The 288358-nt window shown below is 46.5% G+C and overlaps 4 protein-coding genes and 5 pseudogenes across 5 annotated transcripts in view; 2 read left to right on the top strand and 7 right to left on the bottom strand.

Annotated features, from left to right (window-relative positions):
• Nucleotides 1–283, bottom strand: part of LOC148775626 (GTP-binding nuclear protein Ran-like) — a 531-nt pseudogene extending 248 nt beyond the window's left edge.
• LOC129554032 (2-acylglycerol O-acyltransferase 2-like) overlaps nt 1–4937 on the bottom strand; it is a 14519-nt gene extending 9582 nt beyond the window's left edge. Inside the window, exon 1 of the mRNA XM_055422681.2 lies at nt 4796–4937. Within this exon, the coding sequence (XP_055278656.2) occupies nt 4796–4886 (91 nt within the window). The 5' untranslated portion in view covers nt 4887–4937. The remainder of the gene's footprint in view (nt 1–4795) is intronic.
• Nucleotides 4938–46682: 41745 nt separating this feature from the next.
• On the bottom strand, nt 46683–59649 carry LOC148775625 (2-acylglycerol O-acyltransferase 2-like; annotated as a pseudogene).
• Nucleotides 59650–66473: 6824 nt separating this feature from the next.
• LOC129553659 (2-acylglycerol O-acyltransferase 2-like) lies at nt 66474–80587 on the bottom strand (annotated as a pseudogene).
• Nucleotides 80588–96677: 16090 nt separating this feature from the next.
• MOGAT2 (monoacylglycerol O-acyltransferase 2) lies at nt 96678–110014 on the bottom strand. Its single transcript, XM_055422680.2, has 6 exons — nt 109873–110014; nt 104624–104802; nt 99562–99766; nt 99072–99246; nt 98245–98444; nt 96678–96832 (listed from the first exon to the last, which is right to left on the bottom strand). The coding sequence occupies exons 1-6, from the start codon at nt 109961–109963 to the stop codon at nt 96678–96680; spliced, it is 1005 nt and encodes a 334-aa protein (XP_055278655.1). The 5' UTR covers nt 109964–110014.
• Nucleotides 110015–115246: 5232 nt separating this feature from the next.
• Nucleotides 115247–115474, bottom strand: LOC148775624 (TP53-regulated inhibitor of apoptosis 1 pseudogene; annotated as a pseudogene).
• Nucleotides 115475–148044: 32570 nt separating this feature from the next.
• Nucleotides 148045–228733, top strand: MAP6 (microtubule associated protein 6). The gene is made up of 4 exons (XM_055423701.2): nt 148045–150284; nt 206803–207016; nt 209645–209844; nt 227343–228733. Exons 1-4 carry the CDS (start codon nt 148900–148902, stop codon nt 228589–228591), a joined length of 3048 nt encoding a protein of 1015 aa, XP_055279676.2. The 5' UTR covers nt 148045–148899; the 3' UTR covers nt 228592–228733.
• A 16725-nt stretch (nt 228734–245458) lies between these two features.
• SERPINH1 (serpin family H member 1) lies at nt 245459–255991 on the bottom strand. 2 transcript variants are annotated; one of them, XM_055423700.2, is made up of 6 exons: nt 255835–255959; nt 254291–254334; nt 251273–251928; nt 249501–249599; nt 249147–249379; nt 245459–246484 (listed from the first exon to the last, which is right to left on the bottom strand). In XM_055423700.2, the coding sequence occupies exons 3-6, from the start codon at nt 251892–251894 to the stop codon at nt 246182–246184; spliced, it is 1257 nt and encodes a 418-aa protein (XP_055279675.1). In that variant the 5' UTR covers nt 251895–251928; nt 254291–254334; nt 255835–255959; the 3' UTR covers nt 245459–246181. The 2 variants fall into 2 exon arrangements, with proteins under 2 accessions (XP_055279675.1, XP_055279674.1); XM_055423699.2 differs by lacking the exon at nt 254291–254334 and having other exon boundaries at nt 245460–246484; nt 255835–255991.
• A 23060-nt stretch (nt 255992–279051) lies between these two features.
• On the top strand, nt 279052–280045 carry LOC129554028 (non-selective voltage-gated ion channel VDAC3 pseudogene; annotated as a pseudogene).
• The last annotated feature ends 8313 nt before the right edge of the window (nt 280046–288358 follow it).

Raw genomic sequence — 288358 nt, 5'->3', positions numbered from 1 at the left:
ACTTTGCCTTAACCTTTAAGTCCTAATATCCACTTTGTTGCCACACAACACAATTGGGATGTTCTCACACACTCGTACCAGATCTCTATGCCAGTTAGGCATATTCTTGTAAGTAACTCTTGATGTTACGTCAAACATTATAATGGCACACTGAGCTTGTATATAACAGCCATCTCTCAGTCCACCAAATTTCTCCTGACCAGTTGTATCCCATACATTGAACTTAATAGGTCCTCTGTTGGTATGGAACACAAGAGGATGGACCTCAACACCCAAGGTAGCTACATACTGCTTCTCAAATTCACCAGTCAGATGACGCTTCATGAATGTAGTTTTTCCAGTACCACCATCACCAACCAAAACAAGTTTGAACTGAACTTGGGGTTCTCCTTGGGCAGATGATGTTACGCAGCTCGAGTCCCAGCGCCCTCACGGCCTCCACGGCAGGGGAGCAAGAACTCTCCGCCCAGAGGACTCGCTAAACCGCCTCCTCATGGCCGCAGCCCGCCGCTGCCTGGATCCCCCAACACCCGTCCCCTCCGCAGCCCCCCATTTACATGTTGCATAAGTTTCAGTTGTATAGGAAGTAAATCTGTTAAACTCGTACACATATCGATGCTGTTTTTTTTTTCTTATTTCCTTTCCTATGAAGATCATTACAGAACACTGAGTAGAGATCCCTGTGCTACACAGATGTCCTTATTGTTATCTATTTTATATACAGTAGCATTATTTGTCAGAGAAGGCAATGGCAAGCCACTCCAGTACTCTTGCCTAGAAAAATCCCATGGATGGAGGAGCCTGGTAGGCTGCAGTCCATGGGGTCGCTAAGGGTCGGACACGACTGAGCGACTTCACTTTCACTTTTCACTTTCACACGTTGGAGAAGGAAATGGCAACCCACTTCAGTGTTCTTGCCTGGAGAATCCCAGGGACAGGGGAGCCTGGTGGGCTTCCGTCTATGGGGTCACACAGAGTCGGACACGACTGAAGTGACTTAGCAGCAGCAGCAGCATTATTTGTCAACCAAATTTCTCAACTTATCCTTCCCCCTTATCCCCTGGTAACCATAGGTTTTTTCCTACTTCTGTTTTGTGAATAAGTACATCTATATCTCTTTTTGATTCTGCATATAAGTGATATCATGTGATATTTGTCTTTCTTTGGCTATCTTCACTCAGTTTGACAATCCCTAGGTCCACACATGTTACTGAAAATGGCGTTAATATGTTCCTTTTTATGACTGAGTAATATTCCATTACCTGTATTACTGCATCTTCTTTATGCATTACTCTAATGGATGTTGAGGTGGCTTCCATGTCCTAGCTATTGTAAATGTGCTGTTATGAACATTCGGGAGACTGTATCTTTCCAAATTATGAGCTCATGACAGAGGCCTTATGGAGAACAGTATGGAGATTTCTTATAAAACTATTAGAATACAATAGGACCCAGCAATCGCCCTCCTGGACATATATTCTAAATGATTTTTGACAGGCAATTTGGCAGCATTAAATTAATTCACACTGTTGTGGAAATGATACCAGCCTTCATCTCAGAACTCTTTTCATCTTCATAAACTGAATCTCTGTACCCATGAAACTAGAACTTCCATCTGGGTCAAGAGAATAAAACCAGTTTTTAATAGTGGTTCTTTGTGGGGTAGGATTTGGAGGAAATCTTTGACTTTTAGAGTACACATTTTGTTTTGATGTGCTAAAATAGCATGTATTTGTTTTTCAGTCATGAAAAAACAATTTAAAAATGTGGGCATTTCTGCTTCATCAGAAAAAACTCCCCCATCTAAACATCTCCTTCATTCTGGCAACTCCTTTAACGTCTGTCAGCAGGCAAAATCATAACTTGGGTATATTTTCAGTCCCTAAGAAAGGAAATGCCTGCTTTCCCTTCATAATGCCAAGAAGGAAGGATGTAAAATCCCATTTTACCGAGACCCAGAGAGGGTATTTTTGTTAGCTAACCTCATACAGAAAGCCAGTAGGATGAGTGGTGGTTTCAATTCTACTATTATGTCCATATCATGCTCCCAACATTCATTCATTCAACAAGCATTTATCAACATTAACTCTTCTAGGACATGGAGATGCAGATGAGATCAACACCAGCTCTTTGAAAGGAGCTAACCTTCCTGCTCCTTTTTCCATCCAGGTTGAGAGAATAAAACCAGTTGTTAATAGCGGTTTGTTGTAGGGTAAGATGTGCGGTGAATCTTTGACTTTCAGAACACACATTTTGTTTCGATGTGTTAGAATACATGAATTGGTTTTTCAGTCAAAAAAAAAAAGAATTTAATTCTGTGGGCATTCCTAATTGATCAGAAACTCCCCAATCTAAACATCTCCCTCATTATCACATCTCCATCACTCCCTCATAACCTCAGATATGCAGATGACACCACCCTGATGGCAGAAAGTGAAGAACTAAAGAGCCTCTTGATGAAAGTGAAAGAGGTGAGAGGAAAAGTTGACTTAAAGCTCAACATTCAGAAAACTAAGATCATACCATCTGGTCCCATCATTTCATGGAAAATAGATGGGGAAACAGTGGAAACAGTGGCTGACTTTATTTTGGGGGGCTCCAAAATCGCTGTAGATAGTGACTGCAGCTGTGAAACTAAAAGACACTAACTCCTTGGGAGGAAAGTTAAGAACAAGCTAGACAGCATATTAAAAGCAGAGACATTACTTTGTCAATGAAGGTCCGAATAGTCAAGGCTATGGTTTTTAGTAGTCATGTATGGATGTGAGAAGTGGACTATAAAAAAAGCTGAGTGATGAAGAATTGATGCTTTTGAACTGTGGTGTTGGAGAAGACTCTTGTGAGTCCCTTGGACTGCAAGGAGATTCAACCAGTCCATACTAAAGGAAATCAATCCTGAATATTCATTGGAAGGACTGATGTTGAAGCTGAAACTCCAATATTTGGCCACCCGATGCGAAGAACTGACTCATTTGTAAAGACCATAATGCTGGAAAGATTGAAGGAAGAAGGGGAAGGGGGTGATAGAGGATGAGATGGTTGGAAGACATCACCGACTCAATGGACGTGACTTGAGTAAACCTCGGGGGTTGGTGATGGACAGGGAGGCCTGGTGTGCTGAAGTCCATGAGTTGTAGTGGGTCGGACAGGACTGAGTGACTGAACTGAACTGAACTACCTTCTTGCGTGAGTGTGTGAATTACAGACAAGAGGAAAGAAGCAGATTAAACAAGAAACCCACTGGAAAGTATTAGTTGCTGGGGCCTGAGTCTTCAGTAACACGTTCTTGACCTCTCAGGCCACATCTTCGTCTTCCCCAAACAACTGCAGTAGGCCAACATGAACCATCTCTTCACTATATGTGCAATGTTTACTGGCCTCCTGGAAAAACTTACTTTCCTGAAGGCCTGTACTTTCTGCCTTGTAGATGCATCTCCTAATATCTTTGGAAAAGAGCCCCTTCTCTCCACCCACTGCCAGCCTCTCTAGACCAAGGTAAGTAATCCTTTCCAAAAAGTCAGATTGTAAGTATTTCAGACACTGAGGCTCAGGAGGCAACTTGAAGGATACTGCATAGGCACAGAATCATTTAAAATGCAAGCATTTAATACGCAAAAGCCATACTTCGCTCATGGGCTATACAAACACAAAAACGATCAGGGAGCTGGTTTTCACTCATGGGTCTACATGATGACCCCTGTTGTAGACTGAGACCTTGTAATTGAGCTGAATCTATGCAGCCTTCCTGGGAAAGAGCCCTCTTGTCCTCTGCCTGCCTCTTATTTGTAGTAAATCTTCAACTGCCTAAGCTTTAACCACATTTCAAAAATAAAATTTTTAAGAGAAATCATAAACACAGAAAGAAAACAGTAAAGCAAGAAAATAAATAGCACTTTAACCATTCAACAAATTCAAACACTTTTAGTTTGTTCCTGAGAGTTGAATATAATATTGAGACTCATCTTTGAGAGGTTTTGCAGATACTGAACCCCCAGCAGGTGGAGGAAATTGCTCACCAGCCCATAGACTTCAGACAAGGGGAAACCAGAAGGTTGATGATGGTGACTCCAAGTCACCTCACCACCAATCAATCAAATGATTGTCTAGGAGTTGATCATGCACCCAGCATCTCTGCCTCACCCAGTCTCTACACACCAATCCCTGGTAATCAGAGGGGTTTCAGGCATTATGAGCCTTAGTTCCCTGGACTCCTTCCTTGGCCCCTGCAATAAAGACTGCACTCTCTTTCACCACCACCCACTGTCAGTACAGGAGATTTACTTTGTTCCCACAAACAGACCCAAATCTGATTTCCTAGCAATCGTTCCCTGTCATCTGTCTCCCCCAACATCCCAATACTGAAGATCCCTAAATTATAGCTTGTCACCCACAGATTGGACCTTTTCACTCCTGTACCTAAAGTTCTCCTGGGGATCCCCTTTGCCCTTGAGATAAGGGACAAGGTACAAGCTACTGTTCCTGGCATCAGATGGTCCTGATGCCTTTTCTCAGTTGCCTTCCTTCTAGCTCCAAGTCCAAGGTTACTTGCCTCTTGGTCCACCTCTGGACACTCCCACATTCCAGGCTAGGCTGAGGTGGGCATGGACAGTCAGACAGTTCCTGCTGGCAAAACTTCCCCAAGACCATGTGAACAAGATATCTTTCATCCCAGGTGATCCCCAGGCACTAGGTTCAGCATCCACCTTAGGACCTGTATCTTTCCCCCATCAATGCACCATGGGCTCTTGAAGTGGCAGGTGCCATGGCCTCCCAAACCCATCTCAGCTTTCCTTACGCAGGGCCAAGTAATAGAAGATCAACTGCAAGACTGCGAAGGTCTGGAGCCTGCGTTCCAGTGGCAAAAACAAAGGTGCAAATTCCACCATGCTGATTCCTCTGCTTCCTCTGGAGGCTTCTCTGAGCTCTGCTGTGGTCTGAGACACCTGCTGGTTTTTGTTGCTGCCAGAGGTTGTTAAGTATTTGTGGGAGTGGGGAGGAAGGGTGTCCAGCCAGCCTAGAGTCTCATTGCACCTACCCTGGCAGGGAGCAGTATCCTAGGTGAAATATTTAAAATCACCTGGCCTGGACTAAACTTACTACAGAAGAGAAGTGCACTGGACTCTTCAGGCAATACATTATCTGCCAGATCACCTTTGCTCAAATCTTGCCCATTACTTGGCAAGTAAAGCAGCAAGCGTAGGGCAAACCTGCCCTCTTTACACTTACACAACTATCTGGCTGCAGTAATTATCTCCTTTCACCTGCCAGGTCCATGGAACCCCTTTACAAATAAGAAGTATGAGCTCCCACATAAATATCTCTAGGCCCCACTGTCTCCTCATCTGGCTGCCTTTTCCTCATTTTGCCTGGTCAGTAAAACTCACGGAAGAGCCGTCTGATTTCCATGCCCTCTCCTCCAATCTGTCCTCTTGCTTCCAGACTTCAGATGCCACTGTCCCACGGAACTACCCTTGACAACTTCACCACTGGCCTCCACACTGCTGAAAAGAGTGATCAATTCTCAGCTCTCATTTTGACCTCTCAGCAGCCTCAGACACAACTGTTTCTTCCCTCCTCCTTGAAACCACTTGATCTGTAGACACCACACTCTCCTGATTTCCCACCTGCCCCTCCATCTACCTCTGCATCTCCATGGTGGCTCTTATCCTTCAGCAGGCTAACTGTTTCAGGGACCTTCTGTCCCCTCATTCTTTGGACCTTCACTTTTTTCTCCATTCTCCCCACCTCAGAGACCTCCTCCAGGCTCATGGCCATGGAGTCTGTCTACAGGATGAAGGCTTCCAAACTGTATCTCTACCCCTGACTTCCCCGCAAGCTCTAGATTTGACTATGTAGGTGGGTACTTGACATCCTCCCTGATAGTCAGCTTGGCATCTCCATCACAGCCCGTCTAAAACTGAACTTGACTTCCCCTCACCTGCCCATACTACAGTCTCCACGTAGCCACAGAGCTTTGCAAAATGGTCACACAGGGAATATCCTGGTCATCCAGTGCTTAGGACTCTGCCTTTCATGGCTGATGGCATAGATGCCTTGGAAATTTCATTGTGGTTACAGTGCTTTCCTAATCATAGTGAGTATACTTAAAAATGTTTCAGTTCAGTTCATTTCAGTCACTCAGTCTTGTCCGACTCTCCGCGACCCCATGAATCGCAGCACGCCAGGCCTCCCTGTCCATCACCAACTCCCGGAATTCACTCAAACTCATGTCCACAGAGTCGGTGATGCCATCCAGACATCTCATTCTCCGTCGTCCCCTTCTTCTCCCGCCCCCAACATTTCCTAGCATCAGAGTCTTTTCGAGTGAGTCAACTCATCGCAAGAGGTGGACAAAGTATTGCAGTTTCAGCTTTAGCATCAGTCCTTCCAATGAACACCCAGGATTGATCTCCTTTAGAATGGACTGGTTGGATCTCCTTGCAGTCCAAGGGACTCTCAAGAGTCTTCTCCAGCACCACAGTTCAAAAGCATCAATTCTTTGGCAATCAGCTTTCTTCACAGTCCAACTCTCACATCCATACATGACCACGGGAAAAACCATAGCCTTGACTAGATGGACCTTGGTTGGCAGAGTGATGTCTCTGCTTTTTAATATAGTATCAAGGTTGGTCATAACTTTCCTTTCAAGGAGTAAGCGTCTTTTAATTTCATGGCTGCAATCAGCATCTGCAGTGATTTTGGAGCCCAAAAACATAAAGTCTGACACTGTTTCCACTGTTTCTCCATCGATGTCCCATGAAGTGATGGGACCAGATGCCATGATCTTTGTTTTCTGAATGTTGAGCTTCAAGCCAACCTTTTCACTCTCCTCTTTCACTTTCATCAAGAGGCTTTTGAGATCCTCTTCACTTTCTGCCAGATTATTGATATTTCTCCCAGCAATCTTGATTCCAGCTTGTGCTTCTTCCAGCCCAGCTTTCCTCATGATGTACTCTGCATATAAGTTAAATAAGCAAGGTGACAATATACAGCCTTGACGTACTCCTTTTCCTATCTGGAACCAGTCTGTTGTTCCATGTCCAGTTCTGACTGTTGCTTCCTGACCTGCATACAGGTTTCTCAAGAGGCAGGTCAGGTGGTCTGGGATTCCCATCTCTTTCATAATTTTCCACAGTTTATTGTGATCCACACAGTCAAAGGCTTTGGCATAGTCAATGAAGCAGAAATAGATGCTTTTCTGGAACTCTCGTTTTCTCCATGATCCAGCGGATGTTGGCAATTTGATCTCTGGTGCCTCTGCCTTTTCTAAACCCTGCTTGAACATCTGGGAGTTCACGGTTCACATGAAAATGTTTACAAGTCATTAAATATCATTTCATCAAGTTCATGCTCTACTCTTTGTTGATTAAATATCTCTTGCGATGGAAAGCTGCTTTGCACTACCAAAACCAGCCACTTTGATGGACTATGGTGACAACGTTCTCTCTGACCCCTGTCCCTGTGCCCTTATTTCTCCCACAGACTCATAAGCCAGAGGGACTGCTGGGTATGTGATTGCACAAGCTAAGGAGCAGTAGTGCCAGGCCTTTGCAGAAAACTGTAGCACCAATGTAGACTTTAACCAGAATATATGCAGTGTTCAGATACATATCTTCTCTGGCTCTCTGTGTAGTCAGACATCTTATATGCTGGTGTGAAAAGTGATATCATTTAATGATATAGAAAGTCCTTTAATACAGAAGGGCACTATAAAGGACAGAAATGGTATGGACTGGAGGGGGGGTCCTAAGATGGCAGAGAAATAGGACGCAGAGACCACTTTCTCCCCCACAAATTCATCGAAAGGACACTTGAACACTGAGTAAATTCCACAAAACAACTTCTGAGTGCTGACAGAGGCCATGAGGCACCCAGAAAAGCAGCCCATTGTATTCTAAAGGAGGTAGGAAAAAATATAGAAGATAAAAGAGAGACAAAAGAGGTAGAGCTGGAAATCCGACCTGGGAAGGGGGTCTCAAAAAAGAGAGAAGTTTCCAAACACCAGGAAACACTCTCACTGGCGAGTCTGTGGCACGCCTTGGAACCTCAGAGGGCAACATAACCAGGAGGAAAAATAAATATATAATTAAAGCCCACAGATTACAAGCCCAAAGGTAACTCCCAGCGGAGAAGCAGCATAGACGCCTGCATCTGCCACTAGCAAGCAGGGGGCTGGGCGGGGAGGTATGGGCTGCATTGCTTAGAGTAAGGACCGGGCCTGAATGCCCCAAGGGCAATCTGAGGGTACTATCTTGAGCTAGCAAAGCAGACTGTGGGATAGCTACCCCGTGAGAAGCCCTAACCTAAGACACCACCAGGTCCGCTCACAGAACAAAAGACTGAGCAGAGCTAGCCGGCTGCAGACTGACCCATCCTCTGCCAGAGACAGGCAGGCAAAGGCAGCGAGAGCTGGAAGGGGGCAACTGTGGTCCCAGAGAGGCATCATCTACCAAACTGCAAGCAGGCTTCCTTGCTAACCAAGACTTCTTGGGATTCTGGATGGTCGACCTACGCCGGGAGGGTTGCAGCCAGATATCAGCTCCCCAGAAGAGACACATGGCACACCTGAGAAGGTGCACTGGTTGTACACCCAGAAAACCGAGCGGCAGGGACAGGGGAGGCGATAAGTTGCAGCAACCGCGCTCACCAAGCACCTGGTCACCTGAGCTGCTCGGACCTGGGATGGGAGCAAAATGCAGGCCCAACCGAGTCTTCGCCTTTGTGGAGTACCCAAGTACCTGAACCTGAGCGGCTTAGACCTGGGAAGTGCATACAACCCAGGGACGGCCTCAGACAGTTCCCAGCAGAGCAACCTAGAGCCTAAGCGGTGTAGACAGGGAAAGCACACACGCCATGCGTGGGGGCAAACCCAGTGTGGCTGAGACACTGCCAGCACACACCAGTGTTATTTGTTAGCAGTGTTCCTCCCTTCCCACAGCACGACTGATCAAGTAAGCCTAAAAAAGTGTCCACCATTGCCCCTTGTGTCAGGGCAGAAATCAGACGCTGAAGAGACCAGCAAACAGAAGAAGCTAAAAAAACAGAGGGAACCACCTTGGAAGTGACAGGTGCAATAGTTAGCACTAACTACATAGGAAGGGGCAGATAGATCTTGAGAAGTATAAGCTGGATCAAGGAACTATCTGAAAATGAACTGAACCCACACTGTCCACAACAACAACAGAGAAAGTCTCCTAGATGTATTTTTACTATTATCATTTTTTAAATTAAAACAATTTTATTTTAAGCCCTCTATTACTCCTTCAATTTTCATTTTTATAACCTACTATTACTCTGCAAAAAAAGAAGACCTTGTTTTTTAAAGCAAACTTCATATATATATATTTTATAATTTTTGTGACTTTGTTTTTTTCTTTAATATTGTATTTTTGAGAATCCAACCTCTACTCTAGATTTTTAATCTTTGCTTTTTGGTATTTGTACCTTTAAGAACCCAATCTTCAGTACCCATTTTTACTTGGGAGCGAGATTACTGGCTTGACTGCTCTCTCCCCCTTTGGACTCTCCTTTTTCTCCACAAGGTCACCTCTATCTCCTCACTCTCCCTATATACGTTGTCTACAAGAGACCCACCTTGAAACAAGGGACACATACAGACTGAAAGTGAAGGGCTAGAAAAAGATATTCCACGCAAATAGAGACCAAAAGAAAACAGGAGTAGATAAAATAGACTTTAAAACAAGGCTGTGAAAAGAGACAACGACACTACATAATGATCAAAGGATCAATCCAAGAAGAAGATGTAAGAATTATAAATATATATGCACCCAACATAGGAACACTGCAATATGTAAGACAAAAGCTAACAAGCATGAAGGGGGAAATTAACAATAACACAATAATACTGGGAGACTTTAATACCCCACTCACACCTATGGATAGATCAACTAAACAGAAAATTAAAAAGGAAATACAAACTTTAAATGATACAATAGACCAGTTAGACCTAATAGATATCTATAGGACATTTCACTCCAAAACAATGAATTTCACCTTTTTCTCAAGTGCACATGAAACCTTCTCCAGGATAGGTCACATCCTGGGCCATAAATCTAGCCTTGGTGAATTCAAAAAAATGAAATCATTCCAAGCATCTTTTCTGACCACAATACAGTAAGATTAGATCTCAATTAAAAGAGAAAAACTATTAAAAATTCCAACATATGAAAGCTGAACAACATGCTGCTGAATAACTAACAAATCACAGAAGAAATCAAAATATGAATAGAAATGAATGAAAATGAAAACACAACAACCCAAAACCTGTGGGACACTGTAAAAGCAGTGCTAAGGGGAAGGTTCATAGCAAAACAGGCATACCTCAAGAAACAAGAAAAAAGTCAACTAAATAACCTAACTCTACACCTAAAGCAACTAGAAAAGGAAGAAATGAAGAACCCCAGGGTTAGTAGAAGGAAAGAAATCCTTAAAATCAGGGCAGAAATAAACGCAAAAGAAACAAAAGAGACCATAGCAAAAATCAACAAAGCCAAAAGCTGGTTCTTTGACAGGGTAAATAAAATTGACAAACCACTAGCCAGACTTATCAAGAAACAAAGGGAGAAAAATCAAATCAATAAAATTAGAAATGAAAATGGAGAGATCACAACAGACAACACAGAAATACAAAGGATCATGAGACGACTACCAGCAACTAAATGCCAATAAAATGGACAACTTGGAATAAATGCACAAATTCTTAGAAAAGTACAACTTTACAAAACTGAACCAAGAAGACATAGAAAATCTTAACAGATCCATCACAAGCACGGAAATTGAAACTGTAATCAGAAATCTTCCAGCAAACAGAAGCCCAGGACCAGACGGCTTCACAGCTGAATTCTACCAAAAATTTAGAGAAGAGCTAACACCTATCCTACTAAAACTCTTCCAGAAAATTGCAGAGGAAGGTAAACTTCCAAACTCATTCTATGAGGCCACCATCACCCTAATACCAAAACCTGACAAAGATGCCACAACAAAAGAAAACTACAGGCCAATATCACTGATGAACATAGATGCAAAAATCCTTAACAAAATTCTAGCAATCAGAATCCAACAACACATTTAAAAGATCATACACAAGGACCAAGTGGGCTTTGTGCCAGGAATGCAGGGATTCTTCAATATCTGCAAATCAATCAATGTAATACACCACATTAACAAACTGAAAAATAAAAACCATATGATTATCTCAATAGATGCAGAGAAAGACTTTGACAAAATTCAACATCCGCTTATGATAAAAAAAAAAAAACCCTCCAGAAAGCAGGAATAGAAGGAACATACCTGAACATAATAAAAGCTGTATATGACAAATCCACAGCAAACATTATCCTCAATGGTGAAAAATTGAAAGCATTTCCCCTAAAGTCAGGAACAAGACAAGGCTGCCCACTCTCACCACTACTATTCAACATAGTTTTGGAAGTTTTGGCCACAGCAATCAGAGCAGAAAAAGACATAAAAGGAATCCAAATTGGAAAGGAAGAAGTAAAACACTCACTGCTTGCAGATGACATGATCCTCTACACAGAAAACCCTAAAGACTCTATCAGAAAATTACTAGAGCTAGTCAATGAATATAGTAAAGTTGCAGGATATAAAATCAACACACAGAAATCCCTTGCATTCCTATACATTAATAATTGGAAAATAGAGAAATTAAGTAAACAATTCCATTCACCATTGCGAAGAAAAGAATTAAGTACTTAGGAATATAACTACCTAAAGAAACAAAAGACCTCTATATAGAAAACTATAAAACACTGGTGAAAGAAATCAAAGAGGATATTAATAGATGGAGAAACACACAGTGTTCATGGATTGGAAGAATCAATATAGTGAAAATGAGTATATTATCCAAAGCAATCTATAGATTCAATCCAAACCCTATCAAGCTCCCAATGGTATTTTTCACAGAGCTAGAACAAATAATTTCAGAATTTGTATGGAAATTAAAAAACCTCGAATAGCCAAAGCAATCTTGAGAAAGAAGAATGAAACTGGAGGAATCAACTTGCCGGACTTCAGGCTCTACTACAAAGCCACGGTCATCAAGACAGTATGGCACTGGCACAAAGACAAAAATATAGATCAATGGAACAAAATAGAAAGCCCAGAGATAAATCCATGCACATATGGACACCTTATTTTTGACAAAAGAGGCAAGAATATACATTGGAGCAAAGACAATCTCTTTAACAAGTGATGCTGGGAAAACTGGTCAACCACTTGTAAAAGAAAGAAACTAGAATACTTTCTAACAGCATCAGTCAGTTCAGTCACTCACTCGTGTCTGACTCTTTGCGACCCCATGCACTCCAGGCCTCCTGTCCATCACCAACTCCCGGAGTTCACTCAAACTCACCTCCATCGAGTCGGTGATGACATCCAGCCATATCATTCTGTCGTCCCCTTCTCCTCCCGCTCCCAATCGCTCCCAGAGCCAGAGTCTTTTCCAGTGACCCAACTCTTTGCATGAGGTGCCAAAGTATTGGAGTTTCAGCTTTAGTATCAGTCCTTCCAACGAACACCCAGGACTGATCTTCTTTAGAATGGACTGGTTGGATCTCCTTGCAGGACAAGGGACTCTCAAGAGTCTTCTCCAGCACCACATCAATTTAAAAGCATCAGTTCTTTGGTGCTCAGCTTTCTTCACAGTCAACTCTCACATCCATACATGACCACGAGAAAAACCATAGCCTTGACTAGGCGGACCTTTGTTGGCAAAGTAATGTCCCTGCTTTTTAATATGCTGTCTAGGTTGGTCATAACTTTCCTTCCAAGGAGTAAGTGTCTTTTAATTTCATGGCTGCAATCAGCATCCACAGTGATTTTGGAGCCCAAAAAAATAAAGCCTGACACTGTTTCCACTGTTTCCCCATCTATTTCCCATGAAGTGATGGGGCCAGATGCCATGATCTTCGTTTTCTGAATGTTGAGCTTCAAGCCAACTTTTTCACTCTCCTCTTTCACTTTCTTCAAGAGGCTTTTGAGTTCCTCTTCATTTTCTGCCATAAGGATGGTGTCATCTGCATATCTGAGGTGACTGATATTTCTCCCAGCAATCTTGATTCCAGCTTGTGTTTCATCCTGCCAAGCATTCCTCATGATGTACTCTGCATATAAGTTAAATAAGCAGGGTGACAATATACAGCCTTGACGTACCCCTTTCCCTATTTGGAACCAGTCTGTTGTTCAATGTCCAGTTCTAACTGTTGCTTCCTGACCTGCATACAGATTTCTTAAGAGGCAGGTCAGGTGGCCTGGTATTCCCATCTCTTTCAGAATTTTCCACAGTTTATTGTGATCCACATAGTCAAAGGCATTGGCCTAGTCAATGAAGCAGAAAGAGATGTTTTTCTGGAACTCTCTTGCTTTTTCCATGATCCAGTGGATGTTGGCAATTTGATCTCTGGTTCCTCTGCCTTTTCTAAAACCAGCTGGAAGTTCACGGTTCACATACTGCTGAAGCCTGGCTTGGAGAATTTTGAGCATGACTTTACTAGCGTGTGAGTTGAGTACAATTGTGTGGTAGTTTGAACATTCTTTGGCATTGCCTTTCGTTGGGATTGGAATGAAGACTGACCTTTTCCAGTCCTGTGGCCACTGCTGAGTTTTCCAAATTTGCTGGCACATTGGGTGCAGCACTTTCACAGCATCATCTTTCAGGATTTGAAATAGCTCAACTGGAATTCTATCACGTCCATTAGCTTTGTTGGTAGTGATGCTTTTAAGGCCCACTTGACTTCATAATCCAGGATGTCTGGCTCTAGGTGAGTGATCACACCATCATGATTATCTTGGTCGTGAAGATCTTTTTTGTACAGTTCTTCTGTGTATTCTTGCCACCTCTTCTTAATATCTTCTGCTTCTGTTAGGTCCATACCATTTCTGCCCTTTATCGAGCCCATCTTTGCATGAAATGTTCCCTTGATATCTCTAATTTTCTTGAAAAGATCTCTAGTCTTTCCTATTCTGTTGTTTTCCTCTATTTCTTTGCAATGATCCCTGAGGAAGGCTTTCCTGTCTCTCCTTGCTATTCTTTGGAACTCTGCATTCAGATACTTACACCATACAGATTTCTAACACCATTCAGATTTCTAACACCATACACAAAAATAAACTCAAAATGGATTAAAGATCTAAACGTAAGACCAGAAACTATAAAACTCCTAGAGGAGAACATAGGCAAAACCCTCTCCGACATAAATCACAGCAGGATCCTCCATGACCCACCTCCCACAATATTGGAAATAAAAGCAAAAATAAACAAATGGGACCTAATTAAAATTAAAAGCTTCTGCACAGCAAAGGAAACTATAATCAAGGTGAAAAGACAGCCTTCAGAATGGGAGAAAATAACAGCAAATGAAGCAACGGACAAACAATTATTCTCAAAAGTATACAAGCAACTCCTATAGCTCAATTCCAGAGAAATAAACGACCCAATCAAAAAAATGGGCCAAAGAGCTAAACAGACATTTCTCCAAAGAAGACATACAGATGGCTAACAAACACATGAAAAGAAGCTCAACATCACTCATTATCAGAGAAATGCAAATCAAAACCACAACGAGGTACCATTTCACGCCAGTCAGAATGGCTGCTATCCAAAAGTCTACAAGCAATAAATGCTGTACAGGGTGTGGAGAAAAGGGAACCCTCTTACACTGTTGGTGGGAATGGAAACTAGCACAGCCACTATGGAGAACAGTGTGGCGATTGCTTAAAAATCTGGAAATAGGTCTGCCTTATGACCCAGCAATCCCACTCCTGGACATGCAAACGGAGGAAACCAGAACTGAAAGAGACACATGTACCTCAGTGTTCACTGCAGCACTGTTTATAATAGCCAGGACATGGAAGCAACCTAGATGTCCATCTGCAGACGAATGGATAAGAAAGCTTTGGTACATATACACAATGGAGTATTACTCAGCCATTAAAAAGAATACATTTGAATCAGTTCTAATGAAGTGGATGAAACTGGAGCCTATTATACAGAGTGAAGTAAGCCAGAAAGAAAAACACCAATACAGTATACTAACGCGAGAGCCGCCGGCTCCGGAGGCGCAGACGCGAGAGCCGCCAGCTCAGCATAACCGACCACGCACAGAAATGTGGCCTAGAGGCGCTACCCCATGCCCAAGGTCAGGGTGGTGGCCAAGAGGAGCTGTCCCAGGTCCAAGAGGCAATGGCTGCGCGGGCACAGGAGGGCCGAGAGGAGCTACTCTACATCCAAGGTCAGGAGGGGTGGCGTTGAGGAGATACCCCTCGTCCAAGGTAAGGTACAGCGGATGAACTTTGCTGGAGCAGCTGTGAAGAGATACTCCACGACCAAGGTAAGTGAAACCCAGATAAGACGGTAGTTATTGGGAAGGGGCATTAGAGGGCAGACACACTGAAATCATAATCACAAAAAACTAGTTGATCTGATCATATGGAACACAGCCCTGTCTAACTCAATGAAACTAAGCCATGCTGTGTGGGACTGCCCAAGACGGACGGGTCATGGTGGAGAGGTCTGACAGAATGTGGTCCACTGGAGAAGGAAATGGCAAACCACTTCAGTATACTTGCCTTGAGAACCCATTGAACGGTATCAAAAGGCAAAATGATAGGATACTGAATGAGGAATTCCCTAGGTCGGTAGTTGTCCAGTATGCTACTGGAGATCAGTGGAGAAATAACTCCAGAAAGAATGAAGGGATGGAGCCAAAGCGAAACAAATACCCAGTTGTGGATGTGACTGATGATAGAAGCAAGGTCCGATTCTGTAAAGAGCAATATTGCATAGGAACCTGGAATGTTAGGTCCATGAATCAAGGCAAATTGGAAGTGGTCAAACAGGAGATGGCAAGAGTGAACATAGACATTCTAGGAATCAGTGAACTAAAATGGACTGGAATGGGTGAATTTAACTCAGATGACCATTAGATCTACTACTGTGGGCAAGAATCCCTTGGAAGAAATGGAGTAGCCATCATGGTCAACAAAAGAGTCCGAAATGCAGTACTTGGATGCAATCTTAAAAACGGCAGAATGATTTCTGTTCGTTTCCAACGCAAACCATTCAATATTACAGTAATCCAAGTCTATGCCCCAACCAGTAATGCTGAAGAAGCCAAAGTTGAACAGTTCTATGAAGACCTACAAGACCTTTTAGAACTAATACCCAAAAAAGATGTCCATTTCATTATAGGGGACTGGAATACAAAAGTAGGAAGTCAAGAAACACCTGGAGTAACAGGCAAATTTGGCCTTGGAGCACGGAGTGAAGCAGGGCAAAGGCTAATAGAGTTTTGCCAAGAGAACACACTGGTCATAGCAAACACCTTCTTCCAACAACACAAGAGTAGACTCTACACATGGACATCACCAGATGGTCAACACCGAAATCAGATTGATTATATTCTTTGCAGCCAAAGTTGGAGAAGCTCTATACAGTTAGCAAAAACAAGACCAGGAGCTGACTGTGGCTCAAATCATGAACTCCTTATTGCCAAATTCAGACTTAAATTGAAGAAAGTAGGGAAATCCACTAGACCATTCAGATATGACCTCAATCAAATCCCTTATGATTATACAGTGGAAGTAAGAAATAGATTTAAGGGTCTAGATCTGATAGAGTGCCTGATGAACTCTGGACGGAGGTTCGTGACATTGTACAGGAGACAGGGACCAAGACCATCCCCATGGAAAAGAAATGCAAAAAAGCAAAATGGCTGTCTGAGGAGGCCTTACAAATAGCTGTGAAAAGAAGAGAAGCGAAAAGCAAAGGAGAAAAGGAAAGATATAAGCATCTGAATGCAGCGTTCCAAAGAATAGCAAGGAGAAATAAGAAAGCCTTCCTCAGCGATCAATGCAAAGAAATAGAGGAAAATAACAGAATAGGAAAAACAAGAGATCTTTTCAAGAAAATTAGAGATATCAAGGGAACATTTCATGCAAAGATGGGCTCGATAAAGGACAGAAATTTTATGGACCTAACAGAAGCAGAAGATATTGAGAAGAGGTGGCAAGAATACACAGAAGAACTGTACAAAAAAGAGCTTCACGACGAAGATAATCACGATGGTGTGATCACTCAACTGGAACCAGACATCGTGGAATGTGAAGTCAAGTGGGCCTTAGAGAGCACCACGATGAACAAGGCTAGAGGAGGTGATGGACTTCCAATTTAGCTATTTCAAATCCTGAAAGATGATGCTGTGAAAGTGCTGCACTCAATATGCCAGTAAATTTGGAAAACTCAGCAGTGGCCACAGGACTGGAAAAGGTCAGTCTTCAAGCCAATCCCAAAGAAAGGGAATGCCAAAGAATGCGTAAACTACCACACAATTGCACTCATCTCACACAGTAGTAAAGTCATGCTCAAAATTCTCCAAGCTAGGCTTCAGCAATATGTGAATCGTGAACTTCCAGATGTTCAAACAGGTTTTAGAAAAGGCAGAGGCACCAGAGATCAAATTGACAACATCCGCTGGATCATGGAGAAAGCAAGAGAGTTCCAGAAGAACATCTATTTCTGCTTCATTGACTATGCCAAAGCCTTTGACTGTATGGATCTCATTAAACTGTGGAACATTCTGAAAGAGATGGGAATCCCAGACCACCTGACCTGCCTCTTGAGAAACCTGTATGCAGGTCAGGAAGCAACAGTTAGAACTGGACATGGAACAACAGACTGGTTCCAAATAGGAAAAGGAGTACATTAAGGCTGTGTATTGTCACCCTGCTTATTTAACTTATATGCAGAGTACATCATGAGGAACGCTGGGCTGGAAGAAGCACAAGCTGGAATCAAGATTGCTGGGAGAAATATCAATAACTTCAGATATGCAGATGACACCACCCTTATGGCAGAAAGTGAAGAGGAATTCAAAGGCCTCTTGATAAAAGTGAAAGAGGAGAGTGAACAGGTTGGCTTGAAGCACCACATTCAGAAAACGAAGATCATGGCATCTGGCCCCATCACTTCATGGGAAATAGATGGGGAAACAGTGGAAACAGTGTCAGAATTTATTTTTGGGGGGCTCCAAAATCACTGCTGATGCTGATTGCAGCTGTGAAATTAAAAGACGCTTACTCCTTGGAAGGAAAGTTATGACCAGCCTAGATAGCATATTAAAAAGCAGAGACATTACTCTGCCAACCAAGGTCCATCTAGTCAAGGCTATGGTTTTTCCCGTGGTCATGTATGGATGTGAGAGTTGGACTGTGAAGAAAGCTGATCGCCGAAGAATTGATGCTTTTGAACTGTGGTGCTGGAGAAGACTCTTGAGAGTCCCTTGGACTGCAAGGAGATCCAACCAATCCATTCTAGAGGAGATCAATCCTGGGTGTTCACTGGAAGGACTGATGTTAAAGCTGAAACTGCAGTACTTTGGCCACCTCATGAGACGAGCTGACTCACTGGAAAAGAGTCTGATGCTAGGGTGGATTGGGGGTAGGAGGAGACGGGGACGACAGAGAATGAGATGGCTGGATGGCATCACCGACTCGATGGACATGAGTTTGAGTGAACTCCGGGAGTTGGTGATGGACAGGGAGGCCTGGCGTGCTGTGGTTCATGGGGTCGCAAAGAGTCATACACGACTAAGCGACTGAACTGAACTGACTGAACGCATATATATGGAATTTAGAAAGATGGTAATCTTAACCTTGTATACGAGACAGCAAAAGAGACACAGGTGTATAGAACAGTTTTTGGGACTCTGTGGAGAGGGTGAGGGTGGGATGATTTGGGAGAATGGCATTGAAACATGTATGTTTTCATATGTGAAAGGAATCGCCAGTCCAAGTTCGATGCAGGATACAGGATGCTCATGACTGGTTCACTGGGATGACCTAGAGGGATGGAATGGGGAGGGAGGTGGGAGGGGGGTTCAGGATGGGAAACACATGTACACCCATGGTGGAGTCATGTCAATGTATGGCAAGACCAATATAATATTGTAAAGTAATTAGCCTCTAATTAAAATAAATAAATTTATATTTAAAAAATAAATGGTATGGACCTAACAGAAGCAGAAGATATTAAGAAGAAATGCAAGAAAACACAGAAGACCTATCAAAAACGGTCTTCAAAACCCAGATAACCATGATGGTGTGATCACTCACCTAGAGTCAAACATCCTGGGCCTTAGGAAGCATCACTATGAAAAAGAGCGAGTGGACGTGATAGAATTGCAGTTGAGCTATTTCAAATCTTAAAAGATGATGCTGTGAAAGTGCTACACTCATTATGCCAGCAAATTTGGAAAACACAGCGGTGGCCAAAGGACTGGAAAAGTCAGTTTTCATTCCAATCCCACAGAAAGGCAATGCCAAAGAATGTTCAAACAACCACAAATTGCACACATCTCACATGCTTTCAAAGTAATACGCAAAATTCTCCAAGCCAGGCTTCAACAGAACATGAACTGTGAACTTCCAGACGTTCAAGCTGAATTTAGAAGAGTCAGAGGAACCAGAGATCAAATTGCCAACATCCATTGGATCCTCGAAAAAGAAATCCAGTTCCAGAAAAACATCTACTTCTGCTTTATTGACTATGCCAAAACCTTTGACCTTGTGGATGACATCTGTCAGGGAATATTTAACGGTAGGATTCCTGTGTGCTGTTTCCAGTCTCTCATGAGCCCGCTGTTCCTTATCAGTTCCGGACAGGAACTAGCAGAGCGGCACACTGCTCCCAGGACTGAGATCATGAGAGGGAATGCATGTATAGGATTTCCTTGATTAGCTTTTCCATGTGGTGAAAGTAATTATTTACGACCCTCTTTTGATATGGATTGTCTTTTGCCTTTATGGCCTCTATTACTCCTTGCTTCCTTGGTAACTTGTAAAGTCTGGTCTTTTGATCTTTATCTGAAGAAGTTGCCTTCTAAAGAGGTATATATACTCACACCGAGTTCAATAAAGCACCTTTATTCCACTAGAGACTTGGGTCCCCGTGTCCTAATTTCTCTCTCTCTCTCTTTCTCTATCTCTCTTTCTGGCTGATTCTTTGAAGCGTGAAAGCCTGCCAAGCTCATTTTCCTGCCCGGGTTTTTAAGACCTCTTCGAGAGGACGCCCTGTGCCCACGTGAGAGGTACCAGCCCTATCCTAGGGCTTTATAGGTTTTATGTGGAACACAGGGATATTAGTCTCTTTCCTTCTTTCACTTTCTCATCGTCAACTCTGGACCACCAGGTTCTGGTCCATTAAAGAAAGGCAAGAGACATCAAAGGGGGAAATTTCTTAAAGAGATGGGAATACCGACCACCTGACCTGCCTTCTAGAAATCTCCATGCATGTCAAAAAGCAACAGCTAGAATTGGACATGGAACACAGACTGGTTCCAGATAGGAAAAGGAGTACATCAACGCTATATACTGTCACCCTGCTCATTTAATTATATGCAGAGTACATCATGAGAATTCCCAGGCTAAATGAAGCACAAGCTGGAATCAACATTGCTGGGAGAAATATCAATAACCTCAGATATGCAGATGACACCACCCTTATGGAAGAAAGTGCAGAAGAACTAAACAGCCTCTTAATGAAAGTGAAAGAGAGTGAAAAATGTGGCTTCAAACTCAACATTCAGAAAACTAAGATCATGGCATCTGGTCCCATTATTTCATGGCAAATAGATGGGGAAACAATGGAAACAGTGACAGGCTTTATTTTGGGGGGCTTCAAAATAACTACAGATGGAGACTGCAGCCATGAAACTAAAAGAAACGTGCTCCTTGGAAGGAAAGCTATGACTAACCTCAGTTCAGTTCAGTTCACTCAGTCATGTCCGACTCTTTGTGACCCCATGAATCACAGCACGCCAGGCCTCCCTGTCCATCACTAACTCCCGGAGTTCACTCAAACTCATGTCCATCAAGTCAGTGATGCCATCCAGCCATCTCATTCTCTGCCATCCCCTTCTCCTCCAACTCCCAATCCCTCCCAGCATCAGACTCTTTTCCAGTGACTCAACTCGTCTCATGAGGTGGCCAAAGTATTGAAGTTTCAACTTTAGCATCAGTCCTTCCAATTAACACCCAGGATTGATCTCCTTTAGAATGGACTAGCTGGACCTCCTTGCAGTCCAAGGGACTCTCAAGAGTCTTCTCCAACACCACAGTTCTAAAGCATCAATTCTTCAGCAATCAGCTTTCTTCACAGTCCAACTCTCACATCCATACATGAAACCACTGGAAAAACCATAGCCTTGACTAGAAGGACATTTGTTGGCAAAGTAATGTCTCTGCTTTTTAATTTGCTGTCTAGGTTTATCATAGCTTTTCTTCCAAGGAGTAAGCATTTTTTAATTTCATGGCTGCAATCAGCACCCGCAGTGATTTTGGAGCCCAAAAAATAAAGTCTAACACTGTTTCCGCTGTTTCCCCATCTATCTCCCATGAAGTGCTGGGACCAGATGTCATGATCTTCGTTTTCTGAGTGCTGAGCTTCAAGCCAACCTTTTCACTCTCCTCTTTCACTTTCTTCAAGAGGCTTTTGAGTTCCTCTTCACTTTCTGCCATAAGGGTGGTGTCATCTCCATATCTGAGGTGATTGATATTTCTCCCAGCAACCTTGATTCCAGCTTGTGCTTCTTCAAGCCCAGCGTTCCTCATGATGTACTCTGCATATAAGGTAAATAAGCAGGGTGACAATATACAGCCTTGACGTACTCTTTTTCCTATTTGGAACCAGTCTGCTGTTTCATGTCCAGTTTTAACTGTTGCCTCCTGAACTGTATATAGGTTTCTCAAGAGGCAGGTCAGGTGGTCTTGTATTCCCATCTCTTTCAGAATTTTCTACAGATTGTTGTGATCCACACATTCAAAGGTTTTGGCATAGTCCATAAAGCAGAAAGAGATGTTTTTCTGGAACTCTCTTGCTTTCTCCATGATCCAGCGGATGTTGGCAATTTGATCTCTGGTTCCTCTGCCATTTGTAAAACCAGATTGAACATCTGGAAGTTCACAGTTCACGTATTGCTGAAACCTGGCTTGGAGAATATAGAGCATGACTTTACTAGCGGGTGAGATAAGTGCAATTGTGCGACAGTTTGAGCATTCTTTGGCATTGCCTTTCTTTGAGATTGGATGAAAACTGACCTTTTCCAGCCCTGTGGTCACTGCTGAGTTTTCCAAATTTACTGGCATATTGAGTGCAGCACTTTCACAGCATCATCTTTCAGGATTTGAAATAGCTCAACTGGAATTCCATCGCCTCCTCTAGCTTTGTTCATAGTGATGCTTTCTAAGGCTCACTTGACTTCATATTCTAGGATGTCTGGCTCTAGGTGAGTGATCACACCACTGTGATTATCTGGGTTGTGAAGATCTTTTTTGCACAGTTCTTCTGTGTTTTCTTGCCACCTCTTCTTCATATCTTCTGCTTCTGTTAGGTCCATAACATTTCTGTCCTTTATCTAGCCCATCTTTGCATGAAATGTTCCCTTGGTATCTCTAATTTTCTTGAAGAGATGTCTAGTCTTTCCTATTCTGTTGTTTTCCTCTATTTCTTTGCATTGATTTCTGAGGAAGTCTTTCTTATCTCTCCTTGGTACTCTTTGGAATTCTGCACTCAGATGCTTATATCTTTCCTTTTCTCCTTTGCTTTTCGCTTCTCTTCTTTTCACAGCTATTTTTAAGGCCTCCTCAGACAGCCATTTTGCTTTTGTCCATTTCTTTTCCATGGGGATGGTTTTGATCCCTGTCTCCTGTACAATGTCAATAACCTCCGTCCATAGTTCATCAGACACTCTGTCTATCAGATCTAGTCCCTTAAACCTATTTCTCACTTCCACTGTATAATCATAAGGGATTTGATTTAGGTCATACCTGAATGGTCTAATGGTTTTCCCTACTTTCTTCAATTAAAGTCTGAATTTGGCAATATGGAGTTCATGATCTGAGCCACAGTCAGCTCCCGGTCTTGTTTTTGCTAACTGTATAGAGTTTCTCCATCTTTGGCTGCAAAGAATATAATCAATCTGATTTCAGTGTTGACCATCTGGTGATGTCCATATGTAGAGTCTTCTCTTGTGTTGCTGGAAGAGGGTGTTTGCTATGACCAGTGCATTCTCTTGACAAAACTCTATTAACCTTTGCCCTGCTTCATTCCGTCCTCCAAAGCCAAGTTTGTCTGTTACTCCAGGTGTTTCTTGACTTCCTACTTTTTCATTCCAATTCCCTATAATGAAAGGACATCTTTTTTGGGTGTTAGTTCTAAAAGGTCTTGTAAGTCTTCATAGAACCATTCAACTTTGGCTTCTTCAGCATTACTGGTTGGGGCATAGGCTTGGATTACTGGAATATTGAATGGTTTTCCTTGAAAATGAGCAGAAATCATTCTGTCGTTTTTGAGATTGCATCCAAGTACTGCATTTTGGACTCTTTGGTTGACCATGATGGCTACTCAATTTCTTTTAAGGAATTCCTCCACACAGTAGTAGATATAATGGTCATCTAACACAAGCTGGAATCAAGATTGCTGGGAGAAATATCAATAACCTCAGATATGCAGATGACACTACCGTTATGGCAGAAAGTGAAGAGGAACTCAAAGGCCTCTTGATGAAAGTGAAAGAGGAGAGTGAAAAGGTTGGCTTGAAGCTCAACATTCAGAAAACAAAGATCATGGCATCTGGTCCCATCACTTCATGGGAAATAGATGGAAAAACAGTGGAAACAGTGTCAGACTTTGTTTTTTGGGGCTCCAAAATCACTGCAGATGCTGATTGCAGCCATGAAATTAAAAGACGCTTGCTCCTTGGAAGGAAAGTTATGACCAACCTTGATAGCACATTAAAAAGCAGAGACATTACTTTGCCAACAAAGATCCATCTAGTCAAAGCCATGGTTTTTCCAGTAGTCATGTATGGATGTGAGAGCTGGACTATAAAGAAAGCTGAGCGCCAAAGAATTAATGCTTTTGAACTGTGGTGTTGGAGAGGACTCTTGAGAGTCCCTTGGCCTGCAAGGAGGTCCAACCAGTCCATCCTAAAGGAAATCAATCCTGAATATTCATTGGAAAGACTGATGCTGAAACTGAAAATCCAATACTTTGGCCATCTGATGCGAAGAAATGACTTATTGGAAAAGACCCTGATGCTGGGAAACATTGAAGGCAGGAGAAGTGGACAATAGAGAATGAGATATTGAATGGCATCACCGACTCTATGGACATGAGTTTGAGTAAACCCTGGGATTTGGTGATGAATAGGGAAGCCTGACATGCTGCAGTCCATGAGATCACAAAGAGTTGGACATGACTGAGCGACTGAACCAAACTGAACTGAGAGTGATCGGATCATGGTATTGATTTCCATTTCCTCATCATGAATGGTGAACATGATTTTATTGATTGCATTCCTCCTATTGGAAAATTTATGAGCAAAGGAGACAGTGAAATTAGGCAGAGAGAGAAGTTGAACCAAAACAGTTTCTCAGAGAAGTTCTGAATTGGGCTAAAGTCGCCAAAGCTGACATTCCACCTGGATCTGTCTTAGGATCAGTTACCACTGTGCAGGAAACTCTGAGCTGGGACCACACCTCTGTCTTGAAGTTGTATTTAGCAGTCATTTTCCAGGGTCCTCCCTCAAGAACCCTGGATGAGAGCTGAGACCAGTCCTGAATTGGCCACCTACCAGCTGTGTGACTTCAGACAAGTCCTCCCCTTCTCAGAGCTCCTCATCCTACTGGGTATCAGGGGCTAAGATGGGGGCCCCTACTGACCGATGTACAGTGCTCAGCAGTCCACCAGCTGTTCTTTGCCCTTCATATTCAGTTCAGTTCAGTTGCTCAGTCGTGTCCGACTCTCCGCAACCCCATGAATCACAGCACGCCAGGCCTCCCTGTCCATCACCAAATCCTGGAGTTCACTCAAACTCATGTCCGCAGAGTCGGTGATGCCATCCAGCCATCTCATTCTCTATCGTCCCCTTCTTCTCCCACTCCCAACCTTTCCCAGCATGAGAGTCTTTTCCAGTGAGTCAACTCGTTTACAACCCCCTTAAAGTAAACAACCGGGGAGCACCCTATGTCCTGGGGCAGTGTGACTCCTCTGTGGTCTGAGGACCTGCTTTGTCTGGTCCTGCCTGTTACTGGTTCCTGACAAGGTAAGTACAGAGTTGGAGAGTAACTGCTCAGAAACATTTGAACAACGTGGCAAAAAAGTTCTGCTACTGCTGCTAAGTCACTTCAGTCGTGTCCGACTCTGTGTGACCCCATAGATGGAAGCCTTTGAACAATGTGGCAAAAAAGTTCTAGGTGTATAAAACTAATAATTAAAAACTTGATTTGAAATGTGTGTTTTCTCATTTCTTTGGTAATTTATATTGTATTTTACAAATGGATGGTCCTCTTTGGTAGCTCAGTGGTAAACAATCTGCCTGCAAATGCAGGAGATGTGGGATCAACATTGGGTCAGGAAGATCCCCTGGAGAAGGAAATGGCAACTGAGTTCAGTTACTTTTGCCTGTGAAATCCCATAAATAGAGGAGTCTGGTAGGCTACACTTCATGGGCTTACAAAGAGTTGGACACAACTTACTGCCAAAACAACAACAAAAGCAATTAAAAATAAATAACTTCGTGGTAGGTTACAAAAAAGAAATAATGCAAAAATATCAACCTTTAACATAACATATTGAGGTAATATTTCCCACTAATCAAGTGAAGTGAATGTAGCTCAGTAGTGTGGAGTTATTGTGACCCTGTGGACTATACAGTCCATGGACTTCTCCAGCCCAGAATACTGGAGTGGGTAGCCCTTCTTTTCTCCAGGGGATCTTCCCAACCCAGGGGTTGAACCCAGGTCTCCAACATTGCAGACGGATAATTTACCAGCTGAGCCACAAGGGAGGCCCACTAATCTAGGGTAACTACAATAAGAACAACTGATATTTTTAACGCCTTGTGAGGGACATAGCCCTTTTAATCCTGCATCACTGATATTTACTGATAAGACCAGTGCTTGATGATGTTCTTGTTAATATTCAGGGCCCCTCATAAAATAGCTGAGAGAAAGAATCTTCCTGCCCATCTATTTCTATCTAAGCTCTCACTAGGGATATAACTTGAGAGACGTGGCACCAGTTCAACTTGTAGAAGAAGGAAACACTCAGGTCAGCTCTCTGGTAGGGAGTGAGAGGAAGACATGGAATTTTTTAAAAGTCCATACCTAGTTGGTGATTGATACAAACCCTCTCAGGTCTTTAAAACCATTTGGAAGCATTTATGAAAAGAACAGATGAGGAAGAGCAGGCATTAGTTGGACCCTCAGTTGTGTATGAACCATTTATAGATGCAGATGGGAGAGAATGAGTGTGTGAGGGGACATGCAGCCAGCAGGTGGGTATGGTGGGTGGGGCGTGAACCCAGCTGACTCCATTGTGGTTTTCAGTGTACAATTCCACCAAGACTGAAGACACAGAAGGCAAGGGGAGAGCAGGACACCTGGGCAGACAGCTTTCATAATGGACCAGGATTCTAGAAAGGTCTTTAGCCTCTGTTGTGAGCCTCATCTCTATGAGGAGGTCAGTTAGTTACACTGAGATCCTGCATGTGTAGCGGACACCCAGAGCCAGCTCAGAGTAGGCGCTCACTAGCAAGTTGCTCAGGCAGCTGACTCTGCCCTGCTGTGGGGAAACTAAGACAGACGCTCGGTCCAGCCTGAGGCATCCACTGCCCTTCTATCTGGTCCATGACTCGCTTCAGCCCAGGCACCTCCCAGGCCTCCTCCCTACCTGGGGATGAATTCCTAACCCTTGGACAGGACAGTAGTCCCCCAGACAATAGGCAGTAATTCACAGGGACCCTGTCTGACAGCCCACTTCATCTCCATAGGAGTTTGCTGTTTCCTAAACCTTAGCCTCCTGTTTCCTAAACCTCACTTGGACCCTGACTCTTACCACGAAATCTCACCCACATGTGCTCTGACCACTCCTTCCTCTCTGCATCTGCTCTCTCACAGTTCCCACGCTCCCACCTCTCCCATCTCCTGACCCTAGCAAAGTCCATTCCACATGCAAGGGTGAGGCTTGACCAGCCCACGTGATTGCTGACAGATCTGTGCTGACTGACCTCATGTCAACTATCACTTCATTACCATCCAGGAGTGTCACCAGGTTAGACCCCTGTGTGTAGTAGTGTGTGAGAACTTGCTCCAGGTCAACAACTGCCTGATTTGAGGAGGAGGCTCCAGCTCTGCCCAACCCTGAGGGCCTCTGAGCCTCTCTGCCATACCCGACAGCTCCTGTGCTCCTTGGACTGTCTGAGTCAGCCTGTGTGTTGGGGGGAGATCTTCCTATGAGGGCAAGTCCCTTCGGGCAGGCTGAGAGCACTGCGGGCTGTCAGGGAGCAGGTGCTGTGTAGTGTTGGACCCTTGCTGTGCAGCTGCTGGCTCTCTGTATCCATGGCAATGCTGAACAAACATCCCAGGGTCAGTGTTTAATACATAAAAGCACATCTTTGTTCACATAAACTCCAGTGCGGATGTAACCATTTGGGTTCATAATTAGGGAGCACTCCTCCGAGTTCACACTCTCTGTTTCCTTCTGTGTGGCTCAATGTTGCGGTGAATGAGGGGATCTCCTTCCCTCTGGCCCAGCCAGTCTCTCCTCCCCATCCCCCACCCCCCATCCAGGTGCCCTAAGTCTGATTGGAACCTTGTACTGTTTCCCAGCCAGGCCGGGGATCACAACCATGATTCTTACCTCTGACCTGTGCTCACAACTTTGCCCCACATGGGGCTCTGCTGTGTGGGCATTCAGCCTTTGTCCTACAGGCAGACTGCCTCCAGCAACACCCACAGCACTGGAATTGCCTGGTCTAGTGGTAATGCCGGCAAGATGCCTCCAGTGACATCACCTCCAGGTGTCACCTCCTCCTCCTGAGTGTGAAATGGACTTAGGGACTCGAATCCAACTGAGAGAATAAGGCAGAACTGATGCCAAGTGACTGAGAGTTTAGGTACTAGAAGGTGTGTGCTGCTCTCTCATTCTCTCACCCACTGTCTCTCCTTCGTGACAGGCTTGCTCTGGAGAAGTCTGGTCAGTGGCAACTACCAGGTACTGACAAGCCCACAAGCAGGGCTCTGAAGCCTTCTGCCAGAAGCTTTGTGAGTGAGCTTGAGAGTGGTTCCTCCAGTCCAAATCAAAGCTCTTGTCCCCCCCACACTAGGACAGGTTGGCTGCCCCATCATGACTGAATTGAGGGGAAGCCTCAGTTGCTCCCAGTGCCCAGGGTACATAATTGACCACTCATCCATTAATGTTCATGACCTTTCACCCCAAGCGAGCCCACAACACGAGTCACTGACTGTGATCAGGAGAGTGAGCTGGGGCGGAAAGGGACTGGGATCGTGGGGAGTGTGGAACTGATGTGACAAAGGAGGGGACAGTCACTGACCAATCTGAGGAGACAAGGTGTCCAAGGAAAGAGGTCAGCAGGTCCCAGAACACAGTAGGTGAGAGAGCACGAATTCATGGAAGAACCACCCAGCCACCCAGAAAAGTGAAGGCATAATAACTCCATGCTACTTTCAGACACTAAGGTCTGCAGTGGTTTCTTACCCAAGAATGGAAAATTGCAGTAGGCCGGAATTTATCCTTTTGGGGAATTTTGCCTTGCCTTGCCTTCATGTTCCTGCCCACCTGCCACCTCCTCGGTCTTCCCTGATGGAAACCATCACTCCCCATCTCAAACCTATTGCTCTTGATTCCCACTTGTCTTAGGAATATATAACACCCACCTGATCAGGTCAGAACAGGCCATCATGAGATGTCGGGTTATATATGACCTGACTTCTAGTTACACCTGCCAACCAACATTACCTAATGGCTCAGATCATAAAGAATCCACCTGCAGTGCAGGAGAACTGAGTTCAATCCCTGGATTGGTAAGATCCCCTGGAGAAGGAAAGCAACCCACTCAGTATTCTGGCCTGGAGAAGTCCATGTATAGAGGAACCTGACAGGCTACAGTCCATGGAGTCCCAAAGAGTTGGACATGCCTGAGTGACTTTTACTTTCCCGCTGTTCCTCACAAGATGTACAGTGGTTAATTATTTCATTGACTCTATTCCACTCCTAAGATTCGAGGTGCACATCATGATGCTTGTTTCTCTGAGATTTTCAGAGGACGTGACTTGCGTGTGGTCAATGATAAGGGTTAAGTCAGGCTTGGACACATATTTGCATTCCTGAGATGGACCACATTCATAGTTATTGGTGGTGTTACCTTCTGTTGGAAGAAAAGTTATTTTCCCATATAGCTGTTAGGGCTCACAATACTGGCCCTATGCTCCCATCCTGTCCCCTCCCTTATGATGTGTGTCACTGACCAGTGGCCCAGAATACTTCTCATCAGAGGCATGTCCTCCTCTTCCCTGCTTGCAGATACAAAGGGCCATTCACTCTTCATGTTCCTTCTCCTCCTGGTCTGCCCTGTGTCTGTACATAGCCTCCCCCTTCTCTCCCAGAGAACAGGGCAGAGGTGGTAAGTTGGAGCTGACTGGTCAGGGAGGAAGAGGCAACATGCCATTCTGTGGATCATCGGATCCACCATGTGGGAAGGGGAAAACATGGCAGCAGGTTTGCAGGGCCAGGCTGGGACTAAATGGGAGGCTTTGATCAGTGTTCCCAGTTAGGGAGTAGGGTGGAAGGAAAGAAGAAGGCTGAAACAGAATCCTTTCATTGACAAACTGACTTTAGGAGCTCCCTTTTGTGTCAAGCTCAGGACTGAAGTTACAGAGGATGAGTAGGGGCTATCTCATGGAGCTCTCCACTCATGTGACATCAGACTCAGAAGAAGGGTGAATACGTATGCTCATGGTCATTTAGCCAGTGACAGAGCTGAAGTCTCCTTCCCCACCTCATGGGCCCCTCCGGCTGCCAGCCCGGGGCTCAAATGACTCAGAAACTCAAAGGTGCCTGGTTGAATCAGGAGGTTTTGGCTGGAGGAGCTTGTAAGAGAAAGCCTTGTACTTGCTGGTGGCTTCTGTGCTGTCACTCAAAGCAGAGGAAGAGAAACCTGCTCACTGGAGCTGCTCTTTGTCCTGCTCATTGAGTGACAGGATCACAGAGGACAGAGACACAGACATCATTGTCTCCCAGACTCTCTTCCATTTCTCAGCAGGGCAGACATGAAGAGGACCCATTACAGAGGAGTCACAGTGGGAGAACAAATCACGGATGCCAGAGTCTGGTCTCCTCTCCCAGGAGCCTTCTGTGACGCAAGGACTAGCAAGGGGTGGAGCTTCAGGAGTCAGTGAAGGCTCTAGAGATGTGTTCAACAGACACCTCCAGGAAGCCTTCTGGTATCACAGAACCTCCCTCCATCCTCCCTAATGCCAGCCCTACATTTTGGAGAGGCCCCTCCTCTGGGTGGCGTTCAGCAGATCTTCAACTGTTGGTCTCTGGGATATTGTACTTGAGCTTGTGGGTTTTGAAGAGTTTTTCCAGTTTTTTTATCTAGTGCTAGTGAAGCCTGTCTACCTCCTCCTGGGAGGGATGTAGTGTCCTTTGCACCTCGATGGGCTTCCCCACTGTAAGACACAGAGGTGAGTGGTGGCTCAGAGTCAGAACCACTGAAGGCGCAGGGACATTGGTGTTCCCACTGCAATGGTCATCTGAGCAGGTAAGCACTCTAAATCCTTCCCTATCAATTCTCTTCTGGGTTATAGAATCCAAGATGTTAGGTTAACTTCAGAATCACTGTATGAACAGCACCGCCAGCAGACATTTGCATGCATTATCTCTTATGATATCCTAACAATCCTGTGGGGATATAACCTGCTATTATTTTGTTTGATTGCTGAGGAAGTGAGGCCCACAGAGGTTAAATAATTTGTTCAAGGTCACATAGCCAGGAAAAAGTCAGTACCAGGATTTAAGCCCTGGGGATGGGCTCTTAGCCTCAGGGAAAGGTGGATCTGGGAGTCTCAGATGCCATGATTGGAAGAGACTGTGCCTGTGGGATATCTCCTCAAGGCCGCCCCTCCTGACCTTGAACGCGGAGTAGCTCCTCTTGGCCCTCCTGCGCCAGCGCAGCCACCGCCTGTTGGACGTGGGGTAGCTCCTCTCGGCCGCCGGCCCTGGCCTCAGGCGTGGGGTAGCTCCTCACGGCCGCACCGCTTTGCGTCGTTCGTTGCGCCGGGGCCGGCATCTCTCGCGTCGCGTCTGCGCCGCCGGGGCCGGCGTCTCTCGCGTCGCGTCTGCGCCGCCGGGGCCGGCGTCTCTCGCGTCGCGTCTGCCCCGCCGGGGCCGGCGTCTCTCACGTCGCGTCTACAGCGGCTGCATTTTGCTGGAGTGGCTGTGAAGAGATTTTCCACGACCAAGGTAAGAGAAACCCAAATAAGACGGTAGGTATTGCTAGGGGGCACCAGAGGGCAGACAAACTGAAATCATAATCACAGGAAACTAGCCGATCTGATCACATGGACCACAGCCGAATGTGGTCCACTGGAGAAGGGAATGGCAAACCACTTCAGTATACTTGCCTTGAGAACCCCATGAACAGTAACAAAGGGCAAAATGATAGGATACTGAATGAGGAATTCCCCAGGTCAGAGGGTGCCCAGTATGCTACTGGAGCTCAGTGGAGAAATAACTATAGAAGGAACAAAGGGATGGAGCAAAAGCAAAACCAATACCCAGTTGTGGATGTGACCAGTGATAGAAGCAAGGTCCGGTGCTGTAAAGAGCAATATTGCATAGGAACCTGGAATGTTAGGTCCATGAATCAAGGCAAATTGGAAGTGGTCAAACAGGAGATGGCAAGAGTGAACGTCGACATTTTAGGAATCAGTGAACTAAAATGGACTGGAATGGGTGAATTTAACTCAGATGACCATTATATCTACTACTGTGGGCAGGAATCCCTTAGAAGAAATGGAGTAGCCATCATGGTCAACAAAAGAGTCCGAAATGCAGTACTTGGATGCAATCTTAAAAATGACAGAATGATTTCTGTTCGTTTCCAAGGCAAACCATTTAATATTACAGTAATCCAGGCCTATGCCCCAACCAGTAATGCTGAAGAAGCCGAAGTTAATCGGTTCTATGAAGACCTACAAGACCTTTTAGAACTAACACCCAAAAAAGATGTCCTTTTCATTATAGGGGACTGGAATGCAAAAGTAGGAAGTCAAGAAACACCTGGAGTAACAGGCAAATTTGGCCTTGGAGCACGGAGTGAAGCAGGGCAAAGGCTAATAGAGTTTTGTCAAGGGAATGCACTGGTCATAGCAAACACCGTCTTCCAACAACGCAAGAGAAGACTCTACACATGGACATCACCAGACGGTCAACACCGAAATCAGATTGATTATATTCTTTGCAGCCAAAGATGGAGAAGCTGTATACAGTTAGCAAAAACAAGACCAGGAGCTGACTGTGGCTCAGATCATGAACTCCTTATTGCGAAGTTCAGACTTAAATTGAAGAAAGTAGGGAAAACCACTAGACCATTCAGATATGACCTCAATCAAATCCCTTATGATTATACAGTGGAAGTGAGAAATAGATGTAAGGGACTAGATCTGATTGATAGAGTGCCTGATGAACTCTGGACGGAGGTTCGTGACATTGTACAGGAGACAGGGACCAAGACCATCCCCATGGAAAAGAAATGCAAAAGAGTGAAATGGCTGTCTGAGGAGGCCTTACAAATAGCTGTGAAAAGAAGAGAGGCAAAAAGCAAAGGAGAAAAGGAAAGATATAAGCATCTGAATGCAGAGTTTCAAAGAATAGCAAGGAGAGATAAGAAAGCCTTCCTCAGTGATCAATGCAAAGAAATAGAGGAAAACAACAGAATAGGAAAAACAAGAGACCTCTTCAAGAAAATTAGAGATTCCAAGGGAACATTTCATGCAAAGATGGGCTCGATAAAGGACAGAAATGGTATGGACCTAACAGAAGCAGAAGATATTAAGAGGTGGCAGGAATACACAGAAGAACTGTACAAAAAAGATCTTCACGACCAAGATAGTCACGATAATGTGATCACTGACCTAGAGCCAGACATCTTGGAATGTGAAGTCAAGTGGGCCTTAGAAAGCATCACTACTAACAAAGCTAGTGGAGGTGATGGAATTCTAGTTGAGCTATTTCAAGTCTTGAAAGATGATGCTGTGAAAGTGCTGCACTCAATATGCCAGAAGATTTGGAAAACTCAGCAGTGGCCACAGGACTGGAAGAGGTCAGTCTTCATTCCAATCCCAAAGAAAGGCAATGCCAAAGAATGCTCAAACTACCGGACAATTGCACTCATCTCACACGCTAGTAAAGTCATGCTCAAAATTCTCCAAGCCAGGCTTCAGCAGTATGTAAACCATGAACTCCCAGATGTTCAAGCAGGTTTTAGAAAAGGCAGAGGCACCAGAGATCAAATTGCCAACATCCGCTGGATCATGGAGAAAGCAAGAGAGTTTCAGAAAAACATCTATTTCTGCTTCATTGACTATGCCAAAGCCTTTGACTGTGTCGATCACAATAAACTGTGGAAAATTCTGAAAGAGATGGGAATACCAGACCACCTGACCTGCCTCTTGAGAAACCTGTATGCAGGTCAGGAAGCAACAGTTAGAACTGGACATGGAACAACAGACTGGTTCCAAATAGGAAAAGGTGTACGTCAAGGTTGTATATTGTCACCTTGCTTATTTAACTTATATGCAGAGTACATCATGAGGAACGCTGGGCTGGAAGAAGCACAAGCTGGAATCAAGATTGCTGGGAGAAATATCAATAACCTCAGATATGCAGATGACACCACCCTTATGGCAGAAAGTGAAGAGGAACTCAAAATCCTCTTGATGAAAGTGAAAGAGGAGAGTGAAAAGGTTGGCTTGAAGCTCAACATTCAGAAACCAAAGATCATGGCATCTGGTCCCATCACTTCATGGGAAATAGATGGAAAAACAGTGGAAACAGTGTCAGACTTTGTTTTTTTGGGCTCCAAAATCACTGCAGACATTGATTGCAGCCATGAAATTAAAAGACGCTTGCTCCTTGGAAGGAAAGTTATGACCAACCTTGATAGTATATTAAAAAGCAGAGACATTACTTTGCCAACCAAGGTCCGTCTAGTCAAGGCAATGGTTTTTCCCGTGGTCATGTATGGATGTGAGAGTTGGACTGTGAAGAAGGCTGATCGCCGAAGAATCGATGCTTTTGAACTGTGGTGTTGGAGAAGACTCTTGAGAGTCCCTTATACTGCAAGGAGATCCAACCAGTCCATTCTAAAGGAGATCAATCCTGGATGTTCATTGGAGGGACTGATGCTAAAGCTGAAACTGCAATACTTTGGCCACCTCATGCGACGAGTTGACTCACTGGAAAAGACTCTGATGCTGGGAAAGGTTGGGGGCGGGAGGAGAAGGGGACGACGGAGAATGAGATGGCTGGATGGCATCACCGACTCTGTGGACATGAGTTTGAGTGTACTCCGGGAGTTGGTGATGGACAGGGAGGCCTGGCGTGCTGTGATTCATGGGGTCGCGGAGAGTCGGACACGACTGAGCGACTGAACTGAACTGAACTGAACTGTGCCTGTGGGAAGAGGTGGATCAGAAGGCAACTGCCATGTCTTCTTCTCTTGGGAATGATCCTGAGGCAGCAGCACTATAAACATTCATGAGACTATCACCACATAATGCAAAGAAAGTTTGGTAGTTGGTTTGCCTGTACTCAACTAAGAAATGACTGTGTGAGCAGGGATGAACAGCTCTATTAGTTCTGTCATTGGAACCTAGTTGGAATTCAAGAAGAAAGCAAATAGCTGAAAGATGGTGCTAAGTCTATGGACTAAAGCCCATGTCCTTTATTTAGAAGGAAATCCATCTGGCTCTCCTTCAGAGACTGCTGATTGCTACTTTAAACACAGATCTAAAGGACCTGCCATGGTCTTGTATCCACCTTATCCAGTTACTGTCATTAGACCCTGTGGTCAGAATTAAACTCTCCTTATCAAGCAACAGTTAGACCTGGACATGGAACAACAGACTGGTTCCAAATAGGAAAAGGAGTACATCCAGGTTGTATATTGTCACCCTGCTTATTTAACTTATATGCAGAGTACATCATGAGGAACGCTGGGCTGGAAGAAGCGCAAGTTGGATTCAAGATTGCCGGGAGAAATATCAATAACCTCAGATATGCAGATGACACCACCCTTATGGCAGAAAGTGAAGAGGAACTCAAAAGCCTCCTGATGAAAGTGAAAGAGGAAAGTGAAAAGGTTGGCTTGAAGCTCAACATTCAGAAAACAAAGATCATGACATCTGGTCCCATCACTTCATGGGAAATAGATGGGGAAACAGTGGAAACAGTGTCAGGCTTTATTTTTTGGGGATCCAAAATCACTGCAGATGCTGATTGCAGCCATGAAATTAAAAGACGCTTACTCCTTGGAAGGAAAGTTATGACCAACCTAGATAATATATTTAAAAGCAGAGACATTACTTTGCCAACAAAGGTCCTTCTAGTCAAGGCTATGGTTTTTCCAGTGGTCATGTATGGATGTGAGAGTTGGACTGTGAAGAAAGCTAAGCGCCGAAGAATTGATGCTTTTGAACTGTGGTGCTGGAGAAGACTCTTGAGAGTCCCTTGGACTGCAAGGAGGTCCAACCAGTCCATTCTAAAGGAGATCAATCCTGGGTGTTCATTGGAAGCAATGATGCTAAAGCTGAAACTCCACTACTTTGGCCACCTCATGCGATGAGTTGACTCACTGGAAAAGACTCTGGTGCTGGGAGGGATTGTGGGTGGGAGGAGAAGAGGACAACAGAGAATGAGATGGCTGGATAGCATCACCGACTCGATGGGCATGAGTTTGAGTGAACTCCAGGAGTTTGTGATGGACAGGGAGGCCTGGCATGCTGTGATTCATGGGGTCGCAAAGAGTCGGACACGACTGAGCGACTGAATTGAACTGAACTATCTTGCATGATAAAAAGGCAAGTACCCTTATCAAACCTCAACTTTGTTACCAAGGGCAGGGTGATCCCTTGGAATTGATTTACCTTTTGTGGATCTGGGTTTCCAGCAATAAAATGTGGATGAGAGTCCTACCTCCCAAGTTATTAGGAAAAATAAGCTGCTGCATGTAAGGACTAAGTACAGTGTCTGACACACTGCTGTGGCTCAGTAATCTGTAGTGGCTACTGACCTTTGTGTCCCTGTTACTCTTCTCATTCTATGGCCTTTCATAGGGTTACTTGCCTGTGTGTCTATTTCACACACTAGAAAGTGTCCTCCACAATGTCAAGTGTGTTCTGGTCCATGTCTCCTTGCCGCACAAGTGCAGGCTTCTAACTCTATAACATTTTCCCTTCCCAGACCAGGTCTAGGCATTTCCACAGTGGTGATGGGTCGGCGGTAGGGCATAAGACCAAAGCTGTACTGGAAGACTCCACGGCCATAGAAGAGAGGGATGGAACCTCTAGTGCTCTTGTGAAGTCGGTCCTGAAACCACCGCAACCAGGAACCAGGAGAGTTCTCAACCTGGTCATATATGTCATTCTCCCCAAAGGAGAAGATCGGCACCAGAGCTGCCCTAGAGGGAAACAGGAGAGAGGGCGTGTGGAGGGGCACAAGCTGGTCCCCTAGCCTCCCTTAGGTACCTAGTGGTCAGGAACTGGAGGAGAGGACAAAGTCCTGGGACAAAAGTAGGAGGCCTCGGGTGTCATCTAGAACTGCCACGGTCTTGTTTTATAATTTCATGCAGGACATGGCTCTTCTCAGTGCCAACGACTGGCACTGGGATTGTCCATGCTCACTCTGCTTGCCACAAGATAGGCCAGTGAATCTGAGAGGAAGTTTGGGGATGAGGAAGGGATTTTATTCGAATTTAGTGACCAAGAAGACACCACGCTAGTGCCTCCAAATAACCATCCTGAAGGGCCAGGTTGCCAAGTTCTTTATGGATCATAGATTGGGATATAGGTGAGGAAATAAACTAAAAAAACTATTTGATCCTTGCGAATGTCTAATAGGAGGCGAGTGTCAGGCAGGGGAATGTGTTAGTTTCACTTACAGTCCTTTTAGTTCAGTTCAGTCACTCAGTCGTGTCTGACTGTTTGCGACCCCATGAATCACAGCACACCAGGCCTCCTTGTCCATCAGCAACTCCCGGAGTTCACCCAAACTCATGTACATCGAGTCAGTGATGCCATCCAGTCATCTCATCCTCTGTCTTCCCCTTCTCCTCCTGCCCCCAATCCCTCCCAGCATCAGGGTCTTTTCCAATGAGTCAACTCTTCCCATGAATTGGCCAAAGTATTGGAGTTTCAGCCTCAGCATCAGTCTGTCCAAAGAACACCCAGGACTGATCTCCTTTAGGATGGACTAATTGGATCTCCTTGCAGTCCAAGGGACTCTCAAGAGTCTTCTCCAACACCACAGTTCAAAAGCATCAATTCTTTGGTGCTCAGCTTTCTTCACAGTCCAACTCTCATATCCATACCTGACCACTGGAAAAACCATAGCCTTGACTAGACAGACCACTGTTGGCAAAGTAATGTCTCTGCTTTTTAAGATGCTGTCTAGGTTGGTCATAACTTTCCTTCCAAGGAGTAAGCTGCTTTTAATTTTATGGCTGCAATCACCATCTGCAGTGATTTTGGAACCCAAAAAAATAAAGTCTGACACTGTTTGCACTGTTTCCCCATCTATTTGCCATGATCTTTGTTTTCTGAATGTTGAGCTTTAAGCCAACTTTTTCACTGTCCTCTTTCACTTTCATTAAGAGGCTTTTTAGTTCCTCTTCACTTTCTGCCATAAGTGTGATGTCATCTGCATATCTGAGGTTATTGAAAATGTTTACAGGTCATTAAATATCATTTCATCAAGTTCATGCTCTACTCTTTGTTGATTTAAATATCTCTTGCAATGGAAAACTGCTTTCCACCACCACAACCAGGCACTTTGACGGACTGTGATGACAACGTTCTCGCTGGTCCCTGTCCCTGTGCCCTTATTCCTCCCACAGACTCGTAAGCCAGAGGGACTGCTGGGTATGTGACTACACAAGCTAGGCTTTTGCACAAAACTGGAGCACCAATGTAGACTTTGATGAGAATATATGCAGTGTCCAGATACATATCTTCTCTGGCTCGCTGTGTAGTCAGACATCTTATTCGCTGGTGTATAGAGTGATATCATTTCATCAAAGATGGGCACTATTAAGGACAGAAATGGTATGGACATAACAGAAGCAGAAGATATTATTAAGAAGTGCCAGAAAACACAGAAGAACTATCCAAAAAAGATCTTCAAGACCCACATAATCACAGTGGTGTGATCACTCACCTAGAGCCAAACATTCTGGAAAACAAAGTCAAGTGGGCCTTAGGAAGCATCACTATGAACAAAGCAGTGGCCACAGGATTGGAAAAGTCAGTTTTCATCCAATCCTACAGAAAGGCAATGCCAAAGAATATTCAAACAACCACACAACTGCACTCATCTCACACATTTTCAAAGTAATACTCAATATTCTCCAAGCAAGGCTTCAACAGTCCGTGAACTGTGAACTTCCATATGTTCAAGATAGATTTAGATAAAGCAGAAGAAACTGATATCAAATACCCAACATCTGCTGGATCATCGAAAAAGAAAGTCAGTTCCAGAACAATCTACTTCTCCTTTATTGACTATGCTGAAGGCTTTGACCCTGTGGATCATATCAAACTGTGGAAATTTCTTCAAGAGATGGGAATACTGACCACTTCACCTGCCTTCTGAGAAATCTGTATGCATGTCAAAAAGCAGCAGTTAGAATTTGACATGGAACAACAGACTGGTTCCAAATAAGGAAAGGAGTACAGCAAGGCTGCATATTGTCATCTTGCTCATTTAACTTATATTCAGGGTACATCATGAGAATTCCCAGGCTAGATGAAGCACAAGCTGGAATCAAGATTGTCGGGAAAAATATCAATAACCTCAGATATGCAGATGACACCACTCTTATGGCTGAAAGTGAAGAAGAACTAAAGGGACTCTTAATGAAAATGAAAGAGAGGGTAAAAGTTGGCATAAAGCTCAACATTCAGGAAACTAAGATCATGGCATCTGGTCCCATCACTTCTTGGCAAATAGATGGGGAAAGAGTGGAAAACGTGACAGGGGTTATTATGGGGGCTCCAAAATCATCTCCCCTGTGCAAGCAACTCTGCAGCTGGGACCACCCCTCCGTCTTGAAGGTGTATCTAGCAGGCATTTTCCAGAGTCCTCCCTCAACAGGTCAGAAGAGCCATGGATAAGAGCTGAGACCAATCCTGTATTGCCCACCTCCCAGCTATGTGACTTCAGACAAGTCCTTCCCTTCTCAGAGCTCCTCAGCCTACTGGGTATCAGGGGCTAAGATGGGGACCCCACTGACCCATGTACAGTGCTCAGCAGTCCACCAGGGTTCTGTGCCCTTCACCTCACAACCCCCTTACAAGTACACAAGCATGGAGCAGCTTATATTCTGTGGCAGTGTGACTCCTGTGTGGTATGTTCTGTTCTGGGTCGGGAAGATTCCCTGGAGAAGGAAATTGTAACCCACTCCAGTATTCTTGTGTGGTATGAGGACCTGCCTTTTCCACAACCTGCCTGTTACTGGTTCCTGACAAGGTAAGTACAGAGTTGGAGAGTAACTGCTCAGAAAACTTAGAGCAACGTGGCAGAGTAGTTCTATATGTATGAAACTAATAATTAAAAACTGAATTTGAACTGTTTTCTTAATTACTTTGGTAATTTATCTTCTTTTTTACAAATGGATGGGCCTCTTTGGTAGCTCAGTAGTAAAGAATCCGCCAGCCGATGCAGGAGACAAGGAATCGTATTGGGTCAGGAAGGTCCCCTGGAGAAGGAAATGGCAAGTGAGTTCAGTATTTTTCCTTTGAAATCCCATGGACAGAGGAGCCTAATGGGTTACACTTCATGGGATCGAAAAGAGTTGGACACGACTTACTGCCAAAACAACAACAAAAGCAACTAAAAATAGATTACATTGTGGTAGGTTAGAAAAAAGATATAATACAAAAAACTCAACCTTTAACATAACATATTGAGGCAATATTTGCCACTAATCAAGTGATGTGAAAGTCACTCAGTCGTGTCTGACTCTTTGCTACCCCATGAACCACAGCATGCCAGGCCTCCCTGTCCATCTCCAACTCTGGGAGTTCACCCAAACCCAAATCCATAGACTCGGTGATGCCATCCAACCATCTCATCCTCTGTCACCCCCTTCTCCTCCTGCCCTCAATCTTTTCCAGCATCAGGGTCTTTTCAAATGAAGCAGCTCTTCGCATCAGGTGGCCAAAGTATTGGAGTTTCAGCTTCAACATTAGTCCTTCCAATGAACACCCAGGACTGATCTCCTTTAGGAGCGATTGGTTGGATCTCCTTGCAGTCCAAGGGACTCTCAAGAGTCTTCTCCAACACCACAGTTCAAAAGCATCAATTCTTCAGCATTCAGCTTTCTTTATAGTCCAACTCTCACATTCATACATGACCACTGAAAAAACCATAGCCTTGATTAGATGGATCTTTGCTGGCAAAGTAATGTCTCTGCCTTTTAATATGCTATCTAGTTTGGTCATAACTTTCCTTCCAAAGAGTTAGCGTTTTTTAATTTCATGGCTGCAATCACCATCTGCAGTGATTTTGGAGCCCAGAAAAATTAAGTCAGCCACTGTTTCCCCCGTTTCCCCATCTATTTGCCATGAAGCAATGGGATCGGATGACATGGTCTTAGTTTTCTGAATGTTGAGCTTTAAGCCAACTTTTTCACTTTCTTTCACTTTCATCAAGAGGCTTTTTAGATCTTCTTCGCTTTCAGTCATAAGGGTGGTGTCATCTGCATATCTGAGGTTATTGATATTTTTCCTGACATTCTTGATTCCAACTTGTGCTTCATCTAGCCCAGGAATTCTCATGATGTACTCTGCATATAAGTTAAAAGAGCAGGATGACAATATACAGCTTGCCATACTCCTTTCCCCATTTGGAACCAATCTGTTGTTCCGTGTCCAGTTGTAACTGTTGCTTCTTGACCTGCACACAGATTTCTCAGAAGGCAGGTCAGGTGGTCTGGTTCCCATCTCTTTAAGAAATTTCCACAGTTTGTTGTGATCCACACGGTCAAAGGCTTTGGTATATTCAATAAAGCAGAAGCAGATGTTTTTCTGTAACTGGATTTCTTTCTCAATGATCCAACCGATGGCAATTTGATCTCTGGTTCCTCTGCAGTTTCTAAATTCAGCTTGGACATCTGAAAGTTCTCAGTTCATGTACTGTTGAAGCCTGACTTGGAGAATTTTGAGAATTACCTTGAAAGCTTGTGAGATGAGTGCAATTGTGCAGTAGTTTGAACATTCTTTGGCAATGCCTTTCGTTGGGATTGGAATGAAAACTGACCTTTTCCAGTCCTGTGGCCCCTGTTGAGTTTTTCAAATATGCTGACATATTGAATGCAGCACTTTCACAGCATCATCTTTTAGGATTTGAAATAGCTCAACTGGAATTCCATCACTTCCACTAGCTTTGTTCATAATGATGCTTCCTAAGGCCCATTTGACTTCACATTCCAAGATGTCTGGCTCTAGGTGAGTGATCACACCATCATAATTATCTGGGTCTTGAAGATCATTTTAATATAGTTCTTCTGTGTATTCGTGCCACCTCTTCTTAATATCTTCTGCTTCTATTAGGCCCATACCATTTCTGTCATTTATTGAGCCCATATTTGCATGAAATTGTTCCCTTGGGATCTCTAATTTTCTTGACAAAATCTCTAGTCTTACAGTTAATCCCTGGTTGTACATCAGGGAGCATCTGACCTTTGATAAAGATTGGTTACTGAGATAAGCTTTAGAAACAACCTTCAGTTCAGTTCAGTTCAGTCGTTTAGTCGTGTCCAACTCTTTGCAACCCCATGAACCACAGCACGTCAGGCCTCCCTGTCCATCACCAACTCCCGGAGTTCACTCAAACTCATGTCCATCGAGTCAGTGATGCCATCCAACCATCTCATTCTCTGCCATCCCCGTCTCCTCCTACCCCCAATCCCTCCTAGCATCAGACTCTTTTCCAGTGAGTCAACTCATCACATGAGGTGGCCAAAGTATTGGAGTTTCAGCTTTAGCATAAGTCCTTCCAATGAACACCCAGGATTGATCTCCTTTAGAATGGACTGGTTGGACCTCCTTGCAGTCCAAGGGACTCTCAAGAGTCTTCTCCAGCACCACAGTTCAAAAGCATCACTTCTTCGGCGATCAGCTTTCTTCACAGTCCAACTCTCACATCCATACATGACCACGGGAAAAACCATAGCCTTGACTAGACGGACCTAGGTTGGCAAAGTAATGTCTCTGCTTTTTAATATGCTATCTAGGCTGGTCATAACCTTGCTGCTGCTGCTGCTAAGTCACTTCAGTCGTGTCCGACTCTGTGTGACCCCATAGACGGAAGCCCAACAGGCTCCCCCGTCTCTGGGATTCTCCAGGCAAGAACACTGGAGTGGGTTGCCATTTCCTTCTCCAATGTGTGAAAGTGAAAAGTGAAAGTGAGGTCAGTCAGTCGCGTCTGACCCTTAGCGACTCCACAGACTGCAGCCTACCAGGCTCCTCCATCCATGGGATTTTCTAGGCAAGAGTACTGGAGTGGCTTGCCATTGCCTTCTCCGGTCATAACCTTAGAGTGGCCTTAATTAAAACTTTTAGCAATATAACAAAGAACTATCTCAGAAGTGAGTCTTAGTAAGCACAGACCTTAATTAACAAAACTAGAACTTAATATTCAGTGAAACCTATTTTTTCTTTTTTCGGAGAACTCATTGTGAGGGCATTAATACTGTAGCCAGGGAAGACTTTAACCCGTCAAATAAAAATGTGGTCTGTCAGTGAGCAGAGAAAAGCCAAGTGGCCATCTTGGATTTCCTATAGCCCTGGCTCTTTGATCTTTAGCTATTGTTTATCCATTTTAATTCCCTGATTTAGAAGCAAACTATTGTCATGTTTCATGTACATCAAGATAGCAAATATCTAACTGTGAGGGGTTATTTTTTGTACAAGCAGAATGAGCTTTGTCTACACGTACCATAATCTTGAATAATGTTTATTTTCTCTACCAAAGTAGCAAAAAGATTTTTAAAACAAATATAAATCACTTAAAGGCAAAGAAACTCATAATCTGTTATCAAAAGCTGCATTCTAAGAAAACTTTGTTCTCTAAACTGAGAGAAGACCAAATTCCAGTCTGGTATCAACTTACTGTTAGTAACAAAAGTTGTTTATATGCTTAATCTTAGAAAGTCTTTTCCATAAATTTTTAAGAACTAGCAGTATTTTTCCAAAGGCATGAGAGGAAAAGCATAGAAGGCATGTTTAAAATCTGATTCTATTGCAATAAACAAAGAAACCTGTTCATAAACTTTAATATGACAACTAGAATTATAATTGACCATATCTTATCAGGCAATCAGATCTATATGAATATCACATAATTTTAGGTTATCTATATTAGTAACATCAGCCATACAGTACAACCTGAGATTTGTCACCCCTTCAGCAGTGCTTCTCAGGTAGTTCAACATGATCAGTGAACCCAGGTAGCTTAATAGCTCTCTGAGATGTCTCAGGGGCCCTCTGAAGCATCCCAAAGTTAGCTAGAAATCAAGTTATTTAGGAAGCTTTGTCAATACATGTCGAAAGGGTTTATAACACTCAGTCAGGTAGGATCATATAAATTACGGTGAAATAAGTTATTCACTTAGTCAAAGTTAACAAAAGATTTCAAGGGTAAATATAAAACAGATCAATTAAGAGGTAAAGAAACTTAAATGTATTATTAAAAGCAGTTCAACAACTGAATAAACTATGTCTTCTTAACAGAGAGAAAGGTCAAGTTCTTTGCACCAGCTTACTTTAAACTCATTTAGATAAACTTAATTAAATTTATTTTAAACTTAGTCAGTCCTAACCAAGCACAAAACTTTTTTTCAAGGTCCACTTTCCACAAACTTTTTAATGACTTTTTGTAACAACCACCTATAAGTCAGACCCACTTTCTTTTCCCTTTATAAAATGTAATTTCATTTTTTATATCTTCTTTCTTAAAAACATACATCCTACTTCTTTATTAGATTAGAAAACAAACATTAATACTAGATATTTAATATTGAATATTTCCTAGTTTACATGAATCTGAAATTTATTTAGATTAATTTTTCTTCTATTTAGAATTGTTTGATTTCTAAGCACTTACTTTTCTTTTTTTATTATATATATATTTTTTAATTGGAGGCTAATTACTTTACAATATTATATTGGTTGATTTTGCCATACATTGACATGAATCTGCCCTGGGTGTACACGTGTTCCCCTCCTCCCTCCTCCCCTTATCGTCCCTCAGGGTCATCCCCGTGCACCAGCCCTGAGCATCCTGTATCATGCATCAAATATAGACTGGTGATTCATTTCACATATGATAATATACATGTTTCAATGCCATTCTCCCAAATCATCCCACCGTAACCCTCTCCCACAGAGTCCCAAAAACTGTTCTATACACCTGTGTCTCTTTTGCTGTCTCGTATACAAGGTTAAGGTTACCATCTTTCTAAATTCCATATATATGCGTTAGTATACTGTACTGGTGTTTTTCTTTCTGGCTTACTTCACTCTGTATAATAGGCTCCAGTTTCATCCATCTCATTAGAACTAATTCAAATGTATTCTTTTTAATGGCTGAGTAATACTCCATTGTGTATATATACCAAAGCTTTCTTATCCATTCGTCTGCAGATGGACATCTAGGTTGCTTCCATGTCCTCGCTATTATAAACAGTGCTGCAATGAACATTGGAGTACATGTGTCTCTTTCAATTCTGGTTTCCTCGGTGTGTATGCCCAGGAGTGTGATTGCTGGGTCATATGACAGTTCTATTTCCAGTTTTTTAAGGAATTGCCACACTGTTCTCCATAGTGGCTGAACTAGTTTGCATTCCCACCAACAGTGTAACAGGGTTCCCTTTTCTCCATACCCTCTCCAGCATTTATTGCATGTAGACTTTTGGATAGCAGCCATTCTGACTGGTGTGAAATGGTATCTCATTGTGGTTTTGATTTGCATTTCTCTAATTATGAGGGATGTTGAGCATTTTTTCATGTGTTTGTTAGCCATCTGTATGTCTTCTTTGGAGAAATGTCTGTTTAGTTCTTTGGCCCATCTTTTGATTGGGTCACTTATTTTTCTGGAATTGAGCTGCAGGAGCTGCTTGTATATTTTGGAGGTTAATCCTTTGTCAGTTGCTTCATTTGCTATTATTTTCTCCCATTCTGAAGGCTGTCTTTTCACCTTGATTATAGTTTCCTTTGCTGTGCAGAAGCTTTAATTTTAATTAGGTCCCATTTGTTTATTTTTGCTTTTATTTCCAGTATTCTGGGAGGTGGGTCATGGAGGATCCTGCTGTGATTTATGTCGGAGAGGGTTTTGCTTTGCCTATGTTCTCCTCTAGGAGTTTTAGCACTTACTTTCCTTGAGGCCAATTAAATTAAACTCATTTACAACTTCAACAATATTATCAGAAAAAAAACAAAAGACATACACTGAGATATACATAAAACCAGACAGACAGACTGACAGAGATCTTATAGTATTCTGTGTGAGATTTAAAATATCCCTTTGACACTTCTTTTTTTTTTTTTTCTTTGCTTGATCTAATATGCCCAAGGTTGAGGTGTCAGGCAAAGTTGGCTCTGTATTTCAAGGACATGGAAAGGGTTAACATCAAGCTTTTTCCTAGCAGGGCTTTTAACAAGCCAGTTGTTTTTAATTGCATATGCAGAAAGAATTAGTTTTGCAGTTTCCAAAAAGAAAAATTTCTCTCACTCTGTTCAATCAGCAATCACACACTCATAATCATTCAGAGTCTGTCACAAAGGCTCCCTTCTCTCAAGTCCCCAGGTTTCCTTAACTGTTGCTCCCTTCATGGGAGCTCCAAGAAGGTGATCAATCTCCTCTTCTGCCCACTGGGGTAGGATCTGACTGGGGACTGGCCCCGGGGCGTTACTGATCCTGTGGCCATTCCTGGTGAGTTGGTCCATCCCTCCAATGAGTCCAGTCGGGGCTCGGCCATCGGGAGAGTCGGAACACCGGCCCAAAAGAGAACCCGGAATGTCCTCCGGTGGCACGCCTCCTTGTTCATCTGGGAATCCTTCACTCCAGCCCAGCCAAGCCACCAGTCCAGTGGTTCAAGGGTCCGACATGGTTGGAATGTCACTGGGGCATCCAGAAATGTTGCAGAAACCAGTACTTGAGAAACCAAGCACATACTTGGAGAGTTGGAGAACTCAGCGTTGTTATGCCTGTGGGCCAGAGGAGTTAACACTCCAAGTTCTGAGCCACGAACAAAGGGATTACAGAGTTTGATACACAGACAGCCATGATTAAGTGGGTTTGTGGGTTTCCAGGGGCTGGGAAATTGCAAAGAGAAGGACAAGGGTGAGTGAGATAAGCTCCAGTTCCGAATATTGCGAGTCCCCACTATCTGAGACCTACAGGATCCACACTTTGCTAGGAGCAAGCTGAGTTACAGAGGCAAAAGGAGCAGGAGGTTATGTAAAATTTTAACTTTTCAACTTCAACAGCACCTCCCTCCATCCTGAGTAACGCCAGTCCTGCCCTTTAGAGGAACCCGTCCCCTAAGGAGGCGTTCAGCAGAATTCCAAGTGTTGGTCTCTGGGGACATTGTTCTTGAGCTTGTGGGCTTCAAAGACATTTTCCAGTTCCTGCATGTAGCGCTGATGGAGAGTGTCCACCTCATCCTGGGAGGGATGCAGTGTCTTCTGCACCTCAATGGGCTTCCCCACTGCAAGACACAGAGGTGAGTGTGACACAGAGGTGAGTGTGGCCCAGAGCAGGAACCACTGAAGGCTCAGGGGCCCTTGATGTTCACACCACAATGGTCATCTGAGCAGGTAAACATTCTTTCTCCCTCCCTTTCAATTCTACTTTGGGTCATAGATTCGAAGATGTTAGCAACTCGAGAATTCTAATATATCAACAATACAGCCAGCAGGCATTTGCATGCATTATCTCTTCTGTCATCCTAACAATCTGAGGAGGTCAGAACCTGCTATTATTCCTGTTTGACTGCTGAAGAAATGAGGTTCAGGGAGGTTAAAGAATTTGTTTAAGGTTACTTGATTATGGTCATGTAGCCAGGAACATGTAGACTTTTCATTATAGGGGACTGGAATGCAAAAGTAGGAAGTCAAGAAACACCTGGAGTAACAGGCAAATTTGGCCTTGGAGCATGGAATGAAGCAGGGCAAAGGCTAATAGAGTTTTGCAAAGAGAACACACTGGTCATAGCAAACACCCTCTTCCAACAACACAAGAGAAGACTCTACACATGGACATCACCAGATGGTCAACACCAAGATCAGATTGATTATATTCTCTGAAGCCAAAGATGGAGAAGCTCTAAACAGCAAAAACAAGACCAGGATCTGACTGTAGCTCAGGTCATAAACTCCTTATTGCCAAATATAGACTTAAATTGAAGAAAGTAGGGAAAACCACTAGACCATTCAGGTATGACCTAAATCAAATCCCTTATGATCATACAGTGGAAGTGAGAAATAGATTTAAGGGACTAGATCTGATAGATAGAGTGCCAGATGAACTATGGACGGAGGTTCGTGACATTGTACAGGAGACAGGGACCAAGACCATCCCCATGGAAAAGAAATGCAAACAAGCAAAATGGCTGTCTGAGGAGGCCTTACATATAGCTGTGAAAACAAGAGAAGTGAAAAGCAAAGGAAAAGAAGAAAGATATACCCATCTGAATGCAGAGTTCCAAAGAATAGCAAGGAGAGATAAGAAAGCCTTCCTCAGCGATCATTGCAAAGAAATAGAGGAAAACAACAGAATAGGAAAGACTAGAGACCTCTTCAAGAAAATTAGAGATACCAAGGGAATATTTCATGCAAAGACCGGCTCGATAAAGGACAGAAATGGTATGGACCTAACAGAAGCAGAAGATATTAAGAAGAGGAAGCAAGAATACACAAGAACTGTGCAAAAAAGAACTTCATGACCCAGATAATCACGATAGTGTGATCACTCACCTAGAGCCAGACATCCTGGAATATGAAGTCAGGTGAGCCTTAGAAAGCATCACTACAAACAAAACTAGTTGAGGAGATGGAATTCCAGTTGAGCTATTTCAAATCCTGAAAGATGATGCTGTGAAAGTGCTGCACTCAATATGCCAGCAAATTTGGAAAACTCAGCAGTGGCCACAGGACTGGAAAAGGTCAGTTTTCATTCCAATCCCAAATAAAGGCAATACCAAAGAATGTTCAAACCACCACACAATTGCACTCATCTCACACGCTAGTAAAGTCATGCTCAAAATTCTCCAAGCCAGGCTTCAGCAATATGTGAACCGTGAACTTCCAGATGTTCAGTCTGGTTTTAGAAACGGCAGAGGAACCAGAGATCAAATTGCCAATCTCCACTGGATCATCAAAAAAGCAAGAGAGTTCCAGAAAAACATCTCTTTCTGCTTTATGGACTATGCCAAAGCCTTTGACTGTGTGGATCACAACAATCTGTAGAAAATTCTGAAAGAGATGGGAATACCAGACCACCTGACCTGCCTCTTGAAAACCTATATGCAGATCGGGAAGCAAGAGTTAGAACTGGACATGGAACAAAAGACTGGTTCCAAATAGGGAAAGGAGTACGTCAAGGCTCTATATTGTCACCCTGCTTATTTAACTTATATGCAGAGTACATCATGAGAAACAGTGGGCTGGATGAAGCACCAGTTGGAATCAAGATTGCCGGGAGAAATATCAATCACCTCAGATATGCAGATGACACCACCCTTATGGCAGAAAGTGAAGAGGAACTCAAAAGCCTCTTGATGAAAGTGAAAGAGGAGAGTGAAAAAGTTGGCTTAAAGCTCAACATTCAGAAAACTAAGATCATGGCATCTGGTCCCATCACTTCATGGGAAATAGATGGGGGAACAGTGGAAACAGTGTCAGACTTTATTTTGGGGGGCTCCAGAATCACTGAGGATGCTGATTGCAGCCATGAAATTAAAAGACGCTTACTCCTTGAAAGGAAAATTATGACCAACCTAGATAGCATATTAAAAAGCAGAAATATTACTTTGCCAACAAAGGTCCATCTAGTCGAGGCCATGGTTTTTTGAGTGGTCATGTATGGATGTGAGAGTTGGACTGTGAAGAAAGCTGAGTGCCAAAGAATTGATGCTTTTGAACTGTGGTGTTGGAGAAGACTCTTGGGAGTCCCTTGGACTGCAAGGAGATCCAATCAATCCATCCTAAAGGAGATCAGTCCTGGGTGTTCATTGGAAGGACTGATGCTGGGAGGGATTGGAAGCAGGAGGAGAAGGGGATGACAGAGAATGAGATGGCTGGATGGCATCACCGACTCAATGCACATGAATTTGGGTGCACTCCTGGAGTCGGGGATGGACAGGGAGGCATGACATGCTGCCATTAATGAAGTCGCAAAGAGTAGGAAACGACTAAGGGACTGAACAGAACTGAGCCAGGAACAATAGTGCCAGGTTGCAAGCTCTAGGGATGTGCTCTTAGCCTCATGGAAAGGTGGATTTGGAGCCTCAGATGCCATTATTGGAAGAGACTGTGGCTGTGGGAGGAGGTGGATCAGAAAGCAGTTGCCATGTCTTCTTCTCTTGGGAATAGTCTAGAGGCAGCAGCATTATAACATTCATGAGAATATCAGCACACAATGCAAAGAAAGTTTGGTAGAGGAGGTTACCTGTACTCAACTAAGAAATGACTGGGTGAGTAGAGATGAACACCTGTTGGAAGTCAGGAAGAAAGCAGATACCTGAAAGATGGTGCTAAGTCTATGGACTAAAGCCCATGACCATTATTTACAAGGAAATCCCTCTGGCTCTCCTTCAAAGCCTGCTGAATGATACTTTACACACAATGCTAACAGAACTGCCATGGTCTTGTATCCACCTTCTCCAATTACTGTCATTAGTGTTCTTGCCTGGAGAATCCCAGGGACGGGGGAGCCTGGTGGGCTTCCGTCTCTGAGGTCACACAGAGTCGGACACGACTGAAGTGACTTAGCAGCAGCAGCAGCAGACCCTGTGGTCAGAATTATACCCTCCTTGTCTCGCACAATAAAAAGGCAAATACCCTTATCAAACCTCAACTTTGATACCAAGGGCAGCCTGATCTCTTCAAAGTGATTTACCTTCTGTGGGTCTGTGTTTGCAATCAATAGAATGGGTATGAGAGTTCCTCCTCACAAGTTGTTCGGAAAACTAAGCTGCCACATGTTAGGAGCCAGTGCAGTGCCTGACACTGCAGGGGCTCAGGAATCAGTAGTGGCTACTGGGCTTCACGCCCCTGTTACTCTTCTCATTCTAGACTGCCTTTCATAGGGTTACTTGCCTCTGTGTCTGTCTCACACTCTAGAACTTGTGCTCCACAAAGTGAAGGGTGCGCTGCTCTGTGTCCAGGTCTCCTTGCAGCACAAGCCCAGGCCTCTTTCTCTGTAGCCCTTCCCCTCCCAGCCCGGGTCTAGCCTCACCCACAGTGGTGATGGGTCGGCGGAAGGGCACAAGACCAAAGCTGTACTGGAAGACTCCACGGCCATAGAAGAGAGGGATGGAGCCTCTAGTGCTCTTGTGAAGTCGGTCCTGAAACCACTGCAACGAGGAGAGCTCTCAACCTGGTCATATATGTCATTCTCCCCAAAGGAGAAGATTGGCACCAGAGCTGCCCTAGAGCGAGACAAGGGAGAGGGCGTGTGGAGGGGCAAGAAGGCATAGCTGGTCACCTAGCCCCCTGAAGGGACCTAGTGAGCAGGAACTGGAGCAGAGGACGGAGCCCTGGGACAAGAGTAGGAGGCTTTGGGTGTGTCTCAGACCTGCCAAGGCCTTGGGACCTGGCCTGTCTCAGGGCCACTGTCTGACTGTTGTAACATGACAGGGAGTCCAGAATGCTGCAGAGAGTCCTCCTAGATATAAAATATGTCCAAATTTTCTGAAAAATCTCTTCTGCCCCAGCTACCTTGTATTCTTCACAGATGCTGTAGGAGAACAGCTCTAAGCTATGTCTCAAACTTTATTGTCCAACTCCCTTCGACTCAGATGTAATGCAAGCTTTCAACAATATGACCTTTGACACTTATTCCCTTTAATCACCAAAACTCCCTTCTAGAATCTTCTCTGGGTATTTGGGAATGAGACAAAATATCGATCATCAAGATAGACCCTTCAATGTCAATGGATTGAGAATCTACCTGCCAAAATAGAATCTGCCTTAATCTCTGGTGTATCCCACAAAAACACAGTCCTTGCCAACCTCCAGCTGAACACAGAGCCCTCTCCCCAATACCCGTGCATCAGGGCGAGCCTGATGAAGCCCTTGCGGTTCCACAGCACCAGCTTGTAGGCTCCAGGCCTGGTATTCAGTGCCTCCTGGACGCCCCCAACAACAATGGACAGCAGATTGCCACCTCCTTTCCTGCTCAGGATGTGAGCAGCACTCTCTTTGTCTGCTGAGACCAGCCCTGGGGAGAGAGGAAGGTGGTTAGGTATGGGGTGACAGGGAGAGACTGTGGGCTACGTGTGGCAGGTCTCCACTCACCCTCCTCTCGCAGCTGGGAGTTCCCTGAGGGCTGGGACTCTATCATTCCCTTCTTCCCAACCCCTCACTAAGGTCATTGCTGGGCACAGAGCTGTGGGAAATGCTTCCTTGGGTCTAGCCTCCTTCTCCACTGCACATGCTCTTCAGGAAGTACAGAAATCTTAGCAGCCCTCCCTGACACCCTTCCTCCATGTCTCCAGCCCTCACCTCTCGGGCTGGCCAGATTTGGGAAGACTCACCCACAGACATGATGCATTCCCTGAAGACAGGGACCCAGAACCACAAGTTTAGCATCATTAGATGTGAGCGGATGCCTGGGAAAACTGAGGAGAACCCCGTGCTCTCAGTGCAAAGGTTGGTAAAAGCTCCAATCACCCCGATCCCATGAGGGTGGAAGCCAGCAAGGTAGTTCCGGGAGGGGTCCATGTTGGCAGTCTTGACCAGCTGCAAGGAGAGCAGCCTGGTGAATCGGGGCTGCACCTCATGCCCTCCCCAGTCTCTGCTAACTGTCTGTGCTGACCTCTTCTATGTGTCCCCAAGGGATATGACACCCCCATGTGAGTGTCCTGAAATTAGAAATGGCTTATCTGAGGATCCTTGTTCCTGGTGCAGGTCTGGGGCAAAGGAGATGCTCTGGGAGACGGTTGGAAGAAGAGAGAGAGAACGGACCCATGAATGCATGAAGCCAATACAGCCCACCAGGGAAGGAAGGCCCCTGCCCAAGGCAGAGATGAGACTCCTGGTAGGGTGAAGGAGACACAAGACTCTTGAGAGTCCCTTGAACTGCGAGGAGAGCCAACCAGTCCATTCTAAGGGAGATCAATCCTGGGTGTTCATTGGAAGGACTGATGCTAAAGCTGAAACTCCAATACTTTGGCCACCTCATGCGAAGAGTTGACTCACTGGAAAAGAGTCTGATGCTGGGAAGGATTGGGGGTGGGAGGAGACGGAGACGACAGAGAATGAGAGGGCTGGATGGTATCACCGACTCGATGGATATGAGTTTGAGTGAACTCCGGGAGTTGGTGATGGACAGGGAGGCCTGGCGTGCTGTGATTCATGGGGTTGCAAAGAGTCGGACACAACTGAGCGACTGAACTGAACTGAACTGAACTGAATACCGCCCACCAGGGAAGGAAGGCCCCTGCCCAAGGCAGAGGTGAGACTCCTGGCAGGGTGATGGAGACACAAGCCCCTGTCCTATGTGAAGGGAGACTTTATCCCAGGTAGAGCCTGCCCAAAATGAAGGAGCCATCACAGGAGGGAGTGAGCATCTCTCCAAGGGCTGTGGCATCCAGAGTTCTGTCCCGGATCAGGGCTGACCCTTGAGCCCCCATGACTCAGTGTAAGAGACTCCTGTGTGGAAGGAAATGGGGGCCAGGAGGAGGAGCATGAAGTCCTGGTGATGCCCACAGGTGTGGGTGGGAAGGGGTCAGGGAGGTGTCCTGCCAAGCCTGCAGCACTTCCTGACAGCAGGTCACGGCCTGCCCACAGCACTGTACTCTTGCTCAGGGCTTAGTCTTTGCAGACACTGCTATTCCAGGATAACGAAATCTTCACAGAGAAACCCAGATCCTGGACTGATCTTCAGCATGAGGTGGAGGCAGCTTGTCCTGGGAGAAACACTGCCTGATTCTCCACCATTAGCTCCTCAGGAAGCCCATAGGGTGTGTTTAGAAAGTTCTAGTGCTCAGAAGTAGTCTCCTAATTTCACTAGAAACTCTACCATTAGGTAGTAGCTCATATAATCGCAGTGGAAAAGTTTGTGTTGTGGAGTAGGCCCAGCAGAGTGGTTAACACAAGGAATGTTGCTTGCCTGCCTTCAAGCCAGCAGCCACCGTAGCCGCCACTGACAATGGGGCTGGAAAGGAACTCAGGATGGAGGAAAAGAGGATACTGGTCAGAGTGAGTGAGGATGCACACCAAGGAAACGACTGCTGTGAGCCCAGATTTTGCACCTCCCCACACAGAGAAAAACATGAAAATCAATAACTTGAGTTGTCTACTTTTTGTGACTGGCAGTAATATTTTGATGTTTGCCTACATAGGTGGTTTTTTTCCCCAGCAAAACCCATAAGTCTTGAGCCTCCTTTGCCTTTTAGAACAGCTCCTCAGAGGTTGCTGCGAGGCTCTCTGCTGACCACAGTCTTCAGTAACATCTCAGGACAAAACCCCTCACAACTCTAAGGTTGTGCACTTGTTTTCAGTAGACAGCATACTCTCTCCCTGGCTGCCCTACCTCCTGCCATGCTAAAATTCCTGCAGGGCCTGCTCTGTAAGGGGGTGAGGATGACTTGGAAGTTCTCCTGAGGGGTGACAGAGTCCAGAATCTGCCTACCGTAGCCCCTTTCAGGCCTCAGTCCAGGACAGGGAGGTCAAAGTGCATGTCATCTCTCCTCTGCTGGACACTTGGCGGTACTGCCCGCCCTCTGCAGGTGTTGATGCCACAGGACTTCAGTGGCCTACAGTTCTGAACACTGTGCACGTGGAATTTCTGGAAATCAGGTTCAGTTTCCCACAAGATCAATAGTGCCCAGGCGGAGAAATACTCTGGGAGAGATAGCTTGTCAGAGTAGGGACAGAATAGATGCAGATAAGACAGGCACAGAGCAACTAGGCACCACTTTTCTTTCAGATGTGGGATTGATCACAGCTCCAGGTGTGAAAAGAGAGCCAGATGTTGATCTTAGAGGCCCCAGGATGACCTGCTGTGTCATGGAATCTGTAAGGTATAATTTGGGCCAAGGCAGAAAAATGAAAGACGACCTCAACAGAAGTAAGTTACCTTTACTCAGGCAAAGAGGGGCGACAGTCGGCCTAATGACCAGGTTGAGCACGGAGAGGGATCAGGGAGGCTTCATATTTATAGGGAGGCTTGTCGAAGCGATAAGGGAAACGTTAATCAGGTGGGATATTTTGGGTATTCTTTAGTGAGATGACATTTGTAGTTGGGCAGCGGGGTGATAAGTCTTCTGGGCAGGTGTAGGGGATGGAAGGTTTCCAGACAGGAGATGATAAGTCTTCTGGGCGGGTGTAAGGAGTGGAAGGTTTCTGAACAAGGGGTGATAAGTCCCAGATAGATGCAACCGGCCTGGAGCATCAGGGCAGAACCTAAAGTTCTGTTTTGTTTTCTCCGAAGTTAGATGATTCAGCAAGGGTCTTTGAGACTGTTGTTTTCTTTTCTAGGCCCAAAGACTCCTTAAGAATCCACATAACTCAATGAGGTATGTGGCAGCATCTCTACTTTACATATGAAGCCGTCGAGCCTCGGCAAGCATGTATAACTCACCCAAGGTCATACAGCCGGCATGTTGCAGACCCTTTATTAGAATCTGTGATGTTCACCTTCAGAGGTTACACTCTATACACGCTTCTCTTCCGTGTCCAGAGGAGTGCCTGCCTCCAGATAAGGGCCTGTCCCTGCCTTGCACTACTAAAACTTTACACCTCTGTGCTAAGATACGCATATGTGCCATACTACCTGGCCCACAGAACCTTCAAATCTCTTTCATACATCAGTCCTCATATTGGCTCCACATCTCTACACATGGGACAGCATACCCAGACAGAAACTGACTATTCTCAGGTCACAAAGGGGTAAAAGCCTGTCTCCTGCCTCCCGGCCCAGTATTCTGCTCACTGCACACAGGGACATGCTTCCCCATGGACACTTGGGAACTTCCATCCTGGTCACAACACAACCACCCCCATTACTCACCGAGATGGGGAAATAGTCCTACATGTACCTCCATATGACCCAGTGCCTTAGTACATCACTCTGCCTGCCCCCCTGCCAAGGCTTGGCTCGATCCGCATACCACCAGATCACATACAGGATACTGAAGATCCAGAATCTTGTGAACAGGAGGCCTATGAAGACCACAGAGCAGACAATGCCTGGGGAGGGAGGCAGGAGCATTAGTGATCAGAGGTATGAAGGCATGAGCTCTCCCCATTTGCCCAGCACTAGCAGCACAGTCCTGGAGAAGGAAATGGCAACCCACTCCAGTGTTCCTGCCTGGAGAATCCCAGGGACGGGGGAGCCTGGTGGGCTTCCGTCTATGGGATCACACAGAGTAGGAAACAACTGAAGTGACTTAGCAGCAGCAACACAGTCCTGTCCAAGCCTCGCCCCAAGAGTAAGGGGTCAGCGTACTCTGCCTTAAAGGAAGAAGAGATGAGCCTGTCCCGTGTCACACTGGGAGATTGGGTTTGAACAGGTAGACCTAACTTCAAACTGGCTTTTTCCCATGACGCTTTTTCCCAGACACCTCGTTCCTTTCAGTCTTCTCCCTCTACCACCATCTCTGCCCTATTCAGTAGTCTGTATTCACCAGGTGCTCAATAAGTGCCTGGTAGAGATGGGACAGGATGAAATCTTTCGAGCATCCGTCCTGTGAATGAAGAAGCTTTCTACCTAGCCCACTTCCTGTTTACCTCAGCCCATCTTCCCATAGATAAGTCCTATATTCCATAGATATATCTCCCCTTTAGCTGAAGTCCCCACATGACTTCTCATAGCTGAGGCTCAGCTCCAGAAGCTCAGCCTGACTTCAGCCTCCCCACTGCTAACTTGATCCCCTCTTGCTCCAGCCTCACTCACCACATGCGCCTCTTGTTCTGGCCACGCTAAGCTGCTCAGTGTGGATACAACTCCCTGAGTTCTTTAGGTTTTGTTCAGTTCTTTGCTCTGCTGCCAGGCCATTTCCTGCTGAAGGAGGGAGAGAGGAAGGAAGAGGCCTGTCCATCAGGAGTGCAGCAGAGTGAGGACAGGCCCAGTGAGCAATTCCTGCCAGTCTTGGGATTCTGAGTTCCTTTTCACAGGCTAATCCTGGCTTTGACTCAGGTTCAGGTGGTCTGTAGCGCTGTCTTTAATCTGATGCCAATGGACTTTATTCTTAGAGAATATTGTGTCCTCTCCATTCCATTCCCTCCGCGAAACCATGTGCTCAAACTGTTAAAGAAGGTCAGCTTCCACTTGTATTGCATTTGAAAGTGGGTGAACTGGGCTTGTCATTCATGGCTGACTTCCAGGGAGAGGAGACTTTTGACCCAGTCTGAATAGTAATTAAATGCATAAGCCAAAGTAGGTTAGGGCTCACAGAGGCTCACTTTATTCAGAGCTCACACAATGTGCCAAGTGCGAGCGCTACAACCGTGAACAACGCAGATATACCTGCCCTCATAGTGCTGATTTCAGTGCTGTGTTAGATGTACTTTGTATTGTCTTTTCAAGTTTTATGGCAGTAAAACCTATGTTAAACATAACATGTATCAAAATAATTTTTATTGTATTATCTTTTATAACATTTATAGTTAATTCACAATACTATGTTCATTTCAGGTGTACAGGAAATGAAATGAGTTATACATATATGTATACCCACACTTTTTTTAAATCTTTTTCCATATAAACCATTACAGCATATTGAGTGGAGTTTCCTATGCTCTCTAAAGATTTTTATTAGTTATCTATTTTATGGATAGCACTGTATATATGTCAATCCAAATCTCCCAATTTTTCCTTCCATTCTGGTCCTCTGGTAACTATAAATGTGTTTTCAATGTCCATATGCTATGTAAATAAATAAATTTATTTGTACCCTTTTTTGATACTGCATATAAGTGATATCATACAATATTTGTCTTTCTGTGTCTGACTTACTTCACTCACTATGGCAATTTCTAGGTCTATCCATGTTGCTATAATGGTATTATTTGTGTTTTTTAATGACTGAGTAATATTCCATTTATATCCATTCCTCTTCATTGGACATTTAGATTGTTTCCATGTCTTAGTTATTGTAAATAGGGCTGCAATGAACATTGTGGTGCATGGATCTTTTCATATTATGGTTTTCTTGACATGGGCACTATAGAGAACTAAATGGAGATACCTCATGAAACCAAAAATAGAGCTACCATAAGACCCAGCATTCCTACTCCCGGGCATATACCTGAAATAATTTTTAGTGTATTGTTGATGGCATTAATTCATCATATTGCTGTGTAACAATCACCATCCTTCATCTCTGGAACTCTTTTCCTCTTCCCAAACTGAACCTCAGTACCCATGAAATGAGAACTCCCATGTCTGGTCTAGAGAATAAGACCCAAGTTGTTCATAGTGGCTCCCTGCAGGGTAAGATTCACTTTTCCCTGGATTCATTTTTAAAATACATATTCTGTCTGAATGAGTAACAATAGCGTGGATTCATTTTTCACTCAGAAAAAGAAAAAAGATTTAAAAAGCTTGCATTTCCACTTGACCAAAGGAACTCTCCTACACCTCAGTATACCTCACCTCGGGCTCACCTTTTAACTCCTGTCAGCAGGCAAAGCCAAACTTGGGAGTATTTCCAGTCCCTGAGAAAGGAAGATCCCTTCTTTCCCCTTCTATCACCCAGAAAGAAAAATGCAAAACCCCATTTCACTGAGACCAGGTTGGCTAGGTCACCCAGAAAGCTAGTAGGATGGGACCTGGCATTCAATTCTACTATTTTGGCTCCGTTATGCTCCCAACATTCTTTCATTTAACAAACATATACCAACATTAATTCTTCAAGGAGCTGGAGATGCAGATGAGAACAAGACCACCTGTTTGAAAGGAGCTTACCTTCCTGTGTGAGAGTGTGAATTAAAAAAAAAAAAAAGAACAGAATAAACAAGTAACCCACTAGAAAGTATTTGTCTGGGACTTGAGTCTGTGGTGACATGTCCCTGTTGACTTTTCTGGCCACTTCTATGCCCCTCCCCCAAATACCAGCTGTATGTCCAGCATGAGCCAGCTGTTCACTACATGTGCAGCATTTATGGTCCACTGCAAGCCCTTACTTTCTTGCCAGTCTGTACATTTTGCCTGTGGACAATCTCTTAAGAATCTTTGAAAAGGGGCCCCATCTCGTTACCTACTGCTAGCCTCCCTAGATCAGGGTAAGGAATCCTTTCAGAATTCAGAGCCATAATTCAGAATGTGAGGCTCAAGAGGCAACTAGGATATTGCATAGGTACAAAATCATTTCAAGCATTTAAACTGTAAAAACCATTCTTGACTCTTGGGTTGTACAAATGCAAAAACAATCAGGTGGCTGTATTTGGCCCATGGACCTACGTTGTGACCCCTGGTGTAAACTGTGACCTTGTACCTGAGCAGGACATATGCCGCCTTCCTAGAAAAGACCTCTCATATCCTCAGTCTGCCCCTCATTTGTAGAAATACTGTGGCCTCATAAGCTTTCCCAAAGTTCTAAAGGATAAAATTCACCAGAGAAATGATAAACAAATAAAGAAAGGAAAACAGTCAACAAGAGAAAATATTAATAATAATAGTTTAACTTATTCAACAAATCAAGAAATTTTATTAACTCCTCAAGGGCTATAGATAATATTCTGAGCCTCATCTTTCAGCTGTTTTCCAGATACTGAACCCCCGCCAGGTAGAGGAAGCTGCTCACCAGTCTGTAGACCTCAGACCAGGGGGAACCAGAAGGTTGGTGATGTTGGCTCCGTTACCTCACCACCAAGCAATCAGATGATTGTCTAGGAGCTGATCATGTGCCCAGAAACTCTACCTCACCCAGTCTCTAGACACCATTCCCTGAAATTCATGGGGGGGTTTCTGTAATTTTGAGCCATACATACTTAGACTCCTTTCTTGGCTCTTGCAATAAACACTGCACTTTCTAAAAATTTTTATCTCAATCAAATATCAGTATATGAGCTTTACTGTGCTCAGGAAAGCAGGCCCAAATTTGATTTAGTAACAACTTCTCCATGTCATCTGCCTCCCCCAGACACCACAACACAATTGAGATCCTTCTATTGCAGCCTATCACACACAGATAGGACCATGTCACTTCAGTACCTAAAGCCCTCCTGGGACTGCCCTTTGCCCTCAGGATAAGGGACAAGGTACAATCTCTTGTTTCTGGCACTGGTGGGCTCACCTTCCATCTCTCAGTTGCCCTCACTGTAGCTCCAGGCTCAGGGCTACTAGACCTCCCTGTGCTGTTCCTGATGGTCCCAGGGGCCAGGCTGGCCTGGGCGTGGACACAGATAGTCATACACACTCCATCTGGTAAAGCTCCCAATGGCCATCTGAGCAGGATGTCCTTCATTCCCGTGATCCCCAGGCGCTGAGCTAGCAACCCCTTTAGGATCTGCATTTTCCTCCCATCAAAGCACTGTGTGCACCAGAAGTGACAGGTGCCCAAGGTTACCAGTTTCCAAACAGCTCACCTTACCCATGGCCAGGACCACGAATGTTTACAGCCTGCATTCCCAAGGCACAAACAAGGGGGTGCACTCCACCATGCTGTTTAATCTGCTGTCTCAGGAGGCTTCTCTGAGCTCTGCTGTGGCCTGAGACACCTCTGGTTCATTGCTGCCCGCAGTTTTCTAAGCACTTGTGGGGAATAGGGGTGGGTTACCAGCCAACCATGAGGTGCCATTGCAGAAACAAGTTTCTTAGGAGAAATCTTTAAAAGCACCTGGTCTGAACCTAGGTGAGTATCGGGGAAGAGAAGTACGGTTTACTCCTCAGGCAATACATTATCTGCTAGATCACCTTTGCTCAAATCTTGCCCATTACTTGGCAAGTGAAGCAGCAAGTATAGGGCAATCCTGCCCTCTTTTCACTTACAGAACTTCTTGGCTGTAGTAATTGTCTCCTTTCATCTACCAGGTCAATGGTTCCTCTTCACATATCTTCCCTTCACAGTTGCCATATAAATATCCATCAGCCCCACCATCTCCTCCCTCTCCTGCCCTATTCCTCAGCTCACCTGCACAGCACAACTCAAGAAGAGCCATCTGCATTAAACACCCTCCACTCCCATTCTGTCCTCTCTCCTCCAGACTTCAGACACCACTCTTCCATGGAACTGCCCTTGACAAGTTCACCAGTGGCCTCCACACTGCTGAATCCAGTGGTCAGTTCTCAGCTGTTATCTTGACCTCTCAGCAGCCTCAGACACAACTGTTCCCTCCCTCCTCCTTGAAACCATTTGGCCTGTGGACACCACCCTCTCCTGGTTTGCCTCCTGCCCCTCTGGCTACTCATGGGTCTCCACAGTGGCTCTTGTCCTTCAGCAGACTAAGTGCTTGAGGGCCCTCCTGCCCACTCAGTCCCTGGACACTCCCTCTCCTCTCCACCCTCTCTCCAGCAGAGACCTCATCCAGGCTCGTGGCCTTGGAGTCTGTCTACAGGACGAGCACTTGCAAACTGCATCTCCAGCCTGACCTCCTCCTGGGCTCCAGACTTGACTTTGTAGCTGGGTATTGACATCCTCTCTGCTAGTCTCCTCAGCACCTCCAGCACAGCCTGTCTAAAAAACTGAACTTGACTTCCTCTCTCCTGCCCTTGCTACAGTCTCCACATAGCCATAGAGTTGTCCAAAGTCATTACACGTTATGCTGGTGGTCAACTGGTTAGGACTCTGCACTTTCACTGCTCTGTTCAAGGATCCTCGTGTAGTTTACTGGGTTTAATAGTGGTTTCTTAATGCTTAATGGAGATTGAGCACATTTTAAAATATTTAAATGGCCAGAACCACATGGCAGCCTCCATCCTTGGCTCTCTGCTGGAGATCACCCAGCAGGTTGTGCCTTCATCAGCTTCAGGCCAAGTTTGAAGTTACTATATGGACTGGAAAATATGTATCTTCAGAATAGTAGAAAAAGGCCTATGAGTAGAGAGGCTATGGATCAACATCTCAGGAAGAACACCATTCTTCCAAATAAGCTTCAGTCAGTGTCTGATGAAATTGCTGCCCTTCTCAGTGATAGCTGTCTCATTAAATCAGAAATCATGTATTGAGAGATCCCCTGCACAGGTGTAAAGTGGCGCTGGAGGTTTCGTTGTATTGTTCTCCACTTAGCTGGTCATGGGCAATTGTTGGGGTTGAGTGAGCACAGTAATGAGCTGCTCCAGAACCTACTAAACTTACAGGAAAAGCAATTCTGTCGAGAAGAGACTTTTCTGAAAGATAGAAACTTGATTTGGGAGGATCTGGATCTGCTCTACCTGAATCTGTCTATAATTAAAGTACTTCTTAATTTTAGACGAAGATATTTGAATGTTTCATTCTGTCAGTGAATTATCTTTTCTCTTGGACTTAATAAACATACTGTTCCCATGCATATTGCCACGAGTTGAGCATTAAAAAGTTTCTGTGAAAACAAAATGTTCACTGTTCATTTGAATATCATTTTATGATAAGCTCGTGTTCTAGTCTTTGTTGATGTACGTATCTCTTGCATGGGAACGCTGCTTCCCATCCCCACAGAAAGCCTCTTTGATTCTCGCTGACGCCAGTGTTCTCACTGGTCTAAGTCTCTGTGTCCTTTCTCCCTCCCACAGTCTCAACAGCCAGAGGGACGGCTGGGTCCAAGCCTACACGATTGCGCAAGCTACAGAGTAGTGGTGTCAGGCTTTCCCAAACAGCAGCACCAATTTACATCTCACCCAGAATATATCAGTGTCCCATGGATGCAGATGTCTCCTCCTTGGTAAATTCAGACATCTTATTTGCTGGTGTTAAAGAGACATCAAGTTAGGGGTCTTGATTTCCATTTAACATCATGAATGGTGACTATGACTTTATTCATTGCATTTCCATTTATGAAGAAGGAAGGCAGTGGAACTGGGCAGAGGGCAAAGGCAAACCAAAATGGCCCATCAGAGTGGTCCTGAATTGGACTAAAGTGGCCAAGGCTGACATCCAGCCTGGATCTGTCTTAGGATCAGTTGCCCCTGTGCAGGCAGCTCTGCAGCTCAGACCACCCCTCCTTCCTTGAAGGTGCATCTGAGAGTCATTTTCCAGGGTCCACCCTCAAGGCAAGTTGGAAGAGCCCTGATGAGAGCTGAGACCAGTCCTGCATTGGCCACTTTCCAGCTGTGTGACTTCAGAAAACTCCTTTTCTTCCCAGAGCCCCTCATCCTACCAGGTATCAGGGGCTGAGATGACAGCCCCTAGTGACCTATGTACAGTGCTTAGCAGTCCACCGGGGTTTCTGTGCCCCTCACTTCACAATCCCCTTATAGGCCAACAACCAGGCTGAGGCATACATCCTGGGGCAGTGCTGCTCCTGTGTGGTCTGAGGACCTGCCTGTTACTGGTTCCTGACAAGGTAAGTACAGAGTTGGAGAGGAACTGCTCAGAAACTTTAGAGCAAAGTGACAGAGTAGTTCTCTGTGTAATTAAACTAATAAATTAAAATTGGATTGAACTCGTTTTCTTTGTTTTCTTCATTTCTGGGTAATTTATAGTGTATTTTACAAATAGGTGGCTTCCTGATGGCTCAGAGGTAAATATTCCACTGACCAATGCAGAAGACACAAGATTAATCCCTTGGTCAAGAAGATCCCCTGGAGAAGCAAATGGCAACCAAGTTCAGTATCTTGGCCTGGGGAATCCCATGGACAAAGCAGCCTGGTGGGCTACACTTCATGGGATCGCAAAGAGTTGGATATGACTTAATGACTAAATAACAACAAAGAAAAGGCTATGGTTGGTTAGAAAAAAGAAATAATACAAAAATCTAGATCTGTACCACAACATATGGAGGTGATATGCCCACTAATCTAGGCAACTCCAACAAGAACATCAGACACTTTAACACTATTTGAGGGAGGTGGCCCTTTTGATCCTTCATCAGTGATTTTTTCTAATAAGACCAGGCATTGATGTTTTGTTCTATTCAGGGTCCCTTTTAAAATAGCTGAGAGAAGGAATTTTCTGGCCCAACAATCTAAGAAAAGTGAAAACTAAGCTGGTGATTGACGCAAACCTTCTTAGGTCTTTTAAATCCATTACCAGGCATTTACAAACAGAAGGGATAAGGAAGAGATGGCATTGGCTGTACCCTCATTTAGGGATGAAGCTGTTATAGGTGATGACGGGAGGGAAAGAGAGTTGTGTGGGCACATAGTGCAGGTGCTGTTGGGAGTCCATGGCTACAGCTGGTGCCATTGTTTTCAATACACAGTTCTCCCGAGTTTGAGGCCGCAGTAGGCAAGGTGAGAGCAGGATGCCTGTGCAGGCAGCTTTCATACTGGGACCAGGATTCTAGATACGAACCTCATCTGTATGAGGAGGTCACTGTCAGTTACATTGAGATACTCTGTGGGTAGCAACCACCCAGAGCCCAGCATGTAGTGGATTCTTAGACAGTGGCTCAGGGAGCTGACTCTGCCTTGCTGTGGCATCACTAAGATAGATGCTCAGTCCAGCCTGAGGCATCCACTGCCCCTCCATCTGGTCCATGACCCGCTCCAGCTCAAGCACCTCCAAGGCCTCCTCCCTACCCAGGGAATGAATTCCTGACCCCTGGACTGGACAGTAGCCCCCCAGACAGCAGGCCAGGCATCCCCAGGGACCCCATCTGCCCTGCCCCCGCTCTATCTAGATAGAACTTTGCTGTACAAAGGCCTAAACCTCAGCCTCCTGTTCCCTAAACCACACTTGAATCTGACCCTCACCAGGAAGTCTCACCCATGTGTGCTCTGTCCTCTCCCTCCCCTCTGCCTTTGCTCCCTCAGCAGCTCCCATGCTCCCACCTCTGCCTCCTCCTAATCCCTAGCAAAGCACAGTCCCCCCTGAGAGGATGAGGCTTGGCTGGACCACGTGGCTGCTGGCAGAGCTGTGCTGGCTGACCTCTGTCCCACTTGTTGTCACCATCCAGCAGTCTGGCTAGGTTAGGCCCTTGTCATCACCAGGTTAGGCCCCAGTAGGCCCTTTATCTTTTGTGAGAAATGATGTCTGAGGACTTGTTCCAGGTCAAAGGGCAGCCTGATTTCAGGAGGAGACTCCAGCTCTGTCCAACCCTGACAGCCTCTGAGTCTCTCTGCCACATCTGACAGCTCCTGTGCTCCTCGGGCTGTGTGAGTCAGCCTGTGTGTTGGTGGGAGATCTTCTCACAAGGGCAAGTCACTTTGGGCAGGCTGGGGCCCTGAAAGGGTGTCAGGGAGCAGGTGCTGTGTAGTGTTGGACCCTTGCTGTGCAGCTCCTGGCTCTCTGTATCTATGGGGAGGCCGACTACAGAACAAACAGCCCAGTGTCATTGCTTAACACACAAAAGAGCACTTCTGTTCACAAAAAGTCCAGAGCAAATACTCCTATTTGGGAACATAACTAGACAGCCCTCCTCTAAGATCATGCCTCCTGCTCCCTCTTTGTGTGGTAAATGAAGGGGATCCCGTTCCCTCTGGCCCTACCAGTCTCTTCTCACCCCCTATCCCCCGTCCAGGTGCCCTCAGTCTGATGGCACTTTGTACTGAATCCCAGCCAGGCCTGGGCTCACAGCCATGATTCCCACCTCTGACCTGGGCCCACACATTTGCCCCACCTGGGGCCCTGCTGTGTGGGCATCTCGGCCTGTGTCCTCCAGGCAGACAGCCTCCTGCAGCCTCCACAGCACTGGGGTTGCCAAGTTCAGCCTCCGAGGGTTCATAGACTGTCACTGTGGTAGCGCCTGCAAAGATGCCTCCAGTGATCACCTCCAGGTGTCACCTCCTCCCACTGAGTGTGACTTGGACTTAGGGCCTTGCATCCAACTGATAGAATAAGGTAGAATTGACAGTGAGTGACTCAGAGTTTAGGTTGCAGAAGATTCGCGGCTCTCTCTCCATCTCTCCGTCTGCCTTTCTCTATCTCTGTCGCAGACTCTCTCTTTCTTTCATGACTGGCTTGCTCTGGAGAAGTCTGGTAAGTGGCAATGTCCAGGCTAATGGACATGCCTACAAGAAGGGCTCTAAAGCCTTCTGCCGGAAGTTTCGTGGGTGAGCTTGGGAGTATGTTGTCCAGCCCTACTCAAGGCTCTGAGACTATCCCCCTACAGTAGAACAGGTTGGCTACCTCCTCATGAGTGAACTGAGCAGGAACTCTCAGTCGCCCCCAGCCCCCTTGGGACATAGTTGACTCATCCATTAATGCTCCTGGCCCTTTCACCCTAAACTAATCCACAACGTGAGTAGCCGACAGTGATCAGGACAATGAGTTGGAAGGGAGGGATTCAGGATGGAGGGAGAGACAGAGCTGATGTGACAAAGAAGGTGATTACCTTGATTGACTAAATTGAGGAGACAGAGCATCCTGAGAAAGAGATCAGCAGGTCCTAGGACAAAGCAAGCGGGAGGGCAGGAACTCCTAGAAGGACCACCCAGCCACACACAAAAGTGCGGACCTAATAAATCCTTGCTGCCTTCAGACACTAAGGTCTGCAGTGGTTCATTACCAGCAAGGGAAACTTGCAGGGGATGGGCACTTCTCTCCTTGGCAAACCTGGCCTTCCTTCATTGCCCCAACCACCTGCCACTACCTCCCTCTTCCTGGGTGGAAGCTATCACTCCCCCTTCTCAATCCCACTGTTCTTGATTCCCCCCCTCTCTTGGGACCCGGTAGCACTCATGTCATCAGTCAGAACAGGCCATAGTGAGAGGCTGGGCACATTTATGGCCAAATGCTATTTATACCTACCTTGTGTCATTTCTCACAAGATGCAGAATGGCTAATTATCACATTATACCTATTTCACTCCAAAATGCAAGGTGCATGCTGTGATACTTGTTTCTCTGATAGCAAAACTGAGGATTGGAGGGGATATGACTTGCCCAGAGCCACTGAAAAGGGTTGAGCCAGATTTAGACTCAAATCTACATTCTTGAAATGCTCCACATTTATAATTATTGGTTGATTAGCTTCTGGAGGAAGAAAAGCTATTTTCCTGCAACAGGTGTGAGAGCTTACAGTATAGCCCCTATGCTGCCATCCTGTCCCTCAATCATGACATGTGCCACAGACCCAGTGACCCAGAATTCTTATCATAAGAGGCTTGTCCCCTACTGCCCTGCTTGCAGACACTGACCATTCACTCCTCATGTTCCTTCTCTCCCAGGTCTGCTCTGTGTCTGTAAATAGCCTCCCCCTTGTCTCCCACAGAACAGGCCAGAGGTGGTAAGTTGGAGCTGACTGGTCAGGGAGGAAAACATGCCATTCTCTGGCCCATCAGATCCACCATCTGGGAAGAGGACACAGAGCTGCAGAGCTGCAGGGCCAGGCTGGGGCTACATGGGAGGCTCCCCGTTGGGGAGTAGAGTGGAGGAAGAGAAGGCTGAAACAAAATTCTTTCACTGATGAATTGACATTTATGGAGCTCCTTTCTGTTCAAAGTCAGGGCTGAAGTTACAAAGGAGGAGCGGTGGCTGACTCCTGGAGCTCTCAGCCAATGTGACATCCCAGCTGAGGTCAGAGGTCATCTTAGTCCCTGGGGGAAACTGAGACTCAGAGGGAGGGTGAAGAGGTCTGCCATGGTCATTCAGCCAGTGACAGAGCTACAGTCTCCTTCCCCACCTCGTGGGCCCCTCTGGCTGCCAGCCCGGGGCTCAGATGACTCAGAAACTCGAAGGTGCCAGGATAAGTCAGGGGGTTGTGGCTTCGTTCTCCTCTCCAGGTCAGGAAGGGAGGACGGGACAGGCAGGATGAGGGACTTGTAGGAGAAAGGACTGCAGCTGGGGGCTGCTTCTGTGCTGTCACTCTAGGCAGAGGAAGAGAAACCTGCTCACTGGAGCTGCTCTTGTCCTGCCCATTGAGTGACAGGACCACAGAGGACAGAGACACAGACATCATTCTCTCCAAGCATCTGTTCCACTTCTCAGGTGGGCAGATGGAGGAGAGAGTTCCTTGCAGAAGAGTCATAGCAGGCATTTGTATGTCATATCTCCTATATCATCCTACCAATCCTACGGTGATAGAACCTGCTATTGTTCTTTTCAGGCAATGAGGTTCAGGGAGGTTAAGTAGCTTGTTCAAGGTCACATAGCCTGAACAATCAGTGCCAGGTTGTATGTAGCTCTGGGGATGTGCTCTTAGCCTCAGGAACAGGTGGATCTGGGAGTCTCAGACGCCATGATTGGAAGTGCCTGTACGACTGGGAGGAGGTGGCCCACAGCCCAGTCGTCCTTCATCCCCCTCTCCCGCCATGCTGGCCTGCAGTGCCCCTGTTCTAGGCAGGACATGGGAGGACCTAACAACCTCCTCCCTCTGACTCTACTTGGCTCAGAAAGCAGCTGTGATGTCTTATTCTCTTGAGAATGGTCTGGAGGCCGCAACACTATAAACGTTCATGAGAATATTACCACACAACACACAAAAAGTTTGGTAGAGGGGATTGCCTGTACTCAACCAAGAAATGACTGGGTAAGTGCAGATGAACACATCTTTGCCATTGGAACCTAGGTGGAGTTCAAGAAGAAAGCAAATGAGATGATTAAATAGCTGAAAAGATGGTGTTAAGTCCACAGCCATTATTTACAGAGAAATTCCTCAGACTCTTCTTCATAGTCTGCTAATTGCTACTTTACTCATAATTCTAACAGACTTGGAATGCCCTTCCGTAGTATTCACCTTCTCCAATAAGCCTTATGAGACCCTCTGGTCAGAATTAAACTCTCCTTTCCTGGTGTAATAATAAGTCAAACACCCTGATCAAACCTCAAATTTATTACAAAGGCCAGGGTGATATTTTGGAAGTGATTTATCTTCTCTATGTCTCAAGTTGCAATCAATAAAATGGAGTTGAGTGTCCCACTTCAAAAGTTGTGTGAAAACTGAGCTGCTGCGTGTAAGAAGCCAGTACAGTGCCTGACACACTGCTGGGGCTCAGGAATCAGTAGTGGCTACTGGGCTTCACGCCCCTGTTACTCTTCTCATTCTAGACTGCCTTCATCAGGGTTACTTGCCTGGGGGCCTGTTTAACACTCTAGAAAGTGTGCTCCGCAAAGTCAAGTGTGTACTGGTCTATGTCCATATTCCCTTGTAGCACAAGCCCACCTTTTGCTCTGTAGCCCTTTCCCCCCTCTCAGCCTGGGTCTAGGCTCACCCACAGTGGTGGTGGGCCGGTGGTAGGGCATAAGACCAAAGCTGTACTGGAAGACTCCACGGCCACAGGAGAGAGGGATGGAGCCTCCCGTGACCTTCTGGAGTCCATCCTGGAACCAGCGCAAGCAGGTGCCAGGAGAATTCTCAACCTGGTCATAGATGTCATTCTCCCCAAAGGAGAGAAGATCAGCACCAGAGCTGCCCTAGAGGGAGACAGGAGAGACACATCCTGTGTGGAGGGGCAAGAAGGCACAAGCTGGTGACTTAGCCCCCTGTAGGGACCTAGTGCGGAGAAGGCAATGGCAAGCCACTCCAGTACTCTTGCCTAGAAAATCCCATGGATGGAGGAGCCTGGTAGGCTGCAGTCTGTGGGATCGCTAAGGGTCGGACACGACTCAGCGACTTCACTTTCACTTTTCACTTTCACACACTGGAGAAGGAAATGGCAACCCACTCCAGTGTTCTTGCCTGGAGAATCCCAGGGATGGGAAGCCTGGTGGGCTTCCATCTAAGGGGTCACACAGAGTTGGACACGACTGAAGTGACTCAGCAGCAGCAGCAGCAGCAGGGACCTAGTGATCAGGAACTGGAGGAGAAGACAAAGTCCTGGGACAAAAGCAGGAGGCCTTGGGTGTCTCCCAGATCTCCCACAGCCTTGCTTTGTGACTGTAAGCGGGACCTGGCCTGTCTCAGGGTCACTGTCTGGCAGTTGTAACATGATAGTGAATCCAGAAAGCTGCAGATATAAAACAATTCCAAACTTTCTGGAAAAATTTCTTCCAGCCCAGCTAGTTTTGTATTCTTCATAGATGTTTCAGGATAGGAGAATAGTTCTAAACTATGTCCCAAGCTCCACTGTCCCAGGTTCCCTAGGTCTCAGATGTATTGCAAACTTTCAGCGATATGACCTTTGAGACTTAATCCCTTCACAAGATCTTCCTTCTAAAATATTCTCTGGGTATTTGTGCATGAGACAGTACATGGATCACCAACACAGAATCTTCATTGTCAATGGACTGAGACTCTCCCTGCCAAAATAGGATCTGCATTTGCCTCTGCAGGCTTCTCTCCAAACTACAATCCTTGCCAATCTCCACTTGAACCCAGAGCCCTCTCCCCAATACCCATGCATCAGGGAGAGCCTGATGAAGCCCTTGAGGTTCTGCCGCACCAGCTTGTAGGCTCCAGGCCTGGCATTCAGGGACTCCTGGACGCCCCCAACAATAATGGCCAGCAGGTTGCCACCTCCTTCCCTGCTCAGAATGTGAGAAACACTCTCCTTGTCTGCAGCAACCATCCCGGAAGGGAAGAAAAAGACGAAGTATGATTTTAAGGGGGCCAGGATGGTGGGTGAGGATGTGGGCTGGGCTCCACTCCAGTTCCCAGCTGGGAGTTCTCTGAGGACTGGGACTGAGTCTTTCAGGTCTTCCCAACCCCCAGCCAAGCATATTGCTGAGCACAGTGCTGTGGGAAGTGCTTCCTTGAGTCTAGCTTCCTTCTCCACTACACATTCACTTGTAAGAAGTACAGAAGAGTTGCCAGCCCTCCTTAAAATCCCTCCCCCATGCCAGCAGACCTCATCTACCTGGGCTACCCAGGGTTGGGAAGACTCACCGCCTATTATGATATAATCCCTGAAGACAGGGGCACAGAATCACAAGTTCAGCATCATCAGATGTGAGCGGATCCCAGGGAACAGTGAGGAAAAACCAGTGCCATCAGTGTATAGGTTGGTAAAAGCTCCAACAGTTGCATTCCCATGAGGGTGGTAGCCAGCAAGGTAGTTCCAGGAGGGGTCCAGGTCGGTGGGCAGCCTGGTGAATCGGGGCTGCACCTCATGACCACCCCGGTCTCCCTGATGACTTTTTGTACTGACCTCTTCTATGTGTCCCCTGTGCTGAAGTGCTATCACACCCCCATGTGAGTGTCCTGAAATTAAGATGGCCTATCTGAGGATCCTTGTCCCTGGTGCTGGCCTGGAGCAGAGGAGATGCTCTGGGAGACTGTGGAATGAAGAGGGACAGAATGGACCCATGAATGGATAAGGCCAATGCCGTCCACCTGGGAAGGAAGACCCTTGCCCAAGGCAGAGGTAGGACTCCTGACAGAGCAACGGGGACACAAACCTCTGTTCTATGTGAAGGGAGACCTAATCCCAGGCAGAGCCAACCCAAAATGAAGGCGCCATCACAGGAGGGAGTGATCATCTCTCCAAGGACTATGGCAGCTGGAGGCCTGTCCCAGGTCGGGGCAGACCCCTGAGTCCCTGTGACACAGTGTAAGAGACCCCAGGGTGCAGGGAAGTGGGTGCCAGGAAAAGGGCCATGAAGTCTCTAGTGATGCCCACAGGTGTGGGTGGAGAGGGGTCAAGGAGGTGTCCTGCCAAGTCTGCAGCACTTCCTGACACCAGCTCACAGCCTGCCCACAGCATTGCACCCCTGCTCAGGCCTTGGCCTGTATAGACACTGCTGCTCCGGGATAATGAAATCTTCATACAGAAATCCAGCTCCTGGACTGATCTTCAGCATGAGGTGAAGGCAGTTTGTCCTGGGGGAACACTGCCTGATTCTCCACCATCACCTCTTTAGGAAGCCCATAGGGTGCATTTAGAAAGCTCCAGGGCTCAAAAGTAGTCTCCTAATTTCACTAGAAACTGTACCATTAGGCCCTAGCTCATAGAATCACAGCGTAAAGGCTTGTGATGTGAAGTAGACCCAGAAGAGTTGTTAGGGCAAGGAATGTTGCTTGCTGCCTTCAAGCCAGCAGCCACTGTAGCTGCCACTGACAATGGGTCTTGAAATGAATTCAGGATGGAGGAAAACAGGATACTGGTCACAGAGAGTGAGGATGCACATCACAGGGATAACTGCAGTGAGCCCAAACTTTCCCATCTTCCCTTACATAGAGACAGACAAAAATTACTAACTTGAGACATCTGCTTTTTGTGACTAGTAAGTGATCTTTTGAAGTTTGGCTACATAGGTTTTTGGGGTTTTTGTTTTTTCCAGCAAAATCTGTAAGTTCTGACTCCTCCCTTACCTTTTAGAACAGCTCCCCAGATATTACTGAGAGGCTATCTCCTGACTACAGTCCTCAGTAATAAGGTCCCAGAACAAAACCCCTCACAACTTTTGAGCTGTGCATTTGTTTTCAGTAGACAGCAGAGACTCCCTGGCCCCTCTACTTCCTGACCTCCTAAGATCGCTGCAGGGCCTGCTCTGTAAAGCTGTGTGGATGACTTGAAAGTTCTCCTGGGAGGCGACAAAGAGTCCAGAATCTGCTCTCCACAGCGACCGCTGCAGGCCTCAGTCCAGGACAGGGAGGTCAAAGTGCATGTCATCTCTCCCTCTGCTGGCCACTTGGTGGTACTGCCTGCCCTCTGCAGGTGTTGATGCCACAGGACTGCAAGTGGCCTACAATCCTGAACACTGTGAACGTGGATTTTCTGCAATTCAGTTTCAGACAATGTCAACAGTGGTCTATTTGAAAACTGCTCTGGGGGAGATACCTGGCTAGAGGAGGGACAGAACAGACGTAGATAAGAAAGGCACAGAACAACTCAGCACTCTTTTTCTGCCAGATGTGCAAATGACAGCAGTTCCAGATGTGAAAGGAGAGCCAGATGCTGTCCTCATAATGTCCCAGGACGGCCTGATGTCTTATGGACTCCACACAACCCAGTGGTGTATGTGACAGCATCTCCAATTTACAATGGAAAAATCGAGGCTCAGAGAGCATGTGTAACTCACCCCAGGTCATACAGCTGGCATGTTGCAGACCTGGTAGTAGAATCTATGATGTCCACCATATACATTCTTGTCTCCTGTGTCCAGAGAGGGCCGCCTGTCCCCACCTGGCTCCTCTCTGTGTCCTCACTGCCTTCCTCTTCTTATCCCCACTAGATAATCAACCATCACAGCTGCTTACATCCAAGGGTTTAGGCTGTCTGGGATTCAGATTGGAGCAAAAGTCAGTTCATTCAAATTCAGAGTCCTCCATTACTAATGGCTGATTTGGGGGTAGAGAGTCACGTGTCTAAAATGGGCATGAAGTACCCTGATTAAGGGACTAAGAGACATGAAATACAAGGGATCAATTTTGTGTGGAAACTAGGATTCATAATGGGTCAAAGCTCTGTCCTAGGACACACAGCACACTGGAGTTTGGGCAGGATCCATCCTGAGTTCTCTCTGCTCTGCTTCTATCCTCAGAGCTAACCCCACACTTTAAAAGCAGTAAACAAACTTGCTGTGTGTCCTTGATCACACCTTCCTCCTTCTCTGGGTGTGAGACTCATCATCTGATAAAGTGTGGGCTAGATGCTCTCTTGATGCCTTGTATTTATCATTGAATCCTTCACCCCAAAACTCTAAGGGCTTTACACCTGTGTATTAAGATACATATGTGTGCCTCACCAATTGCCCCACAGAGCCCTTCAGATCTCATTCATACATCAATCCTCATATTGGCTCCACATCTCCACACATAAGAAAATATAGCCAGACAGAAACTGACTCTTCTCGGGCCACGTAGTGGTAAAAGCCTGTCTCTGCCTCCAAGCTCAGTATTCTGCTCACTGCACACAAGGTCACACTTCCCCATGGACACATGGAGACTATGGTCCTGACCACTCCTTAGCCAGTCCCACACTTACCGAGATGGGGAAATAGTCCTTCATGTACTTCCATACAACACAGCGCCCTAGTACATCAACGTGCCTGCTCCCCTGCCAAGGCTTGGCTCGATCCAGGTACCACCAGACTGCATACAGGATACTGATGATCCAGAATCTTGTGAACAGGAGGCCTATGAAGACCACACAGCAGAGAAAGGCTGGGAAGGGAAGCAGAAGCTTTAGTGGTCAGCAGTGTGAAGGAACACATTCTCCCCATTTGTCCAGCACTAGCAGCACTCATCTGTCCAGCCCTTACCCCAGGAAGAAGAAATAAGCTTCTCAAGCCTTCAAAGAAGGGGGAATACAAGCAACATAATTAGTGTCACCCTGAGCCTGGATTTGAAACCAGGTAAGACTAAGTCCAAACTCACTTTTTCCCACAGCACCAGACACTTTCCTCACTTGGGTCTTCCCCTCCACCTCCCTCTCTGCCTATATTCACCAATAGATGCCTGGTGGAAATGTGACAGGATGAACTCTTTCTAGTGTCCATTCTATGAGACCCCAGAGACAATAGAGATTCTTTCTACCCAGTCCACTTCCTGTTTACCCCCAGCACATCTTTCCATAATCCTGTATTCCATAGATATATCCTCCCTTTACCTAAAATCCTCCCATTGTTTATCATAACTTTGAGGCTCAGCTCAAGCAATTCAGCCTGATTTCAAGCTCCCCACTGGTGGCCTGTCTTGCTCTCTTGCTCCAGCCTCAGTGCACCCCGTGTTCCAGCCACATTAAGCTGTTCAGTGTTGATACAACTCCCGGTGCTCTTTAGCTTTTGCTCAGCTCTTTTCTCCACTGCTATACCCTGTCCTACTGAAGGAGGGAGAGAAGAGGGCAACCCTGCCTGGCCAGTCCATCAGGAGTGCAACAGGGCTAGGAGCAGTCAGTGAGGAATTCATTCCAGACTCAGGATTTTCTGAGTTCCTTTCACAGGCTAATCCCAGCTTTAACTCAGGGTGAGGTAGTCTGTTCGGCTGTCTTTAACCTGATGCCAATGGACCTCATTCTTAGAAAATATTGGGTCTCTCCATTCCATTCCCTCTACTTGACACCATGCTCTCAAACTCTTTAAGAAGGTCAACCTCCACTTGTATTCCAACTGAAAGTAGGGTAGGCTGGGTCTGTCATTCATGGGAGACTTCCAGGGGGCTAGACTTTTGATCCAGTCTGAATAGTAGTAAAATGCATAAGTTGAGTAGGTTGGGGCTCACAGAGGCTCACTTTATTCAGAGCACCTACAATGTGTCAGATGCTGGTGATACACCTGTGAACAACACACAGATATTCTTGCCGTCATGCTCGGGAGTTCAGTGTTGTGTCTGGGGCAGTTTGTATGGTTTATTCAATTTTTTATAGAGGTAAAACATAGATCAAACATAACACTTATCATCAAAATAAACTTTTATATTTTAGCATTTTTTTAAAATTTTTATCACAATATTGTGTTCATTTCAGGTGTATAAGAAAGTAACTGAGTTATACGTACACATATATCCACATTTTAAAAAATTATTTTCCCATATAAGCAATGCTCTATGTGCTCTATAGAGGTTCTTACTAGTTATCTATTTAATAAACCAGTTCAGTTCAGTTCACTTCAGTTTCTCAGTCGTGTCTGACTCTTTGTGACCGCATGGACGACAGCATGCCAGGCCTCCCTGTCCATCACCAACTCCCGGAGTTCACTCAAACTCACCTCCATCGAGTCGGTGATGCCATCCAGCCATCTCATTCTCTGACGTCCCCTTCTCCTCCTGCCCCCAATCCCTCCCAGCATCAGAGCCTTTTTCACTGAGTCAACTCTTCACATGAGGTGGCCAAAGTATTGGAGCTTCAGCTTTAGCATCAGTCCTTCCAATGAACACCGAGGACTGATGTGGAGCCCCCCAAAATAAAGTCAGCCACTGTTTCCACTGTTTCCCCATCTATTTCCCATGAAGTGATGGGACCAGATGCCATGATCTTTCGTTTTCTGAGCTTTAAGTCAACTTGTTCACTCTCCTCTTTCACTTTCATCAGAGACTCTTGATGAAAGTTCTTTGCTTTCTGCCATAAGGGTGGTGTCATCTGCATATCTGAGGTTATTGATATTTCTCCCGGCAATCTGGATTCCAGCTTGTGCTTCATCCAGCCCAGCGTTTCTCATGATGTACTCTGCATTAAGTTAAATAAGCCAGGTGACAATATACAGCCTTGATGTACTCTTTTTCCTATTTGGAACCAGTCTGTTATTCCATGTCCAGTTCTAACTGTTGCTTCCCGACCTGCATACAGATTTCTCAAGAGGCAGGTCAGGTGGTCTGGTATTCCCATCTCTTTCAGAATTTTCCACAGTTTACTGTGATCCACACAGTCAAAGACTTTGGCATAGTCAATGAAGCAGAAATAGATATTTTTCTGGAACTCTCTTGCTTTTTTGATGAACCAGCAGATGTTGGCAATTTGATCTCTGGTTCCTCTGCCATGTCTAAAACCAGCTTGAATATCTGGAAGTTCACGGTTCACGTATTGCTGAAGCCTGGCTTGGAGAATTTTGAGCATGACTTTACTAGTGTGTGAGTTGAGTGCAATTGTGCGGTAGTTTGAGCATTCTTTGGCATTGCATTTCTTTGGGATTGGAATGAAAACTGACCTTTTCCAGTCCTGTGGCCACTACTGAGTTTTCCAAATTTGCTGGCATATTCAGTGCGGCACTTTCACTGCATCATCTTTCAGGATTTGAAATAACTCAACTGGAATTCCATCACCTCAAGTAGCTTTGTTTGTAGTGATGCTTCCTGAGGCCCACTTGACTTCACAATCCAGGATGTCTGGCTCTAGGTGAGTGATCACACCATCATGATTATCTTGGTCGTGAAGATCTTTTTTGTACAGTTCTTCTGTGTATTCTTGCCACCTCTTCTTAATTTCTTCTGCTTCTGTTAGGTCCATACGATTTCTGTCCTTTATCTAGCCCATCTTTGCATGAAATGGTCCCTTGGTATCTCTAATTTTCTTGAAGAGATCTCTAGTCTTTCCCATTCTATTATTTTCCTCTGTTTCTTTGTACTAATCAATGAGGAAGGCTTTCTTATCTCTCCTTGGTATTCTTTGGAACTCTGCATTCCAATGGGTGTATCTTTCCTTTTCTCCTTTGCTTTTTGCTTCTCTTCTTTTCCAGCTATTTGTAAGGCCTCCTCAGACAGCCATTTTGCTTGTTTGCATTTCTTTTCCTTGGGGATGGTCTTGGTCCCTGTCTCCTGTACCATGTCACAAGCTTCCGTCCATAGTTCATCAGGTGCTCCGTCTATTAGATCTAATCTATTTTATAGATAGTAGTGTGTATATGTCAATCCAAATCCCCCAATATTTCCTTCCTCACTTGGTTCCCCTAGTAACTATAGGTTTGTTTTCTGCATACATGTCTCTATTTATGATATATAAAGAAATAAAATTATTTGTACCCTTTTAATTGATTCTACATATAAGTGACATCATACAATATTTGTCTTTTTGTATCTGACTTAATTCACTCAGTATAGCAATCTCTAGGTCCATCCATATTGCTGCAAATGGTATTATTTTGTTCTGTGTAATAGCTGAGTAATATTCCATTATCTATGTGTTCTACATCTTCTTGATCCTTTCCTCTGTCAGTGGACATTTAGATTGTTTCCATGTCTTACTTATTGTAAATAGGGCTGCAATGAACATTGTGGCACTTGGATCTTTTCAAATTATGGTTTTCTTGACAAAGGCACTATACAGAACTATATGGAGATACCCTGTGAAACCAAAGATAGAGCTGCCATAAGACCCAGCATTCCCACTCCTGGGCATATAACTGAAATGATTTTTAGTGTAATGTTGATGGCATTAATTCACTCATATTGTTGTGTAACAATCACCATCCTTCATCTCTGGAACACTCTTCATCTTCCCAAACTGAACCTCTGTACCCGTGAAATAAGAACTTCCATGTCTGGTCTAGAGAATAAAACCCAAGTTGTTCATACTGGTTCCTTGCAGGGTAGGATTCACTTTTAGAATACATATTCTGTTTGAATGAATAACAGTAGCATGGATTCATTTTTCACTCAGAAAAAAAAATAAATTTTTTTTAAATGCTTGCATTTCCACTTGACCGAAAGAACTTTCCTCACCCAACAGTATACCTCACCCTGGACTGAGCTTTTAACTCCTGTCAGCAGGCATTGCCAAACTTGGGAGTATTTCCAGTCCCTGAGAATGGAAGATCCCTTCTTTCCCCTCATAATACCCAGAAGGAAAAATGCAAAACCACACTTTACCAAGAGGATGGGCAGGTTGGTTTAGATCATACAGAAAGCTAGTAGGATGGGACCTGACATTCAGTTCTACTATTTTGCTCCATCATGCTCCCAACATTCATTTATTCAACAGTTATCAACCTCAACTCTTCAAGGAGCTGGAGACACAGATGAGAAGAAGACCACCTGTTTGAAAGGAGGTTACCTTCCTGTGTAAGTCGTGAATTAAAGAAATAAAGAAAACAGAGTAAACAAGTAACCAGTGGAAAGTATTTGTTTCTTGGACTTGAGACCTTGATGACAGGTCCCTGTTGACCTTTCTGGCCACTTCTTTGCCCCTCCCCCAAATGCCTGCTCTATGTCCAGCGTAAGCCAGCTGTTCACTACATGTGCAGAATTTACTGGCCCATTGGAAACCCTTACCTTCCTGCCAGTCTGTACATTCTGCCTGTGGACAACTTCTTAAGTATCTCTGAAAAGGGGCCCCATCTCTCTGCCCACTGCTAGCCTCCATAGACCAGGGTAAGTAATCTTTTCAGAATTCAGAGCTGTAATTCAGAATGTGAAGTTCAAGAGGCAATTTGGAGGATATTGTGTAGGTACAAAATCATTAATAATATAAACATTTAAACTGTAAAAACCATTCTTGGCTCTTGGGCTGTACAAATACAAAAACAATTAAGAGGCTGGATTTGGCCCTACTGACTATGCTAAAACCTTTGACTGTGTGGATCACAATAAACTGGAAAATTCTTAAAGAGATGGGGATACCAGACCACCTTACCTGCCTCCTGAAAAACCTGTATGCAGGTCAAGATGCAACAGTTAGAACCAAACAAGGAACAACGAATGGTTCAATTAGGAAAGGAATGCGTCAAGGCTGCATATTGTCCCCCTGCTTATTTAAATTATATGCAGAGTACATCATGCCAAATGCAGGGCTGGATGAAACTCAAGCTGGAATCAAGATTGCTGGGAGAAATATCAATAAATTCAGATACACAGTTAATACCACTCTATGGCAAAAAAAGAAAGTGAAAATCACTCAGCTGCGTCTAACTCTTTCTGAGTTCATGGACTGTAGCCTGCCAGTCTCCTCTGTCCATGGAATTCTCCAAGCCAGATTATTTAAGTGGGTCTTTGATCTTCCTGACCAAAGAATCACACTGGGGTCTCCTACATTGTAGGCAGATTCTTTACCAACTGAGCTACCAGCGAAGCCCATGGCAGAAAGCAAAGAAGAACAAAAGAGCCTCTTGATGAAGGTGAAAGAGAAGCATGAAAAAGCTGGCTTAAAACTCAACATTCAGAAAACTAAGATCATGGGACTTCCCTGGTGGTCCAGTGGCTAAAACTCTGAGCTCCCAATGCAGAGGGCCAGAGTTCCATCCCTGATCAGGGAACTAGATCCCACATGTCATAACTAAGACTCAGCAAAGCCAATTAAATAATTATAAAAAAAAAAAAAAACTAAGATTATGGCTTCTAGTCCCATCACTTCATTGCAAGTAGATGGGGAAAAAATGGAAATAGTGACAGACTATATTTTCTTGAACTCCAAAATCATTGCAGATGGTGATTGCAGTCATGAAATTAAAAGACACTTGCTTCTTGGGGAAAAAAGCTTTGACAAATCTAGACAGCATATTAAAAAGCAGAGACATCACTTTGCCAACATAAGTTCATCTAGTCAAAGCTATGGTTTTTCCAGTAGTCATGTATGGATGTGAGAGTTGGACCATAAAGAAGGCTGAGTTCTGTGGTGCTGTAGTAGACTCCTGAGAGTCTCTTGGACTGAAAGAAGATTAAACTAGTCAATCCTAAGGGAAATCAATCCTGAATATTCATTGGAAGGACTGATGCTGAAGTTGAAGCTCCAATACTTCGGCCACCTGATGCAAAGAGCTAACTCATTGGAAAAGACCCTGATGCTAGGAAAGATTGAAAGTAGGAGGAGAAGGGGACAACAGAGCATGAGATGATTGGGTGGCATCACCGACTCAATGGACATGAGTTTGAGCCAACTCTGGGAGATAGTGAAGGACAGGGAAGCCTGGCGTACTGAAGTCCATGGGTCACAAAAAGTTAGACATGAGTGAGCAACTGAACAAAAACAAAAACAGGTGCTATAGGTAGTATTCTGAGCCTTATCTTTGAGCTTCTTTTCAGATACTGAGCCACCACCAGGTAGAGGAAGTTGCTCATCAGCCTGTAGACCTCAAACCAGGGGAAACCAGAAGCTTGGTGATGTTGGCTCCCAGTTACCTTACCACCAAGCAATCAGACAACTGTCTAGGGGCTGATCATGTGCCCAAGCAACTCTACCTCACCCAGTCTCTAGAAGTCATTCCCTGAAATTCAAGAGAGGGAGGGGGAAGGGGTCAAGTTTTTTGAGCCAAAACTATCTGGACTCCTTGCTTTGTCCCTGCAATAAATACTGCACTTTGTTTCACCACAACCCAGTGTCAGCATGGGAGCTTTCCTGTGCTCGGGCAAGCTGGTACAAATTTGACTTGGTAACAACTGCTCCCTGTGATTTGTCTTCCCCAGACACCTCAACACAGAAGATCCCTGAATTGCAGCCTGTCACACACAGATTGGACCATGTTACTTCTATATCTAAAACCCACCTGGGCCTCCCCTTTGTCCCCAGACAAGGGAAAAATACAAGCTCCTGCTCCTGGCACCAGTGGGCCAAGATACCTTTTTTCAGCTCCCCTCCCTCTAGCTCCAGGCCGAAGGCTACCTCACCTCCCTGTGCTGTTCCTGACACTCCCAGGTCCCAGGCTGGGCCTGGGGGGTGGTGGAGCTAGTCAGACACAGCTCCCAAAACTCCTTCAAGGCCAGCTGAGCAAGATGTTCCTAATCCCTTGTGATCCCCAGGTGCTGAGCTGGGGATTATTCCCCATCAGTGCACAGTGTGTACCAGAAGTGACAGGTGCCCTAGGTTGCCCGTTTCCAACCAAGCTTGCCTTACCCATGGACACCAAACTGCTGACCTACTGCAGGACCACCAATGTCTGCAGCCTGTGTTCCCATGGCACACACAAGGGTGCGAACTCCACCATAATGGTTATTCTGCTGGCTCCGGAGGCTTCTCTGAGCTCTGAGACACCTGCTGGTTTTCATTGTTGCCAGCAGTTATCTAAACATTTATGGGAGCTGGGGGCAGGTGTCCAACCAGCCCTAAGATCTCACTACATCTGCCCCAGCAGGAACCGGTTTCCTAGGAAAAAATCTTTAAAGACACCTGGCCTGAGCCTAGCTGAGTATGAAGGAAGAGAAGTACAGTTTACTCCTCAGGCAAAACATTATCTGCCAGATCACCTTTGCTCTAATCTTGCCCATTATTTGGCAAGTGAAGCAGCAAGTATAGGGAACTCCTGTCCTCTACACTTACCCAACTACTTGGCCGCAGTAATTGTCTCCTTTCACCTGCCAGGTCCACTGTTCCCCTTTACGTATAAGCAGTACCAGCTCCCATATAAATATCCATCAGCCCCACCATCTCCTCCCTCTCCTGCCCTATTCCTCAGCTCACCTGCACAGCACAACTCAAGAAGAGCCATCTGCATTAAACACCCTCCACTCCCATTCTGTCCTCTCTCCTCCAGACTTCAGACACCACTCTTCCATGGAACTGCCCTTGACAAGTTCACCAGTGGCCTCTATGCTGCTGAATCCAGTGGTCAGTTCTCAGCTGTTGTCTTGACCTCTCAGCAGCTTCAGACACAACTGCTCCCTCCCTCCTCCTTGAAACCATTTGGCCTGTGGACACCACCCTCTCCTGGATTGCATCCTGCCCCTCTGGCTACTCATGGGTCTCCACAGTGGCTCTTGTCCTTCAGCAGACTAAGTGTTTGAGGGCTCTCCTGCCCCCTCAGTCCCTGGGCCCTCCCTCTCCTCTCCACCCTCTCTCCCGCAGAGACCTTATCCAGGCTCATGGCTTTGGAGTCTGTCTACAGGACGAAGACCTCCAAACTGCATCTCCAGCCTGACCTCCCCCTGGGCTCCAGACTTGACTTTGTAGGTGGGTATTGACATCCTCTCTGCTAGTCTCCTCGGCACCTCCATCACAGCCTGTCTAATACTGAACTTGACCTCTCTTCACCTACCCTTTGTACAGTCTCCGCATAGCCATAGAGTTTTCCAAAGTCATTACACATTACACTGGTGGTCAACTGGTTAGGACTCTGCACTTTCACTGCTCAGATCTGAGATTCCTCATTTACTTCATTGTGTTTAACAGTATTTTCTCAATGTTTAACAGAGATTGTATTTAAAAATATCTAATGGGGCAGGACAACATTGGCAGCCTCCATCCTTGGCTCTGTTTTGTGGATTGTCTGGTAAGTTGTTCTTTCATCAGCTTCAGGCTGAGTTTGAAGTTACTATATGGACTGGAAAATATGCATCTTCAGAAGAGAAGAAAAAGGCCTATAAGAGGCTATGGGGCAATTCTTTCAGGAAGAATACCATTTTCCCAAATAAGCTTCACTCAGTGGCTGATGAAGAAATTGATGTCCTTCTCAGTAATAACTGTCTCAGTAGAATCAGAAATCATGTGTTGAAAGATCCCCTGCACAGGTGTAAAGTAGTGCTGGAGGCTTTGTGGTGTGCTCATCCTTCACTTAGTTGGTCATGGGCAATTGTTGGGGTTGAGCAGGCACTGTGGTAATCCGCTCCTGAACCTACTAAGCTTACAGGAAAAGCAATTCTGTCAAGAAGAGACTTTTCTGAAAGATAGAAACTTAATTTGGGAGGATCTGGATTAGAATTCTGCTCTACCTGATACTGTCTATAGTTAAAGTACTTTTAAATTTTAAATGAAGATGTTTGGATGTTTCATTCTGTCAGTGAATTATCTTTTCTCTTTGACTTAACAAATTAAACATACTGTTCCCATGCATAATGCAAAGAGTAGTGTAATTAAAAATGTGTTTGTGAAAAATGATGTTCACCATTTGCTTGAATATCATTTTAGGATATGTTCATGTTCTAGTCTTTTGTTTGTTTCAATAAATATTGATTAAATATCTCTTGCATGTGAAAGCTGCTTTTCACCCCCACAGCCAACCTCTGATCAACTCTGACGCCAATGTTCTCACTGGTCTGTGTCTCTGTGTCCTTTCTCCCTCCCACAGTCTCAACAGTCGAGGGACAGCTGGGTCTAAGGCTATGTGATTGCACAAGCTACAGAGTAGTGGTATCACACTTTCCCAAAATAGCAGCACCAATTTACATCTCACCTGGAATATATCAGTGTCCCATGGATGCAGATCCTCTCTCCTTGGTAAATTCAGATGTCTTGTTTCCTGTTGTGTAGAGAGAGATCAAGTTGGGGTCTTGAATTCCAATTCCACGAATGGACATGACTTTATTCATTGCATTTCCTCTCTGTGAAAAGTTTATGAGGAAGGAAGGTAGTGGAATTGGGCAGAGAGAGAAGCTGAATCAAAATGGCCCATCAGAGTGGTCCTGAATTGGGCTAAAGTGGCCAATGCTGATTGGAAGAGCCTCGAATGAGGGCTGAGACCAGTCCTGCATTGGCCATTTTCCAGCTGTGAGACCTCAAACAAGTCCTTCCCTTCCCAGAGCCTCTCATCCTACCAGGTATCAGGGACTAAGACGACAGCCCCTACTGACCCATGTACAGTGCTCAGCAGTCCACAAGGGGTTCTGTGTCCCTCACCCACGATCTCCTTTCAGGCCAACAATCAGGCAGCACCATACTTCCTGGGGCAGTGCTGCTCCTGTGTGGTCTGAGGACCTGCCTGTGTCCACAAGCTGCCTGTTACTGGCTCCTGACAAGGTAAGTACAGAGTGTAAGAGGAACTGCTCAGAAACCTTAGAGCAATGTGACAGAGTAGTTCTATGTGTGTTGAAACTAAAAATTACAAGTTAGATTTGAACTGTTTATCTTTGTTTTCTTCTTTTCTTGGGTAATTTATATTTTATTTTACAAATAGATAAGTCCGTGGTAGCTTAGAAAAAAGAAACAATACAAAAACCTGATGTTTAACCACAATTAATTGAGAAGCATAATCTAGGGCAATTCCAACAGTAACTTCTGACATTTTTAACATTTTTTGAGGCAGGAAGACTCTTTTGACCCTTCATCATTGACAGATAAGACCAGGGTTTGATGCTGTTGTTTTCTGTTCAGAACCTCTTTTGAAGTAGCTGAAAGAAGGACTCTTCCAACACATCTATTTCTATCCATTCTCCCGCTAAGATGTAACTTGACCAACATGGCATCAGTTCAACTTGCTGAAGAAGGAAACACTCAGGTCAGCTTTCTGGCAGGGAGTGAGAGGAAGAGGTAGACTCTAAGAAAAATCCAAACCTGGTTCATGATTGACACAAACTCTCCCAAGTCTTTAAGACCACTTCCAGGCATTTACAAAAGGAAGGGGCAAGGAAGAACTGGCATTGATTGACCCCTCATTTATGGCTGAACCATTTACAGGTGAAGATGGGCGAGGATGTGAGTTGTATGGGCACACAGTGCAGGTGGTATTGGGAGTCCATAGGTATAGCTGGTGCCATTGGTCTTTTCAATGTATGACTTGGCTGAGTTTGAGGCCACAGTAGGCAAGGTGAGAGCAGGACACTTGGGCAGGCAGTTTTCATATTGGTACCAGGATTCTAGAAAGGCTTTTAACCTCTCTGATATGAACCTCATTTGTATGAGGAGGTCACTGTTAGTCACACTGAGATGCCACACCTAAATCATCCTCCCAGACAGCCCAGCACATAGTAGATTCTGAGAAAGTGGTTCTTAGTGTATATGTAGCATCCACCCAGAGTCCAGCACATAGTAGGTGCTCACTGGCAAGTTGCTCAGGCAGCTGACTCAGCCCTGCTGTGCGGTCACTAATACAGATGCTCAGTCCAGCCTGAGATATCCACTGCCTCTCTTATCTGGTCCATGACCCACTCCAGCTCAAGCACCTCCCAGAGCTCCTCCCTACCTAGGGGATCAATTCTGACCTCTGGACTGGACAGTAGTCCCCCAGATAGCAGGCCAGGCATCCTCAGGGACCCTGTCTGCCCTGTTCCCTCTCTATCTCCAAAGAAATTCAAAGGCCTAAACTTCAGCCTCCTATTCCCTAAACATCACTTGACCCTGACCCTCACCAGGAAGTCTCTCCCACACGTGCTCTGACTGCTCCCTCCTCTCTGCCTTTGCTCCCTCAGCAGCTCCTATGTTGCCATCTCTGCCACCTTCGGATCCCTAGCAAAACCCACTCCTCCTGAGAGGGTGAGGCTGGGCCGGGCCACGTGGATGCTGGCAGAGCTGTGCTGACTGACTCCTGTCCCATATGTTGTCACCATCAAGCAGTGTCACCAGGCTGGGCCCCAGCAGATCCTTTGTCCCCTGTAAGTAATGATGGCTGAGAACTTCTTACGCATCAAAGAGCAGCCTGATGTCAGGAGGGGGCTCTGGCCCCGCCCGACCCTGAGAGCCTCTGAGACTTTGTGCCATACCTGACAACTCCTACTCTCCTTGCAAAACCTTGCTTTTAGGTCTTAAAGCCCTGCTTCCCGCTGCACCTCGTGTCTCCAAGTCCATTCTTTGGTTTTGGGCTGGTGGGCCTTATTTCCCACAATTTGGGGGGCTCCTCCAGGTTCTCTGTGCCTGTGTGGAGGTGGGACTTTGGTAGTAGGGAAGACATGTCCCGCCCCACTATGGGTAGCCCGCTACACTGGAGCCCGGTTCTCTGCAGAAGCCGTAGAAAGACCTGAGACCTGTTTGGAGGAGAGCGGGAGTTACGTGGGGAAGAGAAAGCCGGCACTAAGGCAAGCAGGCAACCTCATGCATGAGCCAAGGTAGGGAAAATTGGACTACGAGTACTTCCTTGGTGGTTGGGCATTTTTAGTGATCAGTGCATGTGAGTGAGTTATATCCTAGACTCCAAGTGAGAAGGGAAACCCAATCTGCAGTTTCTCTTGTGAGGGAAGTGACCAGAAGCAGATGAAGGGACTCTCAGGTTATAAAAGAAACCTCCAGTGGGAGTGGTTGAGTGTACAGGAAAACTCAGACACAGGGACCAGTCAAAAATGTTCTAGGCCTAGGGAACCACAGAAAAGGGGAGGTAAGGATTCCCCTGTGGAGGTAAGGATTTCCCTGTGACATCCCCTGGATCACCCACTGGGAGGATGTTGAGGGTTCAAAAAAGACACACAAAAAATTCTGGGCCCAAGGGTTACTCAGTTATAAAAGCCTGGGTGGTCTTGCTGAGTGGTTAGGTAAGAGGTAGATCAGGGAAGGGAGTGAAGCAAGGGTGGGGGTGGTGGGGGGTGGGCAGTGAGAATGCAGTGCCCCTGGGGCTTTCTCCTCCTGACCCTCCTTGGCCACCACGGAGAGACAAGAAAGACAAGGTCTTAAAAAAGAGAAAAGAGAAACAAAGTCTTAAAAACAGAATGAGGGATGTCAGAAAGCCAACCTCTAACACTCCAGCCAGATTCACGTACAATACATAGGAGGATCATACTTGCAAGTACCTAGTTAATGGGGTTCTTTTGATATTTCAAAATTGATATTTTTGCTTGCACAAAAAGCAAAAGGAAAGAAGGAATAATGCCTTTTTAAAAGGGGGGCGTTGGACACGACTGAGAGCCTTCACTTTCCTTTTTTATTTATTTATTTTATTTTCCTTCACATTTATTTCCATTAGGAAATCCCTTTTAAACTTCAGCATCCAAAAAGTATAGTATCTCCTCGCCCTTTGAGCCATTATTACCTAGAAAGACTATGCCAGGCAATTTTCTAAGTGATGACTTTCAATTTTTGGATTTTTCTTTTTTTTTTTATTGGAGGCAAATTACTTTACATTAATATATTGGTTGCTTTTGCCATACATTAACACGAATCTGCCCCGGGTGTACATGTGTTCCCCCTCATGAACCCCCCCTCCCACCTCCCTCTTCCCCATATCCTCCCTCCAGGTCATCCCCGTGCCCCAGCCCCAAGCATCTTGTATCATGCGTCGAACCTGGACTGGTGATTCATTTCACATATGATAATATACATGCTACAATGCCATTCTCCCAAATCATCCCACCTTCACCCTCTCCCACAGAGTCCCAAAGACTGTTCTAAACACCTATGTCACTTTTGCTGTCTTGTATACAGGGTTAAGGTTACCATCTTTCTAAATTCCATATATATGTGTTAGTATGCTGTATTGATGTTTTTCTTTCAGGCTGACTTCACTCTGTATAATAGGCTCCAATTTCATCCACCTCATTAGAACTGACTCAAATGCATTCTTTTTGATGGTTGAAAAATACTCCATTGTGTATATGTACCAAAGCTTTCTTATCCATTCCTCTGCAGATGGACATCTAGGTTGCTTTCACTTTTCAGTTTCACACATTGGAGAAGGAAATGGCAACCCACTCCAGTGTTCTTGCCTGGAGAATCCCAGGAATGGGGGAGCCTTTTGGGCTTCCGTCAGGTGGCTATTTCAGGGTGGGAGAACAAAGTGTTGGGTACAGAAAGTGGTAAGAACTTTTGTGGAAAGTGGACCCTGAGAAAAGCATTTTGTGCATGGTTCAGTTCAGTTCAGTTGCTCAGTCGTGTCCGACTCTTTGAGATCCCATGAACTGCAGTACGCCAGGCTTACCTGTCCATTACCAACTCCTGGAGCATGGTTAGGACTGACTAAGTTTAAAATAAATTAAGTTTACTTTTAAATAAATTCAAAAGAGAGCTGGTGCAAAAATTTGACTTTTCTCTCTGTTAAGAGAGACGCACTTTCTTCAGATGTTGAACTGCCTTGATGAGAGATTTAAGTTTCTTTATCTCTCAAATGATCTGTTCTGAAATCCTTTATGAAAGAAAGTGAAAGCGAAGTCGCTCAGTCGTGTCCAACTCTTTGCGATCCCATGGACTGTAGTCTACCAGGCTTCTCTGTCCATGGGATTTTCCAGGCAACAGTACTGGAGTGGGTTATGGATAGCTATTGTTTCACAATGAGCTGTAATCCTATCTGACTGAGTGTTCTAAACCTTTTTGATATTTGTTGACAAAACTTCCTAAATCATTCTAATGAAGCACTTTTGACTTCTAGCTAACTTTATGATGTTTCAGACGTCCCCTGAAACATCTCAAAGAGATATTAAACAAATTAGGTTCAATTGTATGCAGAATTATGTGGGAAGTATTATCAAGTGAGTAATAACTTATATTATATGGTAAATCTTACTAATATAGGTATCCTAGAAACTATATGGAGTTCCTAAGATTCTGATATGTCCGAGTAAAATGTTATCAGTCATAATTCTAGTTACTATCTTAAAATATTGTCATAGCACTAACCAATTTCACAAAAAATGTTTACTCCTCAAGATTTATAGAAAGGCATATGTACTCAGTCATGTCTGACTCTTTGCAACTTCATGGACTGTAGTCAGCTAGGTTTCTCTGTCCATGGAATTTTTCAGGCAAAAATTCTGGAGTGGGTTACCATTTCCTTCTCTAGGGAACCTCCCCAACCCAGGAATCGAACCCATATCTCTTCTGGGTAAAGGCAGATTCTTTACAAGCTGAGTCACTGGGAAAGACTTGGATAAATACCAGTTTCTGAACTCAAGCTGAAGCTCCGATACTCTGGCCACCTGATGTGAAGAACTGACTCATTGGAAAAAACCTTGATGCTGGGAAAGATTGAAGGCAGGAGGAGAAGGGGACAACAGAGGACGACATGGTTGGATGGCATCACCAACTCAGTGGACATGAGTTTGAGCAAGCTCTAGGAGTTGGTGATGGACAGGGAAGCCTGGCGTGCTGCAGTCCATGGGGTTGCAAAGAGTCAGACACGACTGAGTGACTGAACTGAATGGGAAATCTGATGATTTCACAAATGTTAACAAAAGAACTGAAAGGACTGGTAAGTATGCTTATAACTTTTATGGTTTCTATCTGAAAAATTAAAAGTTTGAATCTGTGTTTTCCAGGAGTAGGGAAAACCTTCCCCCTAAACTAATTATGACAGTAATTTAGTAAAATTATACTTTGTAAACAAATTGAAACATTTATCTTTCCTCTCTCTCTGACCCCTCCAGAGATTGGAAACTTTTAGGTTTAGGAATTCACTTAGATCTGTTAGGCAAAATCTGTGATAAGCCTTTGACATGACTTTCCTATCTCTGAAAGGTTTCATTTTAAAAGTTCAGTCTGAGACGCTATAAAAATTTCAGTAAAGCAAAAAGTTTGTGGTCAGTTATGGTTATATAAATTATCAGGCCACTTTTATTGAGACCAGACCTATTTCTCAAGCAAGTCTTAATTTGGTTATATTTGGTAAAAATTGTTAGGGTTCACAAGGGGCTCATAGTATATAGTTAAAATACGGCCTATTGTGGTGACCTGACAAACAAGGGAAGAAGTCACAGTGGCCACAGTGCCCTAGTGGGCATCCTGTTTTTCCTTAAGGTACTATCCTGTTTTTCTCTGCTGGTGCCAGTTTCTCAAGACTACATGACTACCCGACCATGAGACCCCTTCAACTAGACCCAACAAGACCCCAGCTGCCGGCTAAAGATAAACTGAGGACCCCTCCCACTGGGGCACAATTTCCCATCTATAGGGTATAAGAAGGGTTGGCTGTAAAGGGAGGGCCCTGGTTTTTCTCTAAAGCCAGTCACTTTCTTTCTCTCTTCTTTCTTTCTCTCTTCTTTCTTTCTTCTTTCTTTCTCTCTTCTCTCTCTCTCTCTTCCTACAATAAATTTTTCTCTGCCTGAAGGCCGGGCTCGTTCTCTTTTTCTCAGCGCTCGCCTTACATTTCTGGTGCCGAATCCTGGGAGGGAAGACCCACTGTGGCTAGGGGGGCTCCTCTCCTGAGCCCACTTTCGGTGGTTCCCTCCCTTGGACCTCGCCAGAAACTGGTACTAGCCGGGACGGGACTCTCTACTTGCCTTGCTGGATTGACATCCACACACGGGCTCTAATCTCATCGGCAGCAGGGCTGAGTGAATTCCTGCTCTCTGGGATCCTCTTTCTCTGGTCTGGTTTTTGAAGCCCTAGGTGGAGGATCTCTCGGCACTTGGGCCCTAGTCTCACTTTGAAATAGGGGACGCCCATTTCAAGGTAGACTCTGTGGCTGACTGAGAACACCGTGGGGACGGGGACGCCTTTTCTCTCGGAGCTTTCTCTTCGTTTTTCACTTGCCCTTGTTTGCCCTCCCTCCCTATTCGACTATAATGGGAAATTCTCAGTCCCAACCTACAAAATCTACCCCTTTAGACTGCTTTCTCCAAAACCCAGAAACCTTGGGTTTTCAAAGAGAAATAAGGCCAAAGCGACTCACTTATTACTCTAACACTGTATGGCCACAATATCGACTGGGTACTAGGTCCCAGTGGCCAGATAAAGGAACCCTTGACTATAGATAACTTCTTGCCGCTGCTATGGCAAGTGGTCAGAGATCCCTTATATTCAGGCTTTCTTTGCTTTCTGCTCTCAGCCCTCTCTCTGTACTTCCTGTTCTACTTCTCAAATATTTCTAGCCCACTCTGGGCCACATCCCCCTAATACTGTATCTCCTGATCCCTGTTCAGATTTTTCCTCCTCTTCTTTTGACCCTTCTGGCCACAGTGCACCTCAAATCGCCTCTAATCCTGTGGTAGCAGACCCAGTCCCACAACCCCCACCTTAGATCCCCCTACCCCTTCCCTCTCAGGCACAGGCGCTACTGCAGCTTCCGACCCTCCCCCCAGACCCATTTCGGAAAACAGGGCTCTGGGGCTTCTGCTCCAGCCCCTACTACCAGAGTCTCAAGTCCCTATCCTGACCTCCCTAAATTCCCTCCTCATACCTGGCTGTGGCCTTAAAGAAACAGAACTCTGAATCCCTCCCGGCTCCCCTCCTTCCCTTAGGTGAGGTGGCTGGTACAGAAGGGATTGTTCAGGTACACGTCCCGTTCTCCCTCTCCGATTTATCTCAAATCGAAAAACGTCTTGGCTCTTTTTCCTCTGACCCTGACACTTATTTAAAAGAATTTAAATATCTCACCCAGTCTTATGACTTGACCTGGCATAATATTTACATTATATTCTCCTCTACCCTTCTCCCAGAAGAAAAAGAATGAATCTGGCAAGTCTCTCAGGTTCATGCCAATGAAATACATCAAACTGATGATACTAAGCCTGTAGGCTCAGCTGCCGTTTCTAAGACGACCCTAATTGGGACTACCAGGCGGGGTGTCCAGGGCGAACAGTCCATAATCACATGGTGACTTGCTTTATTGCAGGCCTCCAAAAGGCAGGACATAAAGCTGTTAACTTTGATAAGCTCAGAGAAATAACTCAGAGATCAGATGAAAATCAGCACAATTTCTAGCTAGATCAACAGAAGCCCTACAAAAATGTACAACATTAGATCCAACTTCAACAGAAGGCACTCTTGTCCTTAATACTCATCTTATTTCCCAATCATCCCCAGACATTTGAAAAAAGCTAAAAAAGGGAGAGGAAGGCCCTCAAACCTCTCAACGAGATGTTTTAAATTTGGCTTTTAAAATTTTCAATAACCCGGAAGAACAGGCAAAACTAGAAAAAGCTCAAAGAGATCAGGCTAAATATCATCCTTAGCCACTACCCTATATGGCTCCAAACCTCAATCCTCTGACTGAGGAAAAAAATCATCTAGGCCCTGTTACAAATGCACTAAAGAAGGGCACTGGGCCTGCTCATGCCCAGGGCTTAGGCCTGCTCTGGGTCCAAGTCCTAATTGTGGCATAAAGGTACATTGGAAGGTAGATTGCCCTAATTCCCCTCTAGGGATCTGGACATCTGCTCCTGGTCCCGAGTAGGAGTCCTTAGACCCAGCTCTGCCCAGACTCCTCGGACTCACCGCTGAAGACTGAAGGTGCCCAGGGCCCCAGGCCCCAACTCTCATAACCTCTACAGAGCCCAGGGTAACTCTCATAGTGGCAGGTGAGCCGATCTCTTTTCTTATCGACAGGGGGCCACCTATTCTGCCATGCCTGCTTATTACAGAAAAACTAGAGTCTCAGATCTCTGTTGTGGGGGTTGACGGTTTAGTGTCTACACCACAGATTACTGAGCCTCTGCCTTGCAGACTTCAAAATACCCCATTCTCTCATTCTTTCCTCATGCTCCCAAAATGCCCCACTCCAATCCTTGGAAGGGATCTGCTCTTCAAATTCAAGGCTTTCCTCACTATTCCAAATCTTTTTCCCTACCTGGCCTACTGTTTCTTGAACCTACTATTTCCTCACCTCCCACCATCAGTTCAGTTCAGTCGCTCAGTCGTGTCCAACTCTCCGCGACCCCATGAATCACAGCACGCCAGCCCTCCCTGTCCATCACCAACTCCCGGAGGTCACTCAAACTCATGTCCACAGAGTCGGTGATGCCATCCAGCCATCTCATTCTCCGTCGTCCCCATCTCCTCCCGCCCCCAAACTTTCCCAGCATCAGAGTCTTTTCCAATGAGTCAACTCGTCGCATGAGGTGGCCAAAGTATTGCAGTTTCAGCTTTAGCATCAGTCCTTCCAATGAACACCCAGGATCGATCTCCCTCAGAATGGATTGGTTGTATCTTCTTGCGGTACAAGGGACTCTCAAGAGTCTTCTCCAACACCACAGTTCAAAAGCATCAATTCTTCGGCGATCAGCTTTCTTCACAGTCCAACTCTCACATCCATATATGACCACGGGAAAAACCATAGCCTTGACTAGACGGACCTTTTACTCCTGTTTATATTCGTCTAAAAGACCCAACAAAGTTTCCCAATCAATCTCAGGACCCTATTTCCCAGATACATCAACAGGGGTTAAAACCCATCATGTCTAAGCTGCTGCCTCAGGGTCTCTTGCACCCTACTCACTCTCCTTATAATACATCTATCCAACCTGTTAAAAAGCCAAATGGCTCCTACCACCTGGTTAAAGACTTGAGACTTATTAATGCTGCTGTCATCCCCATTCACCCAGTAGTCCCAAATCCTTATACTCTTCTTTCCCTTATTTCTCCTTTTACTACCTATTTCATCATCCTGGACCTCAAGGATGCATTTTTCACCATGGAAGGGGATTAGGGCTTTGTGGGTCCACACAGCGCCGGTGGTGTTGGGAGTCCATGGCTACAACTGGTGCCACTGGTGTCCTCAGTGTAAAATTCGGCCAAGTTTGAGGCCACTGTTGGCAAGGTGAGAGCAGGACACCTGTGCAAACAGGTTTTATATTGGGACCAGGATTCTAGAAAGGTCTTTAACCTCTGATATGAACCTCATCTCTACGAGGAAGTCACTGTTAGTTACATTGAGATACTGCATGTATAGCATCCACCCAGAGGCCAGCACAAAGTAAGTAACCACTGAGCAGTTTGCTCAGGGAGCTGACTCTGCCCTGCTGTGGGGTCACCAAGACAGATGCTCAGTCCAGCCTGAGGTATCTACTGCCCTTCTACCTGGCCCATAACCTGCTCCAGCTCAAGCACCTCCCAACCTGGGGATGAATTCCTGACCCCTGGACTGGAGGCAGACCCCAGACAGCAGACCAGGCATCCTCAGGGACTCCGTCTGCCCTGCCCTCCTCTATCTCAATAGAACTTCCCTGCACAAAGGCCTAAACCTCAGCCTCCTGTTCCCTAAACCTCACTTGACCCTGACCCTCACCAGGAAGTCTCACCCACATGTGCTTTGCCCTCTCCCTCCTTTCTGCCTTTGCTCCCTCAGCAGCTCCCATGCTCCCACCTCTGCCTCCTCCTGATCCCTAGCAAAGCCCAGTCCCCCCTGAGAAGGTGAGGCTGGGTCAGGCCAGGTGGTTGCTGATAGATCTGTGCTGGCTGACCTTTGTCCCACTTGTTGTCACCATCTAGCAGTGTCACCAGGCAGGGCCCCAACAGGCCATTTGTTCCCTGTGAGTAATGATGTCTGAGAACAAAGGGCAGCCTGATTTCAGGAGGACACTCCTGTGGACCTCTGAGCCTCTCTACCACAGCTGACAGCTCCTGTGCTGCTCGGGCTGTCTGAGTTGGCTTGTGTGTTGGTGGGAGATCTTCCCACAAGGGCAAGGACCCTCAGGCAGGGTAGGGTGATAATGGGGTGTCAGGGAGCAGGTGCTGTGTAGTACTGGATCCTTGCTGTGAAGCTCCTGGCTCTCTGTATCCTTGGGGAGGCCGACTGCTTAACAAACACCTCAGCATCAGTGCTGAACACAGGAAAGGACACTTCTGGCCACACAAAGTCCAGTGTGGATGTTCCTGATAGGGCACCTCTGTAGGCAGCCCTCCTGTCAGATCAGGCTCTCTGCTCTTGTTTGGCTGAGGTCTTCAATGTGTGGCCTCCAAGGTTGCAGTGAAAGAGGGGTATCTCCTTGCCTCTGGCCCAGCCAGTCTGTCCCCATTCCCCATCCAGGTGCCCTAAGTCTGTTGGTCACCTGTACTGCATCCCAGCCAGGCCTGTGGTCACAGCCATGATTCCCACCTCTGACCTGTGCTCACACCTTTGCCCCACCTGGGGCCCTGCTGTATGGGCATCTCAACCTGTGTCCTCCAGGCAGACTGCCTCCTGCAGCCTCCGCAGCCCTGGGGTTGCCCAGTCCAATCTCTGAGGGCTCGATGGCTGTCACTGTGGTAGCGCCTGCAAGACGCCCACAATGACTCCGCCTCCAGTGTCACAGCCTCCTGTGGAGAGCGGACAGGGCTTAGGGCCTCACGTCAAACAGATAAAATAAGGCAGATTTGATGGTGAGGGACTCAGGGTCTGGGTACTAGAAGGCAGTAGTGCTTCTCTCTCTGTCTTGAGCTCCCTCTCCAGCTCTCTCTCTCCTTGGTGACTGGCTTACTCTGGAGAATCCTGGTGAGCGTCACTTGGCAGCGTGATGGAGAAACCCACGTGCAGGGCTCTGAAGCCTTGTGCCAGCAGCCACTTGGGAGAGACTGGGAGTGATTCCCCCCTCTAGGCTTTGAAACTGTCCCCGCTGGAGCAGGTCAGCTGCTCCCTCCTGAGTGAACTGAGCAGGAACCCCTAGGTGCTTCCAGCTCTCTGGTGACAAACTTGATCACTCATCAGTCATGGATCTTTCACACCAAACCAAGTTAGAGGGATAACTAACTTTGATTCGGGCACTGGATTGGGAGAGCGGGGTTTTAGCTTGAGGGTGGTGGGTGTGCAGAGCTCGACCAAGGAGGTGACCTTTGGATGATCAAATTGAGGAGACAGAGCATCCTGGGAAAGAGATCAGCAGGTCCCAAGACACAGCAGGTGGGAGAGCTGAAAGAGTGAGAACCACCCAGCCATCCACAGAGACGTGGACTTAACAAATCCTTACTGCCTTCAGCCACTAAGGTCTGAAGTGGTTCAGTACTAGCAATAGAAAACTGCAGTGGGCAGGTACTTCTCTCCTGGAAAATCTAGCCCTTCCTTAACGGCCCTGATTACTGCCACTTCCTTCCTCTTCCCTTGATGGAAACCATCACTTCCCCTCGCAACCCCACCGCACTTGATTCCCCCCTCTCTTGGGACCCTATAGCTCCCACCTCCTAGGGTCAGAACAGGCCATCAGGCGATGCTGAGTACATTTATGGCCTGCCTGCTAATTACTCCTACTCCCCAGGACTCCTCACAGGATGTGGAATGGTTAACCATCTCATAATATTATCTATTCCACTCACAAACCCAAGTTAGGTAATGTAATTCTTATTTCCCTAATAACAAACCTGAGGTTGAAAGGGGATGGGTCTTGCCCAGGGTTCAGTTCAGTTCAGTTCAGTTCAGTCGCTCAGTCATGTCCGACTCTCTGCAACCCCATGAATCACAGCACGCCAGGCCTCCCTGTCCATCACCAACTCCCGGAGTTCACTCAAACTTGAACCTAAATTTACATCCACAGAATTTCTCCCTACTGCCCCCTACCCCCAACACCCCATTTGTACTTATTGCTGTGATTAGCTTCTGGAGGAAAAAGAACTTGCTTTCCCACACCAGATATGGGTGTTCATAGTACTGGTCCTACCCTACCATCCTGTCCCTCATTCATGACACATATCCCAGAGCCAGTGGCCCAGAATTTTCCTTATCAGAGGCTTGTCCCCTACTGCCCTGCTTGCAGACACTGACCATTCACTCCTCATGTTCCTTCTCCTCCTGGTCTGCACTGTGTCTGTACATAGCCTCCCCCTTGTCTCCCACAGAACAGGCCAGAGGTGGTAAGTTGGAGCTGACTGGTCAGGGAGGAAAACATGCCATTCTCTGGCCCATCGGATCCACCATCTGGGAAGAGGACACAGAGCTGCAGGGCTGCAGGGCCAGGCTGGGGCTACATGGGAGGCTCCTCGTTGGGGAGTAGAGTGGAGGAAGAGAAGGCTGAAACAGAATTCTTTCACTGATGAATTGACATTTATGGAGCTCCCTTCTGTGTCAAAGTCAGGGCTGAAGTTACAAAGGAGGAGTGGTGGCTGACTCCTGGAGCTCTCAGCCAATGTGACATCCCAGCTGAGGTCAGAGGTCATCTTAGTCCCTGGGGGAAACTGAGACTCAGAGGGAGGGTGAAGAGGTCTGCCATGGTCATTCAGCCAGTGGCAGAGCTACAGTCTCCTTCCCCACCTCGTGGGCCCCTCTGGCTGCCACTCTGGGGCTCAGAGGACTCAGAAACTCAAAGGTCCCAGGATAAGTCAGGGGGCTGTGGCCTCGCCCTCCTCTTCATCTCAGGGAGGGAGGAGCTCGGACAGGCAGAATGCAGGATGGGAGAGCTTGTAGGAGAAAGCGCTGCAGCTGGGGGCTGCTTCTGTGCTGTCACTCAAGGCAGAGAAAGAGAAACCTGCTCACTGGAGCTGCTCTTGTCCTGCCCATTGAGTGACAGGACCACAGAGGACAGAGACACAGACATCATCCTCTCCAAGCATCTCTCCCATTTCTCAGGTGGGCAGAATGAAGGAGAGGGCCCACTACAGAGGAGTCAGTGCAGGAGAGCAAATCACGTATGCCAGAGTCTGGTCTCCTCTGCCATGGAGCCAGCTGTGACCCAAGGCCTGACGTGGAGCGGAGCTGCAGGAGTCAGTGAAGGCTCTGGAGATGTGTTCAACAGACACCTCCAGGAAGCCTTCTGGGATCACAGAACCTTCCTCCATCCTCCCTAATGCCAGCCCTGCCCTTTGGGGCAGCCCCTCCTCTGGGGAGGCACTCAGCAGATCTCCAAGTGTTGGTCTCTGGGGACATTGTACTTGAGCTTGTGGGCTTCGAAGAGGTTTTCCAGCTCCTTCATGTAGCGCTGATGCAGCCTGTCCACCTCCTCCTGGGAAGGATGTGGTGTCTTCTGCACTTCGATGGGCTTCCCCACTGCAAGACACAGAGGTGAGTGGTGGCTCAGAGCCAGAACCACTGAAGGCACAGGGGCCCTTGGGGTTCCCACCACAATGATCATCTGAGCAGGTAAGCACTCTTTCTCCTTCCCTTTCAATTCTATTCTGGGTCATAGATTCTAAGATGTTAGTGAAACTCCAAGATGCTGATATATTAACAATATCACCAGCTGGTGTTTTAATGCACTATCTCTTATGTCATCCTAACAATCCTAAGAAGATAGAACCTGCTATTATTCCTATTTGACAGCTGAGGCACTGAGACTCAGGGAGGTTGAGTACATTGATCAGGGTCACTTAGGAAGGATCAGTGACTGGTTGCAAGCCCTGAGGATGTGCTCTTAGCCTCATGGACACATGGTCTGGGAGTCTCAGATGCCATGAGTGGAAGTGTCTCTATCTGGGAGGAGGTGGCCCACAGCCCAACTGCCTTCTACCTCCTCTCCCTCCACGATGTCTTACAGTGCTCTCCATTCTAGGGAGGACATGGGAGGACCTATCAACCTCCTTCCTCTTGTTCTGCCTGGCTCAGAAAGCAGCTGTCATGTCTTCTTCTCTTGAGAATGGTTCTGGAAGCATCAGTTGTGAATTATATTCAGGAAAATATTACCAGACAACCCAGGGAAAGTCATGGTGTAGAGGGTTGGCCAAGTCTGTACTCAACTAAGAAATGACTGGGTGAGTGGAGATGAAAAGACCTCATTCTACAACCTTTGCCATGGAAACCTAGTTGGAATCCAAGACGAAAGCAAATGAGACAATCAAATAGCTGAAAAGATGGTGCTAAGTCCATGCACTAAGGCCCATGCCCATTATTTACAGGGAAAGCCCTCAGGCTCTCCTTCACAGCCAGCTGACTGCTACTTTATACACAATACTATCAGACCTGGAATGCCCTTCCCTTGTATCCACTTTTCCAATAAGCCTTACAAGATCCTCCTGTCAGAATTAAACCCTCCTCTCTGGCATCATGAAAAATCAAATAGACTCTGATCAAACCTCAACTTTGTATCAAGGGCAGGGTGATCTTTTGGAAGTGATTTACCTTCTCTGAGTCTGTTTGCCATTAGTAAAATGGTGATAATAATCACTGCCTATAAGATTGTTGAGAAAACTAAGCTGCTGCATGTAAGTAGTCAGTGCAGTACCTGACACACAGCAGGTGCCCAGTAATCAGTAGTGGTGACTGCTTTTTTTGTCTTGCTTAGATTTCCCGTCCCAGACTTTCTTTCATCAGGGTTATCTGCCTGTGTGTCTGTTTCATACTCTGGAACGGGAACTCCATGAAAGTCAATGATGTCTTCGGCTCATGTCTATTCCCCTTTGCAACACCAGCTTGAGCCCTTTACTGAGTAGCCCTTTCCTCTCCCAGCCAGAGTCTAGGCTCACCCACGGTGGTGATAGGCCGGCGGTAGGGCATAAGACCAAAGCTGTACTGGAAGACTCCACGGCCATAGAAGAGTGGGATGGAGACTCTTACAATCTTCTGAAGTCGATCCTGGAACCAGCGCACCCAGGAGCCAGGGGAGTTCTCAACCTGCTTGAATATGTCATTCTCCCCAAAGGAGAAGACAGGTACCAGAGCTGCACTAGAGGAGACAGGAGAGAGAGAGTGTGGAGGGGCAAGAAGGCACAAGCTGGTCCCCTAGCCCCCTGAAGGGACCTAGTGAGCAGGAACTGGAGCAGAGGACAGAGCCCTGGGACCAAAGTAGGAGGCCTTGGGTGCCCTCCAGACCTGCCATAGCCTTGCTTTGTGATTTTAGGCAGGTCATGGCTCCTCTCTGGACCATGGCTTCCCAGTTACACCATGACAGGAGAACAGAATGCTTCAGAGAGCCCTTTCAGGTATAAAACATGCAAACTTTCTAGAAAAAAAAAATTTTTCCCCATTAGCTTGTATTCTTCACAGATGCTTCAAGGTAAGAAAACAGCTCTAAGCTATGCCCCAAACACCATTCTCCCAAATGCCCTAGACTCAGATGTAATGCAAGTTTTCAGTAATATGACCCTTGACCCTATTCCCTTTAATCACCAAATCTCCCTTCTAGAATCTTCTGTGGCTATTTGGGAATGAGACAGTACATTGATCACCAACACAGAATCTTCACTGTCAATTCTCCCTGCCAAAATACGATGTGTATTCATCTGTGCTGTCTTCGCACCAAAACACAATCCTTGCCAATCTCCACTTGAACCCAGAGCCCTCTCCCCAATACCCGTGCATCAGGGCGAGCCTGATGAAGCCCTTGCGGTTCCTCAGCACCAGCTTGTAGCCTCCAGGCCTGGCATCCAGTGCCTCCTGGACGCCCCCAACAATGACAGTCAGCAGGTTGCCGCCTCCTTTCCTGCTCAGAATGTGAGCGGCGCTCTCCTTGTCTACTGGGACCAGCCCTGGGGAGACAGGAAGGTGGTAAGGTATGGGGTGAAGGGGCAGGGACCGTGGGCAGAGATGTGGGCTGGGCTCCACTCCGGTTCCCAACTGTGAGTTCCCTGAGGACTGGAACTGAGCCCTTCAGGTCTTCCCAACCCCCAGCAGAGTGGATCACCGAGCACAGAGCTGTGGGAAGGGCTTCCTTGAATCTAGCTTCCTTTTCTACTACACATTCACTTGGAAGAAGTACAGAACTGTTGACAGCCCTCTGTAAAATCCCTCCTCCATGCCTGCAGCCCCCACCCAATGGGTCACCCAGGGTTTGGAAAACTCACCCCCTGACATGATGTAATCCCTGAAGAAAGGAGTCCAGAACCACAAGTTCAGCATCATCAGATGAGGGCGGATGCCAGGGAACAGTGAGGAAAAACCGGTGCTCTCTGTGCACAGGTTGGTAAAAGCTCCAGTGGCCAGAACCCCGTGGGGGTGGAAGCCAGCGAGGTAGTTCCGGGAGGGGTCCAGATAGGCAGTCTTGACCAGCTGCAGGGACAGCAACCCGCTGAATCAGAGCCGCACCTCCTATCCTCCCCCATTCTGCCAGCGCCAATGTGATCTTGGGTAACTTGCTCCCCCTCTCTGAACCTCCGGTTCTTAGGAAGATGGAGATATGCATGTGAATGCACCCAAGGAGATCCTGTTGCCACCCAAGTCTCAGACTTGCTGTGAGCTTCAGACAAATCGTCTCCCTCTCCAGCTTTCAATGTATTAAATGTGGACATTTGACCCTGTCCTGCCTCCAACCTGCTGAGAATCTCAGGTCTGTGAGTTCCCTGGAATTACCAAGACTACAGGACAAGATAATCATAATAGGCACAGTTCATACACCATCAAGGGCCACACAGGGCTGCCACTCAAAGAGCCCTGTTCTAACAAAATTCCCTATGAGAAAACTCAGCACTTAGGACCTGGAGTGAGAATTCGCTAGCTATATCAGGATGGTTGAAAGAGTTTGCAGACCTGGAGGCTGGCTTTAGTCCTGTTTACCCCTCTATACAATTCAAGTGTCTCCCTGATGTCTCCCTGTACCCCCTGTGTCAGACCTTCATTACCGTCTAGCCACCTCTTCCCCAGGCTATTGGCAGCTCTTCCCAGGTCTGGCTGGTCCTGCAGCACAGAGGGTGCACCAGAAACCACCAGACATTGTAGAAGGAGTGGGAGAGGAGAGCTGTTCATCACTAGCAGCTTCCAGGCAAAGTGGGGTGAGGACAGAGGGGGCAGAATTGAGTTAACAGATGTTGCTCCTGGACTTCCCTGGTGGTCCAGTGGTTAAGAATCTGCTTGCCAATGCAGGGGACATGCGTTCAATTCCTGGTCCGGGAAGGTTCCATATGCTGTGATGCAACCAAGCCTGTGTGCCACAGCGACTGAGCTCACAAGACACAACCACGGAGGCCCGCGTGCCTGGAGCCCATGCTGCAGAACAAGCGAGAAACCCAATGAAAGAGCCACCGCAGCGAGAAACTCACGCACCGCAGTGAAGAGTAATCCCCGCTGTCCGCAACTAGAGAAAGCCCACACACAGCAACAAAGACTCAGCGCAACCAAAAATAAAATACTTTTAAAAACAAAATGCTGCTCCCACCAGTTACTGGACAGGCTTCAATGGGCAAAGATAACTGCCAGTGATTCTGTGAGTGAGCAACCCCTTCCCCACGCTGCCAGGAAATGCAGGGCCCACCCTTTACAGAGCCCTGGGCTCTGGGAGGCACAGCCTTTAGAGTTGGAGGCCCTGAGGCTCCTGACCCAAGCCCTAAGCCCCTGGCAGGAAGCTCCCTGACAAAACTACACAGGCCTTATAATTTGAGCTTCCAGGTGCGGGCAGTCTGCTCCACTCAGCCCGCTCCAGGCTCAGCTTTGGCACGGTGGAAGATCATCTAGTTAACAAGCTGAAATTTTCAGCATTGGCCCTGAGGATTCTTGTTACCTTCAGGCCCCAGAGGACTGGCTGCCCATCTCAGAGCAGCCTGGAGGGACCCAAGAAATAACATTGGAGGTGGGCCCAAGGGACAGCATTGGAAGTCTGAGCCTGTCTGCCCTACCACAGCTGAACAGTCCCAGCTTGTCCTGTCCTTGACCTGGACTTGATCTCTGCAAACTCTCTCCCTCACTCTGCCCTCTGGTTACTCTTGACCCTTTGCAGAAAGTCTGAGGGGACCTTAGGTGGAGTCACCGTTGCTTCACAGATAAAGGCAAACTTCTTTCACTCATGAAGTGGAAATTTATTGAATATGAAAATAAGGACAAGCAGAGATATTTCTTGTTATTCTCATTGGGAAAGGTGTTTCCTTAGGAATCCATCTCAGTATGATTCTTTAAAAACATACCTGACTCCCCATACTGAAGTACTTGTTTATGAATTCTCTTTCTCAGCTAGTGGGAAAATAATTTTGTTACAACCACCTTAAAGGCAATGAAGCAATATCTATCAGTATTAAAATGGAAAAATGTAACTGACCTTTTAAGTCAGCAACTCCACTGCCGAAGAATTTAGCTACAGAATTTCTCACACTTGTGCAAAACAGCATCTGAACAAGATTAACTGAAGTCCCCCCCCTCTTTGTTAATACCCCCCCGCTTTGTTAATACCAAAACTTGGCATCCAGTCAAATGTCCATCAACAGGGCCTGTTTAGACAAATTACGAAATACTTCCTTGTGGGCCACTGTGTAGCCATAGCGACATACAATGCAACTCCTCCTGTCCTGATACAGAAAGATGGCCACGATCACTCATCAGGTGGAAAAGCAAAGGGCAAGACCATGTGTGCAGAATGTCACCAGCTGTGACAGGGGGAACAGCAGATGGAGACAGGTCCTCCTGGAGGAATATGCCATTAGCTCCTCAGAAAGGCCAAATGTTGCACTTAGAAAGATCCAATGCTCAGAAATATAATAGTTTCCCAACTTTGCTTGAAATTCCACCAATATACCCTAGCTCATAAAATCAGTAAGAACTGAAGGCAGCTCAGAAACACAAGCTCATTTGACACAGAGTACACAGGCTTATGAATGGGGGAGAACTCCAGTCGAGTGTGGACTCCTTACCTGGGAACCCCTACCTCCTAGCCATCGTATGATCCCTTCCAGCCCTGTTCTGTAGAAGTGTGTGGAAGAGTTGAAGGGTCTCCTGGGAAGCACAGGGGTCCAGTATCTGGGGCCATATCTCCACCCCTGCAGGCTCCCAGGCCTGGACAAGCAAGTTAAAGTGCTCATCAGCCCGCCCTCTGCTGGCCACTAGGTGGTATTGCCCGCTTTCTGTAGGTGATAATGCCAAAGGCCTGAAGTAGGCAAGAATCCTGAATACTGCAGGTAGAATTTCTGCAAGTGTCCAGTGTTCCACCATTGTCAGTAGTGTCAGGGTTGAGAGATACTCTCTGGGGGAGAAGCAAGAGAATGGTGGATAAGACAGGCACAGAATCATTTTCTGCAACTGGCAGAAATTCCAGGTGTAAAGAAAGTCAGATATGTCTTTGGAGGCCCTAGGATGGCAGGAAGACAGCCCGCTGGAGAGCTTTCAGTTTAGAGGTGGGAGAGGAGTTCAAGAAGGGGAACACATGTACACCCGGGGCAGATTCATGTCAATGTATGGCAAAACCAACCAATATAATATTGTAAAGTAATTAGCTTCCAATAAAAAAAAAAAAAAAAAGACTTCATTTCTGTGGAACGGCCTGCCCTGGTCTCCCTTACATGTGCGTGCTAAGTCACTTCCGCTGTGTCCAACTCTTTGCAACTCCGTGGACTGGAGCCCACCAGGCTCCTCTGTACATGGGATTCTTCAGGAAAAAATACTGAAGTGAGTTGCCATGCCCTCCTACAGGGATCTTTCCGACCTAAGGATCGAACCCACGTCTTTTGCATTTCCTGCATTGGCAGGCGGGTTTTTTACCACTAGCGCCATCTGGGAAGCCCACTGGTCTCCCTTATCTTATCCCTAAAAGCCTCTCCAACTTCATCGCCAGTGTACCTTCTGCTTTAGTCACACTAATGCTCAGAAACCACGCCCTGGTCAGCTTCTGGGCCTGCACTTACGCTGTTCCCTTCGCAGGCCACCTTTCCTTCCCTGCTGGACTTGGGATTCAGCTCACAGTGCGGAGTGAGACCACAGGGACAGAATCCACATAGAGAGCCAGAAAGCTCTGCTTGAGGCCAGAAACTGCTTATGGCTTTTCCGTGGCTTGGGAGCTGATGTCCCAACACGTCCCCATGGAAACTCTGGCTTTTCTAGCACAGAAGAGCAAGCCCTGGTCTGGGAAGAAGAGAGAGAGAGATGGGAATTCAGAATCTCAAAGTTGAGAGATGCTGGGGTGAGGATGAGGGACTCTGCCTGTAGCAGGCCCATGGCTCTTCTAAGGCCCCAGCAAACCCTACTATCTTCTGCTGACAAGGTCCTGGGAGGGCACCTTGCAGAGGAAGCAGATATGGGGTCTGGGAAGACCACCCCCCAACCTGGTCCCTTCAGATTGGCTCAGCACTGTCCGCTCTCTCTCCTGTTTCCAGAGGAGGGCCACCTGTCCCTGCTGGCACCTCTCTGTGTCCCTATAGCCTTCCCCATTCTATCTGGTCAATAAATCATCCTCGCCCAGTAGTTTATATCCAAGACTTTAGTCTGTCTAGGATTCAGGAAAGGAGTCGAAGGTCAGTTCACTCAAATCAAGGATCCTGTTCCACTCAGGTCTGAACTTTGGGTCCAGGGTCAAGCATCCAAATGGCCATCAGGTGCCCTGAGTCAGAAAGTCAGAGATTCAAAAGCACTCTGGGGTCAGGAATTGGTGTGATCACTGGATACATTTGTAAATGTATCCAGGATACATTCAGAATGCGACAAGTCCTAGTACAAGGATGCATAATGTACCAGAGTGAGAGGCAGGTTAGAGAACCTAGAACAAGTTCCTTGTCCTCTCTCCTGTCCCTCTAAACTGACAATGGACAAACTCTAACCAGTAGAACTTTGTATGTGACCTTGATCATATCCTATCCCTTTCCAGGGGTTAGTCTCCTCATCTTATGAAGTGTGGGGCTAGATAATCTCTTAGAACCTTAAGTTTAGTACCTGCACCCCTAAGCAGGGCTGCTGAGGGCTTTACATCTGTAAGTTACATAATGTGTGCCACAATATATGGCTCACAGAGCTCCTTCAAATCTGTTCATTCATCTATCTTCATAGTGGCCCTACATCCCGGCCAGACAGAAGCTGACTCCTCCCCAGGCCACAGAGTGGTGGAAGCCCAGCTCCTGCCTCCCAACCCAGTATTTTGCTCACTGCAGAGGATCACACTTCCCTTGGACACGTGGAGCACTATAGTCCTGGCCACAACCCAGCCACCCCATTACTCACCGAGATGGGGAAATAGTCCTTCATGTACCTCCATACGACGCAGCGCCTTAAGGCCTCAACGCGCCTGCCCCCCTGCCACGGCTTGGATAGATCCAGGTACCACCAGACTGCATATAGGACACTGAAGATCCAGAATCTTGTGAACAGGAGGCCAATGAAGACAGCAATGCAGATCTGGGCTGGGAAGGAAGCAGGAAGATGAGTGGTCAGAGGAATGAAGGAACAAGCTCTCCTCCTGCAACTAGCAGCACTGTCCTGTCCAGCCCTCACCCGAGGAGGAAGGGGTGAGACACTCTTGACTTCCAGGAGGAAAGAATGCAGCCTGTCCAGTGTCACGCTGGGAGACTGGATTTGAAGCCATGTAGACCCAACTCCAAACTGAGTTTTCCCCACTGTACCAGGCTGCCTATTCATTCCAGTTTTACCCCTCCACCCCCATCTCTGTCCAGTTAAGTAGTCTGTATTCAGTGGGTGCTCAATAAATGCCTGGGAGAGAAGTGACTAACACTTTTTAGTGTACACCCTTCAGGACCCTAAAGAAAAAAGAGACATGCTTTCTGCCCAGCCATCTCTCTGCCAACTCTCTGCCCATCTATTTATAAATCCTTCCAGATCCCCCCTCTAATTAAAGTCCTTCCATGACTTTCTCATAACTTTAAAAACAGCCCATGTAGCTCTGCCTGGCATTCAGATTCTGCATAACTGGCTGATCCCCATCTTGCTCCAGCCTCATTCACCCATATGGACCCTATACTCTGGCCACATGAAATGTCTCAGTGTATCTACATGGAGAGATGGAGTTCCTTCAGTCTCTTAGCTTTTGATCATGTTGTTTCCTCTGACCAACATGCCCTTTGCTGCTGAAGGAGAGAGGAAGGAAGAGGCCAACCTGTGGCTGGCCCATGGGTCAGAGATGCAGCATGGCTATGACCAGGTCAAGTGAGGAAATACCTTCTCACCTACAATTCCCAGTCCCTTGCTGCAGGCTAATCCTGGCTTTATCTCAGGGTCAGGAGGTCTGACGGGCTGACCCTAACCTAATGCATCATTCTCAGAGAATATTTCTCCCACCCCATCCCATTCCTTCCACTCAATACCATGCACTCACAGTCTTAAAATTGTCAGCTTCCAGTTGTACTGAATGTGAAAGTAGAGTACACTGGGTCTGTCATTCCTGGCTGGCTTCCGGGAAGAGGGAACTTTTGACCCAATCTGAACAGTAGCAAAATTCATAAACCAGAGAAACTAGGTTGGAGCTCACAGAACATTGAAACCTATACTGTGCCAGGCATTTGTGCTTCAGACGTGAACAACAGACAGAAATTCCTGCCTTTATGGAACTGACTTTCCACAGTATTGTGTTTAGGGCACTTTGTTTTGTTTTTTAAATTTCCACCTCTAGAGGTGGTTTTCTGAAACTGGGAGCAACCCATGTAGACCCTTGATTTTGCCCCAAGGTAGAGAGTCCTAGCTGACATTCTTAATAATTTGTTTTCATATTAAACATTTGCATTAAAAAAAAAAACTTAAAAGTCTAGTCAACCACCAAGCCATCCTTGTCTCCTGGCATCTGCCTCCTCCCTCCAGATCTGCAAGCATCCTTCCATTCTCTATGCAAGCGTATCTACCAGCGTGTACATGTTCTTTTTCATGAAAATGGCGGCATTTTATTCCCACTCTTCTACAACTTTCCCATTCAAGATTTTTATTAAAAAATATTTAAGGCAAACAAAAAAGTGATCAACCCACAATGAGTGTAGAAGCAACCTAAATGGCCATCAGTCCACTGATGGATGAAAGGATGGAAAATAACACAATGGAATATTATTCAGTCATTAAAAGGAAGGAATTTCTGGAACATGCAACAGCAAGGATGAGTCTTGAGGACATTGTGCTAAGTGAGATAAAGCCAGTCACACATATCCACACAAATACTTTCTGATTCCTCTTTTGTGAGGTTCGTAGACCAATCGAATTTATAGAGATAGAAAAGAGAATGCTGATTGGCAGGGGCTAGGGGAGGGAGAAGGCAACGGCAAGCCACTCCAATACTCGTGCCTAGAAAATCCCATGGACGGAGGAGCCTGGTAGGCTGTAGTCCATGCGGTCGCTACGAGTCAGACATGACTGAGCGACTTCACTTTCTCTTTTCACTTTCACACATTGGAGAAGGAAATGGCAACCCACTCCAGTGTTCTTGCCTGGAGAATCCCAGGGACGGGGGAGCCTGATGGGCTGCCGTCTATGGGGTCACACAGAGTCGGACACGACTAAAGTGACTTAGCAGCAGCAGCAGCAGGGGAGGGAGACATGGGAGTTTTTGTTTAACGGGTACAGAGGTTCAGTTTGGGGAGGATGAAAAGAGCTCTGAAAATGGATAATCATGACGGTCAATGTGAATCAACTGTACACTTAAAAATGGTTCAGATGACAAAGTATAAGTTATATATATTTTACCACCACACCTTCCAATGCAGAGGGAGTGTAGGTTCAATCTCTGGTCAGGGAGCTAAGATTCCACATGCCTCAGGGGCTAAAAATCCAAAAAACTTAAAACAGAAGCAATATTGTAACAAATTCAATAAAGACTTTAAATGGTCCATATAAAAAAAAAAGAAAATTGCTTATAGAGAATAAAACTGAGTTGTTAATAGTGGCTCCCTGGAGGGAATTCCCTGGCAGTCCAGTGGTTAGGACTCTGTGCTTTTACTGCTGCTTTCATATAAGCCTTGCCATTAGAGGCCTAAAAAAAAAACAATATATATATATATATATATACACATATATATAGTGGCTCCCTAGAGGGTAAGATTTGGGGAAATCTTTCACTTGTAGGACACACATTCTGTTTGGATGTGTTAACAACAGCACATGCTGGTTTTTGCAACTAACGTAGCATGTTAAGTTTAGGAAAAACCCACTCAAGTGGCCCTTGCATTTAGAAAGAACTCCCCACCATCCTCATCACCCTTAACTCCTGTCAATAGGCAAAACCAAACTTGGGGATCTTTTCAGCCCCTAAGGAAGGGAGACCTCTACCTTACCCTCATAACACCAAGAAAAATGTAAAACCCCACTTTACAGAGGCCCAGAGAGGGTATGCAAATTGGCTGAGCTCACACAGAAAGTTAGTCAGATGGAACAAGACATTCATCAACAAATCACCAAATCATCAGGGACACCAACTGTTCTAGGAGCTGGAGATTCAGCTGAGAACAAGACCAGCTGTTTGAAGGGAGCTTACCTTCCTGTGTGAGTGTGTGAGTTACAGAGGAGAGGAAAAGAAACAGTAAACAAGCAACCAACTGGAATGTATTTGTTTCTGGGCCCTGAGACCTTGGTGACACATCCTTACTGACCTTTCTGGCTACTTCTTTGCCCCTCCCCCAAATGCCTGCTCTATGTCCAGTGTGAACCGTATGTCCAGCATTTACGGGCATTTACTGGCCCACTGGAAGCCCTTACTTTTCCTGCCATCCTGTAAATCCTGTGCTGTGGACCCATCTCCTGAGTATCTTTGGAAGGGATCCCTTCTCTCCACCCACTGGAAGCCTCCTTGCTGCTGCTGCTGCTGAGTCACTTCAGTCGTATCCAACTCTGTGTGACCCCATAGACGGAAGGCCACCCGGCTCCCCTGTCCCCGGGATTCTCCAGGCAAGAACACTGGAGTGGGTTGCCATTTCCTTCTCCAATGTGTGAAAGGGAAAGTGAAGTCGCTCAGTCGTGTCCGACCCTTAGCGACCCCACGGACTGCAGCCTACCAGGCTCCTCCATCCATGGGATTTTCTAGGCAAGAGTACTGGAGTGGCTTGCCATTGCCTTCTCGATATAGGTAAATAATCTTTATTTTAAGAGCCAGATTGAAAATATTTTGTATACTTTGTGGCTCTATGGGGCAACTTGGAGGATATTACATAGGCCCATAATCATTTAAATTATGCAAGAATTTAAAATGTAAGAATTATTCTTGGGCTGTACAAGTGCAAAAACAACCAATGGGCTGGATTTGACCCTTGCCACATAATCTGGGGACCCCTGATATAGCCTGGACATCTAAGGCACTCAGCTTCCCCCTATAGATATTCCCTGACATCGGTCTATCCCCCGTACTCCAAACACAGCAGATCCATAGGCTTCAAGCACTGGGACCTGTACTGCACAGACTGAACCTTGTCCCTCCCGTTCCTAAAGCATTCCTGGGGCTCCCCTTTTTCCCCAGGATAAGGGACAAGGTACAAGTTCCCGCTCCCAGCACCAGCTGGCCCAGATCTCTCTTCTCAACTGTCCTCGCTCTAGCTCCAAGCCGAGGGCTACTCAACCTCCCTGCGCTCTTCCTGATGTTCCCAGGTCCTGGGCTGAGCTGGGGGTGGATGAGAGCAGACAGACACACTCGTGCTGGCAAAGCTCCACCAAGGCCAGGTGAGCAAGATGTCCCTCATCCCTCCCACCTCCACCCCCACCCTGTGATCCTTAGGCATCAGCCTACCTGGTACTGGGCCCCCAGGACCCTTCATCCAGGAGCCAAGGGACTTGTCCCCTGCCCTGGGGTGCCCCTCCTCTCCCTGCTCCACACCTCCTCCCACACCTCAGCTCTCTCTCAACCCTCTGCCTCCTTCCCTTTCGTCCTTTGGCAGCACAGGGACCCAGACCTACAGCCTCGCACATCTAAGGCACTCAGCTTCCCTGCTCATCTGTGTAATGGGGGTAACTGCTGCTGCTAAGTCACTTCAGTCACGTCCGATTCTGCGCGACCCCACAGACGGAAGCCCACCAGGCTCCCCCGTCCCTGGGATTCTCCAGGCAAGAACACTGGAGTGGATTGTCATTTCCTTCCCCAATGCATGAAAGGGAAAAGTGAAAGTGGGGGTAACTAGGGACATTTAAAATGCCCCAACAACCTTTAGAGCAGAAACACAAGTCAGTCATCAAGGATGCTAATGGTAGGGAACTGAGTTTCTTGCTTTCCTGGGGATAAATGCTTTAGCTGCAAAAATTTGGGGAGGTTCTAAGGGAGGACATGCGGTACATATACGGTACGTGCGTGCGTGTGTGTGTGTGTGTGTGAAATGGCTATTGACCATTTCAGAGCCTGTACAGAGTATGTCCATATTTTAACCCCAGTCTAAGTAGGATCTGTCCACAGGCTGAACACTAGCCCTGGGGAGGAGCCGTTCCTAATGAGTATGGTGCCAGCAGATGAGATGAAGAATCCCATGGTCTCCTGGTCCCCCCAGCCCAGCCCGCCTTACCCAGGACCACAAAGGAGAAAATCCACTGCAGAACCACAAAGGTCTGCAGTCTGCGCTCCCACGGCACGGACAAGGGTGCGAACTTCACCATGCTGCCTCCTTGGTTGATTCCACAGGTTTCTCTGAGCTCTGCTGTGGTCTGAGGCACCTACTGGTTTTTGTTGCTGCCAGAGGTTGAGTAAGCATTAGTGGTCTGGGAGGAGGGTGCCCCACCCAACCCGGCCCAGCCTAACGCCTCCCTGCCCTCACCCTGGCAGGAATCTGTTTCCTAGGAGAAACCTTTGAACCCACCTGCCCTGGAGTCAGCTAAAGGAAGGAGGAAGGGAAGGACATTTGCCTCCTCAGGCAATACCTTATCTGCCAGGTATCTTTCCCTTTTTGCTTGAATCTTGCCCTCCACTTGGAAGGCCAAGCAGTAAGTATAGGGCAGCTCCATCCTCCTCACATCCACCCAGTGACTCGGCTGCAGTACCTCTCTCCCCTCTTCTGCCATGGCCCACTGTTCCCCTCCTCAAATACGCAATAACAGCTCCTGTCCTGTGGAACTGCCCCTGGCAAGTTCACCAGTGGCCTCCACACTGCTGAATCCAGTGGTCGGTTCTCAGCTCTCATCCTGACCTCTCAGCAGCCTCAGACACCGTTGCTCCCTCCCTCCTCCTTCTGTGGACACCGCACTCACCTGGTTTCCCTCCTGCCCCTCTGGCTCCCCTGGGTCTCTCCATGGTGGCTCTTATTCCTCACAGGCTAAGTGTTTGAGGGCCCTCCTGCCCGCTCTGTCCCTGGATCCTCCCTCCTCTCTCCTGCAGAGACCTCATCCAGGCTCATGGCCTTGTAGTCTGTCTACAGGATGAACACTTCCAAACTGCATCTCCAGCCTGACTTCCCCCGGGGCTCCAGACTTGACTGTGTAGGTGGGTTCTTGACATCCTCCCTGGTAGTCTGCCCAGCATCTTCTTCACAGCCTGTCTAAGACTGAACTTGATCTTCCCTCTCCTACCCAGGCCAGCTTTCCCTCTGCTCTTTGACATCTCAGGAAAGGGGACCCCAGGGACCTTGTTGCACAGGCCAAAACCTTATCGTCACTCTAGACTCTCTCTGTCCCTCTCCGTTCACCTCTCTTAATCTGTTCTCCTAAATCTTTTCCTTTAAATGTGCACTTTGAACTGAAATATATCAAACATACAGGAAAAGGCACAATCCTAAGTGTAGGAGTGACACATTGTCCGAGAGTGAACACACTGGTGTGAGCTCCATTCTGATGGACACATAGGACCTGACCAGCACCTGCGTCCTTGCCTGTCACTCCTGTCTTCCCCAAACTTCATATAAGCCTCGTCTGCTCTGAAATTTACAAGTGAGTCTCACACAAAATATTCTTTTGAGACTGGTTCTTTGGCTCAAGATTATATTTCAAGAATCATCCAGATTGTGTATATTTGTAGTATGTTTTTTCTCATTGCTACAAAAGACTTCACTGGGTGAATATATCACAATTCATCTGCTGGGGGACATGCAGGGTATTGCCTGAGTCTGGCTATTATGAACTGTACTGTATGAATGTATGGGCATTCTTTTCTGTTTTTCCCAATTTTTTTTTGAGAAAAGATTGACATACATCATTGTACATGATGGTTTGATTTAGACACATTGTGAATGATTACAATAGGTTTAGTTAACATCCGTTGTCTCACATAGTACAATAAAAAGAAAGAAGGGGAAAAAATCTCCTCATGATGAGAATTCTGATCTACCATCTTCACAGCTCCTTTATGTATCACACAGCAGGACAGGTGTTCTGTACCTAGCTCGGATGCACATTTATATACATTTGTGTTGGATATGTGCCTGGAAATAGAACATCTGGGTCTTTTTGTATAAAGTGATTCTACAAGTGTATACCCACAAGCTTCACATGAGAATCCCACTTGCTTCACATCCTCCTCAACATTTCATCCGCTGCAGGGAGGACGTGGGGACACCCTGCTGCTCACAGTGGTTCCCTCTCTGCCTAGTGAGGCTGAGCACATTTTAAAATGTTCATTGGTCATTGGAATATCATTTTATCACAGGGTCACCCATGAGTCTTCTGTTGATTTAGATCTCTTGCATGGGAAAGCTATACCCACAGCCAGCCTCTTTGGTCATCTCTGACACCAGGGTTCTCTCTGGACCCTGTCTCTGAGTCCTTTCTCCCTCTCAACAGCCAGAGGGACTGCTGGGTCAAAGGGTATGTGACTGCACGAGCTGGGGAGGCATAGTGCCAGGCTTTTCCCAAAACAGCAGTACCAGTTTACACCCTCACTAGGAATGTATGTGAGATTACTTGGATGCTGGCCTCACGGTGTGGTCAGACTTATTATTGTTTGCTAGCATTGGGCTGTTTGCCAGCTAGGGTTGGGATCTTGCATTTCCTGAATACACATGTTGCACATGGCTTTAGTCATAGGAATTTCCTTTTCTTTGAAAAGCTCATTCTTAATTTTCATCCATTCCTCTGCAATGTTTTTTGTGCTTTTTTTTAATGATAGAAACTAAATAAATGGAACAATTTATTCCATCTTCATGATTACAGGCATTACAGGGCAGGGTGAGTAAACAAGGGAAATAAAGCTAACTCTTTTCTGCTCATCCCCCATTCAACCAGATGCAGCATTTTGGTATTTTTATTATATACAGGTTGACTTAATTCACTGGTTTAAGTTAAAAACTGGCAGCAGCGAATCTTTGTAATTTAGGATCTTCCTCCATAGTCTCTCCAAGGATTTGAATTCCTGAACTACACCATGAGCTCTGAAATGGTGTTCACCACAGCATTCACGAAGCTTTCACATCTTAATATGAGATCTGACAACCCTTGCTAAGGTTGTTGTTGTTCAGTTGCTAAGTCTCGTCCCACTCTTGGCAAACCCATGGACTGCAGCACACTCGGCTTCCCTGTCCTTCACTATCGCCTGGAGTTTGCTCAAATTTGTGTCCATTGAGTGGTGATGCTATCTATCTCAACCTCTGACCACCTCTTTTCCTCTTGCCTTCAATCTTTCCTAGGATCAAGGTCTTTTCCAATAAGTCACTGTTTCCACATTTTCTCTATCTACCATGAAATGATGGGACCATGAAATGATTTGCCATGAAGTCATAGTAACAAGATGGCAAAGTAAAAGGATGTGTGCTCATCTTCTCCTGTGTGTCAATTACAAATTGGCACCTGCCAAGAGCATTTGCTAGCTACTGAACAACAACAACAAAAGCATTTGCCATCTGTGTCTGCGGAGATTGAACTGTATGCTGCTGCAGCTACTGACCTTCAACATCTACTGAGGGGAGTTTAGTGTGGAGGGTGAGGCAGTCTGTGCTCTAGGGAAACTGATGGAGTAGATCTTTAGATCGTTGGATATTTTCAGGAACTTATTTCATGATCCTGATCCTTGCATCTCTTCATATTTAGAAAATCACTCAATCCCTTCACGGTGACATCAGCTCCTCATGACTAGCAGAAAACCTTTTATAAAGTAAGCATTGGATTGCATTGAACTCCCCCTTCACCAAAATCTTATATATTGATCTTCTCCCCCAGGCCTCTTTGAAGCAGTCTCTCAAAGCTATCTGAAATGCTGTCCCCTAGACTGTAGTCCTCATTTTGCCCCAAGTAAAACTTAACTTACAACTCTCACATTCTGCATCTTTTTAGTTAACATGTGAGAACACCCAGAATGCAACTAGCTGCTGAGCAACCATTGACAGGAGGTTGGAACCCACCAAAATAAGACACCCCACATTCCAGGACCAAGGAGAAGCCGCAATGAGACAGTAGGAGGGGCACAATCACGTCAAAATCAAATCCCATACCCACCAAGTGGGCAACCCATAAGCTGGAGAACAACAATACCAGAAAAGTTCTTGCACTGTTGCCAAAGTTCTAGGCCCCCATCAGACTTTCCAGTCTAGGGATCCCACAAAGGGACTGGGAATCTCCAGGAAATCTGACTTTGAAGGACAGTGGGATTTGATTGCAGAACTTCCACAGGACTGGGAAAAACAGAGACTCTTGAAGGGTACCAACAAAACCTTGTGCATTCCAGGACCCACAAGAGACTGAGTCAGGCGGGCCTGTGAGTGTTAGAGGATCTCCTGTGGAGGCATGGGTCAGCAGTGGCCTGCTGCAGGGATGGGGCACTAGCAACAGCAGTCCTGGGAGGCACATGTTGGCATAAGTCCTTCTAAAGGTCACCTTTAGCCCTACCATGGATCCTGTAGACTCCAGGACTGGGCAGCCTCAGGCCAAAAAACTAACAGGGAGGAAGCACAGCCCAGCCCATCAGCAGAAAATTGAATTAAAGATTTCCTGAGCAAGACCCAGTTTTCCCCACAGCTAGTCCCTCCTATCCGGAGAAGGCAATGGCAACCCACTCCAGTACTCTTGCCTGGAAAATCCCATGGACAGAGGAGCCTGGTAGGCTGTACTCCATGGGGTCGCACAGAGTCGGACATGACTGAAGAGACAGCAGCAGCAGCAGCAGCCCCTCCTATCAGGAAACCTGCACAACCAGAGTGTAGACAGAAGAAGCAAGAACTACAATTCCACAGCCTCCAGAAAGAAAACCACAATCACAGAAAGCTAACCAAAATGAACACATGGATCACAGCCTTGTGTAACTCAACGAAGCTACGAGCCATACCATGCAGAGCCACCCAAGACAGATGGTTCGTGGTGGAGAGTTCTGACCAAATGTGGTCCACTGGAGAAGGGAATGGCAAACCACTTTGGTATTCTTGCCTTGAGAACCCCATGAACAGTATGAATAGGCAAAAAGATTTGACACCGGAAGATGAGCCCCCACCTCAGTCCAGGTCAATAGGTTTCCAGTATGCTACTGGGGAAGAGTGGAGAAATAGCTCCAGAAAGAATAAAAGAGGCTGGGCCAAAGTAGACATGATGCTCAGTTGAGGATATGTCTGGTGGTGCCAGTAAAGTCCAAGGCTGTAAAGAATAATATTGCATAGGAACCTGGAATGTTAGGTCAAGATAAATTGGATGTGATCAAGCAGAAGATGGCAAGAGTAAACACTGACATTTTAGGAATCAGTGAACTAAAATGGATGGGAATGGGCGAATTTAATTCAAATTGCAACCACAATCCCAAATAATCCCATTATTCAGAACACTGAGTTCCTGTTGAGATGCCAAAACCAGAAATCTCAAAGCAAAGAGTGATGGTTCATCATCTTTTAAAATTGAGAAGAACATACTAAGAAGGAAAGGAAACTTCTCCCTCTTAAATTCGCCAAATCAATTCTATCTTCAGTTTTAATTGATATGATCCAGAGTACTCAATTTCCTGATTTGAGGAGTCCACTTTCAAGGTGACTTTCAAGGTCAAGAAGAGCTTTCAGGCTTCTCTTTGCCATGGCCCATGACCTCTCCATTCCTTCAACAGGAATCTCCTTCTCCTTTACGCTTTCTGAACACACTGCTGGTAGTGCTTGAAGAGGTCAGTGCACAGGTCTCCAGAGCCATCCCCCTTGAAGAACTTCTCAGCAAAGCTGCAACTGAAGCACTGTACTTGTGCTTCAAGTCAGTGCAAGCCTCCCACAGACTGTTCATGGCATCAGCTGTTTCTTGTGTTTTTTACCTAAATTTGAAGTTTTTAATACACTCATGATACTAACCTTTGTTGGTTACACATGTTGTGAATCTCTTCTCCCAATTTTTAGCTTGTGTTTTAAGGTGTCACTGGATGAACAAACATTTTGCATTTTAATATATTCCTATTTATCAGCCTTTTATTAAATAGCTATTGCTTGGTCTGATTCAGAAAATTTATCTTGCCTATATTTACCATTAAGAATTTTAAGTTTGTTTTTCATATGTAAGTCCTTTCTGGATGCTTATGTAGTATGAGTATGAGTTAGGTTCCAATTGTATTTTTAACATGTGAGAACCATTCTGGGCTGTCCCTTTTGTTGAACACCTCTCTTTTCCCCAATGATGTAATGTCCCACCTCTGTCATACAACAGATTTCTACACATATGTGGCCTGTGTCAGGACTCATATTCAGTTTTATTGGTCTATTTATCTATATCTGTCTATTTATCTATATCTATTATCTATATCTGTTGGTCTATTTATCCATATCTGTTGGTGCCCATCTTAACTATTTATTTAGTTCTTATATCTGGGAGGGCAAGCCTGCTTGCTCTTCTGTTTTAAAAGTGTCCAAGCTATAATATACTTCTACTCTTCCAGATACATTTTGAAATCATCTCAACAATTTTCAAAAATTCTCTCTTGGATGTTGGAATTCATAAAATGTTGAATCACAGTTAATTTGAGGAAACACATTTGTGAATAAAAATGAAAGAAAAAATAAATTAATTACTTTGCAGGTCATGGTATCTGGGCTTCCCAGGTGGCTCAGTAGTAAAGAATCTGCCTGCAAACACAGGAGACCTGGGTTTGAACCCTGGGTCGGGAAGATCCCCTAGAGGAGGTAATGGCAATCCACTCCAGTATTCTTGCCTAGAAAATCACACGGACAGAGGGGCCTCATGGGCCACAGTCCATGGGGTCACAAAGAGTCAGACACAACTTAGGGGACACATGTCACAATATCTAGCAAAAGAACAACAAAGAAACCACAGAAAGAAAATAATAATGATAAAGGTAGAAATGAATGAGAGGTTTGGAAAAAAACAGCTCTAATGAATAAATTAAATTTTTAATTTTCTAAAAAATGGATAAAAGAAACATACTACTAGCTAATGTAATCAAGAATAAAAGGGACAAAGCACAGATACACAAAGTAAGAAAGAAAGGACAGTGGAGATATAATTTAAATAGAAGAGATTTTAAAAATCAAAAGAAGGAGTTCCCTAGTGCCCTAGTGCTTAGGATTCAAGGCTGTCACTGCCATGACCCAAGTTCAATCCCTGGTCAGGGAACTGAGATCTCACAAGCTGTGTCGAATGCCAAAAAATAAATAAAGAAAATCAATAAAAATCAAAAGAAACTACTTTGCAAACTTTAATGCAAAAACATTTGCATGTTTAGATACAACTGACTGTTTCTTAAGGAAATACAATTTACCAAACAAGCCAATTAATGATAGAAAACTTAAGCAGATGAATTTCCATAGAAAAAATAGAGAACATTACCAACGAATTCCGCCCCCCCACACACACACACAAAATCAGCTTCAGAAAGTTTCATAAAAGTTAGCCAAATCTATAAAGATAGAGACCTCTGATGCACTGTAAATTGTTTGCAATGCTTTTAAAATGAAAAAAACTTCCAATTTCTTTCTTCTGTAGCAAGTATTACATTGATATTTAAACTCAATATTGTAGAAAACAACATGAAAAAGAGAACTATAGACTGAATTACTTATGAATATTAAAGCAAACTATTTGAATAAAATGGGTTTCCCAGGTGGCTCAGTGGTAAAGAATCTGCCTGCCAACTCAAGAGATGCAGGAGACAAGGGTTTGATCCCTGGGTTGGGAAGATCCCCTGGAGGAGGAAATGGCAAGCCACTCCAGTATTCTTGCCTGGAAAATAGAAATATTACACTCAAAAATATTAGGAAACAATCCAACATCAAGTCACCATATACCATGAACAGGTAGGATTAGGAAAACCATTAATATAGTGCATCAGATTAACAGATTTAGGAAGATAATCATATAGTTATTTCCATAGATGCTGAAAAAGCTCCTGATCAAAACTCTCCACACAGTGAAATTTATGAGCGATTTCTTAACATGATAAAATATATACACTTTGTTCCTAAAGCCAGAATCTAACAATGCAGAAATACTAAGGGTATTTCCGTAAGATCAGCAATAAACCAAAGAGGCCCTCAACACTGTACTGGAGGCATTAGGAAAAAAGTAAGAGAAATCAGGAAGAGGCCTAAGAACGGGGGAGAAAGGGCATCAATCCATCCCTTGCAGGTGGTATGAGTATGTACCTGAAAAGCCCCCAAAGAATTTTGCATTTGTCTTCATTGTTATCATTTCTGGTGTTGCTCATTTCTTGCTATAAATCCAGGTTTTTTTCTGGTATCATATATCTTCTGCCTGAAAGAATTCTTTTAATGTTTCTTATAGCACAAGACAACTGGGAATTAATTCTCTTAGCTTTTGCTTGCCCAAAAGCATCTGTATTTTTGCCTAAATTTTTGAGAGATATTTTCACTGGTATAGCTTTTTCTGTTGACATTATTTTTCCTTTCAGCTCTTTAAAGATGCAATTCTTGTCTTTGTTCCTCTGAATGTAATGTATCTTTTTCTCTGACTGCCTTCAACATTTTCACTTTACCTTTGGTTTCCAGCAATTTTAATATAATGCATCTAGATTAAAAAAAGAAAATCCTGTTGAAAGTCTCTGCATTTTTGGATTTATGATTTCATCTCTTTCATTATTTTTGGAACATTTTCAGCCTATCTCTTTGAATACTTCTCTATTATCTCTTCTGGGATTTCAGCTACATTGGTGTTAGACTGTTCAATATTGTTTTGCAACTATTTAGAGCTCTGTTGTTTGTTTTTACTCCTTTTCCTGTTTGTGTTTCAGTCCAGGTAATTTTTATTGACCTATCGTCAATATTTGTAATCATTTATTTGGATATCTTGAGTCTACTGATGAGCTCAGAGCTCTTCATCTTTTTTTTTTTTAATAATTTTAGTGTTTCCATTTGACTCTTATTATTTCCAATTTTCTGTTAATTTTAACAGTAGGTCCTCAGGACAGTTGTCTACTTATCTTTGAGATATCTGCTTCCTTGTTCCTGCATTTTTTTTATGTTTCTTATTATCTACTACCTCCCTTCTGGGTCTCATGGGTTGGCTGTATAGATCCTGCCAGGCAACCCTCTCCATCCTGCCACCCACCCAGGCTCCAGTGGTAGCTCCTCCCCTTGCCCTTTCAGGCCTATAAGGGGCAAGACCTCCTTGGTCTGGCTACAAAGTAGACACTCAAATATTTATTGGACCAATTAGAGTATCTGGAACATAAGGTGTTAAGAGAATGCAGGATGATAAGCATGGAATTAGGAATTCATATATAACTCATTGGTAAAAGACCTTGACTTCCTCTGAGCTCCCAGAAACAAGGCTGAATTGCCCGACTAGAAATAACCAAATGGACCTGAGTCCAAAGTCAAGTGCAGGAGGTGGGTACTGTGCAGAAGATTTTATCAGCTGCTGGGTGCTGAGCCCCCATACCTGTGGGCAAGGTCCTGTGTGCTCGGCCATCCAGGTGGCCTCCTAACTTTAGCAAAAGAAGAAGACAAGCCTCTTTGACAGTTCACCTCAAGAGTCTTTGCTGATGGCTTTATACTGGGCACTAAAGGAAGATAGTGATCCCTACTCCGATTCTCGTTCTATAGGTGATCTTGAGGAAGCACCTGCCCTTTCTGGACCTGTTTCTACATCTACAGAACAGATGAGGTTAGAGCTATAAGGGAAAGAACTGAGATTAAGGGCCTACAAGAGTATGAGTTGCTCTTTGTATTAATACTTTTTAAAGAGCCAACAGTTTTGAGTGTCTATTATGAAACAGGCGATCTATGTGCCTATGGCGATCTATGTTCCATTCAGTTCTCAAAGCAACCCCACGAGGCAGCTGCTACTGGTATCACTAATTTATAAGCATCAAAATTGGCATCTCACATTATTCTCACAACTCTCCAATAGAAATGCTGGTCGCATCACAGCTCTGAGAGGCGCAGTGATCTGTCTACGGTCTCTCAGTTCACAGAAGACAGGAGTTGGGCTCCGTTTGGGTCTTCTTGGCTCCAGAGCCTTCTTTCCCCTTCTTCACACTCTCCATTCCATGCTTATGACTGGTTTCCTTTCTTGAACAGTCCATAAAAACTTCAAAGCTTAGTAATCCTGTGTCCCCAGTATGAGAGACAGACCGAGAGGGCAGAAATGTTTTGATTAAAACACTGACAAAAGGGCGGAGGCCTGCACATCCAGCGGAGCGGCCAAAGCGGCGTACACTACACGGCTGCTCCAAGGCATGCGGCTGGCTGGCTGGTCCGCTCCGCACCCACCCGCACGCGCGGGAGTCGGTCGCGCAGGCTCCGCGGCGGAACTGCGCCTGCGCGGTGAGCGCGGACGCCCTGCCGCCTTCCCACGCCGGGTGACATCTGCCGGCGCTTCTTTGGCTTCGGGCAGAGTGGAGGTGGACTTTCTCCTCAACCATGTGGACGGCAGAAAGCGGCCGAGCGCAAGACGGAGTATATCAATACTTCCTCGTCTACGACTAGAAGACGTTGTCCAGGAGGGTGAGCCCGGCACAGTCTGGATGCTGGAACCCCATGGCGGGGGCATCAGGGTCGAGTTCCAACAGCAGATCAGGAGTGCGGGGCCCGCGCCCACCCGCATCCCCCCTGCCCCTGACTATCCCCCCACCCCTGCCCCCTACTGTCCCTTCCACCCCCGCAGCCCCACCGCTGTCTCTGACCCCATCTCATGCCCCCAACCCTATGCCTAACCTTGCTCTCGACCCCTAGCCCCAAACCCTGACCCCGAACCCCTGACTCTCGACTCTTCCTTACACCCCAAACTGTCCCTCCACCACTTTTCTTTCTCTCCTCTCCTTTCTCTTTACTTGCTTTCTCCTTTGCTGTTTTTTGTTTTAACTTCAGAAGTTCCTGAGAGCCTTAAAAAGCACAAGAGTCCAAATAGAATTTGGACAGCTCCCAAATCTTCTGTATTGTTTCTGCCTTTTGTTGTCTAGTTGTAATTACTAACAATCCTGTTCAAAGACTTGTTAGAACCTTGAGAAATTGACCATTTAATTTGGGTCTTAGTAACATCATTTCTTTAAGGAGAAGATGATTCTGCCATCTAACCCTTGGCCTTATTCCCACTTCTGTTGCCCCACCTCTTGCCCCCAATCCCTATCCTCGCCCCTCTCCCAGTCCAGCGGCCTGAAGGGCCAGGGACTGAGCGCTGCGCTCCTGCCCAGCCTTTGGTGCTACTGGGTCCACCCGCAGGCTGTAGCCACCACATGGAATCCTGTGTCATCCTTTTCCAGTATCTGTGGTCCACTTGCCTCTCACATCCCACCTTCACTTCGAGCTGTTTGAGAAAGCAGGTCTGCAGGGCTCCTTCCTCAACCCATCTGTCCAACCAGTTCCTAAAACTTCTGGATTAGAACATCATCTTCAGTGGAATCATCTTCTCCTTAAAGAAATGATGTTCCTAAGGCCCAAATTAAATGGTCAAATTCTCAAGGTTCTAACAAGTCTTTGAACAGGACTGTTAGTAACTAACAACTAAACAATAAAAGGCAGAAACAATACAGAAGATTTGGGAGCTGTCCAAATTCTATTTGAACTCCTGCTTTTTAAGACTCTCAGGTACTTCTGAAATTAAAACAGAAAAGGAGAAAGCAAGTAAAGAGAAAGCGAGGAGAGTTTGGGATGGAAGGAAGAGAGCCAGCCGGTACCAGTCCTGGGGAGGCGCTCCCTCTGGTGGCGATTCTTCGAAGTTGCAGGCAGGGTGGACTTCCTTTGTAGCGCAGGGCTGGCAAGGGCTGGGAGGAGCCTGAGTAATAGGCAGAGCTGTTGAGGGGAACTTAGTCACAGAGATGGCTAAGTCGTCTATTTCTGCTAGGTTTGGCTACAGAGTAGCTAAATCTGTCCCTTTTCCAGCTTTGTCAGCATGGGGAATTCTAAGCCTTCCTAGGTCTGTGTCGAGCCCCTCCTGTGTGCCTGGTGCTTTGAAGTATGGACCTAAGAGAAGGAATTAACTTGCTTTACAGAGGAAGAAACAAATTCAGAGGGGTTAAACAGATTTCTTCAGATCATCACAATAATATAACCTTTTGTTTATTTGTTTTTGTTTGTTTTTATTGAAATATTGTTGATTTACAATATAGTGTTTCAGGTATACAGTGCAAAGTAATTCAGTTATACACATGTATATATACTCTTTTCCAGATTCTTTTCCATTATAGGTTATTACAAAATATTGAATATAGTTACCTGTGCTATACAGTAAGACCTTGTTGTTTATCTGTTTTATTTATAGTAGTGCGTATATGTCACTCCCAAGCTCCTAATTTATCCCTGCCCTTGTTTTCCCCTTTGGTAACCATAAATTTGTTTTCTATATCTGTGAGTCCATTTCTGCTTTGCAAATAAGTTCACTTGTATCTTTTTTAAGATTCCACATATAAGTGATATCATAGGATACTTGTCCTTCTCTAACTTACTTCACTTAGTATGATCATCTCTAGGTCCATCCATGTTGCTGCAAATGGCATTATTTCACTCTTTTTATGGCTGAGTAATATTCTATTGTGTGTGTGTATATATATATATATACCACAACTTCTTTATCCATTCATCTGCTAATGTACGCTTAGATTACTTCCATTCTTGGCTGTTGTGAATAGTACTGCTGTGAATATTGGGATGCATGTATCTTTTCAAATTAGAGTTTTCATCTTTTTAGAATACACACCCAGGAGTGGGATTCCTGGATCATATAATAACTTTATTTTTTGGTTTTTAAGGAACCTCAATACTGTTCTCCATGGTGGCTACACCATTTTACATTCTAACAGTATAGGAGGGTTCTCTTTTCTCCACACCATCTCCAGCATTTCTTATTTGCAGACTTTCTAATGATGGCCAGTCTGACTGGTATAAGGTGATACCTCATTGTTTTGATATACATTTCTCTAGTAATTAGAGATATTCAGCATCTTTTTGTGTGTCTGTTGGTCATCTAGATGTCTTCTTTGGAGAAATGTCTATTTAGGTCTTCTGCCCATGTTTTGATTGGGTTGTTTGTGTTTTTGATATTGAGCTGTGTGAACTATTTGTATATCTTGGAAATTAAGCTCTTATCAATTACCTCATTTGCAAACATTGCCCCCCTATTCTGTAGGTTGTCTTTTCATTTTGTTTATGGTTTCCTTTGCTATGCAAAGGCTTATAAGCTTGATTGCTGCTGCTGCTAAGTCACTTCAGTCATGTCCGACTCTGTGCGATCCCATAGACAGCAACCCACCAGGCTCCTCCTTCCCTGGGATTCTCCAGGCAAGAATACTGGAGTGGGTTGCCATTTCCTTCTCCAAAGCATGCATGCATTCAAAGTCGCTTCAGTTCAGTTCAGTTCAGTCGCTCAGTCGTGTCTGACTCTTTGCGACCCCATGAATCACAGCACACCAGGCCTCTCTGTCCATCACCAAATCCCGGAGTTCACTCAAACTCATGTCCATCAAGTCGGTGATGCCATACAGCCATCTCATTCTCTGTCGTCCCCTTCTCCTCCTGCCCCCAATCCTTCCCAGCATCAGAGTCACGTCAGTCATGTCTAACGCTGTGTGACCCTATTGACAGCAGCCCACCAAACTCCTCTGTCCACGGAATTCCCTAGGCAAGAATACTGGAGTGGGTTGCCAATTCCTTCTCCAATAAGCTTGATTAGGTCCCATTAGTTTATTTTTGTTTTTATTTCTGTTGCCTTGGGAGACTGACCTAAGAAAACATTGCTACAATTTACATTGGAGAATGTTTTGCCTAAGTTCTTTTCTAGGAGTTTTATGGTGTCTTGTCTTATATTTAAGTCTTTAAGCCATTTTGAGCTTATTTTTGTGTATGATATGAGGGAGTGTTCTAACTTCATTGATTAACACACAGCTGTCCATCTTTCCCACCACCATTTGCTGAAGAGATTGCCTTTTCACCTTTGTATATTCTTGGCTCCTTTGTCAAAGAGTAATTGACCATACATGTGTGGGTTTCTTTCTGGGTTCTCTAATCTGTTCCCCTGATCCATGTCTGCTTTTGTGCCAATACCATGCTGTTTTGATTACTGTAGCTTTGTAGTGTTATCTGAAGTTAAGACCATTTTGAATCCACCTGTGTCCTGGCCATCTTCTTCTTTCATTCACATTCTCTCCCTGGGTGATGTTGCTCATGACATGGTTTTAATACCCATCTGTGTGTAATGACTTCCAAGTTTATAAATACACGCTTTACCTGTCCTCCAGACTGTCAACTTAATATCTGTACTTGGATATTTCAAAAGCATCTCATGGCTAACATGTTCAAGGATGGATTCTTGGTCCTCTTTTTCACTCTCACTCCCAGTATTCCTTAACCTCTTCCAGTCTTCTCCTTCACAGAAAATGTCACCATCACCTACCCAGTAGTTTGAGGCAGAAAGCCAGGAGACATTCTAAATTCCTCCCTTACTAACATTCCCTTTACCCTCAACCAATCAGTAATATCTGTCATTTCTAGATCCAAAATACATCTTGAATGCCTCCACGTCTGCCCATCTCCCTTCTCCTTCACCTGCAGGGACTACCACAACGCCTCTGTACTCAGGGTCCTGCTTCTCTTCCTGGCTTATTCACTCAACAGATAGTTGTCAAATGAGCACATCCTATTTGTCAGGCACTGCTCTGAATACTGGGAACACAGCAGGGGCAAGACTTATCCACTGGCTTCTTGTTGTCTGTTCTTCAGTGTTACCATTGTGTTATAACTGGTTTTTTTTTAATTATGCAACTTGCTTGACAGTTATGCTTGCTTAACAGTTACACAGTGATTTCCAAACTCTTCATCTTGGCCCACAAGTGCAGGAGTGATCTGGCCTCCCTGGTAGTTTCTCCTGCCAACCTTCTCCTCTTCTGCACCCATGTTCATGTGCTTTAGTCACACTGCCCTCCTTTCATCCTTCCAGTTCCTTATCTATGTCACACTCCCTCCCACCGCAGGGCCTTTGCTCAAGCTGTGCTCTCTCCCTGGAGTGTTCTTGCCCCAACATTTTGATTGCTATTTCCTTCTTCTTCAGGTCTTGATGTAAATGACACCTTTGAACACCCTGTTATTCCCTCTCCTTCCATCCTGGACGTTTTTTCCATAGCCTTTATCTCACTGGGTGGTATTAAAATCAATCATTTTTACTTTTATCTACTACATAGACTATAAACCCCTATAGGGCAAGAATCACGATTATATGATTCACCAGTCTATATCCAGCAGCTAGAAGGTACATTTATTAAATTAAAAAATGTAGGACTGAGGCTTTCTCCTTCTCACTTTCAGCTGTCCCAGAGCTGAAGGAAGCAGCTCCTCCTCTGTGGCGTTTTCCCCTTCAGGCTAACACCCCACACAGTAGCCTGCTCTATGCAGCACTGCCTAAACTATGTTCAGTGAAGCCTTGCTATCACAGAAAAGTTTCATGATGAGTTACATTTGAAGTGTTGCAGTAGCATGCTGAGGTCCTCTTATAAAGAGCTGTTTAGCTCTGTTCAATTCCTCTGTTGCCCACCTACCTTGTTTGTCTAAATATTGCAGTACAACTTAATCAGAAACTTGGCAGTTTCTGAACTCAAGGACAATGGCCAGATTCCATACAGAATCGCTGCAGAGTCAGCCTGGAGTAGAAACTGAAAGCCTGGACCTTGGACCAGACAGGCTTCCAGGGCCTGAGTGTGCTCTTCATCCCCTGGGGATGATGAATGTACTGGGCACCTGTGGTAGGCTGAGTAATGATCCCCAAAGATGACCACATCCTAACCCCCAGAGACATGAATGCTACGTTACATAGCAGAAGAGACAAGGCATACATGATTAAAGAAGTTTGCTATTATCCTGGATTATGTATTATTCGTGGGCCTGATACAGCTGTGCTCAGAGGAAAGATGCCGGTGGGGGAGAATCATGGGAGAAGGCGGTGTGATGATGGAAGCAGAGGCTGGAGTGATGAACTTTAAATATGAAGGAAAGGGCTACAAGCCAAAGAACACAGAAGCTGAAAAAAGCAAGATAACAGCTTCTCCCCTCAGTGCCTCCAGGAGGAGTCAGCCTTGCTGATACCCTGACGTTAGCCTAGTGAGACTAATTTCAGACTTCTGACTTCTAGAAGTGTAAAGGAATAGCTTTGTATTATTTTAAATTTGTAGTAATTGTGATGGGAAGCTAATACAGCACCTTGATGAGGTTCAGTAAGTTTTAATTTGGGACTTTCCCTTTTCTCTTGCAATCCCAAATGGCCATGGCAAAACCCTTAGCCCGTAATCTGTGCACCATGAGTTAGCCTGCTCTTTTTTCTGCCCACAGGGACTTTCCCATAGTTGTCCAGCCCAACCTCCTGGGCCCAATTCAACCCTCTTCCCCCGCACGGTCTGCTCTCCCCCCCCCACACCCGCCAGACAGAGCAGAGTCCACAGCACTGACAGTGGGGAACCCTGTCCACCTCGCAGCACAGTTGCCTGCGTTCACATCTCAGTACCCACCAGACTGTGAACATCAGTTTCATGGATAGATTGAATGAGGTGTATAAGATTCTAGAAGAGGGCTTTGCTCTATGCTTCCACAGTGAAATAAACATGCTCTGTCTCTCCTGGGTGGATGCCCTCATCTGTGTCCTCACCTTGGGCCCACCTTGTGAAACCAGAACATCACTTTGCATCCTGGACAGTTTCCTTTGGACATCCCACAAGCCCCTCAAGCCTACTGGGTTTGCATGATGCAAACTGACACCAGCGTGTAACAAACGTTGCTCTCCTGTATCCCCTGATGCCATCAGGTCATCAGCACTACCATGTACCCCTCCCCCCAGCCCCAGTCTGGGCCTCTTCCTTCTCTCACTTCCCGTGTCTAACTATTTGCAAAGTCCTGCCACGTCTGCCATATGCTCATCTCTCAAATCCATCTTCCTCTCTCCATCTCCACTGCCCCTTTCTGCAGGCTAGACCACCATCACCTTTTCACTGGACCCTGCTACAGCCTCCTCCATGGTTTTTCTGCTCCAACCAGCCCCTTCTCCACACAGCAGCAGCCAGAAAGAGCTGTTAAAACCCGCATCTGAGCGTTTTGCTCTCCTCGCCCAGACAGAGCAGATGACAGATGGATGTTTCAGTCTCCTATGTGTAGCCAATCAGCCGCCTTGCTCCTTGTCCTTCTCCAGTGTTTCCTAGGAGACCACACTGCTGACGGCAGATGGCCCCCAGCTACGTCCCTGTCTACTGAATTATGATACCCAGTTCTGCAAGGAAATCAGCAGCAGCTTCCTCTGTGGCCACCATTATGACCCAAAGGGACCCAGCCCTGCAAGGCCAGCAGAGGCCTCCTAAGGCCTTCATAGGCTGGCAATCATAATAAACTTTTGCCAAGCATTATAACTGGTTCCTGCATCAAATACCATTTTCCGCAGTAAAAGTTTTGAAAAGGATTTTTATAATTTTGAGTTTTGTGAAGAGTAAACTATTCATTTTGTTTTGTAACTTAACTTTATTCTAAGTTAAGAATTAGTTTGGGATGCCTGTGACTAGTTGGCAAAATACTGCATTTGTAGACATTTAAGCATTTATTAATTTTTATATTGCTGTCTATCTGCTCATGTTTTAGAGTCAATACAATTTTCTTCTTGGGGCTTAACTATTTGTGTAAGATCTTGGAAAGCTTGTGGGTCCCAAGCCATGAGGCCATGAGACTATTAAAATGCCTCTGGGTTTTTGCAGAGGCCTGGCTCCCCCAAGAGCTTAGGGCTGAACTCATACCAGAGCCAGGTGGCTCCTGGCATGCACTGTGCCATGGAGGACCTGGGGATAAGGAAATGGTGGGAGAGGCTTGGGGTAGGGGGAGATCCTGGAAATTCTGAACATGCCCTCCCACCTTCATCTTGCACCTTCCTGCTTCCCATGCCCCCTCCCCACATATGGCTGGCTTAGACCTAGCTCTCTAGAAGTTTGGCTCCTCCAGGAACTTAGGCCCTGAGCTAAGTGAAACAGATCAGAAATCTCTGATCTCTGTTGCCTGTCCCATACCTCAATCTCTTTTCCGATACTCCATTTTTAAGACCCCATGTCCCCAGCATTCCAGCCTCATGGGGCTGTATAATGGAAAGAGTGGAGACTTTGGAGTCAGAAAGGCCTGGACTCGAATGCTGGCTCGGCCTTGAATTAGTTCAATAATCTGGGCCAAGTCATTTCCCTTCTCTGAGACCTGATTTCCTCATTTGCAAGATGAACTGGATAATGCTCACTCATGGCAATGGTGAGGATCAAACATGAAGCCGCTGGCACAGTGCTCGGCAGTCTGTAGGCAGGTAGTAAAGAGTAGTATCTTTCACTCCAGCCATTTCTGAACCCACAGTCTCACCAGTCACTGAATTTGGCTCTCATGTCCTGGTTTCCTGCCCTTTTTAGGCGATCCTTGCCACTAAGTTACCTGTCAGCATGCCAAGCCTATGTGAGGAAGGAAATGAGAAGTCTGTTTGCCACACAGCTGATAGGCACTGGGCACAGTGGTGGGTGCTTTAAGCAGGTGATGCTATCGCCCTTTAAGGACTGCTAGACAGAAATTGCTATTTTTTTCCAGGAGGCTCTGCTCCCTCTTCCCCACCCTAAGTATCCCTAGTGCTGCACCACTCTGCAGAGGTGCCAAAGGCAAAATGTGGGTCTTCTCAGTGAAGTTGCAAGGCACAGTCCCCCACATTCATCAAGAGAAAGCTGATTATAACTAAAACCGGTTCCCCTGACCATTGAGCTCAACCCTACTATTTAAGCCTAGCAGGAAGGCGTATCTTTTATTTATTTTTCTTTTTTTTAAATTTTTTTATTGGAGGCTAATTACTTTACAATATTATATTGGTTGGTTTTGCCATACATTGACACGAATCCACCCCGGATGTACATTGTTCCCCTTCTTGAACCCCCCTCCCACCTCCCTCCTCCCCATATCCTCCCTCTGGGTCATCCCCGTGCACCAGCCCCGAGCATCCTGTATCACGTGTTGAACCTGGACTGGTGATTCGTTTGATATGATAATATACATGTATATGATAATATACATACTCACTCATGGCTATGGTAAGGATCAAACATGAAGCCGCTGGCACAGTGCTTGGCAGTCTGTAGGCAGATAGTAAAGAGTAGTATCTTTCACTCCAGCCATTTCTGAACCCACAGTCTCACCAGTCACTGAATTTGGCTCTCATGTCCTGGTTTCCTGCCCTTTTTAGGTGATCCTTGCCACTAAGTTACCTGTCAGCATGCCAAGCCTATGCTTGGCAATGCCATGCCTATGCTTGGCAATGCCATTCTCCCAAATCATCCCACCCTCACCCTCTCCCACAGAGTCCCAAAGACTGTATCTTTTAAAATAGAAAAAAATATAATCACTTAATTTCAGTGCTCATCATAAAAGATTTTGAGTCAGCAAACCGGCTTAATGGATTGTAGCTAATGCATTTTCCTTACAGAAAGCAAATGGCCTGTGTCCAGCTTCCACCAGAATTACAGTCATCCTGCAAAAGATGGCAGCACAAACTTGACCCACCCTTCTGTTGTCCACAAAAGCTTCGTGCAGCTTTCTTCTAACCAGGGGCAGTGCCTCCAGAAATCCAAGTCAAAGACTGCTCAACAAGCACAAGGGAAGCTCTCTAAATTGTCTTCCAGTTACCATCACCGCCATCTTCATCTGCATCACCACTACCATTATTACCGCCACCCCATCATAACCATCACCATCATCATCGTCACCACCACCACCGCTTCAGCAGCATCACTGCCACCATTACCATTACCACCATCATCACTTTCAGCCACCCACCGTCATCAATACCAGCACTGTCATCACTGTCAGTATCAACCAAACACCGTCATCCCTGCACCATCACCACCACCGCCACCATTATCCAGCCATCATCATGATCACCTACCGTGTGTCAGGCAGGGTATACCGCACAACACTGCTATGAGGTTAGCACTCTTATCCCTATTTTCCCGAGGGAAAGCTGAAGCTCAGAGAAGATAAATCATTTCTCCTAACTTACCTAACTGATAAGGGCTAGTGTGGTTACTCTAAAGCCCAGATTTGTCTGTTTGCTCGTTTTACTGTGATATAATGTCTCTCCTATTTCTCCTTTTATCACCATGAACTGCCTCTCCCTTTGCTTGTCCGCTCTCATAAGCTCCTCCTCTCCACTGCTCCCTAATTTCTGGGGTACCTTCAAGATTAAATTCTGTATTTATCCATGTGTTTCTGACTACGCTCTGTATTATGCACTTGTAGCTACCTCATAGCAGTGCTTAATACCATCTGTTATTACTTACGTCCTCTATTCTCCCACCTCTTTCAGGCTTACACTCTTTGAGGATAGACTGTCTATTGCTCAGTGTAACCCAGGTGCCCAGGGCTTGGCTCATGGTTAGCTCATAGTTTATTCAAAAGTTTGTAGACTGAATCCATGAATGAATATATCCATGTATGGACAGATGAATGAAGAGACAGATGGATTAATGGATGAGTGGAGAGATGATTAAGTGCATTAACAGATGGTTAAGGGTAACTCTCAAGTCAGCATTTCAGTTTGCTCACTTCTTACATCTCCAGATGCCTATTAGAACTTTCCACTTGGCTCTTTTGCTGTGCTCTCAACCTGTACAAACATGAGCACTACCCTAAGTGATTCCTTATCTCTTTTCTGGTGTTCCTTTCACTGGTCCTCTGTTTATTTCATTTAGTCAGCAGTGTTTTTTGCTCATTTGTTTGTCTATCGGCTGTGTGCCAAACAGAGTTTTAGAGAATGGAGACAGAGTCCCTGAGACAGGCAAGTTTCCAAGGGATTCATAGGAGTTCCCAGGCCACAGTAGGGTGGAGGGTGATGTAGCAAACAGTCAGCAAGTAAAAAGTTAGCAAGATAGTAACAGAGCATAATGAGAGATACCTCAAGGGAATGAAGAGAATGATGAGATAGAAAGAAAGGACATCCCAGCAGATAAGGTGGTGGGGAGCGGGGGGCTTGTTTGATATGTGATATTAAGCAAGACCTAAAGGCTTCCCTGGTGGCTCAGAGGTTAAAGCGTCTGCCTCCAATGCGGGAGACCCGGGTTCGACCCCTGGGTCAGGAAGATCCCCTGGAGAAGGAAACGGTAACCCACTCCAGTATTCTTGCCTGGAGAATCCCATGGACGGAGAAGCCTGGTAGGCTACAGTCCACGGGGTCGCATAGAGTCGGACACGACTGAGCGATGGAACGGAATGGAACGGAAAGGATGAGAATAAGCCATTGAATATAAGAGCAAAAAGAAGAAGATTCCAGGCAGAGAAACCAGCAAATGCAAGGGCTATAGAACTACAAAGAGCCTGGTGTGTTTCAGGTTCAAAAAGGGGGCCAGTGAGGCTGGAGTGCTGTGAACAGCAGGTGAATGTATGAGAAGAGTTGTTAACAGACCTAGGCCGGGGCCTGCGGGGCCTGGAAGGCTATGGTTAGGAGTCAGATTTTATTCCAAGGACATTGGCAAGCCATTGAAGAGCCTCAAATTGGAGAATTACATGATCCATCTCGCAGGTGGCAAGGAGCTGCTCCCAAAAGCCCCACGTGCAGATGATTCACGGGTGAGTTATCTTGAGTCCTTAGAAAAGGGATAACTCCAGTTCCATTTAAACTGTTAGAATGCACAGAAAATGAAACTATCCAAAAGCTTTTTGTAAAGTCATCATAACACTGTTGGCCACTGTAACCAGAAAACCTCAGCAAAAAGAAAACAATCCAAGCTTGTTGATAAGTATTAATCCACAAAAGTCCTCAAAATTTTAGTAAGTAGAATTCTGAAGCACATGAAAAAAATGGAGACGCGAGAGCCGCCCGGCTCCGGCGGCGCAGACGCGAGAGCCGCCCGGCTCCGGCGGCGCAGACGCGAGAGCCGCCCGGCTCCGGCGGCGCAGACGCGAGAGCCGCCCGGCTCCGGCGGCGCAGACGCGAGAGCCGCCCGGCTCCGGCGGCGCAGACGCGAGAGCCGCCCGGCTCCGGCGGCGCAGACGCGAGAGCCGCCCGGCTCCGGCGGCGCAGACGCGAGAGCCGCCCGGCTCCGGCGGCGCAGACGCGAGAGCCGCCCGGCTCCGGCGCAACCGACCACGTGCAGAATCGTGGCTGAGAGGAGCTGCCCCGCACCCAGGGTTAGGGCGGTGGCGGAGAGGAGCTGTACCACGTCCAGGAGGCGGTGGCTGCTTGGGCACCGGAGGGCCGAGAGGAGCTGATCCACATTCAAAGCAGGAGGGGCGACCTTGAGGAGATACCCCTCGTCCAAGGTAAGGTACAGCGGCTGCACCTTGCTGGAGCAGCTGGGAAGAGATACTCCACGACCAAGTGGAGTATAAGAATCCAGTGTTCTGGGGAGGAAGGAACAAGATGGCGGAGGGATAAGACGGCGAGACCACTTTCTCCCCCACAAATTCATCAAAAGAACATTTGAACGCGGAGTAAAGTCCACAAAACAACTTCTGAATACTGGCAGAGGACATCAGGCTCCCAGAAAAGCAGCCCATTGTCTTCTGAAGGAGAGAGAAGAAATCCAGCTCCACCCACCAGAACACCGACACATGCTTCCCTAACCAGGGAACCCGGACAAGTCACCCGTCCAACCCCACACACAGCGAAGAAACGACATAATAAAGAGAACTCCACGAACTGCAAGAAGAGGGAAAGGCCACCCCAAGCAAAGCAATATAAGCAAGATGAAGAGGCAGAGAAATACCCAGCAAGTAAAGGAACAAGATAATTGCCCACCAACACAAACAAAAGAACAAGATATAGGGAATTTACCTGATAAAGAATTTCAAATTTTGATGGTGAAAATGATTCAAAATCTTGAAAACAAAATGGAGTTACAGATAAATAACCTGGAGAAAAGGATTGAGAAGATGGAAGAAAGATTTAATAAGGACTTAGAGGAAATAAAAAAGAGTCAATATACAATGAATAATGCAATAGATGAGATCAGAAACACTCTGGAGGGAACAAACAGTAGAATAACAGAGGCAGAAGACAGGATAAGCGAACTAGAAGATAGAATTGTAGAAATAAATGAAACAGAGAGGAAAAAAGAAAAACGAATTAAAAGAAATGAGGACAATATTAGAGACCTCTGGGACAATGTTAAACGCTCCAACATTCGAATCATAGGAGTCCCAGAAGAAGAAGACAAAAAGAAAGACCATGAGAGAATACTTGAGGAGATAATAGTTGAAAACTTCCCTAAAATGGGGAAAGAAATAATCACCCAAGTCCAAGAAACACAGAGAGTCCCTAACAGGATAAACCCAAGGCGAAATACTCCAAGACACGTATTAATCAAATTAACAAAGATCAAACACAAAGAACAAATATTAAAAGCAGCAAGGGAAAAGCAGCAAATAACACATAAGGGGATTCCCATAAGGATAACAGCTGATCTTTCAACAGAAACTCTTCAGGCCAGAAGGGAGTGGCAAGACATACTTAAAGTGATGAAATACCCTACAGCCCAGATTACCACACCCAGCAAGGATCTCATTCAAATATGAAGAAGAAATCAAAAGCTTTACAGACAAGCAAAAGCTGAGGGAATTCAGCATCACCAAACCAGCTCTCCAACAAATGCTAAAGGATCTTCTATAGACAGGAAACACAGAAAGAGTGTATAAACTTGAACCCAAAGCAATAAAGAAAATGGCTACGGGATCGTACTTATCAATAATTACCTTAAACGTAAATGGGTTGAAATTTTCAAAAAGGCTAGGAAACAATTCTCATAGCCATCAATAGTTCAGTGTTGAGTTCATGAATAGTTTTTAAAGTTTGGGACAAACTGTAGTATTTGCTATTTGAAGTACTATTTGTAATTGGCATATTACGATGTAACATTGGTCTTCATTTCCAACTTAAAATGCCTAAAAATGCCTAACAGGTTTTTAGATTTGTGAATTTTAGTTGAAATGTATTTTACGATGTTACTAAGCCTGCAGAAATATTGAAATATTTCAGAGAACTTATTCACTGTACATTTATTTTATTTATAAAAGTTATGAACTGTAGAAAGTTTTACTTGTTGGTTCAATTGCTTGTTGCTTCAAATGCTTGTTGCATTTGAAGTGCTAGTTACAAGAAAATCAAATACCTTCAATGTATAAATGCTATTAAGTTTTTAAAGGACTCTAGAGTATAAGTAAGTTTGTTTAAAGAAATTTAGTCTGTTCAACTTGAATCAGCTCTGTCAAACATTAATTAAAAGCCTCATTTAAAATAAATAAATAAAATGAAATCTAAAAAAAAAAAAAGAAAAGAATGACACACCATCCACAAATTAGCATTATACCAAAAAGGAAAGAATGGTTTAATTTTAGTAATTAAATTATAATTAAATATGTTGAAAGATATAAGTGGAAGAGACACGGTTATCTCTGAAGAGACTGTGAAGACATTTGATCAATCCACCATGTATTCTCAATTTTCTTTAATTCTTAGTAGAATTGGAGTAGATAGATGAATTATAAATATCATATGCCAAAAATCAGTGTCATTCCTAATGGTGAGACACTGGAAACATTTTCACTGAAGATGAGAATACTAATTCTAGGGGTACATTAGGAACAGCTGGATAAGGGAAAGAAGTGAGAGGTGTAAATAAGAAGGAAGGAGGCAGCACTGCATTTTTGTGAACAATAAGTTCAAGCTCATCCAGAAACTGTTGAAACTAATTAGAGAGCTTAGTATGACTCCTGAATAGAGAGCAATACATGCAAAAATTTGATTATCTTGTTTATAAGTACAGTGAAAGATACAGTTTTTAAATATGTCATTTCAAAGCACATGAAAATATGTTCAGCATCACTAGCTGCTAGGGAAATGCAAATTCAAATGATGAGATACTGCTACACACTCATTGGAATGGCTAAAATGGAAAAGGCTGATAGCACCAAGCACTGATAGAATTGGATCTCTCATCTATTACTAATGGGAATGTAAAATGGTACAGCCACTCTGGAAACACATGGTGGTTTATAAAACGTTAAACAAACAGTTAACACACAACTTGTAAATGCACATCTGAGGACTTATCCTAGAGAAATGAAAACATGTTCGCAGAAAAACTTGTACAGATATGTTTATAGCAGTTCTATTTGTAATCTCCACAAACCGGAAAAAAACACAAATGTCCTTCTGTGGGAGAATGGTTAAACCAAAGGAATAATGTTCAGCAATAAAAAGGAACAAACTAGTGAAATATACAACAACTTTGGTAGATCTTCAGGGAACTCTGCTGAGTGGGAAAAAAAAACCATCTCAATACTCTCAAACTTCAAAAATTTAGAGATGGACAACAGACTAACAGTTGCCACATTTCCTCTGGACATTTTCCACCAGGAAAATCAGGGACAGATGTGACTATGAAGAGGTAGCAAGAAAGAGAAAGATCCTTTGTGGTGATAGAACAGTCCTGTATCTTGATTGTGGCTGTGTTTATATACATCTGTACATGTGATAAAATGTCATAGACTATCCACAAAGACATACTTAACAAAACGAGTGCTTGCCAAAACTGGTAAAATGCAAGTGAGGTCTGTAGTCTGTTTAATTGTATGGTGTTAATGTCAGTTCCTTTCTGGCACTGTACCATAGTTATTTCAGATGTTACCATCAGGCAATGATAGGTGATGGGTACAGGGGCCTCTCTGCAGTATTTTTGCACCTTCTTCAAGAAGCCTTCTGCTAACACCTCATTGGATAGAATCAAGTCATGTGACCACTTCTGGCTATAAGGAAGTCAGAAAGACAAGGAATAACTGAAATAACATGGAGCATGGTAAGTAAGAAAGAACAGGAGGTTGCCACAAGCACGTCATACACAAAGGGTAGATAAAAATATAAAAACAAAAATGTTAAAGACAATAAAGGAGAATATCTTTAACATCAGAGTAACTAAGAGTTCTTTTTAAAAAGTATTTATTTATTTGACTGCGGCAGGTCTTAGCTGTAGCATGCAAGATCTTCATTGCTTCACGCAGGGCCTTTCTTTCTGCATGCAGGCTCAGTATCGCAGCACGTGGTCTCTCTAGTTGTGCCACAAGGGCTTAGTTGCCCCACAGCATGTGAGATATTAGTTCCCTGATCAGGGATTGAACCCAAGTCCCCTGAATTGCAAGGCAAGTTCTTAACCTCGGGACAATCAGGTAAGTGCTGCTAAGGGTTCTTAAAGATGCAAAAATTACAACCCACAAAGCTTGATAATCTTTGATTTCATTGATACACTTGATTGTGTTAAAATTTAACCTCTGTATGCCAAACTATACTATAAACAAGATTAAAGGATAAGCCACACACTGAGAGAAGATATTTGCAATGCATACAAGCCATAGTAATTAATATGCAAGATATATAAAGACCTCAAAATAATTCTTTCAGTTCAGTTCAGTTCAGTCGCTCAGTCGTATCTGACCCTCCACGACCCCACGAATCACAGCACGCCAGGCCTTCCTGTCCATCACCAACTCCTGGAGTTCACCCAAACTCATGTCCACAGAGTCGATGATGCCATCCAGCCATCTCATTCTCTGTCATCCGCTTCTCCTCCCGCCCCCAACCTTTCCCAGCATCAGAGTCTTTTCCAGTGAGTCAACTCGTCGCATGAGGTGGCCAAAGTATTGCAGTTTCAGCTTTAGCATCAGTCCTTCCAATGAACACCCAGGACTGATCTCCTTTAGAATAGACTGGTTGGATCTCCTTGCAGTACTAGGGACCCTCAAGAGTCTTCTCCAACACCACAGTTCAAAAGCATCAATTCTTCGGCGATCAGCTTTCTTCACAGTCCAACTCTCACATCCATACATGACCACGGGAAAAACCATAGCCTTGACTAGACGGACCTTGCTTGGTAAAGTAATGTCTCTGCTTTTTAATATGCTATCTAGGCTGGTCATAACTTTCCTTCCAAGGAGTAAGCGTCTTTTAGTTTCATGGCTGCACTCACCATCTGCAGTGATTTTGGAGCCCAAAAAAACAAAGTCTGACACTGTTTCCACTGTTTTTCCATCTATTTCCCATGAAGTGATGGGACCAGATGCCATGATCTTTGTCTTCTGAATGTTGAGCTTCAAGCCAACCTTTTCACTCTCCTCTTTCACTTTCATCAAGAGGCTTCTTAGTTCCTCTTCACTTTCTGCCATAAGGGTGGTGTCATCTGCATATCTGAGGTTATTGATATTTCTCCCAGCAATCTTGATTCCAGCTTGTGCTTCTTCCAGCCCAGCGTTCCTCATGATGTACTCTGCATATAAGTTAAATAAGCAAGGTGACAATATACAGCCTTGACGTACTCCTTTTCCTATTTGGAACCAGTCTGTTGTTCCATGTCCAGTTCTGACTGTTGCTTCCTGACCTGCATACAGGTTTCTCAAGAGGCAGGTCAGGTGGTCTGGGATTCCCATCTCTTTCAGAATTTTCCACAGTTTATTGTGATCCACACAGTCAAAGGCTTTGGCATAGTCAATGAAGCAGAAATAGATGTTTTTCTGGAACTCTCTTGCTTTCTCCATGATCCAGCAGATGTTGGCAATTTGATCTCTGGTGCCTCTGCCTTTTCTAAAACCTGCTTGAACATCTGGGAGTTCACGGTTCACATATAAAGTTAACCTAATAGACAAACAGGTAATGTACAGAAATTCCAACAGGCAGTAAGCACATGAAAAGATACCTAACATCCCTAGTATTTGTATTTAAACACCCATAATACAACATTTCATATCCCTCAAGCTGGCATAAGTTAAAAAATCCTGGTAATGCCAAATATTGATGACAATACTGAGAAACAGGAACTCTCACATCACAGGTGGGAGTGTAAATTGGTAAAATCACTTTGGAGAACAAATTGTCCCTTCTGTATTAAAAGAAGCATACAGTGTATGACTTAGAAATTTTACTTCTGGAATGTCAACCCTGGAGAATTGCTCTCATATAGGCAATGTGATAGCTTACCGTGTTGGGTGCTGAGTTCGTGGTCTCCAAAGAAGATTTAACTCCAGGACCAAAGATGCAGTCTCAGTCACTCAGAGCTTCGTGCAGCAGAGATTTTTATTTAAAGTGAAAGGACAGAGAAAACTTCTGACAAAGACTTCAGAAGCGGGTAGAAAGAGTACCTGCCTCATTAGTTTAAGCAGGGCATTATATACTTTTCAATTGACTGCTGAAAATAGATAAAAAGAACACTTGAAGGTTGTACAAGGCTGTAAAAGTTTTACCAAATCACCTCTCCCACAACATACATCCCCAAATAACACTGACCCAAGATTAGTCAAGGAGAACAGGTTCCTGGCAGAATGTCTCTATGCAAGATATATTATTTCTTAGTAAGCAGTGATATAAGAAAACAGGTTCCCAGGCAAGAGTTGTTACAATTAGAACCATTAACATAGAGACTAAGAAAATCATACCCATGATTAACATATATTACTGCTGTGTATTCCTTAGCTCCAGCTCTAAAAAAATGCTAGTTCTCTCAGGCAAGATACATCATTGCACAAGGCTTAAGGAAAGTATGAGAAAGATATATTGTTGCCTGTGCAGCCTACCCTGACTAAGACAAAAGAATGTGAAAGGGCCTTGGACTCCCTATCAACCTGCCTAAGCTTTAACTCTCTCAAATGGAGATAGACATACGGAAAATATGCTGTACCAATTGTAACAACTAAAAAATGGCAACATCCTAACTGTTCATCAGTGGAAGTGTAGATTTTTTTAAGTGGTTTATCATGCAACAGACTACTAGAGAGCAGTTGAAATGGCCTAACTAAATCAAGCTATATCAGTATGCATGAAGGAGAAGGCACATTGAAAAGCTTCATTAAGTATGATACCACTCAGGAAAAAAATACCAAATTTATTGTAGGTACATGTGTATGTAATACTTGTACAAAAACATGCATCTATACCATCTTCTTTTGGAGATAATTTCGGAGAAAAGAAGATAGGGAGTGTGTTCACCATGGACCTTAATATGTATTTGTATCATTTTATTTATGGGGAGCTGCAGAGTCATATCAAGTGGCTCCCACTGTGAAAATCTGGAATAATTTGAGCATCAAAATAAAAAGTGATAGTAATAAAAATTATGCCCATTGGAAAAAAAATTCATGCTGGTATAAACAATGATGTCAACTAATAAATGTAGAAGGAATGATGGAGTTAGGAAATCACTATTTGGCAAACAGCATAATAACTGTTTCAGGCAAGAACTATCAATAGTTGTTAAAATAGTGGATGAAAGTTTAATGGGTAACAGGAGATCTATAGCATATCAAAGTATCCAGCTTTTAGTATAATATTTGCATACGATAAGTGAAAGAATTAGGAATATTTACCCAGAAGTGAAGTGAAGAGAAAGTTGCGTCCAACTCTTTGCAATCCCATGGACTATACAATCCATGGCATTCTCTGGGCCAGAATACTAGAGTGGGTAGCCTTTCCCTTCTCCAGGGACTCTTCCCAACCCAAGGATCGAATCCTGGTCTGCTGTATTGCAGGCAGATTCTTTACCAGCTGAGCCACAGGGGAAGCCAAAGAATACTGGAGTGGGTAGCCTATCTCTTCTCCAGAGAATCTTCCCAGCTCAGGAATCGAACCAGCGTCTCCTGCATTGCACGTGGATTCTTTACCAACTGAGCTATCAGGGAAACCACTGTATAGTCCATGGGGTCGCAAAGATTCGGACATGACTGAGTGACTTTCTCTTCACCCTGAGAAGAGAAGATTGAGGATACAACAGTTGTTTTTGAATATGACTTTAAAATGCTGTCGTGGGTGGTCTCAAGGAAAGACAGAAACTGCAAGAATTCCTATTTTAGCTCAATAAAGGAGTTTTTAAGCCTGCAACAAGTAAATAAAGGGTTTTAAAGAATATTCAGTTATTCCCAAATTGTAGCAATTTTAGCATTCATTTTTCTAGGATTCTAGGATTGTATCCTTCTATTAATTATGAGGTTCTAGGACTCATAAATATTTTATGACTCTAACATTCTACCCTTTTTAAATTCTGATTGTAAGATATAAAGATTTCACTATTTTGGTATCATTCCTGTGTCTGTGATCATGACACTGTCACAAGAATGAAAAGTTAAGTCACAGACCTGGAGAAAATATTGACAAAAAAGTGCATCTGAAAAAGGACTATTATCCAAAATGTACAGAAACTTGACACTCAGCAATAAGAAAACAAACAACCTGATTAAGAAGGAGGCAAACAGAGCAGACGCCTCCGCAGAGCAGACCTGTAGATGGCAAATCAGCAGATAGCAAGGTGTTCCACGTCATATCTCGTTCAGTTCAGTTCAGTTCTCATTCGGGAAAGGCAAAGTAAGACAATGAGACACCACTGCACAACCATTAAGAAGGCCGTAATCCAGAACACTGATGTCCCAAATGCTGGAAAGGATGTGGAGCTATAGGAGTTCTCATTCATTCCTGTCGGGAATGTAAAATGTCTTCCACAGTCGCTGTGGAAGACAAGCACTTTCCATAAAACTAAATATACTTTTCTACTACGCAGTAACCATGCTGTATTTACTCAAATGAATTGAAAATGTATATTCATTCAAAAACTTGCACATGAATATTGATAGAAATGTTATTTATACTTGCTAAGATTTGGAAGCAACCATGATATTCTTCAGTAGATGAATGACTAAATGAACTGCGGTGTGTCCAAACAATGAAATATTATTTAGTGCTAATAAGAAATGAAATATCAATCTAAGAAGACATGAATGAACCTTAAATGCCTATTACTCAGTGAAAAAAAGCCAATCTGAAAAGGGTACGTTCTGAATAATTCCAACTGTATAATATTCTGAAAAAGGCAAGACTAAGGAGACAGTAGGGAAGCCCTGGCGGCTCAGACGATGAGCATCTGCATGCAATGCAGGGGAGTTTCAATCCCTGGGTCAGGAAGATCCCCTGGAGAAGGAAATGGCAACTCACTCGAGTACTCTTGCCTGAAGAATTCCACGGACAGAGGAGCCTGGCGGGCTACGGTCCATGGGGCCGCAAAGAGTCGGACACGACTGAGCGACTAACACACTACTATACGGAGACAGTAAAAGTTCATTGACTGCCAGGAGCAAGGGGGAAGGGAGGGATGAATCTGCAGAACAGAGGATTTTTAAGGTAGTGGAATTATTCTGTAGGATACCATGGTGGTAGTTACATGTCAAACATTTGTCAAAACCCATACAGTGTAAAACACTCTAAGAGTGAACCCTAATGTAGACTGTGAATTCTGAATGACGATTATGTCAATGTAGGTTCATTGAGTATAATGAATATACTCTCTGGTGCAGGATGTTAGTAGTTGGGGAGGCTGTATGAGCTTGGGGGCTGACTGGAGTATATGAAAATTCAGTGTATTGTATGCTCAATTTTGCTGTGAACCTAAAACAGCTCTAAGAAATAAATATATTTAAAATAAATATATACATAAGTATATAAAGTTCATTTAAATTTTTTTTAATTACCCTTACACTTAGCACTTTAAATAGCAATCAATATATATTACTTCATATAATTTCTGTGGGTCAGGACTTTAGGAATGACTAGCCAGGTAATTCTGCGTCATGGTCTTATGTGAAGATACAGTCATGATGTCAGCCAGAGCTGCTATCATTTGACGGTTTGACTGGAGCTGGAGGATCCACTTCTAATTTGGGTCACTCACATGGCTGAGAGCAGGAGGCCTCAGTTCCTCATCATTTGGAGCTGAGCTTGCCTGAATATCCTCCCAATATGGTGGCTGGCTTCCCTAGGGTGGGTGATCCAAGGGAGATCAAGATGAAACCACAACGTCTTTTCTGACCTGGCTTTGAAACTCACACACCATCTTTTTCACGGTATCCTATTGGCTGCATGGGCCAGCTCTAGGCAGTGTGGTAGAGGACTAGACAGAGCTATGCCTTCCAGAGGGTCAAGGTTATTGTGGGCCATCTTGGAGGCTCTTACCACACAAGGCTTATAAATTTATCAGAAGACAGTAATTGCTAGTGTTTGCCAAAGAGTCTTTAAATCTCTGCTGTATCTACAATTGTCCCTCTTACTATCCTGAAATTGCTGCTGTGCAATTTTTGTTTCTGGATCAATCTGTCAGAGACTTGTTTATTTTAAAGAAGCAGCTTTTAGATTTTTCTTTTTTTAAAGTCTCTAGTGTATGGTTATTTTATATGTATTATCTATCTTATTACTTTATTTTTTCCCCTTCTACTTCCTTTAGGTTTGCTCTGGACTATCTCTAATTTTTTAAGTCTAATCACTAGAGTATTCTTTATCTTTCTTTGTTTCTGAAGTATGTATTTAGGTTATAAGTTTCCTGTGAATATTGTTTTTAGCTACATCCTATAAACTTTGATGGATAATGGTTTCATTTTCTTTCAGCACTGAATATTTCTAGTATCCATTATAATTTCTTTTTAAACCCATGGGTTATTTAGAAGTATTTTTGTTATTTAATTTCTAAACATGTGGAAGTACCTCCACATGTTTAGAAATGCTTTTTACCTTTGTACCATCATCAGAAAAAGTGATTTGCATGAATCATTGGTACTTGTTTATGTTAGTTTTTCAGCTTACTGTATGGTCAAATTAGATATATATATATATCATGTAAGTTTGAAAAATGTGTTTTCTCTAATTGTTGAATGCAAGAATCATCAGATCAAGCTTATTAACTGTTAAATCTTCTACATTCTGATTGTTTTATGTTTGTTACCAGTTACTTAGTTATTAATTTTTAATCTCCTTTTTATAATTATGAAGTTGTGCATTTTTTTCTTAAAATTCTACCCAGTTTTGGGACTTCCCTGGTGGTACAGTAGATAAGAATTCACCTGCCAATGCAGGGAACACTGGTTCAATCTCTGATCTGGGACGATTCCACATGCCTCGGAGCAACTAAGCACAAGCGACGCAACTACTGAGCCCAAGCTATAGAGTTCACGAGCTGCAACTACCGAAGCCTGTGAGCCTAGAGCCTGGGCTCTGCAACAGGAGAAATCTGTCCACCACAACGAATAGCCCCAGCTGGCTGAAGCTAGATGAAAGCCCTTGTGCAGTAATGAAGACCCAGCATAGCCTAAATAAATAAATAATAAATTCTACCAAGTTTTGCTATATATATTTTGAAGGGTATATTGTTAGATACAAACTATGTCATATATTTCCGGTGAATTGTTTCTTCTATTTTTATATGATGACCATTCATTTGTATCCCCAATAATGCTTTTTGTTTTACGGTCATTTTGTTTGATATTAATATAATGGTATCAACTTTCTTTTGATTAGTATTTACCTACTACATCTTTTTCTGTCACTCTCTGTTCACGTTTATGTGTCATTGTTCTGAATATGTTTCCTACATACAATGTAGAGCTGCATTTTGCTTTGTCTTGTGTTTTTCTCCAATCTGACATTCTCAGTCTTTTAACTGGAAAGTTTTGTTGTTTTCTGTTGTTGTTTTAATTTTTGTTTTTTGTTTGTTTTGGCTGAGTGGGTCTTTGTTACTGTGTGCAGATTTTCTCTAGTTGTAGCAAGCGGGGGCTGCTCTCAGTAGTGACTTCTCTTGTGGCAAAGCATGGGCTCAGTAGTTGTGGCGTGTGGACTTAGTTGCCCTGAGGCAGGTGGAATCTTCTTGGACCAGGGATCGAACCCATGTCCTCTGCACTGGCAAGCAGATTCTTTTTTTTTTAATACCGATTTTTATTTATTTGGCTGCCCCAGGTCTTAGTTGCAGCACATGGGATTTTTAGTTGCTACATGTGAGATCTAGTTCCCTGACCAGTGATCGAACCCAGGCCCCCTGCATTGAGAGCTCAGAGTCTTAACCACTGGACCACAAGGGAAGCCCCAGCAAGTTGATTCTTAACCAGCAGACTGCCAGGGAAGTCCTTATGGAAAATTTAGATCATGTGCATTTACTTCAGTCACTGATATACTTGGAAATATTCCCACCACCTTATATTCTATTTTCTATATATTTTCTTTGCTTCAGTGCAGTTCAGTCGCTCAGTCGTGTCCGACTCTTTGTGATCCCATGTATCACAGCACGCCAGGCCTCCCTGTCCATCACCAACTCCTGGAGTTCACTCAGACTCATGTCCATAGAGTCGGTGATGCCATCCAGCCATCTCATCCTCTGTCGTCCCCTTCTCCTCCAACCCCCAATCCCTCCCAGCATCAGAGTCTTTTCCAGTGAGTCAACTCGTCGCATGAGGTGGCCAAAGTATTGGAGTTTCAGCTTTAGCATCAGTCCTGCCAATGAACACCCAGGACTGATCTCCTTTAGAATGAACTGGTTGGATCTCCTTGCAGTCCAAGGGACTCTCAAGAGTCTTCTCCAACACCGCAGTTCAAAAGCATCAATTCTTCAGCGATCAGCTTTCTTCACAGTCCAACTCTTTCTTTGCTTAGTTTTGCCCTTTTGCAGGCCTTAGTAAAGTTTTCTATATCTGCTTTTCTTTCCTTCCATGTGCATTTTTAAGTTAACAAATATTTTAGGTTAATAAATGAATCAATATGTCTCTACCTCACAAACAAATAAGGACTTTGGAATACTTTAACTCTGATCATCCTCTCCCATGTATCTTAGTTTCACACTGTTTTCATGCACCTCATATTAGTTCAAGCATGACAAGATCCACATGCTTGAATGACGAAAAAGCTAAAGAGACCCCAGAGCAGTGGTTCAGACAACAGAAGTGTAGAAGTGTATTTCTTACTCACATGACAGGGCAGAAGCAGGCAGGTGGCCCAAGGTTGCTGAGAGAGCTCAGTTCTAGGAGATCACCCAAGACAAGTTTCCTCTATTTTGTTCTCTATCCTCCCAGACCCAGGGCTAAATCCCGGCACCAGAACTTTCTTATCCCTTAATGCCGGTGATAATTTACATCTGCCATGTCCAAATTCTATGCTATGGGAAGGAGAAAGATGAAGTTGAACCCAAACAACTACCTTAAGGAAGTGGCCTGGAAGTACACACAATTGCTCTTTGCTGTAAGGAAGTTGGAAAATGCCTCTGCTTTGGGTAAACAAGAGCCCAACTAAAACATGGAGGTTTCTGCTACTAGAAGGAACATAGGCAGAGAATGAGTGCAGGGGGAAATTTTCAGTTTTTCGTTGACGTCATCAGAATCCTGCAACCTCTTCTGATTTTCTCTGTTTGCTTCAGCCTTAGGCAGGCAGCCTCCCCCAGTGATGGCAAAGACGGTCAGTAGCCTCACGGTCTCCCAAGTAGCAATTCAGTGAAAAAGAGAGTGGCTCTTTATAGGTGGTTTCAGCTAATGTCTAGGATTTCCTCCAGTTAGTCTAATATGGATCATGTGTCAGACACTAAGTAGTCACTTTGGCCAGAATGATGCAGGGACTAGTAAACGGGTGTGGGTCACAGAGTCACCTCTGAAAGGTGGGCTGAGTAAGGTTCAGTTCAGTTCAGTTCAGTCGCTCAGTCGTGTCCGACTCTCCGCGACCCCATGAATCACAGCACGCCAGGCCCCCCTGTCCATCACCAACTCCCGGAGTTCACTCAAACTCATGTCCACAGAGTCGGTGATGCCATCCAGCCATCTCATTCTCTGTTGTCCCCTTCTCCTCCCGCCCCCAACCTTTCCCAGCATCAGAGTCTTTTCCAGTGAGTCAACTCGTCGCATGAGGTGGCCAAAGTATTGCAGTTTCAGCTTTAGCATCAGTCCTTCCAATGAACACCCAGGATAGATCTCCCTTAGAATGGACTGGTTGGATCTCCTTGCAGTCCAAGGGACTCTCAAGAGTCTTCTCCAGCACCACAGTTCAAAAGCTGCTGCTGCTGCTGCTAAGTCACTTCAGTCGTGTCCAACTCTGTGTGACCCCATAGACAGAAGCCCACCAGGCTCCCCTGTCCCTGGGATTCTCCAGGCAAGAACACTGGAGTGGGTTGCCATTTCCTTCTCCAGTGTGTAAAAGTGGAAAGTGAAAAGTGAAAGTGAAGTCGCTCAGTCGTGTCCGACCCTTAGCAACCCCACGGGCTGCAGCCTACCAGGCTCCTCCATCCATGGGATTTTCTAGGCAAGAGTACTGGAGTGGCTTGCCATTGCCTTCTCCGACAGTTCAAAAGCATCCCCACCCAAATCATATGGACTGAAACTAGAAAAGAGGCATATCCAAAGTCAACCAATGAGGTGTTGTTATCATCAGAATTGATGCTAAGCAATCCATGTAACAGATAACCATTAGACTTGATTATCCCATTGGGCCATTAGATGGTTTAAGGAGATTATACAGTTGAATGTATTTTAAAAATCTAAATGAATGAATGTGGAAGGTGATACTGATGATGAAGTTGCCTGAAGTGAAAAGTGAAAGTCACTTAGTTGTGTCTGACTCTCTGCAACACCATGGACTGTAGCCCACCAGGCTCCTCTGTCCATGGAATTTTCCAGGCAAGAATACTGAAGTGGATTGCCATTCCCTTCTCCAGGGTATCTTCCCAACCCAGGGATTGAACCTGGGTCTCCTGCATTGCAGGCAGATTCTTTATCACCTGAGTCACCAGGGAAGCTCCTTAAAGAAGTTGCCTGGAGCATTCTTATCAATGCTTACACCTTGACTAGGAGAGTTTCTGTTCAGCCATCATTAGTCATTCATTCAGCACCTTGTGAATGAACCTCTGTTATGCTGACAATACTATTTGCTAATTATTTACATATCAGTCCTTTCATAATACACCCCTGTAATCGAGGGCTGACCTAGAGCTAGAATCCATCTGTGTTCCATAGTGCCCAAGGCACAGAGTGGGCATCTAAATTAAGGAAGGGTAAATTCTCAATGACTCTTAATGATTTCCAACTCCGATTGCTAGTCCATCTTTTTATCTTTGGAAATTGTTATTGGAAAGACAGAAGCCTAATCCCAGGGAGTTCCAGAACTGGGGAGAGGAAGGGCAAGACCAGATTATTTTGTTTATAGAAATATATCTCCTAATGACTGGAAAACAGTGCCAGGCATCATTTTATTTGTGGAACTCAAATCAAGTTACCAATAGGCAAAGACCCACATAGGAGGAAGTTCAGCATTTAATTGACTAGTCAGAGCTATCTTCTCATTGTGTTTGATTCTAAGGTTTAAAAAGAGCTATATTTTGAAATCAATTCCCAATCTAAACACAAAAATTACTTTTCTCCCCTTAGATATCAATGCCCCCTAACTTAACTGATGCTGAAAACTCTGGCTGTATTGAAGAGAAACAGAGCTTTAGGCCAGTGAATGTAGCTAGGAGTCAGAAGTGGAAGACAGTGCAAGGAGATACCAAAAGGAGACACTTGGAAGAACAAGAAGTCTTGCTGGAGAAGGTGTCCAAGAGGCTGGCCTGCTTGGGAAGCTCCACCTCTGGGTTTCCCCGGGTGGGTTCTATGAATACTAATAGCTACCATTTACTGAACTATTGCTATATTCCAGATGTTGTGGCAAGGTTTTTTAGTGATTATCATTTTAATTCTCAGAGCAACCCTGTGAGTTGAGAACTGGCACCCTCATTTATGCATGAAACTAAAGGTCAGAAACTTGCAGTAATGTCATGCCCATGGCCATGAGCTAAGGCATGCAAAAGCCAGAATTTGAATCCTCTGGGATCTGATTTGACTCAAAGCTTCTGCTCTGAGTCCTAACTATCTTCCCAAAACCACTATGAGGTAACTCTAATTTCCTCCAGGTAAAGAGACTGCAGCTCAGGGATGACTCAACTTGTCCAAGTGACACAGGTAGTAAGTGTCCAAGCAAAAAGCAGGAACATCTGAGTCCAAAGTTTTTATGCCTCCCAGATAGAAGAAGAGCAAACGCCACGGGTCAGGAACATGGCAGAAAGCCACTGCATGTCAGGCCCTACCCTTTCCCAGGATACTATCTGGCTGTTTCCCACCCACCCCAACCTCCCTACTTAGGCCCGTTTTGAGAATTTTCTTCTCACTTCCTCTCTTCCTGTGTGGCCCCTGGGCTGAACATGGACTCGGTAGTTCTTGGGACATTCTAAGACATCCCTCTCTACAAAGGGTCCCCCAGAAAGAGAACAGCTGAGGTACCATCAGCCTGCAGTTTCTTGTCTCCACATATGAGTAAAGCCTGTGCATAAGACTGACAAGTGCTTAGGTCAGAAGCCAGTGAAAGGGGTTCAAAACCAGGCCATAGACTTTGGCCAATAACAGGAGCTCCTTTAAAAAAAAAAAAAAAAAAAAACACCATATATTCTGGGACAGACATTTCACTAGGGGTTTCCTCCGTCATTTTAAATTGAATCTCCCTCCTTCCCCCATGTTTAACCCTATTTCACAAAAAAGGAGTCTGAGGCTCCCAATCCGGAAGCAACCAGAATAAAGACTGCAAGTCATAAGGAGCCTAGGACTTGAACCCACCTAGGCCCCAGATTCTGTGGTTGCCTAGGAGCTGAAGAGGGAGGAGCTGCCAGATCAGAGGGAGGGGAAACAGGGAAGGCGAGCTCCCAGCAGCGCTCGCTGACGACAGCAGGTGATTTTTTTTCCTGCAGCGCCCTTTCTCTCAGCGTCTTTCCTGGATTTTCCCCCCTCTGCTGAACGGCAGAAAAGGGTGGGGCCGCTTCCCTGCAGCAGAGACGGCAGCGGCGACGGCGGCGGCGGCTGCAGCATCCTTGGGAGCGGCGGCGGCGGCAGCAATGCTCCGTCTCCTCGAGTGGTGATCGCCTCCGAGCCCTGCTAGGTGGCTAGCTGAGACTGGACGCCGGCGGGAAGAAGAGAGAACTTGGTTCGCGACCCTGCGACCGCACTGCCCGGCCCTTCCTCTGCGCCATGGCTTAAGCCTGCAGCAGCCACCTCGCCTCGCGTCGCCTCGCTTGGCCGGGGTCTGAGCGCCGCCGCAGCCGCAGGGAGGGGCGCGTCCCAGACGCCCTCGCCCGGCGACCCAGGTCGCCGTGTCTCCTGCTGCGGTGCCCGCAGCAGAACGCGCTCCCGAGACCTGTGCGGCGGCTCCAGGAGGCGTTTATAGCAAGGTATCGAAGGACTTTACCGACTTTTATCTCAGTGATAGCTCTGTCAGCCCGACCTTCCCGGCTGCTCTCTGAGATAGGAGAGCGCGGTAGCTTAGGCCACCAAGGAAAACAAGGTGGGAACCAGACTGGCCGGTCGAGGGGACTGAGGAAGATTAGGAACTTGCTTTAGAATCCAGCAAGAAGGAGGGCGAGCTCTACAGCGAGCACCATGGCGTGGCCGTGCATCACGCGCGCCTGCTGCATCGCCCGCTTCTGGAACCAGCTGGACAAGGCGGACATCGCCGTGCCGCTGGTTTTCACCAAGTACTCGGAGGCCACCGAGCACCCGGGTGCCCCGCCGTCGCACCAGCAGCCGGCGCCCGCGCCCCCCTCGGCGCGCACGGTCGCCATAGAAACACAGCCGGCCCAGGGCGACGGGGATGCGGTTGCCCGGGCAACAGGGCCGGCGCCTGGGCCTAGCGGAGAACGAGAGGCTGGGGCCTCCTCTGGCCGGAGCGGACCGGGCCCAGCCTCTGGCTCCGGCTCCACCTCCAGCGCGGGTCCCGCGGACTCGGTGATGCGGCAGGACTACCGCGCCTGGAAGGTGCAGCGGCCCGAGCCGAGCTGCCGGCCGCGCAGCGAATACCAGCCTTCGGACGCGCCCTTTGAGCGCGAGACCCAGTACCAGAAGGACTTTCGCGCCTGGCCGCTGCCGCGCCGCGGGGACCACCCGTGGATCCCCAAGCCCGTGCAGATCGCCACTTCTTCCCAGGCGGCAGCGCCTGCGCTCCGTGCCCCCCAGCGCCGACCGCAGAGCCAGGAGCGCTGGCCGGTACAGGCCGCCGAGGCCTCGGAGCAGGAGGCGGCCCCTGGCGGAGCAGGTGTCCTTGCGGCTGGAAAAGCGTCTGGTGCAGATGAACGCGACACTCGCAAGAAACCCGGGCCCGCCTGGATGGTGCGGCGCGCCGAGGTGTCGCAGAGCCAGGAGCGCTGGCTGGTGCAGGCCGCCGAGGCCCCGGAGCAGGAGGCGGCCCCTAGCGGAGTAGGTGTCCTTGCAGCTGGAAAAGCGTCCGGTGCCGATGAGCGCGACACTCGCAAGAAACCCGGGCCCTCCTGGATGGTGCGGCGCGCCGAGGTGCCTCAGAGCCAGGAGCACTGGCTGGGGCAGGCCGCTGAAGCCCCGGAGCAGGAGGCGGCCCCTGGCGGAACAGGTGTCCTTGCAGCTGGAAAAGCGTCCGGTGCCGATGAGCGCGACACTCGCAAGAAACCCGGGCCCGCCTGGATGGTACGGCGCGCCGAGGTGTCGCAGAGCCAGGAGCGCTGGCTTGTGCAGGCCGCCGAGGCCCCGGAGCAGGAGGCGGCCCCTGGCGGAACAGGTGTCCTTGCGGCTGGAAAAGCGTCCGGTGCCGATGAGCGCGACACTCGCAAGAAGCCCGGGCCGGCCTGGATGGTGCGTCGCACCGAGGGGCTGGGGCAGGAGCAGACGCCGCTGCCCTCGGCCCAGGACCAGGTCCAGGCCACTGGCCCTGAGGCGAGCAGAGGGCGTGCGGCGGCCGACGCGCTCAACAGGCAAATCCGCGAGGAGGTGGCGAGTGCAGTGAGCAGCTCCTACAGGTGAGATGCGGCCCACAGTTCAGGCCTCGGGGCTAGTCATCCTTACCCTCTCCCATAGATTCTCCGCATCGCAGGCTTCCCTGGCAGCCTCCCCCTCCCATTCCAGAACACACACCCCTCCTTGCCCCCTCTCCTGGCCGACTGCTCTTTGACCCTTCTGTGAAAGCTGTTATCCATCCCATCTTGTTGAAGTCTTTCACTAACCACTTCAGCCATCTTTTCCCCATCCCCGCCCACCCCAAGTCCCTGCCTGCCCAACAGAGACCGTTGCAGTCTCTTCACTGGCTTTGCATCCATTCTGCCCCACCCAAGCCACCGGCTTCATTAGCCTGGGTGCTACCCTTTGCCGGCTCAGCTGACGCCAAAGAGTCTTGGTGCCTTTCTGCAGGGCAGACCCCCCCCAAGATAGAGTGATCTCTACCCCTTCCCCACCTCCCTAGCCTGGTTCACCCAGCCCTTCCTTCTTCCCTCCATCTCAGCCCTTGGCAGACACCCAAGCACCACACCCTTTTCAAGATTCCCTGCCAGACGCTTAGAGAGCACCCTCCTCCTTCAGTCCCCTAGGTTTTGAAGGCAGATTGCTTTATGCTTCTATTTGTGAAACACTGGGCAAGTTTCTTAACCTTTCTTGGCCTTGGGTTCTTATCTGTAAGATGTGATGGATAACAGATTCTTCTCTTAGATTGTCTGCTCATGTACTGATTTAATATTAAATACTCAACTTATTTTTGAGCACCTATTATATGCTGAGCACTGTGCTAGACATTTTGAAGATTAAATGAGATGATTCAGAAGAATTATGCCTGGCACATGGTAGGTAATTAGTACATCTTGGTTCCTTTCCGACCTTCTCATTATTTTGATTTCCATGTCCAAGATACTTCCAGCCTTCTCCCTTATTCCTTTTTATTCACCAGATGTAGTTCTCATCCTGTTACCATCAGGAACCCCCTCTTCAGCACATTTAAATTCCCTTTAAATGAATGCCTTCAAACCCGAGCATCTTCATTCACTCTCTTTCTTTCTGGAATTCTCCCTCTGCTGCAGCCTCAGCCCTTCCAGTCTGCTTTCTCACCCTTTCTCCCTTTAATATATATTTCTGAATGCTTAGCTTTCAGTCCTGCCCTTATACTTCAAACCAAAACAATTAGCTAACAGATTACTGTTGACTCTGAATACGTGGCATTGGGCTTGGGGTCTCCGGGGAAGTAGATGTTCATGATGAGTGATTGAGCTGCTGCTGCTGCTGCTAAGTCGCTTCAGTCGTGTCCAACCCTGTGCAACCCCATAGACGGCAGCCCACCAGGATCCCCCGTCCCTCGGATTCTCCAGGCAAGAAGTGTGCAAAATGTGACTTATGGGGTCCTTCATAATGCCACAGCCAGCGACCTCCTTCCTGCAGAAGGGTGTGGACAGGAGGACTGCAGAGTTAGTGTCTTTTGCCAGGACCTTATATGTAGTCTCATCACACTGATGTCCCTCTCCAGTGAATATGACAGACACTCCCTCTTATGCTGAGGAAAGAACAGCATTGATAGACAAGGTCTTTTGTTAAGACCCCTCCCCGGTTTTGCCTCTGGAAAGCATTTCACAGTTAAAAGGGGCAGCTTATCAATTGGCCCCTATTCCTTCCTCTTGAATTCTACCTCCCACCTGGCATTTCTCTCCTCATTTACCAGTATCATGATCATACTGGTCACCTAGGAGTACACCACTTCCTTTTAAAGCTCTGGGCAAGGACACAGATCTTTTCCCTTGGCTCTAGCTATAAGAAAGTGGAATGTTCACAAAATCTTTATGCTGTTACCAAGGAGGATCTAAAAGAAAAGAAAGGAAACGAATAAGCAAGGGGAATACAAAAGCAAAGTCAAGATACAGTTTTGTGACTCTGCCATGGCTTTCTTGTTTATAAGGCTCTTCTTTGTTCCCTAAGAACCCTAAGACTGGCCTAACATCAGTTTTCTGGACTGACCTCTTCATCATCATACTCCCAATCTACCACCCTGAGGCAGGTGGAAACTTACCACCTACCAGACAGAATCATCCTCTCCTCACCTCAATACTGGAGTAGGAAACAGAAACCCACTCCAGTACTCTTGCCTGGAAAGTTCCATGGACAGAGGAGCCTGACAGGCTACAATCCATGGGATCACAAAGAGTGGGACACAACTGAGCAACTGAGCATGAGCACCTCAATATAGTCAATACCAATCAAGAGAGATCTAGACTCTCAAATTTCATTTGATGATCCTACTCAGTTTATGTTTCCAGGTCAGTAGGACTTGCTTTGTCCATCAGCAATTGGCCAGACAGTCAGGGTATAAACCACCCTTCATAGGGTGGTGGGGGGAGGCTCAAGAGGAAAGGTGTATATGTATACTTACAGCTGTTTCACGCTGTTGTACAGAAGAAGCCAACTCAACATTGTAAAGCAATTATCCTCCAATTAAAGATAAATTTAAAAAAAACACCCTTCAGACAATTCACTCCAAATATTTTGGGATGTACCTTTGTTCTGTATAGCCTCTTCCTCCTAAACAATACCTTAACTGTGCAGTAAGCTGTCATACTGCTAGTTAGAATTACATACATCCTGGAAGTGATTGGATTGAATAGGGGAACTATGCTCTTGCAGCTGTTAAGAATGGTTTTTCATAGCTATCAGAATTTCATCAACCTGTCCAGAAAAATCTCTGCATACCTCAAAAAAATTTTTTTATACTTTGAGTCTTCTGTAAAATTTAATTATGCATATGACTTTAGGGTCAGTAGTTTCATTTTGCTGTGTAATCAGAAGGGTTTGGACGCATTAAGAGAATAAGTGTTGCTAAGAAACATCAATTTCTCTAATGGACAATTTAAGTGCATGACAAATTTAATGTAAAATTTAATATTATTTTTGTTCCAGAAGAAAAATTAACTAATAATAAGGAAATGCACTTTGGGTAAAAGCAGATATGAAGAAATAAGATAATGAAGTAAATGTACAATAAAGAAAAAAATGTCTGGAAATTATAGGCTTATCTGTAAACTTGATTTTTTTCTTCTTTATTCTCTCACATCCTTTTCCTTGCTAGGATTTTGAGTATCTCTTGAATTTAAGTATGCTGTGTGTCTTAACATCAACTTAGAAGCCAAAATGGGCTCCATTTTACCAATAATTTGATTGACAAATCCATTTCTTCTGTCATTCTACATAAATAATGGTAGTTTATACCATGGTGACTGGTTCATCTTATGGACTTTACAAATGACATCAGTCATATAACATCAATGTGAGTCGTTTGCTTAACTAGAGAAAGGATACACAATCCATCAAGTTAATATATTGGTATGTAATATAAAATGTATATTCATCCAGAGTCATATATCAATACATGCTATTTGGTTTTCCCGTACAATATACAATCAGTTGCTGCTGCTGCTGCTGCTAAGTCGCTTCAGTCGTGTCCGACTCTGTGCGACCCCATAGACGGCAGCCGACCAGGCTCCGCCGTCCCTGGGATTCTCCAGGCAAGAACACCGGAGTGGGTTGCCATTTCCTGCTCCAATGTGTGAAAGTGAAAAGTGAAAGTGAAGTCGCTCAGTCGTGTCCGACTAGTAGCGACCTCATGGACTGCAGCCCACCAGGCTCCTCCGTCCATGCGATTCTCCAGGCAAGAGTACTGGCGTGGCTTGCCATTGCCTTCTCCATACAATCAGTAGTTAGCATCAAATGTCCTTTGATGCTGTGGTTTTGAGAAATCGTCCCTGATCAACAGTTCTAATTCATAGCTTATCCATACTAGCCAGGTATTTTTGTATTCAAGTGGTATATGAAGTATCTTTAGAATTATTTGTAATCATGAAATTGATTTGCACTACATTCCTATTACATAAATGATATTATAAAAATTGAGAAACATGTCTCTATTTTCATTTTAATGTTAAGGATGATCTCACTGGGCAGCTATCTGTGACTTTAGACCTAGCATTCTCAATCAGAAAATAGACAAGTCATAGGAGGAGGTTAAAATTCCTCTCTCAGCCAACCCCGTTGTCCCAGCCATTAGTTAAGAGTGATAGATGGGGCAGCAGGTGCTCCCCATAGAAATGTTAATAAGCAACTTTTCCTGAAAGAATCAGCTGGGGCACCAGGAGGTAGAATTAATAAACCAGAGGCAAAATAGTACTTGAAAAATGAGAGCGGTAACAGGGAAATCAGAAAGAAAAGGAGCCTTTACTATCCCCACAGTTTTCCATAAAGGTTAGAGAAAGGTCCATCTGACATGGCTATGCTATTCAGAACTGCCCTGGGCTTCCCAGGTGGCTCAGTGGTAAAGAATCCGCCTGCAATTCAGGAGATGCAGGTTTGATCCCTGGATCGGGAAGATCCCCTGCAGAAGAACGCAGCAACCCACTCCAGTATTCTTGCCTGAGAAATCCCAGGGACAGAGGAGCCTGGTGGGCTACAGTCCATGGGTTCGTAAGAGAGTTGGACACAGCTAAGCTACTAAGCAGCAACAATACAGAACTGCCCTATGCCTACAGGCAACTGCCTATTTCTCTAGTATCTTCCTGACTAAATCCCAGCAACTCTTCAAGGCCAATCTCAGATACTAGCTTTCAACAATGCCTTCTAGGTCCTGCCACGAAGGACTAATTTTTCTCTCATTTCCTTTTTGTATTTTGTGCACTTCTCATTGTCTGCTTGATTGGAGGATACTTTTGTCTCTATCTGCCTCCCCTACCAGATAGGAACACTTAAAGAGGGGGCTGTATTTTGTTCATCTCTGTATCTCTCACAGCTTAACATTGTGCAGTTACCATATAAGTTTGTTGAATCTAGTGGACTTTTTAGAGTTTGGTGAAGAATTTATCCACTTACATATTGATTCATTTCACTCTGTTTCATTTAGCTGAATTAATTTTGGAAAATGACCACCAAGTCCCTGCTATGTATCAGACAGGAATCTCAGGACACCAAAAGGTGATAACCCTTATGTAAAGAAATTGTGTTTTCCTTAATCAAAATAAAGTGGGATTCCCACTCGGTTAGCACTAGAAGACATGTTCACATGCGGAAGGGCAGCAAACCTTACAGACTTGATTCTAGGTGCACCTTCACCAGGGAGGCCCTCGATCTGAGCTGTACAATGGAATCACTGGTGAACCTTAAAAATGCTGTTGCAAGGGCTTCCCTGGCAGTCCAGTGGTTAAGACTCTGTGCTTTCACTGTAGGGGAGGCAGGGTGAGGGTTCGAACCCTGGTCGGCAACTAAGGTCCCTCATCCCCTGCAGCACAGCCAAAAAAAATGCTGTTACATAACTGCCTTACCAGATATTCTGATTTAATGGGTCTGGGGTATGAAGTGTGCATGTGAGTCTTTTAAAACTGCCCCCGGATAATTCTCACGTGCAATTCAGGTTATACCCCCTTCCCTTAAGGCAGAGTTTCTCACAATTTAGTTCACAAGAGAATCATCTGGAGAGCTTCCTAAAATGCAGATTCCTGACATGCTGATTCAGCAGGTTTAAAATGGAGCCTAAGAATCTATATTTTAACACGCACTCTAGGTAATTTTTTTAAATATTTACTTATTTGGCTGTGTGGGGTCATAGCTGCGGCATGCGGGATCTTCATTGCAGTTCACAGGCACGTAGGATTTTAATTCTCTGCCCAGGGATCAAACCCACATCTCCTGCATTGCAAGGTGGATTCTTAACCATTGGATCACCAGGGAAGTCCTGCACTCTAGGTAATTCTGATGCAAGTGAATTTCAGGCTTTACTTGGGAAAACGCTGCTTGAGAAGATCTGCTATCTTTAAGGTACTGTGTTTTCCCATACACAAATATGGTATTGTTTGCCATTTATTTGTCTTTTTGTCCTTCACTTACATTTTGTAATTTTCTCTGCAAAAGTCACACATGTCCACACACACGGCTTCCCTGGTGGCTCAATAGTAAAGAATCCGCCTGCCAAGCAGTAAACTCAGATTTGATCCCTGGATCAGGAAGACCCCCTAGAGAAGGAAATGGCAACCCACTCCAGTATTCTTGCCTGGGAAATCCCATGGGCAGACGAGCCTGGCAGGCTATGGTCCATGGGGTTGCAAAAAAGTCGAACACTACTTAGCCACTAAACAACATACACACATACAAAATAGTTTTTAAGTTTTATTTTTCTATATTTAAGCCTCTAATAACATAATTAGATTTAACTTTATGAATGGAATGAAGTAGGGATCTAATTTTCCTTTTCCCATATGGAAAGTCATTTATTCCAATACACTATTTAAAAGTTTGTTTCTGCATTAATATCCCCACTGCTATCTCTTTATCACATAAGGTTGCATATGCTTGAGTATTTCTGAGATCTCTGTTCTGTTCCATTCATCTGAGCTAATACCATACTATCATTTTTTTCTGAGCTATTTAAAATTAGCTTTCTTGCTTTCAACATATATCTTATTACACTTTCTAATTTGCTGTTGCTCATATGTATTAATTTTTATATGTTCATATTATATTCAGCAACTTTTTACCACTCTCTAATTTTGATTTTAGATTCTCTTGGGCCATCTGTGGAGATAATGTATACTTTTAGTAAATGCCGGTTTATCATCTTCATTCTGAGATTCATATATTTTTGTGTGTATGTATATTATTACATTGGTGGGGATATCCAGTATAATTTTGATGGTAGGTGATAACGGGCATATTTGTCTGAGACAAATGGGAATGCTCCTAAAGTTTTTTCATTAAGTATGAGGTTTGCACTGTGTCATTAGGAGACAGCATCATATCAGGTTAAGAAACTTGTCTCTATACTAATTTCTAGGGGTTTCTAAAACTATGGATTTGTATTGAATTTTATTAAATGATTTTTGGGGCCCTCATCTGAGGAAGTCATATGGTTTTCATTTTTAGTCTGTTTATAGATTTTTCTGATGTTGAGCCATCTTTTCATTCCTAGGATAAATCTTACTCTGATAAAAATGTATTTTATGATGCTGAATTCTTTAGCTACTTTTTATTTGAAATGTTTGCACATATATTCATAGGTAAAACTAGTCTAAAACTTTTTTCTTTTTTATATCACTCTGGTGCAATATTGGGATCGTGGTTATATCTACACAATTAGATAGGCAGAATTTTTTCCTTTTCAGTTATTGGACCAATGCTTATAACAAGTGTTCCTCCTTAAATATAGCTGATAAGAATCTCCTGTAAAGCTCTCTGTAATCATATCTTTTTTCGTGAATAGACTATTTTTTTTACTACCAATTTGATGTCTTTAATAGTAGATTCATTTATTAATAAATGAATAATAAATAAATAGATTCTATAATAAATAGATCTAATAAATAAATAGATTCATTTATTCAGCTTTTGTATTTCTTCTTGAGCCAATTTTAGTAATTTATATTTTTCAAGGTAATGTGACCACTTTTTTATAATTTTTAAATTTATTGACATGAGTCCTCATAGCATTATCTTGTGGATTTTATATTCAGCTCTACTTATCTGCAGTTAAATCCTCTTTCACACTTAACATTAATTGGTGCCTTCTCTCTTTTTTCATAATTGTTTTATTAAGGTTTGTTTAGTTTTTTTCAGAGTCACATTTTGGTTTTGTTAATCGTCACTCTTTTTAGTAAGCTTTCCTCTTATTTTTACTATTCCTTTACTTTTTATGCTGTGATAAATCATACTAGGAACAGTTTTATATCCCTGGCTAAGGAGTTTGGATTTTCTTTTTTAAAGAAATGAGTCACTGAAAGAATCTAGGCTCAGGAACTACATGGTAGTTGAATATGATTTAAAGTTTATAAATGTCCCACTGGCTGGTGACCTGGGAGGTGAGAGAAAGGGTGGCGAGTAAGAGGCTATTGAAGGAATCCAGAGAGAATGATAAAGCCTGGACTGTGGCTTTGGGATTTGAAATTTAAAGCATAGTACATATAGTTACTGAAAAACAGGTCTCAGTGGTCAGTTGAGATGCAAGGAAGAGGATAAGGTCAAAGTAAATTTTTCTGGCTTGCATAACTGGTAATGGTCCTAGTCATTGGAACAGACTTTTATTTAGACTTCTATGATGAATGTAGAGAAGAAAAAGTTAGGAGTGGAAGTTGAGCTTATTTTTAGTATCTAGAATTTGAATTGTCTATGAGATATCTGACAAGAAGTTTCAAGGGGCAGCTGAATAAATGGATCTGAAGTGTAGTGAGAGTTCAGGGCTGTGATTTGAAACATCCTGTGGAAATGATTAAAGACATGGGAGGAGGTGAAATCAACCCTAGAGACGAAGTAGAGAGAATTAGCCATCAGAGAACGGAGCCCTGAGGGATACATGCATTGAGGATCTGACAGCAGAAGGAATAACCATGAAAAAGACAAACCATTGATCAGAAGGGAGGGAAGAAAAGTAGGAGAGAAATTAATCATGGAAACCACATTGGGTACCTATCTCAGAAAAACCTTATGCCACCCTGGAAATTTTTACTGAGGATTTACTGTGTGCAAAGCATTTTTCTGGATCATTGGTTGACCTTGCACAGTTAGATATAAAGTTACCGAGACTAACCCACAAAGAGGAGAGGAGAGGAGATAAGATACACACATTAATAGCTGGTTGCTCTCCTAGAAAAAAAAAAAAAGGTATCTAGTGCATCTTTGAGCTTTCAGAAAAGCAGTCAAGGCAGTGACAGTTCTAAATCTATAATCACAAAGAACCACTCAGTGTCCCAGATATAAAACTCAAATAATCCCGTGTCCACTAAGACTAAAGAGAGCCATCTCTGTGATCAATGCAGCTTTGGTTTTTCAGATTGTCGGTTGCAGACACATAGACAAGTGAGCTGCTAATTCTCTGCCAAGTGAAGAAAACTGAAAATGGACCTTGACCAGAAAACTAAAAATTCTCTTGATGTTCACTAAAAATGCTAGTTTTCACCATTAGAAATAATAATAATATTTAATCGAGTGCCTCCCATATGCCTGCAGACTGCTAGAAACTTTGGATGCATTTTCTGCTGTAATCTATGTAGCAGCTCTGCAGAAATGGTTCTGTTACTTCCCTGTTAGAGCTCAGGACCCACAAGTCCTCTTGTCTATCTTTAAGTGATAAAACTTGAAGGCACAGACTTTGTCCAACACTTTGTCTACACACAGCATGTCTACTCCACAGTCATATTAACTTGCATTGTCTCAAATCATCTTCAGTCCAGCGAATATTGATTAGTGTCTTCTCTATATCTGGTTAATTCATAGGAAGACAAAGTAGTCCTTGCTCTTGGAAGGCTTATGTTTATTAGGCAGAGACAGGTGTGCTGAAAAGTTATCAGTGCCCTAACAAAAGCCTATGGAGGGTTTGGTGGGGCACAGGGGAGACAGGGTTAAATCTACTTGATTTGAGGGTTATCAGGGAAAGGATTCAGTAGAGAAGCAACTGGTAGGCCAAATCTTCAAAGATGACTAGGCATTCAGTGGGGAAGGGATCAGTCTGAGTAAAAGTACAGAAGAGAAATTGTCAGCCATTAGAGCTTAGAGGTCTCACTGGATGAGAATAGAATGGTGAGAAGTAGACCAGGTAGACAAGCTGGACCAGCTCCTTTATCCTACAAGCAAATGAAGAAGCAGGATTGGGTTTTGGATATTAGCAAAGGTGACTTTGGTAGCAGTGGGAAGGATAGATTAGAGGGAATTAGGCCAGGAGCATAGAGTCCAGAAAGGAAGCTGGAGTCTAGGTAAGAGATGAAGAAGACCTCCAGCCAGGAAAGGGTCTAAACAAGCACTGATGGTACAGAATACACGCAACAATGGCTAAGTGAAAGTCAACAGAACGCAAAAGGGAAGAGTCTAGGATGTTTCCTTTGGATGCCTTGGATGTCTGGGGAAATAGTCATGTACTCAGCCAGATAGCATAGTTTTGGGTAAGTCAAATTTGAGATGTCTTTGGAAGGATTGCATGGAGGTATTCAATAGAAAACGAAAATGGAAATCCACACTGCTGGAAAGGGGTGTAAACTGCTACAGTCACCTTATAAAACTCTTTAGCATTATCTAGTCAAATTAAACAGACATTTGCTCTATGACTCAGCAATTGCACTCTTGAGTATGTGCCTGACAGAAGTAAGTACAGAAAACTTGTACAAGAATGTGTATAGCAGCTTTTTTAATAATAGCTGAAAAGTAAAACTAACCCAAATGTCCATCCACAATAGCATAGATACATCATGGTGTATTTATACAATGGATTATCACCTGGCAGGGTGAGGTAGGTAGGCAGAATCATGGTCCCCTTCCCCCATCGCAAAATGTCTGCATCCTAATTCCTGGAACCTGTGAGTATGTTAACATAACATAGTCCTTACAGCAAAAGGGACTTCGCAAATGTCATTAAGACATTAATGAGGTGGAATGAGTATCCTGGATTACCCAGGCAAGCCCACTGTAATCACAGGGATTCTTATAAGCAAAAGAAATCTCACACCAGAACTTGTCACTATAATCACAGCACACGGTGATGCAGTGTGATAAAGACCGGCCAGTCATTGTTGGCTTTGAAGACAGAGAGGGACATGCATCAAGGAATGTGCAGCCTCGCAGAAGCTGGAAAAGGCAAGGAAGTGGAATCTTCCTAGAGCCTTCAGAAGGAAGCCTTGCTTCTGCTGACACCATGATTCTAGCCAGTGAGACCCATTTCTGACTTTAACTACAGAACTATAAGATAATACATCCATGTGGTTTTAAGCCATTCAGTTTGTGGTAATTTGTGACAGCAGTATTAGAAAATTAATACACAGGGTTTCTCAATCTCGGCGCTACTGACATTTTGGACTAGCTAATTCTTTGTTGTGGGGAGCTGTCCTGTGCACTGTACGATGTTTGGCATATCCCTGGCAACTCCTTACTTTCCACATCTCTCTTTCCACTCCTTACTAGTAACATCCCACACCACGTTACTCAGCTCTGAGTTGTGCAGTCAAAAACCTTTCTAGACATTGCCAAAAGCCCCCTGTGTATGCCAGAACTGATTTTGGTTGAAAGCCATGTGAAAACTACCGCAATACTCAATAATATGGATAGATCTCAAAGACATAATGATGAGTGAAAGAAACCAGATATAAGTGTACTTATTAATGATTCCATTTATATAAAATTACAAAGCAGGCAAAGGTAACTGACGGTGAGGGGTGTCAGAACAGTGACAGTCTCCGGGGGTGGGGTGGATAATTGGCCGAGGTGTTGGAAGTGCTCCATATCTTGTTCTGGGTCGTGGTTGTGTGGGTCCATACACACGAACTCGGGTTTCTCTGGCGGCTCAGTGGTAACGAATCCACCTGCTCCTGCAGGAGATGAGGGCTTGATCCCTGGGTCGGAAAGATCCCCTGAAGAACATGGACAGAGGAGAGTTCTCATGGCAGGCAAGAGTTCACGGAGTCACAAAAGAGTCAGATACTGAATGACTAAACAACAGCGACCACATCATCCGAACCATTAAGATTTATGGACTTTCTTTACTCTGCTTGTTATACCTCAATAAAAAATAAACAAATTACAAACTAAGTATATGGAAATACACATTTGATGCTCAGGAGAAAAGGCATAACAGAAAAGAAATATCTGGATATCAAGCTGTCAGTGAGGGTCAAGCATGTGGGGGTCGGAGTGGGTGGGGGGAAAGGGGGTGAGAAGAAGAACATGCTGCAGCCAGAGCCCAGCCACGCCGACATCTCAGGGATGAGCAGAAGAGTCAATCAGGGAAGGAGCATACGTGTCTGTGTTCTCACCTGAGACTGAGAGCATGGGCCTACCGTAGTCCTGCAAAAGCTACCCACACGTGTATAGCATAGCAGTGTTCTTTTCCATCCTTCTGATCCCATCTCAGTCCGTTGGTATGTATTTCTTTTCAAACTGAATGAAGAGGCTTTGTAGGAATGAGCCTGGTATAATTCTTTCAGTGGGAAAGCAGGGCCCAAGACCCAAACCACAAAACCCACCCTGAGTGCCTTTCCCTGTGTTGTTGCCTGTGGTCACTGTCTATTTCCTGTGGTCACTGTCTGTTTCCTGCAATGACTTGAAAAAGCTGGCCCATGTTGTGGAATATCTTAGAGTGGCCCTTAAGAATTGTTCCTCATTAAACCATAATAGTGGGAGAAAAACAGTCAGTGGCAGAAAGCAAAAAAATCAGATTGAGACATAACCAAGTCTCAACCTCATTTCCTGAGCACACAATGCCTTACTGATTTAACATACCTTTTAATTTAGACTTTATCATGGCCTTTTAAGATAAACCTTTCTCTCTTAAAAGATGAAGGATAGAGTCAGGGTGGTCTGGGGGCTGAGGTCACTGGCCACCAGTCAGTGGCTGAGCTGTTTCAGGAGCCTGGCTCTCCTCATTCCAGCCTCCAGCTGTGTCTTCCCCTCTGCCTTGTTCCCACAGTTCAACACGCCATTCCTGGGAGGGCAGCCATCTGTTCCCCAATCTCCTAAACCCATACTCTCTTCCTTCACCATCTTCTGCAGTGGCAGAAGGACGAGTGGTTTCTCTCCTCCTTGTCCTGGGCACCCCATGGATCCTCATCCCTTCCGGGCAAGGTCTCAGCGGCTTAGCCTCCGGTCAAGGCTCCCCAGGTGCTGACATATCTGGAGCAGTCAGCACTTTTTCCCTCTGCTCCCTGCACATGCCTGATGCTTTTTCCTGCAGTTTCTCAGTTCTGGTTTAATATTAAAATCTCAGGGACCCCAGGGAGTGATATAGCCAGATCACTGGCTGAGCTGACCCTTGACAAGTTCCACACATAACCACTGATGGATTTTGCTAACAATTTTCCATCCCATCCACCTTCAATCTTTTTTCTAAATCCTTCTATCTTTCAGGGCTTTTAGTTCATGGTGAAAGAGGCTTATATTATAAAAGCAGGGAATTAGGTTGGATTTATTTGATCATAATATCATCATCATAATAATACAGTGGGCTTAGTATCATTTTTATTCCAAGTTCAATGAAGCATCTTAAGAGCATGCGAGGGCTGGGGCTATGAGCTATGAGGATTCAAGGTGCGGAGCACATGGAAATGGATGCCCATCCCCACCACCACCCTGTACAGGAGCTTGCTGTCTTATGTGGAAGGCAACGTGCATGCAAGTATCTAAAGTACCAGGCAGGGCCTGCTGAGGTTTAACCAGAATCCAAGTTCTCAAGGGCTGCAGTTAGGGCTGGTTAATTCTGTTGGAAGATTCATGGAGGGATGACTGTATGAGTCCTGGGTGATGTCCTGGAGCCCTGTAAAGCTGCGATCCCCAACCTTTTTGACACCAGGGACCAGTGTCATGGAAGATAATTTTTCTATAGACCAGGGAGAGGGGATGGTTTGGGGATGATTCAAGCTCATTACATTTATTGTGCACTTTATATCTAATCTAACACCACTGCTGATCTGACAGGAGGTACCGTGTGGCCCAGGGCCTAGGGATCCCTGCTGTAAAGGATTTGGTGACCAGTAAAACTGGGATTTGAACGATCTCTCTCTAACTAAAAATCGATGACCTTGAGAAACCCTTTATATTTCTCATCAATAAAGTGAAGTGAAAGTGTGAGTCCCTCAGTCATGTTCGACTATTTGCAACCCCATGGACTATAGCCCTCCAGGTGCTCTGTCCATAGAATTCTCTAGGCAAGAATACTGGAGTGGGTAGCCATTCCCTTCTCCAGGGAATCTTCCAGACCCAGGGATCGAACCCAGGTCCCCTGCATTGTGCGTAGCTTCTTTCCCGTCTAAGCCACCAGGGAAACCATCAATAAAATGGAGATAATCATGCAGTAGTGACCTCACAGAGTCATGATGAAGGTGAAGGGAGGTAATGCTTTTACGGGTGTATGCCCATCAGTAAGTGCTGCCCACTTTTGTTATTATGATTGAGAGAATGAAACAGAGCATGTTACCAATAAGACTTTCATTGATCCATTTATTTAACATCTATCACATCTGGTATCAGGCATTATGCTAGAACATGAGGATATAGAAATAAATTACACAGAATCTTTCCTACAAGGGTTCCTCGTCTAAAGTGAAACATAATAAGAAAATTATAGTAATGATAGTAAGTGCAATAATAGAAATAACCACAAGGCAAAACCACAAACACAGAACACTAATGAAACCAATTGCATGGACCACAGCCTTGTCTAACTCAATGAAACTATGAGCCATGCCATGTAGAGCCACCCAAGATGCCTAGGTCATAGTAGAGAGTTCTGACAAAACATGGCCCACTAGGAAAGGGAATGGCAAGCCACTTCAGTTTTCTTGCCTTAAGAACCCCATGAACAGTATAAAAAGGCAAAAAGATATGACACTAAAAGATGAAGCCCTCAGGTCAGCAGGTGCCCAGTATGCTATTGGAGAAAAGTGGAGAAGTAAGAGCTGACTCATTGGGAAAGATTGACGGCAAGAGGAGAAGGGGAAGACAGAGAATGAGATGGTTGGATGGCATCACCGACTCGATGGACATAGGTTTGAGTAAACTCTGGGCGTTGGTCATGAACAGGGAGGCCTGGCGTGCTACAGTCCATGGGGTTGCAAAGAGTCGGATACGACTGAACTGAACTGGATGGAGAGGAAAGAGGGATCTGACTCAGTCTGAATTAGGGACCACTTCCTGAGTAAGTGGACTTGTGCAGTGTGTCAAGAGCAGAGTTAGCTCCACCAGGAAAGCAGAAAATAGGAACTATGTAGTCCTTCCTAGAGGTTTTTCCCAATGAGATAAGAACAAAGAAGGCCTTTTAAGACTACAATACTTAATAGGAATTCCAGCTACTCCCAGATATCTAGCTTTATTTGGAAATTTGTGTTCAAATCATGCTTACCATTTATTAACTGTATGTCTTTGGTCAAGTTACTTAACCTATCGTCTCTAATTTTGTTTCCTGGTTGGTGAAATAGAACCAATAATACCTATCCTGCAAGGTTTTCAAATGACTTAATGTTTCTTGAAATCTGTGACTCACTCACCTGTCATATTTACCATTGTACTCCCAGCACCAAGCTTAGTGCATGGTTTTTCAGTTCAGTTCAGTTCAGTTCAGTCGCTCAGTCGTGTCCGACTCTCCGCGACCCCATGAACCACAGCACGCCAGGCCTCCCTGTCCACTCTGTGGACATGAGTGCATGGTTTTTAGGAGACGCTAAATAGATTTCAATTGAACAAATGCATGAATGAGGTACGTTCGGCACTTAGTACAGTGCTTAGCCCATAGCAAGCACTACATAAACGGCAGCTCTCCTTCTCATCACTCTCAGTAGGTTAGAGAACCACTTGGCTAATATAAAGAGGTAATTTGCCCTTCTGTGTGCACACATTCTGAATTTCTGGGAACAGATCCATGAAATACTCAGATAAAAGATTTTCTGTGTTTTTAGTCTGATATAAAGGATCAAGGAAGACCTCAGGATGGAGGGTATCACCTAAGCTGAACTTTGAAGGCTCAGTCAGATTTCAGTAGAAACACACTCTCAGGTGGGCAGGGAGGTGACACACTGCAGGCAGAAGGGACAGCAGGAGAAGGGACAGCAGGAGCAGGTGGAGCAAAGAGTGTATTTGGGGAACCACAGCTATTCAGATATGACAGATGTCCAAGTGTGAGGGAAGATATGGCAGGTGGCAAGTCCAGAAAGGTCTAGACCAGTGATCAGCATCTGTTCTTTACAGGGAAAAACAGTAAATATTTTAGGCTTTGCTGGCCCTTATATAACCAGAAATAATAAATTTCTAAAAAGTTTCATTGATCAAATTCAAAGTATAATAATAATAAGCCTACTAATGAGAAGATTGGATTCTTTAGGGGGATAACATTTGCTGGAAATGGATCCAAAATTAGTGTTCTTTTTCTTCATATTGATTGCAAACATTTATCTTCAGAAACCATTCCTAGCTCCTGGCTGAACAAAAGCAGCTTGAGGCCTGGATTTGATTCATGGATCATGGTTTGCCAGTCTCTGATCTATATCACTGAGAACAGAACACTGTGCTCCCAAGGTTCAGACTCTGAATTTAAGTAGCAAATCACCTCCTGAACAGAGTGCCTGAGAATACTTGGTTTGACCATGCCTGATTTAGCACATCGTCTTTTCTTCCCAAGTGACAGAGTCCCTCTCTTGTTTCCTTACAACTGGAAAGCAACAGGGCACTGATGTATGTGAGAGTCTCTTTGTCTTCATATATAATGGGTAACCAGCCCATCTCTCATAGCAACAAGGATACAAGGTACGGGAGTCGCCATTGTGAAATATATTAGTCTCTGGCTGCTATGATCATCTGTTTGGAGTTCCCCAGGAGTGGAACAGGTGCTTGTTTTTTGTTTTAAACAGACAAGGAAAAAGTGGTGTTAAAAAGTGCATTGAGACTTAACCCACTTGCCTAGGACTCAGCATCTAAGTAAAGTATGGAAGAAAGCTCTCTCATAAGAGTTTTATCTGACTCCTCAAAGAAGCCCTTGGTCCAGCATCCCTCCAGAGTTAGCCTAAGACTGGCTGAAGAATCGGAGACTTGGTGATTCTAGCTGCTAAGAATCTAATACCATTCTCTGGGGAGCCTTTTTAGCGCATCCTAGTAGTGCTACTTCAAACAACATTTGTAAGAAGGTGATATTTTATAAGTGCTACCTTAATCTCTATCTAGATGGAGGAATTTTGGTAGAGAGTATTACTTTATGAATGAACAGATTCAATTCATATTCATTTATTCAATTTAATTCAATTCTTATTTATCGAGTACTTCCTATGTATAAGACACTGAGCTTGGCTCTGGGGAAATGATTGTGAGGTCCACCGTTCAGAGCATCCTAATTGACTCAATGTCTGTTCCTACTTCAATAGCAGGGAGATAGATGAGGAGGAAGAAGATGGTGATCGAAAAGGAGGAAAAAGCAGATCTTGCGTTGGCAGAAGCGTGAATGCTTTTAAGCAGAAAGGTGTTTAGGACTGGGGGCAAAGGAAGAGAGGCGAGCTCTGAGGAAACTAGTGAGGAACATAAGGGAAATTAATCGTCACTGATGCTGATCTCGGAGAAAGCAATGGCAAGCCACTCCAGTACTACTGCCTAGAAAATGCCATGGATGGAGCAGCCTGGTGGGCTGCAGTCCGTGGGGTCGCTAGGGGTCGGACACGACTGAGCGACTTCACTTTCACACATTGGAGAAGGAAATGGCAACCCACTCCAGTGTTCTTGCCTGGAGAATCCCAGGGAAGGGGGAGCCTGGTGGGCTTCCGTCTATGGGGTCGCACAGAGTTGGACACGACTGAAGTGACTTAGCAGTAGCAGATACTGATCTGGTAGCCACAGTGCAGTAGATCAACCAAATGTCTTGGCATCAGATAAAACTCAGTTCAAATTCCAGCCTTCCTATTTACCATTGATGTAACCTTGGTGAAGTTATTTCAAGTCTCAGAACTTCAATTTACTCCTCCAGAAAATGGGCAATATTATACATCATAGGTTGTGTGGACGTGTTCTGTAAACCATTAGGTCTTGCGGTTGTAAAACGTTAATACTCAGAAAGAGCATGGAATCCAAAGGCACAGCAGCCTAGAGGCCAGGGGTGCATTCACTCAGGGATTCGGCTCTGTACTTAAGTCACTGGACTAGTGCTATGAGCAAGACAGATGCGATTCACCATGGGTAAGCAGTACAACAATAGACACGGTGTTAAACCTGCATTCCCATGACTAATATTAGACACAGCTGTGAGGAATTCTAGGCAGGGGAAGTACAAGGCACTAACAGAGCACTTAATGAGAGCTGACAGGCCTCCCCCAGACCAGGAGTTGGAGCTGTCAGCTGAGGAAGCAGCATTTGAGCCGAGCCCGGAAGGATGAAGATGAGGCTTGATGACTGCCTTCTGGGTGACCCTGAACAAGACTCTCCTCCACTGACTTCATCTCCTTACCTGTCACTAGAGGGCTAGCCCAGTCCCCCATCAAAGTCCTTCCCAGTGCTGAAGGACCAAACTCAAAGACCCCCGTGCATGATGCCAAAGCGCCCTTGTCATTGGTTTGCAGTAGATAACCCCGTGGAGAGGAGAGAGCCTGACTGTGATGGGAAAACTCAGTGACATTGAAGAGGGAGCTCATGGCCCGGGATTTGGTTTCATCCATTTGATACTGCTCTCATTCCCTTCTAAATAGCTGATGCCATCTTGTCCAAGAAATCTTCAAAGCACTTTTTATTTTCTTTCTTTTTTAGAACTTTAAAAATTACTCCACAAAGAATAGTATAACACCCATATTGCTGCTACCCAGAATTGTAAAAATTATTTTATTATATTTATGTTCATTCATTTTTGTGTTAAAACATCTTTTAGCCCACCTGGTCCAGACCTATTCTGCCCCTCCCTCTGGCCCCCAGAAGGTCACCACCATCAACCTTGGTGTGCACACCTATTTATCCATAAACTGTGTAAGACATTGCTGTACGCGTGTGTGTGTGTGTGTGTGTGTTCTTAAATGACCTCCAATGCTATGTATCATTTTGTGACTTTTTTTCACTCAACATTATATATCTTGAAAGAAATACAAATATGCATATGTAAACATCCACTCATATATAGTTCCTTCTTTTTAACAGCTGTATAATCTGCCAGCAAATGAATATATCACATATTATTATTGATCTTTATTTACATTTTGGTTTTCCTAATTTTTAATTATCACAAATAATGCTGCAATGAATTTTCTTGTATATATCTCTCTGTGAATATGTTTAAGAGCTAAGTATGAAACTATTGGGTCTTGGGTTATATGAATTTTACTAGATATTAGGAATTTGCTGGACTAATTTTTATTTCAACTAACAGTGTTTAAAAGTACCCTTTTCTTCTAATGTCAGAATTTAAAGTTTAAATTTTTGCCAATTTCATAGTGTGGAAATGGTATGTTGTTTAATTCATATTTCCCTAATTTTCAGTGAAATTAAGATGCTTTTCGTGTGTTTACTGGCAATGTGCATTCTCTCCTGTGGATTGGATATTCACTGTGGCTATTGTGTTATGAGGAGGTTATCTTTTTTCTGTTCATCTACATTGATTCTGATTATTAATCCTTTTTTTTCCTGTGGTTGTCTTTTATCTTTATTTATAGTGTCTTTTGTCACACAGAAAATTTTCATTTTAATGTGTTTACTGTGTTTAGTCCTTGCCTTTATGGTTTATGTTTTTACTCCTAATTGAAGAAATACTTCACTATCCCAAAGAGAGAAACACATTATTTTATGTTTTCTCCTGACAATTTCAAGGTCTATTTTTACACATCGAGGGCTGTGATATTCACACCTGGAATTTGTTTTCCTGTTTAGTGTGAGATAGGGACACATTTTCATGTTCTTCTCTGTAGAAGACCAGTGACCCAAATCCACTTGTTTGAAGGGTCATTTTCCCCCCAGTTTAAAAAGTTCCCTCTCTCTCATAGCAAGTTGCCTCACGGACTTATATTTTTGCTTAAGTGTTATTATTTTGCTGAGTTTGAAGATGCATTACTTCTTAAATTCCATGAATTTCTTGACCTGTATCTCTGAATAATGCTTCTCTCCATTTTCTCCATTCTCTCCCCTAGAACTTACATGCACTGTTTCTCCTCATATATCCTTTGTTTTTGAAAATTCTGTATATTTTCATATATCTTATCTCTTTGTGCTTAATTCTGGATAATGTCCTCAATATGTCACTAATTTTCACACATATGATTTACTTCATTCCCTGAGTTTTTTGTTTCTATAGTATTTCATTTCTAGAAGTTCTATTTGATTTTTTCAAATATGCTGTTCTTTTTTTCATAGTACCCTACTGTCTTATTATGATTTTTTTTTCTTTGTGTCTTTCAACATTTATTAAATAGTCTCTTTCAGGTCTTAATGTTATTTCAAGTTCTTAGGATACTAATCATTATGGCAAACTATTTCTCACATGGTTTTAAAGTTTTTATTGTGGGTTGTAAAAGTGGTCCCTAGAAAATTTATGCACAATTAGGGATTCCACCCCCATGCTTAGTGTACTGATGGACTGTGACACCCCTACCTAGACCCTTAGCAGAAAGGGGCTTCCTTGTTACTACTCTAGGTCAGCGACGCCCTTACACAGCAGCGGCGCCTTTGTGGCCCTGTTCCATGAAGGAGTTTCAGTTTCCACCACCTAAACTCCAGAGGCCAGGTCTCCTTACCATTAGAGCCAATACTGGGGTCCAAGGTCCCCCTTGGCCATAGTAGAATCACTTATCAGGCTTACTGCACTGATGTGGAGGTGCCTTTGTTTTTGGCATCTGAGGTTTCTCATTTATTTCTTTTGAGCTCATCTCTCAATGTAAAAATATTTTTATTATATTTTTTTATAATTTATCCTGATTTCTATGTGTTTTAACAGGGAGAGATGAGCTTAACTTACTCAACCAAATTTCCATTCTTGGATTTTTCTATGTAAATGATCATATTATTTGCAATTAATGACAATATTTTCTCTGCCTTTATAACCTCTCCCTCTAATTTATTCAGTTTTGTCTTAATTCACTGTCTTGGAACACCAGTACAACATTGCAAAGCTTCTCCATAGAGTAGTATAGTAGAGAAGGATAATATAGTGGCTCATTTTGGTATCTAGCAAATCTGGATGGAATTCAAGCTCTGTGACTTAATACTTCTGGTTTTGTGCAGATTGCTTGCTTATTTAAACCTGGCTTATTCATTTATAAACTGGGATAATAGTATTTACCTTGAAGAATTATTCTTAGGATTAAATTAGTTACTATGGGTAAACCACTGGATTAGTCCCTGACCCATAATTCAATACAAGTATCATAAATATTAATTATCAGTATTAATGTTGGGTTGGCCAAAAAGTTCATTCGGGTTTTTCTATAACACCGCACGGAAAAACCCAAACAAACTTTTTGGCCAACGCAATAATAGCTTAGTATACATTATAACTTGTCTTCCCAAAACAATTGTAGAGGTTTGTTGTCTGAGACTCAGAGAGGTTGAACACCTTTCCTAGTGTCTCTTTGCTAATAACGGAAAGCATAGGTTATAGCCCTGAACAGGTCCTCTGAGACTGTCTTCCCCTCCCTAGATCATGCTCCCCCTGACTGGAGCAGTAGTTTGTACACTGTTGCAGAATCAGGTCCTGGGCAGAGAACTTGGCAGGCCATCAGTGGGAACCTGGAGGACAAAGGTCCTGGTACCTTGCTCAGCACTTCCAGAACAAACTTGGAGAAAAACTCAGGGCCAATCAGGATTCTTGAGAGGAACCTCAAAGAAAGAAATATGCTTATAGCCTTTCACCTCTAAGAATAAGAATTTCTGCTTTCCGGTGTGTTGGAAACATAATCTGTAAAATTAGAGAACCAGAAGCTGCATAGGAGAGGAGCTGCTTTGCAAATCGCCCATCCAGGCATACACCTATTCATCCCTGGGTGCCTAAAGCCAGATGACCTGGGTTCTAATCTTAACCTTGGCCATGCTTTTTGACTTCACTAAACCTCACATTCTTCATCTATAAAATGAGAATAAATCATAACAGCACCTACCTTACTGGGGTGGGGATCAAATGAGTTAATGCATGTAAAGCACTTAGAGAAGCACCTGGCACATAACATATGCAGGAAATGTCAGCTTTTATTATTATTACTTGTTTCTGCATATAATCAAGGGCCTGCTCTAGTTCCATCTCTGGGACCACCAGGAAGGATGTATGAGATGTGTGGAAACTGCTGTTGTTGTTTAGTCACTCAGTCATGTCCAACTCTTTGCCACCCCATGGACTGTAGCCCCACCAGGTTCTCTGTCCATAGGGTTTCCCAGGCAAGAACACTGGAGTGAGCGGCCATTTCTTCCTCCAGATGGAAATTGCTGTAGGTGCACAGAATTAGCTGGTTCTACCAACTGTGAATTTCAAGAAAGACATGATAGATGAAGTCAGATCTGCTTCAACACCTACCAATGTTCTCCTTTGTGCCAAGAACCTTATTAATTAGCAGGGTTATAAGATAGAAAGTTCTAGTCTCTGCTGTCAAGCAGTCTGCATTCTGGATGAAGAAGCAACTCTGTGTTTATAGATGACAGACTCAATTATTCTTTAAAAAGGCAAGATTGGGCTGCTGTAAGAAAACAAAGGAGGAACACCTTCAATGTTGTGCTGAAAAATGGTTAACAAACAGCTTCTTAAGACAAAAATACGATATATCTTATTGACATAAAGGATGTGAACACACACTTGACAAATAATAAAATACATAATATTATTTACTGTAAATTTCAAACACCTATAACTTCAGTATGACTTTATATTTCTAACAAAATCCACTATCAGTTTTTACAATTCCACCATCAACAAAGAGAGCACAAACCAGACTGACTATGTGCTTAATCACTATTTGACTCTGCAAAGATATTGATGTTAAGACACATGAGTGTGGTTCTGACTAATGTTTTCCACTACTTTTGTTTTTATTAAAGAAGAGGTGAAAAGGAAGCAATGAAGATGCAAAGGCATGTCAGAACTTCACTCTTTAGTCAATGCTGTGAGCTTCTTTCCTCTGATAATAGTTTTGAATGCTGGAAAAATATTTCCTCAATTTTTTTGGCTGTTAACAATGGAACAGCCTCAAATATAGCACACTTTTAAGTTTAATCTGCTTTATAAACATTTACGTTATCACTTGCTTAAGTCTGAACAATCAGCAAAACAAGAAAGCACGTGCTGATTTGTATTAATATTAATAGCATTTGTTGATTTCCATGGTGTCAACAACCCAGCACATCCCACCATGGCAACGACTGCCCACCTGACATCACCTCCCACAGGGTGGTCAGGAGCACACCAGTATGTAACCTTTTCATCCAATGCATACAATAGATCTAAATCACTCCCAGAGCACAGATAACAGTAACATATGGTAAAAATCGTTAGAAAGTGGTGTGTTTTGAGCATTCACTACCTTTATTTTTAATGTAACTTATTTAATCACATGTTTGTATTATGTAATTACATTTCTATATATGCTGGGTTCAGAACATCCAGCAGTTGGCTCTCTCAAGGTAGTATGAGCTGGCTGCAGCACATCACTGACCTTTGAAGCAGACATGGAAATCAGAGAAAGCTTCTGAAGGACTGGTGTTTGAGCAGGGTTCTGAGGGTTGAGTAGAAGTCTGCTGGGTAAAGTAGAGGGAGGCATCTCAGGCAGAGGGAACAGAGTGAGGGAAAATACATCCCCAGGCCTCTGAGGAACAGGGTGGGAAGTAGGAGAAGACCAGAGAGGACGGGCACAGTTTGTAATTCTTGAAGGTTCTTGTGAACCCCTTATCCCCGAATTCTAGCAAACGTTGGATGGATATTAAATAAGAAAGTGAGTGATTGGATCTGCATTCTCAAGAGACCTGTCTGGAAGCTGTGTGGTGAGAGGTTTGGAGAGGGCCAAGGCTGGAAGCAGAGCATGCCATGGCGCTGTGGTGCAGTCAGCAAGGTGCCAGGTTAGGGAGGTCACGTGGTGAGGGAAGTGCACCCGAACAGCATGGGCAAAGGCTTGAGGTGTGAGAAACCAAGCACAGGAAGCAGGGATGGTATGGGAAGCCTGGGCATAGACTTCCTACTGGAGAATAGCAGAGATGTGACTGGAAATCCGGGCACTGTTAACACAGGAGCCTTGTGCCCGTGGATGTGTTGGAGATAGTCCTGTGCTTGGACTGCACTGGCCAGAAGTGTGGTCAGTGTTCTGCATTCACTCTGAACCACACTACTGAATAATTGCTAAATCCTATGGCTTGAGATCTCCCTGGTTGCTCAGTTGGTAATGAATCTGCCTGCAATGCAAGAGACCAGCCAGGGTTCAGTCCCTGAGTCAGGAAGATCCCCTGGAGAAGGAAATGGCAACCTACTCCAGTATTCTTGCCTGGGAAATCTCATAGACAAAGGAACCTGGCAAGCTGTAGTCCATGGGGTCGCAGATTGGGCTGTTGGAGGCTAAGTCCTGCATGAACCAACCTCTGGGAGACTGACCGTTTAGGTTTTTGTTACTTAAAGTGTGTTCCAATGACCTGCAGCATCAGCCTCATCTGGGAGCTAATCAGAAATGCAGAATCTCAGGGACTGCCTTTGGTATCCTGAGTCAGACTGCATTTTAACAGATCCCATAGGTACTCTAAAGTCTGGGCATCCCTGAGCTAGGACAGGGCTTCTCTCAAGTGGTCCAGACCAACTGCGTTGGAATCACCTGGCCCCCTGTGCAGAATCCTAGGTCCAATGCCTGATCTCCTGAATCTCCATTTTTAAGTTTTGACCCAGGAACTTGAAATTTCAGTATGCTTCTGAGATTATTCATAGGCACATCAACAATCACATTAATCACAAAAAGACTTGGTCCAAATAATCATGTTTGAATTGGGTCAGAAAAACTGAACTCAGACTGTTTCAGTAAGGTATTTCCTTCCCTTCGTATGCAAAGCGCTTCATAGGTCAATGACTGGCAGATGGTTGGTACTCAATAAATATTACCATTGTTGTTGTAGCTCTGTGATATTTGAAATGTCATGAGTTCTTTGTCAAGGCCAAAACCAAGCAGGATCTAGGGGAAAACATTTGTGTGTGTGTGTCTGTGTGTCTGTGTCTGTGTTCAGTGTGTTGGGAGGAGGTGAAAAGGAGGCTGCAGAGTGCTGGGCAACTCCCATGTCCCCCAGCCTGTGCCTCACCCAGAGCCAGCAACCATCTGCTCTGAGCAGCCGCCTGTCTGAGAGTCGAGGGTATCCATGGGAACCAGTGTGGAGGTTGCAGGAGGGCTTCGGGGCCACCAGCCAGAGGGGAGAGTGGAAATCAAGTGGAACCAAAAGTGACAGACTCCTGTGTGTTCAATGGAGTGGGAGGCCATCAGCTGTGAGAGCAAGGGTGAGTCATGAGCACAGCCAGCCCAGCGTCTGGCCTCAGGAGGAAAGCTCCAGACAGCAGTGTGACTCACACAGCTGCCCCCAGAAGGCTCTCTTGAGGCGATTTAATGTTAGCATTTCTCTCCCTCTCTCTTCCTCCCGCCCTCTTTCCTTCTCTCTCTCCCTCCTTACTTTAATAGGTGTTTGTTTTTTTTTAAGTACAACTTAGAGGAAAAGTTAAACATGAAATTTCTAATCACCTCATATCCCACCACTCAATAATTGGCTGCTTTAATTTTGGTGTGTGTCTCTTTCTCTATGCACATTTTTGTAAGGTTGAAATCATGCATTTTCAGTTCTGTATTCTGCTTTCTAAAAGGTTCTTTTGAGTCCAGCATTTAGCTTTGAGGGAAAAAAACCATTGGAATTGTAATGAGATGCCCCCCTGCTTGCATCAGTGATCTGCCTGGTTGAAAATGAATGGTTAAGGGCAAAATGACAAACTGATCTGAAGTGGATATTCCTAAGTGATGGCTTATTGTGCCATCTGAGCCAGCAGTGTCCATTTCAGTCATTTCACCAGTTTTTTAATTGAGCATTTGTTGTGCATTTAAGCTACTTTGGTAAAGCCTGTGCATAAAGAAAAGCAACTTCCAAAGGAAGAAGAGAAAGGAGATTGTTTTGCTGAGATATTTCTAGGAAGAGCATTGACATTGAATTGATGTATTGGACATAGAACTTGACATAGTGAGTAAGAACTGTATATCTAGATCATTTCTCTGGATTTTCCTGATACAACCAAGCCCAATCATTCCTGTTGCCCCAAGAGTACTTATGCCACGTAGCATCCTCGAGTGACCAGTCATACTTGAGGAAAAGTGGCTTCACACACTGAAATGTGCAAAGTACTGGTGTGACCAAGATGCCATTTCAAACAGAGTATTTCTCAGGTTAGTTCATTGTTGATACCAACTCTCTTCTGATGGATTCACTAAGTTGTGTGTGACCTAGAACAAGACACTCCACAGAGGTGATAACAGAAGAGCTGTAATAAGGGCTACTGGTGATGCATGAGGAGAGTGTGAGCAAATGGGACTCAATAAGGGCTACTCTAGTAGCCTCAAAATTTTCTGAGGCATTAAACCCCGTATTTTTCTTAAGAATTTATATTTATTTATTTATGACTGTGCTGGGCCTTCGGTGCAGTGCATGAGCATCTCATGCTCCATGTTGTGGAGCATGGGTTCTAGGCATGGGGGGTTTCAGTAGCTGCAGCATGTGGGCTCAGTAGTTGCAGTGTACAGATTTAGTTGCCCCGTGGCATTTGAGATCTTCCCAAACCAGGGATTGAACCCATGTCCCCTGCATTAGCAGGCAGATTCTTTACCACTGGACCACCAGGGAAGCCCCAAGTTTAGTTTTAGACAGGCCAGTCCAATGAGCACTGGACCAGTCCATTGACTGAGCACTGGTCCAGAGCACTCTTCTCTCATCAAGCAGCCTTCAGCTCCATCTTTTTGTTTGGCCTGATCACATATTTCACATCCTTTTTGCAGGAATACTCCCAGCTTAGTCTGTTTGAGACTCTATATAAATAGCTGAGTTTATTTGATTGGATGTGCTTCTGCCCTTTTAAATATTTCTGTCCTTTTACAAGCTTATTAATGAGTCAAAACTGTTTTCCTGGCAAACTGGAAAGCAGGAAATGTGTCTTTTTCAACTTGGTGTCAGTAAATACTGTCCTTGAATGACTGAAGGGAGCCTGTGATCCTGTTACCAGACCAGGTTCATTTTCCCCTATGCTCAGCAAGTCAAAACACTGAGACGTCAAAGTTTGTTGCCAAGAGAGGGTTTATTCACAAGGCAGCCAAGTGAAGAGACAGGAGAACAAGTCTCAGATCTGCCTCCCAAAGGCAAGTGGCTCAGAGTATTTAGAAGGTAAAGAATAAAGAAGCAAGGTGGTCTGAGGCTCAGGGAGCAGGGAAAAAGTGATTGGGAAAAGGCGTGACAGCTGTTGCTCTGCGCAGGAGAGACTGCACATTCAAATGGGCACCGAATGGAGCGTGGACACTCACACATGCCCAGTTGAGTGGTCGGCGGTCCTCCAGCCTTCATCAGCTCAGCTCGAAAAAGACACAGCCGACTCCGTGTTCCTGGACAACAGCTCAGGCCAACATCATATTGTTTAGGCTAAGCGCTGCTTGGAGGACGTGCAGGTCTTAAGAAGACCTTGATTGATGAAGGCAGGTGAAGTAGATTCGACCCACAGTTTCAATAACTCAACCACCATATGACCATATGCTGTTTAGCTGTACACTTCTGCTTTAAAAAAAAAACAAAAACAGTTTTGGGGCAGCTTCAAATTTTACTTAAAATTCAAATCCCCCAAAGTGAACAAAGCCTTCACAGATAGAAGGCTTCTTGATTAAATTTTAGAATCAATTCAACAAATATATTCGAACACCCATAGTGAACAAGACCCTGAGTTAATCCAATAGCTGTTCAGAGAGAGACAGTTTGCCCTTAGGTTGCTTCTAGTTTACTGTGGGAGGCTTCTAGGAAGTATAGGCTTTATTATTATTCAGGTGTGATAAGCCAACACATCAGGAGAGGACCGCCATTATACATCAGGAAAAGACAGTCTGTTCTCAAGAGAAAGGGCACGCTGCACAGGCACTGCAGGGCTCCTTCGGGGAGGCACCAGGGCTGGTCAGGAGGCAGAAGGAAAACCTTGGCAGAGGGCTTTGTTGCGGGTTTCACAGAAAGGAATGGGTGAGGCAGAGTTAGCAGGCTGAGCAGGGTCAGGATTGACTAGTTTGAACAAGTCCAGTGGGCTCTGGGGCAGAGAGGCTGTCCACAGTTGTCTGTGGTGGTTAGAGCAGGAGGGTGGGGGCCCAAGAATGAAAGCCCAATAAAGGAGATTATGGGGGTGGGCGCTAGATTTGGGTGGTTTGAATGCGAAAGGTCTGTTTGCTTTCTAGGAATGGCTAGCCCAGCAGTAGGGGTGGGAGCAGTCTCCCCAAGGTCAGTAAGGCCCCAGAGGCCTAAACACCAGATTAAAACACATGCTTACTGCAGAGACAAGGCAGATGACTATTCTAGCACTGTACAAGGAGAAGAACTGTAAGTAAAAAAGAAAAAAAGGAAGCACGCTTGGAGTATTAAGAGGAAAGGATTGTTTCAAGAATACTTGTCCTGACAGCGGCTAATGGAAGAAATGGCTTTTCAAGTTCCCTGGCTGTCCAGTGGTTAGGCTCTGTACTTCCACTGCAGGGGGCATAGGTTTGATCCCTGGTCCCTGGTGGGGTGGAGGGAAGGAGGGGGGCGGGGGAACTAGGGTCTCTCATGCCATGCGGCATAGCCAAAAAAAAGAAAAAATGACTTTTCAGCAAGACAGGGCAAAGGGAGGGAGCCCTAGCTCCCCACTCACTAGCAAGTTGCCCACCTTGGGCAAATCACTTAAACCCTCTGACCAAAGTTTATTCTGTTTATATCTTGTGTATATCTGCATCTACTCAGTTTATTATATCAAAGTTATTATGCAGAACAAATGACTACCTCAGTGTTTCTCTCCCTGTGACAGTCCATAGATTTGTGTCAGAACCACACAGAAGGTTTGTTTAAAAGGCAGCTTCCTGGGACCCAGAATAAACTGTGAGGGTGGAGCCCAGAATCTGCATGTTATAAATCCACTCACTTCCACCATAGTTGAACCTCAGGCACACTGAAGTTGGAGATCAGCCTAAGGAAAGTAAGCTATGTGCATTCTAGAATCTACAGTTTAAAATACATACGTAAAAAGATTTTAGGTACTTATCCAAACCGTTACCCTCGCGCCTTAAGTATCTTCTACATGTCAGCTCTTAAAACAAGAAACGTGTTTGGGTTGTCTGCCTCATACAGCGTCTGCTAAGCTTGGTATTAAACACAGGACAGCAGAGATGCCGCCCTGGCCCTGCCTCCTCTGCTCCAGCTGTCTGCAGCTAACTGCTGGGGGAGGCTGATGTTACAGATTCTCTGATGGCCCCAGGAAGGACACGGCCAAGGAGCCAAGTCCCCCTCAGATGGCCAGTAGGCTCGACACACGGCTTGGCCTCCAGCGTAGCTGTTTGGTCTTTCAAATTCTATGTTTACCCACAGAGTTTGTATTTTTAGCTCAGATTTTTAAAAATAAGATCTGACAGACTAACTGAAAGTGATTTGGGCACTTTTAAGGGAAAATATGTAAGAAATATGAATAATGCTGGGTCCTCTGGACTTGCCTAACTGGGGTCTTGGCAGCTGGCACTATAGGAACTGGTGGTGACTGGGAGAGGAAGACTTAGCAGTGTTGCCTGGCCTTGGCATTGCTGTGTTAATCCTCCTAGAAGGCCTCCGAGGTGTGTTTCCCGTCTCTAATTCAGTGAGGCTTATGTAGGTTTCACGGAAGGAAGGGGTAAGGAGGGATTCCAGGCAGCTGTTGGATTACAGGGGCCCCTTGCTTTCCCGGCCAGTTGGCCTCAAGAAGATGCTGGATCCCCGGTTCTTACTGTTGTTCAGTCGCTCAGTCATGTACCACTCTTTCCAACCCCATGGACTGCTGCACGCCAGCCTTCTCTGTTCTTCACCATCTCCTGCAGTTTGCTCAAACTCATGTCCACTGAGTCGGTGATGCCATCCAACCATCTCATCCTCCGTCACCTCCTTCTCCTCCTGCCGTCCGTCTTTCCCAGCATGAGGGTCTTTTGCGATGAGTCGGCGCTTCCCATCAAGTGGCCAAAGTATTGGAGCTTCAGCTTCAACATCAGTCCTTCCAATGAATATTCAGGGTTGATTTCCTTTAGGATTGACTGGTTTGATCTCCCTGCTGTCTAGGGGACTCTCAAGAGTCTATTCCAGCACCACAGTTCAAAAGCATGAGTTCTTTGGCACTCAGCCTTCTTTATGGTCCAATTCTCACATCCATATTTGACTACTGGAAAAACCATAGCTTTGACTATACAGACCTTTGTCAGCAAAGTGATGGCTCTGCTTTTTAATACTCTGTCTAGGTTTGTCATAGCTGATTCCCAGGGCTGGGGCTAAAAGGCATGATTCTAACTAATTACTTTATAAAACCCTGGATGTAGCTCTTAGTTTATGAACTGAAAAACTTTCAGTTACTGCCTTTCATAGAGACCATTCTTACCAAATCTCTGATGAAACAACCCAGACCCTGGCTGCTGCTTCTGTTCTGCATTGTAATCATGCAGTAATTATCATGTTGGTAATTACCTCATTAGTAATTTGGTGTCAGAAAGCTCTGCGAAAGAATAATAAAAGGGGCGTCTCTTTATAGCAAAGAAATTACAAATGACAAATGCAGTTTTCACAGCCCTCGAAGCCTCACTAGAAGAAAAGGGAGAATTTTTTCCTGCATGATATTTTGAAAAGTGTTGGCATAACTCTTAATCAACACACATCTAAGTTTTCCTTGTGGTTGGAAGAGCCCATTCCTAAGCGAGTCCTCTAAAAGTTCTAGAAATGAAGAGCAGCAGCAACAGTGATGAGCAGCCTCACATGCCCCTCTGCCCCTCCTTCCGGCCATGGTAGGGGCAGGGGAGGGGTGGAATGTGGGGGAAGGCCTCATAAAACTGGAAAAGACATGCCCAGTAAGGAAGCTAGCATCCGGGTCATTGGTCCCCGGTGCCAGCACCTCAAAGTCCTTTCGCTGAAACCAGATCAAAAGCCCCTGGAGGCCAAGCCTTTGTCCTGCCCAGACCTTCCCGGCCTGACTCTTGGCCTGAAGAATGGAGGAATGAGAAGGGGCTGCTCAGCACAGCTGGTCTGACTCCACATAGTCTGGCCATTGACTGCCAAACATCCCCTTGTTCTCTTCCCTCAGGACACAGACCACACAGGTCTTTGTGAATTTATTTTTACCGTTTTAGCCATGAAAATCCTATGTTCCCCATCTTTGGTGCATTCTTAAGCGTCAAGATGGAACTCATCACCTCTTTGACATTTCTGCCCCCTTTCCCATAAAGTGAAATAAGTTTTCTCCTGTATTTGCCCTTAGCACTGTTCACATAGATGCTGTATAAGATGACTCATTCACTCAGCACCCATCTCCACTCAGAGTCTCATCTGCCTGGCCTGGGGATGGGGACACAGCTACTGCAGCCCACTCACCTGTGATCTCTCATGGAGACTATTGACATAGCCTCTCCCTGGCCTCCCTGATTCCTCCTTGCATAAGCAGTGTCTGTTCTTCGCCTCCTAAAATGACCACTGAATCGTGGTGTTCAGCACCAGATGAGGTCTTTTCAAATTCTGCAGTGACTCCCAACTCTCACAGAATAAAACCAGATCCCTCAGTCACATGTGCAATGCCCACCCGAGCTGCCTGTTCTTTCCTGCTCCTGTCTCCCACTGCCCCCTCCCTGCCACCTTACTCTGGTCCATGGATTCTGGCCTTGGTTCCTCACACAGCTCTTGCCTCAGCATCTCAGTATCCTGTCTGGAGTAATCTTCCCCACTCATTCACAAGGGTCACTTCATCAGGTCTCTGCCAAGTGTCCCTTCATCAGAGAGGCTGTCCTGGACTCTTGCTAGCACAGCACACACAGACACAGGCGCCTGTGGCTCTCTGTCACTTTTATTAGTCTTGTTAGAACTCGCCACCATTTATTATACAACTGCTAATTGATCTATTGCCCATCTCCCCTCACCATTATGTATGTCACTCTGTCCAAGGCAGCAGGGACTTGATCTCTTCTGGCCTCTATCGTATCCCAATCTCCTGTCCACAGAATCTAGGTTAATACACATCAAATAAATGAATGTGTTAATTACTGAGCATCACTCAGCCATCCCTCAGTACTTACTGATGGAAAATCCTGTTTGCTCAGTGTATCTGCCAAAAGAGAGAGATTTAATTTTAAGTCATGGGAGGATTAACCTAAAGAACAATGGGCAGGTGGATCTGTTGAAAGGATCATTTGCCTTCACACATCCTGCAGGATGGGGATTTATGAGCAAACGCCAGGGAACTTGGAGGACACAATGGGATGATTTCTAATGCCCTCTAAACAGTGACTCAAGTGAAATATTTATGTAACCTACATTGCAACCTGTTTGTTAGCTTTTGTGCAAGTATTATTTCTTGTTTTAACAGCATATATTAGCAACTTTAATCAGTCTATTCTGAAACTGTCACTACATTGCTAATCAGCTATACTCCAATGTAAAAGAAAAAGTTAAATAATAATAATAATCAGTCTATTCTGGTGCAAGAAAAAAAAAAAAAAAACCTGGACTGGGATTTGAGAGGCTTGAATGCTGGTTCCATCTCTGCCACTAGTTTTTATGTGACTCCATGGAATTACTCTCCCTCGCACTACTTCATTTTACCAATCTATATAACTAATATATTGGGTTGAATCATCTCCACAATCTACCAGCTCTAAAATCCCACTACGCTTCCACAGTATTAGCTCTCCTGGTAGGTTCTAATTTGTTATGTATACCCCTGAGGTCATTCTGTCTCTTTTGAATAGTAGACAGTTAGAAAACAGTAGATTGTAGATTGGTTAAAAAAAAAAAAAAGCAGAAATGGTGGTAACTGAAGTATGTTTATTCTGTGAGAAAAGAAGAAAGAAGAGGGATAAACATATTGACTTACATCTAAGAACTGGGGGAGAAGATCAAGTTCACGGAGCCGGCTTTACTTGTTACTGTCCGTTTTTGAGAAGTGTTTATTTACACACCTTTGCCCAAAAAAATTACAGAGAATTACACATTTAATCTTCCCTCTGGCAAATTATAATCCCCAATGGCTGGATGTGGAAAGACCCAGGAAGAAAACCTAAAGGAAATCTTGCTCACCTGACTTGGTATCCTTGGGCAAATGCCCAGAGATGGCATAAGTGAGAACACAGAGAAGCCTGTCTGGATTCTGTCTGCCACTCACTTTCTAGGTGACCTTGGGTAAAGTACCCCCTATACTTCATTTCCCTAAAGAATATAGTTAATAGAATTGAAGTGACAATTAAATAAAAGGTTCAATGAGGCAAAGTAACTTGCCTTCAAGGTCACAGAACTAATCTTTGAACCCCAAAGCTCTAGTAGGAAGTGGGTATAAAAGGAATCAAAAATAGACTCATAATTTTAGAGTATCTGTTGATTAACTGATTTAAAGTAAAAATGTCTACACAATTCCTGCAGAAGTAATTTCACCATTCCTAGACATTTACTCACTCACACACTTGGTGTCCATTGCAGCAAAATATGCCAGAAATGCCTCAGCAGGTAGTATTTGCTGGATGGAATTGTATGATTCCATCTAAGTAGCATAATTGGATACTCAGTGCCTCTCTCCTGGGATGGCAGAAATGATCACTTCTCATTGATCTCCTTTTAGATCTGACCTTGGTATTCCTTCCTGTCTCCCCCTAAATATATCAAAGCACCCATGATTTAAGTGTTTTCTCCTTCAATTGAGTTTCACTGCTCTCATGCTGAGGTTTGTGTTCAGAAGCAAGCCTATGATCTTCTAGTCACCAGACTTTTAATCTGCCTCTTTTTTGCCCCTTTTCATGTTTGAGTTTTCTTAGCTCAGAGAGCCACCCGACTGCTAACCATTGTCAGAGTTGTGAAAGTGCATCTGCGCTGTGTCCTGACAGCCCTGTGCTAAATGTTCCCATCTGGGGGAGGGGCAGGAAAGGGGGTTAGCAAAGGGCAAAAGTCAGGTAAGAAAATACTGTTGCTGAATTTTGTTAAATCATCACACTATGAAGGCAAGGTAGATGATATTACCACTGTTTTACAGATGAGGAAACTGAGGCTTAGAAAAGGCAGGTGTCTTTCTTGGGTACACAGCTAATGAATGGCATGTTTGGGATTCAGATCCAAGCTTTTTCTGATAGGCCAGGCTTTGCTATTGTTGAGAATGAATGGAGATTGTGGAAGAGTGACCCCAAATACCTGGATATGGTCTACAAGCCTATAACAATTATCTTTCTACCCAAGTGCAACCCTCTTTGAGGTCACTCAGGTTATACTTAAACTAGTCATACTGGCTCCAGCATGTGCTTTGAGCCTAGGCTGTGTCAGGCCCTTCCCAGACACTGTTTCTTTACTCATTAATTTCCATCCACACAATCATGGTAATCTTCAAGTGATGTTTCTCAGAATGAAAACTGTACTAGACCAACTGTATTAGAATACAGTTAACCAACTCTGTATTAGGTCTCTGACCAACTGTATCAGAATCACCCCAAGGAGCCTGGTAAAATACAGATTTCAAGACTTTACCCCAAGGGAAGAAGAAGTGGAATTTTCACTAATAACAGATTCACTGGTGACGTTTGCCAGTCACAGTTGGAGGACAGTTGTTCTCAAAAGGTAATAAATTCTCTTAATTAACGCAACACTGAAAAGCACCACCTTTTTTGAAGACTTTCTAAGCTAAGCATTTTGTATTTGAAGTGCAGTTATGGATTCTTCTGGTGAACAGGGAATGAGTTTAGGAAAAAGAAAAGGAGGAAGCTGGAACTCAGTGCAGGCTGAGTCAAGTGAATATTTCTGGGCAGTCAGAGGAATTTGAGGGAATTTATTTTTAGGACTGATTGTAGGTCACAACTATAAAAATTCAAGTTCTGGTATAAATAGTTGCGAAATTGGCCTCCATTCTGGACTTTTGTAATATTCAATGATATAGCAGGTAGCCTCTTGCATGTTTAAGTAAAATATTTATAATAAGTTTTATCAGATAAGACACAAAATTATAGAAACAGATTTGTTTCCTCAATATACTTTTTTAAGTTAAAAAAAGTTTTCATAGAGGTTTAATGGTATATGTAGGCTTCCCTGGTGGTTCAGCGGTAAAGAATCCACCTGCCCCTGCTAATGCAGGAGAGCCGGGTTTGATCCCCAGGTCGGGAAGATCCCCTGGAGAAGAAAATGGCAATGCACTCCAGTATTCTTGCCTGGGAAATCCCATTAACAGAGGAGACTGGTGGGGCTACAGTCCATTGGGTTGCAAAAGAGTCAGACATTACTTAGCAATTAAATAGCAACAATATTAATATTATATGTACAATGTTTCGGGTGTACAGTGTAGTGAGACTCAACTTTTAAAGACTACACTCCATTCATAGTTACTGTAAATTATTGGCTGTATCCCTTGTGCTGTGCAGTATACCCTTATAGCTTGTTTCCATTATGCATAGTAGCTTGTGCCTTTTGATCCCCTGCCCCTGTTTTGCCCCTCCCTCCTCCCTCTCCCCACTCGCTTTTCCTCTGTATCTCAGTATCCTTTAATGAATATCAATTCTGTGCTAAGTGCAATGGGTTTCCCAAAAATAAATCGATACATACACTGGTGAATTTTACCAAATATTCAAGAAGAATTAATACCAACCCTCCACAAACTCATCCAAAAAATAGTCGAGGAAGGAGCACTTCACAACTCATTCTATAAAGCCAGTGTTCCCTGATACCAACATCAGGTAAAGGCATGAGATTCACTGAGGAAGGTGGGAGGTGTGAGCCCGAGTCACCTGCTCGCTCTCTGACTGTGGCAGAGACTCGGGGAGCAGGTGAGACAGAGCCAGCAGTTGCAATGCAGACATGACAGCGACTGTGCTGGTGATCGTTGTCACAGCAGGCATGCACACATGCGCCCAGACACAGACCGAGATCCAGCCCTATGTTTCTGTCAAGCATCTTTCTAAGGTAGACCCTGGTCTTTCCCTTTCTCTAGAAAGCTCCTTTCTGTGGATAATTATAATGTATTCACAGAAGATATTAAAATGTTTATCTTATGAGCAAGAATCGCAATTCTTGCTCCTCCTATTTCAGCCAGACTTACTCTCCCCGACATCTCTTCTCCCCGCTCAGCCTTCACTCCCCTCCTACCCGCTCCTGCCCTGTAATTAGAGCTTGCTCTATGGAACACCAGCGCACGCCTGCCAGTAGGAGCTCAGCCTTGTTTCCCAACTTGGTTTCAGATCCAGATCCAGCCTCTTTGGTTGTTTCATTTAGTTATGGCTCCTGCCGTCTGTGGTAGTCCCTTGACTGTCAGTCAAGCGATAGCATCTTCAGAATGAACTGCTTCTTTTCCAATCCCTTTGACTCCCTTTGAGTCACTTAGTATTTGGACCAACACCTTTCTACAATTTTTTAAAATTTTGTATTGGGATATAGCTGATTGACAAGGTCATGATAATTTCAGGTGAACAGAGAAGGGACTCAGCTATACATATACATGTATCCATTCTCCTCCAAACTCCCCTCCTATCCAGGCTGCCACATAACAATGAGCAAGCAGAGTTCCATGTGCTATACAGCATGGACCAAAGCCTTTTATCCTTTGTAGTGAAGTCTTTATTGAGTGAGAGCAAAATTAATGGAGAATAAATGTACTGGTGATTGAGAATGTCAAAGAAGCACTCATCCCAATTTTCCTTGGCTCAGTTTAACCTGACAGCATCTGGATACAGGAGAAAGATCCCGGTGTGGAGTGCCTGTGAGTCTGAGTCACTCTGCCATCTCTGTGACTTTAGACTTTTCTGTTCTGAGCCTCTGGGAAATAGGAAATAGTAACTTCTATCTTGAAGGATTGGTTTGAGATTAAGCTAGATCAAGTATGTGAATCAACTATGAAAGCTTCCAGCACACAGTAGGTTTTCACTAATTGTAACTTGTAAGATAGGACAGAATAGTAAGATGATTTTATTTTTGCCTCCACTATCCCTTTAAATTTATTCTGTGGGATAAGTTTTTTTCCCACCCTGCCATGAAATTTTGGGCAAGTCCCATCACTTGTACAGCAGATTTCAGTGAATGAAAAGCCCTCCAGTCAATAAGAAATCCAGTCCCACATTGTAGTCAAAATGTTGTCTATTTCAAGTTAAGACTTTTCCCCTCCTGCAGCTCTGCCTGCTGCAGAACAAAAGTCTGTGTTGGGGCTTGTACGCACACTCTGCCCTGCCTGTCGTCCTCCCCTCCTGCAGCATTTAACCTGCTGGGGGTTGGTATTCGGGGAGTAAGAGTCAAGAGAGGGAACCAGGAGGGTTCTAGTCTGGACTGGCATGGTCGTGGTGATCGGTGCCCTCTGGACTGGCAGGTGTGGGGGGATGGACTCTCTTGTGGGCACTGTGTGGGGTTCTCTTGAGGCCCCCACTTATCATGACAGATCTCAGCCTAGAAGTCCCTTGATAAATTACCTCCAGCAACTCCTCTTATTGCCATCCAAGGTCACAATACTTAACACCCTCAGCTCCTGTTTCCTCATCTGTGAAATGAGAATGATAATAATAGCTCTAGCTCCGTAAATCCTTCATGAGGATTAAAGGAGAGCATGCACACAATGGACTTTCAACAGTCCCTGGCACCGAGAAGTTTCTCTGTAATGTGAGCCACCTTCACTGCGATCACCATCGTCATGATTAATCTCTAAGCAGACCAGTCACCAAGTGGGAAGATCAGTCATTTTCATTTTCCTTTTGTTGCCAACCCTCCCTCCTCTTACCGCTTGGCCAGGGCACGTGCGTGCACACACTGATGCATATAAACACACAGGGGACGTACGGGCATGGCTGCTTGCACAGAGTAGTGGCTCTTTGGCTCTCTGACCCCCTCTGATGTTGGCTCTCATGCAGCAGCACCCTAGGTGCCCTCTCTCCCACTGCCCCTAATTCATGTGTCTCTTACACTGTCCCTCACAGCACCCTAATTAAGTGGTGGCCCCTGTGGAGCCATCTGCTGCTGGATTATCAACCATCTTTCTCCCAGAGTCCCTGGGACTCTGCTAATGGCCCCAGAGTTTCCTGAAGCAGAAAGACATTCTTATCCCATTGTTAGGAAATCACACGCAGGAGCCTCTGTGTTAAATGATTATAAGCGTGAAGATGGTTTTAGAACTCATGCAGTGATGCTCCGCATACTTTTCCTTCTGCTTTTGGTTGTTTCTTTTTAGGTTCTGCATAGTCTGGTTTCACTCCAAAAAAAAGAAAAGTAATGCGTCTCTCCAATCACCTGTCACAGTAAGACTGTCCATCACCCCCTAAGAACAGTTCAAGCCCTGCTCTGGTCTCCCCTGTGTTTGTCGATTACAGCACCTCCCACACCGCAGGTCTCAAGGCTGCTGATCTTTCTCCTCTGCCCTCACAGACGGGGAGTGCCTTAGCCTCTCTCCCCGGTGCCTGGCCCCCAGGCTCTCTGAGGCCTTAGTCACTTCACTCTTCTGAGCTTCCCGTCCTCACCCTTAAAATGGAAAGGAATCATGTCCATCTGGAAAAGTAGTTCTGAGGATTAAATGATTAAATAATGAGTGCAAAGCACCTGGCACACCACAGGCCCTCAACAGAGGAAAACCGTCTTATAACTGCTGAAGGTACTCAGTGAGGAATTCAATGATTTGTTAGCAGAGCTGACACTAAGTTTGTAATTCTGTCATCATTCACTAAAACATACATGAATGTGCAGGCTTCAGTCTCTGCGTCTCCCCCATCTCTAATTGTCCCCAAGTCACCCAACCAGAGTCCCTCCCAGCCACGTCATCACGTTACTCCCCTGCTCCGAAGTCTCAACCGTCTTCTGCTGCCGCTCCTTTGTTGCTCCGCTGCCCCCTAGACAAGCCTCTGAGAGTCTCGGAGTGGCTGTCCGGGTCTGCTCCTCTGTGATTCTCCTGCAGTCGTGTTCACTTGACAAGCCTTTTCTGAACGTCTGCTCTGTGCCTGGCCCTGGACTTGCTCCGGGAACACAACTCCTTCCCTCAAGAACCTCCAATGAGAGAAAGATGCCAGCTTGTCAGGAGACCAAGACAGCAGAGAGGATGTGCTATGGGGCTGAGGTGGTGATTTATGTGAGAGTGGGACTTCCCAGGTGACGCTAATGGTAAAGAACCTGCCTGCCAACACGGAAGACGTAAGAGATGCAGGTTCGATCCAATCCCCGGGTCGGGAAGATCCCCTGGAGGAGGGCATGGCAACCCACTCCAGTTTTCTTGCCTGGAGAATTCCATGGACAGAGGAGCTGATGGGCTACAGTCCACAGGGTTACAAAGAGTCGTATATGACTTAGCATGCACATAGCACATGTTTTTGTGAAACGCATGGCTCACTGTTGGCCCAACACACTCCTTCTCTTCTCTCCCCCTCAGTCACCCCTCTGATGACCTGCCCAGTGTGTTAGATAAAGAAGGCAGGTCACTGATGTGAAAGAAGTTACTTTTGAAATATAATTGCTTCCCACATAGACTAGGTGTTCTGAAGGGCTTTGTTTGCCCAGCTGAAAGCTCATGACCTTCCCAGCTAGAACCTGCCATTCCAGACTGCTTTGGGGGATGTTTCTGAGATGGCTCCAAGTACGGGCCATGTTCCTGAGTTTATGGATGGGATCTTCTTCCTCTCAACAGCCTTGGAGAGCTCAAAGAGGGAAAGAAATTTCCATGCTGCTTCCAGAAATTTTGAGCTCTTTCAGAAATGTCAGTGCCTCCCCTTCTCTATAATCCCCCACTCACCTTCTGAATCCCCTCAGATTCCTTGGGGTGGGAGGCCTCAAGCTCTGGAGCACTTGCCCTCCTCAGGCCGTGCCATTCACCTGTGCTTTCCAGTATTGGTGGGGCTCCTGCCCTAAGGAACAGAAAGGTCCTGTAAGTCAAGTTCATACTTCATGCTACTCAAGCATGAAGCTACTCAAGCTTCAAGCATCAAGCATACTTGATGCTTCACAGGTGCCTATTGAACAGAAGAGCTAGCAGAGGTTCAGAGACATGAAACAGTACTTGAAATATTGTTTGGGTGCCTGCTATGTGTGATGTGCTGGGTTCAATCCTGTTTGCTCAATCGAGATATGGCCGGGGGTCAGGCAGGATCTAGTCACAGCACAACATTTGCCCGTGTCAGAAGCACAGACCTTTTCCTAACAGCCCCTGTGTTATACAGGCTTGTGTCTAACCTCTTTAGGGGCCTGTATTTGAATTGCATCTTGACATAGCAGTTTTTCCAGCCAAAAAAGGGGACGAATAATATATCCCAGGTACGGACAGGCATGTGCAACTCACGAAGTAATGGGAGTGTTTCAGGTTTCACAGGGCAGCCTATGGGGTTGAAACGTGGAATTGCACAGATCTGGGCTCAGATCTGGCCGTGACTGACAGATGTAGCCCAAGTAAGTTCTTGCCCCAGTCTTGGACTCTGGGGACCTCCAGCCATAAGGACTTCACAGAAGGTTGAAGAGTGAACAAGTAAATTCCTCCCGCCCTGGAACAGAGAGGAAGAAAGACAGATGCAGTGCAGCCCTAGATTTTCTCTGGCCCCCTAGCAACTGGCCTCTAAAGGCATCAGCCACATCAAATCATTGTTACGCTGGCCTCTGACCCAGGCAAGCGACAAACAAGATTTCACTCTGCACGGTAGCTTCAGGAAGAGATTCTGGACCCCAGTTTTGAAGAAGCCCGTCCAGACTGTGTGGCCTGAACAGGAGCTCACGTTCTCTCAGCCTCTGATGCCTCTTAGGATGGTCTCTTGCTTCCTCAGACTTGCAAGTTGCTGAAAGACTTCCTGGAAGTAAACTTACAACATAAAGAGAAAGAATGGTATTGAAGCCATAAAAGGTTAGTCTGCCTGGGGAAATGAAGTCCTTACTCACTCACTGGACCACCCACCCATTTCCTGCCAGGCTGCCCGCTCCCTGCTGCATCTCAGGGCTCCTCTGACCTCGGACGAGTGGAGCGTGGGCAGTCGAAGGCAGAATTTAAGCGGTATCATTTCCAGTGAATCATTAGCAGCAAGAAACAAACTGACATTAAATGCACGAAAAATGGCATCACGGGGATCATCTGTTTAATACTGTTATGCGCAATATTATTTAATAATTTCTGGAGCCACACTCCAGCGCTGTCAGACTGAGAATGTATTCCTATTTCCAAACAGGAATGATCTGCAGCCTTCATGCATGATGATAACCAAGTGTATTATGATACATGAAAAAAAAAATTTCTCGTCCAGTTATTTCTTTAAGGCAACCTTCTAGAAATGTAATTGTGAGATCAAAGGATAGCAATTTTAAAGCTTCATTCACTTCATTCACTAAATTCACAAATTCAACATATATGCAGTGATCACGTGTGATGTTCCAGACCCTCTGCTGGGCCCTGGGATTACAGAGAAGCCCTGTAGACCAGGCTACAATTTCCCCACATCCTTGCCAATAGTGGGTACTGTGATGCTCTGTCTGTTTTGGCAGTCTATGTAAAAATAGTAATATATTCCCAGTGGCTTAAGATTTAAAGGAAAAAAATACATAAATGCACAAAGGAAAAGGTATAAATATTTATATGATTTTGACATAGAGGACTTTTAAAGAATAACCTCAAGAGTAAAAGTTCAGGAAAAAATTTATAGATTAGGCCATGTGCAAATTTAAAGCTAATATATGGATGTAACCACAAACGAGGAACCCACACTGAATCTTGTCTTTTCTCAGGCCTTATGTACACAGCTTTCCAGCGATGCTCAGGAGACTGCTGTAGAACACTGGGGTTTCTCATCATGGACTCATCCAAACACCCGGCGGCCCCAAGCAGCAGGGCTCTAGTCCCAACAGGAGGCCATGGCAGGCCACTGGGATTTGCATAGGCATAGATAGAACCATAGAGATGTAGGCAAAAGAAAAACTGGGAAACACAGTGGCAGAGAAATATTATGTCATATTTTTATCTCTAACCCTTACAGAGATTCTTACCAATTAATGGGAAAAAGAAAAATGGACAACTACGTGTTACTTTTACAATCAAAAAAGTAAAGACAAGGGATTTCCCTGGCTGTCCAATGGCTAAGACGCCATACTTCCACTTCAGGGTCACATGTGCAACCCCTGATCAGGGAACTAAGATCCCACATGCTGTGCAGCCACAACAACAACAAAACAGCAAAGGCAAGAGTACATGTCTACTTGTTCAGCAACACTGGTTGAGTGCATGATGAAATGTTCCAGCCTCCAAACCAAGCACCTGGGTCACAGAGAGGGCTTAGACGTCCCCATTGTCCTCCCAGGCCTCCCAAATGGTCTTGGAAGCAACCAAGAGCACGCTGTGAGCAATCAGACACAGAAGCTGGTACAGAGAAGTCCCAGGGCACCAAAGGAGGCAGGAATCGGCTCTGCAAGATGAGGGGGGGGTGTGAGGAAAGAGGATGAGCCAGCTGAATGTTTTAACAGCTTTATTGAAGTATGGTTTACATGACAAATAATTTACGCCTTTTAAGAGTCCAGTTTGATGAGATTTAATGAGTTTATGCATTGGGGCAAACAAACAGTGTTAGAATATCACCAGCCCTCCTGCTGTTTTACAGTCAATCTTTCCTCCCACTCCCAGGCCTAGCCAACCATTGATCATTCTACAGTTTGTCTTTTCTAGGAATTTTATACAAACAAAATCAAATAATGCATTGTATCTCCTGTCTGGCCATTTCATTTAGCATGATGTTTTTTGAGATTTCATTCATATTGGTTCATTCCTTATTGTTGCTGAGTATTATTCCCTTGTGTGGGTTTACCATTTTCTTTATTCATTTATTAGTTGTTAAATATTTATGTGGGTTGTTTCCAGCTTTTTTGACTACCATGAATAATACTGTTATTAAGACTTCTGTATCTGTTGCTGTGATTCATGGGGTCGCAGAGAGTCGGACACGACTGAGCGACTGAACTGAACTGAACTGACTGATCTGTTGCTTGCAGTGTATTTCTCTTTGGTACTTAGAATTGCTAGGTCATTTGGTGTGTGGCTTCCCTGGTGGCTTAGCAGTTAAGAATCTGCTTGCAATGCAGGAGCCACAAAAGATACAGTTTTGATCCCTGGGTCAAGAGGATAACATGGAGGAGGGCATGGCAACCCACTCCAGTATTCTTGCCTGGGAAATCCCTTGGACAGAGGCGCCTGGCAGGCTACATCCCATACATAGGGTTGCAAAGAGTTGGACACGCTAAAGTGAATGAGCACAATGGTGTGTGGCTAACTTAGGAACAAATGTTTTTCCAAAATAGCTGTACCATTTTACATTCCCATCAGCAACGGAAAAGCCTGGTAGTTCATGGGGTTGCGAAGAGTTGGACACTTCACTTCAGCAATGTATGAAAGATCCAGTTGCTCCTCATTCTTGCCAAAATTTAATGTTGTCAGTGATCTTTATTTTAGCCATTCTAGTGAGTGTGTAGTGGTATTTCACTGTGGCTTTAATTTGTATTTCCCTACAAATTGTGGTGTTGAACAAATTTCCATGTACTTATTTGCCATTTGTATGTCTTCTTTAGTAAAGTGTCTATCAGTAGATTTCCCATTTTAAAATTGGGTTGTCGGTCTTACTATTGAGTTTTAAGAGATCTTTATATATTCTAGACACAGATTTTTTTTTTAATCAGATACATGTTTTGCAATATTTTCTCTCAGACTCTGATTTGTCTTTTCCTTGCCTTAATGGTGTCTTTTGAAGAGTAAGTGTTTCATTTTGATGAACTGAATTTATCTTTTTATATTTTATTGTTTTTAGACTTTTGTGTCATATTTAAGAAATCTTGGTCTACTCCAAAGTCACAAGATTTTCTTCCATGTTTTCTTTACGAAGTTGTATCATTTTAGAGTTTACCTTTAGTTTAGGTCTATGGCATCCTAGACATTGATCTAGAATTTCAATCAGCTCCACTTTAATTAATTTTTGTATGTTGTATAAGTCAATGGTTGAGGTTAATTTTCTTTGCATATGGACACCCAGTTTTCCTGGAACCATTTACTGAAAAGACTATCCTTTCCTCCATTGATTTATCTTAGCACCTTTGTCGAAAACAAATTTGTGAATAGTGGTATGATGATAAATGTTTAACAGCTAACTCCCTGGGGAAAAGAAAGGGCTTAATTTATAGTGTTGGCCAATTTCCTAGTATGAATATATTCACATAGTTAATTTCGAGCTACCAAAAATTTAATAATCAGCTCACCAAATTTCTGAAATTTTGACGGTCAGCTCTGTGAGTTAAGATAGGTCAACTTCAACACACTACTGTATACAAAGATCAGTTTCTGAACTCTCTATTTTGTTCATGGATCTATGTCTCCATCTTTATGCCAGAAGCACACTTGATTACTGTAGCTTCATAATAAGTTTTAAAATAAGGAAATAGAAATACTTTGTTTCTCTTTCTCAAAAAAATTATATAAATTTTAGGTCTCCAGTGTTTCTATATCAATTTTAAAATCAGATTGTCATTTTCTACAAAAAGTCTTGCTGGGATCTTAATAAGATTTGCTTTGAACTTATAGATCAATTTCTAGAATGCCATCTTAGCAATATTGAACCTTCCCATTTAAGAACATTGTGTAGCTCTCATTTGTTTAGGTCTTCAATTTCTCTCAGCAATATTATGTGGTGTTCAGTGTTCAGGCATTGCACTTCTTTTGTTGAATTTGTTCCAGAGTATTTTATTCTTTCTGATGCTGTTGTGAATGGATTTTTAAATTTTTTATTTTCTTACTGTCTGTGACTAGTCTGCAAAAAGATAGTTAATTTTTGTATATTGAGTGTGTATCCAGTAACCCTGCTAAATAAACATTCATTTATTCTAGAACTTTTTGTGGTTTCCTGAGGATTTTCTAAATGCAAGTTAATGTTATATGCAAATAATGGTAGTTTTACTTCTTTTCTAATCTGTATGCCTTTAATTTTTTTATCTTCTTTATTATACTGGCTATTGACTCCACTGTAATACTGAATAAAAATCATGACAGTGGACAACCTTATCTTACTCTAGATCTTAGGGGGAAAGCACTAAGTCTTTCACCATTGAGTATGATGGTAGTTGTAGTGTTTCTGTAGATGTCCTCTATTAGGCTGAGGAAATGTCCTTCTATTCCTAGTTTACAGAGTTTTTTAATCATGAAAAGGTGTTAGATTTTGTCTAGTGTTTTCTCTGTATCTATTAAAAATGATCATATGACTTCTGTTCTTTATTCTATGAAAATGACGTATTACATAATTTATTTTTTGTATGTTAAACCAAACTTGCATTCCTGGGATAAACCTCGCTTGTTAAGGCTACTTTAACTTTTTTTACATATTTCTGGGTTTGATTTGATCATTTTTTGTTAAGGGTTTTAATATTTATATTCAAGAGTAATGTTAGCCTGTAGTTTTCTTATAATGTGTTTCACTGGGTTGGTATCTGGGTAATACCTGATTTTACCCATCTTAAAATGAGTTGGGAAGTGTTCTCTCTTCCTCTATTTTTAAAAAAGATGTTAGGATGGGTATTTATTTTTTCCTTAATGTTTGATAGAATTCAACAATGTGAATTTTAATTCTAATGTTTGATAGAAAAATCACCAGGCATTTGGATTTTCTTTGTGGAAAGATTTAAAATTACCAATTCAGTTTCTTTACTTGAAATACATTTATTTAGATTTTCTATTTCTTTTTGAGTCAGTTTTTGTGATCTGCGTCTTTCTCAGAACTTGTGCATTCCATCTATATTGTCAAGTTTATTGACTTAAAGTTGTTCTTAGTATTTCCTTATCATTAATGGAGCTACACTTTAAAGAGTAAATTAGCATAGATCTCAAAAAGTCATAAAATGATATCTTCAGCATCAGCTTTATTTATTTAAAAAGAGTTACAAATTCCTCCTATACACAGAACAAAGAAGGAGGAAGCATATTTATCAAGCACTTCAGTAGGTGTATCATACAAGGTGTATCAACCCCTTTTTATAGATCATCTCATGGGAGTGTTCTCCCAGAATTCTAGGTTTACCCAGAAGGAGGCAGCACTCTTTCCCCACTTTGGGGACAACTCTAAGGGTTCCCCTTTCCTGCCCTAGGAACCATCTTTCTGCTAGTAATAGACACGGGTCCTTGGGGACACAACGTTGTCATCCAGAAGAGAGCAGCCTCGACCAGACAACTGTGATCTTGCAGCACAACTACCCCTTCATTTCTGCAACCAATAAATCAAGATCATAATGCAAACATGGGAGTAAGGGGTCGAGGAGGGAGTTAACTGTAATTTTCTCACAACCTCTCATCTAGCACTTATTCTTTTTTGCAAGAGGAGTATTTGTGTGTGTGCTTACCTTCACCACCAAGCCTTCTCACTCTGCCAACTGTAAGTTTCTTATTTTGCACCCTTTTTCTCCTCTACAGTTCCTAGCATAGACACTGCAATCTGAATTTGTATAGAAACAAATGTTTGACTCCTAGTTCGAGCAGTTTTCACTTTTATCTATCTGTATTCTAAATTATGGGCTTCCCTGGTAGCTCAGCAGTAAGGAATCCACCTGCAAATGCAGGAGACACGGGTTTGATCCCTGGGTTGGGAAGATCCCCTGGAGAAGGAAATGGCAACCCATTCTAGTATTCTTGCCTGGGAAATCCTGTGGGCAGAGAAGACTGGCGGTCTACAGTCCATGGGATGGCAAAAGAGTCAGACACGGCTTAGCGACTAAACAACAACTCATAATTATACACATTTTGTGCCTGGGCCTTTCTCTATGTGAGGCACTGTTTCCCAGGTGCACAGGGGCCTGTGAGCCCCACTCGGCCCGCGACAAACTGAGATGGCAGTGACCTGCAGACTGAGCCATTTACTGTTGAGGGGACCCACGTCCCAGCACTTCTTTGCCAACTGATGTCCATGCCAGACATTTCCATGTAAGAGAAAGGAGGATTCTTTTCCTTTCATTCTCTGTTCACATTAGATTAGCTTCCCACTTTACGTACTGACAGTTTATTTTTTGCCCAGTGTGTGCTTTCCTTGTTTTAGAAAACCATCGTACACAGTGTGTGCATGCATACCAGATCTTAACCGGTAAGAAGAGCAATCTTAAATGATTAGAATGTTGGCCTTCTCCATAAGAGTCCCTTTTCTTCCTTTCACACAAAAGAAACTCAAAGATGCATGAAGCACATATACCTGCATAGATCATGACACTCCTCTCTTGACCCAGACATCTCTGGCTCGAAGAAGCGACCCTCCACTCCCCTCTGGAAGAAGAGAACTTCTAAGCCTCCTGCCACCCCTGAGGTTCAGGGATGTTCATTTCTTTTTCATGTACAAATCCTGCATCCAGTAACCAACTCCTGACAATAGCTTGGCAACCGACATCACTCTCTGACTGCCTGTCAGAGTTCAAGAGGGAGCCCGCTTCCCTTCTAGAACGCTTTAATATAATAATATAATATAACAAGTGTAGACGTGATTTTTGAACGATGACAGTGTTTCCATGACAACACAAATCACTGATGTGCATCCACAAGAATACTTTAACCCATTAAGATTGTAAAGTGTGGTTTTCTTTCCTCATAAAGCAGTCGAGGAATGTTGTTGAGAATTCCGTTGTCAAGAGAATGGAGAGTATGGCAAAACCAACCAATATATTAGTGTAAGGTAATTTGCCTCCAATAAAAAAAACAAAAGAAAAAGAGAATGGAGAAAGAATTCTTTCCCAAGGACATAGGACACATAATAAATAAATCTGAGCTTATGGGCAGAGAAGTAGAATTTATATTTGATGTAGTTGGCAATAATCTATTATTTTGCCTTCACTTCTGCTAAGAAGTGGTTTACACCAATTAATGCATGTAGATATTTTTCACAGCTGTAAAACTGTCCTATAATTCTCTTCCATTGTTTCTTGTAAACGTCAGGATTTTCCACATGAGAATCGAAGGGCTAGCCTCTATTCTCTTCTTGTACAATGTCTCCGCAAGGCCAAATCCTCCCTGCATTCCCCAGACGCCTTCCCTCCCCCTTCCTCTTTCGGGACCTGGCTTCATCAATCACCCAGCTCCCGCCTGTCTTCCATCTCTCCCACTGTAATTGCTCTTTCAATATCTCCCCTTGAATCACTGCAGGAAAATGTGCTTAAGTGGGACAAGGCCTTAAGAAGTGAACATCTGCTTATAGTGGACCCTCAGTATTAGAGATTCAATTAATCAGGCATTCGTTGAATGCCACTTTGTTTGAGTTTAACATGAACTGCATTCAGAATGAATCATTTGAAACGAAATGAAATCGCCACTGGGAGCTTCTGTCCACATTTTGTGCCTTTCGGGCACTGGAATGTTGACTGCAGTGGTCAGAAGAAAACAATAGCCTTGACGGATGTTTGATGTCTGTGTAATTGTTTAGACCTCCCCACTGACTGCAAGGTCAGTGAGGCAGAAGCAGCATCTGGCTTTCACACTGTGTTTCCAGCTCCGTGACTGGAATGGAGAAGACGTGCCTTCATTTTTCTTGAACACGTGACTCTGTAATGAAAACCAAATACATTAGTGTATAATTATCCACCATAGATTTGGTAATTCTGACGTTCAGGTCGTCTACAACTAATGCATGCTCATTTAAACCCTCATCAATCCTGTGAAACAGGCCCTGTCCAAGAGTTTCCAGATGAGCTCACTGAGCTGCAGAGCAGATGAGGGGCTGATGGAGAGTTAGTACCGAGATGGCACCCGGTTTATTTCATTCTAGAGCCTGCGCTCTTGCCATGGAGCCACCATCTCTGTTCCTCTCTGGTGTCTATGCTTGTTCCCACCTCCCTGACCTCCCTACCTGTGCTTCGCTGAGCCCTGCATGTGCCGTGTGCACTGAGGCATCATTTTCTCCCGTGAGTGCCTGAGTTTCTTTGTTTCTGCCTGTGACCGTGCCCCGAGGCACGTTATTTCTTAACCAACTTTGCTGCATCGGAGGCTTTCCTACCTCTAGTGAAGGCTGCAAAATGTTCTCCTTCAGGTTCTTACAACCCAAGCAGTGCGGGATCCCTGGGTTTGATCCCTGGGTTGGGAAGATCCCCGGGAGAAGGGACTGGCAACCCACTCCAGTATTCTTGCCTGGAGCATTCCATGGACAGAGGAGTCTGGTAGGCTACAGTCCGTAGGGTCACCAAGAGTTGGACATGACTGAACGACTGATTCTAACACTAAGGGAAGAGTGTTGAGGAATGTGTGGACCTACTGTGAGAAGGTATAGAGGCCATGGTATAGAGGCCATGGTATAGAGGCCATGATGCTTGTGTAGCGACTTTATCTCCCCTCCCTGGCTAGGGCAGCCCAGGGACTTCGTGTTCAGCTGTTCACAGGGCTGAAGTGAAGGTGGCATTCTGAATCCCCTTCCAGGGCACAGTGAGGGTTACACACAGGTGGAAAGACAGTCCTGCTGTTCAGCGGAGGCACAACCTGGGAGGGAAGGAAGGTGTCTCCACAGGGAGCCTCAGACAAGCTAGAACATAGTGAGCGCTACCAAGAGGTGAAGGTCAGAGGAGGCAGGCTGGATTCAGCATGAACCTGTGGACTCCCTAGAGGGGAGTGCACTGCAGCCTGGCACGGAAGGTCATGTAATGCTTCAGCGACGGAGGTGTGGAGGGAACAGCGTGCCAGGAAGGGGAACAGCACGGCCGGAGAGCACAGTCTGTGTCTGGGGATATGGGCCATGGAGTCCTCCCAGGCAGTGATGGACCCCTTGGCACAGGGTCCCTGTGAGGATTGCATAGGACAGTGCAGTCTAAGGGCATTACAAGGTGCCTGGCACGCAGAAAACGCTCACTCAGTGATGGAGTGGATGAAGATAAAGGAAGCTGGAAGGGTCACCTCAGGCCACATCACAGGGCCCTGCATATCATCCTGAGAAATCGTGACTCGTGGCAACCAGAAGGGCCCTTGGCTGGGAACTTGGTCCTTTGGGGCCCTGGGAACAGCTAAGGTATTTCCAGAGGGGAGCAGTGAGCCCACAGCTGAGCTGGAGTCAGGTTTACCCTGCAGCACGTCTCATGTGGGTCAGAATGAGGAGACAGGGACCAGGATTCTGATGCTAGGTCCAGGAGAGAGAAGAGGTGCTGAGGGCCCAGGTGAGGTGTGCAGAGGAGCTGGACGGGAGAAGGTGAAGGTAGGGTGACCCCTTTAAAAACTTCACCTGATTAGCACAGTCTAAAAGCCCTGCTTCAGCAGCCACTCTGGACATGACTGGGTTGGGATTTAAAGGTCCTGAAGGAGCAGGTCAGGAACATCTTGTCCACCAAGTTCCCCTGAGACAGCACACCCTGGGCCTGCTTTGCCATCCCTGGCTAGGGCCTGGGGACCAACCCAGGCTTTCTCCATAGGTTTTCCTAGCACATGGAGCCATCAGCAGAGTCCTTTAAGGAGTCCTTAAGCCCAGATCTGAACGCAGTAGTGGAGCCACTTCTCTGTGCAGCTGACGCACCACGGAGAGACATCATAGTCCCAAACCCTCTCTGCCCCTTCAGGGATTATTAGGACATCAGTCAGGCACTGACCCTCCAGTCATGGGGTCCATCTGGGGGTCTGCTGTGGCGAGCACAGGGGGCCCTTGGCAACGCGGTTAGATCCTCCTGTCCCCGTGACTTCCTGACATCCTGATACAGGAAAAGCTGTAGATGAGGAACAACTCCAGGAGGCCAGGGCATCAGCCTGCAGATGGGGGGGGGGGGGCTCCCAGTTTACCCAGAGCCTCGCTGCAGTGTGCGCCAGATGGGCTGAAGGGCAGTGCTTTCTTGTGTTTACTGTCGGGAGCCAAGTTGCCAGGAGCTAGAGGTGGGTTACACACGCATCCCCAAGTGCAGGGCAGCAGACATAACAAGGCCTTTGAGCCAGGCAGACTGCGGCCCAGTAACCGCCTCACCACATACCAGCTTCTACTGACTTGGCGTCCCTTCCTCATGCTCAGCATGGGACGAATAACAGTGGCCACTCAGGGTGCTCAAAGGCTAAAGCAGGACTAGATTCTTAAGGGGCTCAGCCTTTTAACAAGTAGGTGTTGGGCAAGTGTCTGTTAAGCTTTCTTCTCCTTACCTGCCTTAAGTCTCGGCTGCTCCCGCTGCCCCCAGTCAGCCCCTTTCCCACCAGGGAAGCTTCACTCAGCGGGGTGCTGGGTGCCTCCCATCCATCCAGGGAGGATGGAGTCTATGCAAGCTGGGTGACTTCACATGTTCACCCTAGGAAGGAAAACTCTTCCCAATAAGGACTTAAGACCTGCAGTTCATGGATTTTAGGGGAGGTGGTTTAAGCAATAATCTGCCTGTAATGCAGGAGACCCAAGTTCGATCCCTGGGTTGAGAAGATCCCCTGGAGAAGGAAATGGCAACCCACTCCAGTATTCTTACCTGGGAAATCCCATGGACAGAGGAGCCTGGCAGGATACAATCCATGGGATCGCAAAGAGTCAGACATAACTGAGCAACTAACGCTTTAAGTAATAATAGAAGCCCCACATGTAAGCAGCCTTCACAAGTCTCTGAATTAGAACAGAACACTTGATTTTCTTTGATCTCCAAATATTTCTTGGATGTTTTGCTGTGCTGTGCAGGGCAGCAGGGAAACACAGATAACAGAGCTCGGTACCTGGTGGAAAGGGCCTCTGGCGAGGGCAGGAGCCATGTTGGTGACGCCATCATCATTTCAGCATGATGGACACTGGATGGAAGTCTCCGATGTTCTCTTGTCTCCAAGGAGCAAGCACTGCCCCATTTGGGTGGGCAGGAGGGCCTCAGAGGAGGGCCAGGAGAAAGGAACTCCACTAACACCTGTTTCTAGTAAATGCCTACTGAATGCCAAATCCTTCAGTCTTACGGAGAATATAGGAATGACATGGAGTATGGCTCTGAATGATGGCCCAGGGTGAGGGAAGGGCCCTGGCAGGGAGGTGGGGACTGGGGTCCTCACCCAACCAGGCCCCTAACCTGCAGTCTGCCATAGGAAAAGTTAAAGAATATGGCTCTACAGCCATGCAAATGAGACTGGACTTGAAGGAGAGTTCTGTTCTGAATTTTCTCTTAAGTGTCTTATCTCCCAAGAGAGACAAATGGAATCATGAAAGAATTAAAGCATCGTGAGACTGCTGGGTAACCACAGAGTCAGACAGTACAGTATAGGGCCCAGGAGCCAAGAACTGGGAGACTTGGGACTGAGAAATCCAGGAGGGGTTCCTGGAAGAGCAGAGCCCTGAACTGGGCCTTGAAGAATAAAACTGGGACAGTCCAAGAGGAGGGGATACTGTCAGTGGAGGAATAGGAACAGTGAGTCACCTCACTCAGCAGTGTTCAGCGGCTCCCCAGGCCTCAAACAAGCATCCAGTGTGGCATTCCAGGCTCTTTACAGCCTGCTCCCAGCTCCTGCCCACCCAGCCACCTTGCCGTCCCTCTGAGAGCCCCACCCACCCACTCCCTGAGCGCTTCACCTGCCCTCTGAACCTGTCCCCCTTACCTCACGGCTGCCCGATTCCCCCCACCCACTTCTCCATCTGCATCTTTCAGTGCCCCCTTCCCCACCTAACCCCTTAGAACAGAGCATCTTTTCTCCTCTCTCCTTCTGGACTGTGTCCCATTTGCTTCATTCTGGTTTTTCTTGGGATCCCACATGGACAAACCCTGACTCACTCAACTGTAGAGACCTCTACCTTGGCTTCCTCCTCTCTGTGGGCCACGTGCCATGCCATGGCTGGAGTTTGGCAAATGCCAAACAAATGAATGAGTGAATGAACAAGTGGAGATCTAGTTGCACAGAAAGGGGAATTGATGCTTACAGGGGATCATGAAATTCATGGCAAGAGACACAGATGTGACTGACCTGGGAGTGTGGCCCACACTGCTCTGGGTGGAGCATCTGAGGGCCAGAGGAGCACAGGTATTCTCTGTGCAGTCTGTGTCATTTAAAGCCTCCAGGGTGTTGCAGACAGCAGGCCCAACCCTGCCCAGGCGGAGGCCTTGGGCATGCTGCAGCTCCAGCACATTGTCCAAGTGCAGTGGGAAGGAGGTGGGCTCTGGGGCCCAACGGACCTGGGCTGAGAATCAGCTCTGTTATTTGCCAGCTGTGTGGTCTTATGCAAGCCACTTAACCTCTCTGAGCCTTGGTGACCCTCTTTCAGAAAAGGGAAAATAATACTACCTCCTTTCAAAGTCATTGTAAGGATTATAGAAAATAAACAAAACAATCTTCCAGCTTATAAGAGGTAACTACTGAATGGTACGTAATTCTTTTTTTATGACATATGATTAGTTGTTCCATGTGGCTGGGGAAGGCTTTGTGGAAGGTTCAAAGAAAGTTCTAGGTAATAAAATTTGGGTTTAGACCTAATAGCCTGTCATAACTGCGGTGAACTTATTACGAGACTCATTAACACATCCCACATAGAGATGATGTACCAAAGTTGTTCAAGACCAGGGTTACCGAGCTGTCCCCTCAAGGACACATTTGATAATGCTCACAGTGAGACCTTTGCCAGCCACTGCAGAGAGAAAGCTGCAAAGGCCGGCCCAGGAGAGATGACCCAGAAACAGTGCTTAGGGCCAGTGTATACCTACCTCAGCCCTCATTCTGTAGCAAGCAGGCAGAGGTGGGAGCAGAGAACCCAGGTTTCTGCCGTCATATTTTGGGAGCCAAGTTCTTATTGCTTTGGCTACCGGAAGACCTGGGCCAAGTATCAGGGCTTTGGAACTGAGGGTGGAAGGAAGGAGGGAGGGCCTGGGACCTCAGGCAGATAATAGCGATCAGAGCCCCAGCTACAACCCGAGCCAGAGCTGGGCCTGTTGTAGAGACAGAATGGCTCAGAAGTCAGGCTGTGGTAATGGGTTGAGTCTACAGAGGTGTAGAGGAGAAGGATCAAAAAGCTCTCTAGAAGCTAAGTAGGTGCCGCTGTTAACAGAATCAGGAGGGTCTCAACCCTCCTCCTAAATCCCCTCTCTTCCAAGGTTCCCTGGCTCATGGGTAACATCCCCCCACCCCATCCCACAAACGCCCAAATCTCTCTCTGAGCCTGGCCTCCCCCAGCTCAGCGGAGTTCAAGTCCTGCCCATCCCCTCTGCGCTGTGTTCCAAGCACCCCCGCCTTCCCAAAGCAGGCCTCTGCTTTCCTCCCAGCTCACTGCACAGCCCTCTTGGCCTCCAGCCCCACCCTTCTGCTCTGTCCCCATTCACACTGCTTCCAAAGTTCTCTTCCCCAAAAGGAATGTGGCCGCATACACCATGAACTTGTTTGGCATCTCCATGTTACAGTCCAGACCATCCCCTCGGCAAGACGGGCAGGAACTTCATGACCTACCCAGCCTCTCATGTCGCCACCAGGTTTCAGCCCGGTCACCCCAGCTTCCCACGCATCCCCCTGGGGGGCTGCACCTCTTTGTGTGCTGTCATCCTACCCGGAACCCACACCTTCTCTCGGTCAGCTGCCTGCCAACCTCTGTGATTCCCTTCAGAACCTGTCCTTCAATTCCCAACCTGGCCCAGGAGCTCCTGGGCTCCCAGACCCTTCTCCCACACGGAACCTCACTTACTGTCCTCCCATCCCTCGCACTCCCACACCTTGAGCTCAGCATCCTAAGCAGACCTAAGCAGTCAGTAAATGTTTAATGAATGAGTGAATGGTGGGTGAGTGAGTGAGAAGGAGCAGTGAGGAAATCCAAGAAGAGGAGACAACTTGGCAGGGGAAACAAAATGATTTGCTTCTAGGGATGCTGAGTTTGAGCTGGTGGGGGCATCTAGGTGCAGGTCCCAGCTGCACTGGAAAGGTGAGCCTGAAGCTTGGGGAAGGTCTCTTAAGAAACTGTAGTCTCTCTGTTCACACGTGAGCCTGTGCCCCTCAGAAACTCAAATGACCAGGGTGCAGCTCAGTACTGCCAAACCAGTTTTACCAACTCAGAGAGCCTCAGAGCCTGAAGGACATTATAAGGACATCATCTGGTCAGTCTTTTTTTTCTGACAAACGAGGAAACTAAGACTCAGGGAGGGGAGCAACCTGCTCAGCAGCTACCTAGAGGTAGAGCCAGGGCTAGAATTCGTGTGTCTCCATCACAGCCTGAGTGCTCTCTCTGCTGTCCCCTGGGGCGTCTTGTTGGTGGCACTCATGTCTGAGCCCCGAAGGAGGGAGTTACCATGAGGATGCGAGAGGGCACTGGAGAACCTAACTCGACAGATAGTCCTACACTGGCTCTTCCTCTCCCACAGTTTCTCATGGCCCCAAATGAAGGGAAACCTGATAAAAACCTCAGAGCCACAGAGCTTAGGCACTCAATGTCTTGCACTCAACAAACAAGACAGACCCGATGGCCTCCATTAGCAGCAATATTAATTTTTACCCTGTTTTGAACATTGTCAACATCTCCTCTCCAGTCCTGTAACAGATCAGAAATCAGGAGAGAGAGTGCTATGAGCAAGCAGCCTGACATACTGACTGCAAAAAGCAGCAGATGGGGATCACGTACGGTAAGAACCAACAGCCATTTACACCAACCCCACCAAAACTCTCCTATACATCATATATCCCAACACAGGTCCTCATGGTGACATCCAGTTGTGTTCAGTACATTTCGCTTATGATCTGCAGGTGTTTAGACATTTCATAAGGATTTTCATCTAAAGTGATTGAGATTGTTAAGTTTCAGGCAGCACACAAAAATCAAGCCCTCTGCTATCACAGGGAGGAATAAACTTTAAGGATTCAGGGTTACAGAATGTCTTCATCACAACAAAGGAAGGAACAGAACTGGCAGTTTTTGTTTGGCCACAACCTACCGGGCACACCGTCCATGTAACAGTCACCAACTCTCTCACCTCATATACAGCAGCATTGGGTCATATGTGCTGAACTTATAAATGACTGAAGATTGAGTCTTCAGCCTCATTTTCAGTTCAGTTTAGTCACTCAGTCCTGTCGAACTCTTTGCAACCCCATGGACTGCAGCACGCCTGGCTTCCCTGTCCATCACCAACTCCTGGAACTTGCTCAAACTCATCTCCATCGAGTTTGGACACCATCCAACCCTCTCATCCTCTGTCGTCCTCTTCTCCTCCTGCCTTCAATCTTTCCCAGCATCAGGGTCTTTTCCAGTGAGTCAGTTCTTCTCATCAGGTAGCCACAGTATTGGAGTGTCAGCTTCAAAATCAGTCTTTCCAATGAATATTCAGGACTGATTTCCTTTAGGATTGACTGGATCTCCTTGCAGTCCAAGGGACTCTCAAGAGTCTTCTACAACACTACATTTCAAAAGTATCAGTTCTTCGACACTCAACTCTCTTTATGGTCCAACTCTCACATCCATACACGACTACTGGAAAAACCATAGCCTTGACTAGATGGACCTTGGTTGGCAAAGTAATGTCTCTGCTTTTTAATATAGTATCAAGGTTGGTCATAACTTTCCTTCTAAGGAGCAAGCATCTTTTAATTTCATGGCTGCAGTCACCATCTGCAGTGATTTTGGAGCCCAAGAAAATAGTCTGTCATGGTTTTCATTGTTTCCCCATCTATTTCCCATGATGTGATGGGACCAGATGCCGTGATCTTAGTTTTTGATCTTTTTTATTTTCCTCAGCCTCATTTTAGATATTGTAAAAAGGAGACCCAAAGATTAGAACTGCTTGTCCGTGATCACGCAGTGGGAACTGGGAGCCTGCAGTCTTTCTCTGAGGTACTACTGTTGTTGCCACAATCTACCTTGACTGGGCCAGAAGGAATGCTTACATTTATGCAAGAGGAGAGAGAGTTCACTCTTCATCCACACATCAGTCAGAAAGACAGGCACTAGCAGAGGGATTGCTGTGCTTGCAGCTCAGAGAGAAGGCCCTGCTGCCAGGTAGAGGATGTATCAAATCACTTAGCTTTTCTTTGACTTGCAGGAATGAATTCAGAGCATGGACGGACATCAAGCCTGTGAAACCCATAAAAGCCAAGCCCCAGTACAAGCCCCCAGATGATAAGATGGCTCATGAGACCAGCTACAGTGCCCAGTTCAAAGGGGAGGCCAATAAGCCAACCCCAGCTGACAATAAGGTCATTGATCGCAGAAGAATACGCAGCCTCTACAGCGAGCCCTTCAAGGAACCTCCAAAGGTGAGACAGATCTTCTGGGGACCCATCAGCAGTCTGGCATGGAGGGGTTAATGGTAGCAGAGATGGGGGCGGGGCTACTGCCAACTCTGGTCCTTAGGGCTTCCTTAAATTCCCTTCTTTCCATCTTAGCACATAGAGACAGAATGGCTTCTTACCGGGAAAGTGAAAGTGAAAGTTGCTCAGTCCTATCTGACTCTTTGCAACCCCATGAATTATACAGTCCATGGGATTCTCCAGGCCAGAATACTGACGTGGGTAGCCGTTCTCTTCTCCAGGGGATCTTCCCAACCCAGGGATCAAACCCAGGTCTCCCACATTGCAGGCAGATTCTTTACCAGCTGAGCCAAAAGGGAAACCCAACCTTTGCTAAATCAAAAGGGAATTTCTAAAGGAACATTACCTAAAACAGGGGTTCCCAGGTGGGTCAGTGGTAAATTCAGGAGACTGCCAATCCAGGAGATTCAAGAGACAAGGGTTTGATGCCTGGGCCAGGAAGATCCCCTGGAATAGGAAATGGCAACCCACTCCAGTATCCTTGCCTGGAGAGTCCCATGGACAGAGGAGCCTGCTGGGCTACAGTCCATGGGGTCGTAAAGAGTAGGACACGACTGAGCGACTGAGCACACATTACCTAAAATGAAAACAGCTTAAAAACTGTTAGATTTCCAGAGAACTAGCTTCTGATTTTGAGAAACTCAGAAAGAAATGGTAGAAAATCTCACCTGAGCCTTAAACCCCCTTGTCTTAAAATAATTGTGCTTTTGCCCCTGAAGGGCTAGCGCAGACATGGGGCATCCTCGCCTGACTTCTTTCCCACCCAGCCTCTGCCTCATCCTCTGCTCCAATCACTGGACACTTTCTCACCTCCCGAGTCCCTGAAAATCACCTGCTCTTTCCTATCCTTTCCCTCCATCCAGCAGCAATCCTTAGTCTGTCAGAACACACCTGTCACATCAGTGTTCCAAGTAATTTGTTACTATGATGAACAGTTTGTGAATGATATTCATTTCTAAGTAAGATACAGTGGATTCAGGTGTTTTCCTATAAAGACAATTGTTGTTCAGTCACTAAGTCATGTCTGACCATTTGTGACCCCATGGTCTTTAGCACATCAAGCTTTCCTGTCCATCACCATCTCCCAGAGTTTTGCTCAATCTCATGTTCATTGAGTCGGTGATGCCATCCAACAATGCTTTGCCTTATTTGTATCCCGATGTGCAATCATGAGCGGAGAAAATCCTATTGGACATTCTGCTGTTGCAGCCAGAATCACACATGCCATAACTTATTCTATGATATCAAGCCACACAGAATCATGAAAATATCAGCTCTCCTTTCTATAATAGCAGAAAAAGTCTGAAAACCTATGTAGCCTTTGCTCTGTTTTGCCCTAAAGTCTTGCAGTCCAGCGGAGTTTCCTCTTTGGTCCAGGACTTGTTTACAGGTAAGGGAATTACCCAAACCAGTTTGCCTGGACTACTCCAGCTATAACATTAATGGTTCCATATTCCATGAAAGTCCTCAGGCCTAGGCAAGCCAGGATGATATTATTTATAGGTTGACAGTGACTGAGAGCCCCTGAACCTCATTGAGTGGATGACCCAGCTAGTAAGACCCCGCATCATCTCTGTCCCCCTTCTGCAGATGAAGTGGGACCGAGATATAGGGTTGGCTCTGGGCAAAAGAAGATTTGAGTGGAGGAAGGAGGGAAGATTGGGGAAAGGAAATCCAGAGATGGATGGGAGGAGGGTAACGTATTGGGGGACCATATCCAGTGGCCCAGCATTCTTGAGAAAGAAAAGCCACAGCCGTCTTCTAGGGATCAGGGGGAAGAACTAGCAGAGAAAGCTTGGGAACAGTGAAGTGGGCTTGAATGGCAGCTCTGGAGACCATCTAGGGAGCCAGCCAGGGAGAAGGAGGGGACGCTGGGCAGCGCTGAAGGCCTCACTGGGCGAGACTGCCTGCCCAAGCCTCTCAGTGAGGACGTCTGTCCACCGGAGCTCAGAAACAGGGAAGATCGGCTGCTGCTGTGAATTAAAGACCAGAATCCTGATGTCTTCCATCAACAAAGGTTGATTTCTTATTACCATGTGTCCACCGTGGGAGGGCTGCAGCTCTCCACGTCCACACCCCTTCAGGCTGAAACTCAGGGTGCGGAGCGGCCTCTCTGTGGCAAAGGAAAGGAGTTCATTGGGAAGCGTGGGCTGACTCCTGGCCTTCTATCTGGAGGGGGACTCGTCACCTCTGCTCACATTTCATTGACTAAAGCCACTCCTGTGCCTGCCTGAGTTGAGCAGGATAGTGAAGTACAATCTTCCCACGGGGAGGGGCAGCAGCCCAGAAATACAGTCCAGTGCCTGGGGTGGGGGAAGCGGGGGGGATGGGGGCCAGAGCTGGCATCAGGAGCCAGAGTGGCTAGCAAGAGGGCAGCTAGAACAGGGGACCAGGGGCTCCAGGTGAGAGATGCCAGGTGACCAGGCATCAGCAAAGGGGCTTTCCATGCCATGCTTCTCAGAGTCCTGTGCTTTCCTTAAGGTTATCTTTTCACTAATCACATCTTCTCTCTAAATTCTCTCTCCAAATCCCACCCCTTCTGTGTTTCTGTTTGCGGTCTGTGTCTCCGTGCAGGTGGAGAAACCTAGCCTCCAGAGTTCCAAACCAAAAAAGACCTCAGTGAGCCATAAGCCCCCGAGGAAGGCCAAAGACAAGCAGGGGGCGTCGGGCCGGGCATCCAAGAAGAAGAGCGCGGAGGCTGCGCGCACCGCCCCGCCCGCCGCAGACAAGGAGCAGAGCGCAGAGATGAACAATAAGCTGGCTGAGGCTAAAGAGTAATGCACTGCACTTCTCTTTCTTCTTCTCTTCTTTTTACTCTTTTTTTTTTCTTTCATCTAATCAACAAAAAAGGCCACAAAATTGATTAGAGGCTTCCCGTCTGCGTGGGTCCTGAATGTTCTAGGAGCTCTTTGGTTTCTCTGAGCAGGGGGATCCTATTTCAGAGACCAGGCGACCTGCCTCCTGTCCAAATCTAGACAGGGCCACGCCACGGGGCCCCTGGACCCGTCAGCGGCCGGCTTGCAGGGCAGTGCCTCCCTCCGGGCAGGGGTGGGCATGCCTGGTGAGGCAGGCGGGAGGACACCAGAGGAACTGTCCTGATGCTTCAACATGAATGTGGGGCATCCTCCTCCTGTTCCTCCCCAGCGTCTGCGCCGGTGATCAATTTTGAACTTAGGTAAAGGTGTTCTTTTCCAAAATTCACAGAGTTATTATGTGCTATAGAAGCTTGACCTGGGCTTCAACAATTGACAAGATTTGTGGAAATATTTTTTAAAAAGCAACAAAAAAAGTTTTTTGGCCTTAATCTCAGTAAAATGAGTTGTGTTTGTTAAGTAATTTTTCATAGAGTCTTTTGCTTGAAAGAGGTGACTACATTTAGTTTCCTATTAGTGGGCTTTGAACTGTATGCTGAGTAAGAGATGTGATAACCAAAACGAGGCCAGGGCAGAATAGTTAGGTGTCATAGGCACACTCCAGACATCATAGGAAGGTGGCAGAAATGAGGCTGTTTTCCTGTTAACCCCCAACCTATCCAGCGCTGCTGATTCTGCAAAGTGACTGGTTACGGGGGACTGGAGGAAGGAAATTCAAGGCGTAACGATGGTGTATTTAGAGTCTGGCTTTCTTGCTTCTGAGAAACACACAGCAGGAAGCAGACATAGCGGCTACTCTGTCAGTGGTTACTATCCCTGCCTGGACTGTTCTTGCTCTGTTTCTTGGAGAGGACGGAACGTGCTGAACTTCGGGTTCTGGGAGATTCCTGTGACTTAGCCTAAGACGAGGAGCGTTCCCTGCTTGGTGATTTTTTTTTTACCTCATTCCTGAAGAAAGGCAACTCTCCCCTATATTGTGTGTCTTGTGTCTGTGTGGCCAAAGCAGCCGGGTGGCAGTGCCGCCCCAGCTGTGCTTGCGTTGCGTTGTGGGCATTAGTCAGGGAGTCGTGGAAAGACCCCATATACCTACCAGAACAATTACATTTGCAAACCCCATGGCGTGTGCGTTCCTTGGTGCCCTTTCTCATGTATGCAGGGTGCTTCCTGTCGCCAGCTTTCTGAAATTGCTGGGCTGTTGTGTGACGCCAGCCTCCTCAGAAGTACCTTTCTTTTGTCCTGAAAGTGGTGAAGAGTGAAGTCCTCACAGTTTCCTACCTCAGAAGTCCCGTTAGGTCCTTCAGGTTGGAGGAAATAGAGCCTCCACAAGCTCTCTCATATTCTGACTGTTCAAGCAGCAAAATCCCCATTTACACCATTTTATTTGTCTCCTTTGGGCTTATCAATATGTCTCTTGTAAATTAATTGAGCCTTCACTATGCAGGCCCTATTTCCTAAGAGGACAGGACCTACAGAAACAAAGCACTGGGCCGGGCAGGCCTTTCTGCCATCTTCCGAAAGGCAGTTCCAGAGAAGTTCCAGAGAAGGAACTGTGAGGATGAAGTACTGAGGAAGCAAGATGTGAGTGAGTGTCAGTGTTTGCGAACCACAGATTTGGATGCCTCGATGGAAGGGGCTAGAGTAGATCTGAGTACGGATTCGGGGATTTGCTAGCTGGCCTAAACAATGTCAGAGAGCTCCATCAACATGACCTTAACTTTGTCCAGGAAATTCACCCATGTACCTTGGTTCTCTTGAGATATCTGGTACTCATCAAACATGTTGATGTTAGCCACAGTTTGAATTTCTCCATGGAATAGTCATCTGGTTTTCTTTTCAGATCAAGTAAACCAAACTTTACATCACACAAGGGACCATTCCCTCAACATTCGATTGTTGAAGGCCTGTGTGCCTGACAGGGGGCCGGCCGTCATGGGTAGTGTGTATAAATCTGGCTCCACCACAGCCAGGGTGCATAGGACTTATCCCTGTGTCTGATCCAAGTTTGTGTTGTCCAAACTGTAGTGTTTCCTGCCCCCTTGCAGCCCCAGGCACCCAGCTTCCTCCCTGCCCCACCTGAGGCTTTCCATGACTTGTAGGGTGTCTCTTCACGTCTTTAGTCTCCCCATCTTTTTAGCACCTCCCGCTGAGAAAATCCATTGGTAGTTCACTTTGACTCTTGAATGTGTCACTTCACTGGCAAGAAACCTCCTTTGATTTCTGCTGTTTACAAATAAAACAGTCGGTCTTGTTCTGCATCCCAAACATGCTGACTGAAACTGATTGCAGCCTCATAAGCAGTGTTTCGGCCTTGCCTTTCTGAAGGCAGCCAAGCTTCAAATGCCTGTTTGGCCCATTTTTGTACACTTCCCTGTGGTTCCCTGAACCCCTCTGATGAAAGAGCGAGGACTGGAGCCTCCCCACCCTCTGCTTCACTCGCCCGCAAACCCGATCCCTGCAGCTGTGCATCGGGTTCTTAACGCTGTACCTTTTCCGCTGGTGCTCCCATGATGCCTTTGCTCTCAAGGCAGACCTGAAGCATCTAATTACGATTTTGTGGCCTGGGTTTTGTTGCGTACCACAGATTGTCTATGTATGTGTAGCGCACACCTTTCTTGGTGCTATTTCATTCCTGCTGTTAGTAAGAAAATGACAAAATATTCATGTATAGCCAATTGATTGTGCCGTGCTTGTGGTCTGTGCTTGCTCAGAAACAAACAAACAAACAGTTTTTCCAATTATAAATAAATGCTAAAGACGAACACCACTTTCTTGATCTTATTTCCTTGGTAAGGCCCAGCTGAGTAGGTGAAGGAACCACCTTTTGCCATTTGAGCTGCTCTCCCCAAGAGGAGCTGTGCCCTGCAGTTTCTCTGGGGGTCCTCCATAACACAGCTTGACTCTTTTAGATACTTGCCTCTCAGATACTAATTGCAAGCAGTCAGAGCTAAGTGTTGGGAAAGGCGACGATGGACCAGGAGACCCAGTGGCCAACAAGGTAGTGTAACGATTTGATACCCTGTTGCTGGAGGTGAGTGGCCAGCAAAGCCTTGCCAGGCTGGGAGGCTGGCCCCTGGCCCCCACCCTCTTCCTATCAACCCGCAGGACTGTCTGTTCTGATTTTTCTCCTCCCAAGGGATGGCAGAAATGCCTTCCCATACTCATTTAATCTGGTCATTGTGGAGGCTCCACCCCCTGGGGGCTAGTTCACTTTGTGGGTTATGGGGTGACAGTCTTGGCGTGTACCTAATGCGGGAGTGTGGAAACTGCCATAAGAGAATCCAAACAAGGTAACAACAGAGCAGGTAGTGGGGAGCTCAGATGGAGGTCAGGATTCTTCCCACCGGGCATGGAGAATCAGAAAGCTTCACGATGAGTGGGGAAACCTTGGAGAGTGGGTGGGGTATGGATGTGTGGGCATGCAGGGGCTGGCCTACAGGCGGGAGAGCAGAAGCATGGGCACTCCAGAACCAGGGCCAAGGGTGCCCACCTTGATATCCTTCTGCTGAAACGAGAGATGAAAGATTCTATACTTCAGGATCCCACTTCCTTTTTCCAGTGCGTGTTGATTGAATCCCTATCATGTGCTGGGCATTGTGCCCGGAGAACCAGGATGGCTGAGACCCCCACCTCCACAGTGAGACACGAAGGAGGAATCTGTTCTAGCAGATTCTGTGTGTCAGTGGATGGGCAGGTGGTGCCCAAGTGGACAGAGCCAGGGCTGGCCAGAAACAGAGGTGTGGGGGCCCCACACCAGGCGAGCTCAGTCCTGGGGAGTGGTTCTTTCGGGGAGGGTCGGGGCAGTGTGTACATCCTGATGCCATGGCGGGGGGTTGGGGTCACTAACCAGGGTCTCCATCCACACCCCAGCTAGTACCCCGCCTGTGCATGCTCCTACCATTGTGCTGCTCACCCTCACCCTCACACCGGGCACCAGCCACAAGTTCTCTGTTGCTCTCGGCCTGGAGCTCTAGACTGGGTCTCATCCTGTTGCTGGTTCTCAAAATCTGGGCTTTGGGGAGGAGCTGTGGTCAGAATAATCAAGGGTCACATATATGGAAAAAAAAATATTATATATTTGTTTTCCAGATGAACAGAAAACATTCCACCCACCTGCCTGCTTTTTGTATGAGGCAGAAATGCAAAATACTGTTCAATAATAAAACACACATAAAAGTATACTATTTAACTCTCTTTTGATCAGTTAAGAATTTTTTAATCAAAACTAGTGCTTGAGAGAGCTGAAAAGGCAGAAGAGGTAGAAACAGAGGCAGAGAGGACGACGCACTGAGATTAACCCAGGAGAAGGTGAGATTTCTCGGAGTCAGAGAAAGGGCAAGGATGGGCAGTGGAGAAGCAGGAAGGTGGGAACCACCCAGTGGTCAGGCTCGCCCAGAGCCTTGACCTCGCTTCCACCGTGCTCTCTCATGCTTCCCAAGCCCTGGAGGCAAATCCTCACCCATTACTATCACCACCTCTCTGAAACCGCAAACGAAGTTAAAACCAGCCCCTGATTTTGAAATAGGTCCCCAATGCTATTAATACATTAGTTGTAAGTGTAGTTTAATCCTTCCTTAGAGTTTGTGCATTCTTAGTGAAGTTCTTCCCTCATTTTTTGTCCACTATGGTTTAAAAATGCACAGCCTGCTTCCTGTAGACTCACAGGGACTGTCCAGTCTTTAACAAAGTCTGTGAACCCCCTCTGTGTGTCATGGTGGTTTCAAGGCTCTCTCCCTGCTAAAATGCCTTAGGGCAGTTTACGTTTTCAGGACCTCAGATGTAGAAAGTTTCTTTCAGGACATGGGCCATGGACTATCTACAGTTAAGGGGAGACCCTACCACAGCCCCAGCTGAGGACAACAGCGGGTAGGAACAGCAGTGGGCTTGATGGTGGTGACAGCCAAGTTGAGACAGGAGAGGCAGCAGTTTCAAAGGCCTGGAACCAACCCTCCTCAGCCTCCCATCATGCAGAACTGGGCACGTGATGCAAAGCTCTCGATCCCGCTGCCATTAATGCATCAATCCTCATGACACTAGACCATCCTAGAGTAGCTCTAATAACAGAATTGCCATCATCACATGTTTTCTTCCTCAGCATGTGAATACAGGTTAACAGTGGCAGTGCCCTTAGGCCTTTACCAGATTCATGGATGGAAGTCGGTGCCAGCTAGGCAAGTCTGTGACATTCACTAAACTCTCTGAGCTTTGGTGTCCTCCTCTGAAAATGGGGACACTAATACCTACCTCAGGTGAGAGGAGTGAGGATGGCATGACTTGATGGCTCTAGGGAACCCGTAGTGGACGCTATGAAGAGCTCATTCCAGGCCCCTCCACCTTCCCTGTACAGTACTGGAGAGGTCTGCGTTCTTCATCTCTTCATCTTTCTGATAATCTCTGACAATATATGAAGTGGATTGAGGCAAACACTGATTAAGAAGAACGCTTTTATCGAACTCCAGCTACTGAATTACCTTGAGTCCACCAACCTAAACAGTAACATTCTAAGAATTTATATTTACTGATTGCTTACAAAGCATTCCTTTCTGTGTGGTCCCACTGACCCTTCCTGATGTAGTGGAGCAGGTGTTTATGCCAGGTGACAGACAGGACAAGGCAGCTCAGAGGGAAAGGGTGTCTGCCTGCGTCACAGCCTGGACTGCTTCTCCCCTTCACCCAAGGTGGGGCGGGCAGCCTGAAGGGAGACAGGGTTCAGATGAGTTGGATTCCTCCCTCCCTCGAGGGGCCCTGTCCTGGCATCTGCAGGCTCACCTAGGATCCCCTTTAAATCTTGGGAACTAGATACAAATGAGGGGAAGTAAGAGTTGGGTCAGGTCTTCACACACAACTGGCCCAGACATCCTGAGTGAACTGACCAGCTGTCTCTGCTAAGTGTATAGGTGTGCTCCTTAGGGTGCTGAAATAACTGACCAGGTGACTACAATGCACGGTGATTGAATACAGAATGTTCCGAGAGTTTTCATGCGTAAAAAATACACTTGGTACTGGAGATACCAAGATGAAACTGGTGTCCAAACCTGACAGTGGAGGGCTTTGCTCAGAGACCATCACCTCGTGCTTTTTATTCCTAACAGTGGAACTGAGCTTAACTCTCTGTCCCTTGTCCTCATGTAAGTGGCCCTTGGTCTCTGGTTGATTTGGCATTATCTATATCTATCTCTATCCAGACATCTTATCTGGGGCCAAGGGAGCTTCATATACTGAGATACACAAATTGCTGTCACTGGTACTGGTTTAAGCTGCCAGAGGGATCTATAGGACATGCAGTTCTGACCATGTCACATCCTGCTTTAAACCATCTGTGGGCTCCTCTCGGCCTGCAGAAGCTTGTGTCTGCTCAACGCACCATGCTGCTTCTCACCTCCATGCTTTACCCACGCCGCCCCACCTGCCCAGATTGCCCTTCTCCTGCTTCTCCACCCGGCTAACTCATCCTTCAAGACTCCGCTCAGGGGACAGCTCCAGGAAGCCTTTCCCGAACCTCCCAGGCTGGGTAAGATGCTCCCTGTGTATTCTTCATCATGGAACTTGGCGCGTGTACTGTGTCTGCTCATATCTGTGTATGTGTCCTCCCACAAGAGTGTGTTCCCACGGGGCAAGGACTCAGTCCTGCTGCTCATCTTTGTAGTCCTAGCTTCCGGCCCATTGTCTCCTGCAGAAAATGTCTTGTAAAGTGCTTGTTGACTGAAGAGTGAGTGAATGAATGATGATATTCACCATCTGCCTCCATACCCACCACCATGCCTCCACCAGGCTTTATTCTGCCTAGTAACTGGCTCTGCTCATATTACAGGGGTGGTTTTGAGAAAGGTCATGGCAACAGGAGAGCACAGAGGTGTCAATGGCTGGTTTTAGAAAGGCCAGACTCTAGGTCAGCCCCCTCTGTACTTTATATGGATGCTTTTCCTAAACAGTCCTCACTTTATAAACACAGATTTGAGGTTAGAGGGTAATCATAAGAGGCTGGCTGAGCCCATCCCTTGCCCTGTGCAGAGCTCCTAATTCCGAGATGGCAGAGGCATCCCTCAAGGGGCATGTCTTAGACATACGGGCTGGGAATTAGAGCTGACAGTGCTCAGTTGCTTCAGTCATGTCCGACTCTTTGCGACCCCGTGGACTACAGCCTGTCAGGCTGCTCTGTCGGTGGAACACTGGGGTGGGTTGCCATTTCCTTCTCCAAACACCAACAGTCCTGGTTCTAAATCCAAGCACTATTAGTTACTAGCTGTGTGAACTTGGCTGAGTTTCTTACTTTCTTTGAGCCTCAAAGAGGATAACAAGCATACAGGTATCCATCACCACCCAGATCTATGTGACTCCTAAGATTCAGAAAGTAGGAGTTTGGCCAGCAAGGGATATAGTGTGATCCAAATCTGTTTGGTTCCAGTGTGGGGTAGCTGGTGGTAAGAGAAAATCGTATTTGTGATTCAGAGGACTATTATGAGAGGGCCTCATGGGGTTGTATGCGAAGGCCTCTGTGAACTTCCAGAAGGCCTCTGGAACACCCTTGCCATAGTTGATTTAGGGGGTAGCTTGCTGACCACCACTTTCCATTACTTACCACCTTTCACCCCAACAGAGTGGTGGTAGCTGGAGCAACACATGGCAAATCCACTCTTTCTGTCATGCAACCACTTGAGGTGAAGCCCCTCCAGCACTGACTCTTGCTGCCCTCTCCCTTCCCCAACCCTTCCCCAACCCCTCCTCCCTGAGCACCCTATCAATCACTCTCCTCATGCGGACTCTGTTTCTGCAATTACATGGTCATTTTCACTGATTCACTCTGGACACACCAAACCAATTTTTGATCAATGGCTCGAGAACCCATCCTCTGCTTTAGATGGGATGGGGAGAAAGACAAAGATGGATTTGCAAGTTCCCAGCTAGACAAGAACTGAGCCATTACATCTGGCTGCCTTAGTCCAGCACCTCACATTTTTAAAAGGGTCTTTAGCAGGATTATCAGATTCATGATAGCTCAAGACAGTCAACTGTGCTCTTGACTTAGCCTTCCTGGTGTTAAGACAACCAAGGAAGCTTTTAAAACATCTACTATACAACTGGAAATGTATTTAGTTCTTAGCAGGTTATATCTAGAAAAGGTATTTAACAGTAAAAAGGAAAAGTAAGGAGTGCCCTGGAGGTCCAGTGGTTAAGACTCCAAACTTCCACTGCAGGGGTCACAGGTTTGATCCCTGGTCAGGGAACTAAGATCCCAGATGCCACACACAGAGTGGCCAAGTTAAAAAAGAGAGAGAAAAAGAAGGAAAGGAAGGAAGGAGGGAAGGAAGGGAGGGAGGAAAAAAGAAAGGAAATAAAAAAAGAAACCGGGATCTTCCTAACCCAGGAATCGAACCCAGGTCTCCTGCATTGCAGGTGGATTCTTTACCATCTGAGCCATCGTGGAAGCCATCAGGGGACCTGGGAGTGGTGGAGAAAAATCCAAACTAGGAATCTGCTCTAGCTGTTTAGTGCCACTTTGTAAAAGGCAGAGTTGGCACAACCTAGTGGGCTTCCCTGGTGGCTCAGAGGTTAAAGCGTCTGCCTCCAATGCGGGAGACCCGGGTTCGATCCCTGGGTCGGGAAGATCCCCTGGAGAAGGAAACGGTAACCCACTCCAGTATTCCTGCCTGGAAAATCCCATGGACGGAGAAGCCTGGTAGGCTACAGTCCACAGGGTCGCATAGAGTCAGACACGACTGAGCGACGGAGCGGAGCAGGGGAAGGGAAGGAGCATGTGTTTGACCTTAAACACTTGTTCCCATTTAATCCTCACAATAGGGCTAGACTCTGTTGTAGGCACCATCCCCATTCACAGATTTAAAAAAAAAACAAACTGAGACTCAGTGATTAGATAACAAAGTCACACAACTTGTACCTGGTGAGCCAGGATTTGGAGCCAGGTTTGGGTGACCGAAACCCATTCCTTGTCCAGCACTTGGGACCATCTCTAGGATTCCTAATGTAAAGAATTCCTGCAAGAGCGATCTCCTCATCCTGTCCCTTCCTTGCTCCAAAGCCTTCAGTGACCCTAAATACTCAAATCATCTTTGGAAAATGAGTCAAATGAGGGTCACAGATGCTGAGTTTGCTCAAACAGTTACTACCCGCTACCCACCCCCTCAGCTCCCGCCCAGAATTAAGCCTTGTGGTGGCAGCCTGTTTTTCTAGCCATGGTCCTAGTTGCTCTTCCTGTGCTGATAAGCCACAAATAGATGGACTCTGTGTAGCCCCAGGCTGATCAACTGGCAGCCATACAGGTAGGGCTTACAGGTGTGAGTGCAGATGGGCATTCTTAGACCAGGATGTACAAGCTTTCTGAGACTATCTTCTTTGCCAGGGTCTGCTGAACACCAGGAGGTAAATTAAGGAGGCTCCATGGGGTCGCAAAGAGTCGGACACGACTGAGCAACTGAACTGAACTGAACTCGTGCAGTAGATGCAGGAAGAGCCGAGGCAAAGGGGAGCTGGATGTTGGAGTCCCAGAGGGCAACTCTCAGGAGATGCAGTTGGGAGCTCGGAGCTGGGGACCTGTAGAATTCAGTGACTGTAGCCTTCTGGACCATGCAGAACCAGAGTTATGTCAGGCCAGACCTAGTTCAGACATCTGCAGACAAATTTGGGATCTCTGTGGTTGAAGTCACATCCCTAAGGGATATTGTTGCAGAAAGGAAAGAGCTTGACTGCAAGTCTGTCATCCTCAGTTAAGGTCTTGGCATTAACAGGCTGACTATGTGATTTTCTGGAGCCCTGCTTCTGCCTTTGGAAAACAGGGACACATATGAACCCATTCTGCCTGGGTGACGGGCTGCTGTGAGAATACAATGTGCCACCTTGATGATGAAGTCGTCTTAGAAACCATAAAGAGAGGTTGCAGTTTGGGAGGACAGAAAAGGTGCTAAGGCAGTTAAAAATAGGAAAGCATGTGTGTATCACGTAAATCCAGTTGTTAGAATTTTATCTTGTGTGAGTTTTTGTTGTTGTTTTAAGCTCCCCATTTGCGGTGGAGGCCTCCTGTGGTGCTAGCCGGATGCTGCGGCGCTCTAACTCTCCGCACTGGTCAGCAGACTGTCACTTAGGAGGCATTTATTAAATGTTGTGGAAGCATTGTTTAGTTGCTCAGTCGTGTCCGACTGTTTGCAACCCCATGGACTGTAGCCCGCCAGGCCCCTCTGTCCATGGAATTCTCCAGGCAAGAATACTGGAGTGGATTGCCATTCCCTTCTCCAGGGGATCTTCCCAACTCAAGGATCGAACCTGGGTCTCCTGCATTGCAGGCGGATTCTTTACCACTGAGGTATCAGGGAAGCCCTATGGAAGGATGGAAGGAGTAAAAAGGAGGGGAGGGTGGGGGATGGGGAAGGAGCTAGGGAGGGAGGGAAAGAGAGGAAAGAGGATGATGCAGATGTGGTCTCTTCCCTTAAGAGCCCCCTTCTGGAGAGGCAGCTTCAAAACTGTTGACAGCTGACCTGATGGGAGCTGCTGTGTCCAGGTGAGGGCATGGGAACAGAGCGGGGACACAGGAGAAGGGGTATTTGACCCCTGATGGTAGAGGGTCAGGGTGATTTCACTCAGGAAGTGACCCTGAAACGGAACCATTAGTTGCTGAGGAGGGTGGTGCTGGTGGCAGGACTGCTGTGCCTGAGAGACAGCAGCAGGGGCTGTATCCATGGAGGTATAGGTGCTGGGGCAGAGGAGGGGTGTGCTGTTTGGAGACCTAACGGGGACATCCCTTTCAGTTCTGGGGTCACACTTTCCAAAGGAAGGGAGCCAACCGAGATGTGTAGTGAGGAGAGCAGTAGGAACAGTGAGGGCTCTGAGCTGCGGTGGGGCACATGTTGCCCGGAGAAGTCAGGGATACGGACACAATTGCTGTCCTTTCAACTATCCTCACATACCAGTCAGTCAACAGGGCATTCTCTGGAAGGGTGACCCCAGAGCACAGGATCCAGAGCAGGGCAGGGATGGGAGGGAGTGGAGCTGACAGAAATCCAGGCTTCTACTCAGGGTTCTGGCCACAGAGGGTGGGCTGCCTCATGCAGGTGTGTGCCCTACCCCCCAGACCTGAGCAGCTCAGGCAGTGGCTGGGGCTGGCTGGTGGGGAGACAGCAGCACAAGTTCAGGAGACCCCATGACCCTCAGATCTGTCCTTCCAGCCCGGGCACCTTCGAATCAGTTCTGCGGAGTTGTGCTTTCTGGGACCAGAGAGGGAGGACTTGCCCAGCACAGTGATGTCTTTGCACTGAAGGAACTTAGGCCTCTCTGGTTGGAGAGACACAGGCAGATGAGGGCTTGGAGCCAAGGCTGGTGGTCCTGGCGCACTGGGAGCTTTACACGGTTCGTGGTGCGGTCCCCACAGGGGGGGACTCCCGCCTCCCTCATGCCTGCCTGTGCCCCCCAGCACATGGCCTAACCCAGAGCACAGGCTCAGCAAACTTGGTGCAATGAATGGATAAAAGAAAAAGCATCAAATATTGATAGAATAAAGAGAAACAGCTCTACGCCAGCTACCCACTACTCCCACAAATATCTGCCAGCTACTAGGAGCCAGACACTAGATACTCATGATGCAGAGATGAATAAAACACAGCCCACGAGCTGCGGGGGAGAGGCAGGTAATTACCAAACACCATGATAATTGCTAAAATAGAGGCCATGCAGCCTCATGGGAAACAGGGGCGGGGCAAGAGTTCTTGTTTTGAGAAAGCCTTGTCTCCCGCAATTCTTTATAAGAATAACAAGCCTTTCAAAGGCAGTTTCCTTGACACTCTCCCTCGGGTAGCTGCATCTCTTATAATGTGTTGGGAGCTCTGTCTGTGTCTGGGAAACGTGCGCGTCTGTACAGGGCCCTTGGAGGCAGACAGAAGGAGACAAAGCTGTGGAATCGCCTGGCCCACTGTCCCCCCTCCTCCTGCAGGGCCCGTGAGGCACAGACAGCCTGGCCCCTCTCAGTCTCTCCTGCCCATCCTTGCTTCAAGTGAGTTTGCTCCATCCCTTCCACCCACCCAGTGAATTTTGAGAGGCCTCTGTTAAGTCCTGGACTTGCTATTTCTTAGCTGTGCAGCTGTGGGGAGTTGCTTGCCTACTCTGGGCCTGGTTTCCCATCTGTAGAATAAGACATTGGACCAGATCACCAAGCTCCTTTTGGAACTAATGTTTATGAAATATCTCCTGTATTCCAGGGGTCATGCCATGAGTGTTCCCATAAATGAAGGGAGAATTCTCCCATTTTATAGATTAATAAACTGAAGCTGGCAGCCCAGATGTCCCTGATGACGTCCATGGCTAGGATGGACTCGAGTCAGCCTTTGGACTGGACTTTGACTGGACTCAAGTCCAGTCAGTGTTCTTTCTCCTCCAGCAGGCTGCTCTTTACTGAACAATAAATAATCTAGTTTTAAAATACCCAGTACCTGGACTGACACATGAGTTTCTTTCTTTCTCAGAGCTTTTCCAAGCTGAGGAAGCAGGGGTTTCAAGGACAGGGTCCACAGGTCCCTGATTCTGAACAAGGCCCTATGCCAGGAGCACGGCCTTAACTGGGGCCCGCTGTGATGGTGCATCAGGAGTCAGTCTGGGAAGTAAAAAAATCACAAGTGTATTTTGAGATTAGAATTGTGTGCAAAGGCAAGAATCAGTGGGAGGGAAGAAAGCCCTTTCTCCAGATAGTCTCAGGCAGAGCTTGATAATCCTACTTCCAGACTCTAATAAAGCTTGGCTTCAAGTTCAGCGTATGTATACCCAGTAGGCATTGCCTGTCACCACAGAAACAGGAAAACAGACAGAAAATTAAGTTTCTAAGACTTTGGTTTTCTCATATAACCTAGGAATATTACATTTTGCAAATAGGACAGAGCCTGGCACAGAAAAGCCTCTCCTTTATTCATTGATTGGACAAGTCAGAGATTTCCCTGAGTCAGGTACTGTTTTAGGTACAATGATTTACAAAATGGACATGGTCCTGCCCTTTGAACACTTCAGTCTAGAAGGGGAAACATTAATGGAAAAGAATGCAAGTAATTATCTGTGATAAGGAATAGGAAAGAGAATGTCAGGGCCCAAGAGAGCCTGTACAGTGGCCTGGTCACATCTGCTTCCCTGGAGGATGAGCAGGATTAGCAAGGAAGAGGGAGCAAGAGAATGTCCCAGGAGGAGACAGCAACACATGCAAAGTTGTGAATGAAAGGAGCAGGGCATGCTGGGAGGGTAGGGCACAGATGGCTGGAAGGCAATGGGAGCAGGCTGGTCAGCGAGGGAGGGCGGTGGAACAGGGTAAAACTTCTTTATTCTCAGTGCAAGGAGAAGCCTTGAAGATGTCTCAGCAGGAGGGAAAGACTTCCTTTGGGTTTTTTTGTTTGTTTTATTTTGCTGCACCTGTTCTTAGTTGCAGCCTGTGCAATCTTTAGTTGCAGCATGTAGGATCTAGTTCCCTGATCAGGGATTGAACCCTGGCCCCCTGCATTGAGCGCAGAGTCTCAGCCACTGGGCCACCAGGGAAGTCCCAAGGATTTGCTCTTTTTTTTTTTTTTTTTTCTGTATGAAGACTATGTTGGAGGAGAGGCCAGAGATACCAGTTAGTGGGCTGTGACAGTGGTCCACAGAGATGAAGGCACGGCTTGCGGGAAAGGTAGGGAGGGAAAGAAATGTGAGTATTTAGGAGATACATGTTAGGAGCCAGAAAAGATGGTTCCTCATGGATTGAGTGAAGGCTTTGAGGGAGCAGAAGGTATTTAGGATGACTTGGAATTTCTGGCTGGGGCCATGGGATAGATGATGAACCAGGTTTCAGCAACAGTAATTTGTGATTCTGTTTGACCTTTTTTGTTCCAGGTACTGTGCTGGGCACTGGGGCTGCAGGCCAGGTGGATGCTCCCTGCCTTCAGGGAGCACACAGTCAATTAGGGCAGGGGGAAACTTGACATGCAATCAGGGTATCTATGAATGCAGGGAGAAACTGTAAAATGCTATAAAAGGGAGCATCCAGGAAGACCTCGTGAGGGGGTGGGATCTGAGCTGAGCCATCAGGAACAGACAGGGGAAAATGGGTGAAAGAGGGCAATCCAGGCAGCAGAAACAAAGAAACAAACATTGAAAGTATGTCAAGCAGCAAGGGTGGCCAGAGGACATTGCAAGAGGGTGAGGCTGCAAGGCTGTCCACCACCTTCCTGCCTTCCTCCAGGGCTGCCAGAGGCTCCAGTGAGCTAAAATAATGTGCCTGTGAGCGTCTGGTAAACTCTTACACAGTTACTGTGGTTATGGACTGACTTATGTGAGGCACCAAAGTGAAAGTGAAAGTCACTCAGTCGTGTCTGACTATATGTGACCCCATGGATTGTAACCTGCCAGGCTCCTCTGTCCATGGAATTCTCCAGGCCAGAATACTGAAGTGGGTAGCTGTTCCCTTCTCCAGAGGATCTTCCCAAACCAGGGATCAAGCCCAGGTCTCCTGCATTGCAGGTGGATTCTTTATCATCTGAGCCACCAGGGAAGCCCATAAGGCACCAAAGCTCTCTACAAATGTCACCAACTATGATCAGATCCAAACAGGATCATCTGATCCTCTGTCATAATGCTCTCTTGCATTTGTATTGTCATCCCCAGTTTACAGATGAGGAAACTGAGGTCTGTTGTGGTCGAGTAATTGCCCAAGATCTGGCAGGGAATAAGCAGCACAGAAGCCAAGAAAAAGCCAGCAGGCCATTCTAGTTTCTGAGAGAGTATACAGGCAGGGAGATGGGAGGAGCCTGTCCTGTACGCTGTCTTGAAAAGATGTGCAGCTGGCTCAAGGCACCAGACACAGACTCAGTTGTGCAGGTTGGACCGGCCCCTAGGCAGCTGGCCTATGGGCTGAACATGGTCCATCACCACTCACCAACCACACACACTGGCTTCCGCCCTGGGTGTGCAGCTCTGTCTCATTCACACAGAGGGCACTGTGAGTGGTGGGCATTTTACAGATGGGGAGACTGGCAGGCCACCATGGAACCAAATGATGGCCAGTCAGTGTCAATGAGAGTTTTATGTTGCACTTGAGGGTGGTTTTGTTCACAGGAAGACCAACCAAGACTGCTTTGGTTTTAAAAAGAAATGTTTAATTTATAAAAGTACAAACTTAAAAATCTAGTAAAGTGGAACAAACCCTTTTAAAGAGGATTTTATAACAATTCAATTCCCCTAAATTTTTAAAATTATTAGTAATTTTTTTCAAAAAACTAAGCTTAAAAATATGTTTACTATCAATTTGTAATAAAAGTTCATCATTGTTTATAAAATTTATAAAATTGTCTTATATCTTTCAAGTTAAAACTACAACTCTATTCCATTAAACATTTTATATTAGAATCACAAAACTAGTCCAAATATAATAAGCCAAATATATTATATATTATAATAATATATATTATTATATTAGATATAATACGCAAATTATTTTAAACAGCATGAATACTTTCAAACTAAATCTACACAGATCTTTTTCCTACATTTAATACCCCCAACAGCAATATTATTTAATTTATCATTTATGATCTAATTCTAAATCTTTCCATGATTAAAGACACTTACTAAGGAAACAAGTTTACTAACCAAATCAATATAGAGGTGTATATCAGAGCAATTTCAGGGTTAGCTCACAGCTGGCTGAGAATGTTCATTAAGCAGAAAAATGAGGCAAGGCATGGGAACCAGTGCCACAAACATCCAGGGAAAGTTACTTTGCACTCCATGCTGTGGGTCTGGCCCTCTTTTAAATCTCCATACCAGCAGAGGACACTGGCCCCATATCCTGCCAGAGGGATAGGTTTTGCAACCGAAGCCCTAAGGCCAAGTTAAGCCATAGTCACCTCTTTTGTCTCACGTCTCAGCTTCATCACTCCATTTGGGATGACTCCATCCAGGTAGTTCACTTCCAGATAGGATTATCTAATCAATTTCCTGCCAGACTCTACTCTGAATTAGGTTTTTATTTTTCCTCTCTGGCCAGCCACCAAGTATCAGAGGCATTTTAATGCCACTCTTAGATTTTGCTTGCTTCTCGTAGCCTTGCTGCCTCCATAAACACTAAGGTCCTACTAATGGTAGCCAGCTGTGTCCATGTGACCAGGGCAGTTGGGCTCTGTGTTGTTCTGAACTAGGGAGCCACCCCAGCCCCTCTCTTCCACTGTGATGCTCAGAGACATCCAGAAGGAATGGATGGACAAGCTGCCTGTGGCACTCTGTACTCTGTTGAGAAATGTCAGTTCCTAGGAGGCTCAAGATACTAAATATATGATAAAAGAAGCTTCTGGACTGAGATGACATGTCAGAATAAAAATAGTCCAAATATGTGTAACTTTACTTCTAAGACAGAAAAATAACAGCAGTATTACATAGAACACGGTACAAGGTGCTTATGTATATAATTTCTAATCATCATAAATTTCTGAGTGAATATCATTCTACCCAATGATGGATGACACACTTGAGACCCAGAGAGACAAAACCAGAATGAGCTAAGAAAGCGTACAACTAGAAGTCTTACAGGACCCGCTTTAAATGACAGGAACTGTTACAATACTGAAGTGGGTTTAAGTGTAAAGACTTAATTGGCCCAGGGAGAGTAAAAAGGGAGCCAGAGTGGGGACAGAGCGAGGGGAGCAGGGCCTCTTCACTGTCTGAATGGGGAGTCCCAGCCAGTCACCACCAAATATGGTGCAGGTGACAATGGGGTGCATGGTCTATAAGAGAAGTTCAAAGCTATAATAAAACTGATTAAAAGCTGGTCTGTTTTTTAACTCACCCCAGCCAGCTGTTCTAAACAATGTGATAAAATACTTCTTACCCTTTTAGGGGAGGTGGGGAAGAGAGACCTTCCACTGCCCTTTCTCTCATGAGTGCCTTGGGACCCCTTGCCCCTCCCCACTGAGCACTTAACAAGGGGGTCAGGGAAAGGGAGGAGTCTGGGAAGCCCTGAGAACAGAAGCACTCTAGCCTGTAGGGTCACCTGAGTGGATAGCAAAGATGGGCCCCCAGGATGGACCCCACCTATTCTGGAGGAAGGAAGAGAGGCCTGGGGGGAGTGTGGGGTGGACAGGCTGTCAGGATGCCCACTGGAAGACTCTGAGTCCCAGCACAGTACTGCCACTGTCACCAGAGGCCACCCTTCATGCCACCTGCAGGTTATAATCAATTGGCAAGCACACTGAATGACCAATTCCCAAGCCTGCCCCTCACCCTACCCCACATTCTGCACTAAGGATCTGGAGATCAGATTCTCCTCCTGACTCCCCAGCAAGAGCTACCCTGGCCAGGCTCCACTGGGCAAGACTTAACAGGCAATCTGTGCTCCGCCCTGTCCCTGGTCCAAGCGCTGGCTCTCACAGTGACAACCTCTCTCTCCTCTGCAGGAGCCAGGTCGAACCCACCAGGGATTCACCTAAGAATCAAGGTCCTGTAGCCACAGAGCCAGACAAGGATCAAGGTCCAGTGGGCCCGGGGCCTCTGAAAGATCAAGGTCCTGGGATCCAAGAGCCTTCAAAGGGTCAAGGCCCCACAGCCCCAGAGCCTCTGAAGGATCAAGCTCCTGTGGTCCCAGGGCCTCTGAAGGATCTAGGTCCCATAGTCCCTGCATCAATTAAGGATCAAGATCACACGGTCCCTGAGCCTTTAAAGAAAGAAGGTTCTGTGATCCCAGCACCAGTCAAGGACCAAGATTCCTTGGCCCCCATGCCTCTAAAGAGTCAAAGTCCTGTGTTTCCAGCAAGAGTTGAAGATGAAGGTTCCATGGTACCAGAGCTTCTGAAGGATCAAGGGCCCATGGCCTCTGCATCTGTCAAGGACCAAGGTCCCATGGTCCTAGCAACTGTCAAGGACCAAGGCCCCGTGGTCCCTGAGCCTGTGGATCAAGGCCCCATGGTCCCAGCACCCGTCAAGGACCAAGGCCCCATGGTCCCAGCACCTGCCAAAGACCAAGGCCCCATGGTCCCAGCACCTGTCAAGGACCAAGGCCCCATGGTCCCAGCACCCATCAAGGACCAAGGCCCCATGGTCCCTGAGCCTGTGGATCAAGGCCCCATGGTCCCAGCACCTGTCAAGGACCAAGGCCCCATGGTCCCTGAGCCTATGGATCAAGGCACCATGGTCCCAGCACCTGTCAAGGACCAAGGCCCCATGGTCCCAGCACCTGCCAAAGACCAAGGCCCCATGGTCCTAGCACCTGTCAAGGACAAAGGTCCTATGGTCCCAGAGCAACTGAAGGATCCAAGTGCTATGGTCATAGAACCTGTGAAGAAGGAAGGTTCTGTGCTCTCTGAGTCTGTAGAGAAACAAGGGTTAGTGGCCTCACAGCCAGTCAAAGATCAAGTGAAAGGGGTCTCAGAACTTCTGAAGGATCATGATTCTGTGATTGCAGCGCCTGTCAAGGATCAAGGCCCCGTGGTCCTGGAGCCTATCAAGAGTCAAGTTCCTATAATCCCGGTGCCTCTGAAAGATCAAGATCCTCAGGTGCCACCACCAGCAAAGGACCAAGGTCCTGTGGTTCCTAAGCCTCTGAAGACTCAAGGTCTCAGGAGCCCTCAGCTGCCCATGGTCTCACCACCACCTCCAGTCGTGATCCCAACTGTCCCCCATGCAGAATATGTCGATGGTTCCCCTTGACACTCACCCCTTAACATGCCAAAGAAGGAGCTGGAGGTGAAAGTGCTCCCTCTCAGGGGCAGCGAAGACACTTATTTAATCTGCATGAAATACGTATTGTATAGTCTTGCTGGAATCTAATAAAACTGGTCCCTCTGGCTCACCAGTGTCTCTCTGGCTTCATTTGAGTGCGTGTGTGTGTGTGTGTGTACCGTGCATACTGGAGAGCGGGCATGCAGGGCTCTGCATTTATTTATTTGGGCCATCTGAGAAATCCCCAGCTCCCGTGAGTTGTCAGCGTCGGATGGGAATGGGTGGGAGATGCTAGGATCCTGACGACCGGACCCCATTGTGAGGGTGTAGGCAGGACACACTTGTCTCTCCCCTTTACTCTCACACTCCGACCACATTTCACTTGTGACACCACAGGTAGGGGGTAGGACTTCTGCACATCAGGCAATTATCTACCACTAGCTGGGGATCCTATATTTAACTCAATTCTGACACTATCTACCTAGAGACAGCGTTACCTCCCACAGGTTAAGAGCTCCATCCTACAAGACTGCCTCCTTGTCTCCCCAACTTCAGATGCCAATTGCAAGTCCCAGGCTATCCCTTGTACTTCTAACTGACTTGCTTTAATCAGGGTTCCCACAACTCCCTGCTCGGGTTCAATAATTTGCTAGAATGGCTCACAGAACTCAGGGAAACATTTATGTTTACTGGTTTATCCTAAAAGGATAAATAACACACCAAAGTGGAGAAAAGAATACGGTAATGTATAGAGGAACGGACACGCAACCTCCACACCCTGGCCAGGCACACCACCCTCCCAGTACCTGCAGCAACCTGGAAGATCTTCGAACCTCAACCTTTGGGGATTTTTATGATGACTTCATCATGTTGGTATAATCGAACATTAATTCTGTCTCCAGCCCCTCGACCCTTCCCAGCAGATGGAAGGCGGGGCTGAAAATTCCAAGCGATGGACAGGGAGGCCTGGCGTGCTGTGATTCACGGGGTCGCAAAGAGTCGGACACGACTGAGCGACTGCACTGAACTGAATTGTGACTTGGTGTTTCTGGTGACCAGCTTCCATCCCGAAGCTATCCAGGAGACCACTAAGAGTCTCCTCATTAAAACAAAAGACATTCCTGGACTTCCCTTGTGGTCCAGTAGTTAAGAATCTGCCTGACAAAACAGGGGATGTAGGTTCAATCCCTGGTTTGGGAAAATTCCACATGCTGAGGGGCAACTAAGCCTGTACACCATCACGACTGAGCCCATGCTCCACAACAAGAAAAGCCACTGCAATGAGAAACCCACACACCACAGCAAGAGAATAGCCCTCACTTGCCACAGCTAGAGAAAGCCCGTGCACAACAATGAAGACCCAGTGCCATCGATAAATAAACAAATTTTATTTTTTTATTTTTTTAAATAAATTTTAAAAATTTTAAATAAGACAAAACAAAAGACACACCTATCACCTAGGAAATTCCAAGAGTTTTAAGAGCTCTGTGCTAGGAACCAGGGGCAGAGACCAACAAGTATATTTTCTATTATTTCACAGGTAAAGTTCCATGAAAGCCTAGGTACCAAACAGATATCAAACCATAGCAGGCTGAGCCCTGGATTGTTCAGAGCAGAAGCCTACAGAGGAAAATGGGAGCAGGGGCCCAGCTGGCCCAGGTTAGTTCTGGATAACAATTGTTTGCCAAGGGTCCTGAAGATCATCCAGAGGTCATGCTTCTCGAGAAAACTAGGCCTCCGATCAGAAGAGTCCCAGGACACTCATGAAGCAGAACCCAGCACCTGCTGGTCCTCACTCAGTATCCAGGACAGCTCAGCCGGGACTTCTGCAACAGTGCCTGCAGTCCCCCACTCGTTCACGCATGCAGTTTGACTTGTGCTTAGCACCCACCTTGAACCTCGCTCCATGCTGGGCGTGAGGTCACGGTGGTGAAGAAGTCCCACTGAGGACAATAAAAGGTGGTGTCAGATGAGGCCCTAGGCCAACTAAAGGCCCGACTTTGAGAAGAGAGTGAAGGAAAGTCTCCAGCAGGGGCAGTCAGGAAGGCTTCTCAGAGAAAGCAGCCGTGAAGTACAGACAGCAAAGGTAGGAAGGGGTATCACAGATGTGGCCGGGCGGGGGTGGGCAGGCAGCGTAAGCCCCCTCTGGAAGTCACTGAATGAAAGAAACCTGATTTGCATGAGGGATCGACCAAGGGGTGTAGCAGGCCTCTGCAGCAGACAACTGAGAGCAGGCAGGGGTGACCAGTTTTCTGAACCCCAGGACATCACAGGGGAAGTCGGGTGGCAGGGAGTCAGTCCTGTAGGCTGTGAATGTGTCACTGGAAAAATGGCTGGGGGGCTGCTGGAAGCTAAAGCCCAGCCTTGCCAAAAATTGCTTCCTGCCAGAATCCCACTGGTGTAAGTCACAGTAGCCTCCTTTTTAAAACCCAAAGCCCTAGGACTTCCCTGGTGGTCAAGCAGTTAAGAATCTGCTTTCCAATGCAGGGGATATGGGTTTGACCCCTGGTCAGGGAACTAAGCAGAGAAGGCAATGGCACCCCACTCCAGTACTCTTGCCTGGAAAATCCCATGGATGGAGGAGCCTGGTAGGCTGCAGTCCATGAGGTCGCTAAGAGTCGAACACGACTGAGGGACTTCACTTTCACTTTTCACTCTCATGCACTGGAGAAGGAAATGGCAACCCACTCCAGTGTTCTTGCCTGGAGAATCCCAGGGACGGGGGAGCCTGGTAGGGCATCTATGGGGTCACACAGAGTCGGACACGACTGAAGTGACTTAGCAGAAGCAGCAGCAGGGAACTAAGATCCCACATGACACAGGGCAACTAAGCCAGTGCCTTCCAGAGCCTGCATGCCACAATGAGAGATCCTACCTGCCACAACAAAGACCCGATGCAGCCAAATAAATGAATATTTTTAAAATAAATAAAAAGGTACCAAAGTCCTCAGGGGCCTGGGACACCTGGGGAAGCCACAACTGATGCCCCCACCAAAGCTGGCTCCCAAGGAACACTCCTACCCCTTTAAGACTTTTGAGACCCATTATGGACATTAACCCCTTTAAAGTTCTCTTCTTTTTTTTCTTTATCGTTGCATCCTGCAGCTTATGGGATCTTAGTTTCATGATCCAACCCACACCCCCACGCATTGAGTCTTAACCACTGGACCCCCACGGAAATCCCAAAGGGCTCTTATTTAAAGGGCTCTTTTTAAAGGAGCACAGGTTGATTCTTACAGAGAAATCACAGGAAGTAATGCTGATTTCCAAGTGGTCCAATTTTCTAAGCAACTGGCCCCAAGCCTGTCTCCTCACTCTATTCCTAATAGCACCAGGGTTTTCTGCCCCCACTAGCCACTTCTACAGAGAAGGCAATGGCACCCCACTCCAGTACTCTTGCCTGGAAAATCCCATGGATGGAGGAGCCTGGTGGGCTGCAGTCCATGGGGTCGATAAGAGTCAGACATGACTGAGTGACTTCACTTTCACTTTCATGCGTTGGAGAAGGAAATGGCAACCCACTCCAGCATTCTTGCCGGGAGAATGCCAGGGACGGGGCAGCCTGGTGGGCTGCCATCTATGGGGTCAGACACTACTGAAGCGACTTAGCAGCAGCAGCAGCAGCCACTTCTATAAACACACACACACACCGATTATGAGGATTCTTCCTGGCCCATCACAAGTTTGCTGCTACATGAATTCTAATAGGGCCCTGCAGACAAGACAAGGCCACACTGAGGCTAAAGCAGTATTGTGTATGGATACCACCCCTCCTCTGACCCACACACCCAGTCCCAAGTCACACACATTTCCGTGGGCCAGGCAGATGGTGCTGGCTCTGAGTGGGCAACATCTCACCCGGGGAAAATGTCCAGAAAGCCACAGGTTACCAGGGCTCCCCCTCTGAAGTGAGAGCTGCCTGGGAACAAAGTCTGGGAGTCAGCCCCCCATGGCCCCCGCTAAGCTTCCTCAGGGACAGTGTCAGAATGGAAAGAGAAGTGGACCCAGCCTGAGGCTCTGGTGACTTGTTAAAGGTAGGAAGAGAAAGGCACAAAGGAAGCTGAGGAAGTGCACGTCCAAAGCTGTATGGAAAAACCAGGGCCCGTGGCGCCAGGAGTGATTCAATACGGAGAATGATGCCCAGCGTCAAAAGCTGAGGGAGAGAGTACAACTCAGTCGAAAGGTGAGGGAGAGGAAGCTGTGGGATTTGGCAGCTTCCACTTAGGAGCAGGTCGACCTCCAGTCCGGCGCCAGCCACCTGTTTCCTCATCTGTAGAATGGTCCTGCTGATAAGAGGAAATCCTGAGGCTGAAAACCTCCAGCGCAGGGTTGAGCTGCAAGCCGCCGCCTCACCTGCATCACGCCCAGCTCTCCACTGCATTGGAAGAAGGCCTAGTGAGAGAGGTTGTCGGCTCAAGGCCCCCGTTCTGGGCTGGGGCGGGGAGAGGCGGGAAATTAACTAGATGCTCTTAGCCCTTCTCAGATGCAGACTCCATCCCTGACCTCGTTCTTCCCAGGGGCAGCCATTTCCCAGGCCCTCCCCTGCACGCATCGTCCCCACCCCTCTCTATCCCTCCCCTTCGCTGCCTGGCGAATCCAGACTAAGGACCGGGACAGGCCGCAGCCAGCAACCCCGCCCACACCGACGCGGCCGCCTGAGAGGGCGGCGCCCCTGCTTTGGAAGCCTGAAGGGATCCGCGCCTGGGAGCCCGAAGATGCTCAGTCTCCGCCCAAGAGCCTCGAACCTGGCTCCAGGCTCCGAATCTGGGGATCGGACGTGGCCCCAGGGCTGTAAACCCTAAGCTCGCACCCCCAGCCCCGGTTCCAGTTGCCCGAGCTTCGGGGCGCGGGGTCTGGCCCTTGGGAAGACAAGGCCGGGGAGAAGGCTGGCTAGAGAAGCCTGGGGACCCGCAGACGCGCGCCATCCGAAGGCGGGTCCGGGGGGCCCTTTAGGAGCTGGGCTGAGGCCTCCCTGGAGCCCCTGGCGGCTGATCTGAGGAAAGACTGAGATTTAACTCCTCTCGTGCTGTGATCCCCGCCCTTAACACCTGGGGGTGCGAGGGCGGGTACCGCCGGGGCACATTTTTGGCATTTTCAGGTAGCAAGGAGACGGCGCTTGCGGATTCGGGGCAGATCACAGGGCCGAGTCCTATAGCAGCAGCACCTTCCGCAGTCTTTGTCGCGGCGAGGATGGACATCTAGAGGAAGGGGATGGGGAATGCACCCGTCTCAGTCCAAAACCTGGGGGGTAAATTGCATCCATTTCCAGCCTCTGCTTCCAGTCTGCCACTAAGACCTATGCCCTCTGCCAGCTAAATAAATAATGAATCTGTCCTCTTTTTTCTATCTCTATGGCCACCCCATCTTACCTCACACATATCACAGTTTGAAGCAACAGTTAGAACTGGTCATGGAACAACAGACTGGTTCCAAATAGGAAAAGGAGTACGTCAAGGTTGTATATTGTCAACCTGCTTATTTAACTTATATGCAGAGTACATCATGAGGAACGCTGGGCTGGAAGAAGCACAAACTGGAATCAAGATTGCCGGGAGAAATACCAATAACCTCAGATATGCAGATGACACCACCCTTATGGCAGAAAGTGAAGAGGAACTCAAAAGCCTCTTGATGAAAGTGAAAGAGGAGAGTGAAAAGATTGGCTTGAAGCTCAACATTCAGAAAACGAAGATCATGGCATCTGGTCCCATCACTTCATGGGAAATAGATGGGGAAACAGTGGAAACAGTGTCAGACTTTATTTTTTTGGGCTCCAAAATCACTGCAGATGGTGATTGCAGCCATGAAATTAAAAGACGCTTACTCCTTGGAAGGAAAGTTATGACCAACCTAGATAGCATATTAAAAAGCAGAGACATTACTTTGCCAACCAAGGTCCGTCTAGTCAAGGCTATGGTTTTTCCCGTGGTCATGTCTGGATGTGAGAGTTGGACTGTGAAGAAAGCTGAGCGCTGAAGAATTGATGCTTTTGAACTGTGGTGCTGGAGCAGACTCTTGAGAGTCCCTTGGACTGCAAGGAGATCCACCCAGTCCATTCTAAAGGAGATCAGTCCTGGGTGTTCATTGGAATGACTGATGCTAAAGCTGAAACTCCAATACTTTGGCCACCTCTTGCGACGAGTTGACTCACTGGAAAAGACTCTGATGCTGGGAGGGATTGGGGGTGAAAGGAGAATGAGATGTCTGAATGGCATCACCGACTCAATGGACATGAGTTTGAGTGAACTCCGGGAGTTGGTGATGGACAGGGAGGCCTGGTGTGCTGTGATTCATGGGGTCGCAAAGAGTCAGACACGACTGAGCGACTGAACTGAACTGATGTGAATTATCTGATGGCACTCAGGATGTAAGAAACGAGGAATTTTCTTATTTTGACAAATCAAATTAAATCTAGTTGAAGCTCCTCCTCTCCCTGCCAGGGTAGGCAGGAACTCTAATCTTAGTCTCTTTCCTGAAGCCTCCCCCGTCCCTAGGTCCAAGAGGCTTAGACCATCCTGAGAAAACACATGATGGTTGTCATGATGGCTGCCCCAACCCAGCTAGAGGGGCACTGGGGGCCCCATGCCCCCTGAGCCATGCTTGGCTGGAGAGCTCCCTAAGCCTGCCCAGGTTGTGTGGTGTTAGCATCGTTTTCCAGACATTCCTCCCACCACCCACATCTAAGCCCATCCCTCAGAGGCCCCATAATGCAGACCCCCAGCTCCCCGCCCTTTCTAAACACTCCTGTTCCCAAGTCAGGCCATTGTCAAAACCTACACTTTTACCCCCTCTCCATCTCGGCTCAAGCAGTTTAACATCCTCCATGGACTTAGAACTAATTCTTGGGGGGCAAGGGCTGCACCATTGTATATTCTCACTTGCAACATACGAACGTTCCAGTTTCTCCACATTCTTGTCAACACTTGTTATTGTCAATCTTTTTTACTATGACAGTGATTCCTTTGCCTATTCCAGAATCTTCCAATCTTTCTTATACACCCAATAGATATGTAGTAACTGTGTGTTGAGCAGATGAATAGGAAAACAGGAAATGACAGTTTTAAGCAGGAGGACGAGCTCAGTCTGGTACATGTTGAGTGGGACATGCTTTTGAGACAAGGAGCGGTATCTAGGAGACTTCTGGATGTTGTAGTCTCAGTCTGGGACAGGAGTCTGAGATGAAGGCAGAAATGGGTATCTCATTAAAATGTGGGCTTCGCTCACCCTGGGAAGTTATGTGAGGCCATGAGAAAGGCTGCATTTACGCAGGGAAAGTGTGGAAAGTGAGGGAAATGTCCAAGACAGAGTTTGGGGAAGCACCAACATTTCAGGGGTAGGAGAGGAAGGAGGCTCTGAGCAGAGCATGCCACCGAGCAGCAGCAAGGTCAGAGGAGAACTGGAAAAGATTCACCTTGGAGAAAGCATCAAGGAAGAACAAGTCAACAGGATCAGAGTGCTTCCCTATGAGACAGATTATTTAAAACATCTGTTGAACAAAATGGGTAAACTGTCAATACAGTTGAAGTTGAAACTGCCAATACTATTGAAGTTTTGTGATGGGTACTTGGAAGTTCATTACACTATCCTCTCAACTTCCATACACATTTAATATTGTCTTTTAAAGTATCCATTGAACTTACAATAACGAGATTACTGGTAAACTTGGCAATTGCATAGTCTCTGGAGGGAGAAGAAACCCAATTCCAATAACAGACGATTTTCTCATACCTGACTCAGGACTCACTGATATTCCAGTAAGCAATCACTGGGCACATACACCGCAAGTATTCTTGGGAAAAGAGAAGATTGTGTGTGACAGTAGTTAATTTTTCATAGTTGTTGGTACCTCCACACAGGGACTTTTTCTCAGCAGGACCAGCAGTCAGCCAGGAGCTCTTCCTCAAAAGGAGGAAAATTGTTTACCAAGGAGTGCCTGGCTTTGCTCCTGACTCCTAGACACTCCACTGTGGTTCTTTTCTCGGGGTTTGCCACAGGCTGACTTCATCCCCATCGGCTGCAAACACATGAATCACTTTGCATTGGCTGAGTCATCAGGGCTGTGAGAAAGCTGCCTGCCCTTCAGCCTGGACACCTAGAAGCCTTCTTTTGCTCTAGGCTCCACTTGAAGCTGGCAGCCTTACTGGCTACTCTGTAAATGAATCAGCAGCACTCCAAAATGTGACATACATTGCCACCAAAATACAAGGAAACCCAGCAAGGAAGCTTCTTTCTTACTACTGCTGCTGCTACTGCTAAATCACTTCAGTCGTGTCCGACTCTGTGTGACCCCATAGACAGAAGCCCACCAGGCTCCCCCGTCCCTGGGATTCTCCAGGCAAAAACACTGGAGTGGGTTGCCATCTCCCTCTCCAATGTGTGCAAGTCAAAAGTGAAAGTGAAGTCGCTCAGTCATGTCTGACTCGTAGCAACCCCATGGACTGCAGCCTACCAGGCTCCTCTACTAGGAAGCAAAAAGCACAGCAAGTTCCTTTTACTTTGCAGGATGTGATAATTAATGTTATATGTTAACTTTACTGGGCCACTGAGTGCCAAGATATTTGGTCAAACATTATTCCAGGTGTATTTGTAAGGAATGAGATTAACATTAGACTTATAGATGGGATGAAGCAGATTGCTCTTTCCAGTATGGGTGGATCTCATCTAGTCTGTTGAAATAGAACAAAGGACTAAGTAAGGCAGCATTTGCTCTCTGCCTGGCTATCTTCACGCTGGGACATCGGTCTTCCCCTACCTTCAGACTGGAACTAACCATCACCTCTCCTGCTTTTCAGGCCTTCAAACTTGAACTGAAACTATACCACTGGGACTCCTAGCTCCCCAGCTTACAGTCAGAAGCTCATGGGACTTCTCAGCTTCAATAATCCAGTGAGCCAGTTCCTTACAGTACAGCTCTGTGTATCTCTCTGTCTATATGCACATATCTGTAGCTGTGTCTTCTATTCATTTTGTTTCTCTAAGAACCCCAACTAATATCTCTTTCCTGGCATGATCCAGAGCACTGAACACCCAGAAACTTCACTTAGGTGGCAGGCCCCTATGTTCTTTATGGGATTCTTCTCCCATTATCAGCACATTTTTTAATCCTAAAGTACCTGCTACTCTTAACTCTCTGAATCCTAGGAACATGATGTCATCAATGTAGTAGACATAACACAGTGTCTATGTTATGGAAGGATGATCAGGTTACATTGTAACAGAGAATCAGAGACTTGGGGAGTTTCAAGACAAGATGAGAAAGCTGTACTGCTGTCCCTGCCAAGAAAAATAAAGCTGCTTATGGTATTTTCTATAGAGGAAGATTAAAAAAAAATTCTTTTTCAGATAAATAGTTTCATATTAAGTGACAAAAAATATGTATATTTGCTCCCATAAAAAGACTACACCTATTCATTCTTAAAAAAAAAAAAAGACTGGACCTAGAATGGGAGCTGCTGGAATCATTATTTGGAATCATCTGAGTAAGCTTATGGTAATTCCCTGTTCATCCTCCAAGATTTATGCCTTCTGCACAGACTGAAGAAGTAAGTTAAGCGAGATGCAATGGAAACTAGCTTTCATCTCTCAAGTCTTTGGTGAGGGCACAAATTTCTGTAATTTTCCTGGAGATGCACCATTATTTTGGGTTATTGATCAGTAACAAGAAAAAGTTCCAGAAGCTTCTACTTGGCCCTTTCTACCATAATGGCCCTTATCCACAGGTCTACAGGTGCATGTATGCTGTAAATTTCAATTATACTCCCTGAAATTAAAATGCAATTGCAGGATGAGTCCAAGCACCATGCCTGGACTTAAGTCAAAACTCCAGTTGTCACCTGACACGTGTGAACCTCTGCACAGTGGTTTTCTGTGTTTTCAGGAATTAGCATTAGATAGACTCAAGTTCTGCTAATCCCTGAAAAGCCTGTGTATTTTCCTTTCACAGAGCACAGTTCTCTGGCAAATGGTCTAGGACCCTTTGTGGAAGGTAGGCTAAAAGGAAGATTTACAGTATGTATCTGGGGTTCTGTTGAAGGACTCACTCTGAAGGGTACTGGCCTCTCTTCCTTTCAAGGGGCTTTGGGTGAGGGACCAAAGTCCTCTTTCATAGTGGGTCAAACCAGGTTTTTGCTAGCAGGACTGGAGGGTGTTGTTTGTGGTTTTGCTTTGTTGTTTCTGTTACACAGATTAGGGAGGACTTAGAGGCTGCCTGTCTATTCCCTTTGGTCTTATTTGGCCCTTAAACGATTAGTCTTTGCTAAAGACATCTGTGGGTTAGATCTTTCTGAGTATCACTTGGTATCTGCTGTTCCAGGTGGCCAAGTGCTGCTGTGTGTGCTCTGCTACCCTGGGATCCCATCATTTCCACTAAAATTACGGAGTTCATTTCTGTGACAGTGTCTTTCACTAGCATCCCTAGCCTGCAGAGGAAAGTACTACATCAAGTTCAAAGATGCTCCCCTCACTGACGTGTTTCTCCATGCCTTGGTGAAGGGAATTTCCTCCAGGCTGTCTAAGAGGAAGTTGGGACTGTGGAACTTGGCTTGGGGGGTATGTGAGTGGATCACACAGGGTAAATCCACATCAACATTGCTTCCTCCCTTAGCACTGGATTCCTTCCTCTGCTGCTGCTGCTACTAAGTCACTTCAGTCATGTCCGACTCTGTGCAACCCCATGGACTGCAGCCACCAGGCTCCTCCATCTGTGGAACTTTCCAGGCAAGAGTACTGGAGTGGGGTGCCATTGCCTTCTCCTCCTTCCTCTATGTTAAAGCAAAGATTTCTTGCATTTCAATATCAAACATAGACCTCAGCTGAATCCAGGTTTCTGTCAACCAACTAAGCAAATAATGAAAACCACTCCTAGGTGCTCAAACTAGCACACTGACTCTGGAATCTGAGGTAAAAGTACTCACACTGATAGTCCAGCCCGGTGAAAATTACGTTCCTCCATCCAAGGACTAGCACCCACAGACAACATCCCCACAAACATTATCCAGACTTTTGGGTGATATATTAATAAATTAGCAAAACCTTGCAATTCTTCTGATGTGGATGCTTCTTCCTACCCAAACTGACTCTGGAACTAGTCCTCTGAGGCAGGAAAGCATCTAAATCCAGTTATGGGACTAGAGACACATGAAGAGGGTTGGCCGCCCCTTGGGGAGTAGATTGAAATCATGCCCATGATATTTTGCAGCTCCTTTCATCCAGAGGTGGAGTTTCTTCTTCACCTAAATCCTGGCTGGCTTGGTGACTCGCTTTGACCAACAGAATGAGATGGAAGCAACATGATTGAAGCTGCAGAGCTCAGGCCTCAGAGGCTTAGCTCCTGCCTTCATCATCTGAGAGTCCTGAGGCCACCACTATGCCAGGAAGAAGATGGAGATGCTGGGCCACATGAGAGAGAACCTCAGCGCCCGGCCATTCCAGCTGAGCCCAGCATCTAGAGGATACAGTCACCGGAGCCAACCCAGACCAGACCAGTGGAATAACCACCCAGCCAACCCACAGAACTGTGAAAAAGAACGAATTGTCATTTTAAGCCACTAAGTGTGGAGTGGTTTGTTTCTCTGCAATAAACAACTAAAACACTTTGCAGGGTAACTTCCAAGGCAAGGTCATTTCAAGGTCTTCAGGGAAGGCAGCTTGTGCTGCACGGGGATTTAGTGGAGATAGGGATCTTCTGAATCATTTAAATCCTCCTATATGGCCTCTAATTCCCACCCTGAGATCAGTGCCCTAAATTTCATCTGAGATCTAGCAGTGACATGAATGCAACTGACAAACCGACAATGTAATTTGTTGGCTGCAGCATCAAAGTCCCGTCTTGGTTAAGTTATATAACACAGCTTAGCACTCCCCTCCTGTTCTCGGGGCTCTTCTCCCCTCCCCTGCTGAGTTTGTCATCTCTGGCTTACACCAAGACTAAGTTAATGGAGAAATGACATGGGGAAAAAAAAGAGACGTCTGACCACTTCTCAGTAGGTGTATCTGAAGTGTCAAAACACTTGCTAATTCTTGCTGAAACAGCGAGTGGGTCAACTCTTGCCTAAACACGTGGACTGTATGCTCCCCTTAGAAATGAGACTCTGAAGGTAGGCATGTGGAGGAGTTGAGCAGACATATCCATGACAGAGAGGAAGGAAGAAAGGTGACAGCAAGTGGTAGTGAAGGTCCAAATACCATCCCCCCACCCCACCCCAGCAAGAGTATCTGGAGGGAATGTTCAGTGTGTGCTACCCGGAGATGCTTCTATAGGGCCCTGGGAGTGCGGAGATGGCCAGACTTCTGACAGGGCCCAGGGAGGGTCTCCAGGGAGTCAATAACCTTTGAGACAGGCTTTGAAGGATGAGTAGGGCATCCATGGGCAGAAGTGAGGGAGGCATGATGCCAGCAGAAGAGGCCGCAGGAGCAAAAGGAGAGGGAGGGAGGGAAGTCCAGGGGAGGCATAAGTCAAGTTCTGGGGAGAGGAGGGAAATTGAAGGAGTGGGAGAGGCAAAACCAGCTGATCTGCTCCTGCAAAAACATTCACTGAAAAAGTGAAAAAGAATAAACCATTCACTGACCTCAGGGTCTCCCCATCAGCCCCTCCTTCCAGCCTCTCTGAACAGTTCAGCCCAGAGCCTGGCAGCCAGGCCTTCCTCCATCTCACCACTCCCCTGCCCCCAATCCCCAGGCCTCTCACTGTGTCCCAAGCTCTCATGGCCCTTCCAGTGGCCACATTTCTGTTCATGCCGGGCCTCTTTTCCAGAATGCCTCTTCCTCCCTTTCCTACCCACCTCTAGCACCTCTTCTTCTGGGGAGTCTCCACTGACTGCTTCAGCTCAGCCTGATCCCCAGGTTGTATGGCATAATAAAAATAATCAGGCTTCAGGGGACTTCCTTGGCGGTCCAGGGGTAAAGAATCCGCCTTCCAAAGTAGGGGACGGGGGTTTGATCCCTGGTCGGGGAACTAAGATCCCACATGCTGCAGGGTAACTAAGCCTGTATGCTACAACTATAGAGAAGCTCTTGAGCTGCACCTAAAGATCTTGCATGCCCAACTAAGACCCAATGTAGCCAAATAAATAAATATTTTTAATTAAAAGAAAAAGAATCAGGTTTTAAAGTTGTAGAGAACTGAGTTCAAATCCCATCTCTGCAGTATGATCTTGAGTTACTTACCATCTCTTTTTAATAGTTAATATTTCTCAGCCACATATTGCCAAAGTACCATGGGTTACTGGGCAAATTCATTCTCATTTCATTATCACCACAACTCTATGAGGGATGTACTGTTATCATTTCCATCATATCCTCATTAGTGAGGAAACTGAAACTCACAGAAGTTAAGCAACTGGTCCAAGGTCACACAGCTAGCAGTGGCAGAGCTGGGTTTCTGGACTGGTCTGCCAAGCTCCAATGTCTCTGCCACTAAGCACCAAAGGATCCACTGAATCACTTCCTTTGAATGAGCATTTATTAGGCATCTCCTATGTGCCAGGGGTGTGCTGGGTCTGGAGATGTGGCAGGGCACAGGCAGACAAGGGCCCGCTTTCAAAGAGATTTTAGCTGGAATCTGTTTCCTCCTCCATAAGTTGCAGGATAATGAGCCCCAGGTACATAAACTGGAGTAAAGACTATATAGGATCCCATTGGTTACTGACTCCCTCTTGTAAACCAGAGGACCCCATGTGTATTGACCAACTCTCTCCTCCACAGCCAGCAGACCTGCACTCCCATACTTGCCGGGGTCTGTCATTGACCTGCTAGGTGGCCTTGGGCAGGTCACGTTATTCTTCAAACCCGTTTTCTCATCTATAACCTGGGGCTACCAAGTTAGTAGTAATAGCCACCCCTGAGGGAGGTTCTAAGAATTAAATGAGATTATACACAGCATTGCTGGGCACACAGTTGATGCTCAATAGAAAGTTAATCCCCATCTCCTCACACTTACACTCACACCCAGGACCCACACAGTGAAGCAGGGTCATCATTTCTCTGAGACTTAACAAGCATACTGTAATGATAACAGTACATCCCTCATAGAGTCGTGGTGATAATGAAATGAGAGTGAATTTGCCCAGTAACCCATGGTACTTTGACAATATATGGTGGACATAGCAGAGAGGTCCCTTCAATGGCCTCAAGGTGGCAAGAAAGCTCCACACGGGGTTGTGATGGGCCAGCAGGGGCACTGACAAGGCTGGTCCAACCCCAGCCCAACCCTGACCGATCTACCCATCTCCACCACCTGCCCTGCCACCCCTCACTGTGAGGTGGGAGCACCGACCTCTCACCAGCCTCCAACCTGTGCCCAGACAGAGGCAGGTGGCCTCAGGGCCCCCTGATGTCATCTGGGCAGCCCCACACTCAGCCCTGGCTTCCTTCACTGTCCCATGCCCACCTGCTGGGGGCACTGTTGCAGGCTGAGCTTTGAATCCAGGAGTCCTGAGTTCTAGTCCAGTCTCCCAATCTCTGAGCTTTACCTGTGGGATTAGGAAGACTTCCCACCTAACTGGGCTATTATGGGGATTAAGTGGTATAACATATAGAGACTGTGAGGCTATGCACCTTCATTATTAAAATCTGACCAGTTCCTCTCTGACCCTTCCTGTGTGGCATGGAGGAAGAACAAGTCTTCGCTGACTAGGAACTTTTCCCAGCTCAGCCCCACTGGCTGGAGAACCTCGGGTGGATCACTTAATCTCTCAGCCTTGGTCATCTCATCTGTAAAATGGGAATAATCCCTACCTAGCCAAGGTGTCAGGAGGCTGGGATAAAATATTAAGTGTTTGACATGATGTTTGGCACATAGCAGAAGCAAACTGCAGAGGTAGGATCAGCTGGTATTATTAAAATCATTATTCTGATCAAGAAATGCCTACTTACCCTTCAAAGCCTACTTACCAACCATATCACTTCCTCCTGGGAATCTCCCTTCATCTCCCCATGGCAGTCATGGCTTCTTCCCCTGGATTCCCAAAGCCCTGGTGCCCTTCTAATACAGATCTTTCACTTACTAATGTGTTTTGAGTGTCTTCTGTGTGTGAGAGAGACACTGAATTTGGATGCAGGACATAAATGACATGGTCCGTATTCTGACGGAGCTTCCATTCTAGTAGTGGGGACAGACCATGAATGTGTCAATAGGTAGAAATTTTAGGAGCAGAGTCAGTAAAACAAGAAAACAAAGTAAAGTAATACAGACTTTACTTTCTTGGGCTCCAAAATCACTGCAGATGGTGACTGCAGCCATGAAATTAAAAGATGCTTGCTCCTTGGGAGAAAAACTATGACAAATCTAGACAGCATATTAAGAAGCAGAGACATTACCGATAAAGGTCAATCTAGTCGAAGTTATGGTTTTTCCAGTAGTCATGTATGGAAGTGAGAGTTGGACCCTAAAGAAGCCTGAGCACCAAAGAACTGATGCTTTTGAACTGTGGTGTTGGAGAAGACTCTTGAGAGTCCCTTGGACTGCAAGGAGATCCAACCAGTCCATCCTACAGGAAATTAATCCTGAATATTCATCGGAGGAACTGATACTGAGGCTGAAGCTCCACTACTTTGGCCACATGATGTGACGAGCTGACTCATTTGAAAAGACCCTGATGCTGGGAAAGATTGAGGGCAGAAAGCAACAACAGAGGATGAGATAGTTGGATGGCACCACCGACTCAGTGGACGAGTTTGGGCAAGCTCCAGGAGATGGTGAAGGACAGGGAAGCCTGGCGTGCCACAATCCATGGGGTCGCAGAGTTGGACACGACTGAGCAATTGAACAGCAACTAACAATTGGAGCCGCTTAAATAGTGAAGTTACAGAATGCTTTGTGGAGTAGACATTTAGGCTGATTTCTGGATGACCGAAAAAAAAAAAAAAAAAAAGCAGTCTTGCAAAGATCTTTAAGAATCACTTTCCAGAAAGAACAACTGGTGCAAAGGCCCTGACGCAGGAGAATAAGGTGGCATGTCTGGGACACAGTGAGCACTGAGCGTGCTCGTCACTGTCTCTGCGCCTCCACTTCTAGATGAAACCTTTTGAGGGCAGAGATCTAATTTACTGAGTCCACAACATAGAACAGCCCTGGAGCTCTGAACAGCCGTGGCATTATGGTAATAATGAGAATGAATGCTGGCCCTTCTGCAGTCCATTCACTTCTTGAAGGACTCCACCTAGGTTGCCGAGTCAGGCAGGGACTCCCTCTTGAGACCACCACCACCCAGGGCAGAGTTGTTGGCAAAAGGAAGCCGGAGAGGTGCCCAGAGCAAGGTAGTAAGCTGCCCAAACTCACAGCCAGCAAGCATCAGAGATGGGCCATGAACCCAGTTTCCTCTGCCTCGCTGGCCACTGGTCTTGTCTTGTGCATCCCACTTGCCCTCTCCCTCCCTGAGCTGTGATGTCAGGAGCCCCAAGGCTCAGAAGAGGTAACCAATGAGTGTGTATCAGGACTCCCCTCGGCTCCTGCTCCAAACCCAAGTACAGAGCAAGGACCCTACAAGCTCCTTCTTCACAAAGTCCTGCCCAGTCAGGGAGTCTGGGCTTGTGCCCTCTGGCCCTGGATGTGGATGAGGTCAGATTGAAAGGAAAGCCTCGGGGGCTGAAGACTGTAATCCTGAAGCCAGCAAGACAGCAAAGCCCTGGGCTCCAGGACCAGTGCTATCATTCCACTGTCATTCTGGCCCTGCAGCCTCCACCTCTCCAGGGCAGCCAGAGCCACAATTCCCAGAATCAGCACACAGTGGGCCTGCCACACAGTATTATCTCCATTTATCTGCCAGGATTTGGGGGCCTGACGAGGACTATTAGTAGCAAACAGGGCTTAACAGTAGGAGCCCTTGTTCCCAGGGAAGAATGACATGGTATCCAATCACCTTCCATGATCCAACAAAATTTCACTGGAAAAGTTTTATTGAAAAAAAAAAATTGTACAAATAAGTTCTTGGTTTGACAGCAACAAAGGCTCATTTCCCCATTTTCTTCCCCATTTCTGAAAATCTATAAAAGGAAAAAAACAATGTTCATCCCCATGATGCCTGACCAGAGTCTGCCCAAACCCACCCCCCTCCATGAGCTATTTCTCAACCCCCTCTGGGGTCAGACTCACTGTGGGAGTACCTGTCCCAGGGGCTGCAGCACCTAGTTTTATAGATGAGGGAAGTTAGGAGAAGATTGGGAGAGAGCTGAGGATGGGGCTGAGGTGGTAGTCATATCAGGAAGAGGGGCCCCCATTCCATGAGGGCTTGGCTGAACCCCCAGCTCGATTCCATCTCACAGATGAGAAAGAACTGGGCTATAAATATGAACACTGATTGAAGTAGGCTGGATCCCAAGACTGAGGGCGGGGCTCGACTACCGCCCAGCTCCCATGGGACATGGGGTCTCTGGGCTCAGCATCCTGACACCTGGGGGACCGTGTCCAAGCAGAGTGAATCCAGGCCGGGAAGGACTGCTCAGACACACAGGAAGCCCCGTTTTCCCACCCCCACCCCATAGACTATCCAAGGTCGGTACCTCAGCTCCCCCACCCCCATAGCACCCATGTGTCTCAGGAGCCTCCCACTGCCCCCTGCCATCCCACACGCACCCTGGGGCCCTACAACTCGTCTCGCATCTTGTCGCCCTTGGGCCGGACCAGGCGCCCGATGAACAGCAGGGAGCCACTCTGGGTGTCTCGAACCAGGAAGATGAAGGGGTGGTCGGCGTAGAAGAGCTTGGGGTTGCGCAGCTCCTCACGCCCGTAGATGTCCTGGTCGAAGGGGTTGCCATCTGTGTCCCACTCGAAGGCAGTGGCGTGGAACACACTGGCCAGGTACAGGTCCTTCTTGCCCGACATGCGAGACAGATCTGCCTTGTTCTTGTCGATGGCCTCGGTCAGACCCAGCCCAGCCAAGTGTTTCTGTAGAACCAGGTAGATGATGGTGAGGCCATGGTAGGCAAAGTTCCTAGACCCTTACCCTCCACCCACACCACCCACTGTCTCTCCTCTTCCCTGAGCAGAAGTTACCACTCCCTGGACACCTTCTGTGTGCCAGACATGGTGTGGAAACTGTAAACCACTTTCCTAATTCATGACAGCCCTGCAAGAGCTTCCAATCGTCACTTCACAGATAAGGAAACCAAGACTCAGGGGGAAAAGAATATATGCCTGGACCTGCTGAGCAATCTTGACCTGCGGTATGAGTGGTAGACAGCCAGCATCGGCCTCCCCTGGGGGTTTATATGAAATGCACATTTCCTGATCCAGCCCAGAGCCTCTGAATCACAATATCTGCAGGTGGACCAGGAACCTTTCTTAACCAACTCTCCAGGTAATTCTTGACACACTCACGTTTGAGAAAGACTGACCTAAGGACAGCTCTGACCACATCACTCTGGGGCTTAAAACCTTTCCAGGTGATATGAAGGCTGGGATTTGCTTCAAGATAATCTGATGGGGGAGGAATTGGTGTGATGGTTGATGTTGGGTGATGGATACATGAGGGTTCCTTACATTAACCTATTTTTAATATATTTTAATATATTTGCATAGTATTTCAAAAGTTAAAACACACACACACTCTCGCTCTCCTCTCTTTCCAAGGCTCTGCACAGTCCCTGGAAGCCAAGGACAAGCTCTTTCCTAGGAACTGTGCTTGCATCAGTTTCACCCCCTAGCATGTACCACTCTGCTCTCCATTCAACAGCTTCCCCGAAACTGCCTCCTCAATAGCATCTTTGTGTCTACCCTGTCTCTGTAAGGCCCTTTAGACACCATGTCTTCTGGGGAGCCTTCCCAGCCCCATAAGACTGAGCCACGCACCCCTGGCTTCCCTATCCGTGTGTGGTCCTATCATCTCTCCCACCTGGCTCAGTGCTCCCTCAAGGCAGGGCCCATGTTCAGGGCCCACCCTGCTCTCAGTGCAGAAGAGGCAGTGGGAAAGAACTGTCGGCTAAGTGAACAGCAGCGCTCAGGGCCCAAGCTTCTGGAGGACAGTGCACTTCTCCCCAGCATGGCCAAACTGGCCTGAGACCTAGGGGCCTGAGAGTCCAGATGTCCTGAGACAGGTATTCGAGGCCCCATAATTCCGGTCCCCATGACTTTGCACAAATTATCCACTTGGAATTTTCCACCTCAGTCTACTGTAGGGTAGTAGATAGCGTGTCAACCCAGGGTGCCAGGAAAACACAGGAGAAAGGGGAGTCAGGTGATGGCAACTGCAGAACGGGCTGGGGGAGTGTCAGGACAAGCCCAGGAGGGAGACGGGTGTGGCTTCTCTCTGGAAACCTCATGCTATCTACCGCACAGACCACACAAGTTCTACCAGTCTCCAGCTCGGGGTCTAAGCCCCATCTCATCTCAAGCTTTCTCCTCCACACTCCCTCAGCAGCAAGTCTGAATCAACTCTGCAGGCAAGGGATCGCCTACAGAACCATTTCTGGAACCTAAGGGAGGAATGAGATGAAAGTTTTCCCTTTTGAACAGAGAAAAAAAAAAAATCTCCTGATTGACAAAAAGGCCACCCTGAGTCTTCACCTGAGAACTGGAGCCCCAGCACTTACTAGCCAGGGTAACCTGAGCAAGTCACTGCTTCTCTCCGACCTGCTGCCCACCACCCAGGGTGGTCATGAGGGGGAAATGATGCTTAGCAGGTTGGTTAAGTTTCCAGCCAAGTGACTCAGAGCTGAAAGCTATTATTAGTCTTACCAGTGCATGGGGAACAATCTTCCAGCTTGAACAGTGGAGGCATACCCTAAAGACATTGCGGGTTCGGTTCCAGACCACCACAATAAAGTGAATATTGCAATAAAGTGAGTCACACAAATTTTTTGCTTTCCTGATGCATATAAACTTTATGTTTGCACTATACTGTAGTCTATTATGTCTGCAACAGCATTATCTCTTAAAACAATATATGTACCTTAATTAAAAATATTTTGTTGCTAAAAATGCTAACCATCACCTGAGTCTTTAGGGAGCTGTAATCTTTTGCTGGTGGAGGGTTTGAAATATTGCAAGAATTACCAAAATGGGACCCAGAGACATGAAGTGAGCAAACGCTGTTGGAAAAGTGGCTCCAGACTTGCTTGATGTAGAGTTGCCATAAATCTTCAAAAATTTGTAAAAAAATAAAATTGCAATAAAGTAAAGCACGATAAGATGAGGTAGGCCTATACCTTGTGCCTAGAGGCAGCGCAGCATAAGATTAAGGACATGGCTTGGCACTAAATGTCTGAGTTAGTGACTATATGACTCTAGATAAGTTATTTAATTTTTCTGAGCCTCACTTTCCTCCTATAAGATAAGGCTGATAGTCCTACCTAATACAGTGTTGAGGGTTAAGAATTTAATACATGCAGAGTGCTTAGGAAGTATGCCTGGCACACAGCAGGTGCTCAATTATACTTAGGTATTGATGTTGTCACCATCTTCCCAAAGGCAGGGACCATGCCCCCCCTCCCTCAGCACAGCCCAGTACTGCCTGGACACCCAGAGGGGCTCAGGATAGACCCGCTGAGCTGGTGACAGACCACCCCCCAACTCTAAGCCCTGCAGGCCCCTGAGTTGGGCCTCCCCTCACCTGCAGGTCATGGGTCACCTCCACCACTCCCTTGGGCAGGGAGATGGCCACAGCCTTCTTCTGCATCTTGCCCATCCAGACCTTCAGCTGCTCTTTGGTCAGCAGCTTTTCCAGGCGTTCAAGGGGCTCCACGTGGTGGGGCATGATGATGATGAGGCTGGACAGCTTGTGCGCCAGCGGCATCTCCACCATCTGCAGCTTCTCCTTCTCGTCATCATAGTAGTTGTAGAGACCTGGGAGAAAAGCCGAAAGGGTACTGGGCATGCTGTGGGGTGAGGGCGGGCCAGGCCCTAAGCACCCTCAGGGCCCCACATTGACCACCCGCCCGCCCACCCTACTCTGCAAGGCACCTACCTGTCCGGTGCATCATGGTGACACCCACGGTATAGGAACGGGTCACCATGAAGCCTCGGTTGTCCACCATCTTGTGGTGGAACCTCTCGTCCCAGTGCGCTGTAGCAGGAAGTAGAACACAAGATCAGAAATAGATGCGCCGCTCCCCTTACCCTGTTAAGACACTCTCCCAACTGAATATCCTGGATGATTTATCCCTTCCATAGGCCTTCGTTCCAGTCTTTGGGGCTCGGCTGCAGGCCACCTCCCCGCTGAGCACCCAGTCCCCTAGAGTACATGTTCCTGCTTTAGGGATGGGGACGTGCTGCCTGAAGACATGGCTCTCTACACATAGTCAGGGCCTGGCAGTTTCCACATGACAGGAAATACCTTCAAAAGGAGGACCCTCAGTTCAGCCACTGCCATGTCCACCTCTGCCCTGACCCCTGCCAGGCATTTGGGCAACATGTACTGAGCTGGACTCCCCACACCCCCTGCCAGCTGAGGTTTGTGCCCCAAGCAGGGAACGCCCCAAGACTGCCTTTAATTCTTGTCTTCAAGTCCTGTCCCTGTGACCAAAAAACATGACCCCAAAACCTTGCATATGTGACAGTGGTCTGAGTCCTGACCAACGTCACATCCAGACCTGTGTTCAAGTTCAGTCTCGGTCACCAGCTGGCTGCAAGACTTTTCACTGCTCCTATCTGCTCCTATCTTGGTACCCTCATTTGCCCAACAGGGGCACCTCATCCTCACAGCAGCCTGTAAGAGTAACAGTGCTATCCACATAGGTACTCAGAAGTACACGTTAAGCCTGAATCAAATCTTCAAGATGCACCTGGACATGAGTCTGGGTTGTCTCCTCCTAGCTGAGCCCATTTTCTCACCTATGAAATGGAGGTAACATCTCCTACCCTCAGAGTTGCTTTCAGCGTTAGGCATGATCACAGGTGTGGAGCCAGCTCATTACTGAGGCAGAAATGACTACTGAATTTAATTCCAAGACAATCAACAGCACGCTGATGTGATGGAACACACCCTGTGGAGCCCTTCGGCTGGGCTTGTATCTGTGTCCCATTCCTCCAGACACAACACTGTGCTGTGCTGTGTTGTGCGTAGTCGCTCAGTTGTGTCCAACTCTGTGACCCCATGGACTGTAGCCTGCCAGGCTCCTGTGTCCACCAGGATTCTCCAGACAAGAATACTGGAGTGGGTTGCCACGCATCTCCAGGGCATCTTCCTGACCCAGGGATCGAATCCAGGTCTCTCGCATTGTTCTTTACCATCTGAACCACCAGAAGAGCCCAAGAATACTGGAATGGGTAGCCTATCCCTTCTCCAGGGGATCTTCCTGACCCAGTAATCCAAGTGAGGTCTCCTGCACTGCAGGCAAAGTCTTTACCACCTGGGCTACCAGGGAAGCCCCAGACACAACACTGCTGCTGCTGCTGCTAAGTCACTTCAGTCGTGTCCGACTCTGTGTGACCGAACAGACGGAAGCCCACCAGGCTCCCCCGTCCCTGGGATTCTCCAGGCAAGAACACTGGAGTGGGTTGCCATTTCCTTCTCCAATGTGTGAAAGCAAAAAGTGAAAGTGAAGTCGCTACACCTCACTAAACCTAGTTTGTCATATATAAAGAGTTCAGTAACTGCCTCCCTCCATGTCCACGGGTTGTTAGTTGTTAATGAGGACTGGTGCTTGGCACAGAAATACTGATTGATCAGACTTGCCGGGGGCGGGGCCTCGGGGAGAGGAGACCCCGCCCCACCCTGCCCCGCCCCCCTGGACTCACGCTTGAAGAACATGGCATTGACCAGCAGTGCGCCATCGGTACGCTCCACGTCCTTGGTGACCTCGGGCACCTTTCCGTCGGTGGTCTGCGCCGCCCACTCGTTGATGGACTGCAGGGCGCTCCTCTTGTCGCGGAAGTTGATCTTGGAGTGCTCACAATTGTAGTGCTGCTTGCTGCTACGCACGAAGTCCTCTGCGAAGCTCACGGAGCTGGGCCCATACAGGCGGCTGCCCAGCTTCCAGGTGACGTTGCGCGCCGTGCTGTTGCTGAGCGAGCGCAGCAGCTCGCCCAGGCCCGCGTGCACCTCATCGTCGCGCAGCTGCTCGGCGCTCAGCACCGCCTTGGCCTGCGACGCCGTGGCCGCCTTGCCGCCCAGCGACACTAGCCCCAGGGACGAGGCCACCACCACGGGTGACAGCAGGATGTTCTCCACCGCCTGGTCCTTGGCCATGGCCTGGTATAGGCTGAAGGCCAGGCCGGCACTGCGCTCAGCCAGCGTGGCCGCCTTGGGGCTCAGCTTCTCCGCGGTGCTGGGAGCTGCTGCGGCCGCCGGTTTCTTCACCTCAGCGGCCAGGGCCCTGGCCAGGAGGCAGATGGTGCTGATGAGCAGGAGGGCACGCATGGCTGGGAGGTGGGTGGTGAGCACCAAGGAGGGCCTATGAGGGTGGCAGAGAGAGGGCACTCCTGAAGCCCCAGTTGTTCTTCCCCTCCACCCATCCCCACCCTTCTGGCTGCCGCCGAGTCCCCTGGAGATGGGAGCGGTAGGGTCCAGAGCTCTGGGGAGCCCAGACCTAACTCCAGGTTGCCCAAACTGGGGCTCTTCCATCTGCCGGCTCTCTCAGAGGCCTTCTTTGACTCCTCATCTAAAGCAAACAAATAGCCACCTCAGCCCTATTTATTTCTTACCCTGAACTTAACATTTACACTCATGTGTGTTACATATTGTTTCCATCACAGACCTGGAGGTCTGTGTCCTCCAGGAGGGCAGGACACACAGCCCGTCTGGCTCCCGTTTATAGTCGCCTGTGCCCAGCACACAACAGGCCTCAGCTATTCCTGAATGAACAGAAACTAGGGCCACTTGGCCAAACCCGGGCTCTTCAGTTTGCTGAAGGTCAGCTCAGATCTCTTACAACCCTGGGACCCTTTTCCAGTGGGCGGGGGAAAGTGGTAGCTGAGAGTCTGCATGAAACTCAGGGGCCTGGACAGAGGATGTCATGTGGGCGGGGAGGTCCAGTGTTCCTCCCCCACGCCTTCCCTTCTGCGCTGGGATGTTAATGAGTCACCGGTAGGTTCACTGATTAAATGAGAGAACTCAGATGCTCTACTCTGCTGCCCCAAAGGGTGACCTTGAGTCTGAAAATGTGCATGTGTGTGTGTGTGTCCACCCCTCACTAAGTCTCAGGCTCCCATTTTCCAAGTTGTAAGGGTCTTGGTCTCCATGCCCAGGCCTCTGTCTTGGCAGGACGTGCCTGCCCACCGCCCCTCGAGCGGATGGGAAATCCCCAGGACAAAAGCAGGAGGGGGATGGGAGGTGGGGTAGGTTTCCTGAGAGGAAGGCTATTAAGGGACAGGGCACGTTACAGCTCAAAGGAACATTGACACCCCATCCCGTTCACCAGAGGCTGGTGGCCAGATGTGTGTTCAGTCTCCCAGGAAGCAGGGGCGACCTCAGATTCCATTCTGCCCTCCCATTCCCATCTGGCAGTGATCGCCACACATGCCCATCTATACTGTGGCTTCAGGACTGCCATCCTCAAACCACAGCTGTCGCAGTGTCCCCTATAACAAGCCCCTCTCCCCTCTCTGGGGCCTCCCATCAGGACAGTCTCTACATGGACTTATTTCCACACTCTCCCCGCTGTGAGGTCATTTCCGCCTCTCCTTCAGGCAGCACGAAGGAAGATGAGGTGACAGGGCAAAGAAAAGAGCTGGAAGGAACCGTGGTAGAAGCTGGGATCCCACTGTGCTGGCAGATCCCAACTGATGGTCCTCAAGGTGGGAAACTCAGAATCCTGGTGAACGACCCTCAGTATTTGGGAAGGAGGGAAGGCCACCAAGACCCACAACTGCCTGGGAGAAGGTACCAAAGAGAACTGTAGCCTAAAGTAAGCATTGCAGAGGTAAGATAGTTTTACCCTAAAGAATATCTCTGGGCCCAGGTCACTTTCCTCCCACCAGGCCTGGAATCTCAAAGGCAGAGGGCCTATATAATTTTTGTTCAAACAAGGGCATCTGGACACTTAAAAGAGTAAAATGGGAATACTACTAATTATTACGCCAGGACAATAGGCATACGGTCATCCGATTCAAAGGCCGCCTTTAGTCCCAAACAGCGGATGCCAGAGCTTGGACCTCTGCAGAGGTCACCAGCATCCCCTGGAGAGATAATCTAGGAGCCCAGTTCACAGTCCTGCCACGTGGCAGGCACTATCTTGACAGCCCCCACCCCCAGCCAACCAGAACCTCAAAGGGCTGGGAGGGGCTTTTCAAGAAAGCTCCAAATGACTAGTTTGGGATTCCTCCGGCAGCCACATAGCTGCGCTCCTGTTCCTACTGCCGGCTCCGGGTGACGTGGCAGGCTGGAAACTGAATTATCTCCACCCGCCTGCAGAGGGGGGCTTCGAGGCCTGGGTTCAGGTCCCGGGGGTGCCACAGAGCCTTTCTGGCCCTAGCTTCAAGCCCGCAACATCAGACTCTGCAGGGAGATGTGCAGCGGCGAGGGTGAAGGGCTGTTAACCCAGTGCCAGGAACGGAGGAAGGCAAGTCACTGCAAGCAAGCCAGCCTCCCACAGCCCAGCCCCTGTTGCCAAAGAGAAATCCCAGCCCTGAGGCCAAGGTTAGATGATTTATGGTCCCACAAATAAAAATACACAATCACAGAACCAAGGCCTGTGCCCACAGCTAGCCGGAAGGAGACTGGATTCCAGGCTTTTTAAGTAGAAGGAAGGGAAGCAGGTTGGGGGAGGGGTGGGAGCACCAGAAAGGGTCTCAATCACTTGAGGAGGTCTAAAGTACCTTGAAACTGCCTCAGGGGGAGGTCAAGGCCTGCCTTTTTCATTCTGAAAGAAAGCAGAAGAGTGAAGAGAACGGGGTAGGGCAGAGCTGGGTGGTGGTGAGGACAGGCCTGGAAGGCCCAGCCCCACTAAGGGACCCCCATCTATTCTGCCCCTGGCAGAAGGAAGGCACAACCAGCTCCAGATTGGGAGGACCTCGGAAGTCATCCACTTCACTGCACAGTGGGAGAAACTGAGGCCAGAGAGGGGCAGGGAGCCACCTCCATCTGTCAAGGATCAGTGAGGGTCGCGCTTCCTAGCACAGGGCTCCCTCCTCCCAGAAGCTCCCACAGAGCCCCTCCAGAGGGCTGGATTCAGTGTCCGGTTACAGCCAGTTTAAAAAAAAAAAAACATTTCTGCTGGGAACCCCATGCCAAGAGACAAAAGGAGAGGACCAGGAGGCCTCAGGAAGGGGGGATGGGCAGATGAACTGTCTGAGGGCAGGAGGGTGTGGTCTCAGCCAGAGACTTCCAGAGAACCAAAGCCCCCAGATTTTCCTGCGGCCTCCATCCGGGCCCTGCAGACCAGGGGGACCAGCCGGAAACCCTGGAAGAGGCGGGGCCAGGCTTTCTGGCCATGCTGGAAGCCGGTTTCATTCTTCTCCCTCCACTCCAGTCACCTCAGGAATGTCCCTAAGCTGGGGGCAGGGAACCCGGCCTTTGAAGTAACCTTAACGCTGCAGTGACTCCAGGAACCAGGTGGCGGACAGAATTAGAGCGGGTGACCAAAAGCCTTCTAGGGAGCCCCCTCCACCCCTATCCGTCCTCCCTTCTCTGGGGGGATGCAGACCTGGTCACCTCCTCAGCCTCTTTTTGGAGGGAGGTGAGGGAGACTGGTGCTGGCCAAGTCCTTCTTTTAGTTGCCATCACCTAGGCATACAGGCTGCTGATCAGAAATGGAGCCACAGTGGGTGACTCCTCCCAAACCGTGGGGACACCCAAAGCCAAGACAGCCCCCAGGAAAAGTCAAGGTTATTTCACCTCCTGTCCCCCCTACCCTTCCTCAGGAGGCTCAGATGCCCCCGCCATCAAGCCTGTGAGGAGGCTGGTCCATTGGCCCTTGGGCCTCAACCCACAACTGGAGGCACAGGGACATGCAAAGCCAGCCTGGCCTCCCTGTTCTTGCTGGAAGGAACTGCAGACCCGGATCCTCCCTCCTTGATCCTGCAGAGAGAGGAGCCTCAGCATCGTGGTCCCAGCCCCCATGTTCCCTCCTGGCCACCACCACTCCTGCTTCACACTTCTGGGGAAGCCTGCACTTTCTCCCGGCCCTCTGAGTGTCCCGACTGCCCATCCCGGCTCCATCTCTGCGGTGGCCCTCAGGCTCTCTCCGCCGTCACCATCTAGTCTCCATCTCCAGCTCTCCTGCTGCCCCCAAAAGTGCCTGGGACTCCAGTCTGCGGCTCTGGTTGGCCCCTAATCCCTCGCCCGGGCCGCTCTCCCCTCTCATTACCTCGAGCCCCCCTAGAAAACTACCCCGTTCCCCCCGGCCGCCCCCGCCCCTCACCTGGCCGGGCTGGGCTGGCGCCGGGACCGCAGTCACAGTGTCACACTGGAGCCGCGAACGGATTCCACTCTCCGCCGCGCCCCCGCGCTCCAGATCTATATATGGCGATCCCCCACCCCACCTCCCGCCCGTCCCGAGAAACTTCTGGAAAGTTGGAAAAGCTTCCGGAGGGCGCCCCTGCCTAGCCAAAAAAAGCCAGAGACCTCCCCCAAACCGCCCCGGCTTCCGCCCCCTCCTTCTGCAGGCAGTCACCCGGCCCCTGGGTCCTACTGCCCTGCTTATCGGACGCGATCGCCGCGCCCGGGAGCTCCGTGCTGGGCGCCCCGGGGCCCGCACGACTGCGGAGCGAGCGGGCATCCTTCGACTCAGTTGAGACTCTTGAGCTCGGACCGCTTAGATGAAGGGGACACGGGGCTCCCTAGTGGGGGTTCGGATCGCTTAGACACGGGGCTTCAGGGTCCTACTCCCTGGAAAGGAGCCGCCACACCCCAAGGCTCTTTGCAGAAGCCGGCTTATCCCTGATCTCACACCTTCCAGCTCCCCTATCCCGACAACGGATCTGCCTTCAGATGGATCCACTCCCCCATTCTCGAACTGAAATTGGGCCCCCCTACAAGCCCCCTCCTCTCCTTCCTCTCAGGCGAGGTGGTCAGAGGTTGGGAGGCAGCACCCTTCTCCATCTGCAGTTTATCCTGAACACCTTGGAGCTCAACCTCAGTGACCACCTTGATAGGAAGAGTGGCAGCGAGCTCCCGTACCTGACCTTCCCCCAGGAAGGCCTTGGAGACACCTGGGGAACACCAGGTGGTCTGGCTGGGCCTGAAGGGGTGCACAGGGAGAGTACCCTGGCCGACCTTTAAGTAATATGCTGTGTGACCCTGATGAAGTTACTTTCCTTTCTGGGCTTCAGTTCCTTTGTCATTCCTTGCCTTCTCTCCTTGTCTTGTCTCTGTCTCTCTCTCCTTGGCCATCCCTACCCCCTCCCTATCTGAGTCCCCTCCCACAGGTCTCACTATCAGCCCCTCTCCCCCGCCCTCCCACAACTGATAGCCTTTGGAGCTCTGAGCTAAGCTGGGGTATTCATTTCTGTTCCACGTGCAAAAGACACAGCCAAGAACAGGACAAAGTCCCTGCCCTTGGGATGAATATTTTTAATAGGGTCCATGCGTGTGTGCTAAGTGACTTCAATCGTGTCCCATTCTATCCGACCCCATGGACTGTAGCCTGCCAGGCTCCTCTGTCCATGGGGATTCTCCAGGAAAGAATATTGGAGAATGCCCTCCTCCAGGGGATCTTCCCAACCCAGCGGTCGAACCCACATCTCTTATGCTTCCTACATTGGCAGGCAGGTTCTTTATCACTAGCACCACCTGGGAAGCCCTCTTAGGAAGGTATGTGTATCTTAGTAGGGAACTTGAGAAGGCAGATTATTTAGGACATCCCCACCCCAAACCTTTAACAGGAAATCATAGATAACCCCATGGGCCCAGTATGGAGAGGAAGGGACCAAATAGAGAGGCAGTTCATTCACTCACTCAGTCAGTCAGTCAACAAACTGTGCTGAGTATCCTCCTTCCAGGTACATCTCTGGATCTTGGGGAGTAAACAGAGCCCAGCACCCAGCAGATGAATCATTCAGGTCCCTAGCAGCAGAGGTGAGGGGCGGGCCCTTTCTGGCCACCCCAGCAAGGTGGTGGTGGTGACTAATTTCGCAATCAGACTTAGGCTGCTGATGTTCACAATCTGATTACAGGACTGTGGGAAATCTTGGATCCCAAGAGCTTTAGTCTCTTCAAATCAAAGTCAAAGAATCAGAGATTACTAGAATCTTAAGGTGGTCATCACAGAATATGATATTCCTGTGGAGTCTTTGAATTCATCTAAGGAATCTTAGAATGTTAAATCTCACAGTCAGGGACTTCCCTGGTGGTCCAGTGGTTAAGAACCCACCTTGTGATGCAGGGAACAAGGATTCAATCCCCGTTCAGGGAACTGAGATCCAGCATGCCTCTTGGCAACTATTGAGCCCACCCGCCACAACTAGAGTCCTTGTGCCACAATGAGAGATTGTGCATAAAGCAGTGGAGGTCCTACATGCTGCAACTAAGACCCAATGCAGCCAAATAAATAAATAACTTTTTTAAAGACTCACAGTCAAAGAATCCTAAAATAAAAATATTGAGGACTCTGGACTGTGAGGCATATTAGAGGTCATGGGTTCCTGTCTGCAGCCCCAGGCAGAAGTCCTCTCTGAACCCCAAAAGGCAAGAATCCCACAAAGGCAAGCACCCAGGCTCCTCCAGGCTGTCCTGGTTTTCATGTACTTCACCCTGCCTCGTCTGTGTATTGCTTTTAAGGAGAAGTCCTTGCTATTCGAGGAAACTGAGGAAACCACCTGGGTCCCAGGCCCATCCACCCACTAACCCATCCCCCATCCCACCCTCAGTTTGGACCTCGGGTGGTAACTGACCAGTCAATGAGTGAAATGAAAGTCACAAAGCCGACTCTTTGCGACCCCATGGACTATATAGTCCATGGAATTCTCCAGGCCGGAATACTGGAGTGGGTAGCTTTTCCCTTCTCCAGGGGATCGTCCCAACCCAGGGATCAAATCCAGGTCTCCCACGTTGCTGGCAGATTCTTTACCAGCTGAGCCATAAGGGAAGCCTGGCCAGTCAGCTAAGGATCCATCAAAGCTGATAGAAAGGAGATATTTGCCTTGATTTCCAGCAAGTCCAAATGTCTGAATCCCACAGAGATTACCTTTGCTCCACACCTTTTCCCGAAACTCTTAGCTCTCCGAGGCCTCTCCAGAACTCTGGAAGGAAGCTGAGTGCTACAACCTTCAGGGACCACACTGAGGGGGCAGGGTAAACTGAAGTGCATGCTGTTAGATAAGCCCAGTACCTTAGAAGTTCAGAGTAAAAAGGACCCATGCCCTCCATATACAGATAGGGAAGGTGAGGCCTAGGGAGGGCATTGGAGACCCTCTCCCAGTCTTACTAGACTCTACCTTAGCTCAGACTGGGTCAGAAGCTTTCTCTATGGCATTCTGCTGCATTATCTCTGTGTCGTCACACTATAATGTCCTGAATGTCATTGGCAATTTTGGATGGGCAGATCTCTTCTCCCTCTGAGTCCCCAGTACCCAGCAAAGAGTATACCCAGAAAAGGCACACGATGAAACATGGCCAGTGAGAGAGTGAGTGATGGGAAGTGTCTGCCTGAGTAGTTGGACTCCACATAGCCTCCCTACAACCTCCCTGAAGAAGGAAAGGCAACGGCTCCTTTAAATTTCCAACATCAGCAAAAAAGTTTCAAGAGCCTTTGCCACAGTATTCTTAGCTCTGAGCCCAGCCCTAGCCTTGCTGACTGCAGCCCTTCCCCCACACTCCCAGGCTGCACTTTCTGGAAGAAGCACTCTTCAGAAGGAGGAAAAAATCTGAAGAGAAACTCTTGAGCATTTCAGGTGTGTGTTCCTTCTGTGTCCCCGTTCCCAGCAGGAGCCCACGTACCTCACCCCACCCTCGACAGAGGCTCAGCTGGAAATCCTAGGTACCAAGCCATGTGGTCAGGAGGAAGTAGAAAACCGTAGAATGCAACTTCATTCACATTGTACAGAGAGGAAAAAGAAAACTGGGCCCCAGAGAGGGCCAGCAATTTGCCCAAGGTCACACAGTAATTCAGAGGTGGATCTAGACCAGAGCCCAAGCCCTGGGCCCCAAGCCTCCTTCTCCCACATCATCTCTAGCTGGGCCTTTCAGGTAGGCAGGCCCAGTTCCACCAGGTATTGCAGAAACAGCTGTCTTTAGCCCCGGTGGCTAGATTCAGGCAGTCCTCACCTTATAGAATTTTAGGACAGAAACTAACATGTTAAGTGCCCAGTTTGTTCATATTATCATATTTAATACTCTCAGGTTAAGTTGAATGGCTCCACTTTAAACACAAGGAAACTGAGGCTAAATTCAAGCCCTTAGAGCAAATTGCAGTTAAAACTGGGATTTGAATTGTTTGTCCATGGTAGATGGGGAGTGGGGGCAGGGAAAGGATGAGGAGGTGACATTCATGGGGCACTTTGAATGCTGTGGTCAGGCTCCCTAAACAGCATCTCACTTTTAATTATAGGGCGTTAATTGGAAGGAAGTGTCATCTTTTTCTTCCTTTTACAGAGGATCAGACTGTAGCCAAGAAAGGCTGGGATGACCAGCCCCTGGTGGGCCCTCTCTCTGGGAAACCAGGGCTGCCACTGGCAGTTCTCTGAGATGCTGTCCAGAAGCCAAGAATGTGCTCACAGTCCCAAGCATGAGTCAGGGAAATGCAATTTCTGCAAGCTCTGATGCTCTCTCATGGAGTGTGGGGCCTTCCTGACCCAAAGGGCTGTCCTGTGAGCTGCCACGTTGGAGGGTGGGAGGCCCGTGAGGGGTGGGCTGACACATGATTCCTTCCTCCTCCTCCCAGAGCAAGCCCCACCCTGACCCTCCTACAGTCCTCCTGGTGCAGAGGCAACCTCAGCGCCTTCACCTACAGGCCTGACACCCTGACAGGACGCCCAGGAGACATGCCCACTGACACATGACACTGCAGACACACGTGTCCACCTGCCCGCTGCGGCCCCTTCCTGCAATCCACAAGTACACATGTCTGCCTAACTCTTTGGCAACATAAATGCACTCACATGTGGCACACATGCCTGATAGGTACCTGCACACAGGCTCGGGCTCAAAGGGAGGAGGGGAGGACACAGACCAGAGCTGGGGTTTTTCACCCTTTATTAGCTGTGAAACCTTGGGGAAGTCACTTTCCCTCTCTGGGCTTCCGTTCTCAGTTGTAAAATGAGAGTGTGACTTCTCCTTGGCACCCCACCTCCTGCCAGTTGACATTCCCTCCTGCCTTCACCCCAAAACCTGAAGACATTTCTTGAGCATATACCATGTGTGGAGGGCCCAAACCCCGACAACACAGGGATACAGTTCCCACTGGGAAATGGAATGAGCCAGGTGCAGAACACAGGGACAGGTCCCCTGATGCCAGCCCAGGGCTTTGTCCATTGCACCTGCTCAAAACCCTTCTGTGTCTCCTAGTGTCCCCCTTGGACAAGCCCCTGATGCTGGGAATGATTGAGGGCAGGAGGAGAAAGGGGTTGAGGATGAGATGGTTAGATGAAATCATCAGCTCAATGGACATGAGTTTGAACAAACTCGGGGAGATAGTGAAGGTCAGGAAAGCCTGGTGTGTTGTAGTCCATGGGGTCGCAAAAAGTCAGACACAACTCAGTGACTGAACAACAAGTGGCCCCAGGAGAAAGTTCAAGCCCCTTTGTGGCCCTTTGTGGCAAGCCAGTTTGCAAGTACAGCTACTTGAGGCTCCTGGTGAGAGACTCTGCCTTCTTAGGGCCAGAGCAAGGGACGATGCTGTTAAGAAAGCTCAGCTTTGGGACTGGGCACTCCCTTCCTTCTGCCAGCCTCCCTCTCCCAGGCTGCCTCTGGCAACCTATGGAAATGGCTCCAGCTGCCTGGCTGGAGAACTAGTAGCATGGTCAGATGGCTATTACATGCCTTCTTGCCTTTTCCCTTCCCCTGTTGCCTCTCTACCCACCCACTCACCGAGCGCCCAGATCTTCTTTTCTCCCCCAGGTAACGCTGGCAACTGTAATAATAGGGATGCCCAGATCAGCTGTAGGGCTGCCCTCCCTGTCTTCGGGTCTCTGACACTCAGAAAAGGGCCCCTGAGCTCTGACCACCCCACTCCCAGCCCTAATCTGCCTCAGTCCAGTATCGCCATCCTAGCATTATGGAATATGAGAAGCCCTGGCTTGGGGGTCAGGAGATCTGGGATCCTGGCCCAGCTCTGCTGTGTTTTAGCTGTGTGCCTGTGGTCCAGCCCCCCACCTCTGACAAATAGGAATGATGAACCGGAGGATGATGAGAAGCATAAATGAAACAAGTTGGAGAGCACTTTGAGAACTGCACGACGTTAGGATCGCTGCTCACCTTTTCATCACCTGGTCAAATCCTTCCTAACTTTGGTCTTCCCTGGTGGTCCAGTGGCCAAGACTCCATGCTTTCCATTGCAGGGGGCCTGGGTTCAATCCCTGGTCAGGAAACCAGACCCCACATGCCGCAACTAGGGCCCAGAGCAGCCAAAAAATTAAAAAATAAATAAAATCTAAAAATCCTTCCTAACCTTAAGAAGCGGCTCTGTCCACTGAGTACCATCCTGTCATTTCCACTCATACCTGGCCTTGCACAGACACAAGAGGGTAGCAAAGGGCTGGAATGGGGCCTTTCAGGTGGCGGCCCAGCAAAGGACGAAGAACCCGGCCGGAAGTCAGGAAGCCTGGGTGCCACCTCTCAGCCAGTGACCTTGGAAAGCCACTGCACTTCTCTGTGCCTTTGTTTCCTAACCTGTAACATGAAGAAATGAGCAGGATCTGGGAGGATCTGAGGGATTTCATTTTAAACAGGAAGAAGGTTTCCTCCGGGTGTTGGCAGGAGGAGAAATGGGCACACTCTTTCTAGAAGGCAGTTTGCACTGGGAGCTTTAAACAGTGTACTGAATGACTCCCTGCAGCATTGTTTGCAATTGCAAAACTTGGAAACAACCTTACTTTCCGTCAGTAGGAGGTGGGAAGACCAGGAGAAACAAAAAGTGAGGAAGTTCTTTATGTCTTGATGTTGATTCGGATCTCAGAGCTGAAGTGGAGGGAAGTGTTACTTAGATGGGTACAGACAGTCCCAGTAGTTGGGTAGAAACTGATAACATTCCTTGATGCCCGGGGAAGGACTGGATGTGAGAGGGACGGGGGGAGGGGTAAGGCTACCTGCCATCCAGTATGAATGCGGAGGCTACGTGAATGCCTTTCCTGTTCACAAATGTTAAAGTTTCATTTGTGCTTTAAAATTTTTTTTATTTAAAAAAATAAAAACTGTATTGAAGCATAGCTGATTTACAATGTCATGTTAGTATCAGGTGTTCAGCACAGTGATTCAGTGAAATATATATATAGATGCAGGTTTCCCTGGTGGTTCAGATGATAAAGAATCTACCTGCAATGCAAGAGCCTCTGGGTTGGGAAGATCTCCTGGAGAAGGGAATGGATACTACTCCAGTATTCTTGCCTGGAGTGGGCAGAATAGCCTCTCAGGGACTACAGTCCATGGGATCACAAAGAGTCAGACATTACTGAGCGACTGAACACACACACATATATGTTCAGTTCAGTTCAGTTCAGTCGCTCAGTCGTGTCCGACTCTCCGCGACCCCATGAATCACAGCACGCCAGGCCTCCCTGTCCATCACCAACTCCTGGAGTGCACTCAAACTCATGTCCACAGAGTCGGTGATGCCATCCAGCCATCTCATTCTCCATCGTCCCCTTCTCCTCCCACCCCCAACCTTTCCCAGCATATGTATGAAATATATATTCTTTTTCAGATTTTTTCCCTTATAGATTACTGCAAAATATTGAGTAAAGTTCCCTGTGCTACACAGTAGGTCCTTGTTGTCCATCTATTTTATAATATATATAGTAGTGTATATGTGTTCATCCCAACCTCCTAATTTATCCCCTGCCCTTTCCCCTTTGGTAACCATAAATTTGTTTTCTATGTCTGTGGGTCTATTTCTGTCTTGTTAATAAGTTTATTTGTATCTTTTTATTTGTTCTTTGGGGAGAAAAAAAACAATTTTTAGGAACATAGTATAAGGAAATTATTTTTTTTAAACATGAGCGTAGATACATATATAAGAATGTTCTTATGGCCTTATTTGTGTGTGCTAAGTCATGTCTGACTCTTTGTGACCCCAAGGAGTGTAGCCCGCTAGACTCCTCTGTCCATGGCATTCTCCAGGCAAGAATACTGGAATGGGTTACCGTGCCCTCCTCCAGGGGATCTTCCCAATCCAGGTATCGAACCACCCATGTCTCCTGCATCTCCTGCACTGCAGGCAGATTCTTTACCCACTGAGCCATCTGGGAAGACCTGGCCTCATTTGTAAGAATGAGACCAGAAATAGAGACAATGTTAGTAAGGGAGGAAAACTGGCAGCCATAATAAAGATGGAAGCCATGTTAATCCTTACGCAGAAGAAGAGAGCTTAATGGACTGGTGGATAAAAAATGGAGCAGCTTATAAAACAGCATGTTTATGAAAATTCTATATGCAGAGGCACAGAACTGTGAAAGGGTGTTCACATTTCACCAAAAAGTAACTTCTGTTACTAGGTAATTTCCATCTGATTTTTCAACCATTTCTACTCTTTGGAGCTTTTTTCTCAATGAAAGTGAAAGTCGCTCAGTCATGTCCGACTCTGCAATCCCATGGAATTCTCCAGGCCAGAATACTGGAGTGGGTAGCCGTTCCCTTCTCCAGGGGATCTTCCCAACCCAGGGATCGAACCCACGTCTCCCACATTGTAGATGGATTCTTTGGGATCTAGGCCACCAGGGAAGCCCATTTGTCAATGAATGTGTATTTAGAAAGTAGAAAGAGATGCATAATATTCATTTTAAAAGGCCAAAAGGAAATCCTGTAAAATGACTTAATCCTGTTTATCTTTGTAGGTGGAAATACATTTTATTTCTGTTTTCAATTCTCTGCTTCTCTGAATTTTTTCAATAGCATATATTACTTTTATAATCAGTTTTTCAGTTCAGTTCAGTTCAGTCGCTCAGTCGTGTCCGACTCTCCGCGACCCCATGAATCACAGCACGCCAGGTCTCCCTGTCCATCACCAACTCCCGGACTACACTCAAACTCATGTCCACAGAGTCGGTGATGCCATCCAGCCATCTCATTCTCTGTCGTCCCCTTCTCCTCCCGCCCCCAACCTTTCCCAGCATCAGAGTCTTTTCCAGTGAGTCAACTCGTCGCATGAGGTGGCCAAAGTATTGCAGTTTCAGCTTTAGCATCAGTCCTTCCAATGAACACCCAGGATTGATCTCCTTTAGAATGGCCTGGTTGGATCTCCTTGCAGTATAAGGGACTCTCAAGAGTCTTCTCCAACACCACAGTTCAAAAGCATTGATTCTTCGGCGATCAGCTTTCTTCACAGTCCAACTCTCACATCCATACATGACCACGGGAAAAACCATTGCCTTGACTAGACGGACCTTGGTTGGCAAAGTAATGTCTCTGCTTTTTAATATACTATCAAGGTTGGTCATAACTTTCCTTCCAAGGAGCAAGCGTCTTTTAATTTCATGGCTGCAATCAGCATCTGCAGTGATTTTGGAGCGCAAAAAAATAAAGTCTGACACTGTTTCCACTGTTTTTCCATCTATTAGCTATCAGTAAATTAGAGGGATTCCCTGATGGCTCAGTGGTAAAGTATCTGCCTGTCAATGCAGGAGACATGGGTTTAATCCCTGGATTGGGAAGATTCCCTGGAGGAGGAAATGGCAACCCACTCCAGTTTTCTTGCCTGGGAAATCCCATGGACAGAGAAGACTGGTGGGCTACAGTCCATGGGGTCATGAAGAACTGGACATGACTTAGCAACTAAACAACAGCAACAACAAAGTAAATAGAAAAGCATCATTCAGTGGGAGATCAAGCCAGGTCTGAAGCCATGTCTGAGTAGGGGCTGTGACAGGGCCTGGGGCTCGGCCCCCTTGTTGCAGCTCTGCAGAAGCTGGGAGGCTGGGGCTGGAGCCCATCTGGCCAGCCAGGCATTTTCTACCCCCACAGGCTTTTGGCCTCAGGCTAAAATAAGCTGAACTGTAACAGGCTTTCATGGCATGCAGCCAGAGCAGGCAAAAAAGTCCTGACAAAGGTAACCATGTATGGGGACAGGAGTGTGTGCTGAGTCACTTTGTGTCTAATTCTGTGTGACCCGGTGGACTATAGCCCCCCAGGCTCCTCTGTCTGTGGGATTCTCTGGGCAAGGATAGTGGAGTGGGTTGTCATGCTCTCCTCCAGGGGATCATCCTGACCCAGGGATCAAACTCGTCTCTAATCTCCTGGATTAGCAGGAGGGTTCTTTACCACTAATGCCACCTGGGACAGGAGTGCAAAGCTGCAGAAAATGGCCAGGCCAGTCTCACAGGAGCTTGGGAGCCCCCCACCAGAAGGGACTTTAGTAGGACAGTGACAAGGTCATACTGGAATGTTTAAAGGAGTTCTGTACCTGGTGAGTGGAGAGGGACAGAGGGAGGCCAGAGAGGAAAATGTCACAATAACCCAGCGCAAGACGCTGGTGCCTCCTTGGAACTTTGCTCCATGTTTTGTGGCATCTTGGATGGGAAGGGAGTTTCAGGGAGAATGGATACTTGTATATGTATGGCTGAATCCCATTGCTGTTCGCCTAAAACTATCACAACATTGTTAATCGCCAATATCTCAATGCAAAATAAAAAATTAAAAGAAAAAGAAGATGCTGATGCCTGGATCCGGGGAGGGGCCACAGGGCTAAAAGCTTCCAACAGTGGACTGGGGAATGGCGGGCCAGGGAGGAGGAAGGGGAACTCCGGGGGGTCTGGCCTGGGTCCACAGGTCCTCTCTGAGATGGAGACTCTAGGGGGAAGGCGATGAACTCCGTGGTCTGCATACTGGAGGTGTCCAGGAGGCCATAGCATTGGTGAGTTTGGCACTGAGGAAAGGAAGGCAGGCTGGAAAGGACAGTTGGGATTCAGGGCACAGGAGAGTGACGGATCCCATGGGATGGTCAGTGTCAGGGAGGCCAGACACAGAGGGGGAGAAGAACGGAGGCTGGGGAGAAACAGGCCCTGCCAGGCAGAGCGGGGAATTCCTGCCACCTCTCCAAGAGGGAGACTCAAGGAGGAGTTGGCAGGGCCTGGGTATACAGGGAGGAAAGCCATGCTGGATGCAATAGAGCCACGATGCCCTCCATCCCCTCCTCCCTCACAGAGAAAGCCGAGGGAGGACCAGAGCATGTGGTGATTCCGTGGCGGGTGGGGTGGGTTGGAGCCGGGATCTGTACACTCGGCTGGACCCCATTGGCTGGCGGGCAGGAGCCGGCGCAGGGACAGGACCAGCTGATGCAACGTGGGCCTATCATTGCAGGCCCTGCCGAGGGGATGCAGCTGTGCTGGCCACTGCCCAGAGGTTCCAGCAGGGAGGTGGGGGCCGGCTCTCAGGGCAAGCTGGAGCTGTCTGTTCTGGATCTGCTCTGACTCAGGAGGGAAATAAGCCTTTCATGGAAGCCCCAAGAGCCCTGAGCTCTCTGCTGGTGCCTGAGGTGGGGGAGGGGCCCCAGAGGATGCTGCTGCTCAGATGTCCTTCTCAGACTCCACGTTCTCAAGGCCAGATGGGGAGATGGGCGCCCAGGCTAGGTGAGCATCAGGCCCCAGGGTTTCAGTCTGTGCTAAGCCTCTGATGCTGTATGTGACTTTGGGCAAGTCCCTGATCCCACTGAACCTCAGCTTCCCCATCTCTTTTGCCAGGACAGAAAGTCGTGGAAAAGAACTCAAGGCTTGGGAGCTGGAGCGGGGATGGGGGTCACCAGGGGCACAGCTGACCAGTCTGGGCACTCAAACTTGGCACAGGAGAAAGGGAATTATCATTTATTGATGCTCATTTTGTGCCTTCCATGTGGCTCAGATGGTAAAGAATCTGCCTGCAATGCAAGAGACCTGGGTTTGATCCCTGGGTTGGGAACATCCCTGGAGAAGGAAATGGCAACCCGCTCCAGTATTCCTGCCTGGAGAATTCATGGGCAGAGGAGCCTGGTGGGTTCTCTGGGGTCCATGGGGTCACAAAGAGTCGGACACGGCTGAGTAACTAACACTTTCACTTTCACTTTGTACAGGGAGCTCTTGCATTCTCTGTTAACTCCCATATCCCTGCTATGAGGCAGGCATTTTAACTCCCAATTTGCAGATGAAGAAACTGAGCCTCCAAAAGTCCGGGAATGACAGAGCCTGGATTTGAGCCAGGGTTCCCTGCTTGGAGTCTGGGTTCTGTCCACTGTAGCCAACTGGGGAGTCTCAGACTAGCATCACTGACACCCACAGAGCTGTCCCAGGCTGCTACATGCCTCCTCTTTGTTAACCCTGCCCAGGGGCCAGGATCAGACCCACAAAGAAGGGGGATTTGGACAAGTGGCAGCCAGGTGCGATGGGGTCCCAGGATACAGTTGGCGATCTAAAGCAGGGGTCCCCAACCTTTTGGGCACCAGGGACTAATTTCATGGAAGACAATTTTTCCACAGACCAGGAGTGGGGGGAAGGTTTCAGGATGATTCAAATGCATGACATTTCTTGCGCACTTTATTTTCTAATCTAATGCCGCTGCTGATGTCAGGAGGTACCGGTCCGTGGCCCAGAGGTTGGGGACCCCTGATCTAAAGGGATCGGCATAGGCTTGAAGCTCAGGGACACATGAGCAACTCCCTCAAACTCCCTGACTCAGAGGCCCTGCCCTGGAAGACTGGCAGGAATGGGGCTGAGTGTCAGAAAGGGTCTCAGCTATAAATCTAGGCAAGCTTGGTCTCAGGAACAGGGCAGGAAGCCTGGTTATAGGAGCAAAACCATGAGTCCCTAAGGCCAGGTGCGACCCAGCAGCTCAGTGTGGCTTGTACAGAGAACGATGGGTCAGTGACAGGCCACAGGCAGGGGGCATCACAGGGCAGAGACGAGGCTGCCCCGATACCAAAGTCCCAGCAGTGGGCATGCACTGCCTTCCTCCATGTCAACAGCACTGGCCCATACCCGCCTCCTGCCAGAGGTCTGCCCTACCACCTGGAATGGGGCTGGGTCTCCCACAGTGTCTTGGGGGAGGGGTGTGGGGGACCAGCAGGCCCAGTGTCCACACAACTGGCTCTGCCACCACTGAGCATTTCCAGGAGGGTTTACTAAGGTCCTTCTCAAGACAGAAGGATTTGACAAAGGTATCCTGTTGACACTGAATTCCAGACTCCTCAGGCCACTCATTTTCACTGAAAACCAGTTTTTCCGGAGCAACTCTTCTGAGCCAGGACCTGTACTGGGAACACAGAAACAAATAAAATCTGCTCCCCATCCTTAATCAACAGAGCCCACATAGGGTGATCCTGGCTGTGACACAGGGGAGAGGGCAGAAGGCTTCCAGGGGCCATGCAGGGACAGGAAAGCAGGGAAGACTTCCTGGAGGAGGCAGCCTGGGGTGAAGAAGGAGCTCACATCAAACAGAGAAAGCTTGGGGAGAGTGAAAAAAGCGAGATGCTCTCTCCAGGTGCACAATCAATGGGAACACCAAAGGCCACAGGAATAATGATAAGTAATATTTTTATGCAATATTTTTATAAGTCAATGTTAAAATAAAAGATGATGAACAAAATAGCAACATTTTAATAAAGACAGGATCAGGGCCAACTTCATGGACATACAACCTGTGCAGTGTGACAGAACCCCACACTTGGTTGCCATCTTGAAATTAAGAATAAATTTTGAAGGAGGGGCCCCACACACCATGTAGCCAGTCCTGGATAAGAAGAATAAAACAATACCATGTCAAGTCATGTTGGAGCCTGATAAGAAAAAAACAAAACTATCTATTTAAAATGATATTTCATTCATCATGGATCTTTTTAGTAATTTTGATTTTTAAAATGTTGCATGAAAAGATTATTTTTTTTATTATTGAGGTTTGGGGTGTCCCTTTTAATTTGCAGCCAGGGTGAATGCCTCACTCACCTCGCCCTGGTCCAGCCTTGAGAGCAGATGAGGCGGAAAGGGCATCAGATAACAACCAAAAGGGCTGTCCAGCATCTGGAAGCCTGCTGGGCCTGGGTTGGGGGGGAGCCTTGGTGGACAGGGCAGCCTCAGGCACCTCCCAAATCCCACAATCCCTTGCCAGAGACGCACCTGGGTGTCTTCCCACTGTCAAATCACTGTCCAGAGCCTCCATGCCCCCATCTGCAAAGTGAGAACAATGGTTCCTTTCAGCAGCCTGTCTTCCAGGTTTAGGGACAAAAGAAAAAAAGAAAAAGGTGCTGAGTTTGAAACTGGAGAGCTTCATCCACTAGAAAGTTCATGCACGAATTCTGTGGTAGGGACCTCTGCAGCTCCCACGGACATGCGGGGATCAGGTCTCCCACCCTCCATACCTCTCCTTCCATCCTCCAAGCTCCCAAGACCCCTTCTGCCTTTTCATAGCCTCCCCCCACCAGTCACAGCTTCTCCCCGCCCTTGCCTTCAATGTACACAAGAGGGAGAAGGCATATTAAGCCTGTTATTTTTTTTGGAGGGGGTGCTGCATCGGGTCTTATTTGCAGTATGTGGATTTAGTTCCTTGACCGGGGATTGAACCTGGGCCCCCCTGTACTGGGGGTGTGGAGCCTTAGCCATTGGACCACCAGGAAAGTCCCTTAAACCTTTTATTTTATTTATTCCTTCTTTCAGACAACCAATATTCATAAGGACTCAGGGTGCAAGGACAAAGGAGGGAACAAAAAGGACTTTGCTCTCGGGGAGACTCACACGCGCTGGAGGAGACAGGCGATACATTAAGAAACAGATCTGATAATTCCAGATAAAGGTAAACGCTATAAAGAAACCAAAGCCGGTGGTTGCAAGCAGGGAGCTGAGTACTTTACCGCAGGGCCTGGATGATGAGAAGCTGTACTGGTTTCCTATTGCTGCTGCAACAAATTATCATAAACTTAGTGACTTGAAACAGTAAAGGTATATCTTCTTATAGTTCTGGATGTCAGAACACTAGAATGGATCAGCAGGGTTGCATTGCTTCTGGAAGCTCTGGGGCAAGTCTGTTTTTTGTCCTTTCTAGTTTCTAGGAAGCTGCCTGCACTCCTTGACCCAAGGCCCCTTTCTCCATGCTCAACACCAGGAGTGTATCATCTTCACAATTGCCCCTTTCTCTGATCTCTGCTTCAGTCATCACATCTCTGTCTCTGACCCCTGTCCCCTCCTTGCTCATATAAGGACCTTTGTGGTTACACAGGGCCATCAGGTAATCTCTCTATCTCCAGACCCATCATTTAATCACATCTGCCAAGTGTCCTTTACCATGGCAGCTATAACATATGCAGGGATCAGGACCCAGACATCTTTGGGAGTCACTCTCCTGCCTACCAATGAAGTCAAACCCCTGAAAGCCTTCGAGTGGAGGAGAGCATCCCTAGAAGAGGGAACTGCATGTGCAAGGGCCCCAAGGCTAGAACAAATTAGGCATGTCCTTAGAATAGCGAGAAGGCCAACCTTCTAGAGAGCAGTGCTCCAGGTAGCCTGATTTTAATTCACTTCATCTGTGGGGCCAGTCTCACCCTTGTAGATGAATGTGGTGTGTTCCAGGAATCCTGAGCAGCCAAGACAGCCCTTAAAGAGCCTCCTCTCGGCACTGAAGGTCATCTCCTCTCTCCCCTGCTTCTTGCTGGCTGACCCTTCACATGCTTAGCATAAGAGCCTTGGGTGTTTGAGGAAGGTGCCAACCCCAACCTGGAGCTGGGGGCTAGACTGACTTTGGTGGAGGAGTGGGCCCAGCCCCTGCTACCTACATATAATCCTGCCCTTTCTTCCCTGCTAAAGGCCAGGATTGTGTGGCCGGGGACGGGAGGGGGCAGGAAAGGCTGGACCTCGAGTGGTGGCAGCCACCTTCAATGGCTGTATTGTTAGCTCAGGGCTGCAGAGGGGAGGGCACCAGAATCTGGCTGAATGAGGAATCTGTGCTCACGATGCTCAGGTCAGAGGCTCTCCTAGGAGATGCTCCCACTCCCACTTCTGCCCAGACCCTGCCATTTGGGTTCCTGATCCCTCAGGGACCACGGCTATCACCAGCAGGCGAACCGTGCCATGCACTGTTGGGTGGTGGCCTTTCCTGTTAGACTGTATGCTCTCTGAGAAGTCCAGCAAGTCCCAGCACCCAGCCCAGGGTTTGGATCAGAGAAGTTTTCCCATAAATACACGGAATGAGTGAATGAATGAGAGTGTTGTCATTCTTGCTTTGTCTGATCACCTCTTCCTGGACCATTGCAGCAGCCTCTTCACTAGCTTCCTTGTCTCTGGTTTTTCCTGCTGCACATCATTGCCAGAGTATCAACAGTGAAGGTCTAACATACCATCAGTTGAAATCCTCCTGAAGCTCCCTGAGACCCTCAGGGTCCAACTAATCCCCCACCAGCCTGGCCAAGAGTTCACCTCCAACTCTCTTCCCCACCTCTGTACTTGTTCTTGAGAACACCTGATTTTTTCCAGCCTGAATGGCCTTGCACTTGTAGATTTCTGTATGCGGAATGCCCTTACTCCTCTTCTTCCCTCCTGGGTGACCCCTCTCATGGTTCAGGCCTGACGTCCCCCAGCCTTCTCTATGTTCCCACAGGACCTTTGTGGTTACACAGGGCCACCAGGCAATCTATCTCAAGACCCATCAGTTCATGACATCTGCCAAGTGCCCTTGACCATGGCAGTTAAAACATATGCAGGAACCCGGACCCAGACATCTCTGGGAGTCATTCTTCCCCCTGCCAATGAAGTCACACCTGCGAAAGCCTTAGAGTGGAGGAGAGCATTCCAAGCAGAAGGAACTGCACGTGTAAGGGCCCCAAGGCTAGAACAAATTAGGCATGTTCTCAGAGCAGCAAGAACTCACTACTCTGTGCTCCCAGCACCCTCTGCACCAATTATAATTGACAGTTAACACCTCTTTGTCCTTTACCGGACCCTGAGCTTTTCAAGAGCAGACACTGAGCCTGACCCATATTTTCATCACAGTCAGGGCCGTGGACTTGGTCAGGCACAGAGCAAATGCTCAGAGTAGGTCTAAGCTCAGTTCTAAGACAGTGGGTGCCTTTTTCCCCCTCTGGTGGTCATTTCGGGTCACTGCACTTTTCTGGAGACTATTCATGGACTTCAGTAGAGAAATGGACGGCTGAAATGCGATTCTTGGAATGTATCCTCAAAACCAAGAGCAACAGCATCACCTTGGAACTTGTTAAAAAGGAAATTCTTGGGCTCCACCCCAGGCCTGTGTGATTCAAAAACTCTCGGGGGGAGCCTAGCAATCTGTTTTAACAAGCCTTCCAGGTGATGCAGGCTTAAGTTTGACGTTCCTTTTCCTAGGAGCCCCAAGTAATGGAGGAGACGCCAAGATGCACCAGGTAGAGTTGCCAGCTAAAGTACAAGACTCCTAGTTAAAGCTGAATTTCAGATGAACAATGAATTAATATAAATATGTCTGGTGCAATATTTGCAATTTTTATCTTGAAATTCTTAATAATTTTTGGACATGGAGCTCTGCATTTTCATTTTGCACAGGTATTTAGTCCTAGGAAGGACCCAGAACTCAAAGGTGGTAGGGGTCAGACCAGCAGCAGCTGAGCTGTGTCTCTGTTTTCCCAGCTCCCCCATCTTTCATACTTCCCATTTCTTCCTTCCTAGAGGAATCAAACCATCATCCCTTCTCTTCAGATTCCAGGAACTGTCTCCTCACTGCCTTGCTCCTTCATTCCCACCATTTCTATTCCACCTTCCACAGAACAAAATGAAGTTCCCAAAATGCCTGCCCATGTCTTCCTCAAAGGGTTTCCCAGGTGGCTCAGTGGTAAAGAATCCACCTGCCAATTCAGGAGATGCAGGAGATGTGGGTTCAATCCTTGGGTCGGGAAGATCCCTGGAGTAGGAAATGGCAACCCACTTCAGTATTCTTGCCTGGAAAATTTCATAGACAGAGGAGCCTGGCAGGCTGCAGTCCATGGGACCGCAGAGTCAGACACAACTGAGTGACAGAGGATGCACACACATCATCCTCAAAACTTTCCTCTGGGTGTCTCCCTGCCACTGCTTTTATGATAACAGCCATTTCCCATTTGGAGCACTGAGTTAGACATTTGGCTCCATGTGCTCCGGTGTTCTGTGCAGTAATTCTGCCTCTGCCCAGTGCCCTGGGGTGAGGTCCTGTGAGCAGGACCTGCCTACAGCCTTGGATGGAGGGCTGAGTATCAGCTTCAACTGATGCCCAAAGAAGAGATGCCGTCAAGGATGCCATAGAGGAGCGGGGAGGCGGGAGGAAGAGAGGCTCCAGAATGATTTATTGAGCACCTACTTTGTGTCTGGCAATGTTCTGAGTCGGGGGGACACTCCCCGCCAAGGTCCCAGCTCAGGAAGCTCCCAGGGCTCGGGGATGAGGAGGGAATAAACACCCGGTAATGAGAAGGTCTGTCTAGTCAAGGCTATGGTTTTGCCCGTGGTCATGTATGGATGTGAGAGTTGGACTGTGAAGAAAGCTGAGCGCCAAACAATTGATGCTTTTGAACTGTGGTGCTGGATAAGACTCTTGAGAGTCCCTTGGACTGCAAGGAGATCCAACCAGTCCATTCTAAAGGAGATCAATCCTGGGTGTTCATTGGAAGGACTGATGCTAAAGTTGAAACTCCAATACTTTGGCCACCTCATGCGTCGAGTTGACTCACTGGAAAAGAGTCTGATGCTGGGAAGAACTGGGGGCGGGAGGAGACGGGGACGACAGAGAATGAGATGGCTGGATGGCATCACCGACTCGATGGACATGAGTTTGAGTGAACTCTGGGAGTTGGTGATGGACAAGAAGGCCTGGCGTGCTGTGATTCATGGGGTCTCAAAGTGTCGGACATGACTGAGCGACTGAACTGAACTGAACTGAATGAGAAGGTTGTAATGGCTCAGTGTCTGTGTGTCCACAGAGGTGGTAACGGGTCCTGGCTGGACCAGAGCTCTGGGGTGACCACCTGTCTGGGTTTGCCCATGATCGAGGGATATGGGACTCCCAGTGTTAAAAGAGGGACAGCTGTCACTGCAACAGCTCTGACGCCATGACAGCTCCTCCTGCTCATTTGATGCTTCTTGGCCCCGGATAAAAGTCCTGAGAAATCCAGACCATGTTAGTGCACACAGGGAGGTCAGCCTGGGTGTGGTCCCAGGGGCTAGTAGACAGAGTAGGGTCAGGAGTCAGGGTGCCCAGGGCTTGAACCTGCTTTGGCTTTGCACTGGCTGCTTGCCTAAAATCCCTGAGCCCCCTTTCCTCTTTCTAAAATGAGATGTGTAGCATCCATTCGACAGGCCCTTTGTGAGGATGAACATGAGACAATACAGCAAATGGGAGGTATCATTGCAGGATTAAGTTCAACTATAAAGAACAGAGCACTTCCCAGGTGGCGCTAGTGGCAAAGAACCTGCCTGCCAATGCGGGATACATGGAGACCTTGGGTTGGGAAGATCCCATGGAGAAGGGCATGGCAATCCGCTCCAGTATTCTTGCCTGGAAAATCCCATGGACAGAGGAGCCTGACAGGCTACATACAGTCCGTAGGGTCGTACAGAGTCAGACACGACTGAAGCAACTTAGCACACACACATACATAACAGAATCATTCTGGCTTCAACAAGAGAGTTTGTTTCTCTCTCCTATAAAAGTCTGGAAATAGATGGTTCAAGGGGATTTCAGGCTCCTTAGCTCATGACTCCTCCAACTAGGGTGTGGCCCATGTCTTTAAAGACCCAGATGGTGGCTAGAGCCCCAGCCATCACATCTATGGGAGCTGTAGACACAGAGAAGGTATTTAAAGTCTTGCAATTGGATGAGCTTGATAAGGAAAGGGCTCCACTGGGGAAGAGAAGCCCCAAAACTGAGCTCCAGGACTCCCATATCTAAGGAAGAAGAGAAACCAGGAGCAGCTCCCCAGTTGCCAGACTTCTCTCAGCCCCCAGACTTGTAAACCCAGCTGTTTGCCTAACATCTCCACTTGGATGTCTGAGAGGCATCTGAGAACTCGTATATCCAGACTGGAATTCTGACCTGTCCCCTACACCTACTCCTGTTGTCACCTTCCTCCGTGTCAGATCCTGGCAGCACCATCCATGGAGGTGTTCAGTCAAACACTTGGGGTCATAGCTGACTCTTTCCTTTCTCTCACAACCTACATTCTGTTCACTGGGAAATCCTGTGGTTATACCTCCCAAGGACAACCCAGCGTCTGATGACTTCACTGCCCTGCTGTTGCCCCGATCCTCTCATCTGACGCCACATCCCTCTCCCCCTACTTCTACCCTCTGCCCCTTGGTCTATTTAACTCATAAGGCTCATGACGACACTCTCTGCTTAGAAATCTGCAGTGCCTTTTTCATTTCAATTGGAGTAAAAGTCAAATTCCTCACCATGGGCTCTAGATGCTTCGTGATCTAATCTCAGTGACCTTGCACATCATCGTTTACATCTCCCCCACCCATCCCCCGTCACTCCCTCCACCCCAGCCCTGTTGGCCTCCTGGCTTGAATAGACCAGGTACATCCCACCTCAGGGGTCTCTGTACCCGTCCTCTGCTTCAGGTTTGTACTCAAATGTCACCTTCCCTGACTATTCTGTTTAAAATGGTAACCCCCTCACCAATACTTCCTACTCTCCTCTGTCTATGCTATTCTTTCTTTTGTCCAAAGTATGTATCCTAATATATACCATTCTCTCTTTTTTAATTATTGTCTACGTCCCTGTACTGAAAAGTAAATTTCATGAAAGCAGAGATATTTGCTGCTATATTAGAACCTTAGAACTGGGTTTCCCTGGTGGTCCAAAGGTTAAGAATCCATGCCTAGTCGCTCAGTCATGTTCTATTCTTTGCGACCCTTTGGACTATAGCCCACCAGGCTACTCGGTCCATGGGATTCTCCAGGCAAGAATACTAGAGTGGGTTGTCATGCCCTCCTCTAGGGGATCTTCCTGACCCAGAACTAGAATCTGAGTTTCCTGTGTCTCCTGCATTGAAGGCAGATTCTTTACCCACTGAGCCATGGGGGAAGCGCAATCACTCAATATAAATGAATTTAAAGAATGAAGAAAGGGAGGGAGCAATGAAGAAGTGAAGAAGTTACTCTCCCCAAGCAGGAGGTTTGGTCTGTCCAAGAGGACAATCAGACGGGGCATGACGACTGACCACCATTGTGTGGACCATAATGTGGCCCTGTGCCAGGTGCTGGGTGTGGCCTAGTAGAAGCAGACACCTACGCTGACATCCACAGAAGTGGCTGGCAAATGAGAGGATGGAGGGAAACCCAGGGGCCTGTGGGACCACAGAGGCGCTTCCACGAGGAGGTGACTCCCGAGCCCTGTCTGAAGCCACACCCTGCCAGTCTCCCCACAACAACACTTGAAGTCCAGTTTGACTTGGAGGCAGCAGTGAGATTGAAGGACACAGATGTAAAGGCAGAAACCCTGGGTTTGTATACTGGTGGACCAGCTGGGTGACTTGGGGAAAATCATGTGCACTCACCACGTCTCAGTCTTCTCATATGTAAAATGTGGCAGCTACTGGCCTAGAGTTTCAGCGTTCTTTCCAACTTCAAGCGACAGTCAAGTCTTGGAGGCATACTGCTCAGCTCTCCCTTCAAGAGAGAGCTTGCGAGACTTCTCTGGCTGTCCAGTGACTCTGCACTCCCAGTGCAGGGTGCCCAGCTTAGACCCCTGGTCAGAGAACTAGATCCCACATGCCACAACTAAAGATGCCGCGTGTCGCAACTAAGACTCGCACAGGCAAAATAAATAAATTTAAAATTTTTTTTTAATTTTAAAGAGAGAGAGCTTGTAGGATAGGGTGTTCTTAGCAACAGCCTCCTGCTGCAGCCCCTTTGGGATCTATAGCAGTGGCTGTGATGAGGTCACATCCTTCCTGGGCAAGCCCCGCCAGTGACTGGGCAGGAGGACAAGGGCTTGGCCATTTCTGACCAATGCGGTGTTTCCTCTAACAGGTAATTTGTGCTCTGGTCTCCCCACCAGGATGGCAGGACTCGCTCGAGCTGCCCTGAAGTCCAAGGCTCTTCCTACCTAATTCTTCCTTCCCGCTCTCCATTCACAGACCACAGACCTACCTCACAGTCTGAGGGAGGCTCCTTAGAGGAGGAAAAGCTAGAGCTAGGTCTTCCAGGTTGGCCAGGGAAGAAGACATTTCACATAGAGGGTTCAGCAGGTGCCCAGGAATGGGGGTGCCAAAGGAGAGTTTTAATCAAGGGACTGGTGTGGTCAGATCTGAGTTAGAAAGAGTGGGAGGTGGGATGGAGAGGGCAAGAGAGGAGGTAGGGAGAGCAGTGAGGAGGCTGAGATGATGGACCCAGCCTGCGGGGTTGTGATTATGGGAGCCACAGGGTCAAGGAATGGTTGGAAAGAGGTTTAGGGACTTCCATTGTGGTCTAGTGGCTAAGACTCTGCACTCCCAATGCAGGGGCCTGGGATTGATTCCTGGTCAGAGAACTAGATCCACATGCTGCAACTAAGGCCTGGTGCAGCCAAATAAATAAATAAAAAGAAAGATGTTTAGGTGTTTAAGAGTCCGAAACTCCAGAGCTGGAAGGATGGGAACTCCAATAGCTCTAGAGTCCCCCTATCTGAGTTCCATGAATGACTGGATTTGGGGATCCGACCTGGGTAACAGGGTGGATTCTGGGGCTTGTTACAGAGATGGGAAAGGGAAAGTGCTTAATGTCACTGAACTATGCACTTTAAAATGGTTAAAATGTAAATTTTATTTTATGTCTATTTTACTACAATATATTTTTTTAAGAGTAAAATGCTTGGACCAATACCTAGTGCATAATACACACTTCAGAGCAGACCCTTCTTGAGGTAGGGGAGTGGTCTTAAGATTCAAGCTCTTTTCATAATGATCCTAAAGTGTCATTTGTCTTTTCACTGGGATGACATTTCACAGGTGAGGCAAAAGCAACGCTGGTAAAAACTGCTGGCACCTCAGCACAAATCAGAGAAGTGGCTCCACATCCTATCAGTGGTCATTCAAACTCTCTTCCATCACACCCTCCCAGCAATTCCCTGCCAGTGCCACTCAAGAAAGTCTTTGATGGAGACTTCTCTGGTGGTCCAGTGAGAAAGAATCTGCCTGCCAATGCAGGGAATGTGGGTTCAGTCCCTGATCTGGGAAGATGCCACATGATTCAGGGCAACGAAGCTGGTGAGCCATACTACTAAAGCCCACATGCGCTACAGTTTGTACCCCACAAGAGAAGCCACCACAATGAGAATTAGCAAATAAAATATATAAAAAGAAAGTCTTTGGGGGCCCCCTCGAGCCCGCGGCGCGCGCCGCTGGCGCGATCCGGCGCAGCTGCGGCGTGGGGTTCGGGGCTCGGGCTGCGCAGGCGCGGACGGCGTTGGTCAGAAGAAGACCTTCAGCGGTGCCCTGGCGGAGTGGACAGGCTCCTCCTGGCGGAGCGGACCTCCGGTCAGAGATATGTGTAACACACCGACTTACTGTGACCTAGGAAAGGCTGCCAAAGATGTCTTCAACAAAGGATATGGATTTGGCATGGTCAAAATAGATCTGAGAACCAAGTCATGTAGTGGAGTGGAATTTTCTACTTCTGGTCATGCTTACACTGATACAGGGAAAGCATCAGGCAACCTAGAGACCAAATACAAGATCTGTAACTACGGACTGACCTTCACCCAGAAGTGGAACACAGACAATACTCTGGGGACAGAAATCTCTTGGGAGAATAAGTTGGCCGAAGGGTCGAAACTGACTCTTGATACCATATTTGTACCGAACGCAGGAAAGAAGAGTGGGAAATTGAAGGCCTCATATAAATGGGATTGTTTCAGTCTTGGCAGTAATGTTGATATAGATTTTTCAGGACCAACCATCTATGGCTGGGCTGTGTTGGACTTTGAAGGTTGGCTTGCTGGCTATCAGATGAGTTTTGACACAGCCAAATCCAAACTGTCACAGAACAATTTCGCCCTGGGTTACAAGGCCGCAGACTTCCAGCTGCACACTCATGTGAATGATGGCACTGAGTTTGGAGGGTCGATCTACCAGAAGGTGAATGAGAAAATTGAAACGTCGATAAACCTCGCATGGACAGCCGGCAGTAACAAAACCCGCTTCGGCATCGCTGCTAAGTACAAGCTGGACTGCAGAACTTCTCTCTCTGCTAAAGTAAACAATGCCAGCCTGATTGGACTGGGTTACACTCAGACCCTTCGACCAGGAGTGAAACTGACCCTGTCAGCTCTAATCGATGGAAAGAACTTCAATGCAGGCGGGCACAATGTCGGTCTGGGATTTGAACTAGAAGCTTAATGTGGTTTTGAATAAAGCATCAGCTTTGTCCCTGGAGGTGAAGAGAAATGAACCCACTATGTTTTGGCCTTAAAATTCTTCTGTGAAATTTCAAAAGTGTGAACTTTTTATTTTTCCAAAGAATTGTACTCCTCCCCACACTGAAGCTAAGGTACCGAGTCCATCCTAAGGGAGGTGCTTGAAGGCATGCCTGGAAGTTGTCACGTTCGTGCCACGTTTCATTTCAGTTCCACAGTGTTCTTTTCAATGTGTTCCTCAGCGACAGTGTAGTGTCATGTTCACAGGAGATGACCCAGCCCTCCAGTTGTTCGTCACATCCTGCATGTCCCACACCACTTTTTCATGACCTTGTAATATATTGGTCTCTGTATGGTAGTAGAATCTTTGGTTTTGCATCAGAGTAAAATAAAACAAACCCATCACATTTGGAACATTAAAAAAAAAGTCTTTGTTGGAAATTCTCTGGTGGTTATGTGGTTAAGAGTCTGTGCTGTCACTGCTGAGGGTCTGGGCTCCATTCCTGGTTAGGGAACTAAGATGCCCCGAAGCATGGACTAAAAAAATTAAAAAAGAAGTCATTGATGAAGCAATAAAATGTATTTAATTCACTATATATTGACTGTTAAATGCACATCTTTTAAGTATCATGTGTGACAAAATGGCAAAACACTTCTTCTGTAGACCCAAGCACAATAGTTTTCTCCAGAAAAAGCATTTGTGCAGTTTGAATTGTGAGCTAGTCATTTTTTTCATAGGACAACATTTTTCCTTGAAAGAAATATGACATAAATTATGGTTATGCAACCTTAAGTATTTGGAGGACATTTTTCTCAAAAATGAATAAAATTTGTCTGCCATTTCAAGGTAAACTGATCGTATTTGTTGCTAATAATAAAACTCAAGCATTCAGATAAAAATTAGAATTTTGGAAAGCGTTTTACAGCATCCAAAAATTTAAATTTTCTGATGAGGTTGGCAGTTATAATAATGAATTTGATGTTTAATATTATATTTTGAAATTTATCAGTATTTGAAATATCTGCATGACTTGATGAACTATTTTTTCCCCAAATGCCCATTGCATGCTTTTACAAAATCACTTATGGTAAAAGATACATGCAAAAGAGACCAATGGATTTTAATGTAACTGAGTAAGAAAATCTCATTGATATGGTTTCAGATTTTAATAGTAACTGAACTTCAGAAATACACCAAGTTTAACTTAGTATCAAATAATAGCCACAATTATTTGAAAAAGCCATTAAAATATTCCTTCCCTTCCTAACTCATATCAGTTTGAGCCTGTATTTTCTTTGTAAACTTCAACAGAACAATATATTGCATGACTGAAAGCAGAAGCAGGTATGAGAATCCTACTGTCTTCTATTAGGCCATCCAGTAACATTTTTTGTAAATATATAAAGCAATGCCGCTAATTTTCTGTTTCGGAAAATGTAGTTATTTTTCATTAAAATGTGTTTACATCTGCTAAGGTTGTTATTATTATTTTAAATTAATCACTTAAGTGTTTTAAATGTCTCAGTTTAAATTTATAATACTGTAGATGGCATCACCGACTCGATGCACATGAGTCTGAGTGAACTCCGGGGAGTTGGTGATGGACAGGGAGGCCTGGCTTGCTGCGATTCATGGGTCGCAAAGAGTCGGACACGGCTGAGCAACTGAACTGAAATATCGATACAAGCTATATAAATAAAGTTCTGTGGGAACTGTAGGGTGTGAAAAATGGTCCTGTGTGAAAAAGTTTGAGAACCAGAACACTAGCGTTCTGTTCAGTTCAATTCAGTCGTGTTACTAGAGACACTAGTGTTAGTGGTTAGGATTACTGCTCTGCACCAACAAGGATCATACAGCAGGGGGCAGCAGAGGCAGCCAAATGAAGGTATCCCTTTTGCCTTTGTTGAGGGAAAGGTATTGTGTGACCGTTTGTTGGGTATCATTCATAAAGGAAATCAGTCCTGAATATTCATTGGAAGGACTGATGCTGAAGCTGAAACTCCAATACTTTGGCCACCTGATGCTGGGAAAAATAGAAGGTGGGAGGAGAAGGGGATGACAGAGGATGAGATGGTTGGATGGCATTGCTGACTGGATGGACTTGAGTTTGAGTAAACTCCAGGAGTTGGTGATGGAAAGCGAAGCCTGGCATGCTGCAGTCCATGGGGTAGCAAAGAGTCGGACACAACTGAGTGACTGAACTGAACTCACACCCTATACTAGAGATGCAAAAGTAAATCTCACAAGGAGTTCATAGTCCATTGGGTAAGAGACCCTGACAATTGGAGGCGGTGGAGCCAACCCAGACACCCCCGACTTGAGAGCATCAGGAGGTACAGGTAAAGGTAAGCTTGGCGTGATCATAGATGTTCTCATCTGCTGGTGGCAAAGCCTGGTGGAAAGAAGAGAGCCCACAGGATCTAGGGTCAGAGAGGGCCCTGAAGTTCCCTGCCCTTTCAAGACTGGAGCCTGAGGGACTTCCCTGGTGGTCCAGTGGTTAAGAATCCTGCCTGCCAATTCAGGGATTCGATCCCTGGTTCAGGAAGATCCCACATGCCCTGGAGCAACTAAGCCAGTGTGCCTCAACCACTAAGCCCGTGCACCACAACTCCTGAAGCCCACTCACGCTAGAGCTGGTGCTCTGCGACGAGAGAAGCCACTGCAATGAGAAGCCTGCACACCGAAACTAGAGAGCAGCCCCCTGCTCACTGCAACTAGAGAAAGCCCACACAGAGCAATGAAGACTCAGGGCAGCCAGAAATATTAACAAATAAAGAAAAGCCTGGAGCCTGAGCAGGGATCCAGGAGAACGAGAAGGCCGTGGTATCATTTCTTACTCACTTGACACAGGCATTCCCCAAAGCCGCCCCCAACCCACAGATTTCCAGCTTCCATCCCAGTCGGGTTTCTTCCTTGCTGTTCACGTCAAGGCTCCCAGCTTCACACCACTCCCTTGGCTGCTCCATTTGGCCCTCACCTTGCCCCCTGCTTCATGTGAGACCCCAGCCCTGACCTTCCTCACCTGCCCCATCCCCACTCGGGTCCTCCCAGTCCCAGAAGTAAAGTAAAGCTGCCTCTCCTGCATCTCAGGCTAGTGCCTGCCTCACTACACTTACCTCCTCCTTGCATCTCTAAAAGCCTCCATCCCTGCCTCCTCTTCCAGCTGCTACCCAAGCATGCACCCTTCGCAGCTACCCTAGGAGGGTGCCCACACCAACTTCAAATGCACCCCTCCTCCTGTCTCAGTTCCCACCCCACCCCCACCCTGGACCACCCTCAGTCCCAACCACGGACCGCAGGATGCTTCCATTCTGGCCCTGCTAACCTCTCCGTGCTGCTCACTCTTCTCTCAGTGTTTGATTCCCCCCTTCCCTCCTCCCTTCTCTGACCAGTCCCTCTCTGGCTCTTTCCTGGGCCCCATCCCCTGCCCAACCCTCTCCCCATGAGTTTCACACTCCTTCCATGGGGCTGCTGACCCTCTCCTCCCTGTCTCAGGCTGTAACCTCGGGCCCAGCTCCTCTCCTGAGCTCTGGACCCCTCTCACTCTCTCTCCTTTACCCTTCAGAGACACCATCAGTGGCCTGCCTCTCCCCCGTTTCCCCAAAGTGATCCTGACCTCCCACCCATGCCCCACAACAGGGGCCCAAATCAGATCCTCCTCTCTCCTTGCACCCGGACTCTCAAAACAGTCCCAGCCGGCCTCCCTGCTTCGGTCTCTTCTCCAGACAGTGAGCAGGGCAAGCTCTGAAGGGCACACTTGATCTTGTTACCCCCGCTTAGACCCTCCCAGGGGTCCTCTCTGCCCTCAGCAGAGAACCAAACTCAATGACAAATGTGACAAGTCCCCCTGCCGCCTCTCCTTCCATCTGCTTCACCTTCAAGGGGCCACTCTTCTCATCTCCATTTCACTCATGGAGAAGCCTGGACATAGAGTGGGTGATGCCCAGGCCAGGATGCACGTCTGGCTCCGAGGAGTCTGTTGCATCAGGCCTCAAGTGTCCTATGTCCAACTCCACCTCCAGTCCCGGCAGTGGACTTTGTCCCTCTCGCCCATTCTCCACTCAATACACCTTTGGATCCAATCCCAATGTCCGTTCAGCCCAGCCAGGGCCCCCTGCCCATGTGACCTGGGCCCCTCCTTGACCACCTTTGGCAATTAATTGGGCCATAAACTTTCCTCAACAAGTCAGAGAAGTTTCTCTAGATCTGGCAATGATCTTAGGGTTAACATATTCACTATCATATCGGATACTGAGCATAACAAGGCAGGCCATTCAGTGTAATACAGGCTCTGTTGTTATTCAGTCACTAAGTTGTGTTCAGTCCTTTTTCACCCCATGGACTATAGCCCACCAGGATCCTCTGTCCATGGGATTTCCCAGGCAAGAATACTGGAGTGGGTCACCATTTCCTTCTCCAGGAAATCTTCCCAACCCAGGGATCAAACGTGCATCTCCTGCGTTGGCAGAGGGATTCTTTACCACTGAGCCACTGGGGAAGCTCCAGAGGATGAGATGGTTAGATAGTATCACCGACTCAATGGAGATGAACCTGAGCAGACTCCAGGAGATAGTGAAGGACAGGGGAGCCTGGCATGCTACAGTCCATGGGGTTGCAAAGAGTTAGACATGACTTAGCAACTGAAAAACGACAAAGTTTCCTCCTGTATGCCAGGGTGGGGGTGGCCCTAGCCCCTACAATCTCACCATAAGTCGATTGATGCCATAGGGCCACTGAGGGCACAGAAGGCTGGGGAGGAAGAGCAGCAGGCAGGGCTGGAGGCCAGCTGGGTGTTCACGAGTTGGGAGGAGCGAGGTTGGATCTAAGACAAGCCACCTCCTCCCTTCAACATTCCCCCTTTTCTAATGTTCTGGTGCCCTCTGGATATAAAGGGCAAATTCAAAGCCCCACCTAATACAGCCTCTGCTGGCCGCTCCAGCTCCATCCTGTTTATCAGACACTCACAGTGAGGCTTATCATGTACCAACACTACCCTAAGCTTTGATAGAAGTTAACTCTTTTTAATCCTAAATAGACTACAGTGTGGGTAGTTGTATAACCCTCACTGTACAGATGGCGGGACCGGGGCACAGAGCAATGACAGAGTTGGTAATGGCAGAGCCAGAATTCAAACCCAGGCCATGTGGGTCCAGAGTTTGTGCTCTAACTGCACCCTCAATTTCTTCTTTCCTGTGTCACTCCTGCTCCTCCAAACGCACTGAACTTCTCAGCCATCACCTGCTAGTTCCCACTTTCATGCTTTTGGGCTCAACGTTCCCTCTGCCTCAAGTGTCACCTTCTCAGTGAACCCGCCTTAAACCCCCTGCTCCCTTTGCCCCCACTGAATCATGCAACCTCCTCCATGTTCACGGCACACTCTGTACATGTGGCTACTGCAGACAGCGTGGTACTGGGGTTCCTTGATGTTCAGGGCGGTTCCTCCCCGACTGTCACATCCCTGATGCCCAATATTTCATCTGAGACTTCTTCCAGCCTAAGAATTATTGGTAAGAGACTTCCCCGGCAGTTCAGTGGTTAAGGCTCTGTGCTTCCAGTGCAGAGGTTTGGGGTTTGATCCCTGGTTGGGGAACTAAGATCCCAGATGCCACATGGTATGGCCAAAAAATTAAATAAAATAGGAATAATACATTAATCCGTAAATAGGAAAAAATAAGTAAAATTTTATTTTTAGTAATCTTTCTTTTTAAAAGAACTATTGGTAAATGTGGAATGAGCAGAGGCAGGGGGCAGAGCGAAACACGATTCCATCCTTTACCTTCTAGAAGCTCACATTCCAGTGAGAAAACCGACCCATAAACAGCCAACATCTAAGTAGATCAGAGCCCCAAGCGAGGCACAAAGAGCCTGCAGCATCACTAGCTCCGTTTGATGATGCTGTGCTCCCCTCTGGGGGAGTCAGACAGGCTTCTCAGAGAGGTCAACTTGTGTCCTGGGCCTTGAGGGATGAAGCAAAGACCAGTGGCCAAGTGGGGCGCATGCAGGCGGGAGAGCTGGGGAAAGGGTTCCAGGCTGGCAGAGGCAGGAAGGCAGGATGTATTGTGAGGGAGAATTAGCTCAGCTGAGCCTGCTGACCCCACAGCAGACAGTGAGCTGCAGGAGGGTGGTGTCTACCCACACCAAGCACAGTGCCTGCACGTGATGGGCACACAGGAACGGTGCACTGAAAGCAGATCTCATGGGGTGCCCTACTTAAGGGAAAAATGTGAAATTTTTAATGTAAATGTAAGCATGAAAGTGAGTGTTTATTTGTATTGCAATTGGGAAGGAGCATGCAACACAGTTGAAACTGCAGAAGAAAGTAAGGTCAGAAGAATGCGGGAAGGGGGACTTCCCTGGCAGTCCAGTGGTTAAGACGCAGGGGCCATGGTTCGACCCCTGGTCGGGGAACTAAGATCCTGCGTGCCAAAAGACACAGCCAAAAAAAAGAAGAAGAATGTGAGAAGAGTGAAGGTCCTTGGAGCAGGCACCAGGCTGACAAGGCTCTCCTTTCCTGTCAGCCCCGGGGGCTCAGATTCAATCACCCCTCAGACAAGCCACTGTGACCGTGACCGTGCCTCTGTCACATGTCGTGAGCCTCTCTGGCTGCAGAAAGGCCTGATTCTCCTGGGTTGGGAGACTTCCTCCCCGGGGAGGGTAGTTAGAGGGCGAATGTAGGCGTCTGAGTCCTGCGTGCTGCTCCCCTCCTGCTGACCTTGGGCACTTGTCTCTGGGGCCTCAAGGATCATGGAAGGTCTGGGCTGAAAGCCTCCTTTTCATGCAGGCATTCTGCTCATCTGACCCCACTCTGGAGACTCTCACAGCAGGGGTGGCCTGAGAACAGCCTTGTGAGAGCCTCATTCATCTCCCAATGCTGAGGTCTCACAAGGGTGCCAGGCTCACGGCTGGGTGCTGGTGCATGGGGGCACACAGCCCCAGAGGTACTGCTGTCGCAGTGGGTCCAACTAGACACGAAATACCTGATTTCGGAGCCTTCAAGTCAAGCCATTCCAGACTGAAGGTGGACTTTCTGTGAGAATCCAAGGAAGGCTTCTCAGAGGAGGGGACACTTGATTTGAAAGATTGAGCATTCATTCAACAATTATTTACCAAGCACCAACTACATGCCAGACTATGCTAGGCTCTGGGAATACAGCAACGAGGAGGACAGATGGACATTTGCCCCAAAGCTTCTTCCCTTCAGGTCAGCAGGGAAATAGGAATTAACTCAGGAAGAAAGGGGAACATGGCTCCCCAGACAAGCAGGAGCAACCACATGGAAAGGAGAGATGTATCCTGCTTATGGATGAAGCTGAGAGAAGTGTGGTATGAGGGGAGAGGGGAGTGATTGGGAGGTAAAGCCGGTGGGGTTGGCAGAGAGCAGCAAGAGAGGGACTGGAACACCAGGCTAGGGACCTAGGTCTTGATCATGCTGGCAACTGGGAGCCACAGAAGGTTCTGAGCAGAGGGAGAAGTCACAAGGTTTTTTAGCAAAATAGCTTGCAAGCCCTCCAGCCACAGCCACTGGTGTTAGCTTCCTGGGGCCAATCTCCCCTACCCCCACCCCTGGGCCTGGCCAGGAGAGAACACCTGCTTCTCCCCCCACCCCCAACACATAGCTTGGACTTCAGCCTCTGCTCACCCTTTTCCTTGTTCTTCCAGCCAGACTCTAAGGTATACTCTGAAGAGGGATGGGGCAGAGCTCTGGGTCCAGGCCTCTCAGAGGACTCCAACTCTTCATACCATCTGCCTTTTGTGGGTTTTAAATATTTTCACGCTATCTGGCTTCCCTACCTGTCTTTCCCATATCAACACCTTGCTTAAAAACGTCCCAGGATGCCCCTCTGATAACCAGTGAGAGAAGAATCAGGGGCTTCAAGGCTGGGGCCTCAGCAAAAACCTGTTGGGTTCAGGGCCAGAAGCAAGACTCTAATGGAGTTCTTGGCCTTTAGAAAAAAAAGTCTGGGGAATTCCCCGGCGGTCCAGGGTTATGATTTAGTGTTTTCACTGTGGGGGTCTGGCCTTGATCCCTGGTTGGGGAACTGAGATCACAGTGCAGCCAAAAAAAGAGAAAAAAAGGAAGAAGTATTCTCCTGCTCCTGTCTAGCTCCACCTGCTTCTTCCATCCCTTCTCCTGTGCCTTCTCTACGAGCACCAACTACCCTGAACTTGTCTGGATTCTGCAACAGAGCAGTGCTCTGCCCACCTCCAGCGTTTAGTCCAGGCTGGCCTTTACAAAGACAGAGCACTGTCCATTTCCCAAGGTTCCCTCCTAAGCTAGCTAACCCCTATTTCTGGGCTGAGTCTTCTTGTCACTCCCTGAGGGAAACCTCTCCTAATCGCCCCAGAATAGGCCAGGGATCCGCAGAGGGGTTCTTTCAGACTCCATGCTTTTGCACATGCTATTTCCTCTGCCAGAAGACCTTCCCTCCACCCTCTGAAGCCTGCTGCCTGTCCAGTCCTCGCTAAGTAGCAACATCTTTATTTCCCTTTTACA

Source organism: Moschus berezovskii, chromosome 14 (genome assembly GCF_049115385.1).
Source record: "Moschus berezovskii isolate FMDL1 chromosome 14, NW_MosBer_1.0, whole genome shotgun sequence".
NCBI lineage: Eukaryota > Metazoa > Chordata > Mammalia > Artiodactyla > Moschidae > Moschus > Moschus berezovskii.
Note: the sequence above shows the minus strand (reverse complement) of the source record. Positions and strands in the feature narration are given on the sequence as shown.

Bases quoted from the DNA above. Each gene is read 5' to 3' on its own strand.
- MOGAT2 (XM_055422680.2), bottom strand. From the start codon at position 109,963: ATGGTGAAGTTCGCACCCTTGTCCGTGCCGTGGGAGCGCAGACTGCAG. The intron at 99,247-99,561 runs GTGAGTTTTCCA...CTGTCTCCCCAG, and splicing joins GGATTACATCATGTCAGGGG to GGCTGGTCCCAGTAGACAAG. The intron at 98,445-99,071 runs GTATTGGGGAGA...TGTCTCCTCTAG, and splicing joins AGGCTCGCCCTGATGCACGG to TGCAGCTCTGGTACCTGTCT.
- MAP6 (XM_055423701.2), top strand. From the start codon at position 148,900: ATGGCGTGGCCGTGCATCACGCGCGCCTGCTGCATCGCCCGCTTCTGG. The intron at 150,285-206,802 runs GTGAGATGCGGC...TTTGACTTGCAG, and splicing joins GCAGTGAGCAGCTCCTACAG to GAATGAATTCAGAGCATGGA. The intron at 209,845-227,342 runs GTAATGCACTGC...TCTCCTCTGCAG, and splicing joins AAGCTGGCTGAGGCTAAAGA to GAGCCAGGTCGAACCCACCA.
- SERPINH1 (XM_055423699.2), bottom strand. From the start codon at position 251,894: ATGCGTGCCCTCCTGCTCATCAGCACCATCTGCCTCCTGGCCAGGGCC. The intron at 249,600-251,272 runs GTGAGTCCAGGG...TTCCTGCTACAG, and splicing joins CAATGCCATGTTCTTCAAGC to CGCACTGGGACGAGAGGTTC. The intron at 246,485-249,146 runs GTGAGGGGAGGC...CTGGTTCTACAG, and splicing joins AGGTGACCCATGACCTGCAG to AAACACTTGGCTGGGCTGGG.